Source organism: Ranitomeya imitator, chromosome 2 (assembly GCF_032444005.1).
Source record: "Ranitomeya imitator isolate aRanImi1 chromosome 2, aRanImi1.pri, whole genome shotgun sequence".
NCBI lineage: Eukaryota > Metazoa > Chordata > Amphibia > Anura > Dendrobatidae > Ranitomeya > Ranitomeya imitator.
In genome coordinates this window covers 837,790,750-838,079,107 of record NC_091283.1, presented here as the reverse complement: position 1 = coordinate 838,079,107, position 288,358 = coordinate 837,790,750, and the positions used below count along the sequence as shown (strand labels likewise).

Here is a 288,358-nt window from a genome sequence, read left to right as displayed (position 1 = left end):
CCCTATGTACAAGAATATAACTACTATAATACTGCTCCTATGTACAAGAATATAACTACTATAATACTGCTCCTATGTACAAGAATATAACTACTATAATACTGCCCCCTATGTACAAGAATATAACTACCATAATACTGCCCCTATGTACAAGAATATAACTACTATAATACTGTCCCTATGTACAAGAATATAACTACTATAATACTGCCCCTGTGTACAAGAATATAACTGCTATAATACTGCTCCTATGTACAAGAATATAACTACTATAATACTGCTCCTATGTACAAGAATATAACTACTATAATACTGCTCCTATGTACAAGAATATTAACTACTATAATACTGCTCCTATGTACAAGAATATAACTACTATAATACTGCCCCCTATGTACAAGAATATAACTACCATAATACTGCCCCTATGTACAAGAATATAACTACTATAATACTTCCCTCTATGTACAAGAATATAACTACTCTAATACTGTCCCTATGTACAAGAATATAACTACTATAATACTGCTCCTATGTACAAGAATATAACTACTATAATACTGCCCTTATGTACAAGAATATAACTGCTATAATACTGCCCCTGTGTACAAGAATATAACTGCTATAATACTGCTCCTATGTACAAGAATATAACTACTATAATACTGCTCCTATGTACAAGAATATAACTACTATAATACTGCTCCTATGTACAAGAATATTAACTACTATAATACTGCTCCTATGTACAAGAATATAACTACTATAATACTGCCCCCTATGTACAAGAATATAACTACCATAATACTGCCCCTATGTACAAGAATATAACTACTATAATACTTCCCTCTATGTACAAGAATATAACTACTCTAATACTGTCCCTATGTACAAGAATATAACTACTATAATACTGCTCCTATGTACAAGAATATAACTACTATAATACTGCCCTTATGTACAAGAATATAACTACTCTAATACTGCCCCTATGTACAAGAATATAACTACTATAATACTGCCCCTATGTACAAGAATATAACTACTATAATACTTCCCTCTATGTACAAGAATATAACTACTCTAATACTGTCCCTATGTACAAGAATATAACTACTATAATACTGCTCCTATGTACAAGAATATAACTACTATAATACTGCTCCTATGTACAAGAATATAACTACTATAATACTGCCCCCTATGTACAAGAATATAACTACCATAATACTGCCCCTATGTACAAGAATATAACTACTATAATACTGTCCCTATGTACAAGAATATAACTACTATAATACTGCCCCTGTGTACAAGAATATAACTGCTATAATACTGCTCCTATGTACAAGAATATAACTACTATAATACTGCTCCTATGTACAAGAATATAACTACTATAATACTGCTCCTATGTACAAGAATATTAACTACTATAATACTGCTCCTATGTACAAGAATATAACTACTATAATACTGCCCCCTATGTACAAGAATATAACTACCATAATACTGCCCCTATGTACAAGAATATAACTACTATAATACTTCCCTCTATGTACAAGAATATAACTACTCTAATACTGTCCCTATGTACAAGAATATAACTACTATAATACTGCTCCTATGTACAAGAATATAACTACTATAATACTGCCCTTATGTACAAGAATATAACTGCTATAATACTGCCCCTGTGTACAAGAATATAACTACTATAATACTGCCCCTATGTACAAGAATATAACTACTATAACACTGCCCCCTATGTACAAGAATATAACTACCATAATACTGCCCCTATGTACAAGAATATAACTACCATAATACTGCTCCTATGTACAAGAATATAACTACTATAATACTGCTCCTATGTACAAGAATATAACTACTATAATACTGCCCCTATGTACAAGAATATAACTACTATAATACTGCCCCTATGTACAAGAATATAACTACTATAATACTGCCCCTATGTACAAGAATATAACTACTATAATACTGCCCCCTATGTACAAGAATATAACTACCATAATACTGCCCCTATGTACAAGAATATAACTACTATAATACTGCTCCTTTGTACAAGAATATAACTACTATAATACTGCTCCTATGTACAAGAATATTAACTACTATAATACTGCTCCTATGTACAAGAATATAACTACTATAATACTGCTCCTATGTACAAGAATATAACTACTATAATACTGCTCCTATGTACAAGAATATTAACTACTATAATACTGCCCCTATGTACAAGAATATAACTACTATAATACTGCCCCTATGTACAAGAATATAACTACTATAATACTGCCCCCTATGTACAAGAATATAACTACTATAATACTGCCCCTATGTACAAGAATATAACTACTATAATACTGCCCCCTATGTACAAGAATATAACTACTATAATACTGCCTCCTATGTACAAGAATATAACTACTATAATACTGCCCCTATGTACAAGAATATAACTACTATAATACTATCCCTATGTACAAGAATATAACTACTATAATACTGCCCCCTATGTACAAGAATATAACTACTATAATACTGCTCCTATGTACAAGAATATAACTACTATAATAATGCCCCTATGTACAAGAATATAACTACTATAATACTGCTCCTATGTCCAAGAATATAACTGCAATACTGCTCCTATGTACAAGAATATTAACTACTATAATACTGCCCCCTATGTACAAGAATATAACTACTATAATACTGCCTCCTATGTACAAGAATATAACTACTATAATACTGCCCCTATGTACAAGAATATAACTACAATACTGCTCCTATGTACAAGAATATTAACTACTATAATACTGCCCCCTATGTACAAGAATATAACTACTATAATACTGCCCCTATGTACAAGAATATAACTACTATAATACTGCCCCTATGTACAAGAATATAACTACTATAATACTGCCCCTATGTACAAGAATATAACTACTATAATTCTGCCCCCTATGTACGAGAACATAACTACTATAATACTGCCCCTATGTACAAGAATATAACTACTATAATACTGCTCCTATGTGCAAGAATATAACTACTATAATACTGCCCCTATGTACAAGAATATAACTACTATAATACTGCCCCTATGTACAAGAATATAACTACTATAATACTGCCCCCTATGTACAAGAATATAACTACTATAATACTGCCCCTATGTACAAGAATATAACTACTATAATACTGCTCCTATGTACAAGAATATAACTACTATAATACAGCCCCTATGTACAAGAATATAACTACTATAATACAGCCCCTATGTACAAGAATATAACTACTATAATACTGCCCCTATGTACAAGAATATAACTACTATAATACTGCCCTCTACGTACAAGAATATAACTACTATAATACTGCCCCTATGTACAAGAATATAACTACTATAATACAGCCCCTATGTACAAGAATATAACTGCTATAATACTGCCCCTATGTACAAGAATATAACTACTATAATACAGCCCCTATGTATAAGAATATAACTACTATAATACTGCCTCTATGTATAAGAATATAACTACTATAATACTGCCTCATATGTACAAGAATATAACTACTATAATACTGCTCCTATGTACAAGAATATAACTACTATAATACAGCCCCTATGTACAAGAATATAACTACTATAATACTGCCCCTATGTACAAGAATATAACTACTATAATACTGCCCTCTACGTACAAGAATATAACTACTATAATTCTGCTCCTATGTAAATAGGAATTTGATCACCGACCAACCTGCAAGAATTCTGGCTCACACAGACCTGTTAGTTTTTCTTTAAAGGGAACCTGTCACCACCACCTCCACCCCCCACCCCCAGGCGTTTTTAACTATAAAAGAGCCACCTTGTGTAGCAGTAATGCTGCATTCTGACAAGGTGGCTCTTTTAGTTCTGGGTGCTGTAACTGCCGAAATAATCAGTTTTGTAATTTGTCCTGAGTACCTTTTCTTCAGTCAAGGAGGCAGGCCTTTCCCCACCTGCTGCAGACGCCACACAGCTGTCACACAAATCTTCTTGGCACCGGGCACCGCCTCCTCTCCGCTGTTATGAAATGAGCCGGCGCCTGCGCTCTTTTCTCCTGCCTTGGGCAGGAACAATGAGCGCTGCCCGTCTGTCCACATATGCAGTCCAGCTGACTGCGCCTGTGCGGCCGCCCTGCCTGTGAATCCCAGCCCCGTAGTATGAATAAATAAGACAACACTGTTGGGGCTGGGATTTAAGAAGCCCTCATACTCCATATTCATTATATGTATTATTTTCACCTGTTTGAACTCATTCCCTGTATAAAAGACACCTGTCCACACTCTCAATCAATCACACTACAACCTCCCCACCATGGCCGAGACCAAAGAGCTGTCTAAGGACACCAACACCAGGGACAAAAATGTAGACCTGCACAAGGCTGGTATAGGCTACAAGACAATAGGCAAGCAGGTTGGTGAGAAGGCAACTGATGGCACAATTATTATAAAAGGGAAGAAACACAAGATGACTGTCAGTTTTACTCTTTCTGGGTCTCCATGCAAGATCTCAGCTTGTGGGGTAAGGATGTTTCTGGCAAAGGTCAGGAATCAGCCTAGAATTACACGGAAGGACCTGGTCAATGATTTGAAGAAAGCCGAGACCAAAGTCTCAAACATTATTGTTAGTAACACACTACACCGTCGTGGATTCCAATCCTACAGGGCACGGCACACCAGCACATGTTCATGCCCGTTTGACGTTTGCCAATGACCATCTGAATGATTCAAAGGAGACATGGGAGATGATCATGTGGTCAGATGAGAACAAAATATAACTTTTTTGAATCACCTCCACTCACCGTGTTTGGAGGAACAGGAAGGATGAATTTAACCCCAAGAACACCGTCCCAACCATCAAGCATGGTGGGGGAAACATCATACTTTGGGGGTGCTTTTCTGCAAAGGGGACAGAATGGCTGCTCCATATTAAAGGGAAGATAGATGGAGTCATGTATCGTGAGATTTTGCACAACTTCCTTCCCTCAGTAAAGATATTGAAGATGGGTCGTGGCTTGGTCTTCCAGCATGAGAATGACCAGAAACACACAGCCGTGGCAAGTAAGGAGTGGCTCCAAAAGAAACATTTCAGTGTCCTGGAGTGGGATATCCAGTCTCCAGACTTGAACCAAAAAGAATATCTTGTCAGGCAGCTGAAAACCAATGTTGCTTCACAACAGCCCCGAAACCTGAAACATCTGGAGAAGATCTGTATGGAGGAGGGGGCCAATATCCCTGCTGCAGTGTGTGCACACCTGGTCAAGAACCACAGGAAAGGTCTGACCGCTGTAATTGCAAACAAAGGTTTCTGTACCAAATATTCAGTTCTGTTTTTCTATTGTATCAAATACGTATTTCATGTAATAAAATTTCAAATTAATTATGTGAAAATCATACAATGTGATTTTCTGGATTTCATTTTTAGATTCTGTCTCTCGCAGTTGAAGTGTACGTACGATAAAAATTACAGACCTCTCCATTCTCTGTAGGTGGGAAAACTTACAAAATCGGCAGTAGATCAAACACTTATTTTCCCCACTGCAACTACTATAATACTGCCAGTTATGTATTATTTTTCACCACTATGCCACTGCATCTCTCAGGTCAGGAGTCTTCTTACTGTATCTTCTACAATCTTGCACTACATCTTCACTACTGGATTTTTTCTAAACTTTGCTCCAACATTTACCACAGTATCTCCTGCTGCAATCCTGCACCAAGTCTTTAACATTCTATCATTTTCACCACCTCTTCCCTAGTGTATGTCCTACCTTCCTTCTGTACATCTTTGAATCTTCCCATATATGACTGACCCCTTATGTCTTCTTCATCATTGGATTTTTTGCAATTCTGCACCATATCTTTGTCACATGATCTTCTACACGCCTACACCAGGGCTTCGCTACTTCATCTGCTTCCACAATTTTGGACCATGTCTTCACCATTAGATTTTCTACAATCCGGCAACAGATCTTCACCGTTGGATCCGTTTCTACAATTCATGACCACGTCTTTACCATTGGACCTTTTATGCGTCGCTATTGCAACAAGGTCTTGACCACTAGATCTGCTTCCACATTTTTGGACCACGTCTTCAGCATTGGAAATTGTACACCCCTGCACTAGGTTTTCACCAATGGATCTTTTTCTACAATTTTGGAGCAGGTTTTCAATATTGGACCTTGTACATCCCTGCACCAGATCTTCTCTACTGGATTTGCTTCTACAGTTCTAGGCCATATTTATTATTATTATTATTATTATTTATTGTTATAGCGCCATTTATTCCATGCTGCTTTACATGTGAGGAGGGGTATACATAATAAAAACAAGTACAATAATCTTGAACAATACAAGTCATAGCTGGTACAGGAGGAGAGAGGATCCTGCCCGCGAGGGCTCACAATCTACAAGGGATGGGTGAGGATACAGTAGGCGAGGGTAGAGCTGGCCGTGCAGCGGTTTGGTCGATCGGTGGTTACTGCAGGTTGTAGACTTGTCGGAAGAGGTGGGTCTTCAGGCTCTTTTTGAAGGTTTCGATGGTAGGTGAGAGTCTGATGTGTTGTGGTAGAGGGTTCCAGAGTAGGGGTGATACGCGAGAGAAGTCTTGTATACGATTGTGGGAAGAGGAGATAAGAGGGGAGTAGAGAAGGAGATCTTGTGAGGATCGGAGGTTGCGTGCAGGAAAGTACCGGGAGACGAGGTCACAGATGTATGGAGGAGACAGGTTGTGGATGGCTTTGTACGTCATGGTTAGGGTTTTGTACTGGAGTCTCTGGGCAATGGGGAGCCAGTAAAGGGATTGACAGAGGGGAGAGGCCGGGGAATAGCGGGGGCACAGGTGGATTAGTCGGGCAGCAGAGTTTAGAATAGATTGGAGGGGTGCGAGAGTGTTCGAGGGGAGGCCACAGAGAAGGAGGTTGTAGTAGTCAAGGCGAGAGATGATGAGGGCATGGACTAGGGTTTTTGCAGATTCTTGGTTGAGGAATGAACGAATTTGTGAAATATTTTTGAGTTGAAGTCGGCAGGAAGTGGAAAGGGCTTGGATATGTGGTTTGCAGGAGAGATCAGCGTCAAGGATTACCCCGAGACAGCGAGCTTGTGGGACTGGGGAGCCGTTTACTGTAATGGATAGGTTCGTTGGGGGGGAGGTCACGTGAGATGGGGGAAAGATGATGAATTCTGTTTTGTCCATGTTAAGCTTCAGAAATCCAGCGGAGAAGAAGGATGAAATAGTGGACAGACATTGAGAGATTCTGGTTAGCAGGGAGGTGATATCTGGTCCAGAGATGTAGATCTGTGTGTCATCAGCATAGAGATGATATTGAAAGCCATGAGATTCTATGAGCTGTCCCAGGCCAAAGGTGTAAATGGAGAAGAGCAGGGGCCCGAGGACTGAACCTTGTGGGACTCCGACAGATAGAGGGCGAGGTGAGGAGGTGGTGTGTGAGTGGGAGACGCTGAATGTCCGGTCTGTTAGGTATGATGAGATCCAGGATAGGACCAAGTCTGTGATGCCAAGGGATGAGAGGGTCTGTAATAATGGGGAATGGTCCACTGTGTTAAAGGCAGAGGACAGGTCCAGGAGGAGGAGGACAGAGTAGTGTCGCTTGCTCTTGGCGGTTAAGAGGACATTGGTGACCTTAGTTAGGGCAGTTTCAGTGGATTGGTGTGAGCGGAAGCCAGATTGTAAGCGGTCGAAGAGGGAGCAAGAAGAGAGATGGGAGGACAGTTCTAGGTAGACGTGTTGTTCCAGTAGCTTGGAGGCATAGGGGAGAAGTGATATAGGGTGATAGCTAGATACAGAGGATGGGTCAAGAGAGGGCTTTTTGAGGATAGGTGTGATGGAGGCATGTTTAAAGCTTGAGGGGAAAACACCAGTTGTTAGTGATAGGTTGAAGAGATGGGTTAGGGTTGGGATGAAGACTGTGGTGAGGTTTGGGATGAAGTGGGATGGGATCGGGTCAAGTGCACAGGTGGTGAGATGTGATCTTGAGAGTAGAGTGGAGGGTCGATCTTCTGTAATGGTGGAGAAGTTGGTTTTGGAGGTGGAGGGCTGGGAAATCGGGAGGAAGGGCTCTGGGGGTTGTTGACCAAAACTGTCTCTGATGTTATCAATCTTCTGCTTGAAAAATGAGGCAAAGTCTTCAGCTGAGATGAGTGGGGAGGGAGGAGGTGCTGGGGGATGGAGGAGAGAGTTGAAGGTGTTGAATAACTGTTTAGGGTTGTGAGACAGGGAGGATATGAGAGATGAGAAGTAGGTTTGTTTAGCTGTGGCGAGTGTGGTCTTGAAAGTAGTGAGGGACTGTTTGAATGCGATGAAGTTGGAGTGGGATCTTTTCCATCTTCGCTCAGCAGCCCTGGAAGCTCGCCTCAGTTCCTTGGTCAGGCTGGTGTGCCAGGGCTGCCTGTTGATTTTGCGAGCTTTGGTATGTGTAAGTGGGGCAGCAGATTCCAAAGCTACAGCTATTGTGGTGTTATATAAATATATATATATATATATATATATATATATATATCATCCATTGGACCTTCTAAACCCCTACACCACCCCTACACCAGGACTTCACCATCGGACCTACTACTACGATTTTTGACCGTTGTCATCAGCATTGGACCTTCAACACTCCTGCACAAGGTCTTCATCAATGGATCTGCTTCCACAGCTTTGGACGATATCTTCATCATTGGGCCTTCTAGTCCCCTATAGAATGCCTTCACTGCTGGATCTGCTTCTACAATTGTGGACTATGTCTTCCCCATTGAACCTTCTACACACACAGGTCTTCACAACTGGATCTACTTCTACGGTGTGTGACTATAATTTCACCATTGGACCTTCTACACTTCTGCACCAGGTCTTCAGATCCGATCATACTTATGTTGACTTCCATTCTTGTGACTCCTGCTTCAATTACCTAAAACCTAAGATTATTGACCTTCGGTCTATATATCTTTGCTTCTGTCTTCTGATTTGGTAGATTTATCATGTGGAGAGCCTTCAGCCTGGGGTTTCTTGAAGGACACGCATGAGAAATAACTCATTGGACCTGGGATGCCACCAGCTTTTGGTGATATACTGTTCTTATTTTCTGCAGCACAGTTTTCCTGTAGTTTTCTGTAATGAAAGTGTAAAGAGGACCAAGTGTAAAGTGCTCTGGTTTCTGACCCGATGTTATTCTCACTGCCTCCTTCAAATTGCTGTTTTTTGTTGTTGTTGTTGTTTGTTTGTTTGTTTTTAATCCGCCATGCAGTCCCAGAGATATGAGCCTTTTATTTAGTGCTAATTTTTAAGATCTACTTGCAAGGTGGTGTGGCTCACAGGGTAAAAATCAGCAAGCCTAAAGATAAGCCCCCAGAGAATCCTTGGTATAGACCTTAAAATTTCCCCATTAAACACTTAGAAGAAAAAGCCCGTGTCTCAGAGGATTCCATAGACTTTATACAATTGTAGTAAGTCTTACCTTGTGAGTCAGTGGCCTGTGGTTGTAATGATGAATGTTCCTATTCACTGACAGCAAGAAGAGATCTTGAAAATGATGAGAAAGTGAAATGCAAAGTAGAAAGAAGCGGAAGTTTTCGCTATAAAGGGTTTCAGCTTTATTCACAGAAAACCCCATTATTCCTGAAGGAACTGACCTGGAAAGACCCCCAGAGTGGAGCGGCCCTGGTGGGCTGCAGAGTATGGATTTCCTCTCCCCGCTGTAGGATTGCAGCACATCTCACATAATTACAGAGTATAATAATAGAAAATGAAGGTGCGGAGGAATCGCTGCACACGTCAGCAATCAATCCGCGGCGTGGAACCTGGAATTAGTGGCTGCGTGCGGACCCAGACCTGTCATTATGTCACATGCAACCTGGTTATCACCGGCCCCCATAATAACGGCCAGGAGCCCTTAATCCCAGATCTGCTGCCGCTCTGACCACAGCTGCCAGGCATCTGGGGGCGACACCAGTATTCATACATACCACTATACACTAGAACCATATACTGTCCATTATAGTCATTGGAATAAATCCAAGTCCTTGAGTCGACCTCTAGGATTAAAGGGAACCTGTCACCCCGTTTTTTCAAGAAGAGCTAAAAATAGCGTTAAATAGGGGCAGAGCTGGGCTTTACATTAGTGTATTTTGGAGCCTTTATTCCCCGCCTATGCTGCCGAAATACCTTTGTAAAGTCGCCGTTTTGGGCTGTCACTCACGCTGGTCAGGTCATATGGGCGTGGTGACAGCGCTGTTTCTCCCCCAGATCTCCGTTGGTGGCGTAGTGGTGTGCGCATGTCCAAAAGGCGAATCCACTGCGCAGCTTCAAGGAAAATAGCGCGATCTGCGCTATTCAGCCGTTTATCGGTGGGCGCGGCCATCTTTGTGAGGCCACGCGTGCGCAGATGGTTCTTCTCGGCTTCCCGGAGCTTCAGGAAAATGGCCGCGGAATGCCGCGCGTGCGCAGATGGAGATCGCGGCGGCCATTTTCCTGCAGCCGAGATGCGAACTTGGCTTCAGGAAAATGGCCGTCGAGATCGCCATCTGCGCACGCGCGGCATCCCGCGGCCATTTTCCTGAAGCCCCGGGAAGCCGAGAAGAACCATCTGCGCATGCACGGCCTCACAAAGATGGCCGCGCCCACCAATAAACAGCTGAATAGCGCAGATCGCGCTATTTTCCTTGAAGCTGCGCAGTGGATTCGCCACTTGGACATGCGCACACCACTACGCCACCAACGGAGATCTGGGGGAGAAACAGCGCTGTCACCACGCCCATATGACCTGACCAGCGTGAGTGACAGCCCAAAACGGCGACTTTACAAAGGTATTTCGGCAGCATAGGTGGGGAATAAAGGCTCCAAAATACACTAATGTAAAGCAAAGCTCTGCCCCTATTTAACGCTATTTTTAGCTCTTCTTGAAAAAACGGGGTGACAGGTTCCCTTTAAATGTTTTCAAGAGAAAGTGGCTGCAGTGACGAGCAGTGACATAACTAAGGTTACCGAAGGTCACAGGCGGTGGTTCTCACGGTAATCTCTGTGTGAACTGCAATGACCTTACTGTAAGGTCACCTGAGTTCACAGCAGCTGGTTCTCACACTGTGCAGCACTGCTGGACTGATGAACAATTGTGAGCCCGGCACTCGTCACTCAACAGTCCGACACTTGAGCTAACATGAGACCGGTGGCTGTGAACTCAGGTCATTTTAAAGTTTACCTGAGTTTACAGCCACCGAGTCTCCAGGCTGCTGTGGGACCCGGACACCATATGGGAACCTTTAAGGGACATTTTAAGGCCCTGCTGCTGGACCACCTGGAGACTGTGAACTAAGGTTACCGTGGGTGTCTATTTTACTGTACTTGTTAATAAAGGAATGAAAAAAATGACGTGGGGTCCCCCTTATTTTTAGTAACCAGCTGGTGGAAAGCAGATAGCTTGGTGCTGGTGTTCTTATTCTGGGATGGGGCCAATATCAATAAAGGTTCGCCAGCCTATTAATATCAGCTCACAGCTGTCTGTTTAGACTATGCTGGTTATTAAAAAGGGGGTAGCAAAAAATGATGTGGGTCTCCACTATTTTTGATAACCAAAAAAGGCTAAACAAACAGCTGCAGGCTGAGCTTAATAGTCTGGGAAACAGACATGGATATTGGCCCCCTCCCAGCCCTCAGCTGCCACAGAAATGGTGCATCCATTAAATGTGCCAATTGACACTTTTAGCCTCAGCTCTTCCAGCTCGCCCTGGTGCATTGGCAAGAGGGGTAATAGTGTTTGAGGTTTATGTCAGATTTGAAATGTCATCTGACATCAAGCCCAAATGTTAGTAATGGAGAGGTGTCTACAGGGCCGGACTGGGACTAAAATTCAGCCCTGGTATTTGAAGTTACACAGGCCCACTTGTCACATGGTGACTGTATAATATCTATGTACACTTGTAGGCAGGGCTGGTTTTAGGCAAAGTAGGACCTTACGCCTAGGCAAAGTTTAAAATGGCCCCCAAATGCTAACATATTGCACATCACACAAAAGCATTTCGGTTGTACTTACAAGCGCTGAGTTCAGGCCGCTAAATGAGTTTGATCGACAATACTGAAGTTGTTCAACGCTTGTTTCCCGGCCTCTTTCCACCAGCTGAGGAATAATGATGGGACAGAACGATCACTAACAGATCTCTAACAGATCACCATACAGGATCATGTTATCAGCAGCACATCTACAGTTTACACTGGCGATGTGCTGCTGAGAACAAGGATTTCTGTTCCAGCAAAAACAATCTGAATATGCAGCATTTTACTTGTTTAGTAAAATACACCCAATAGTCCTCCTTATATTATAATGTGCACCTCAGTCCTCCATATAGTATAATACACTCCTCATAGTGCTCCATATATTAAAATACACTGCTTAGTCCTCTATATAGCATAATACACTCCTCATAGTGCTCCATATAGTATAATGCTCCGCCATAGTCATCCATGTAGTACAATTCACTTCCCATAGTATAATGCACCCCATAATTATTCATATAGTATAACGTATTCCCCATAATTATGGATACAGTATAATGCAGCCCACATATAGTATAATGCAGCCACCACCCTACAGAATATAATGCAGCCACCCCAGAGTATAATGCAGCCACCCCATAGAATATAATACAGCCCACCTCCCCATAATATATAATGTAGCCCCCATAGAATATAATGCAGCATCCCATAGTATATAACACAGCCTCCCCCATAGAATATAATATACCACCCATAGTATATAGCACAACCCGCATAGCAGATAACACAGCCCACGTAGTAGTATACAGCACAGCCCACACAGTAGCATACAGCACAGCCCACACAGTAGTATACAGCACAGCCCACACAGTAGTATATAGCACAGCCCACACAGTACTATACAGCAGAGCCCACACAGTAGTATACAGCACAGCCCACATAGTAGTATACAGCACTGCCCACACAGTAGTATACAGCAGAGCCCACACAGTAGTATACAGCAGAGCCCACATAGTAGTATACAGCAGAGCCCACATAGTAGTATACAGCACAGCCCACACAGTAGTATATAGCACAGCCCACATAGTAGTGTACAGCAGAACCCACATAGTAGTATACAGCACAGCCCACATAGTAGTATACAGCACAGCTCACACAGTAGTATACAGCAGAGCCCACATAGTAGTATACAGCACAGCTCACACAGTAGTATACAGCAGAGCCCACATAGTAGTATACAGCAGAGCCCACATAGTAGTATACAGCAGAGCCCACATAATAGTATACAGTAGAGCCCACATATTAGTGTACAGCAGAGCCCACATAGTAGTGTACAGCAGAGCCCACATAGTCACATAGTAATATACAGCACATCCCACACAGTAGTATACCGCAGAGCCCACATAGTAGTATACAGCACAGCCCACATCTCTCCTCCCCCCCTAGAATGGCACCACAGCCCAGTAAAAAAGAAAAAAAAACACTTCTCACCTCCCCTCGTGCCTGCATTGCTCCCTGCTCCTGTCTCGGCGGCTGTCACTGCACTGCCTGGGACACAGTGAGTGCGCGCGCACCAGCAGTGTCAGAGGCAGAGCGTGGAATGATGGGAGAGGGAACGTCAGGTGACGCTCTCTCCTCCATCATTGCATTCAACTGTACCGGCGTCATAGACGCCGGTACAGTTGAATGCGGCGGCGGCACTGGGGGAGGGAAGGGTGAGTCGGCGTGCACCGGCCCACTACTGGCACCGGCTTTTCTGGCATTCGCCAGAACTGCCAGATGGCCAGTCCGGCCCTGGGTGTCTATCAGATGCCCCCATTACTAACCCAGTAAAAGAAAAAAATACTCACACAGGAAAAAAAAACATTTTATTTGAATAATGGCTCCCCTACATACGCCCTGGTGTACCTATTAATTAATATAAAACAAATCTCTGCAGATCCGACAATATTCAACTAGGTCCACATTATACACGGATTTTCTCACATCAGTAACATCAATGTCCATGAGCCATGGTCGTGAGAACAAGACTGCAGAGGTTATTTAAGGCTGTTTCTATCGCATGATGATATTACGTTTGGACTGTGTGTTGTCTAGCCTCACACCATTCTATTATTTCTATCCAGTCTGTTGGGTAAATTAATTAACTCAATGTTTACTGACTAATTTAAGGGATAATTTTTCTATTCACATTTGTGTGCAGGGCAATTGTCCTTCTCTCACCCCCATTTTGCTTCCTTTGCAGCCCCTTAGCCCTTACTATGACCATTTTACAGCATTGAAGTTCGGGTCCCCATTGACTTCTATTGGGTTCGGGGTCAAGTTTAGACCCAAACTGAACTTTTAACTGAGGTTCGGCCAAACCTGCCGAACCCAAACTTCCACGGGTTCGCTCATCACTAATCATGGACACTGAAAATGTCATCAAGAAGTGGCTTAAATTTGGCAGTAACTTTACCTAGAACTGGAAGTCCCTCAAAAATTGATGAAAAAACAATAAAAAAAAAATTGGTCTGGGAGGCTGCTAAGAGGCCGACAGCAACATTAAAGCTGGTTGTATCCTGCATGTGACAACAATCTCCCGTATTCTTCATATAACTGGTCAGTGGGTCGGGTGGCAAAACGAAATGCTCTTATTACAAAGAAAAACATTCAATCCCAACTGTGTTTTACCAAAAACCTCCATCACGTCTGCCAAAATCATGTGGGAAACGTGTTATGTTTGCTGTGATCAAGGGGTGAACTTTTTGGGCCATAATTCCAAAAGGCACAAAGCCAACACTGCTCATCACCAGAAAATCACCATCCCCACAGTGAGGCATGGTGGGGGCTCTTTTTTGGCAGCTGGAACTGCAGCTTTAATCGAGGTGGAGGGAATTATGAGCAGTCCAAATATCAGACAATTCTGCCACAAAACCTTCCGGCCTCTGCTAAAAAACGGAAAATGAGGAGGAATTTCACCTTTCGGCTTGACAACGATTCAAACCGCGTCATCAGAAGAAGAGTAAACCAGACCTGAACCCTGTGGTGACCTGAAGAGGGCTCTGTACACAAGACATGCCCCTGAAATCTGACAGATGTGGAGCTGCTACAAGGAGGAGTGGGCAAAGTTCGACAATTCTAGATGTGCCGCACTGATAGACCCCGACCCAAAAGAGATCCTGACAAGTTTCCTTTGCCACCCCAGATACGCCCCGGTCTATGAAAGCCTGAGTATCCAGAGGAGACACACAGACATCATATAAACCTTACCTTGTTACATTGTTGCAATTTTGATGAAGGTCACCGTTTCCCATTGTGTCCAAATCCTTCAAGTGTCGCCGGCTCGTTAGGTTTTGCGACTTTCAATTCCACCTCCCCTTTCCCCCCTCCAACACCCGGGACGAGATGTTTAATTAAGTTTTACATAGATTTTAATTTGTCTCCTGTTCCCACCTTACTTGAGAGATACACGAGGCGCATGGCGATAGCGGGATTATCCGCCGTTCTCCATTATCCGTCTCGCAGGTCTGATCTGCTCACACAGAGATCTCTGATGATAATTACAAAACATGAAAGTGCTTCTCCCATCTCGTATGCAAAAACGAAGCAAAGCCACAATTTAATCTTCCTTCCCCTCTTAAAGCTGCACCCTGACGAGGGGACGCGCTCGCCGGGCGGGCTGCGTACAGGACTGGACAGGCCGTAAGTCTGCGGATAACACGGGACGCCCTTAATGGAAGCGATTTTATGTCTAATTCACTACGTGAGATACAAATATATTCCTTTTAGGGTCAAGGTGTTACAGGCCGAAATTTTTCACTGGAAATTTCAGTGCAAATCCGTGTGGATTCGGAGTAATATCCTCATGTAGCCACCTGCAGAATCTGTGCTCCTTCCACATAGAAAAGTCTGCAGCCCGTGGCAGAAATCGGTGAAATTTGCAATCCGCTGGGGATCGGTAGCTGGGACATAGATTTTATCCAGCAGCGGCCACTACAGGAGAACTGTGGTATTACACGGTGATTACTCAAAATATTGGGAGACCACTAAACACATCCTCCAGGGCAGAAGATGCTTCTTGCTGTCGCTCTCCGCACCAGCCGGCTCGGGACCCATTTTATTTGAGAAAAGAGGCACCGGAAACAGCATCAATGGTGGACACCGACAACAGATTAGAGCATAGGGACCATTAAACCCAGAACAGAGCACCCAGAACAGAGCACCCTATTTAAATGGGATGTCTCGACTTAAATCAGTAACATTGTAAAGCGCTTGTAAAAAGAAGCAAATTGCCTCTTGTTAAAAAAAATCTTCTGTGTTCTGTGCTCATTTCCTAGGTTACCGGCCACCTCTGGAGTCTGTTAGAAGTGGCCAGGTGGCAGTTCTGGGCTTAGCTGTAGAGCATTTGAGCGCTGCTCTGACCAGACCAGTGGATCCGGGGCACCATCAGTCCCCCATGAACTCCTAAACATGCTGCTGTTGAAAACTGTCGGCTTTCAGGCGCACTTCTGACGATCAAAATTGAGAATGACCCTTTAAATCTCCTCATCAGATACACAAACCCCCATCATTCTCTACAGGTTGCATTTATGGAATTTGATAAGCAGCCTCTCTGGTTTTGGAGGACCATGTCTTCAAAGTCACCTATATTTGACGCAATACCAACGTTCTCCTGTAGTGGCCACTGCAGGAAAAATGTGCAATTACCAGTAGAGGAATCAGCGCCGATCATCTGATTACCAGATAATAATAATCTTTATTTTTATATAGCGCTAACATATTCCGCAGCGCTTTACACGCATTATCATCATAACCCTTATAATCCCTATTAATTATGTAGCACCAACATCATAGCATGTAGCATTTCTGAGATCAGTATGGGCAGAACGTTTGGGCATTTGTTGGCAGTCGTTCCATCATCTGCCAGTGCTTGTGTCAGTCTTCACCGCAGTCCTGGCATTCTGTTCATGAACAGGTAATAGATATTGTCCATGACCTGCAGTGCCCTGGCCTCCGCCATGATGAGAGTTGTAGTTTCGCGGCAGCTCCTAGACCTCTGTCCTCGGGGCCTCGTCGTATATTGGGACAATTACAGCAGCACAGAAGGTTTCATCATTCCACCTCGTAAATGACTCACGGTCGCCATAAGACAATGAATCGCCATCGAGAAATGTCTGCCGCTAATTAAATAGAATTGGAGCCTTTAGTGTTTCTGGGGAATGGATATTGTTCACTAATTATCTGGATTTGCGCTCGTCAAGATAAGAAACTAAATAGTAACTGGAGAAAATGTATCTGATGCTTCTGTCTTAAAGGGCAAGGCCCCCCTAACATAAGGTAAAGTCCCCAGTAACTCTAAGTCCTCTTCTGTCGGGTCTGAACTCAAACAAATCTGGGAATGTTGGGTGACAATTCATTTTCTCTGCAGTGATGGACCCTTGAGGAAGCCACAGTGTCTGGCGAAACGTGCTGGTCCTGCTGCTTTATTGACCTCTCTTGAAGGGAACCTGTCACCTGAATTTGGGGGGTCCTTTTTTTGGGTCACATGGGCGGTGTTTTCAGGTCTTTTATTAACCCCTTTTTTTCCCGCTGGCCGCACGCTGGTCGCGAAATTGACTTGCCGTTGATTCGCTTTCCTCCCTAGTTAACGCATGCGCAAAGCAATCTTGCCTTGCGCACGTGCAGTATGCTTTGCCCAACTGCGGGCTGGCCGCACGCTGGTCGCGAAATTGACTTGCCGTTGATTCGCTTTCCTCCCTAGTTGATGCGTGTGCAAAGCAATCTCGCCTTGCGCACGCGCAGTATACTTTGCCCAACTGCGGGCAAAGCCGAAAACCATTAGTGCGCATGCGCCGACGCACTATGTCCCGGAACATAGTGCGCCGGCGCATGCGCACTAATGGTTGCAGTTTATATTTCCATAAAATGTCTATTTTTACATGGTGATCCCTTATAGCAGGTTTCTTTCTCTTTTTGTTTCTTCATTTGTGTCATTTAGACATGTTTCAGGTGGATGAGGATCGCTAACATATGGTGGTGGTGCCCTCTTATTTGTTTCTGGGGAATGGATACTGCTCAGTAATTTAATAGATGCTAAAGAGAAACTGGACAAAATGTATCAGATGATTCTGCCTTAAAGGGCAACACCCATAAAAAAAATGAAAGTCCCCAGTAACTATAAAACTCCTACTCTATCCGGTCTGTACTGGGAAAGTTGGGTGACAACTCATTTTCCCTGCAGGACGTCTCCACTCTGCAGCCTGTCACTCCTCTGCAGACTATCGCTTCTATAGCAAGTTTCCAAATGGTGACTTGTGTCACAGTCCCCGGTATTTCGTTTATTCACATGACAATCGCATTCTAGCAGCAGAATTGAGCGATCTTCCGCCGTGCAATCTAAAAAAAACAGCCACGTGGCCCCAGCCGTAGTGGTATGCTGCCGAACACATCCCTTTAAATAAGTTGCATTCAGCTTTGAAGGCCACCAAACACCTGCCATTGTCCATATCGACCTTCACTTAAAGGGGCTGCTGCTATTTTCAGAGCTCCTCTTTCAGAGCTCATCTTTCAGAGCACCCCACAGTCTCCAAATATTGGTTTTACCCTTTTGTCAAAGCACAAATCCACTTTTTGGCATTTGTCAGCTCCAAAGAAAAAGAGCTTCAGTAATTACAAAGATATAACTAGACATAAACTGTAATCAGATACTTAAAGGTAAATCTTGCCTTGGACTGGGACAAAGAAGGAGTTCCCCTTTAAATTGGGCATCCTTGTTTGAGCCTCTATAATAACTTCTCTGAGTCTCCCCCTAGTGGTAAGACCTGAGCATTACTCCTCAGCTGCCCGTCCAGATTTTTGGCCCTGATAATACTAGATCAGATTTATTATGGGTCGCTCATCAGGTAAATACCAGTTAATTCTGGGCACGACATGGAGATCAATGCAGCGTCTCAGAGAAGCGCTGGCACATCCCGTCCCTGTATATTAGGAATACAATTATCTCTGAAGAGCAAATATACTTAGGCGGCATTTCATTTACTCAGAAACCAAGATTTCAATTCTTCCTTCTGCACGAAGGTTCATTTTCTTCTTTTCTGCTTCTTATCAGCAATATTCAACCCTTCTATTGGTTTTCTTTCATAAATACCTAATGGAATTTACCAAGTTGTCCCCGAAATAAAAAAGAAAAAAGATGTTGCTGCAGCTTTGGATGTGACCAGAAGATTACAGATAATGTAACAAAAAAAGTAATTAAAACTATTTACAAATAAGATCCATATAATATGTAACAACCAAGTTCCATCAGCCACAGAAAAGAGAAATCCTCAGAGACCGAAGGATTCTGTATGGGAATAAGTCAGGGGTGCAACTCTTCAATAAGGCAGAGACCTAAAACCGTACAGTAAGAGCGGTCACACTATAGAGCTGTGTACTGTAAGAGCGGTCACACTATAGAGCTGTGTACTGTAAGAGCGGTCACACTATAGAGCTCTGTACTGTAAGGCGGTCACACTATAGAGCTGTGTACTGCAAGAGCGGTCACACTATAGAGCTGTGTACTGTAAGAGCGGTCACACTATAGAGCTGTGTACTGTAAGAGCGGTCACACTATAGAGCTGTGTACTGTAAGAGCGGTCACACTATAGAGCTCTGTACTGTAAGAACGGTCACACTATAGAGCTCTGTACTGTAAGAACGGTCACACTATAGAGCTCTGTACTGTAAGAGCGGTCACACTATAGAGCTGTGTACTGTAAGAGCGGTCACACTATAGAGCTCTGTACTGTAAGAACGGTCACACTATAGAGCTCTGTACTGTAATAGAGGTCACACTATAGAGCTGTGTACTGTAAGAGCGGTCACACTATAGAGCTCTGTACTGTAAGAACGGTCACACTATAGAGCTCTGTACTGTAAGAGCGGTCACACTATAGAGCTGTGTACTGTAAGAGCGGTCACACTATAGAGCTCTGTACTGTAAGAGCGGTCACACTATAGAGCTCTGTACTGTAATAGAGGTCACACTATAGAGCTGTGTACTGTAAGAACGGTCACACTATAGAGCTCTGTACTGTAAGAACGGTCACACTATAGAGCTCTGTACTGTAATAGAGGTCACACTATAGAGCTCTGTACTGTAAGAGCGGTCACACTATAGAGCTGTGTACTGTAAGAGCGGTCACACTATAGAGCTCTGTACTGTAAGAACGGTCACACTATAGAGCTCTGTACTGTAATAGAGGTCACACTATAGAGCTCTGTACTGTAATAGAGGTCACACTATAGAGCTGTGTACTGTAAGAACGGTCACACTATAGAGCTCTGTACTGTAAGAGCGGTCACACTATAGAGCTCTGTACTGTAATAGAGGTCACACTATAGAGCTGTGTACTGTAAGAACGGTCACACTATAGAGCTCTGTACTGTAAGAACGGTCACACTATAGAGATCTGTACTGTAATAGAGGTCACACTATAGAGCTGTGTACTGTAAGAGCGGTCACACTATAGAGCTCTGTACTGTAAGAGCGGTCACACTATAGAGCTCTGTACTGTAAGAACGGTCACACTATAGAGCTCTGTACTGTAAGAACGGTCACACTATAGAGCTCTGTACTGTAAGAGCGGTCACACTATAGAGCTCTGTACTGTAAGAGCGGTCACACTATAGAGCTCTGTACTGTAAGGGCGGTCACACTATAGAGCTGTGTACCGTAAGAGCGGTCACACTATAGAGCTCTGTACTGTAAGAACGGTCACACTATAGAGCTCTGTACTGTAAGAACGGTCACACTATAGAGCTGTGTACTGTAAGAACGGTCACACTATAGAGCTCTGTACTGTAAGAGCGGTCACACTATAGAGCTCTGTACTGTAAGAGCGGTCACACTATAGAGCTGTGTACTGTAAGAACGGTCACACTATAGAGCTCTGTACTGTAAGAGCGGTCACACTATAGAGCTCTGTACTGTAAGAGCGGTCACACTATAGAGCTGTGTACTGTGAGAGCGGTCACACTATAGAGCTCTGTACTGTAATAGAGGTCACACTATAGAGCTGTGTACTGTAATAGAGGTCACACTATAGAGCTGTGTACTGTAAGAACGGTCACACTATAGAGCTCTGTACTGTAAGAGCGGTCACACTATAGAGCTCTGTACTGTAATAGAGGTCACACTATAGAGCTGTGTACTGTAAGAACGGTCACACTATAGAGCTCTGTACTGTAAGAACGGTCACACTATAGAGATCTGTACTGTAATAGAGGTCACACTATAGAGCTGTGTACTGTAAGAGCGGTCACACTATAGAGCTCTGTACTGTAAGAGCGGTCACACTATAGAGCTCTGTACTGTAAGAACGGTCACACTATAGAGCTCTGTACTGTAAGAACGGTCACACTATAGAGCTCTGTACTGTAAGAGCGGTCACACTATAGAGCTCTGTACTGTAAGAGCGGTCACACTATAGAGCTCTGTACTGTAAGAACGGTCACACTATAGAGCTCTGTACTGTAATAGAGGTCACACTATAGAGCTGTGTACTGTAAGAACGGTCACACTATAGAGCTCTGTACTGTAAGAGCGGTCACACTATAGAGCTCTGTACTGTAAGAGCGGTCACACTATAGAGCTCTGTACTGTAAGAGCGGTCACACTATAGAGCTCTGTACTGTAAGAACGGTCACACTATAGAGCTCTGTACTGTAAGAGCGGTCACACTATAGAGCTCTGTACTGTAATAGAGGTCACACTATAGAGCTGTGTACTGTAAGAACGGTCACACTATAGAGCTCTGTACTGTAAGAACGGTCACACTATAGAGATCTGTACTGTAATAGAGGTCACACTATAGAGCTGTGTACTGTAAGAGCGGTCACACTATAGAGCTCTGTACTGTAAGAGCGGTCACACTATAGAGCTCTGTACTGTAAGAACGGTCACACTATAGAGCTCTGTACTGTAAGAGCGGTCACACTATAGAGCTCTGTACTGTAAGAGCGGTCACACTATAGAGCTCTGTACTGTAAGAGCGGTCACTATAGAGCTGTGTACTGTAAGAGCGGTCACACTATAGAGCTCTGTACTGTAAGAGCGTTCACACTATAGAGCTCTGTACTGTAAGAGCGGTCACACTATAGAGCTCTGTACAGTAAGAGCGGTCACACTATAGAGCTCTGTACTGTAAGAGCGGTCACACTATAGAGCTCTGTACTGTAAGAACGGTCACACTATAGAGCTCTGTACTGTAAGAGCGGTCACACTATAGAGCTCTGTACTGTAAGAGCGGTCACACTATAGAGCTCTGTACTGTAAGAGCGGTCACACTATAGAGCTGTGTACTGTAAGAGCGGTCACACTATAGAGCTCTGTACTGTAAGAGCGGTCACACTATAGAGCTCTGTACTGTAAGAGCGGTCACACTATAGAGCTCTGTACTGTAAGAGCGGTCACACTATAGAGCTCTGTACCGTAAGAGCGGTCACACTATAGAGCTCTGTACCGTAAGAGCGGTCACACTATAGAGCTCTGTACCGTAAGAGCGGTCACACTATAGAGCTGTGTACCGTAAGAGCGGTCACACTATAGAGCTCTGTACCGTAAGAGCGGTCACACTATAGAGCTGTGTACCGTAAGAGCGGTCACACTATAGAGCTCTGTACCGTAAGAGCGGTCACACTATAGAGCTCTGTACTGTAAGAACGGTCACACTATAGAGCTCTGTACTGTAAGGGCGGTCACACTATAGAGCTGTGTACTGTAAGAGCGGTCACACTATAGAGCTCTGTACTGTAAGAACGGTCACACTATAGAGCTCTGTGCTGTAAGAGCGGTCACACTATAGAGCTCTGTACTGTAAGAGCGGTCACACTATAGAGCTCTGTACTGTAAGAGCGGTCACACTATAGAGCTCTGTACTGTAAGAGCGGTCACACTATAGAGCTCTGTACTGTAAGAGCGGTCACACTATAGAGCTCTGTACTGTAAGAGCGGTCACACTATAGAGCTCTGTACTGTAAGAGCGGTCACACTATAGAGCTCTGTACTGTAAGAGCGGTCACACTATAGAGCTCTGTACTGTAAGAGCGGTCACACTATAGAGCTCTGTACTGAAAGGGCGGTCACACTATAGAGCTCTGTACTGAAAGGGCGGTCACACTATAGAGCTCTGTACCGTAAGAGCGGTCACACTATAGAGCTCTGTACTGTAAGAGCGGTCACACTATAGAGCTCTGTACTGTAAGAGCGGTCACACTATAGAGCTCTGTACTGTAAGAGCGGTCACACTATAGAGCTCTGTACTGTAAGAGCGGTCACACTATAGAGTTCTGTGCTGTAAGAGCGGTCACACTATAGAGCTCTGTACTGTAAGAGCGGTCACACTATAGAGCTCTGTACTGTAAGAGCGGTCACACTATAGAGCTCTGTACTGTAAGAGCGGTCACACTATAGAGCTCTGTACTGTAAGAGCGGTCACACTATAGAGTTCTGTGCTGTAAGAGCGGTCACACTATAGAGTTCTGTGCTGTAAGAGCGGTCACACTATAGAGCTCTGTACTGTAAGAGCGGTCACACTATAGAGCTCTGTACTGTAAGAGCGGTCACACTATAGAGCTCTGTACTGTAAGAGCGGTCACACTATAGAGCTCTGTACTGTAAGAACGGTCACACTATAGAGCTCTGTACTGTAAGAGCGATCACACTATAGAGCTCTGTACTGTAAGAGCGGTCACACTATAGAGCTCTGTACTGCACACAGTGTATGAGATTCCGGTTCTTGCAAATTGACATAATTTTTTCATTTAAGAATCATTAAATCTACTATAAAGATTTCCTTCACAATAGACAATATCCGCTCTGAGTTATCCCATAATCCACCCGAGTGTCGTAAACCCCTCAGATCTGTGACCATAAATCTGCAGGAGAAGTCTGGACTTGAAGGTCAGCAGGGCTTCAGGGGACGGACTCTCCGCACAGAGGTTATTGATTTCTTCACTTGGCCGTGATTTTCTGATTTATCTCTGGTGACTTTCTACTGTCCGGGATAGAAATCTTATTTACTGCGTCATGTTACAGTCACCGGAAATCTGGGGCTGAGAAAGGATCAAGAACATGAAATTACCGGAGGCACGGACTGCTCCCCTCCATAATAAATCCTCATTATATATGGTCTGACGATATGAGAGGAGGAATATCAGGGCTGAGATAGATTGATAGATAGTTTTCTCCTAGAGAAATTAGATATAAACCTCCGGTAATACCCAACGATGCCGAGAAATGCTTTCACCTGTTTGGTGGTAACAGGTCGGGCCAGTTTTGTATGGCCTCGATTTTATTTATTTGGGGTTTGATAACCCCACGGTCGATCATGTACCCTAAGTACTGGGCTTCCTCGAGCCCTATCGCACATTTCTTGGGATTTGCCGTCAAGCCCGCAGCTCTAAGCGAATCTACTATTGCTTGTACCCGGGACAAGTGGATATGCCAGTCAGTACTAAAGATGATGGTGTCATCCAAGTAGGCTGACGCATACGTCCGATGTGGTTGTAGCACTATGTCCATCAGCCTCTGGAACGTGGCTGGTACCCCATGTAGTCCAAAGGGCAAGACAACATAGTGGTACAAATCCTCCGGTGTTATGAAGGCGGTCTTCTCTTTTGCCGACTTTCTTAAGAGGCACCTGCCAATGACCCTTGGTCAGATCGAGCGTGGTAAAGAACTGGGCCTGACCCAGTCGCTCAATCAGCTCATCCACCCCGAGCATTGGATAAAGACTGAATTTCTACACCTGGTTCAACTTACGGAAATCATTACAGAACCGTAATGATCCGTCCAGCTTTGGGATCAGTACAATAGGAACAACTCACTCCGGGACTCCTCAATTACTCCCAGCCGGAGCCATTGTCTTACTTCACTCGCGATGGCTTTTCTCCGGGCTTCGGGCACACGGGATGGTTTCATTTGTACCCTTACGTGAGGCTCGGTGACAATGTCATGCTGGATGACAGAGGTACGACCGGGTAGTCCCAAGAATACATCTATATTCTCTTGTACTAATTTCCGTACATCTTGAAGCTGCTGCTTCGAGAGAGTGTCTCCTATCTTTACCTCTCTCTCGGCCTCAGTCCGGGCCAATATCGGAAGGTCCCCAGATGATATGTTGGGAGGCGCATGCATACACTCCCTGCCCTTCCACACATTTTCACACGTTCTAGAGTTCAGCGCAGGTCAGGCTGTGAGGCAGCACAGCATCAGTGACAGCACCGCTGGTCACTGATGCTGCCGCCGGCATCTTCTCATTCATTCCCCAGTGGTTTTCAGCCAGGAACATCTTAGCACCATTCTGGTTGTAAACTGTATATACCGCAGATATGACTTACAGAGTGGGACTGAATGACGGACAGGTATGGGTATATTGTTGGTTTGCTATTTTTTCTTTATTACAGGAGATCGAGGGTGTCGCATGGATTAGGAGTAACAATAAAGATGGGAAGCTGTGTTCTGTTTGATTTCATTAAAAGACTTTATTCTGGCTGTGTCTTTAACCATTTACCAACTATAGGATTAGTAATGGATATGTGTCTTATGGACATCTCTCCAATATTAATCCGGGCTTGATGTCACCTTACAATACAAAGGTGACATCAACCCCCAACTATTACCCCATATGCCACCACTACAGGGCAGTGGGAAGAGAGAGGCTAAGTGCAATAATTGGCGCATCTTAGAGATGCGCCATTTCTGGGGCAACTAGGGGCAGATGTTTTAGCCATGGGGGCCAATAACCATGGTCCCTTCCTTGTCTATGAATATCTTCCCCCAATTGCTGGCTTTTCCTCTCTGGCTTGGAAAATTGCACATGAGCCCACGCCATTTTTTCCCCCAAAAAAATTATTTTATTAAATACACACATGTTCCATAATATGCACACACACTATACTAATGTGTTATGATCTGGTGGCCTAGGAGCAGCATGAGACGGACTCTGGAGAAGGTGGTCCCTGTACTGACTGCAAACCCTGAACCTAGCAGTGCAACTAGAAGTAGCCGTGGGGCGTACCTAACACTCCCTAGACCCCTCGGCACAGCCTAAGATCTAACTACCCCTAAAGACAGAAACAGGAAACCTATCTTGCCTCAGAGAAAATCCCCAAAGGATAGATAGCCCCCCACAAATATTGACGGTGAGAGGAGAAGGAAATAACATACGCAGATATGAAATCAGATTTTAGCATAGGAGGCCACACTAGCTAAAAAGAAAGAATAGAACAGAGTACTATGCGGTCAGTATAAAAACACTAGAAAATATCCACCACAGAAAATACTAATCACCACATCTGACTAAAGACATGGAGGGTATATCTGCATCTCCAGAGACACAGCTTGGCTGCAAAAAATCCTTCACAGACAAAGCTGGACAAGACAAAAACATGAATATGCACAGAACTATAAGGTCCACAGCAGGTGGACAGGAAAAACAAAGCTAGGAGTTATCTTTGTAGAAAAGCACAGCAAACTGGAGAGACCAGCAGGGCGGTGAATCCTCCAAAAACTATGGACAACTGGCAGCGACTAAAGAGTCCTGCAAAGCTATATACCCCAGTCAGTTTTGCAATTAGTAGATACACCTGTCCAATCCTGCAGTCCAGGCACAACTGCATTACCCTCTACAACCACCGGAGGGAGCCCAAAAGCTGAATTCACAACAGTACCCCCCCTTGAGGAGGGGTCACCGAACACTCACCAGAGCCCCCAGGCCGATCAGGATGAGCCCGATTAAAGGTACGAACCAAATCATCGGCATGGACATCAGAGGCAGAAACCCAAGAATTATCCTCCTGGCCATAACCCTTCCATTTGACAAGGTACTGAAGCTTCCACCTCGAAAAACGAGAATCCAAAATCTTCTCAACAACATATTCCAACTCCCCATCGACCAACACAGGGGCTGGAGGATCAACAGAGGGAACAACGGGCTCCACATATTTCTGCAACAAAGATCTATGGAAGACATTATGAATAGCAAAAGAGGCCGGAAGCGCCAGGCGAAAGGACACCGGATTAATAATCTCAGAAATCCTATAAGGACCAATAAATCGAGGCTTAAACTTAGGGGAAGAAACCTTCATAGGAACATGACGGGAAGATAACCAAACCAGATCCCCAACCCGAAGCCGGGAACCAACACACCGATCACGGTTAGCAAAACGTTGAGGCTCCTCCTGAGACAGCACCAAATTGTCCACCACATGAGCCCAAATCTGCTGCAACCTGTCGACCACAGAATCCACACCAGGAAGGTCAGAAGGCTCAACCTGCCCAGAAGAAAAAACGAGGATGAAAACCAAAATTACAAAAAAAGGCGAAACCAAAGTAGCCGAACTAGCCCGATTATTAAGGGCAAACTCGCCAATGGCAAAAAAGCCACCCAATCATCCTGATCAGCAGACACAAAGCATCTCAAATAGGTCTCCAAGGTCTGATTAGTTCGCTCAGTCTGGCCATTTGTCTGAGGATGAAATGCAGAAGAAAAAGACAAATCAATGCCCAGCTTGGCACAAAAGGCCCGCCAAAACCTAGAAACAAACTGGGAACCTCTGTCGGACACAATATTCTCCAGAATACCATGCAAACGTACCACATGCTGAAAAAACAACGGAACCAAATCCGAAGAAGAAGGCAATTTAGGCAAAGGCACCAAATGAACCATCTTAGAAAATCGGTCACAGACAACCCAGATAACCGACATTCTTTGGGAAACAGGAAGATCGGAAATAAAATCCATAGAAATATGTGTCCAGGGCCTCTCGGGTACCGGGAATGGCAAAAGCAACCCACTAGCGCGGGAACAGCAAGGCTTAGCCCGCGCATAAATCCCACAGGACTGCACAAAAGAACGCACATCCCGCGACAAAGAAGGCCACCAAAAGGACCTACCAACCAAATCTCTGGTACCAAAAATCCCAGGATGGCCAGCCAACACAGAACAATGAACCTCAGAAATCACTTTACAAGTCCATCTATCAGGAACAAACAGTTTCCCTACTGGACAGCGGTCAGGTTTATTAGCCTGAAATTCCTGAAGAACCCGTCGTAAATCAGGGGAGATGGCAGAAAGAATCACCCCTTCCTTCAGAATGCCGACCGGCTCAAGAACCCCAGGGGAATCAGGAAAAAAACTCCTAGAGAGGGCATCAGCCTTAACATTCTTAGTACCAGGAATGTACGAGACCACAAAATCAAAACGGGAGAAAAACAGGGACCATCGAGCATGTCTAGGGTTCAGCCGTTTGGCAGACTCAAGGTAAATCAGATTCTTATGATCGGTCAGGACCACAATACGGTGCTTGGCCCCCTCAAGCCAATGTTGCCACTCCTCAAATGCCCAGTTCATAGCCAACAACTCCCGATTGCCGACATCATAATTGCGTTCTGCAGGCGAAAACTTCTGAGAAAAGAAGGCACACGGTTTCATCAAGGAACCATCAGAATTCCTCTGAGACAAAACGGCCCCTGTCCCAATCTCAGACGCGTCAACCTCAACCTGAAATGGAAGAGAAACATCTGGCTGACGCAACAAAGGGGCAGAAGTAAATCAGCGTTTAAGCTCCTGAAAGGCAGAAACAGCCGCGGAGGACCAATTCGTTACATCAGCGCCTTTCTTTGTCATATCGGTCAGAGGTTTAGCCACACTGGAGAAGTTGGCAATGAAACGACGATAAAAATTAGCAAAGCCCAAGAATTTCTGAAGGCTCTTCACAGATGTGGGCTGAATCCAATCATGAATGGCCTGAACCTTAACTGGATCCATTTCTATAGATGAGGGAGAAAAAATGAAACCCAAAAAAGAAACCTTCTGCACTCCAAAGAGGCACTTTGACCCCTTCACAAATAAAGCATTATCACGAAGGATCTGAAATACCATCCTGACCTGTTTCACATGAGACTCCCAATCATCGGAAAAAAATCAAAATATCATCCAAATATACAACCATGAATTTATCAAGATAACTCCGAAAGATATCATGCATGAAGGACTGGAACACAGATGGGGCATTAGAGAGTCCGAATGGCATCACAAGGTATTCAAAATGGCCTTCGGGCGTATTAAATGCAGTTTTCCATTCGTCACCCTGCTTAATACGAATAAGATTATATGCCCCTCGAAGGTCAATCTTAGTAAACCAACTAGCCCCCTTAATCCTAGCAAACAAATCAGTAAGCAAAGGCAAAGGGTATTGAAATTTGACCGTGATTTTATTCAAGAGGCGATAATCAATACAGGGTCTCAAGGAGCCATCCTTCTTGGCAACAAAAAAGAACCCCGTTCCTAACAGTGAAGAAGATGGCCGAATATGCCCCTTCTCCAAAGACTCCTTAATATAGCTCCGCATGGCGGCATGTTCTGGCACAGACAGGTTGAAAAGTCGGCCCTTAGGGAACTTACAACCTGGAATCAAGTCAATAGCACAATCACAGTCCCTATGCGGTGGAAGGGAACTGGATTTGGGCTCATCGAATACATCCTGGAAGTCTGACAAAAACTCAGGAACTTCAGAAGAGGGGGAAGAGGAAATTGACATCAAAGGAACGTGACCATGAACCCCCTGACAACCCCAACTAGTCACAGACATGGATTTCCAATCTAACACCAGATTATGTAGCTGCAACCATGGAAAACCCAGCACTAGGGTTGAGCGAAACGGGTCGGCCATTTTCAGAAGCTGCCGACTTTTGGCAAAGTCGGGTTTCATGAAACCCGACCCGACCCCTGTGTGGGGTCGGCCATGAGGTCGGCGATCTTCTGAATCTGGTATCGGAATTCCGATACCGAGTTCCGATATGTTTGCAATATCGGAAATCGGTATCGGAATCCATATTTAAGTGTAAAATAAAGAATTAAAATAACAAATATTGCTATACTCACCCTCTGACGCGCCCTGCTTCTTTCCGGCAGCCTTCCTTCCTAAGAATCAGCGCTTGAAGGACCTTCGGTGACGTCGCGGCTTGTGATTGGTCGTGTGAGCGGTCACATGGGCGGTCGCACAACCAATCACAAGCCGAGATGTCATCTAAGGTCATTCACGCGCTGATTCTAAGGAAGCAAGGCTGCCGGTTAGTACCAGGGCGCGTCAGAGGGTGAGTATAGCAATATTTTTTATTTTAATTCTTTATTTTACACTTAACCCCTTTACCCCCAAGGGTGGTTTGCACGTCAATGACCAGGCCAATTTTTACTATTCTGACCACTGTCCCTTTATGAGGTTATAACTCCGAAACGCTTCAACGGATCCTGGTGATTCTGACATTGTTTTCTCGTGACATATTGTACTTCATGATAGTGGTAATATTTCTTTGATAGTACCTGTGTTTATTTGTGAAAAAAACGGAAATTTGGCGAAAATTTTGAAAATTTCGCAATTTTCAAACTTTGAATTTTTATGCAATTAAATCACAGAGATATGTCACACAAAATACTTAATAAGTAACATTTCCCACATGTCTCCTTTACATCAGCATAATTTTGGAACCAATTTTTTTTTTGTTAGGGAGTTATAAGGGTTAAAAGTTGACCAGCAATTTCTCATTTTTACAACACCATTTTTTTTTTAGGGACCACGTCTCATTTGAAGTCATTTTGAGGGGTCTATATGATAGAAAATGCCCAAGTGTGACACCATTCTAAAAACTGCACCCCTCAAGGTGCTCAAAACCACATTCAAGAAGTTTATTAACCCTTCAGGTGTTTAATAGGAATTTTTGGAATGTTTAAATAAAAATGAACATTTAACTTTTTTACACAAAAAATTTACTTCAGCTCCAATTTGTTTTATTTTACCAAGGGTAACAGGAGAAAATGGACCCCAAAAGTTGTTGTCCAATTTGTCCTGAGTACGCTGATACCCCATATGTGGCAGTAAACCACTGTTTGGGCGCATGGGAGAGCTCGGAAGGGAAGGAGCGCCGTTTGACTTTTCAATGCAAAATTGACAGAAATTGAGATGGGACGCCATGTTGCGTTTGGAGAGCCACTGATGTGCCTAAACATTGAAACCCCCCACAAATGACACCATTTTGGAAAGTAGACCCCCTAAGGAACTTATCTGGATGTGTGGTGAGCACTTTGACCCACCAAGTGCTTCACAGAAGTTTATAATGCAGAACCGTAAAAATAAAAAATCATATTTTTTCACAAAAATTATATTTTTGCCCCCAATTTTTTATTTTTCCAAGGGTAAGAGAAGAAATTGGACCTCAAAAGTTGTTGTCCAATTTGTCCTGAGTACGCCGATACCCCATATGTGGCAGTAAACCACTGTTTGGGCGCATGGGAGAGCTCGGAAGGGAAGGAGCGCCGTTTGACTTTTACATAGTAACATACATAGTTAGTAAGGCCGAAAAAAGACATTTGTCCATCCAGTTCAGCCTATATTCCATCATAATAAATCCCCAGATCTACGTTCTTCTACAGAACCTAATTGTATGATACAATATTGTTCTGCTCCAGGAAGACATCCAGGCCTCTCTTGAACCCCTCGACTGAGTTCGCCATCACCACCTCCTCAGGCAAGCAATTCCAGATTCTCACTGCCCTAACAGTAAAGAATCCTCTTCTATGTTGGTGGAAAAACCTTCTCTCCTCCAGACGCAAAGAATGCCCCCTTGTGCCCGTCACCTTCCTTGGTATAAACAGATCCTCAGCGAGATATTTGTATTGTCCCCTTATATACTTATACATGGTTATTAGATCGCCCCTCAGTCGTCTTTTTTCTAGACTAAATAATCCTAATTTCGCTAATCTATCTGGGTATTGTAGTTCTCCCATCCCCTTTATTAATTTTGTTGCCCTCCTTTGTACTCTCTCTAGTTCCATTATATCCTTCCTGAGCACCGGTGCCCAAAACTGGACACAGTACTCCATGTGCGGTCTAACTAGGGATTTGTACAGAGGCAGTATAATGCTCTCATCATGTGTATCCAGACCTCTTTTAATGCACCCCATGATCCTGTTTGCCTTGGCAGCTGCTGCCTGGCACTGGCTGCTCCAGGTAAGTTTATCATTAACTAGGATCCCCAAGTCCTTCTCCCTGTCAGATTTACCCAGTGGTTTCCCATTCAGTGTGTAATGGTGACATTGATTCCTTCTTCCCATGTGTATAACCTTACATTTATCATTGTTAAACCTCATCTGCCACCTTTCAGCCCAAGTTTCCAACTTATCCAGATCCATCTGTAGCAGAATACTATCTTCTCTTGTATTAACTGCTTTACATAGTTTTGTATCATCTGCAAATATCGATATTTTACTGTGTAAACCTTCTACCAGATCATTAATGAATATGTTGAAGAGAACAGGTCCCAATACTGACCCCTGCGGTACCCCACTGGTCACAGCGACCCAGTTAGAGACTATACCATTTATAACCACCCTCTGCTTTCTATCACTAAGCCAGTTACTAACCCATTTACACACAATTTCCCCCAGACCAAGCATTCTCATTTTGTGTACCAACCTCTTGTGCGGCACGGTATCAAACGCTTTGGAAAAATCGAGATATACCACGTCCAATGACTCACCGTGGTCCAGTCTATAGCTTACCTCTTCATAAAAACTGATTAGATTGGTTTGACAGGAGCGATTTCTCATAAACCCATGCTGATATGGAGTTAAACAGTTATTCTCATTGAGATAATCCAGAATAACATCCCTCAGAAACCCTTCAAATATTTTACCAACAATAGAGGTTAGACTTACTGGCCTATAATTTCCAGGTTCACTTTTAGAGCCCTTTTTGAATATTGGCACCACATTTGCTATGCGCCAATCCTGCGGAACAGACCCTGTCGCTATAGAGTCCCTAAAAATAAGAAATAATGGTTTATCTATTACATTACTTAGTTCTCTTAGTACTCGTGGGTGTATGCCATCCGGACCCGGAGATTTATCTATTTTAATCTTATTTAGCCGGTTTCGCACCTCTTCTTGGGTTAGATTGGTGACCCTTAATATAGGGTTTTCATTGTTTCTTGGGATTTCACCTAGCATTTCATTTTCCACCGTGAATACCGTGGAGAAGAAGGTGTTTAATATGTTAGCTTTTTCCTCGTCATCTACAACCATTCTTTCCTCACTATATTTTAAGGGGCCTACATTTTCAGTTTTTATTCTTTTACTATTGATATAGTTGAAGAACAGTTTGGGATTAGTTTTACTCTCCTTAGCAATGTGCTTCTCTGTTTCCTATTTGGCAGCTTTAATTAGTTTTTTAGATAAAGTATTTTTCTCCCTATAGTTTTTTAGAGCTTCAATGGTGCCATCCTGCTTTAGTAGTGCAAATGCTTTCTTTTTACTGTTAATTGCCTGTCTTACTTCTTTGTTTAGCCACATTGGGTTTTTCCTATTTCTAGTCCTTTTATTCCCACAAGGTATAAACCGCTTACACTGCCTATTTAGGATGTTCTTAAACATTTCCCATTTATTATCTGTATTCTTATTTCTGAGGATATTGTCCCAGTCTACCAGATTAAGGGCATCTCTAAGCTGGTCAAACTTTGCCTTCCTAAAGTTCAGTGTTTTTGTGACTCCCTGACAAGTCCCCCTAGTGAAAGACAGGTGAAACTGTACAATATTGTGGTCGCTATTTCCTAGATGCCCGACCACCTGCAGATTTGTTATTCTGTCAGGTCTATTAGATAGTATTAGGTCTAAAAGTGCTGCTCCTCTGGTTGGATTCTGCACCAGTTGTGAAAGATAATTTTTCTTGGTTATTAGCAGAAACCTGTTGCCTTTATGGGTTTCACAGGTTTCTGTTTCCCAGTTAATATCCGGGTAGTTAAAGTCCCCCATAACCAGGACCTCATTATGGGTTGCAGCTTCATCTATCTGCTTTAGAAGTAGACTTTCCATGGTTTCTGTTATATTTGGGGGTTTGTAACAGACCCCAATGAGAATTTTGTTACCATTTTTCCCTCCATGAATTTCGACCCATATGGACTTGACATCCTCATTTCCTTCGCTAATATCCTCCCTTAAAGTGGACTTTAGACAAGACTTTACATAGAGACAAACCCCTCCTCCTCTCCGATTTTTACGATCCTTTCTAAACAGACTGTAACCCTGTAAGTTAACTGCCCAGTCATAGCTTTCATCTAACCATGTCTCGGTTATTCCCACTATGTCAAAGTTACCTGTAGATATTTCTGCTTCTAGTTCTTCCATCTTGTTTGTCAGGCTTCTGGCGTTTGCAAGCATGCAGTTTAGAGGATTTTGTTTTGTTCCAATCTCCTCGCTGTGGATTGTTTTAGAAATGTTCTTACCTCCCTTCTGAGTATGTTTTCCTGGATCTTCTTTCTTCAAGTCTAATGTTTTTCTTCCCGTCCCCTCTTCTTCTAGTTTAACGCCCTCCTGATGAGTGTAGCGAGTCTTCTGGCGAATGTGTGTTTCCCAGGTTTGTTGAGGTGTAGTCCGTCTCTGGCGAGGAGTCCATCGTACAAGTAATTCACACCGTGGTCCAGGAATCCGAATCCTTGTTGTCTGCACCATCGTCTTAGCCAGTTGTTTGCATCAAGGATCCTGTTCCATCTCCTGGTGCCATGCCCGTCTACTGGAAGGATAGAAGAAAAAACTACCTGTGCATCCAGTTCCTTTACTTTCTTCCCCAACTCTTCAAAATTGACAGAAATTGAGATGGGACGCCATGTTGCGTTTGGAGAGCCACTGATGTGCCTAAACATTGAAACCCCCCACAAGTGACACCATTTTGGAAAGTAGACCCCCTAAGGAACTTATCTGGATGTGTGGTGAGCACTTTGACCCACCAAGGGCTTCACAGAAGTTTATAATGCAGAGCCATAAAAATAAAACAAATTTTTTTTCCCACAAAAATTATTTTTTAGCCCCCAGTTTTGTATTTTTCCTAGGGTAACAGGAGAAATTGGACCCCAAAAGTTGTTGTCCAATTTGTCCTGAGTACGCTGATACCCCATATGTGGGGGGGAACCACCGTTTGGGCGCATGGGAGGGCTCGGAAGGGAAGGAGCGCCATTTGGAATGCAGACTTAGATGGAATGGTCTGCAGGCGTCACATTGCGTTTGCAGAGCCCCTAATGTACCTAAACAGTAGAAACCCCCCACAAGTGACGCCATTTTGGAAAGTAGACCCCCTAAGGAACTCATCTTGATGTGTTGTGAGAGCTTTGAACCCCCCAGTATTTCACTACAGTTTATAACGCAGAGCCGTGCAAATAAAAAATATTTTTTTTTCCACAAAAATTATATTTTAGCCCCCAGTTTTGTATTTTTCCAAGGTTAGCAGGAGAAATTGGACCCTAAATGTTGCTGTCCAATTTGTCCTGAGTACGCTGATACCCGATATGTGGGGGGGAACCACCGTTTGGGCGCATGGGAGGGCTCGGAAGGAAAGAAGCATCATTTGGAATGCAGACTTAGATGGATTGGTCTGCAGGCGTCACATTGCGTTTGCAGAGCCCCTAATGTACCTAAACAGTAGAAACCCCCCACAAGTGACCCCATATTGGAAACTAGACCCCTCAATGAACTTATCTAGATGTGTTGTGAGAACTTTGAACCCCCAAGTGTTTCACTACAGTTTATAACGCAGAACCGTGAAAATAAAAAATCTTTTTGTTTTCCCACAAAAATTATTTTTTAGCCCCCAGTTTTGTATTTTCCCAAGGGTAACAGGAGAAATTGGTCCACAAAAGTTGTTGTCCAATTTGTCCTGAGTACGCTGATACCCCATATGTGAGGGTAAACCCCTGTTTGGGCACACAGGAGAGCTCGGAAGGGAAGGAGCACTGTTTTACTTTTTCAACGCAGAATTGGCTGGAATTGAGATCGGACGCCATGTCGTGTTTGGAGAGCCCCTGATGTGCCGAAACAGTGGAAACCCCCCAATTATAACTGAAACCCTAATCTAAACACACCCCTAACCCTAATTCCAACGGTAACCCTAACCACACCTCTAACCCTGACACACCCCTAACCCTAATCCCAACCCTATTCCCAACTGTAAATGTAATCTAAACCCTAACCCTAACTTTAGCCCCAACCCTAACTGTAGCCCTAACCCTAGCCCTAACCCTAGCCCTAACCCTAGCCCTAGCCCTAACCCTAGCCCTAACCCTAGCCCTAACCCTAGCCCTAACCCTAACCCTAACCCTAGCCCTAACCCTAGCCCTAACCCTAGCCCTAGCCCTAACCCTAGCCCTAACCCTAACCCTAGCCCTAACCCTAGCCCTAGCCCTAACCCTAGCCCTAACCCTAGCCCTAGCCCTAATGGGAAAATGGAAATAAATACATTTTTTTTTATTTTTCCCTAACTAAGGGGGTGATGAAGGGGGGTTTGATTTACTTTTATAGCGAGTTTTTTAGCGGATTTTTATGATTGGCAGCCGTCACACACTGAAAGACCCTTTTTATTGCAAAAAATATTTTTTGCAATACCACATTTTGAGAGCTATAATTTTTCCATATTTTGGTCCACAGAGTCATGTGAGGTCTTGTTTTTTGCGGGACGAGTTGACGTTTTTATTGAAAACATTTTCGGGCACGTAACGTTTTTTGATCGCTTTTTATTCCGATTTTTGTGAGGAAGAATGACCAAAAACCAGCTATTCATGAATTTCTATTGGGGGAGGCGTTTATACCGTTCCGCGTTTGGTAAAATTGATAAATCAGTTTTATTCTTGGGGTCAGTACAATTACAGCGATACCTCATTTATATCATTTTTTTATGGTTTGGCGCTTTTATACGATAAAAACTATTTTACAGAAAAAATAATTATTTTTGCATCGCTTTATTCTCAGGACTATAACTTTTTTATTTTTTTGCTGATGATGCTGTATGGCGGCTCATTCTTTGCGGGACAATATGACGCTTTCAGCGGTACCATGGTTATTTATATCTGTCCTTTTGATCGCGTGTTATTCCACTTTTTGTGCGGCAGTATGATAATAAAGCGTTGTTTTTGCCTCGTTTTTTTTTTTTTTTCTTACCGTGTTTACTGAAGGGGTTAACTAGTGGGACAGTTTTATAGGTCGGGTCGTTACGGACGCGGCGATACTAAATATGTGTACTTTTATTGGGTTTTTTTTTTATTTAGATGAAGAAATGTATTTATGGGAATAATATATATTTTTTTTTTTCATTATTTTGGAATATTTTTTTTATTTTTTTTACACATTTGGAAAAATTTTTTTTTACTTTTTTACTTTGTCCCGGGGGGGACATCACAGATCAGTGATCTGACAGTTTGCACAGCACTCTGTCAGATCACTGATCTGACATGCAGCGCTGCAGCCTTCACAGTGCCTGCTCTGAGCAGGCTCTGTGAAGCCACCTCCTTCCCTTCAGGACCCGGATCCGCGGCCATCTTGGATCCGGGGCTGGAGGGAGCAGGGAGGGAGGTGAGACCCTCGCAGCAACGCGATCACATCGCGTTGCTCCGGGGGTCTCAGGGAAGCCCGCAGGGAGCCCCCTCCCTGCGCGGTGCTTCCCTGCACCGCCGGCACATCGCGATCATCTTTGATCGCGGTGTGCCAGGGGTTAATGTGCCGGGGGCGGTCCGTGACCGCTCCTGGCACATAGTGCCGGATGTCAGCTGCGATAAGCAGCTGACACCCGGCCGCGATCGGCCGCGCTCCCCCCGTGAGCGCGGCTGATCGGCTATGACGTACTATCCCGTCCAGGGTCAGATAAGCCCAGGGCACCTCGACGGGATAGTACGTCTAAGGTCACAGAGGGGTTAAATATGGATCCCAGGGCCTGAAGGAGAGTTTCCGCTCCTTCAGACCCTGGGAACCATTGGAAACCCAATGCACTGCATAACTCATGTTATTACTAGGTTCCGCAGCCACCCAGAGGTAAAGAGGGAGGAACAGGCTAAGGAAAAAAAAATGGCTCAAAAGCTTCTCTCCCTTCTTCTGAGATGCATTTAACTCATTATTGGCCTGTTGTACTGTTATGATCTGGTGGCCTAGGAGCAGCATGTGACGTACTCTGGAGAAGGTGGTACCTGTACTGACCGCAGACCCTGAACCTAGCAGCGCAACTAGAAGTAGCCGTTGGGGGTACTTAACACTCCCTAGACCCCTCGGCACAGCCTCAGAACTAACTTCCCCTAAAGACAGAAACAGGAAACCTATCTTGCCTCAGAGAAAATCCCCAAAGGATAGATAGCCCCCCACAAATATTGACGGTGAGAGGAGAGGGAAATAACATACGCAGATATGAAATCAGATTTTAGCATAGGAGGCCACACTAGCTAAAAAGAAAGAATAGAACAGAGTACTATGCGGTCAGTATAAAAACACTAGAAAATATCCACCACAGAAAATACAAAACACCACATCTGACTAAAGACATGGAAGGTATATCTGCATCTCCAGAGACACAGCTTGGCTGCAAAAAATCCTTCACAGACAAAGCTGGACAAGACAAAACATGAAAATGCACAGAACTATAAGGTCCACAGCAGGTGGACAGCAAAAACAAAGCCAGGACTTATCTTTGTAGAAAAGCACAGCAAACTGGAGAGACCAGCAGGGAAGTGAATCCTCCAAAAACAATGGGCAACTGGCAGGGACTAAAGAGTCCTGCAAAGCTATATACCCCAGTCAGTTTTGCAATTAGTAGATACACCTGTCCAATCCTGCAGTCCAGGCACAACTGCATTAGCCTCTACAACCACCGGAGGGAGCCCAAAAGCTGAATTCACAACACTAATTATATTGGTCACTGACATCTATATATCTAACTATTCTTGATCTATTTACTGTAAGCAAACCATGTCTCCTATCATGTCGGGTTCTGCAGTGATTTTACAGAAGCCGACAAATGAATTAACGGCTATTCTGCTACCTATCTCTCTATGAAATATAAAGATGTATACAGTACAAACCAAAAGTTTGGACACACCTTCACACCATCACATCTCCTCCTCCATGCTTCACGGTGGGAACCAGGCATGTAGAGTCCATCCGTTCACCTTTTCTACGTCGCACAAAGACACTGTGGTTGGAACCAAAGATCTCAAATTTGGACTCATCAGACCAAAGCACAGATTTCCACTGGTCTAATGTCCATTCCTTGTGTTCTTTAGCCCAAACAAGTCTCTTCTGCTTGTTGCCTGTCCTTAGCAGTGGTTTCCTAGCAGCTATTTTACCATGAAGGCATGCTGCACAAAGTCTCCTCTTAACACTTGTTGTAGAGATGTGTCTGCTGCTAGAACTCTTTGTGGCATTGACCTGGTCTCTAATCCGAGCTGCTGTTAACCTGCGATTTCTGAGGCTGGTGACTCGGATAAACATATCCTCAGAAGCAGAGGTGACTCTTGGTCTTCCTTTCCTGGGGCAGTCCTCAAGTGAGCCAGTTTCTTTGTAGCGCTTGATGGTTTTTGTCACTGCACTTGGGGACACTTTCAAAGTTTACCCAATTTTTCGGACTGACTGACCTTCATTTCTTAAAGTAAAGATGGCCACTTGTTTTCTTTACTTAGCTTCTTTTTTCTTGCCATAATACAAATTCTAACAGTCTATTCAGTAGGACTATCAGCTGTGTATCCACCAGACTTCTGCTCAACACAACTGATGGTCCCAACCCCATTTATAAGGCAAGAAATCCCACTTATTAAACCTGACAGGGCACACCTGTGAAATGAAAACCATTCCCGGTGACTACCTCTTGAAGCTCATCAAGAGACTGCCAAGAGTGTGCAAAGCAGTCATCAAAGCAAAAGGTGGCTTCTTTGAAGAACCTAGAATATTCCCCAGCCTCTCCCCTGTGTCAAGCCCTTCACTGGCTTCCTATCGCCCAGAGACTCCAGTTCAAAACCCTCACACTGACATACAAAGCCATCCACAACCTGTCTCCTCCATACATCTGTGACATGGTCTCCCGGTACCTACCTACACGCGACCTCCGATCCTCCCAAGACCTCCTTCTCTACTCCCCTCTCATCTCTTCTTCCCATAACCGCATCCAAGACTTCTCCCGTGCTTCCCCCATACTCTGGAACTCTCTACCCCAACACATCAGACTTGCGCCTACCATAGAAACATTCAAAAAGAACCTGAAGACTCATCTCTTCCGACAAGCCTACAGCCTGCAGTGATCCTCAACCTACTGAACAGCCGTACAACCAGCTCTTCCCTCTCCTAGTGTATCCTCACCCACCCCCTGCAGACTGTGAGCCCTCGCGGGCAAGGTCCTCCCTCCTTATGTACTCGTGTGCCTTGTTATCTGCTCATGTTTAATGTATTTGTCTATATTTGCCCCGTATTCACATGTAAAGCGCCATGGAATAAATGGCGCTATAAAAATGTATAATAATAATAATAATAATAATATAAGACATAATTTCAGTTGTTTCACACTTTTTTTTTAAGTATATAATTTCACATGTGTTAATTCATAGTTTTGATGCCTTCAGTGTGAATGTACAATTTTCAGAGACATGAAAATACAGAAAAATCTTTAAATGAGAAGGTGTGTCCAAACTTTTGGTCTGTACTGTGTATGTGTCACTGGCATATATACACTGCTCAAAAAAATAAAGGGAACACTAAAATCCCACATCCTAGATATCACTGAATGAAATATTCCAGTTGTAAACCTTTATTCATTATATAATTATATAGTGGAATGCGTTGAGAACAGTAAAACCTAAAAATCATCAACGTAAATCACAAATAATATCCCACGGAGGTCTGGAGTTGGAATAATGCTCAAAATCAAAGGGGAAAATCAAATTGCAGGCTGATCCAACTTCAGTGGAAATGCCTCAAGACAAGGAAATGATGCTCAGTAGTGTGTGTGGCCTCCCCATGCCTGTATGACCTCCCTACAATGCCTGAGCATGCTCCTGATGAGGCGGCAGATGATCTCTTGAGGGATCTCCTCCCAGACCTGGACTAAAGCATCCGCCAATTCCTGGACAGTCTGTGGTGTAACGTGACGTTGGTGGATGGAGCGAGACATGATGTCCCAGATGTGTTCAATCGGATTCAGGTCTGGGGAACGGGCGGCCAGTCCATAGCTTCAATGCCTTCATCTTGCAGGAACTGCTGACACACTCCACACATGAGGTCTGGCATTGTCCTGCATTAGGAGGAACCCAGGGCCAACCGCACCAGCATATGGTCTCACAGGGGGTCTGAGGATCTCATCTCGGTACCTAATGGCAGTCAGGCTACCTCTGGCGAGCACATGGAGGGCTGTGCAGCCCTCCAAAGAAATGCCACCCCACACCATTACTGACCCACTGCCAAGCTGGTCATGCTGAAGGATGTTGCAGGCAGCAGATCGCTCTCCACAGCATCTCCAGTCTCTGTCACGTCTGTCATATGTGCTCAGTGTGAACCTGCTTTCATCTGTGAAGAGCACAGGGCGCCAGTGGCGAATTTGCCAATCCTGGTGTTCTGTGGCAAATGCCAAGTGTCCTGCACAGTGTCGGGCTGTGAGCACAACCCCTATCTGTGGATGTTGGGCACTCAGACCATCCTCATGGAGTCGGTTTCTAACCATTTGTGCAGACACATGCACATTTGTGGCCTGCTGGAGGTCATTTTGCAGGGCTCTGGCAGTGCTCCTCCTGTTCCTCCTTGAACAAAGGCTGAGGTAGCGGTCCTGCTGCTGGGTTGTTGCCCTCCTATGGCCCCCTCCACATCTCCTGGTGTACTGGCCTGTCTCCTGGTAGCGCCTCCAGCCTCTGGTCTCTACGCTGACGGACACTGCAAACCTTCTTGCCACAGCTCGCATTGATGTGCCATCCTGGATGAGCTGCACTACCTGAGCCACTTGTGTGGGTTGTAAAGTCCGTCTCATGCTACCACGAGTGTGAAAGCACAACCAACATTCAAAACTGACCAGAACATCAGTCAGAAAGCATTGGTACTGAGATGTGGTCTGTGGTCCCTGCCTGCAGAACCACTCCTTTATTGAGGGTGTCTTGATAATTGCCAATAATTTCCATATGTTGTCTATTCCATTTGCACAACAGCATGTGAAAGTGACTGTCAATCAGTGTTGTGTCCTAAGTGGACAGTTTGATTTCACAGAAGTTTGATTTACTTGGAGTTATATTCTGTTGTTTAACTGTTCCCTTTATTTTTTTGAGCAGTGTATATACACATATATACATATACACCTATTCTATGTGTATATATCTATTCTATCTTTTCTTTTGGAACCTGTCAGTGTGATTTTACAATAGCCGGATAGGAATTGCCGGCTTTTCAAAGGACACGGATGCGTAAAAAAAAAAAAAAAAATCACACAGCAATCACATGGTGCGAGTGCTGTGCGTTTTTTTTTCTCACATCCATTGACTTGCATTGCGTTGGCGAGTCTCGTCCGAGATACGCAGCATGCTGTGATTTTTTCTCAGTCCGATTTCAGCTGAGAAAAAAAAATCTCAGATGAGATGTCACCCTTTGAATAACATTGGTCCGAGTGCAATTCAATTTTTTTTATCGGATTGCACTCGTCCGTATTTCTCGCAAGTTGAGTATGAGCAGTCTGCCGTGAGCCCCACCTAGGAGCCTCCTGTCCTATACCCACCTGCCCCTGCACACAGTGATAGCGCCACCTGCTGGCCACACTGAAGGGGGCTACATACAGGGGTGTCCCCATCTTATAAGCTCATGGTGCAGTGTAGTTATGATCAGTGGCAGCCGGGCCCCTTAGAATGAAGGGGTTACAGATTGTTGAGTCTCCGGAATCACTCACGCCTTGTGTCCACGCCGTACGCTCCACGCCGGCGTCCATTGTACATGAAGCCACGAGGAGAGATTTCAAGTTAATGTTGGAGCCGTAATCACTGCAGCAAATGAGGAAAGAGAAAAACTATTTTCTTTGGACAATTTTGCGGAATGAGGAGAAGAAGTGACGACGAGGAAACGATTTCTGGCCAAGAACGGAGAACACTAATGAGGCTGAAATGAGGGTGAAATGGTTCGATGGAAATTGCTCATCAGGCAAGAAAACCAGCAGAAAGATGAGCAGAAGTAATGTCCCTCATCATCCTCAGAGGACAACAACCTCCATCATCAGCTGCTGGGTGATCCCGAAATCAACAAGGGGATGGACAGCAGCCTCTGCAGCTCTGGGTGTGACTAGAGGGCAAATATTGATATTTATCAACTGTTATACTCCAATCACCTCCAAAGCTGCATTTACAACTGAAGACGTTTCCCCGGAGGGTGAGATGTCAGATGCTACAGGAGCGATGGAGGAGGCCATTGTGTCAGTCTAATGTCACATCATGTACAATGCCCCCTGCTCTGGGGATAGATGTGGCCCCTGACCTCTGGGGCCCCTAATGCGATGTCCGCCCCCGATGCGATGTCACTGTGATGCTGCGCAGTCTGGACACAGATTGTTCCCTATGGCGATGCCTAAATCACCCAAAGCGCAAGCGAACCCAGCGACATTGAGCCAGCAGCTGGGGTAGGGTTAGAAGAGATCAGAACTGTGAATGCAGCTCTGTAGGTGAATAGAGCAGAACAGTAAATGCAGCTCTGAAGGTTAACAGAGCAGAATAGTGAAAGCAGCTCTGCAGGTGAATGCAGCTCTTTGGGTGAATAGACGATAACTATGAATGCTGCTTTGTAGGTGAGTAGAGCAGAACAGTGAATACAGTTTTGTAAGTTAATAGAGCAGACTAGTGAATGCAGCTCTGTAGATGAGTAGGGCAGAACTGTGAATGCAGCTCTGCAGGTGAATAGAGCAGGACTGTGAATGCAGCTCTGCAGGTGAATAAAGCAGGACTGTGAATGCGGCTCTGCAGGTGAATAGGGCAGAACTGTGAATGCAGCTCTGCAGGTGAATAGAGCAGGACTGTGAATGCAGCTCTGCAGGTGAATAGAGCAGGACTGTGAATGCAGCTCTGCAGGTGAATAGAGCAGGACTGTGAATGCAGCTCTGCAGGTGAATAGGGCAGGATTGTGAATGCAGCTCTGCAGGTTAATAGAGCAGGACTGTGAATGCAGCTCTGCAGGTGAATAGAGCAGGACTGTGAATGCAGCTCTGCAGGTGAATAGAGCAGGATTGTGAATGCAGCTCTGCAGGTTAATAGAGCAGGACTGTGAATGCAGCTCTGCAGGTGAATAGAGCAGGACTGTGAATGCAGCTCTGCAGGTGAATAGAGCAGGACTGTGAATGCAGCTCTGCAGGTGAATAGAGCAGGACTGAATGCAGCTCTGCAGGTGAATAGAGCAGGATTGTGAATGCAGCTCTGCAGGTTAATAGAGCAGGACTGTGAATGCAGCTCTGCAGGTGAATAGAGCAGGACTGTGAATGCAGCTCTGCAGGTGAATAGAGCAGAACTGTGAATGCAGATCTGCAGGTGAATAGAGCAGGACTGTGAATGCAGCTCTGCAGGTGAATAGAGCAGGACTGTGAATGCGGCTCTGCAGGTTAATAGGGCAGGACTGTGAATGCAGCTCTGCAGGTGAATAGAGCAGAACTGTGAATGCGGCTCTGCAGGTTAATAGGGCAGGACTGTGAATGCAGCTCTGCAGGTGAATAGGGCAGGATTGTGAATGAAGCTCTGCAGGTTAATAGAGCAGGACTGTGAATGCAGCTCTGCAGGTGAATAGAGCAGGACTGTGAATGCAGCTCTGCAGGTGAATAGAGCAGGATTGTGAATGCAGCTCTGCAGGTTAATAGAGCAGGACTGTGAATGCAGCTCTGCAGGTGAATAGAGCAGGACTGTGAATGCAGCTCTGCAGGTGAATAGAGCAGAACTGTGAATGCAGCTCTGCAGGTGAATAGAGCAGGACTGTGAATGCGGCTCTGCAGGTTAATAGGGCAGGACTGTGAATGCAGCTCTGCAGGTGAATACAGCAGAACTGTGAATGCAGCTCTGCAGGTGAATAGAGCAGGACTGTGAATGCAGCTCTGCAGGTGAATAGGGCAGAACTGTGAATGCAGCTCTGCAGGTGAATAGAGCAGGACTGTGAATGCAGCTCTGCAGGTGAATAGAGCAGAACTGTGAATGCAGCTCTGCAGGTGAATAGAGCAGAACTGTGAATGCGGCTCTGCAGGTTAATAGGGCAGGACTGTGAATGCAGCTCTGCAGGTGAATACAGCAGAACTGTGAATGCAGCTCTGCAGGTGAATAGAGCAGGACTGTGAATGCAGCTCTGCAGGTGAATAGGGCAGAACTGTGAATGCAGCTCTGCAGGTGAATAGAGCAGGACTGTGAATGCAGCTCTGCAGGTGAATAGAGCAGGACTGTGAATGCAGCTCTGCAGGTGAATAGAGCAGGACTGTGAATGCAGCTCTGCAGGTGAATAGGGCAGGATTGTGAATGCAGCTCTGCAGGTTAATAGAGCAGGACTGTGAATGCAGCTCTGCAGGTGAATAGAGCAGGACTGTGAATGCAGCTCTGCAGGTGAATAGAGCAGGATTGTGAATGCAGCTCTGCAGGTTAATAGAGCAGGACTGTGAATGCAGCTCTGCAGGTGAATAGAGCAGGACTGAATGCAGCTCTGCAGGTGAATAGAGCAGGACTGAATTCAGCTCTGCAGGTGAATAGAGCAGGATTGTGAATGCAGCTCTGCAGGTTAATAGAGCAGGACTGTGAATGCAGCTCTGCAGGTGAATAGAGCAGGACTGTGAATGCAGCTCTGCAGGTGAATAGAGCAGAACTGTGAATGCAGATCTGCAGGTGAATAGAGCAGGACTGTGAATGCAGCTCTGCAGGTGAATAGAGCAGGACTGTGAATGCGGCTCTGCAGGTTAATAGGGCAGGTCTGTGAATGCAGCTCTGCAGGTGAATAGAGCAGAACTGTGAATGCGGCTCTGCAGGTTAATAGGGCAGGACTGTGAATGCAGCTCTGCAGGTGAATAGAGCAGAACTGTGAATGCAGCTCTGCAGGTGAATAGAGCAGGACTGTGAATGCAGCTCTGCAGGTGAATAGAGCAGAACTGTGAATGCAGCTCTGCAGGTGAATAGAGCAGAACTGTGAATGCACCTCTGCTTGTGGATGTATTGAAAGCAGTTTTATTTACTCATGTCTAATTTGTTTTGTTGTTTCTTATACTCTAATCACATCCAAAGCCGCATTAACAATTTTTGTGATTGTGAATGGAGAAAAAAAAGCTTCAGTACTGTTGTGGCCTCTGGTCTCCTGCCTCTGCAGCAGAGATCTTGGTGCTCGGTCACCCTGAAGCCTTTTCCCCTATAACCAACCTACAGGGACAATGGCACCTTCCATAATGCAAAGCAGCCAGTGAGCCAGCAGGGGGCGCAGGTAAAGGTGAGCAGAGAGAAGCATTGTGAATGCAGCTCTGGCTGTGAATTATGTCTCTGATCATTGAGTGATCTGCAGATACATCTTGTTCTCTACTCAGCTGCAGTCACAATTCTGTGATAGTAAAAGTAATGATCATGTCATTGTCCTCAGCCGGACCTTCCCTGACAGTATAGGGGGTGTATACAGTGCACATCCTGGGGCTCCGCATCCTGAGACTGATTATTGGGGAAACTGCGTCTCCGATATCGCTCTGCGCCTACAGGAAAGCGGACAGCGGCTCCGTTCACACCGCGATTTTTGAGGCTTTTATTAAGCAGATTTGCTCCTAAATCCTCCTCAAAAATCAGTTAAAAAAAAAAAACGCTTGGAAAACTCTTCTTATTCGTTTCTATGAGAAATTCACTTTACTGTTCACATTTGGAGTTTCTTTTTTTTTTTTTTTTTTTTTTTCCTGAAAATGCTATGAAAAATTCCTGGTGGATAAAGAAAACCAAGAGCCGGTGACGTCTGATGTGATCAGCTCCGCACGGTCCTGAGGCTGCAGGAAAATAATAAAACTCTGCCAAAACTTTTTAAAACTTGTACAGGAAAAAGAAAAACTCCTCAAAAAAAAAAGTGACATTTCAGCTTGGAAAACTCAATGTGTCGGGAAGTGGAGCTTCAGGGGTCATTTATTGGGAGAAAGTTATTCTAAGAATAAAGTGGAATAAGAAAAAAAAAAAGAATAATAAACCTTTTCCTGGCCACAGGCGCTGTACGCTCCGTCCTCCCGCTGCGATTCTCCGCCGCCGTTTACTTACGATCTGCAATTTTTGCCTTGAATCGCGGCCAATTGCTTCAATGATCGACTACGATTGAGACGTTCACTTAAAAACCTCTTTCCCGAGCAGCGGAGAGGAGTAAGTCCTTGTTATGGCGGCATCAGAATCTGCTGTCAGATGTCCCTGCTCCATTAGGGCCGTCCTGAAGGCTCATTAATAACCGCAGCGACTGGGCAGCACCTTGTGCCATCGGACGCGTCACCTCCCATTACAGCTGCTTACTCCTATGTGCGACATAATGAACCTAAGTGATATTAGATCTGATTTATACAGCAGCAGCGCAGTGTGCGCAGAGGTTCTTAAAGGGGAAGTATCCGCCAGGCGGAAGAGCGCGGGGGAGGGGGCGCTGACTGTATGTAAGCCTTCCCGCACCCCCATAACGGAGGCTTTGTACAGGGGGTATATAGGGTCATGTATATAGACGAATCTGACTTCTGGGATGTGAAAAGGCTGGAAGGAGGAAAGAAGAAGAACTGCCCAAAAGGAAGGAGAAATACAAAATGTCACCGATTAATGTCCGGATGTCACCGATTAATAATGTCCTGATGTCACCAATTTATGTCCTGATGTCACCGATTATTAATGTCCTGGTGTCACCGATTAATGTCCTGGTGTCACCAATTAATGTCCTGGTGTCACCAATTAATGTCCTGGTGTCACCAATTAATGTCCTGGTGTCACCAATTAATGTCCTGATGTCACCAATTAATGTCCTGATGTCACCAATTTATGTCCTGATGTCACCGATTATTAATGCCCTGATGTCACCGATTAGTGCACTGATGTCACCAATTAATGTCCTGGTGTCACCAATTAATGTCACCAATTAATGTCACCAATTAATGTCCTGATGTCACCAATTAATGTCCTGGTGTCACCAATTAGTGCCCTGATGTCACTGATTAATGTCCTGGTGTCACCAATTAATGTCCTGGTGTCACCAATTAATGTCACCAATTAATGTCCTGGTGTCACCAATTAATGTCCAGGTGTCACCAATTAATGTCACCAATTAATGTCCTGGTGTCACCAATTAATGTCCAGGTGTCACCAATTAATGTCCAGGTGTCACCAATTAATGTCACCAATTAATGTCCTGGTGTCACCAATTAATGTCCTGGTGTCACCAATTAATGTCCTGATGTCACCAATTAATGTCCTGGTGTCACCAATTAATGTCACCAATTAATGTCCTGATGTCACCAATTAATGTCCTGGTGTCACCAATTAATGTCACCAATTAATGTCCGGATGTCACCAATTAATAATGTCCTGATGTCACCAATTTATGTCCTGATGTCACCGATTATTAATGCCCTGATGTCACCGATTAGTGCACTGATGTCACCGATTAATGTCCTGGTGTCACCAATTAATGTCACCAATTAATGTCCTGATGTCACCAATTAATAATGTCCTGATGTCACCAATTTATGTCCTGATGTCACCGATTATTAATGCCCTGATGTCACCGATTAATGTCCTGGTGTCACCGATTAATGTCCTGGTGTCACCAATTAATGTCCTGGTGTCACCAATTAATGTCACCAATTAATGTCCTGATGTCACCAATTAATGTCCTGATGTCACCAATTAATGTCCTGATGTCACCAATTAATGTCCTGATGTCACCAATTAATGTCCTGATGTCACCAATTTATGTCCTGATGTCACCAATTATTAATGCCCTGATGTCACCAATTAATAATGTCCTGATGTCACCAATTTATGTCCTGATGTCACCGATTAATAATGTCCTGATGTCACCAATTTATGTCCTGATGTCACCGATTAATAATGTCCTGATGTCACCAATTTATGTCCTGATGTCACCAATTATTAATGCCCTGATGTCACCAATTAATAATGTCCTGATGTCACCAATTTATGTCCTGATGTCACCAATTAATAATGTCCTGATGTCACCAATTTATGTCCTGATGTCACCAATTAATAATGTCCTGATGTCACCAATTTATGTCCTGATGTCACCGATTAATAATGTCCTGATGTCACCAATTTATGTCCTGATGTCACCAATTTATGTCCTGATGTCACCGATTATTAATGCCCTGATGTCACCGATTAGTGCACTGATGTCACCAATTAATGTCCTGGTGTCACCAATTAATGTCACCAATTAATGTCCTGATGTCACCAATTAATGTCCTGGTGTCACCAATTAATGTCCTGGTGTCACCGATTAATGTCCTGGTGTCACCGATTAATGTCCTGGTGTCACCGATTAATGTCCTGGTGTCACCAATTAATGTCACCAATTAATGTCCTGGTGTCACCAATTAATGTCCAGGTGTCACCAATTAATGTCACCAATTAATGTCCTGGTGTCACCAATTAATGTCCAGGTGTCACCAATTAATGTCCAGGTGTCACCAATTAATGTCACCAATTAATGTCACCAATTAATGTCACCAATTAATGTCCTGATGTCACCAATTAATGTCCTGGTGTCACCAATTAATGTCCTGGTGTCACCAATTAATGTCCTGGTGTCACCAATTAATGTCCTGATGTCACCAATTAATGTCCTGGTGTCACCAATTAATGTCACCAATTAATGTCACCAATTAATGTCCTGATGTCACCAATTAATATCCTGGTGTCACCAATTAATGTCCTGGTGTCACCAATTAGTGCCCTGATGTCAACGATTAATGTCCTGGTGTCACCAATTAATGTCCTGGTGTCACCAATTAATGTCCTGGTGTCACCAATTAGTGCCCTGATGTCAACGATTAATGTCCTGATGTAACCAATTAATGTCCTGATGTCACCAATTAGTGCCCTGATGTCACTGATTAATGTCCTGGTGTCACCAATTAATGTCCTGGTGTCACCAATTAATGTCACCAATTAATGTCCTGGTGTCACCGATTAATGTCCAGGTGTCACCAATTAATGTCACCAATTAATGTCCAGGTGTCACCAATTAATGTCACCAATTAATGTCACCAATTAATGTCCTGATGTCACCAATTAATGTCCTGGTGTCACCAATTAATGTCACCAATTAATGTCCTGATGTCACCAATTAATGTCCTGGTGTCACCAATTAATGTCACCAATTAATGTCACCAATTAAAGTCCTGATGTCAACGATTAATGTCCTGATGTCACCAATTAGTGCCCTGATGTCACCGATTAATATCTTGATGTCACCAATTAGAGCACTGATATCAGTGACACCATCACAAAATTATAAATTAAAGCCAATAAAATGTATTAGTAATCACTTCACCACCCATCAGTAATTCTAGGTCCTGGCTTTGGGCCACACAGGGGGCTCATAGGAGAAAGCTCACAAAATATCAAGGTGTGATATAATGTATTCACATGTAAAGTCCGGCCAGCCATCGGCTGAATGCTACTTCCCAAACAAAGAAGGTGTCAGGCTGTGATGGTCTTTGGTAAGAAAGGGGGGCTTCAAACTATCCATGAAACTGGGACCCCAACTATCCCTATCCTGGGGGTTCTCTTGAAGGTAGAGCGGCTCGAGTCTCTGACTTTACTATGCTTCTGTTCAACCCTGATCTGTCCTCTCTCACACCCCATGAAGCATGGGACAGAAATGGAAGGTAAAACAAGACAAAGACAAAACCGGGATAACAGAAAAAATCTATCATACAAAAGCACAAACCAACACTAGGGAGGAGGAGGATAGGGACAGGGCGGAATAAACTAAATGGGAACAGGGACCAGGAGATAAACACACAAGTACTACAGCAAACCACAGAACACCACCATAACAACCGTACTCCAACTGCTTAGCTTTAGCACACTGCACAGGAAGACGAATCTTTCACCGGCAGGGACAGAAAGATCTGACCAGTTTATATAGGAAGAGGTAATGACCAGATCAGAAGCAGCTGAAATGGAGCTGCATGTTTCTGACCAGCATAGAAAGGGTCGTTAACCTCTTCAGAAGAAACTAAATACATTTAATATGGACTCAGATCACACCATCTCTAAAGAAGAGCGGCGATTCATTACCCGACGTGACCGTATAACTCCAGGTCTTCCAGGGGGACGTGACATCCTCGTGACGAAAGGCTGATACTAATACTCTAATAAGCACTGAAGACGCTGGTCATGAAGAGGTGAAACATTCTCTGACTACAGGAGTCAGGAAAAGTGATATCTGGATAAACCACTAGTTATATTATTGTGCTGAGCTGTGCACATTGTTCTTGTTTCACTGGTTTATTGCAAATAGCAGAAAGTTTGTACATTTTGGATATAAGCCTAATTTGCACCGGGGGTTAAATAATTTTGAATGTAACTGTAGGTGTAATATTAGTATAGTTGCATTTCTATCACTCTAGGTGTTGGATCAGTAGAGTTGCTATATTCATCTGCTGTAGGAATCTTTGACCAGTGACTTGCGGTTCCCAGTATTGCCCACTAGGCGGCGCTCTGCCCCGTTAGGGATGAGAACCTTTTACAATGTTTCTAATGTATCTTTTGCATCTTCTTAATTGAAATGTTTTGTTTTAATGTTGCAGCCTTGTCTGCAGTAATAAGCACAATTTAGATAATTTAATAAAGATGCGGATTTTGATGAGAGAGGAAAGAATCCATTAAATAAATACCAGTTTCTTTCTGTGGATAATAAGTAGGAGATATCTCCTGTATACGCGACACATCCGCAATCTGCCGCCCAGCCAGACGATGACTGCAATCCCAGGTCAAGGACGCAACATTATATCTGCATCAGACCCCAATATATGCACCTGGGATCATTACTGATAGGGAAAAGACTAATGACGATATCAATAGAGAAAATCACCCAACTTTCCATACACCCTGAATGGCATACCAACCCAGCAGACACTTTATAGGGTCACGTACTCATTACTATAAGCAGCTAATCCCCTCACAGCAATAAATGTGTTAAATTTGCTAAGAAGATTTAGAGAAGAGGTCGCCCCCCACAGCTTTAAAGGTTAAAGGGGTCTCCTGCCTAGAATTTCATTGTGCCCAGTGACATCAATGAGTCACAGTGTGTTACATGGTTACAGTCAGACCTCCAGAGCAGGAAGCCTCTTCCCATTCTTGCCAATTTAGGAGGTAACAGGTAGAATAGCCACCTCCATCCATCATGTCCATGTGCCCCACTAGCCTCCTCCATCCACCACGTCCATGTGCCCCACTAGCCTCCTCCATCCACCACGTCCATGTGCCCCAATAGCCACCTCCATCCACCATGTCCATGTGCCCCAATAGCCACCTCCACCATGTCCATGTGCCCCAATAGCCACCTCCATCCACCATGTCCATGTGCCCCACTAGCCTCCTCCATCCACCACGTCCATGTGCCCCACTAGCCACCTCCATCCACCATGTCCATGTGCCCCAATAGCCACCTCCACATGTCCATGTGCTGCACTAGCCACCTCCACATGTCCATGTGCCCCAATAGCCACCTCCACCATGTCCATGTGCCCCAATAGCCACCTCCACATGTCCATGTGCCCCACAAAGCACCTCCACCATGTCCATGTGCCCCACTAGCCACCTCTACCATCTCCATGTGCCCCACTAGCCACCTCCACCAAGTACATGTGCCCCACTAGTGACCTCCACCATGTCCATGTGCCCCACTAGCCACCTCCACCGTGTCCATGTGCCCCACTAGTCACTTCCACCATCTCCATGTGCCCCACTAGTCACCTCCACCATCTCCATGTGCCCCACTAGTGACCTCCACCATGTCCATGTGCCCCACTAGCCACCTCCACCGTGTCCATGTGCCCCACTAGCCACCTCCACCATCTCCATGTGCACCACTAGTGACCTCCACCCTGTCCATGTGCCCCACTAGCCACCTCCACCGTGTCCATGTGCCCCACTAGCCACCTCCACCATCTCCATGTGCCCCACTAGTGACCTCCGCCATGTCCATGTGCCCCACTAGCCACCTCCACCGTGTCCATGTGCCCCACTAGTCACTTCCACCGTGTCCATGTGCCCCACTAGCCACCTCCACCATCTCCATGTGCCCCACTAGTGACCTCCACCATGTCCATGTGCCCCACTAGCCACCTCCACTGTGTCCATGTGCCCCACTAGTCACTTCCACCATGTCCATGTGCCCCACTAGTGACCTCCACCATGTCCATGTGCCCCACTAGCCACCTCCACCGTGTCCATGTGCCCCACTAGCCACCTCCACCATCTCCATGTGCACCACTAGTGACCTCCACCATGTCCATGTGCCCCACTAGCCACCTCCACCATGTCCATGTGCCCCACTAGCCACCTCCACCATGTCCATGTGCCCCACTAGTGACCTCCACCATGTCCATGTGCCCCACTAGCCACCTCCACCATCTCCATGTGCCCCACTAGTGACATCCACCATGTCCATGTGCCCCACTAGCCACCTCCACCGTGTCCATGTGCCCCACTAGCCACCTCCACCGTGTCCATGTGCCCCACTAGCCACCTCCACCATCTCCATGTGCACCACTAGTGACCTCCACCCTGTCCATGTGCCCCAGTAGCCACCTCCACCCTGTCCATGTGCCCCACTAGCCACCTCCACCCTCTCCATGCGCACCACTAGTGACCTCCACCATGTCCATGTGCCCCATTAGTGACCTCCACCATGTCCATGTGCCCCACTAGCCACCTCCACCATGTCCATGTGCCCCACTAGCCACCTCCACCATCTCCATGCGCACCACTAGTGACCTCCACCATGTCCATGTGCCCCATTAGTGACCTCCACCATGTCCATGTGCCCCACTAGCCACCTCCACCATGTCCATGTGCCCCACTAGCCACCTCCACCGTGTCCATGTGCCCCATTCGTGACCTCCACCATGTCCATGTGCCCCACTAGTCACCTCCACCATGTCCATGTGCCCCATTAGTGACCTCCACCATGTCCATGTGCCCCACTAGCCACCTCCTCCGTGTCCATGTGCCCCACTAGCCACCTCCACCGTGTCCATGTGCCCCACTAGCCACCTCCACCATGTCCATGTGCCCCACTAGTCCTGAGGACAATCCGTCTTGTAGAAGCTAACTTGTGTCCGTTGTTCATTTCCCTGCAACAATGTATCATTACGGCTTATAATAAATTGTTCCTCTCGGCTCTACAGTTTCTAGAAGAGCGATTTTGGCCAGAAGGAGCTGGAGTTATCACCATATATTTTGGCTGAGGGTTTGCGCGAGACCAGGCATGAGTGGAAACAGAGCCGTATTTGAAGACCGTCTGGAATAGCAATAAGGAGCACGAGGCTTCACATCGGCACCGAGACTTTCAAAAGAAACTTTTCATGTGAGCCCCTGACAAGCACATCTGAAATGATTCACATCGAGGTGATTTTCGTCTGACCCAAACGGAGCAGATTCTCACACTTCAAGTGGTCTGAAAGAAACTTTCTTGTCTCTAAAGACGATGATAAGATTTCGAGAATGTCCTTTTAACGCATCAAAGATCTCAGACATTAGTTATCCGCTGACCCAGCCGTCATTTCCCCTCAATATTTCTTGATGCTCTTAGATGAGAACCATTTATGTAGGACTTACAAGCCCCGAGTCGTGCCAACCTCTGTGGACGGATTCTTCAAGGAGTGTTTTATTTGGAGTGGATGATGGAGGCTGATGGAATATTCATAGACATCGCCTTCATACGTCAACGGCACAAGGACAGTATGTGGAAACTTAAAGGGAAATTCCATATGTTCATGTGGATTATCTCCTGCAATCATTCTGAAGGACCCTGGCTGACAACCACCAATCTCAGTCCTGTGTATTCTCTTGTTGTCACTGATTCCTGCAGTTTGCTCCTCTCCTTGCAGGATTGGTGATGGTGTAAGGTGCCAGAAGGCGGTAGCCATGGTGGAGCTGCTGCTCCGTGTCATCCTGACACTTTACAGGAAAATCATGTCCCAGTGTGCTGTCAAATGTAGGGTGCATTACGCTCACAGTCCGCAGGCCTCCTCTGTCTTCTGGTCTCCATCTTCAGGAAAAACTGAACACCCACTTCATTTAAACATTAAAAAGTTTTCTGGACAGTGCAAGTACATCAGATTATAGCACGCAGTATCGGCACAGCACCCGCCGTTCCTTGTTTCAGTAATACAGTACATTTCCCGCTTTACTTTCTGTTCTTCCTGAACTATCCCTACATCTACTGGTGCTGTCAGCCCCGGGGATTCCCAGTTCAGTCCCGCAGTATATCCAAGATCCATTACCTTTCCCTCACACAATTCTACAACCATCTTCCTTTGTACGGAAGGGGTTAAGGTGGACTCCATAGCACCTGTATCGAGCGGTAGGCTTCGGATGTTGCAGGAATGTCCCAAGGGAGTCTTGTAAGGCCTCATACAGCCAAGATCATTTTGGACTTGCTTGTTCTATCAGCCCACTGAGCCTTGAACTTCAGCTTGTCACTTAGCAAACAAACTCTCTCACTAACTGACTAAACCAGGCATGGTTACGTTTTTACTGGCCTTCATCCCTACCACTTTGGGCTAGACCAAACATTAAATGTCTCTTTACTCTGTTGTCACAGCGGTCTGTTGTTGGGCAGACTTAACCTTTCACATACTTAACTCCAGTCGCTATTGTTAAGACACAGCATTGAATCTTAATTACCCAGACAACTATTTTTAGCAAACCAAGAAGAATATGCTGATATCAGGGATGGTCAATGGAGCAGATCTGTATTCTTCCAACCAGGGCCAAATACCCCTAGCTTGTTTCCTGTAGAATTATAGATCCGTGTCCCTCGAGATGGAGCCATGATGTAAAATGTAAAATTTTGCTTGTGTAAGCCTGTATTAGTGGCTTGTAAGCTGATATTTAGTAACATAGTAACATAGTAACATAGTTAGTAAGGCCGAAAAAAGACATTTGTCCATCCAGTTCAGCCTATATTCCATCATAATAAATACCCAGATCTACGTCCTTCTACAGAACCTAATAATTGTATGATACAATATTGTTCTGCTCCAGGAAGACATCCAGGCCTCTCTTGAACCCCTCGACTGAGTTCGCCATCACCACCTCCTCAGGCAAGCAATTCCAGATTCTCACTGCCCTAACAGTAAAGAATCCTCTTCTATGTTGGTGGAAAAACCTTCTCTCCTCCAGACGCAAAGAATGCCCCCTTGTGCCCGTCACCTTCCTTGGTATAAACAGATCCTCAGCGAGATATTTGTATTGTCCCCTTATATACTTATACATGGTTATTAGATCGCCCCTCAGTCGTCTTTTTTCTAGACTAAATAATCCTAATTTTGCTAATCTATCTGGGTATTGTAGTTCTCCCATCCCCTTTATTAATTTTGTTGCCCTCCTTTGTACTCTCTCTAGTTCCATTATATCCTTCCTGAGCACCGGTGCCCAAAACTGGACACAGTACTCCATGTGCGGTCTAACTAGGGATTTGTACAGAGGCAGTATAATGCTCTCATCATGTGTATCCAGACCTCTTTTAATGCACCCCATGATCCTGTTTGCCTTGGCAGCTGCTGCCTTGCACTGGCTGCTCCAGGTAAGTTTATCATTAACTAGGATCCCCAAGTCCTTCTCCCTGTCAGATTTACCCAGTGGTTTCCCGTTCAGTGTGTAATGGTGATATTGATTCCCTCTTCCCATGTGTATAACCTTACATTTATCATTGTTAAACCTCATCTGCCACCTTTCAGCCCAAGTTTCCAACTTATCCAGATCCATCTGTAGCAGAATACTATCTTCTCTTGTATTAACTGCTTTACATAGTTTTGTATCATCTGCAAATATCGATATTTTACTGTGTAAACCTTCTACCAGATCATTAATGAATATGTTGAAGAGAACAGGTCCCAATACTGACCCCTGCGGTACCCCACTGGTCACAGCGACCCAGTTAGAGACTATACCATTTATAACCACCCTCTGCTTTCTATCACTAAGCCAGTTACTAACCCATTTACACACATTTTCCCCCAGACCAAGCATTCTCATTTTGTGTACCAACCTCTTGTGCGGCACGGTATCAAACGCTTTGGAAAAATCGAGATATACCACGTCCAATGACTCACCGTGGTCCAGCCTATAGCTTACCTCTTCATAAAAACTGATTAGATTGGTTTGACAGGAGCGATTTCTCATAAACCCATGCTGATATGGAGTTAAACAGTTATTCTCATTGAGATAATCCAGAATAACATCCCTCAGAAACCCTTCAAATATTTTACCAACAATAGAGGTTAGACTTACTGGCCTATAATTTCCAGGATCACTTTTAGAGCCCTTTTTGAATATTGGCACCACATTTGCTATGCGCCAATCCTGCGGAACAGACCCTGTCGCTATAGAGTCCCTAAAAATAAGAAATAATGGTTTATCTATTACATTACTTAGTTCTCTTAGTACTCGTGGGTGTATGCCATCCGGACCCGGAGATTTATCTATTTTAATCTTATTTAGCCGGTTTCGCACCTCTTCTTGGGTTAGATTGGTGACCCTTAATATAGGGTTTTCATTGTTTCTTGGGATTTCACCTAGCATTTCATTTTCCACCGTGAATACCGTGGAGAAGAAGGTGTTTAATATGTTAGCTTTTTCCTCGTCATCTACAACCATTCTTTCCTCACTATTTTTTAAGGGGCCTACATTTTCAGTTTTTATTCTTTTACTATTGATATAGTTGAAGAACAGTTTGGGATTAGTTTTACTCTCCTTAGCAATGTGCTTCTCTGTTTCCTTTTTGGCAGCTTTAATTAGTTTTTTAGATAAAGTATTTTTCTCCCTATAGTTATTTAGAGCTTCAATGGTGCCATCCTGCTTTAGTAGTGCAAATGCTTTCTTTTTACTGTTAATTGCCTGTCTTACTTCTTTGTTTAGCCACATTGGGTTTTTCCTATTTCTAGTCCTTTTATTCCCACAAGGTATAAACCGCTTAGACTGCCTATTTAGGATGTTCTTAAACATTTCCCATTTATTATCTGTATTCTCATTTCTGAGGATATTGTCCCAGTCTACCAGATTAAGGGCATCTCTAAGCTGTTCAAACTTTGCCTTCCTAAAGTTCAATGTTTTTGTGACTCCCTGACAAGTCCCCCTAGTGAAAGACAGGTGAAACTGTACAATATTGTGGTCGCTATTTCCTAAATGCCCAACCACCTGCAGATTTGTTATTCTGTCAGGTCTATTAGATAGTATTAGGTCTAAAAGTGCTGCTCCTCTGGTTGGATTCTGCACCAATTGTGAAAGATAATTTTTCTTGGTTATTAGCAGAAACCTGTTGCCTTTATGGGTTTCACAGGTTTCTGTTTCCCAGTTAATATCCGGGTAGTTAAAGTCCCCCATAACCAGGACCTCATTATGGGTTGCAGCTTCATCTATCTGCTTTAGAAGTAGACTTTCCATGCTTTCTGTTATATTTGGGGGTTTGTAACAGACCCCAATGAGAATTTTGTTACCATTTTTCCCTCCATGAATTTCAACCCATATGGACTCGACATCCTCATTCCCTTCGCTAATATCCTCCCTTAAAGTGGACTTTAGACAAGACTTTACATAGAGACAAACCCCTCCTCCTCTCCGATTTTTACGATCCTTTCTAAACAGGATATATTTCATATATATAACCTAGTGTGCTCTTATCTTTGATGACTAGTGATGTTTGCTGATATGCTAATTATGCATTGTGTTATGGAGCCAGTTTGTTGACTTCGAAAACAGAAAGAAGAAAACTATGCAAATTCCTTTCCCAGGCTGGTGCCGCAGGTTCGCCAGTGCTCTGTGGTGCAGGGGGACTCCAACGGCATTTTGTGAAAGCCCAGAGGCCCCCGCACATCCATTGCTGCGATGCGGTGGCCTTTAGGTGGGAAAATGGCCGCTGGGGGAGGCGCATGCTCAGATTGAGATCTCGGCACAGGACATACTCATTACTAATGTACAAGGCACAGGACATTCTCAGTACTAAAGTACGAGGCACAGGACATTCTCATTACTAATGTACAAGGCACAGGACATTCTCATTACTAATGTACGAGGCACAGGACATTCTCATTACTAATGAACAAGGTACAGGACATTCTCATTAATAATGTACGAGGCACAGGACATTCTCATTACTCATAAACGAGGCACAGGACATTCTCGTTACTAATGTACAAAGCACAGGACATTCTCATTATCAATGTACAAGGCACAGGACATTCTCATTACTAATGTACAAGGCAAAGGACATTCTCATTACTAATGTACAAGGCAAAGGACATTCTCATTACTAATGTACAAGGCACAGGACATACTCATTACTAATGTGCATGGCACAGGACATTCTCATTACTAATGTACATGGCAGAGGACATACTCATTACTAATGTGCATGGCACAGGACATTCTCATTGCTAATGTACGAGGCACAGGACATTCTCATTACTAATGTACACGGCACAAGACATTATAATTACTAATATACAAGGCACAGGACATTCTCATTACTAATGTACACGGCACAAGACATAATTACTAATGTACGAGGCACAGGACATTCTCATTACTAATGTATAAGGCACAAGACATTCTCATTACTAATGTACAAGGCACAGGACATTCTGATTACTAATGTACAAGGCACATGACAGTCTCATTACTAATGTACAAGGCACAGGACATTCTCATTACTAATATACAAGGCACAGGACATTCTCATTACTAATGTGCATGGCACAGGACATTCTCATTGCTAATGTACGAGGCACAGGACATTCTCATTACTAATGTACACGGCACAGGACATTATAATTACTAATATACAAGGCACAGGACATTCTCATTACTAATGTACACGGCACAAGACATTATAATTACTAATATACAAGGCACAGGACATTCTCATTACTAATGTACACGGCACAAGACATTATAATTACTAATATACAAGGCACAGGACATTCTCATTACTAATGTACAAGGTTCAGGACATTCTCATTAATATACAAGGCACAGGACATTCTCATTACTAACGTACGAGGCACAGGACATTCTCATTACTAATGTACAAGGCACAGGACATTCTCATTACTAATGTACAAGGCACAGGACATTCTCATTACTAATGTACACGGCACAGGACATACTCATTACTAATGTGCATGGCACAGGACATTCTCATTGCTAATGTACGAGGCACAGGACATTCTCATTACTAATGTACAAGGCACAGGACATTCTCATTACTAATGTACACGGCACAGGACATTCTCATTACTAATGTACACGGCACAAGACATTATAAATACTAATATACAAGGCACAGGACATTCTCATTACTAATGTACACGGCACAAGACATAATTACTAATGTACGAGGCACAGGACATTCTCATTACTAATATACAAGGCACAGGACATTCTCATTACTAATGTACAAGGTTCAGGACATTCTCATTAATATACAAGGCACAGGACATTCTCATTACTAACGTACGAGGCACAGGACATTCTCATTACTAATGTACAAGGCACAGGACATTCTCATTACTAATGTACAAGGCACAGGACATTCTCATTACTAATGTACAAGGCCCAGGACATTCTCATTACTAATGTACAAGGCACAGGACATTCTCATTACTAATGTACAAGGCACAGGACATTCTCATTACTAATGTACACGCACAAGACATTATAATTACTAATGTATGAGGCCCAGGACATTCTCATTACTAATGTACAAGGCACAGGACATTCTCATTACTAATGTACAAGGCCCAGGACATTCTCATTACTAATGTACACGCACAAGACATTATAATTACTAATGTATGAGGCACAGGACATTCTCATTACTAATGTACAAGGCACAGGACATTCTCATTACTAATGTACACGGCACAAGACATTATAATTACTAATGTACGAGGCACAGGACATTCTCATTACTAATATACAAGGCACAGGACATTCTCATTACTAATGTACAAGGTTCAGGACATTCTCATTAATATACAAGGCACAGGACATTCTCATTACTAACGTACGAGGCACAGGACATTCTCATTACTAATGTACAAGGCACAGGACATTCTCATTACTAATGTACAAGGCACAGGACATTCTCATTACTAATGTACAAGGCACAGGACATTCTCATTACTAATGTACACGCACAAGACATTATAATTACTAATGTATGAGGCACAGGACATTCTCATTACAAATGTACGAGGCACAGGACATTCTCATTACTAATGTACAAGGCACAGGACATTCTCATTACTAATGTACAAGGCACAGGACATTCTCATTACTAATGTACAAGGCCCAGGACATTCTCATTACTAATGTACAAGGCACAGGACATTCTCATTACTAATGTACAAGGCACAGGACATTCTCATTACTAATGTACACGCACAAGACATTATAATTACTAATGTATGAGGCCCAGGACATTCTCATTACTAATGTACAAGGCACAGGACATTCTCATTACTAATGTACAAGGCCCAGGACATTCTCATTACTAATGTACACGCACAAGACATTATAATTACTAATGTATGAGGCACAGGACATTCTCATTACTAATGTACAAGGCACAGGACATTCTCATTACTAATGTACACGCACAAGACATTATAATTACTAATGTATGAGGCACAGGACATTCTCATTACTAATGTACAAGGCACAGGACATTCTCATTACTAATGTACACGCACAAGACATTATAATTACTAATGTATGAGGCACAGGACATTCTCATTACTAATGTACAAGGCACAGGACATTCTCATTACTACTGTACATGGCACAGGACATTCTCATTACTAATGTACAAGGCACAGGACATTCTCATTACTAATGTACACGCACAAGACATTATAATTACTAATGTATGAGGCACAGGACATTCTTATTACTAATGTACACGGCACAGGATATTCTCATTACTAATGTACAAGGCACAGGACATTCTCATTACTAATGTACACGCACAAGACATTATAATTACTAATGTATGAGGCACAGGACATTCTCATTACTAATGTACAAGGCACAGGACATTCTCATTACTACTGTACATGGCACAGGACATTCTCATTACTAATGTACAAGGCACAGGACATTCTCATTACTAATGTACAAGGCACAGGACATTCTCATTACTAATGTATGAGGCACAGGACATTCTCATTACTAATGTACGAGGCACAGGACATTCTCATTACTACTGTACATGGCACAGGACATTCTCATTACTAATGTACAAGGCACAGGACATTCTCATTACTAATGTACAAGGCACAGGACATTCTCATTACTAATGTACAAGGCACAGGACATTCTCATTACTAATGTACACGCACAAGACATTATAATTACTAATGTATGAGGCACAGGACATTCTTATTACTAATGTACACGGCACAGGACATTCTCATTACTAATGTACAAGGCACAGGACATTCTCATTACTAATGTACACGCACAAGACATTATAATTACTAATGTATGAGGCACAGGACATTCTTATTACTAATGTACACGGCACAGGACATTCTCATTACTAATGTACGAGGCACAGGACATTCTCATTACTACTGTACATGGCACAGGACATTCTCGTTAGTAATGTACAAGGCACAGGACATTCTCATTACTAATGTACGAGGCACAGGACATTCTCATTACTACTGTACATGGCACAGGACATTCTCATTACTAATGTACAAGGCACAGGACATTCTCATTACTAATGTACAAGGCACAGGACATTCTCATTACTAATGTACAAGGCACAGGACATTCTCATTACTAATGTACACGCACAAGACATTATAATTACTAATGTATGAGGCACAGGACATTCTCATTACTAATGTACGAGGCACAGGACATTCTCATTACTAATGTACAAGGCACAGGACATTCTCATTACTAATGTACAAGGCACAGGACATTCTCATTACTAATGTACACGCACAAGACATTATAATTACTAATGTATGAGGCACAGGACATTCTCATTACTAATGTACAAGGCACAGGACATTCTCATTACTAATGTACACGCACAAGACATTATAATTACTAATGTATGAGGCACAGGACATTCTCATTACTAATGTACGAGGCACAGGACATTCTCATTACTAATGTACAAGGCACAGGACATTCTCATTACTAATGTACAAGGCACAGGACATTCTCATTACTAATGTACGAGGCACAGGACATTCTCATTACTACTGTACATGGCACAGGACATTCTCATTACTAATGTACAAGGCACAGGACATTCTCATTACTAATGTACAAGGCACAGGACATTCTCATTACTAATGTACAAGGCACAGGACATTCTCATTACTAATGTACACGCACAAGACATTATAATTACTAATGTATGAGGCACAGGACATTCTCATTACTAATGTACGAGGCACAGGACATTCTCATTACTAATGTACAAGGCACAGGACATTCTCATTACTAATGTACAAGGCACAGGACATTCTCATTACTAATGTGCACGCACAAGACATTATAATTACTAATGTATGAGGCACAGGACATTCTCATTACTAATGTACAAGGCACAGGACATTCTCATTACTAATGTACACGCACAAGACATTATAATTACTAATGTATGAGGCACAGGACATTCTTATTACTAATGTACAAGGCACAGGACATTCTCATTACTACTGTACATGGCACAGGACATTCTCATTACTAATGTACAAGGCACAGGACATTCTCATTACTAATGTACACGCACAAGACATTATAATTACTAATGTATGAGGCACAGGACATTCTTATTACTAATGTACACGGCACAGGATATTCTCATTACTAATGTACAAGGCACAGGACATTCTCATTACTAATGTACACGCACAAGACATTATAATTACTAATGTATGAGGCACAGGACATTCTTATTACTAATGTACACGGCACAGGATATTCTCATTACTAATGTACAAGGCACAGGACATTATCATTACTAATGTACACGCACAAGACATTATAATTACTAATGTATGAGGCACAGGACATTCTCATTACTAATGTACAAGGCACAGGACATTCTCATTACTAATGTACAAGGCCCAGGACATTCTCATTACTAATGTACAAGGCACAGGACATTCTCATTACTAATGTATGAGGCACAGGACATTCTCATTACTAATGTACGAGGCACAGGACATTCTCATTACTACTGTACATGGCACAGGACATTCTCATTACTAATGTACAAGGCACAGGACATTCTCATTACTAATGTACAAGGCACAGGACATTCTCATTACTAATGTACACGCACAAGACATTATAATTACTAATGTATGAGGCACAGGACATTCTTATTACTAATGTACACGGCACAGGACATTCTCATTACTAATGTACAAGGCACAGGACATTCTCATTACTAATGTACACGCACAAGACATTATAATTACTAATGTATGAGGCACAGGACATTCTTATTACTAATGTACACGGCACAGGACATTCTCATTACTAATGTACGAGGCACAGGACATTCTCATTACTACTGTACATGGCACAGGACATTCTCGTTAGTAATGTACAAGGCACAGGACATTCTCATTACTAATGTACGAGGCACAGGACATTCTCATTACTACTGTACGAGGCACAGGACATTCTCATTACTAATGTACAAGGCACAGGACATTCTCATTACTAATGTACAAGGCACAGGACATTCTCATTACTAATGTACAAGGCACAGGACATTCTCATTACTAATGTACACGCACAAGACATTATAATTACTAATGTATGAGGCACAGGACATTCTCATTACTAATGTACAAGGCACAGGACATTCTCATTACTAATGTACACGGCACAGGACATTCTCATTACTAATGTGCACGGCACAGGACATACTCATTACTAATGTACAAGGCACAGGACATTCTCATTACTAATATACATGGCACAGGACATTCTCATTACTAATATACATGGCACAGGACATTCTCATTACTAATGTACAAGGCACAGGACATTCTCATTACTAATGTACAAGGCACAGGACATTCTCATTACTAATGTACACGCACAAGACATTATAATTACTAATGTACAAGGCACAGGACATTCTCATTACTAATATACATGGCACAGGACATTCTCATTACTAATATACATGGCACAGGACATTCTCATTACTAATGTACAAGGCCCAGGACATTCTCATTACTAATGTACAAGGCACAGGACATTCTCATTACTAATGTACAAGGCACAGGACATTCTCATTACTAATATACATGGCACAGGACATTCTCATTACTAATATACGAGGCACAGGACATTCTCAACCCTAATGTACAAGGCACAGGACATTCTCATTACTAATGTACAAGGCACAGGACATTCTCATTACTAATGTACAAGGCACATGACATTCTCATTACTAATGTACAAGGCCCAGGACATTCTCATTACTAATGTACAAGGCACAGGACATTCTCATTACTAATGTACACGCACAAGACATTATAATTACTAATGTATGAGGCACAGGACATTCTCATTACTAATGTACGAGGCACAGGACATTCTCATTACTAATGTACAAGGCACAGGACATTCTCATTACTAATATACGAGGCACAGGACATTCTCATTACTAATGTACAAGGCCCAGGACATTCTCATTACTAATGTACACACACAAGACATTATAATTACTAATGTATGAGGCACAGGACATTCTCATTACTAATGTACAAGGCACAGGACATTCTCATTACTAATGTACACGCACAAGACATTATAATTACTAATGTATGAGGCACAGGACATTCTCATTACTAATGTACATGGCACAGGACATTCTCATTACTAATGTACAAGGCACAGGACATTCTCATTACTAATATACGAGGCACAGGACATTCTCATTACTAATGTACAAGGCACAGGACATTCTCATTACTAATGTACAAGGCACAGGACATTCTCATTACTAATGTACAAGGCCCAGGACATTCTCATTACTAATGTACAAGGCACAGGACATTCTCATTACTAATGTACACGCACAAGACATTATAATTACTAATGTATGAGGCACAGGACATTCTCATTACTAATGTACAAGGCACAGGACATTCTCATTACTAATGTACACGCACAAGACATTATAATTACTAATGTATGAGGCACAGGACATTCTCATTACCAATGTACGAGGCACAGGACATTCTCATTACTACTGTACAAATCACAGGACATTCTCATTACTAATGTATGAGGCACAGGACATTCTCATTACTAATGTACACGGCACAGGATATTCTCATTACTAATGTGCATGGCACAGGACATACTCATTACTAATGTACAAGGCACAGGACATTCTCATTACTAATGTACAAGGCACAGGACATTCTCATTACTAATATACGAGGCACAGGACATTCTCATTACTAATGTACAAGGCACAGGACATTCTCATTACTAATGTACAAGGTACAGGACATTCTCATTACTAATGTACACGCACAAGACATTATAATTACTAATGTATGAGGCACAGGACATTCTCATTACTTATATACATGGCACAGGACATTCTCATTACTAATATACATGGCACAGGACATTCTCATTACTAATGTACAAGGCACAGGACATTCTCATTACTAATGTACACGCACAAGACATTATAATTACTAATGTATGAGGCACAGGACATTCTCATTACTAATGTGCATGGCACAGGACATACTCATTACTAATGTACAAGGCACAGGACATTCTCATTACTAATGTACAAGGCACAGGACATTCTCAGTACTAATGTACAAGGCACAAGACATTATAATTACTAATGTATAAGGCACAGGACATTCTCATTACTAATATACGAGGCACAGGACATTCTCATTACTAATATACATGGCACAGGACATTCTCATTACTAATATACGAGGCACAGGACATTCTCATTACTAATGTACAAGGCACAGGACATTCTCATTACTAATGTACAAGGCACAGGATATTCTCATTACTAATATATGAGGCACAGGACATTCTCATTACTAATATACATGGCACAGGACATTCTCATTACTAATATACGAGGCACAGGACATTCTCATTACTAATGTACGAGGCACAGGACATTCTCATTACTAATGTACAAGGCACAGGACATTCTCATTACTAATGTACAAGGCACAGGACATTCTCATTACTAATATACGAGGCACAGGACATTCTCATTACTAATATACGAGGCACAGGACATTCTCATTACTAATGTACGAGGCACAGGACATTCTCATTACTAATATACATGGCACAGGACATTCTCATTACTAATGTACGAGGCACAGGACATTCTCATTACTAATGTACGAGGCACAGGACATTCTCATTTCTAATATACAAGGCACAGGACATTCTCATTACTAATGTACAAGGCACAGGACATTCTCATTACTAATGTACAAGGCACAGGACATTCTCATTACTAATATACGAGGCACAGGACATTCTCATTACTAATGTACACGGCACAAGACATTATAATTACTAATGTACGAGGCACAGAACATTCTCATTACTAATGTACATGGCACAGGACATTCTCATTACTAATATACATGGCACAGGACTAGGGTTGAGCGACCTTCACTTTTATAGGATCGGGTCGGGTTTCACGAAACCCGACTTTTGGAAAAGTCGGGTCGAGTGAAATCGGCCGATCCTATAAAAAAGTCGGAGTCGGGGTCGGCCGAAACTCGAAACCCAATGCAGTGCATTGGGTTTCCATGGTTCCCAGAGTCTGAAGGAGCGGAAACTCTCCTTCAGGCCCTGGGATCCATATTTAAGTGTAAAATATAGAATTAAAATAAAAAATATTGCAATACTTACCCTCTGACGCGCCCTGGTACTAACCGGCAGCCTTCCTCCTTCGAATCCGCGCTTCTAGGACCTTGCCGTGACGTCGCGGTGACGTCGCGGCTTGTGATTGGCCGCGCGGCCGCCCATGTGACCGCTCGCGCGGCCAATCACAAGCCGCGACGTCACCCGCGACGTCACCGAAGGTCCTGGAAGGGCTGATTCTTAGGAAGGAAGGCTGTCGGAAGGAAGCAGGGCGCTTCCGAGGGTGAGTATATTCCTATTAGGTATATACTCACCCTCGGAAGCGCCCTGCTTCCTTCCGACAGCCTTCCTTCCTAAGAATCAGCCCTTCCAGGACCTTCGGTGACGTCGCGGGTGACGTCGCGGCTTGTGATTGGCCGCGCGAGCGGTCACATGGGCGGCCGCGCGGCCAATCACAAGCCGCGACGTCACCGCGACGTCACGGCAAGGTCCTAGAAGCGCGGATTCGAAGGAGGAAGGCTGCCGGTTAGTACCAGGGCGCGTCAGAGGGTAAGTATTGCAATATTTTTTATTTTAATTCTATATTTTACACTTTAATCTGAATTCCGATACCAATTCCCGATATCTTAAACATATCGGGAATCGGGATCGGAATTCCGATTCCAGATTCAAAAGATCGCCGACTTCATGGCCGACCCCCCACTGGGGTCGGGTCGGGTTTCATGAAACCCGACCTTGCCAAAAGTCGGCGACTTTTGAACAATTTCGACCCGTTTCGCTCAACCCTACACAGGACATTCTCATTACTAATATACGAGGCACAGGACATTCTCATTACTAATGTACGAGGCACAGGACATTCTCATTACTAATGTGCATGGCACAGGACATTCTCATTACTAATGTACAAGGCACAGGACATTCTCATTACTAATATACATGGCACAGGACATTCTCATTACTAATATACGAGGCACAGGACATTCTCATTACTAATGTACGAGGCACAGGACATTCTCATTACTAATGTACAAGGCACAGGACATTCTCATTACTAATGTACACGGCACAAGACATTCTCATTACTCATGTACAAGGCACAGGACATTCTCATTACTAATGTACACGGCACAAGACATTCTCATTACTAATGTACAAGGCACAGGACATTCTCATTACTAATGTACAAGGCACAGGACATTCTCATTACTAATGTACACGGCACAGGACATTGTCATTACTAATGTATAAGGCACAAGACATTCTCATTACTAATGTACAAGGTTCAGGACATTCTCATTACTAATATACAAGGCACAGGACATTCTCATTACTAATGTACATGGCACAGGACATTCTCATTACTAATGTACACGGCACAAGACATTATAATTACTAATGTACAAGGCCCAGGACATTCTCATTACTAATGTACATGGCACAGGACATTCTCATTACTAATGTACAAGGCACAGGACATTCTCATTACTAATGTACGAGGCACAGGACATTCTCATTACTAATGTACAAGGTTCAGGACATTCTCATTACTAACATACAAGGCACAGGACATTGTCATTACTGATGTACAAGGCCCAGGACATTCTCATTATTAATGTACACGGCACAAGACATTATAATTACTAATGCACAAGGCACAGGACATTCTCATTTCTAATGTATGAGGCACAGGACTGTTGTGAATTCCATTCTGGAGCTCCCTCCTGTGGTTGCTAATGGTATTTTTGTGAGTTCTGCCCATGGGCTCCCTCTGGTGTTTTCGAGTGGAACTGCTGCTCCTTTAGGTAGCTGTAGCAGCTGCCTTCACTAATCGCCTTGCCTGGGTTTGTTATTTAAACCTGCTCTGGGCTTTAGTCCATGCCTGCTGTCAATGTTTTTGGTTGGATTTGGTTCTCTCCTTGGAATTCTCATATGGCCAGTCCTTGTCTGCAAAAGATAAGTTTTTGCTAGTTTTTGTTTGTCCATTTGTTTGGACTCTATTGCTTTGCATATATGTCTCTTTTTGTCCAGCTTGTCACTATGTGTTATTCAGGCTAGCTGGAAGCTCTGGGAAAGCAGATTTGCCCCTCCACACCGTGAGTCGGTGTGGAGTTCATTTTTGTAAACTCTGCATGGATTTTGTAGTTTTTATATACTGACCGCACAGTATCCTTTTCTCTCTGTCTATCTAGTTTAGTATTGGCCTCCTTTGCTGAATTCTGATTTCATTTCTGTGTACGTCATTTCCTTCTCCATTCACAGTCAATATTTGTGGGGGGCTATCTTTCCTTTTGGGGGTTTTCTCTGAGGCAAGATAGCTTTCTATTTCCTTCTTTAGGGGTAGTTATTTCTTAGGCTGTGAAGAGGTGTCTAGGGAGTGTCAGGAACATCCCACGGCTATTTCTAGTGTTGTTGTTAGGATTAGGGACTGCGGTCAGTAGAGATACCACCTTCTCAGAGCTCGCTCCATGTTGCGTTTTAGCCACCAGGTCATATCAGTGTGGCCTCTTAACCACCAGGTCATAACACAGAACATTCTCATTACTAATATACAAGGCACAGGACATTCTCATTACTAATGTACGAGGCACAGGACATTCTCATTACTAATGTAAAAGGCACAGGACATTCTCATTACTAATATACCAGGCACAGGACATTCGAATTACTAATGTACATGAAGCGAAGGCCGGGGGACCACCACTGTGCAGGAAGACTACTGTACACAAGATGAGGTGCAAACAACAAAGGATAGATTTATTGGGAGACAGGGAATGGAAGGGACAAGGAAGGTGCAAACAGGGGTTTACAATAACAAAAGATAATGCACATGAGTTATCTTGTCTGTAAAATAGCACTGTGCTTCAACAATTACAAACTCAGAGTCTGTCTCAAAAGCAACTTTACACAACAAAACAAATATAAATGCTACTCTGCATATAACCTTCCTGGCCTTTACTACGCAGGCCACACGGGCACGGCTACCGTGCTCTAATTACTGAAGCCTGCACTAGGCCCTAACAGGTGCACCATACAGGAACAAACTCACGGTGATGTTGGGGACACAGGTCCAATCCCAGGGGGCCCCCGAAGTCCAAAACGGTGGTGCGCACGGATTCCTGTCAGCTCTGCAAAGCGTGGTCTTCTCCTTGCTCCTGGAAACTGTAAGTCCCCTTCTCAGTATCTTCGTGGCTTCACAAACCAGCACAGAACAGCCACCCTTTGCTGTAACTGGGAAAGTCTATTTAGCAAATGCAGTTCGTCTCAAGCTGTGTAATCTTTCTTGCAGCCAAAGTTCCTTCTTCCGGCCAGAACAGCACAAAGTTCTCTCAGTCCTCTCTAGAAACTTCCTCTCTCCACGCTGCTTCAGCTCCCTGCACACAGCACCGACCAGCTCATAACACCCATAAGAGTAGGGGAGAAAAGCAGAACCTACCATCACGCCAAACAAGGGGATGCAGCCTCTTAAAGTGATAGCGTGTTTCTTATTGTCCATAACAGCACCACCCTCTTACATGTCTGTAATGGAAATCCCGCATCGCTGATTGGTCGCGCCAGCTGCCCGCGACCAATCAGCGACAGGACCAGTCCACTGAAGTTCAGTCAGGTTTACTGAGCAAGTTCTGTCAGTCACAGTGCCACGTAGTTCAGTCACGTTTATTGAACAAGTCTGTCAGTCACAGTGCCACGTAGTTCAGTCACGTTTACTGAACAAGTTCTGTCAGTCACAGTGCCACGTAGTTCAGTCACGTTTACTGAACAAGTTCTGTCAGTCACAGTGCCACGTAGTTCAGTCACGTTTACTGAACAAGTTCTGTCAGTCACAGTGCCATGTAGTTCAGTCACGTTTACTGAACATGTTCTGTCAGTCACAGTGTGATTTAGTTCAGTCACGTTCACTGAACACGTTTTGTCAGTCAGAATATTCTAGAATACCCGATGCGTTAGAATCGGGCCACCATCTAGTGTATACAATATCTAATATATAAAGCTGAATGTGTGTGTGTATGTGTGTATGTATGTCAGGGATTGGCATCTGCACCGTCTACAGCCACAACATTTTGCACAGTCACACGTCTGGACCCCGAGAGCGTCATAGGCTATGTTTTGAGGCGAAATTTTAACCCCGCGTGTTCCAATTCACCAAACAATTTTGCCCCTATCTACATAATGGGGAAAAAGTGAAAGGAAAAGTGTTGGAGGCAAATTGACAGCTGCCAGATGTGAACAAGAGGGACTTAAAGAGTGAGAGCGATGGCGCCAAAGAGTATATACCGTACAGTTGCTAAGGTGGTGCCCCGACATGGGATACTCACCACACACGGGGATATGAACACACACACAAAATGTGCCACACACTACCACGTGCTTGAACACATGTTACCCTCAGCACACATTTCACCACACATACACCAAACTCGCCACATAAAAGTGGAAACACAAAAGTCGCCGCTCAAAACTCGCCACGCGCAAAACTCGCCACATGCAAAACTAGGCTCACGCAAAACTCGCCACATGTGCAAAACTCACCTCATGGAAAACTCACCACACGCAAAACTTGCACACACTGAAAAATTGCCACATGCACAAAAGTTGCAACACATGCAAAAGTTGCCTCACACAAAACTTGCACATACGCAAAACGCACCACACATAAAACTCGCCACGCGCAAACAAGAGCAACAAATGTACCATATAGGAAATACGGCAGCTGTCAGTCACATATCCTGTCTATTATGTGTATGTGTGAGCTAATATATACTGCCAGGGGGGAGGGCTTCCTGTTGGCTGGGGTTTTATCAGGCTGCCAACTTAGCTTACAAATACTGAGGCAAAAATACTGACCAAATAAAGTGTAAACGCGGTCTAATACAGGAGGAGATGACATACAGATATATACTATATACAGGGGAGATGACACACAGATATATACTGCATACAGGAGGAGATGACATACAGGTATATACTATATATAGGGGAGATGACATACAGGTACATACTATATACAGGAGAGATGACACACAGGTATATGCTATATACAGGAGGAGATGACACACAGGTATATACTATATACAGGAGGAGATGACACACAGGTATATACTATATACAGGAGGAGATGACACACAGGTATATACTATATACAGGAGGAGATGACATACAGGTATATACTATATACAGGAGGAGATGACACACTGGTATATATTATATACAGGGGAGATGACATTCAGCTACATACTATATACAGGTGAGATGGCACACAGGTATATACTATATACAGGAGAGATGTCACACAGGTATATACTATATACAGGAGGAGATGACACACAGATATATACTATATACAGGGGAGATGACACACGTATATACTATATACAGGAGGAGATGACAGACAGATATATCATATATAAAGGAGCTGATGACACACAGGTATATACTATATACAGGGGAGATGACACACAGGTATATACTATATAAAGGAGGAGATGACATACAGGTACATACTATATACAGGAGGAGATGACACACAGGTATATACTATATACAGGAGCAGATGACACACAGGTATATACTATATACAGGAGGAGATGACTTACAGGTATATACTATATACAGGAGGAGATGACACACGTATATACTATATACAGGAGGAGATGACACATAGGTATATAGAGGAGGAGATGACATACAGCAGGTATATACTATATACAGGGGAGATGACATACAGGTATATACTATATACAGGAGATGACATACAGATATATACTATATATAGGAGATGACATACAGGTATGTAGTATATACAGAAGAGATGACATACAGGTATATACTATATACAGGAGGAGATGACACATAGGTATATACAATATAGAGGAGATGACATACAGCAGGTATATGCTATTTACAGGGGAGATGATGACATACAGGTATATACTATATACAGGAGATGACATACAGGTGTATACTATATATAAGGGAGATGACAAACATGTATATACTGAGGGGAAAATGAGAGGTGTGAGGTGAAAATGAAAAGGTGTGAGTGCAAAATGAGAGGAGTGAGGGAAAATAGTGGAGTGATCGGAAAATGACAGATGTGAGGTCGAAATGACAAGTGTTAGGCGTGAATGAAAGGAGTGACGGAGAAAATAAGAAGAGTGAGGGGGAAAATGAGAGGTGTGAGGGGGAAAATGAGAGATGTGAGGGGGAAAATGAGAGGTGTGATGGGAAAATAATAAGTGAGGTGCTATAACTAACCACAGATATTGATTATGCCCAGGCAACGCCAGGCTCTTCAGCTAGTATATAGCTGACGGCGGGGGACGTGACAGACATCGGAATGTGAGTATGTACGTTTTTTGTTTTTTTTTAACTTTTACAATGGTAACCAGGGTAAATATCGGGTTACTAAGCGCGGCCCTGCACTTAGTAACCCGATATTTACCCTGGTTACAAGTGAACACATCGCTGGATCGGCGTCAAACACGCCGATCGAGTGATGACAGAGGGTGATCAGCGACCAAAAAAAGGTCCTGATCGTTCCCCAGCGACCAACGATCTCCCAGCAGGGGCCTGATCGTTGGTCGCTGTCACACATAACGATTTCGTTAACGATATCGTTGCTACGTCACAAAAAGCGTGACGTTGCAACGATATCGTTAACGAAATCGTTATGTGTGAAGGTACCTTTACTCTTGAAGCTCATCAAGAGAATGCCAAGAGTGTGCAAAGCAGTCATCAAAGCAAAAGGTGGCTACTTTGAAGAACCTAGAATATAAGACATACCGTATATACTCGAGTATAAGCCGACCCGAGTATAAGCCGACCCCCCTAATTTTGCCACAAAAAACTGGGAAAACTTATTGACTCGAGTATAAGCCTAGGGTGGAAATGCAGCATTTACCGGTGAATTTCAAAAATAAAAATAGATCATTATTTCCCCATAGCTGTGCCATATAGTGCTCTACACCATTCATATTTCCCCATAGCTGTGCCCCATATAGTGCTCTGCACCGTTCACTGTGCCCCATAGCTGTGCCATATACAGTGCTCTGCACCGTTCACTGTGCCCCCTAGCTGTGCCATATACAGTGCTCTGCACCGTTCACTGTGCCCCATAGCTGTGCCATATACGGTGCTCTGCACCGTTCATTGTGCCCCCTAGCTGTGCCATATACGGTGCTCTGCACCGTTCATTGTGCCCCCTAGCTGTGCCATATACGGTGCTCTGCACCGTTCACTGTGCCCCCTAGCTGTGCCTTATACGGTGCTCTGCACCGTTCACTGTGCCCCCTAGCTGTGCCTTATACGGTGCTCTGCTCCGTTCATTGTGCCCCCTAGCTGTGCCATATACGGTGCTCCGCACCGTTCACTGTGCCCCCTAGCTGTGCCTTATACGGTGCTCCGCACCGTTCACTGTGCCCCCTAGCTGTGCCTTATACGGTGCTCTGCACCGTTCACTGTGCCCCCTAGCTGTGCCTTATACGGTGCTCCGCACCGTTCACTGTGCCCCCTAGCTGTGCCTTATACGGTGCTCTGCACCGTTCACTGTGCCCCCTAGCTGTGCCTTATACGGTGCTCTGCACCGTTCACTGTGCCCCCTAGCTGTGCCTTATACGGTGCTCTGCACCGTTCATTGTGCCCCATAGATGTGCCTTATACGGTGCTCTGCACCGTTCACTGTGCCCCCTAGCTGTGCCTTATACGGTGCTCTGCACCGTTCATTGTGCCCCCTAGCTGTGCCTTATACGGTGCTCTGCACCGTTCACTGTGCCCCATAGATGCTCCACATTAATCTGTGCTGCCACTGCTACTGCTGCAATAAAAAAAAAAAAACACATACTCACCTCCCTTGATTGCAGCTCCCGGCGTCTCGTTCCGGCGCCTCCATCTTCCCGGCGTCTCTGCTCTGACTGATCAGGCAGAGGGCGCCGCGCACACTATATGCGTCATCGCGCCCTCTGCCTGATCAGTCAGAGAGCGCAGACGCCGGGAAGATGGAGGCGCCGGCCGGGAAGATGGATCGGCGCCCGGCGGCTGGAACGAGGACAGGTGACTATAACATACTCACCTAGTCCTGGCGATCCTCGCGCTGTCCCCTCCTGTCTTCGGCGCTGCAGCTTCTTTCTCTATCAGCGGTCACCGGCACCGCTGATTAGAGAAATGAATAAGCGGCTCCGCCCCTATGGGAGGTGGAGCCGCTTATTCATTTCTGTAATGAGCGGTCCCACGTGACCGCTGAAGAGAGGAAGAAGCTGCAGCGCCGAAGCCCGTGGGACGGCAGGGACAGCGCGAGGATCGCTGGGACTAGGTAAGTATACCTCAGCGCCCTCAGCCCCTCACCTGCCGACCCCACCGCTACCGTGACTCGAGTATAAGCCGAGGGGGGCACTTTCAGCCCTAAAATTTGGGCTGAAAATCTCGGCTTATACTCGAGTATATACGGTAATTTCAGTTGTTTTACACTTTATTTGTTAAGTATATAATTCCACATGTGTTAATTCATAGTTTTGATGCCTTCAGTGTGAATTTACAATTTTCATAGTCATGAAAAATGTTTAAATGAGAAGGTGTGTCCAAACTTTTGCTCTGTACTGTGTGTATATATATATATATATATATATATATATATATATATATACAGTGGGGCAAAAAAGTATTTAGTCAGTCAGCAATAGTGCAAGTTCCACCACTTAAAAAGATGAGAGGCGTCTGTAATTTACATCATAGGTAGACCTCAACTATGGGAGACAAACTGAGAAAAAAAAATCCAGAAAATCACATTGTCTGTTTTTTTAACATTTTATTTGCATATTATGGTGGAAAATAAGTATTTGGTCAGAAACAAAATTTCATCTCAATACTTTGTAATATATCCTTTGTTGGCAATGACAGAGGTCAAACGTTTTCTGTAAGTCTTCACAAGGTTGCCACACACTGTTGTTGGTATGTTGGCCCATTCCTCCATGCAGATCTCTTCTAGAGCAGTGATGTTTTTGGCTTTTCGCTTGGCAACACGGACTTTCATCTCCCTCCAAAGGTTTTCTATAGGGTTGAGATCTGGAGACTGGCTAGGCCACTCCAGGACCTTGAAATGCTTCTTACGAAGCCACTCCTTCGTTGCCCTGGCGGTGTGCTTTGGATCATTGTCATGTTGAAAGACCCAGCCACGTTTCATCTTCAATGCCCTTGCTGATGGAAGGAGGTTTGCACTCAAAATCTCACGATACATGGTCCCATTCATTCTTTCATGTACCCGGATCAGTCGTCCTGGCCCCTTTGCAGAGAAACAGCCCCAAAGCATGATGTTTCCACCACCATGCTTTACAGTAGGTATGGTGTTTGATGGATGCAACTCAGTATTCTTTTTCCTCCAAACACGACAAGTTGTGTTTCTACCAAACAGTTCCAGTTTGGTTTCATCAGACCATAGCACATTCTCCCAAAACTCCTCTGGATCATCCAAATGCTCTCTAGCAAACTTCAGACGGGCCCGGACATATACTGGCTTAAGCAGTGGGACACGTCTGGCACTGCAGGATCTGAGTCCATGGTGGCGTAGTGTGTTACTTATGGTAGGCCTTGTTACATTGGTCCCAGCTATCTGCAGTTCATTCACTAGGTCCCCCCGCGTGGTTCTGGGATTTTTGCTCACCGTTCTTGTGATCATTCTGACCCCACGGGGTGGGATTTTGCGTGGAGCCCCAGATCGAGGGAGATTATCAGTGGTCTTGTATGTCTTCCATTTTCTAATTATTGCTCCCACTGTTGATTTCTTCCCTCCAAGCTGGTTGGCTATTGCAGATTCAGTCTTCCCAGCCTGGTGCAGGGCTACAATTTTGTTTCTGGTGTCCTTTGACAGCTCTTTGGTCTTCACCATAGTGGAGTTTGGAGTCAGACTGTTTGAGGGTGTGCACAGGTGTCTTTTTATACTGATAACAAGTTTAAACAGGTGCCATTACTACAGGTAATGAGTGGAGAAAAGAGGAGACTCTTAAAGAAGAAGTTACAGGTCTGTGAGAGCCAGAAATCTTGATTGTTTGTTTCTGACCAAATACTTATTTTCCACCATAAAATGCAAAAAAAATGATAAAAAAACAGACAATGTGATTTTCTGGATTTTTTTTTCTCAGTTTGTCTCCCATAGTTGAGGTCTACCTATGATGTAAATTACAGACGCCTCTCATCTTTTTAAGTGGTGGAACTTGCACTATTGCTGACTGACTAAATACTTTTTTGCCCCACTGTATATATATATAGTGGTTCTCATTTTCAGAAAGGTTTGGATATTTTTTCTGTTTTGCGGTAAGATTTGCACAGTGGATTTCTTCGGATTCTGTCTTTGTTCCGCTGCGGCTTTGGAGACGGCGCTTGGTTAGAAGTGCAGGAGCCTTTGAGGGGCTTTAGTTCTGCAACGATCTGTAATTTGGGAGAGAGGGATAAAAAACGCCCTAATATATTTTACTTTTACGTTCAGGCTGGAGGTGTCTGCGAGCGCCTGAACTTTCCTCCTTCTGATGTGATTAAGGCATCGGCCGGTATTTCATGTGCAAAGTTTTTACTGAGCGCAGCAGAAAATACTGCAAGCAGAGAGCCAGGCATTATCTGTAATTGGTATTGTATGGGATACCCCTCCCCCATCATCGCCAGGACAAGGAACGCTATCTGTACCCATCTCCAAGGTTCACTGATTCGTATATAATTGCCTTATGGAGATTGAGCAATATTCCAAAATCTGATTCTTTTCCTTCATCAGCAGCGCCACCACCCGGTCCGAAGGCCGAGTCTGGTATTGCAAAATCTTTAACAGAGTCCACAACTACCAAGTGCTATTCATTGTGCTGGTGTCACCATATCACACAGGGGGGAATTTGGAGACCCCGAGCCATCACACCCAGATCCAACTCCTGCCGGCACCCCTTGTAGTGATGCCCCTGAGTATTCCCCCTATAGTGTGAGTGCAGGAGAGTTCAGAATCCATGTCAGCAGTTCGTTACCAATGTTTAGCACTAAGTGGGTAAAGTATGGCGCATTCTGGGCACCAACAGGCTCTATAATATAAAAGGATGACCGGGCAACTGTGGCCAACGCCCCGCTCTGCTCCCCACCAATGCTGCAACCATCTCTAACAGGATGCATTCACTCTGTGTGTGCTCTCTAAAAGCCAACGTAAGCAAGAACAATCATGAGCGAGGGCAAGGCGTGTGCAAGAGTCAGTGTGTGCAAGGGTCAGAGTGTGCAAGGGTCAGCGTGTGCAAGGGTCAGCATGTGCAAGAGCAAACGTGAGCAAGGGCAAGGCGTGTGCAAGGGTCAGAGTGTGCAAGAGTCAGTGTGTACAAGGGCCAATGTGTGCAAGGGTCAGTGTGTGCAAGGGTCAGCATGTGCAAGGGTCAGCGTGTGCAAGGGTCAACGTGTGCAAGGGTCAGTGTGTGCAAGGGTCAGCATGTGCAAGGGTCAGCCTGTGCAAGGGTCAATGTGTGCAAGGGTCAGTGTGTGCAATGGTCAGCATGTGCAAGGGTCAGCGTGTGCAAGAGCCAGTGTGTACGAGAGCAAACGTGAGCAAGGGCAAGGTGTGTGCAAGGGTCAGGGTGTGCAAAGGTCAGCATGTGCAAGTGTCAACGTGTGCAAGGGTCAGCATGTGCAAGGGTCAACATGTGCAAGGGTCAGCATGTGCAAGGGTCAGCGTGTGCAAGAGTAAGCATGTTCAAGGGTCATCGTGTGCAAGAGCAAACATGAGCAAGAGCAATGCATTTGCAAGGGCAAGGTGTGTGCAAGAGTAAGGTGTGTGCAAGAGCAATCGTGAGCAAGGGTCAGCATATGCAAGGGTCAGCATGTGCAAGGGTCAGCGTGTGCAAGGGTCAGCGTGTGCAAGGGTCAGCGTGTGCAAGGGTCAGAGTGTGCAAGGGTCAGCATGTGCAAGAGTCAGCATGTGCAAGGGTCATCGTGTGCAAGAGCAAACATGAGCAAGGGCAAGGTGTGTGCAAGAGTAAGGTGTGTGCAAGAGCAATCGTGAGCAAGGGTCAGCGTTTGCAAGGGTCAGCATGTGCAAGGGTCAGCGTGTGCAAGGGTCAGCATGTGCAAGAGCAAGACATGTGTTTGTGTCAGCTTGTGCAAGAGCTAGCGTGAGCAAAACCAGTGTAAGCAAGGGTCAGCGTATGGGCAAGGGCAAATAGTGTGTCTATGACAGGACAGTGTCCAGAGGGGAATGAAGACAATTTGGATTAACAATTAAAGAGTGGAAGGAGTTGAGTTGCCAGCAGCACAGAGTATTTCAGGAGTGGAGTGTGCAGCTATTGCGGGATGCAGAGACCTGTCCAGTAATTATACAGTTGTGCAGCTCCTCTCCCCCCTCCGACATAAGGTGAAACGTTTCTCGCCCGATGTGACCGTCAGACGCACGTGGATGAGCGCCGCTCCTGCCCTGATCCCGGTGTCTGTTCCATATCTGTGGCTCACACATGTGCACGCCACACTGCACCGTTATTACAGCCGTAGCGGCAAGTGTGGTCCCTGCGGCTCCAGGACTTTATGATTCCTGAATACGAAACCAATGACTCCATGGGGGCCGCCCGTCATCGAGGTGGAAATACGAGATCTTCGCATCCTTTCCATTGTATCAGGGCCGGTCTCTGACGCTTATTCCTCTGGATACCATAGACTTTCCATACTACCGTGCAGTGACCACAGAGCAACACTTGGGACCCAATTCATTATTGCATTTTTGCCTATTTTGTTCTCTAGTTTTATGGCTGTTTTTGTGTTATTTTCTTATGGTTTTTGTTTTCCATGATGTTTGCGGACGATTCATCATTTGCAACTTCTTATAAAGAAACCAAATATTTGCACAGATGTAATATTCGAGCCGGTCGCAGACACTCGGTCAGCACCTGAGCATGCACCGATTATCCGACACGTTCACTCATCATCACTAGTGCGGTTGACCAAACTTTTTTATTAAAATTTCAAAAGCTTAACAACTTTCTTCTCTTCTTAACAGAACATGATACTAAGTTGTGTGAACAAGTGTTTGCCCCTTTCCTGATTTCTTTTGCATGATTGTCACCTTTAATGTTTCAGAAACAAAACAAATTTACATATTAGACAAAGATAACACAAGTAATCACAGAATGCACTTTATAAATGAAGGTCTTTATTATTTAAGAGAAAACCTTATCACAATCCCCCCAAAACAGCCCATGTGACTTCTTGGCCACCGTAGACCAGACCTTCGGGATACAATGACCCAACAAGGGGGCAAATGCCGTGACCCCACAGAGGAGCTCCCTGCTCTGCAGTCTTCTCCTGTTGTCCACAAGATACAAAGTATCTTTCCTTTATTTTTTTCTTACCAAATTTAATCACTTTTTCTCTGGAGCCCCAATTAAGGTGTTCATCTGGCGGGTGATTCCTCTGCAGCGACTTGTCACCTGGTAAGCCCCCCGCCTGTCTTACATAATCCGCACTTAATTAGGGAACGTTTACATCGCGGATCTATGGTCGCAGTTCAGAGTTACATTCCTTTGTATCCGCGCTCGGAGGATAATTAGGAGATATTTTTGGTTTTCTTTTGGGGCATCTGGGGTGTGGACTGAGATCACAGTCGGAGGGTCCCTCGGCATTGGTACAGATCAGCCTGTAATCAAAAATTGCCGGCCAATTTGTCATCACATTTTAATTATTTAGGTATTTAGACCTCATTGCCCCAAACCTCGGTGGTCAAATGGGCAAGTGTATGGTCCACTGCCAAAAAACACAACAATTCTGCACTGGAGCTTGGTCAATATGACAAAATAATTACTATTTTCTAGAGTGAGAATTTAGGTAGGGCGCTCCTTGGGGGTTGGGATGATGATGTCATAAAGTGAGGTCACACAATCTCGGCAGTGGGGAAGTTTGTGATTGGACAATTACATCTTATGGTCTTCGTAGGCAGCTGTTCTGTGATGATATCATAAAGTGAGGTCACACAATCTCGGCAGTAGGAAAGTTTGTGATTGGACAGTGACATCTCATGGTCTTCGTAGGCAGCTGTTCTGTGATGATGTCATAAAGTGAGGTCACACAGTCTCGGCAGTAGGGAAGTTTGTGATTGGACAGTGACATCACATGAAACCTGACCTCAGACCAAAGTTATAAATTTAGGCTGCAGACAGAGAATTGTGTTCACATGATGGGGGCAGCCTGAGAAGCTGATGTGATCCAATCTACATTCTTCCTTCCCTCAGGGAGCAGAAAGCAACTACCAGTTAGATAATTTCTGTAAGTTTTCTCCTGTTTATTTTGACACTGTTTTGCATAAGTTGTATGTCTTTTTATAATATTTTTATACCTTTTTCTTATTGTAAGCATTTAACCTTTTGTTATTAAAGTATAAAACTTTAACAAGTTGAACCCTGAATGTTCTAAAAGAATCCATAGCCTAAAGGTGTGTGAGCCTTATGAGTGATAAACATATTTTTATTAGTATTATTATTAGTCTGGGACTCATGGCCCGTGTATGCGATGAGTGGTGGCAGCTGTTCTGTGATGATGTCATAAAGTGAGGTCACTCAGTCTCTAGCATGTTAATCTGTGCATGGATGGTGATAGCATAGGACTACATTCACAAAGTATCTGTAGATCAGTTTGTGATTGGGTGGTGATGTCACATGGCCACGTTAGCCAGTCATCATGTGATGGATTAATACTCTCATAACATGAGGGCAATGCACTCAAGAGGTGCATTCACAAGCCATAGGAGAGCAGCACTGGCTGAAGGCCATGATACAGCAGAGTTGGATAGCCTTTGTGGCATGCTGAACAGTGAGGAGTCAGACCAGTACATCTGGGCATGCGTGACTTTATGTGGAACAGTTGAGGTCAGTAGAGTTGGATATGCAGGACAGCACATGGAACAGAGGATCTGAACATCCTGGACAGCTCTTGGAACAGCAGAGCTGGATTTGCAAATAGACACCATGAAATAGCAGAGCCAAGTATGTAGACAACATCCTGGACCAGCAGAATAAAGTATGTATTCAGGCACATTGGTACAGCAAAGACAAATGTGTAGGGAGCACATAAGAACAGCAGAGACAAATATGCCATGTTAGGTACCACGGTACAGCAGAGTTGAGTGTGTGGACATCATCTTGTAGCAGCAGAGCCAAGGAGACAGAAAGGTACCTTAATGCAGCAGAGCCAAAAGTGTAGATGCCATCTTGGAACAGTAGAGCCATGTAGGCAGACAGGTACATTTAATACATCACTGGCAGGCAAGCATCTTGGTATAGCAGGGTCGAGTGTGCAGACAGCACCTTGAAATAGCAGAGCCGAGTTGGCAGAGAGAACCTTGGAATATGAGAGTTATAGCAGGGTTTTTCTTGCGGCTAGGCTGTGTGAGAGTACCGAGTAGAATTGTGCGCTCACTACCTGAATACTCAAGCAGAATGAAGCCACCTGAGCCCACCCTGGAAAAGCCTAAAGGTACCTTCACACTGAACAATTTAAGAACGATATCGCTAGCGATCCATGACGTTGCAGCGTCCTGGATAGTGATATCATTGTGACACGCAGCAGCGATCTGGATCCTGCTGTGACATCGTTGGTCGGAGCAGAAAGGCCAGAACTTTATTTCGTCACTGGATCTCCCGCAGACATCGCTGAATCGGCGTGTGTGACGCCGATTCAGCGATGTCTTCACTGGTAACCAGGGTAAACATCGGGTTACTAAGCGCAGGGCTGCGCTTAGTAACCCGATGTTAACCCTGGTTACCAGTGTAAATGTAAAAAAAAACAAACACTACATACTTACATTCCGGTGTCTGTCGCGTCCCCCGGCGCTTTGCTTTCCTGCACTGTCAGCGCCGGCCGGCCGTAAAGCACAGCGGTGACGTCACCGCTCTGCTTTATGGCCGGCCGGCGCTCACAGTCAGTGCAGGAAGCAGAGCGCCGGGGGACAGACACCGGAATGTAAGTATTAATACAGAATAAAAACCAATCTTGCGGATACATACACAAATGTGTTGCTCCCAAATATCGAAAGTGCCCATAACACTCTTCACGAGAACAGGAGGGGCAAAACTCCCAGAATATAGATAAACCTATCAACTAATCAAGAGCATACTGCCCCACGAAAAGACATATCATCATACATAATGCAAAAAAATAGAATTTTATTGGTAACAGCATACAAAATTTAAAAGCATCAGTGAACAAACTGTAAAGGACAGAAATTGGTGAATGACCAAATGGACAAACACAGCCTACCAAACCCCACATAACAAAAGTAAGGGTGCAGACCACATACAGGCATATACATATAGATCTTCAGGCATGGTAAAAAAATGTATACTAACATGCTTTTAAGAGGAATAGGGAGAGGTACAGGAGTATATAATCTAAGACAAATATCATGAGTTTGCACTCCAAAAAGTGGAGTCCCCTGCAGCCTTACTATACATCCCCCATATTGCACTACGCGAAACGCGCGTCGGGGCTCGCTTATGGACGCACACAGCATCAAGCCTCCCATGGGTAAGCGGATCACATGGCGGCTTTTATAATGTACACTTTATGGGCATAGTGCAATATGGGGGATGTATGGTAAAGCTGCAGGGGACTCCACTTTTTGGAGTGCAAACTCATGATATTTGTCTTAAGGTACCGTCACACTAGACGATATCGCTAGCGATCCGTGACGTTGCAGCGTCCTCGCTAGCGATATCGTCCAGTGTGACAGGCAGCAGCGATCAGGCCCCTGCTGTGCTGTCGCTGGTCGGGAAAGAAAGTCCAGAACTTTATTTAGTCGCTGGACTCCCCGCAGACATCGCTGGATCGGCGTGTGTGACACCGATTCAGCGATGTCTTCGCTGGTAACCAGGGTAAACATCGGGTAACTAAGCGCAGGGCCGCGCTTAGTAACCCGATGTTTACCCTGGTTACCATCCTAAAAGTAAAAAAAAACAAACACTACATACTTACCTACCGCTGTCTGTCCTCCAGCGCTGTGCTCTGCACTCCTCCTGTACTGGCTGTGAGCGTCGGTCAGCCGGAAAGCAGAGCGGTGACGTCACCGCTCTGCTTTCCGGCCGCTGTGCTCACAGCCAGTACAGGAGGAGTGCAGAGCACAGCGCCGGGGACAGACAGATGTAGGTAAGTATGTACTGTTTGTTTTTTTTTACTTTTAGGATGGTAACCAGGGTAAACATCGGGTTACTAAGCGCGGCCCTGCGCTTAGTTACCCTGGTTACCAGGGGACTTCGCATAGTTGGTCGCTGGAGAGTGGTCTGTGTGACAGCTCTCCAGCGACCACACAGCGACGCCGCAGCGATCGGGGTCTAGATCGCTGCAGCGTCGCTAAATGTGACGGTACCTTAAGATCATTACATGAGAGTGTGTTATTCTGTAATTGATGATGTCATTGTTTGAAGTAAAGTCACATAAATCTCTGTAGTAAGTCTGCCTTTAATTGGATGGTAAACATTGTCTCTATTCTTAACTATTCAGGGACTGGATAATGATGTCACATGGTGGAGGCAGTGAGGTCACAAAGTCTGTTACAGGTCACACTGATCAATGATGATGTGATATCATGAGTATAAAAAAGTCAACCCACCATTGGGTGGTGATGTCACAGAGTACAGGGTACTGACGTGATTGGGTGGTGATGTCACAGAGTACAGGGTAATGATGTGATTGGGTGGTGATGTCACAGAGTACAGGGTAATGATGTGATTGGGTGGTGATGTCACAGAGTACAGGGTACTGACGTGATTGGGTGGTGATGTCACAGAGTACAGGGTACTGACGTGATTGGGTGGTGATGTCACAGAGTACAGCGTAATGATGTGATTGGGTGGTGATGTCACAGAGTACAGGGTAATGATGTGATTGGGTGGTGATGTCACAGAGTACAGGGTACTGACGTGATTGGGTGGTGATGTCACATGGTGAGGACAGTGAGATCACCAGACTATAGAGCAGATTGGGTCTGTTGATGTCACACAGTGAGTGAGGTCATCCAGTGAGGTCATGCAGTGAGGTCATCCAGTGAGGTCATGCAGTGAGGTCATCCAGTGAGGTCATGCAGTGAGGTCATCCAGTGAGGTCATGCAGTGAGGTCATCCAGTCTTTGTATCAGGTTAACCTGTGATTGGCTGGCCAATATTGTCGTGCTTTTCAGTTCCATAATTGGGCCACATTGACCATTACTGGTAAATTTACTTTCCTGCAGATATTTCTGTGCAGTCAGGAACATCGTCCAAAGTCAAACCCCTGAACTGCGCGTGAACTCCCCCGTAATCAAATGAAATCTCAGAGGAAATGGCCAATTATGAGAGGTCGTCGTTATTACTTGTTGTGGCTGAGTGATGGCGGGACACAAATGGAAGCCATGCTACCCGCTAAAAGCTGCGGCTGAAAAGTCAGGAAAAATGAGGGCGCTGCGCGGCCTGCGAGATTACCCAACAAATCAGACGCCAGCGACAGCATCTGCAGGACCTCATTACCTCTGGATGACAGCTCCCAACACGGGGATTTATACTGGAGGGGCTTTAAAGGGACCCTGTCCAGGGAGGGGTCCCGGCACTGAGGCCATCTCAGAAGAACTAAAACCAATGAATGACCGAAGCAACAGGCCCCTCCCCATTCTGCTGATGAATGGGCCGGACAACACTATGCCATGCCCATTAATTAGCATACATGACAACATCTGAGTGGTCAGTCAGGGTTAGGGTTGGGGTCCTGCTATCTTTTAGGTTCATTAGGGGTCAAATAATGGAAAATTATTCCTGACTATAAATTGTATAATAATGTATGTTCTGTATTAGTAAAAAAAAAACAACAAAGTACGAAGTGAAGAAATCCTAATAACTTATTGGGGGCTGAATAATCTACGTGACAACTTTCCAATATACTTTGTCTTACAGTTTGTCACAGTCTTTAGAAGTTGATTTCTACTTCTACGATTTCCTGTGAAGCAGAATATATTTACTGCACTAAGACGACGTTAGTTACATCTAGAAACGCGTTTGTCTCGTGTGTATGTTTTTATTTTTCCCTTTTGGTATTTTAATAGTTATTAATAAATAATGTTTTTAGAGTCCCCTCCATTGCGGTTGCTGGACGTCTCCCGGCTTTCTTCCAGCATACGTTTTGCATGTATTTCCATGGCAGGCGGCTGCTGCTGCTCGGATTTCTGCTGTGGATGTGCAGCATATCCACACGACGATTCGCTTTATTTTTTCATTGGCGGTAATTCTCCACTTCGATGTTACTTTTTTCCAAGAATAATTTTTTTGTGGTATGTAAATGGGGCAGTGGTGGACGTTTGGGGCCCCTGTGCAAGAAATGTGTCTGGGCCCCCTTCCTTTTATGGCGACAAAGCTTCATATATATGTATGTGTGTGTGTATATATATATATATATATATATGTAGCCACACACACACATGTATATACACTGCTCAAAAAAATAAAGGGAACACTAAAATCCCACATCCTAGATATCTCTGAATGAAATATTCCAGTTGCAAATTTGTATTCATTACATAGTGGAATGTGTTCAGGATAATAAAACATAACAATTATCAATGTAAATCAAAATTAATATCCCATGGAGGTCTGGAGTTGGAATGGTGCTCAAAATCAAAGTGGAAAATCAAATTACAGGCTGATCCAACTTCAGTGGAAATGCATCATGACAAGGAAATGATGCTCAGTAGTGTGTGTGGCCTCCATGTGCCTGTGTGATATCCCTACAATGCCTGGGCATGCTCCTGAGGAGGCGGCGGATGGTCTACTGAGGGATCTCCTCCCAGACCTGGACTAAAGCATCCGCCAACTCCTGGTAAGTCTGTGGTGCAACGTGATGTTGGTGGATGGAGCAAGACATGATGTCCCAGATGTGTTCAATTGGATTCAGGTCTGGGGAATGGGCGGGCCAGTCCCTTCATCTTGCAGGAACTGCTGACACACTCCAGCCACATGAGGTCTGGCATTGTCCTGCATTAGGAGGAACCAAGGGCCAACCGCACCATCATACATCATATGGTCTCACAAGGGGTCTGAGGATCTCATCTCGGTACCTAATGACAGTCAGGCTACCTCTGGCAAGCACATGGAGGGCTGTGCGGCCCTCTAAAGAAATGCCACCCCACACCATTACTGACCTACTGCCAAAAACCGGTCATGCTGAAGGATGTTGCAGACAGCAGATCGCTCTCCACGGTGTCTCCAGACTCTGTCACATCTGTCTCATGTGCTCAGTGTGAACCTGCTTTCATCTGTGAAGAGCACAGGGCGCCAGTGGTGAATTCGCCAATCCTGGTGTTCTGTGGCAAATGCCAAGCATCCTGCACGGTGTTGGGCTGTGAGCACAACCCCCATCTGTGGACGTCGGGCACTCAGACCATCCTCATGGAGTCAGTTTCTAACTGTTTGTGCAGACACATGCACATTTGTGGCCTGCTGGAGGTCATTTTGCAGGGCTCTGGCAGTTCCTGCTTGCATAAAGGTTGAGGTAGCGGTCCTGCTGCTGAGTTGTTGCCCTCCTATGGCCCCCTCCACGTCTCCTGGTGTACTGGCCTGTCTCCTGGTAGTGCCTCCAGCCTCTGGACAATATGCTGACAGACACAGCAAACCTTCTTGCCACAGCTCGCATTGATGTGTCATCCTGGATGAGCTGCACTACCTGAGCCACTTCTGTGGGTTGTAGAGTCTGTCTCATGCTACCACGAGTGTGAAAGCACAACCAACATTCAAAAGTGACCAAAACATCAGCCAGAAAGCATTGGTACTGAGATGTGGTCTGTGGTCCCCACCTGCAGAACCACTCCTTTATTGAGTGTGTCTTGATAATTGCCAATAATTTCCATCTGTTGTCTATTCCATTTGCACAACAGCATGTGAAATTGATTGTCAAACAGTGTTGCTTCCTAACTGGACAGTTTGATTTCACAGAAGTTTGATTTACTTGGAGTTAGATTCTGTTGTTTAACCTTTACCCCCAAGGGTGGTTTGCACGTTATGGACCGGGCCAATTTTTACAATTCTGACCACTGTCCCTTTATAAGGTTATAACTCTGGAACGCTTCAACGGATCCTGGTGATTCTGACATTATTTTCTCATGACATATTGTACTTCATGATAGTGGTAACATTTCTTTGATATTACCTGCGTTTATTTGTGAAAAAAATTGAAATTTGGCGAAAATTTTGAAAATTTCGCAATTTTCCAACTTTGAATTTTTATGCAATTAAATCACAGAGATATATCACACAAAATACTTAATAAGTAACATTTCCCACATGTTTACTTTACATCAGCACAATTTTTGAACCAACATTTTTTTTGTTATGGAGTTATAAGGGTTAAAAGTTGACCAGCAATTTCTCATTTTTCCAACACCATTTTATTTTAGGGACCACATCTCATTTGAAGTCATTTTGATGGGTCTATATGATAGAAAATACCCAAGTGTGACACCATTCTAAAAACTGCACCCCTCAAGGTGCTCAAAACCACATTCAAGAAGTTTATTAACCCTTCAGGTGTTTCACTGGAATTTTTGGAATGTTTAAATAAAAATTAACATTTAACTTTTTTCCACAAAAAAATTAACTTCAGCTCCAATTTGTTTTATTTTACCAAGGGTAACAGGAGAAAATGGACCCCAAACGTTGTTGTACAATTTGTCCTGAGTATGTCGATACACCATATGTGGCAGTAAACCACTGTTTGGGCGCATGACAGAGCTCAGAAGCGAAGGAGCGCCATTTGACTTTTCAATGCAAAATTGTCTGGAATTGAGATGGGACGCCATGTTGCGTTTGGAGAGCCACTGATGTGCCTAAACATTGAAACCCCCCACAAGTGACACCATTTTGGAAAGTAGACCCCCTAAGGAACTTATCTAGAGGTGTGGTGAGCACTTTGACCCACCAAGTGCTTCACAGAAGTTTATAATGCAAAACCGTAAAAATAAAAAATCTTTTTTTTCACAAAAATTATCTTTTTGCCCCCAATTTTTTATTTTCCCAATGGTAAGAGAAGAAATTGGACCCCAAAAGTTGTTGTACAATTTGTCCTGAGTACGCTGATACCCCGTATGTGGCAGTAAACCACTATTTGGGTGCATGGGAGAGCTCGGAAGGAAAGGAGCGCCATTTGACCTTTCAATGCAAAATTGACAGGAATTAAGATGGGACGCCATGTTGCGTTTGAAGAGCCACTGATGTGCCTAAACATTGAAACGCCCCACAAGTGACACCATTTTGGAAAGTAGACCCCCTAAGGAACTTATCTAGAGGTGTGGTGAGCACTTTGACCCACCAAGTGCTTCACAGAAGCTTATAATGCAGAACCGTAAAAATAAAAAAATCATTTTTTTTTCACAAAAATTATCTTTTCGCCCTTGATTTTTTATTTTCCCAATGGTAAGAGAAGAAATTGGAACCAAAAAGTTGTTGTACAATTTGTCCTGAATACGCTGATACCCCATATGTGGGGTTAAACCACTGTTTGGGCGCATGGGAGAGCTCGGAAGGGAAGGAGCGCCGTTTGACTTTTCAATGCAAAATTGACTGGAATTGAGATGGGACGCCATGTTGCGTTTGGAGAGCCACTGATGTGCCTAAACATTGAAACCCCCCACAAGTGACACCATTTTGGAAAGTAGACCCCCTAAGGAACTTATCTAGAGGTGTGGTGAGCACTTTGACCCACCAAGTGCTTCACAGAAGTTTATAATGCAAAACCGTAAAAATAAAAAATCTTTTTTTTCACAAAAATTATCTTTTTGCCCCCAATTTTTTATTTTCCCAATGGTAAGAGAAGAAATTGGACCCCAAAAGTTGTTGTACAATTTGTCCTGAGTACGCTGATACCCCGTATGTGGCAGTAAACCACTATTTGGGTGCATGGGAGAGCTCGGAAGGAAAGGAGCGCCATTTGACCTTTCAATGCAAAATTGACAGGAATTAAGATGGGACGCCATGTTGCGTTTGAAGAGCCACTGATGTGCCTAAACATTGAAACGCCCCACAAGTGACACCATTTTGGAAAGTAGACCCCCTAAGGAACTTATCTAGAGGTGTGGTGAGCACTTTGACCCACCAAGTGCTTCACAGAAGCTTATAATGCAGAACCGTAAAAATAAAAAAATCATTTTTTTTTCACAAAAATTATCTTTTCGCCCTTGATTTTTTATTTTCCCAATGGTAAGAGAAGAAATTGGAACCAAAAAGTTGTTGTACAATTTGTCCTGAATACGCTGATACCCCATATGTGGGGTTAAACCACTGTTTGGGCGCATGGGAGAGCTCGGAAGGGAAGGAGCGCCGTTTGACTTTTCAATGCAAAATTGACTGGAATTGAGATGGGACGCCATGTTGCGTTTGGAGAGCCACTGATGTGCCTAAACATTGAAACCCCCCACAAGTGACACCATTTTGGAAAGTAGACCCCCTAAGGAACGTATCTAGATGTGTGGTGAGCACTTTGACCCACCAAGGGCTTCACAGAAGTTTATAATGCAGAGCCGTAAAAATAAAACAAAAAATTTTTCCCACAAAAATTATTTTTTAGCCCCCAGTTTTGTATTTTTCCGAGGGTAACAGGAGAAATTGGACTCCAAAAGTTGTTGTCCAATTTGTCTTGAGTGTGCTGATACCCTATATGTGGGAGGGAACCACCGTTTGGGCGCATGGGAGGGCTCGGAAGGGAAGGAGCGCCATTTGGAATGCAGACTTAGATGGAATGGTCTGCAGGCGTCACATTGCGTTTGCAGAGCCCCTAATGTACCTAAACAGTAGAAACCCCCCACAAGTGACCCCATATTGGAAACTAGACCCCCAAGGAACTCATCTAGATGTGTTGTGAGAACTTTGAGCCCCCAAGTGTTTCACTACAGTTTATAACGCAGAGCCGTGAAAATAAAAAATCTTTTTTTTCCCACAAAAATTATTTTTTAGCCCCCAGTTTTGTAGTTTCCCAAGGGTAACAGGAGAAATTGGACCCCAAAAGTTGTTGTCCAATTTGTCCTGAGTACGCTGATACCCCATATGTTGGGGTAAACCCCTGTTTGGGTGCGCGGGAGAGCTCGGAAGGGAAGGAGCACTTTTCAACGGAGAAATGGCTGGAATAGAGATCGGACGCCATGTCGCGTTTGGAGAGCCCCTGATGTGTCTAAACAGTGGAAACCCCCCAATTATAACTGAAACCCTAATCCAAACACACCCCTAACCCTAATCCCAACAGTAACCCTAATTACACCTCTAACGCAGACACACCCCTAACCCTAATCCCAACCGTAAATGTAATCCAAACCCTAACCCTAACTTTAGCCCCAACCCTAACTGTAGCCCTAACCCTAGCCCTAACCCTAGCCCTAACCCTAACCCTAATGGGAAAATGGAAATAAATTTTTTTAATTTTTCCCTAACTAAAGGGGTGATGAAGGGGGGTTTGATTTACTTTTATAGCAGTGTTTTTTAGCGGATTTTTATAATTGGCAGCCGTCACACACTGAAAGACGCTTTTCATTGCAAAAAATATTTTTTGCGTTACCACATTTTGAGAGCTATAATTTTTCCATATTTGAGTCCACAGAGTCATGTGAGGTCTTGTTTTTTGCGGGACAAGTTGACGTTTTTATTGGTAACATTTTCGGGCACGTGACATTTTTTGATCGTTTTTTATTCCGGTTTTTGTGAGGCAGAATGACCAAAAACCAGCTATTCATGAATTTTTTTTGGGGGGAGGCGTTTATACCGTTCTGCGTTTGGTAAAATTGATAAAGCAGTTTTATTCTTTGGGTCAGGACGATTACAGCGCTATCTCATTTATATCATTTTTTTATGTTTTGGCGCTTTTATATGATAAAAACTATTTTATAGAAAAAATAATTATTTTTGCATCGCTTTGTTCTGAGGACTATAACTTTTAAATTTTTTTGCTGATGATGCTGTATGGTGGCTCGTTTTTTTGCGGGACAAGACGACACTTTCAGCGGTACCATGGTTATTTATATCTGTCTTTTTGATTGCGTGTTCCACTTTTTGTTCGGCGGTATGATAATAAAGCGTTGTTTTTTGCCTCGTTTTTTTTTTTTCTTACGGTGTTTACTGAAGGGGTTAACTAGTGGGACAGTTTTATAGGTTGGGTCGTTACCGACGCGGCGATACTAAATATGTGTACTTTTATTGTTTGTTATTTTTATTTAGATGAAGAAATGTATTTATGGGAATAATATATATATATTTTTTAATTATTTAGGAATTTTTTTTTTTACACATGTGGAAATTTTTTTAAAAACTTTTTTACTTTGCCCCAGGGGGGACATCACAGATCGCTGATCTGACAGTTTGCACAGCACTCTGTCAGATCACCGATCTGTCTGAGAGCACTGCAGGCTTACCAAGCGCCTGCTCTGAGCAGGCACTTGGTAAGCCACCTCCCTCCCTGCAGGACCCGGATGCCGCGGCCATCTTGGATCCGGGCCTGCTACAGGGAGGGAGGTAAGGAGACCCTCGCAGCAACGCGATCACATCGCGTTGCTGCGGGGGTCTCAGGGAAGCCCGCAGGTAACCCCCTCCCTGCGCGACGCTTCCTTATACCGCTGGCACACCGCGATCATGTTTGATCACGGTGTGCTCGGGGGTTAATGTGCTGGGGGGGGTCCGTGACCGCTCCTGGCACATAGCGCCGGATGTCAGCTGCGATAGGCAGCTGACACCCGGCCGCGCTCCCCCCGTGAGCGCGGCCGATCGCCCTGGACGTACTATTCCGTCCATGGGAATTAAGGCCCACCCCACATGGACGGAATAGTACGTCGGATGGCAGAAAGGGGTTAAGCGTTCCCTTTATTTTTTTGAGCAGTGTATATATTATATATATATAGCCACACACACATACATGTATATATATATTACATAGTCTTCTTTATTATGTATATTGCTGTCCCTTATTATACAGTGCCCTCTCTTGTTATGTACAGTACCGTCCCTTACATATTGGATTATATAGAGCCCTGTTTTTTATTACATATCATCTTGCCTTGTTAGCTATATAATGCAATGATGGCTGATGGAGTATGGGAAAGCTTCTTTTCTAATGGAGGAGCTGATGGACTGGTCGTTTGGTCACTGGCTCCTCCATCAGCAGTCATTTTATATCTAACAAGAGAGGAGACTATGTAATAAAAGAGGGCACTGTGAATAACAAAATTAACAAGAATACACTATGTAAGAGACAGCAATGTACATAACAGCAGAGGAAGCTATATAATAAGGAATGGCACCATATATAACTAGAGAGGATGGTACGTAATAAGGGATGATGTTATACATAATAAAAGAGGAAATTATGTAACTAAGGATGGTGTTATACAGAATTAGCGAGTACACTATATACTTAGGGACTGTGTTATACATAAGTACGTGCACTATATACTAAGGGACTGTGTTAAACATAATAAGTGAGTACAGCATATACTAAGGGACTGTGTGAGACATAATAAGTGATAATAATGTCTTCCTCCACCTCCCCCTGTTCCTAAGTCCATTATAACTCCCCCTTCATCCCATCCCAATCTCCCACACCCCTCATTGTCCTCCTCCCCTGCATCCCATTATTGTCCTCTCCCTCACCCCATCATTGCCCATTCCACCACCTCCATCATTTCCTACTCCCCCATTATTGCCCTTTCCACCACCTCCATCATTTCCTACTCCCCCATTATTGCCCTTTCCACCACCTCCATCATTGCTTTCTCGCCTACCACTCCATCATTGCCCTCTCCATCACTGCCATCATTGCCCTTTCTACCACCTCCATCATTGCCTTCTTCCCCACCACTCCCATCATTGTCTTTTCTGCTACCACCATTGCCTTCTCCCCCACCTCCATCATTGCCTTCTCCCCCTCCATCCCCATCATTGCCCTTTCCACCACCACCATCCTTGCCCATTCCACAACCTCCATGATTTCCTCCCCCCTCCACCCCATTATTGCCCTTTCCACCAAGTCGTTCATTTCCTCCTCCCCCACCATCCCCATCCTTGCCCATTCCACCACTTCCATTATTTCCTCATCCCCATCATTGCCCTCTCCTCCAGCTACACACACACAGCACCATTCACCTCTGCACATTCCCCCACAGCGCTACGCATGCACGCACACACATACATACAACAAAACACACACACATACATACAACAAAACACACACACAGCACCTCTCACCTGTCACGTTTTCCCGCAGCTGAAGCATCACCGTCAGCAGCTTCCTCTCTCTGGCACAGCTGGACACTGAATGATTACGTCATCCAGCAGAGCTGCTGTCTGTGTGAGGAAGCAGGACGGATCCCTACAGCTCCGCTCCGCTGCCATTTTCTCTTGTAGGCAGCGGAGCTGCAGGGATCTCTCCATGCCCGCCACACAAGGGGCCCCCTAGAGCCGGATAAACAGGCCAGACTGCTCTAATTATTAGCTGCCCTGCAGGGGCCCCCCGGAGCCCCAATGCAGCAGCACAGGCTGCACATGCAGTATATCCTCCCATGAAATGAGGGTTGTAAAAACCTCATGCCCTCACACAAGATATAGGGGATTGTCAGTGAATCTGTTATTTACATGTCCCAGTACCATGTGTCCTCCTTTCACGGTGTCCGTCTTTCCTGGTGTGCATCTCTCATGTCACACATTAATGCCTCTTAGGCCTGATCAGGAAGCTACATGATGCCTGAGTATTCAGGGAGTTTGGAGTCCACAAGTGTGCCACCTAACAATCCCAGTTCTGCTACATCCTTTGACTCTCCTACATTATTATTAATCTCCTACTGATTAAGACCGTGTAGGTTGAAACATGTAGGATTCATTCCTTGCACGGGATTGCTCATATCTGCATATCTGTGCTTTGTAATACGATGATAAATAAACGTCATGTTTTAAGAATCATATCTCCTGTGGTCAATGGAGACAACTTTTCTTGCACATTAACTTTTTGGAAGGTTTATGTCCCATTACATCTGGCAAAAAAAGTAACACAGTATTTCAGAAAAAGAAGGTCATACCAACAGTAAAATATGGTGGTGGTATTGTGATGGTCTGGGGTTGTTTTGCTGTTTTAGGATCTGGAAGATTTGCTCTGGTAAATGGAATCATGAATTATGTTGTCTACCAAAAAATCCTGAAGGAATGTCTGGGCATAGGTTTGTGACCTCAAGCAGAAGCGCACTTTGGTTATGCAACAGGACAATGATCCAAAACACAAGCAAATCTACCTCTGAATAACTTTAAGAAAAACAAAATTTGGAGTGGCTTAGTCAAGGTCCTGACCTTAATCTGATTGAGATGCTGTGGCAGGACCTTAAAAAGGTGGATCAGGCTCTGAAACCCTCCAATGTGGCTGAAGTACAACCATTCTGCAAAGGTGAGTGGCCAAAATTCCTCCAGAGCTTTGTAAAAGACTCATTTCCAGTTATCACAAACGGTTGATTGCAGTTGTTGCTGCTAAGGGTGGACCAACCACTTAATGGAATTAGGGGGCAATCACTTTTTCACACAGGGCCCTGGAGGTTTGGATTTCTTTTTCCCTTAATAATAAAGATCTTCATTTATAAACTGCACTTTGTGATTACTTGTGTTATCTTTGTCTAATATTTACATTTGTTTGGTGTCTGAAACATTAAAGTGTGACAAACATGCAAAAGAATAGGAAATCAGGAAGGAGGAGAACACTTATTCACACAACTGTGTATTATGTTTTGTTAAGAAGAGAAAAAGCATTTACATGTTTGGGGTTGTCATTATGATTTAAAAAGAGAAACACAGTAGTCTGACAAAAATGGCTTCACCCAACCACTAACCATGAGGGGAGAAAAAGGTTTGGTGTTATCATTCATATTCTCTGAAAAAAGGCCAAGAAAGCAAAAATTCTGCCGGGGTATGTAAACTTCTGAGCACAACTGTATATAATTATATATGTACAGCCGGTATAACCTGGGCATCTCCTGTATATAATTATATATGTACAGCTGGTATAACCTGGGCATCTCCTGTATATAATTATATATGTACAGCTGGTATAACCTGGGTATCTCCTGTATATAATTATATACCTACAGCTGGTATAACCTGGGCATCTCCTGTATATAATTATATATGCACAGCTGGTATAACCTGGACATCTCCTGTATATAATTATATATGTACAGCCGGTATAACCTGGGCATCTCCTGTATATAATTATATATGTACAGCCGGTATAACCTGGACATCTCCTGTATATAATTATATATGTACAGCTGGTATAACCTGGGCATCTCCTGTATATAATAATATATGTACAGCTGGTATAACCTGGACATCTCCTGTATATAATTATATATGTACAGCTGGTATAACCTGGGCATCTCCTGTATATAATTATATATGTACAGCCGGTATAACCTGGGCATCTCCTGTATATAATTATATATGTACAGCCGGTATAACCTGGGCATCTCCTGTATATAATTATATATGTACAGCCGGTATAACCTGGGCATCTCCTGTATATAATTATATATGTACAGCCGGTATAACCTGGGCATCTCCTGTATATAATTATATATGTATAGCTCCTATAACCTGGACATCTCCTGTATATAATTATATATGTACAGCCGGTATAACCTGGGCATCTCCTGTATATAATTATATATGTACAGCCGGTATAACCTGGGCATCTCCTGTATATAATTATATATGTACAGCCGGTATAACCTGGGCATCTCCTGTATATAATTATTTATGTACAGCCGGTATAACCTGGGCATCTCCTGTATATAATTATATATGTACAGCCGGTATAACCTGGGCATCTCCTGTATATAATTATATATGTACAGCCGGTATAACCTGGGTATCTCCTGTATATAATTATATATGTACAGCTGGTATAACCTGGACATCTCCTGTATATAATTATACATGTACAGCTGTTATAACCTGGACATCTCCTATATATAATTATATATGTACAGCTGGTATAACCTGGGCATCTCCTGTATATAATTATATATGTACAGCCGGTATAACCTGGGCATCTCCTGTATATAATTATATATGGAAACAGGAACACATGGGCTACTTGCACAGTGAACAAGTCTGTATGATCATGTTCACACACCACCAAGAAACCTGAAGACACAAAAGAGAATAGTAAAACCAAAAACACTCAGTTTGAAAAAATGTTGCAGTAATCCGCAAGTGCTAGTAAAAGATGTAAAAAACAGGGTATTTGGTTGATACGTTTTTTGCAAAAAATGTATACTAAGCTGCTCTACCAATCTTCACGGTATACCCTTATCAGAGCAGTCCTAACTAATGTATGCAATCCCTATCTGATGTATTTAAAAACCTGATCATCTGTATATAACCTGTGTGAACAGGGTTCAGAGAAGAAAAATGTATATGTACAGCCGGTATAACCTGGGCATCTCCTGTATATAATTATATATGTATAGCTCCTATAACCTGGGCATCTCCTGTATATAATTATATATGTACAGCCGGTATAACCTGGGCATCTCCTGTATATAATTATATATGTATAGCTCCTATAACCTGGGCATCTCCTGTATATAATTATATATGTACAGCTGGTATAACCTGGGCATCTCCTGTATATAATTATATATGTACAGCTGGTATTTCCTGGGTATCTCCTGTATATAATTATATATGTACAGCTGGTATAACCTGGGCATCTCCTGTATATAATTATATATGTACAGCTGGAATAACCTGGGTATCTCCTGTATATAATTATATATGTACAGCCGGTATAACCTGGGTATCACCTGTATATAATTATATATGTACAGCCGGTATAACCTGGGCATCTCCTGTATATAATTATATACTGTATGTACAGCCGGTATAACCTGGGCATCTCCTGTATATAATTATATATGTATAGCTCCTATAACCTGGGCATCTCCTGTATATAATTATATATGTACAGCTGGTATAACCTGGGTATCTCCTGTATATAATTATATATGTACAGCCGGTATAACCTGGGTATCACCTGTATATAATTATATATGTACAGCAGGTATAACCTGGGCATCTCCTGTATATAATTATATATGTACAGCCGGTATAACCTGGGCATCTCCTGTATATAATTATATATGTACAGCTGATATAACCTGGGCATCTCCTGTATATAATTATATATGTACAGCTGGTATTTCCTGGGTATCTCCTGTATATAATTATATATGTACAGCTGGTATAACCTGGGCAACTCCTGTATATAATTATATATGTACAGCTGGTATAACCTGGGCATCTCCTGTATATAATTATACATGTACAGCTGGTATAACCTGGGCATCTCCTGTATATAATTATACATGTACAGCTGGTATAACCTGGGCATCTCCTGTATATAATTATATATGTACAGCTGGTATAACCTGGGCATCTCCTGTATATAATTATATATGTACAGCCGGTATAATCTGGGTATCTCCTGTATATAATTATATATGTACAACCGGTATAATCTGGGTATCTCCTGTATATAATTATATATGTACAGCTGGAATAACCTGGGTATCTCCTGTATATAATTATATATGTGCAGCCGGTATAACCTGGGCATCTCCTGTATGTAATTATACATGTACAGCTGGTATAACCTGGGCATCTCCTGTATATAATTATACATGTACAGCTGGTATAACCTGGGCATCTCCTGTATATAATTATATATGTACAGCTGGTATAACCTGGGCATCTCCTGTATATAATTATATATGTACAACCGGTATAATCTGGGTATCTCCTGTATATAATTATATATGTACAACCGGTATAATCTGGGTATCTCCTGTATATAATTATATATGTACAGCTGGAATAACCTGGGTATCTCCTGTATATAATTATATATGTGCAGCCGGTATAACCTGGGTATCTCCTGTATATAATTATATATGTACAGCCGGTATAACCTGGGTATCTCCTGTATATAATTATATATGTACAGCTGGAATAACCTGGGTATCTCCTGTATATAATTATATATGTGCAGCCGGTATAACCTGGGCATCCTCTGTATGTACAGCTGGTTACACATTTTCCAGACCTTTATCGGAGTAATTTATTAGTTTCCGGTGTAGAATAAAAGGAATATATTGTTTATGTGTTGAGAAATCTTGGAGCTGGAGTTCGTGTCCTCGGAGCCTCAGATGGAATCACCCGCTGCTCAGACACCATTTCAGTAAAATTGCAGAGTAGTGCGGCGTTTATCTCGGGAAATGGTGTGCGCGGCTCATGTAATCTGAAGCTGACACTATGTATCCACAATTGCTACAAGCACTTTATGTTTATCTGTCTGGACAGCACCGCTCCAGCCTCACAATGAAGCGCCGCTCTCCGCCGCCTTCAGGTGATATTGTGCTAACACTGGGAATCATCCTCCGGCCTGCAGACAATCACCCAGATCCATCTCACACAATGTGCAGTTACCTGGATGACGCGGGGCGCAGAGCACACAATCATCCAACTCATCTACAGCCCTGAACCAGATGTAGTGGAGCTGGATATGTTGTGGACATGCAGAGTCCAGCATATGGGAGTAGCTGCACACCGCTTCCTCTATTTCTACCTAGTATGATGTCCGATCAATCAGATATTTCTTGAATCCTTATCAGAGAAATGCGGAGGTAGGGACACTGCAGCTGCATCCCCCTCCTCTCCCTCCCATATGTTTCTTTAAGAAGCTGCATCCCCCTCCCATTTATTTCTTTAAGAAGCTGCATCCCCATCCTCTCCCTCCCATCTGTTTCTTTAAGAAGCTGCATCCCCCTTCTCTCCCCATGTTTTTTAAGAAGCTGCGTCCCCATCCTCTCCTCCCATCTGTTTTTTTTAAGAAGCTGCATCCCCAAATCCTCTCCCTCCCATCTGTTTCTTTAAGAAGCTGCATCCCCCTCCCATTTATTTCTTTAAAAAGCTGCATCCACATCCTCTCCCTCCCATCTGTTTCTTTAAGAAGCTGGATCCCCATCCTCTCCCTCCCATCTATTTCTTTAAGAAGATGGTTCCCCCTCCTTTCACATCTCTATTTTTTCAAGAAGCTGCATCCCCATCCTCTCGCACACATCTGTTTTTTAAGAAGCTGCATCCTCCTCCTCTCCCTCCCATCTCTATATTTTTTTCTACAAGCTGCATCCCCCTCCTCTCCCTCCTCTATATTTTTTCTACAAGCTGCTTCCCCCTCCTCTCACCATCTCTATTTTTTCAAGAAGCTGCATCCTCCTCCTCTCCCTCCCATCTCTATATTTTTTTCTACAAGCTGCATCCCCCTCCTCTATATTTTTTCTACAAGCTGCTTCCCCCTCCTCTCACCATCTCTATTTTTTCAAGAAGCTGCATCCCCATCCTCTCGCACACATCTGTTTTTTAAGAAGCTGCATCCTCCTCCTCTCCCTCCCATCTCTATATTTTTTTCTACAAGCTGCATCCCCCTCCTCTCCCTCCTCTATATTTTTTCTACAAGCTGCATCCCCCTCCTCTCCCCATCTCTATTTTTTCAAGAAGCTGCATCCTCCTCCTCTCCCTCCCATCTCTATATTTTTTTCTACAAGCTGCATCCCCCTCCTCTCCCCATCTCTATTTTTTCTAGAAGCTGCATCCCCCCTCCTCTCCCTCCACTGTTTAACTACATAATCAATAAAAAAAAACCTGCAGCTGCGCAATGACAACTTTTTTACATCACTAAGTCCCCTATAAAGAATCGTTCCTCTGCAGATTGGTGATATAAAATTTATATCATGTTTATTATTTACTACTGAAAAAAATATGAAAAAATGCCTTGTGTCCTCCATATTCCGAGAGACATAACTTTTTTTAGTCGATTGTAACACGGCTGGTTTTTGTTGGTAGTTTTTATTGGTACTATTTTGGGATCCACATAAATTTTACAATTAACTTTATTCCCTTCTTTTTGGAGGGCGAAAGATTAGGCGACCATTAATAAAAAAAATTGTTTTTTTTCAGTGTTCAAAATATGGCATAAATATTAGGGTATCATATTAGTTCAAACAGTTACAGATGCGACTACACCAAATATTTGGGGGGGGGGAGGGTGTAATCAGAATGTTTGTATTTATTTAGATTTCTTGTGTGTTTTTTTTCTTTATGTAGTCCTCCAGGAAGCCCCTCATATCCAACTGCTTAAATGCCACGGTAACTATTGACGTCAGAATCCAAAAGGTTAAACTTATGGTTGGAGGTAGCTCCCATCACATGTATGGGGGGGTGAAAGCTGCTGTCTAGGACTAGAAAAACATGGCGCTTTTTTTTTGTTTTCCAACTGTATGGTATTGCACCATTCACATTAATGAAGCTGAGTTGCATTACCATGAATAACCTGTAAACAGAAGTGGCGCTGTTTTTGGAAGAAGTCAGCCATGTTTTTCTTATCTTTTAGGGGGGAGTCTCTCAATAAGCATACGTGGAATTGAAATTATTTCCTTTATTGTGGCTGATGGGAGGGTCCAACAGAAACAAAATGTTGCCTTCTATGGCCCCTGACAATCAGCAGAACACAGGACACAGGAGAGTCATCTGCTTAGTAATCTGTGAAGGAATCGTGCGGTAACAATGAAGTTTCCCTGCAGCTCCCCCGCAGGGTAAATGAAGTATTACATCTTTTGCAAAGGGAAATCAAAGGGCAGTCTATGCAATACACGATTATGCCAGATCTTTGAGGATCACAGATTCTTTTTGAAGACGCTCTGCATTCTGGCAAATAGAAGAGGATTCCGACAACCCCTTTAATATTTTTACTTTAAAAGACCTTTAATATAAATATTTGATGAGTCTGCATATAAAGTTAAACCATATTCCGTATATTATAAGGAGGGGTCATGTGCAATCCAAGGATTGGAAGGATGTCCATTAGGCTGTAATCTTCGGTGCGTGGCTCAGAGGAAATCCGCCTCCTGTGAACCGGGGAGCATCGGATCGCTGCTGCATAAAAGGAGCATCTGTGTCCGCCATGCTTCTTTCCTTCTCCCTATATAGAGTAACAAAACCAGATATAAACCAGCAAAGACCTGGGAGGTCGTCTATAGATCAGCACTAAATGTACAGTATTTTATGTTCTGATTTTTGGATCTAAACCCCTGGTGTCTAGTAGTTTAGTACCCTGGACCGTGATGCTGCTCATCCTTGATATCCGTTGTTGCTGAGCATTAGTCCTTGAGGTCTCATGATTTGATATCCCAGTTTCTGGTGTCCGCAGCCTTGATGTCATTGTTTAGATAGTATGGTTTGCTCTAACCCCTGGTGTCTACCAGTTTGGTTTCCTGGACCTTGATGCTGCTCATCCTTGATATCCGTTGTTGCTGAGCATTAGTCCTTGAGGTTTCATCATTTGATATCCCAGTTTCTTCTGTCCACAGACTTGATGTCCTCATTTTTTAGATTCTGAGGTTTGCTCTAACCCACTGGTGTCTCGTGGTTTGGTACCCAGGACCTTAATGCTGCTCATCCTTAATATTCGGTGTTTCTGAGCATTAGTCCTTGAGGTCTCATCATTTGATATCCCAGTTTCTTCTGTCCACAGACTTGATGTCCTCATTTTTTAGATTCTGAGGTTTGCTCTAACCCACTGGTGTCTCGTGGTTTGGTACCCAGGACCTGAACGCTGCTCATCCTTGATATTGGGTGTTGCGGAGCATTAGTCCTTGAGGTCTCATCATTTCATATCCCAGTTTCTTCTGTCCACAGACTTGATGTCCTCATTTTTTAGATTCTGTGGTTTGCTCTAACCCACTGGTGTCTCGTGGTTTGGTACCCAGGACCTTAATGCTGCTCATCCTTAATATTCGGTGTTTCTGAGCATTAGTCCTTGGGATCCCATCATTTGATATCCCAGTTTCTGGTGTTCACAGACTTGATGTCCTCATTTTTTCAATTCATTTGATGCCCTGGTGGCGTCTTAGCCCTTGGCGTCCATTGGTTTTGCACATTGAGACAACATGTTTAGTAGTTTGGCGAGACACTTCCTGCCACCCAGCACCTTGATACTTCTGTGCAGCCCCCCAGGCTGCTAACTTACCCTGTCACCCCTCGTCTCGGCCCGGCACAGACATACCAGCGCTTACTATTGTCTCACGGTGCCCTGACATAGCATTGTAGTATTTTACTTCTCCATTCACTATGTTTCCTGTGAGTACATCAGAAGCTGCTGCCCCAGACTGTGATCATATAATTAACACTTTGCCTTCCCGGGGTTCATTAATCTCTGCTAATAATCCTATGGTTTTCATGTGAACAGACGCTTTACTGCTGCAGCTGAGCAAAATCCTTCTGATTCAATGACTCTTGTTTTGCTCATTCAAGGGCACCGACTGCTGTGAATTTCTGCAACATTCACAATTTGGTGGATTTTCCTAATATGCCTGGTAAGGCTCCAATGCTCCCTTTCTGTAGGTCGTCTTGCTATATAAAGACTTATATATGAAGATCTCCCCATGTTACCCTTATATCATTTTCCAAAAATTAAGCTATCAGCCACTGAATGTGTACAGGCAGGTTTATCCGCATCCACCTTTCACTATGGCTTGGTCTGTCGTGCTCCTCTTCCATCTTTTCAGGACCACATCACATGATTTGCTCTTTGCTATATAACTCATCTTGTTCCTTTTCCCGTCTGCTTTCCTTCATTGCAGTTTAGATCTTCATGTGCTATAAGTCTGGAGCCAACTTCTAGGGAAATCCTACAGTCGTCCTGACTCACCGCACTGTTTTGGGGAAGAAGCTGGCATTGAAGACATTGTCTTTTGTGTCCCTCTCCGATTCTGCCTTTCAGCTTCATGACTTTGATCCTACACTACTACTCCACTCAACATGTTACAGATCTCATCATATGTGTATGACCGATCCAAGGATGTGACACGGAAGGAAGAAATGAGAGTCCACATTCACCGATAGCCAGAATCCCCATACTGTGGATGAGAAGAACGAAGGAAAACATGGAGAAGGGTGAAAGAAAAAGGCACAGGAAGAGGTGGCAAGGGAAGGAAGAACGGGGAAGGAAAGGGGGAAAAAAAGAGGCAGCAGGCGATAAAAAGGGTGAGCTAAAAAGGAATGGATATGGAAGGAAAGAAGGGACAACTGAAGGGAAAGAGGAAAATAAGGAAATAGAAAAGAGGCAAGAGACCGAAGAAGGGAAAAAAAAGGAAAGGGATGAAAAAAGAGGCAAGTAAAGAAAATGCAAGGATGAAGAAAAGGGCTAAGATAAAAAAGGGCAAGGGAGGAAAGAAGGGGAGGGGAAGAAAAAAAAGGGGCAAGGAAGAAAAAGGGGTCAAGAAAGAAAAAAGGGGCACGGGAGGAAAAAGGGGTACGGGAGGAAAAAAAAGAGGCCAGGATGAAAAAAAGGGGCCAGGAAGCTAAAAAGGAGCAAGGGAGGAAAGAAGGAGCAAGGAAGGAAATAAAGTACAAGGGAGAAAAGAAGGGGCAAAAGAGAAAAGAAGGGGAAAGGCTAGGAAATAAGGTACAAGGAAAAAAGGGGCAAGGGAGTAAAGAAGGGGCAGGGGAGGAAAGAAGAGGCAATTGAGGAAAGAAGGAGCAAGGGAGGAAAGAAGGGGCAAAGAAGGAAATAAGGCGAAAGGGAGAAAAGAAGGGGCAAGAGAAAAAAGAAAGGACGAGGGACAAAATAAGGGGCAAGTGAAGGGAAGAAGGAGGAAGGCAAAGAAGAATGGACTAGCAAAGAAAGAGATAAGAAAACGAAGGAGGTGGAAGGGAAGAAATAGGGGACATAGTAAGGGAAAATAAAGGAAAAAAGGGACTAGGGTAGAATGAAGAGTCAAGGAAGGAAAGAAGGGCAAGGGAAGGGAATAAGGGGCATGAGAAGGAAGATGGGGTAAGGAAAGTAAGAATTACAAAGGGAAGGTAGAAGGGAAAAATAAGGACAGAAGAGGGATAAAAGGGGCAAGAAATGAGAGAAAGGGCAAGGGAAAGAAAAAGAAAAAAAAAATTGACAAGAAAGAAGGAGGAAGGGATATAATGAAGGGCAAGAGAAGGGAGAAAGCAGTAGTAAAGGCAAAACCTCTTGTCTCAGAACCAGCAGTCATCATGCCGGCTTTTGTAAATATGGTGAATATCACAGGTTTACCGCGACAGAGAGGAGCCAGAAGATCGCAGTGTCTGATTTCTCCTACTCCTGCACTGATTAGAAGCACTTCACCTTCATATTAAACGGTGCAGGGAAAGTATTAATCTGCTCATCTGAGAACTCCTGGAAGCTTTCCTGCATTAAGGATCTCAGCTGTTCACTGTTAACCACTCCCATCTCCTATATAATCTGGGTCCTGGCTAGAACTCATAGCTAGAGCGAGCTTATGCTACATGGTTAGGAGATGGTGGTTTGTAGTTGTTACTTGAGAAGGTGTTGGTGGCTTTGTGACCATTTTTAAGTTTTGGGTGTGTGATAATTCCCCTCCTTCTCCTACTTTGGTTTTACCCCATCCTCCGGTCCCCGGTGTTTACCTCTGTTGTTTGTGTGAATATATTTGTATGATTGGTATTTTCCGTTTCCCCTGTTCATATTACCTTTTTAGTCTGGTTAGTGTATTACGGTACACTACTACTGCCCTCTTCACTGGGTGGGGAAGGGTACAGACTGAGGGAGGATTCAGGAGCTAAGGCAAGGTTTGTGGCCCTGTCATCTTCACCATAAGTAATCTGTGGATCAGGGTGAGCAAGGGCACCCCTAGCATTAGGGACTGGGAATGAGCCCCTGGTCCCAGGACTCCCGACAACAGAATTGTGACAGTGAAAATGCCAATATACTAATCCCAACTTCACCCTGACGGATGAGGTCCCAGAACCTGACATTTCGGGCATCGCTCACCCTAGTGCATCATACCAGGGTTAATCTGAAGGAGATTTCACCCAGTTTTCTCAGGCCATATCAGTAAAGCGCCATTATGAGAAGATCCTTAATAGCCGCGCAGAGGAGAAACCTCGCAGGCAGTCGAGCAACATCTGCTGCCTTTGTGCGGGAACAGCACTAATGTTTTTTGAGAGATGTTCCCTCGCAGGAAGAGGCAGAGACCCTCATATTGTACAGAGAGGTTGGCACTTTCCGGCCTCTTTGTCCGAAGACTCAAAAATACGGGACTCGTGAAAAACTAAAGTAAAAAAATTACAAAAAACATCCCAAGCAGCTAAATACCGATTCCGTCTCATGCCGCTGCTGAGTGCTTAGGTCATTAAAGCCCTCGGTTAGAAGAAGGAGACCATTAAGTGCCCGCAGAACAGCTTTAACCACTTAGTGACCAGGTATTTTAAGTGACTTTTTACAGTGTACAGCAGACCAGACTGGATGCGTCACGGCTGCTTGTCCCGGGATCTTGGGCGGCTGCTGCGCCTCGTACCTGGCCTGCTGCTCTTTCCGCTTTTGCATCAGGTACTTCTTCTTCACGTTCTGCAGCTCGTTGGCCAGTCTCTCGATCTCGTACTTGTATTCCTGGCTCTGGGACTCGTACATGTTCAGTTCTGATGACAGAGCCTGGAAGGAGACCCAGAAGACACAGACAGAGTATACAGAGAAGCAGACAAGGAGCCAAATACAACAGATCATCCTAAAGCATATACTCCAGCCACATCCGGAGCTGCAATCAGAATTCTGCTGCTACCGGTTAATGTGCTGTTCACATTATCGCATCGGAAGCCATGTTGGATGCGGCAGACACCTGACGGACAAGCCTCGGCAGGGAATCCCAGACGCATGATATGAGGGAGTTCTGCAGTGTGACCGGAGGGGGCAGTACCGAGGTCCTCACCTTCAGCTGCTTGGTCTTTTCCCGCAGAGTCTGTTGGTAGATCTGTAGCTGCTCGGCTGCTTCTGGTCCCGGCTGCCGCGCCAGGATGTGTTTCAGCTCCACGTAAAGTTTCTCTTTTTCCTGCAGGACAAGGGTAAAAGAAAACAGAAAGTGAACAGGCGAAGCTGCCATCACTTGGACTCAACCACCCCGCCAAGAGTTCCCATCGTTGTGCTTCGCCAGTCACCCAGTCAACAGTTGACGCTGATTTTTTGGTGTAAACAGCCACAAAAAGTGGTAAATTGCGCAAAAACTCAAGCAATCCTTGTCGAAAGTTGAAAAAGAAAGTGCGGTGTATCCCGAGACAGATTTAGAAGGCTTTACTTTTGGTGCTAAACTGCACCTGCTCAAAGGAGGTGTAGAGGCCATTATCTAATTTTAGGTCAGTCTAAAAATGTGCCAAACTGTAAAAGATTAAACAGCCATGGCATATAAGAGGTTAAACAGCAATGATCAGCGCTCGCTCCAATGGCTGCGGACAGAGTAAGGTGCTGGATGTGCAAAGCAGCTGGCACCCGTCATGCCTGGGTCTGCACCATACATCCCTCCATGACAGAAGGGGTTAAAAGGATTACAGTGTCACTCACCTCTCCTGGTTCCAGAGCCAGATATGTATTCCTTCCACTTCATCCTGCCACTACGCAGTGCTAGAAATATTGCTACAACACTGCTATATCAATTGTTCTAGCACTGCTAGTCTGGACATCGTTGGGCCAGCTCAGCTACATCAGCCATCACTGCTAAAGATCTCCTATTCCAATCACTGCTGTTCCAGCTCTGCCACGTCAGTCATTGCTGCTCCAGCTCTGGTATGTCGGTCATTGGTGTTCCAGCTCTGCTACTTCAGTCACTGCTGTTCCAGGACTGCCACGTCAGTCTTTGCTGTTTCAGCTCTGCCATGTCAGTCATTGATGTTCAAGCTCTGCTACGTCAGTCATTGGTGTTCCAGCTCTCCTGCGTGAGTCAGTCATAGCTGTCCCAGCTCTGCTATGTCAGTCATTGGTGTTCCAGCTCCGCCACGTCAGTCATTGCTGTTTCAACTTTGTTACGTCAGTCATTGCTGTTCAAGCTCTGTTACATCATTCATTGGTGTTCAAGCTCTGCTATGTCAGTCATTGGTGTTCAAGCTCTGCTACGTCAGTCATTGGTGTTCCAGCTCTGCTACGTCAGTCATTTATGTTCCAGCTCTCCTGTGTCAGTCACTGCTGTCCCAGCTCTGCTACGTCAGTCATTGGTGTTCCAGGTCTCCTGTGTCAGTCACTGCTCTCCGAGCTCTGCTACGTCAGTTATTGGTGTTTCAGCTCTGCTATGCCAGTCATTGGTGTTCAAGCTCTGCTACGTCAGTCACTGGTGTTCCAGCCCTCCTGTGTCAGTCACTGCTGTCCCAGCTCTGCTACATCAGTCATTGGTGTTACAGCTCTCCTGCGTCAGTCATTGGCGTTCAAGCTCTGCTACGTCAGTCATTGGTGTTCCAGCTCCGCCACGTCAGTCATTGGTGTTACAGCTCTCCTGCGCCAATCATTGGCGTTCCATCTCTGCTACGTCAGTCATTGGTGTTCAAGATCTGCTACGTCAGTTATTGCTGTTTCAACTTTGTTACATCAGTCATTGCTGTTCAAGCTCTACTATGTCAGTCATTGGCGTTCAAGCTTTGCTACGTCAGTCATTGGTGCTCCAGCTTTGCCACGATAGTCATTGCTGTTTCAACTTTGTTACGTCAGTCACTGCTGTCCAAGCTGTACCATGTCAGTCATTGGTGTTCAAGCTCTGCTACATCAGTCACTGGTGTTCCAGCTCTCCTGTGTCAGTCACTGCTGTCCCAGCTCTGCTACGTCAGTCATTGCTGCTCCAGCTCTGCTACGTCAGTCATCGCTGTTCCAGCTCTGCTACGTCAGTTATCACTGATCCAGTTTGCTAGACCAGGTTGGCATTTGCTCTGCAGCTTGTTACTTCTTTGACACCAGTTCACCCTGACTCAGCTGACCTGCTGTATTAGAGCCATCTTTCCATGTTGCTCAAAAACTACTCATCGGAACCAGAGGCATTCAGGATCCACTTGGCCAGGAGTGACATAACATATAGGATGCTGGAAGGTGAGGATGAGGCCACGTTTGCCTAATAATATATTCAAAATTTACACAATTTGCATTTACTGCCGATTTATGCACAAACAAATTTACCAATAGGTTCAAGACGCCATAAAATTATCCATTCAATTCCCAGGACAAAAAAGCAAGTATGGATCTGTGGCCAGAGGTTTGTAGTGTGTGCTCCCAGCAGGTGCAGGTCGGTGGGGGACCACTTCACTCTCCATGGAATAGGCAGCACCAGAGTCCTGAAAGTACCTAGGTGGCACCAGGCCGACATGTCACCAACAAAAATACTCATTAGGGCGTGTGAAGATCCCCCTAACGAGCAGCGACAATGTGAAGCTGAATTTTTGCTCAAATGAAGTTTCCCTTTAAGAACTTCTTCCATTTTACGCTCATGACACGACGGACATCTGGCTCCTCGCAGGGAACACGATCATGAAGCCGCCGCTCCTCTGAATGAGATATCACTGACAAAAACACTTTAGGAAATGGACCATCCGTCCCGTTCCTTCCTGCCCGCGACCCGAGCGTCAGCTTTATTTGTAGCTTTCTTCTGAGCAATTCCTCCCAATGTAAGGAACAAAGAGAAGACGCCGACGGCTCAAATGGCAGCCGTGTTCTCCTGGCCGGCAACAAAAGGAGCGCAGAGTTTAGTATCTGTGAATTGCTGACGACTGATTCCTGAAACCACGCCAGCCCGTCCATTACAGCCGAACCAGCAGCTTCTCACAAAGGAACCAACAAAAACACTGCTCCATTTCTTGGTCAAATTCGCGTACTCGGAAGATTTAACTCTGTACGTCCAAGAAAGGTCTCTTCTCGCTTTTCAGCAGTTTGTGCCCCAGAGCTGCTCTTCCTTCTTAACACGAAGTTACAAAGTTGGACACTTTTGAGACTATGGACCATTGTCTGTGGCCACTTCACCACCCGAATATATATATATATATATATATAATGTTGGTCCTGCAGGTCTTGGTGAGGAGATGGGCAGGAGTCAGACGCTCCTGAGTCTTGAAGAGGTGTCAGGAGCGCCAGGTGGGCAGCGTTCGCCTCTGTGTGCACCTCGCCGAAAATCCAATTCCAGTCCTTGCTGGAGTAAGACTTTGTGGATGCGGCAAGCAGCGGTTTTCACGCCCCTATATCCTACCCCAGGGCAAAGACGCTGGAAAATATCAAATGGTTTCTAATCACAGTCCAGCAAAGTTCAAGTATTTCAGATTTTCTCTACCTCCAGTGGGGGGCGCTACACTGTAACTGCTGCAGAAATCACTGCGCTGCCAAGAAAAATTGTGCCACGGACTGAGCCCCAGTCTCATAACTAAGAGGAAAGTAGCTGCAATGGTGCTGTGAACCCATTACGGGGCCCACCTATACATTACACATGTCGGTCAGGGGAATGACGCCAATGGCCTCCTGATGTCCCTGCACCTGGTTTTCCTCGCCCTCTGGCTCTCGATCCCTCTATACAGGATTACTCAGCCTCATTATTGGGCTCTTGAGCTCGGCATCGCCTGTAATTTGCTCCGTACTCAGTGTCGACGTCACCAGGGACGTGATTCATCAAGACGATGAATGAAAATAGAAAAGTAAAATGCCATTATTAGAAACAGCGCCTCTTTTGTTCACAGGATGTCACTGGTATTGCAGCTTACCTGTACACAGATGCATGGCGCATTTATTAATTCCGAGGGTCCTGAAGACCCCCCAATGGTTCATCATCTATATTATTCCCCGTGTGCACACAGGATGGATTATTCTAGCTTTATTTATTGGGAGGGATTGGGTTAAAAATGCTGATGCTGGCTAAGAAGGCTCCGCAGATCCGCAGCCATCCTGCACACAAGGAAATAAGACATTGATTATCAGGCTGCGCAGGAGCGGACGAGGGACAGTCTGGGCAGATCGGAGGGCAGCAGCGGCCAGCAGGACGAGATTTGGCACCGCCGGGCACTTACAGGGAGGCTGCACTGTACGCTGCCAACAATCCCGCTGTGAGACAAAGGACGGCGTGAAGAAATCCGAACACTGATGGGCAATATGGACCAAAGGGGAGCACAGCCCGGCCGCAGCATCCAGCGTGGAGTGACGGAGGAGGGTGCGGAGCGTTGGCACGGCGGAGTCTCTTTGTAAAGAGCATCGGATCGGTGCCAAGTTGTTTAATAGGAACTCGCTGAGCTTAAGTAGGTAGACGGAGAGTAAACTACAATGGTCGGTGTTTACAGAGGCGGCCCCCCGAGCGGCGTCTCGTTCTGCCACCGCGCCAGTCACACAAACAGGCTGAAGGAATAAAGCAGCAATGGCTCCCCGGCCGACCATTCAGAGCACCGCGCACAATTCACAGCTAAATCTCCGCGCCCGCTCTGCAGCTACCCCACTCGCTGCGCTGATAACCGCTCAATAGGCCGCTATGGGACTTTCGTTAAAAGCCATTTTTGTTGTCTCCTGCAGACCGGCAGCTCAGCCACTTCATGTTATTGTAGGTACTACAATGGCGCATCTGGATGTGGGCAGGTGAAGCGGACAGCCCGACCACCACTGCCGTGATGTCTGCCTCACATTCATTCATTATGGAGACTATCAGTAAATCAGATCCTAGGTGATGTGATCGATGGCGGCATCATTACCATCACATCAGACCATCTCTCCCGTGTTCAGTAACATTGTATCAGGTCACATCAGACCATCTCTCCCCGTGTTCAGTAACACTGTATCAGCTCACATCAGACCATCTCTCCCGTGTTCAGTAACACTGTATCAGGTCACATCAGACCATCTCTCCCTGTGTTCAGTAACACTGTATCTGGTCACATCAGACCATCTCTCCCTGTGTTCAGTAACACTGTATCAGGTCACATCAGACCATCTCTCCCTGTGTTCAGTAACACTGTATCAGGTCACATCAGACCATCTCTCCCTGTGTTCAGTAACACTGTATCTGGTCACATCAGACCATCTCTCCCCGTATTCAGTAACACTGTATCAGGTCACATCAGACCATCTCTCCCCGTATTCAGTAACATTGTATCAGGTCACATCAGACCATCTCTCCCCGTATTCAGTAACATTGTATCAGGTCACATCAGACCATCTCTCTCCGTATTCAGTAACATTGTATCAGGTCACATCAGACCATCTCTCCCGTGTTCAGTAACATTGTATCAGGTCACATCAGACCATCTCTCCCCGTGTTCAGTAACATTGTATCAGGTCACATCAGACCATCTCTCCCGTGTTCAGTAACATTGTATCAGGTCACATCAGACCATCTCTCCCCGTGTTCAGTAACATTGTATCAGGTCACATCAGACCATCTCTCTCCATATTCAGTAACATTGTATCAGGTCACATCAGACCATCTCTCTCCGTATTCAGTAACATTGTATCAGGTCACATCAGACCATCTCTCCCGTGTTCAGTAACATTGTATCAGGTCACATCAGACCATCTCTCCCCGTGTTCAGTAACATTGTATCAGGTCACATCAGACCATCTCTCTCCATATTCAGTAACATTGTATCAGGTCACATCAGACCATCTCTCTCCGTATTCAGTAACATTGTATCAGGTCACATCAGACCATCTCTCCCGTGTTCAGTAACACTGTATCAGGTCACATCAGACCATCTCTCCCCGTGTTCAGTAACATTGTATCAGGTCACATCAGACCATCTCTCTCCATATTCAGTAACATTGTATCAGGTCACATCAGACCATCTCTCCCGTGTTCAGTAACACTGTATCAGGTCACATCAGACCATCTCTCCCCGTGTTCAGTAACACTGTATCAGGTCACATCAGACCATCTCTCCCCGTGTTCAGTAACATTGTATCAGGTCACATCAGACCATCTCTCCCCGTATTCAGTAACATTGTATCAGGTCACATCAGACCATCTCTCTCCGTATTCAGTAACATTGTATCAGGTCACATCAGACCATCTCTCCCCGTGTTCAGTAACATTGTATCAGGTCACATCAGACCATCTATCCCCGTATTCAGTAACATTGTATCAGGTCACATCAGACCATCTCTCCCGTGTTCAGTAACACTGTATCAGGTCACATCAGACCATCTCTCTCCATATTCAGTAACATTGTATCAGGTCACATCAGACCATCTCTCCCCGTGTTCAGTAACACTGTATCAGGTCACATCAGACCATCTCTCCCCGTATTCAGTAACACTGTATCAGGTCACATCAGACCATCTCTCCCGTGTTCAGTAACACTGTATCAGGTCACATCAGACCATCTCTCTCCATATTCAGTAACATTGTATCTGGTCACATCAGACCATCTCTCCCCGTGTTCAGTAACATTGTATCAGGTCACATCACACCATCTCTCCCTGTGATCAGTAACATTGTATCAGGTCACATCAGACCATCTCTCCCCGTGTTCAGTAACACTGTATCAGGTCACATCAGATCATCTCTCCCCGTATTCAGTAACATTGTATCAGGTCACATCAGACCATCTCTCCCCGTGTTCAGTAACATTGTATCAGGTCACATCAGACCATCTCTCTCCATATTCAGTAACATTGTATCAGGTCACATCAGACCATCTCTCCCCGTGTTCAGTAACATTGTATCAGGTCACATCAGACCATCTCTCCCCGTATTCAGTAACATTGTATCAGGTCACATCAGACCATCTCTCCCCGTATTCAGTAACATTGTATCAGGTCACATCAGACCATCTCTCTCCATATTCAGTAACATTGTATCTGGTCACATCAGACCATCTCTCCCCGTGTTCAGTAACATTGTATCAGGTCACATCACACCATCTCTCCCTGTGATCAGTAACATTGTATCAGGTCACATCAGACCATCTCTCCCCGTGTTCAGTAACACTGTATCAGGTCACATCAGATCATCTCTCCCCGTATTCAGTAACATTGTATCAGGTCACATCAGACCATCTCTCCCCGTGTTCAGTAACATTGTATCAGGTCACATCAGACCATCTCTCTCCATATTCAGTAACATTGTATCAGGTCACATCAGACCATCTCTCCCCGTGTTCAGTAACATTGTATCAGGTCACATCAGACCATCTCTCCCCGTATTCAGTAACATTGTATCAGGTCACATCAGACCATCTCTCCCCGTGTTCAGTAACATTGTATCAGGTCACATCAGACCATCTCTCTCCGTATTCAGTAACATTGTATCAGGTCACATCAGATTATCTCTCCCTGTGTTCAATAACATTGTATCAGGTCACATCAGACCATCTCTCTCCATATTCAGTAACATTGTATCAGGTCACATCAGACCATCTCTCCCCGTGTTCAGTAACATTGTATCAGGTCACATCAGACCATCTCTCCCCGTGTTCAGTAACATTGTATCAGGTCACATCAGACCAGCTCTCCCTGTGTTCAGTAACATTGTATCAGGTCACATCAGACCATCTCTCCCTGTGTTCAGTAACATTGTATGAGGTCACATCAGACCATCTCTCCATATTCAGTAACATTGTATCAGGTCACATCAGATTATCTCTCCCTGTGTTCAGTAACATTGTATCAGGTCACATCAGATTATCTCTCCCCGTGCTCAGTAACACTGTATCAGGTCACATCAGACCATCTCTCCCCGTGTTCAGTAACATTGTATCAGGTCACATCAGACCATCTCTCCCCGTGCTCAGTAACACTGTATCAGGTCACATCAGACCATCTCTCCCCGTGTTCAGTAACATTGTATCAGGTCACATCAGACCATCTCTCCCCGTGTTCAGTAACATTGTATCAGGTCACATCAGACCATCTCTCTCCATATTCAGTAACATTGTATCAGGTCACATCAGACCATCTCTCCCTGTGTTCAGTAACATTGTATCAGGTCACATCAGACCATCTCTCCCCGTGTTCAGTAACATTGTATCAGGTCACATCAGACCATCTCTCCATATTCAGTAACATTGTATCAGGTCACATCAGATTATCTCTCCCCGTGTTCAGTAACATTGTATCAGGTCACATCAGACCATCTCTCCCCGTGTTCAGTAACATTGTATCAGGTCACATCAGACCATCTCTCTCCATATTCAGTAACATTGTATCAGGTCACATCAGACCATCTCTCCCTGTGTTCAGTAACATTGTATCAGGTCACATCAGACCATCTCTCCCGTGTTCAGTAACATTGTATCAGGTCACATCAGACCATCTCTCTCCATATTCAGTAACATTGTATCAGGTCACATCAGACCATCTCTCCCCGTGTTCAGTAACATTGTATCAGGTCACATCAGACCATCTCTCCCCGTGTTCAGTAACATTGTATCAGGTCACATCAGACCATCTCTCTCCATATTCAGTAACATTGTATCAGATCACATCAGATCATCTCTCCCCGTGTTCAATTACATTGTATCAGGTCACATCAGACCATCTCTCCCCGTGTTCAGTAACACTGTATCAGGTCACATCAGACCATCTCTTCCCGTGTTCAGTAACATTGTATCAGGTCACATCAGACCATCTCTCCCCGTGTTCAGTAACATTGTATCAGATCACATCAGATCATCTCTCCCCGTGTTCAATTACATTGTATCAGGTCACATCAGACCATCTCTCCCCGTGTTCAGTAACATTGTATCAGGTCACATCAGACCATCTCTCCCCGTGATCAGTAACATTGTATCAGGTCACATCAGACCATCTCTCCCTGTGTTCAGTAACATTGTATCAGGTCACATCAGACCATCTCTCTCCGTATTCAGTAACATTGTATCAGGTCACATCAGACCATCTCTCCCTGTGTTCAGTAACATTGTATCAGGTCACATCAGACCATCTCTCCCTGTATTCAGTAACACTGTATCAGGTCACATCAGACCATCTCTCCCCGTGTTCAGTAACATTGTATCAGGTCACATCAGACCATCTCTCTCCGTATTCAGTAACATTGTATCAGGTCACATCAGACCATCTCTCCCTGTGTTCAGTAACATTGTATCAGGTCACATCAGACCATCTCTCCCCGTGTTCAGTAACATTGTATCAGGTCACATCAGACCATCTCTCTCCGTATTCAGTAACATTGTATCAGGTCACATCAGACCATCTCTCCCTGTGTTCAGTAACATTGTATCAGGTCACATCAGACCATCTCTCCCCGTGTTCAGTAACATTGTATCAGGTCACATCAGACCATCTCTCCCCGTGTTCAGTAACATTGTATCAGGTCACATCAGACCATCTCTCCCCGTGTTCAGTAACACTGTATCAGGTCACATCAGACCATCTCTCCCCGTGTTCAGTAACATTGTATCAGGTCACATCAGACCATCTCTCCCCGTGTTCAGTAACACTGTATCAGGTCACATCAGACCATCTCTCCCTGTGTTCAGTAACATTGTATGAGGTCACATCAGACCATCTCTCCCTGTGTTCAGTAACATTGTATCAGGTCACATCAGACCATCTCTCCCCGTGTTCAGTAACATTGTATCAGGTCACATCAGACCATCTCTCCCCGTGTTCAGTAACATTGTATCAGGTCACATCAGACCATCTCTCCCCGTGTTTAGTAACATTGTATCAGGTCACATCAGATCATCTCTCCCTGTGTTCAGTAACATTGTATCAGGTCACATCAGACCATCTCTCTCCATATTCAGTAACATTGTATCAGGTCACATCAGACCATCTCTCCCCGTGTTCAGTAACATTGTATCAGGTCACATCAGACCATCTCTCCCTGTGTTCAATTACATTGTATCAGGTCACATCAGACCATCTCTCCCCGTGTTTAGTAACATTGTATCAGGTCACATCAGACCATCTCTCTCCATATTCAGTAACATTGTATCAGGTCACATCAGACCATCTCTCCCCGTGTTCAGTAACATTGTATCAGGTCACATCAGACCATCTCTCCCCGTGTTCAATTACATTGTATCAGGTCACATCAGACCATCTCTCCCCGTGTTTAGTAACATTGTATCAGGTCACATCAGACCATCTCTCCCTGTATTCAGTAACATTGTATCAGGTCACATCAGACCATCTCTCCCCGTATTCAGTAACATTGTATCAGGTCACATCAGACCATCTCTCCCCGTGTTTAGTAACATTGTATCAGGTCACATCAGACCATCTCTGTTGTGAATTATGTGGCAGAGCTCCCTCCTGTGGTCACGGGTGGTACTTCGGCTGATTCTCTCTGTGAGCTTCCGTTGGTGGAGGAAAGTGGTACTGCGGCTTCTGAGTTTCCTTCCTCAGGTGATGTGGTGAAGTCGTTAGGTGCTGCTCTATTTAACTCCACCTAGTGCTTTTATCCTGGCCTCCAGTCAATGTTCTAGTATTGGACCTGTTTCCTCCTGGATCGTTCCTGTGGCCTGCTGCTCTGCATAGCTAAGTTCTGCTTTGCTATTTTGTTTGCTATTTTTTCTGTCCAGCTTGTCTATTTGTTTTTTCCTGCTTGCTGGTAGCTCTGGGACGCAGAGGGTGTACCTCCGTGCCGTGAGTTCGGTACGGAGGGTATTTTTGCCCCCTTTGCGTGGTTTTTGTAGGGTTTTGTGTTGACCGCAAAGTTACCTTTCCTATCCTCGCTCTGTTCAGTAAGTCGGGCCTCACTTTGCTAAATCTATTTCATCTCTACGTTTGTCTTTTCATCTTAACTCACAGTCATTATATGTGGGGGCTGCCTTTTCCTTTGGGGTATTTCTCTGAGGCAAGGTAGGCTTATTTTCTATCTTCAGGCTAGCTAGTTTCTCAGGCTGTGCCGAGTTGCATAGGGAGCATTAGGCGCAATCCACGGCTGCCTCTAGTGTGGTTGGAGAGGATTAGGGATTGCGGTCAGCAGAGTTCCCACGTCTCAGAGCTCGTTCTTGTTTTTTGGGTTATTGCCAGGTCACTGTATGTGCTCTGACCTCTATGTCCATTGTGGTACTGAATTACCTTATCATAACACATCTCTCCCTGTATTCAGTAACATTGTATCAGGTCACATCAGACCATCTCTCCCCGTGTTCAGTAACATTGTATCTGGTCACATCAGACCATCTCTCCCCGTGTTCAGTAACATTGTATCTGGTCACATCAGACCATCTCTCCCCGTGTTCAGTAACATTGTATCTGGTCACATCAGACCATCTCTCCCCGTGTTCAGTAACATTGTATCTGGTCACATCAGACCATCTCTCCCCGTGTTCAGTAACATTGTATCTGGTCACATCAGACCATCTCTCCCCGTGTTCAGTAACATTTTATCTGGTCACATCAGACCATCTCTCCCCGTGTTCAGTAACATTGTATCTGGTCACATCAGACCATCTCTCCCCGTGTTCAGTAACATTGTATCTGGTCACATCAGACCATCTCTCCCCGTGTTCAGTAACACTGTATCAGCTCACATCAGACCATCTCTCCCCGTGTTCAGTAACATTGTATCAGGTCACATCAGACCATCTCTCCCCGTGTTCAGTAACATTGTATCAGGTCACATCAGACCATCTCTCCCCGTGTTCAGTAACATTGTATCAGGTCACATCAGACCATCTCTCCCCGTGTTCAGTAACATTGTATCAGGTCACATCAGACCATCTCTCCCCGTGTTCAGTAACATTGTATCTGGTCACATCAGACCATCTCTCCCCGTGTTCAGTAACATTGTATCTGGTCACATCAGACCATCTCTCCCCGTGTTCAGTAACATTGTATCTGGTCACATCAGACCATCTCTCCCCGTGTTCAGTAACATTGTATCAGGTCACATCAGACCATCTCTCCCCGTGTTCAGTAACATTGTATCTGGTCACATCAGACCATCTCTCCCCGTGTTCAGTAACATTGTATCTGGTCACATCAGACCATCTCTTCCCGTGTTCAGTAACATTGTATCAGGTCAGATCAGACCATCTCTCTCCATATTCAGTAACATTGTATCAGGTCACATCAGACCATCGCTCCCCGTGTTCAGTAACATTGTATCAGGTCACATCAGACCATCTCTCCCCGTGTTCAGTAACATTGTATCTGGTCACATCAGACCATCGCTCCCCGTGTTCAGTAACATTGTATCAGGTCACATCAGACCATCTCTCCCTGTATTCAGTAACATTGTATCAGGTCACATCAGATCATCGCTCCCTGTGCTCAGAGTTAGACTGTATCTTCTACTGTTCTATAACATCAGATTTATCTTCTATCCTGTAATGTTACAAAACTCGCTCACATTTTGACCTCTACTTCCGCCTCTTCCTTCCCGATTAGTATTACTGACCTCTGAAATACTCTGTGCTGCTGTGAGACGCCTCTCCCCAGTATGTAACGCTCAGCCTACGACCTCTCACAGGAGTGGACACTTAATTCCTGGAATACTCTGTGCTGCTGTGAGCCGCTGCTCCCTCCAGTGAGTAATAAGACCACCCTGCCGCCCTCCCTACGCACTGGCATGTTAGGATGGCGACTGCAGGAGTTCCGGAACGTGGAGGACTTGGTGTAAGAAGTGATGGAGGGCAGCGAGGTCCCATCTGCTTCTCTCCGCAGCCGCTGTCATCTGCTACACTGCTTCGCCATCTACAGGCCGCACCAAGAATGACAGCGTACAGGAGAAAAACCTGAGAACTTCAAAGGGAATGTGCAATGGTAAGAGCGGCAATTACCGACAGCTCAGACTCTGCTGCAAACATGATTTTCCTCTATGTTAACCCTTTTCTTTTAACTTTAGCTTTAACCCTTCAATTTAGCATCGCAGCCTCCTCTGCACGTAGACTCCCGATCATTAGCTCTAATGAATAGCACCAGGACTTCCCACGGACCCCACAGATGTCAGGCTCCGGCGACCCCATTATCTCGCCATTTGTGGTGCGGCCGTCTCCCCCATCCTACACACGGCTGTGTTACAGCAGAGGCGTAACGGAACGTCAGATGTGAGGGTCTCGCAGTCAGCGGCGCAGGAGGCAGCGGCCACATCTACTGCAGCCGACGAGCGCAGCCCTCTAATGATCGTCTAACAATGGCGAGGTAAAGCATGGCGGATCACCTGCAGCAACAGCTCCTTCTCCACCACATCCTCCGTCTTAGTGATGAGACGTTTCTGTAGAGTCTGGATCTTCTGGATCAACTCGTAGGAACTGGGGTCACTGGCCTGGAGACGGAAAGAGAAGGGGACAAATGGTGAAAATATCCCCCATAACAGTGCGTCATCCACAGATCCCCCATAACCGTGCGTCATCCACAGATCCCCCATAACCGTGCGTCATCCACAGATCCCCCATAACAGTGCGTCATCCACAGATCCCCCATAACAGTGCGTCATTCACAGATCCCCTATAACAGTGCGTCATCCACAGATCCCCCATAACAGTGCGTCATCCACAGACCACCCATAACAGTGCATCATCCACAGATCCCCATAACAGTGCGTCACCCACAGACCACCCATAACAGTGCGTCACCCACAGACCACCCATAACAGTGCGTCACCCACAGATCCCCCATAACAGTGCGTCACCCACAGATCCCCCATAACAGTGCGTCACCCACAGATCCCCCATAACAGTGCGTCACCCACAGATCCCCCATAACAGTGCGTCACCCACAGACCACCCATAACAGAGCGTCACCCACAGATCCCCCATAACAGTGCGTCACCCACAGACCACCCATAACAGAGCGTCACCCACAGATCCCCCATAACAGTGCGTCACCCACAGATCCCCCATAACAGTGCATCATCCACAGATCCCCATAACAGTGCGTCATCCACAGATCCCCCATAACAGAGCGTCACCCACAGATCCCCCATAACAGTGCGTCACCCACAGATCCCCCATAACAGTGCGTCACCCACAGATCCCACATAACAGCGCATCATCCACAGATCCCCATAACAGTGCGTCACCCACAGATCCCCCATAACAGTGCATCATCCACAGATCCCCATAACAGTGCGTCACCCACAGACCACCCATAACAGTGCGTCATCCACAGATCCCCATAACAGAGCGTCACCCACAGATCCCCCATAACAGTGCATCACCCACAGATCCCCCATAACAGTGCATCATCCACAGATCCCCCATAACAGAGCGTCACCCACAGATCCCCCATAACAGTGCGTCACCCACAGATCCCCCATAACAGTGCATCATCCACAGATCCCCATAACAGTGCGTCATCCACAGATCCCCCATAACAGAGCGTCACCCACAGATCCCCCATAACAGTGCATCACCCACAGATCCCCCATAACAGTGCATCATCCACAGATCCCCCATAACAGAGCGTCACCCACAGATCCCCCATAACAGTGAGTCATCCACAGATCCCCATAATAGTGCGTCATCCACAGATCCCCCATAATAGTGCGTCATCCACAGATCCCCATAACAGTGCGTCACCCACAGATCCCCCATAACAGTGCGTCATCCACAGATCCCCATAACAGTGCATCACCCACAGATCCCCCATAACAGTGCGTCACCCACAGATCCCCATAACACTAAATCACCCACAGATCCACCATAACAGTGCGTCACCCACAGATCCCCCATAACAGTGAGTCACTCACAGATCTCCCATAACAGTGCTTCATCCACAGATCCCCCATAATAGTGCGTCATCCACAGATCCCCCATAACAGCGCATCACCAGCAGATCCCCCATAACAGTGCGTCATCCACAGATCCCCCATAACAGTGCGTCATCCACAGATCCCCCATAACAGTGCGTCATCTACAGATCCCCCATAACAGCGCATCACCAGCAGATCCCCCATAACAGTGCGTCATCCACAGATCTCCCATAACAGTGCTTCATCCACAGATCCCCCATAATAGTGCGTCATCCACAGATCCCCCATAACAGCGCATCACCAGCAGATCCCCCATAACAGTGTGTCATCCACAGATCCCCCATAACAGCGCATCAACAGCAGATCCCCCATAACAGTGCGTCATCCACAGATCCCCCATAACAGTGTGTCACCCACAGATCCCCCATAACAGTGCGTCATCCACAGATCCCCCATAACAGTGCATCACCCACAGATCCCCCATAACAGTGCGTCATCCACAGATCCCCCGTAACAGTGCATCACCCACAGATCCCCCATAACAGTGTGTCACCCACAGATCTCCCATAACAGTGCATCACCAGCAGATCCCCCATAACAGTGCATCATTGCCTTTATTCCCTTGAAGGGCCATTCCACCACTTTCGTCATCTTTTGGGTCATTTTAAGGAAAGGTGGCGTAGAGTTCCCTGTATAATCCCAGCTGTTACCTCCAGTCTCCTCCACCTGTGCACATTCATGGGGTTCTCCAGCTCCTCCTCCAGCGCTCGGCAGCGTGTCCGCTCCCTCAGCAGCTCCTTCTGCATGTGATACACCTCCCGCCTGGAAACAACCACCAGCGACAGACCATAAAACAATGGAAAGCGGTTTGGGGAGGAGTGAGTTATTCAAATTAATACGGGATATATACAAATTAAGCTAATTCTCCTCCCACTTATCCAGCCAATAGGAACGTGCCGTACGCCTGACACCTGGCTGACGTATTAATGGTGGGTGCCCTTTAAGAACAAACAACCACGCTCATTATGGCGTCGTTACACTTCTCGCTGTCAGGCGAAAATGTTGTGGAAGGACAAAGGGCGGTATGCAAATCTCCTCTCGGCATTTATTGCTTTAAAAAGCTGCCAGTAAGTCATTCTGAACAAGGTCCTGCAGGTGAGGCTTCCCCGCGCCGCCCCGGCCTGACCGCACAATTATAATACGGCGGGAGGGGGAGAAGCCAATTATCCGGCTGTGGAAAGGTTGACTCTGCAAACGCTGCGCCATCCCGATGAATTATTTAGGACAAGTTACCTCTGACACTTCTCCAACTTCCCACAGAATGTGAATCTCGGCCCATTTATCACAACCACCAAATGTAACTGTAAAAAGGTGGGAGGCGGCGTAATAGCAGGGAAGACGGCTATAGAAAAATACCGCCACCTCTGATCAAGGTCATAAAACTGCTACACTGAATCTCACACTACAAGTACAAGAGCGAATTAGGGGAGATTCTCCAAGTCTTATAGTAGTTATATCCCTGTACATAGGAGCAATATTATAGTAGTTATATTCTTCTATATAGAGGCAGTATTATATCAGTTATATTATTGTACATAGGGGCAGTATTATAGTAGTTATATTCTTGTACATAGGGGCAGTATTATAGTAGTTATATTCTTCTATATAGAGGCAGTATTATATCAGTTATATTCTTGTACATAGGAGCAGTATTATAGTAGTTATATTCTTGTACATAGGGGCAGTATTATAGTAGTTATATTCTTCTATATAGAGGCAGTATTATATCAGTTATATTATTGTACATAGGGGCAGTATTATAGTAGTTATATCCCTGTACATAGGAACAATATTATAGTAGTTATATTCTTCTATATAGAGGCAGTATTATATCAGTTATATTCTTGTACATAGGGGCAGTATTATAGTAGTTATATCCCTGTACATAGGAGCAATATTATAGTAGTTATATTCTTCTATATAGAGGCAGTATTATATCAGTTATATTCTTGTACATAGGAGCAGTATTATAGTAGTTATATTCTTATATATAGGGGCAGTATTATAGTAGTTATATTCTTGTACATAGGGGCAGTATTATAGTAGTTATATCCCTGTACATAGGAGCAGTATTATAGTAGTTATATTCTTGTATATAGGGGGCAGTTTTATAGTAGTTATATTCTTGTACATAGGAGCAGTATTATAGTAGTTATATTCTTGTACATAGGGGCAGTATTATAGTAGTTATATTCTTGTACATAGGGGCAGTACTATAGTAGTTATATTCTTGTACATAGGAGCAATATTATAGTAGTTATATTCTTGTACATAGAGGCAGTGTTATAGTAGTTATATTCTTGTACATAGGGGCAGTGTTATAGTAGTTATATTCTTGTACATAGGAGCAGTATTATAGTAGTTATATTCTTGTACATAGGAGCAGTATTATAGTAGTTATATTCTTGTACATAGGGGCAGTGTTATAGTAGTTATATTCTTGTACGTAGGAGCAGTATTATAGTAGTTATATTCTTGTACATAGGGGCAGTATTATAGTAGTTATATTCTTGCACATAGGAGCAATATTATAGTAGTTATATTCTTGTACATAGGGGCAGTATTATAGTAGTTATATTCTTGCACATAGGAGCAATATTATAGTAGTTATATTCTTGTAAATAGGGGCAGTATTATAGTAGTTATATTCTTGTACATAGGGGCAGTATTATAGCAGTTATATTCTTGTACATAGGGGCAGTGTTATAGTAGTTATATTCTTGTACATAGGGGCAGTATTATAGTAGTTATATTCTTGTACATAGGGGCAGTGTTATAGTAGTTATATTCTTGTACGTAGGAGCAGTATTATAGTAGTTATATTCTTGTACATAGGGGCAGTATTATAGTAGTTATATTCTTGCACATAGGAGCAATATTATAGTAGTTATATTCTTGTACATAGGGGCAGTATTATAGTAGTTATATTCTTGCACATAGGAGCAATATTATAGTAGTTATATTCTTGTAAATAGGGGCAGTATTATAGTAGTTATATTCTTGTACATAGGGGCAGTATTATAGCAGTTATATTCTTGTACATAGGGGCAGTATTATAGTAGTTATATTCTTGTACATAGGAGCAGTATTATAGTAGTTATATTCTTGTACATAAGGGCAGTATTATAGTAGTTATATTCTTGTACGTAGGAGCAGTATTATAGTAGTTATATTCTTGTACATAGGGGGCAGTATTATAGTAGTTATATTCTTGTACGTAGGAGCAGTATTATAGTAGTTATATTCTTGTAAATAGGGGCAGTATTATAGTAGTTATATTCTTGTACATAGGGGCAGTATTATAGCAGTTATATTCTTGTACATAGGGGCAGTATTATAGTAGTTATATTCTTGTATATAGGGGCAGTATTATAGTAGTTATATTCTTGTACATAGGGGCAGTATTATAGTAGTTATATTCTTGTACATAGGGGGCAGTATTATAGTAGTTCTATTCTTGTACATAGGGGACAGTATTATAGCAGTTATATTCTTGTACATAGGAGCAGTATTATAGTAGTTATATTCTTGTACATAGGGGGCAGTATTATAGTAGTTATATTCTTGTATATAGGGGCAGTATTATAGTAGTTATACTCTTGTACATGGTGCAGAGGGATGGTATGAAATTAGTTATATAGCATATTCAGTAAAGGTGATGACTGACAGGACACGGAAACCACAATCATCATTCATGGAGGCGTTAATACCTGAGGTCTTCCACATTGGCCACCGTTTTGGACAATATTCCTTTTTCCCGCCTCAGTTTTTTAATCTCCAGTTTCAGGAGTCGGATGTCCTCCACCCTTTGCTTGTACTGGCTCTCCCCTTTGTTAAGGATGGACTGCTGGATTTTGATCTTCTCGTAAAGTAAGGCCAGTTCATCATTTCTCCGGACCAGCTGGGTGCCCAACATATCCCTCTCGCCAATCACCTGCAATAATGTAGTCATTATCAGGAACGATGGCAAAAGCATGGCAAGAAAATGTGAGTGCGCTGAAAACAAATGAGTCCTGTGTAATAAGTGATAAAACTTATGAAATTATGTAAAGTGCTTGCTCAGGATCAGTAATGTAATGTATGTACACAGTGACTGCACCAGCAGAATAGTGAGTGCAGCTATGGGGTATAATACAGGAGGTAACTCAGGATCAGTAATGTAATGTATGTACACAGTGACTGCACCAGCAGAATAGTGAGTGCAGCTCTGGGGTATAATACAGGATGTAACTCAGGATCAGTAATGTAATGTATGTACACAGTGACTGCACCAGCAGAATAGTGAGTGCAGCTCTGGAGTATAATACAGGATGTAACTCAGGATCAGTAATGTAATGTATGTACACAGTGACTGCACCAGCAGAATAGTGAGTGCAGCTCTGGAGTATAATACAGGAGGTAACTCAGGATCAGTAATGTAATGTATGTACACAGTGACTGCACCAGCAGAATAGTGAGTGCAGCTCTGGGGTATAATACAGGAAGTAACTCAGGATCAGTAATGTAATGTATGTACACAGTGACTGCACCAGCAGAATAGTGAGTGCAGCTCTGGAGTATAATACAGGATGTAACTCAGGATCAGTATTGTAATGTATGTACACAGTGACTACACCAGCAGAATAGTGAGTGCAGCTCTGGAGTATAATACAGGATGTAACTCAGGATCAGTAATGTAATGTATGTACACAGTGACTGCACCAGCAGAATAGTGAGTGCAGCTCTGGGGTATAAAACAGGATGTAACTCAGGATCAGTAATGTAATGTACACAGTGACTGCACCAGCAGAATAGTGAGTGCAGCTCTGGAGTATAATACAGGATGTAACTCAGGATCAGTATTGTAATGTATGTACACAGTGACTACACCAGCAGAATAGTGAGTGCAGCTCTGGAGTATAATACAGGATGTAACTCAGGATCAGTAATGTAATGTATGTACACAGTGACTGCACCAGCAGAATAGTGAGTGCAGCTCTGGGGTATAAAACAGGATGTAACTCAGGATCAGTAATGTAATGTACACAGTGACTGCACCAGCAGAATAGTGAGTGCAGCTCTGGAGTATAATACAGGATGTAACTCAGGATCAGTAATGTAATGTATGTACACAGTGACTGCACCAGCAGAATAGTGAGTGCAGCTCTGGAGCATAATACAGGATGTAACTCAGGATCAGTAATGTAATGTATGTACACAATGACTGCACCAGCAGAATAGAGAGTGCAGCTCTGGGGTATAATACAGGATGTCACTCAGGATCAGTAATGTAATGTATGTACACAGTGACTGCACCAGCAGAATAGTGAGTGCAGCTCTGGAGTATAATACAGGATGTAACTCAGGATCAGTATTGTAATGTATGTACACAGTGACTGCACCAGCAGAATAGTGAGTGCAGCTCTGGAGTATAATACAGGATGTAACTCAGGATCAGTAATGTATGTACACAGTGACTACACCAGCAGAATAGTGAGTGCAGCTCTGGAGTATAATACAGGATGTAACTCAGGATCAGTAATGTAATGTATGTACACAGTGACTGCACCAGCAGAATAGTGAGTGCAGCTCTGGAGTATAATACAGGATGTAACTCAGGATCAGTAATGTAATGTATGTACACAGTGACTGCACCAGTAGAATAGTGAGTGCAGCTCTGGGGTATAAAACAGGATGTAACTCAGGATCAGTAATGTAATGTACACAGTGACTGCACCAGCAGAATAGTGAGTGCAGCTCTGGAGTATAATACAGGATGTAACTCAGGATCAGTAATGTAATGTATGTACACAGTGACTGCACCAGCAGAATAGTGAGTGCAGCTCTGGAGTATAATACAGGATGTAACTCAGGATCAGTAATGTAATGTATGTACACAGTGACTGCACCAGCAGAATAGTGAGTGCAGCTCTGGGGTATAAAACAGGATGTAACTCAGGATCAGTAATGTAATGTACACAGTGACTACACCAGCAGAATAGTGAGTGCAGCTCTGGAGTATAATACAGGATGTAACTCAGGATCAGTAATGTAATGTATGTACACAGTGACTGCACCAGCAGAATAGTGAGTGCAGCTCTGGAGTATAATACAGGATGTAACTCAGGATAAGTAATGTAATGTATGTACACAGTGACTGCACCAGCAGAATAGTGAGTGCAGCTCTGGAGTATAATACAGGAGGTAACTCAGGATCAGTAATGTAATGTATGTACACAGTGACTGCACCAGCAGAATAGTGAGTGCAGCTCTGGGGTATAATACAGGATGTAACTCAGGATCAGTAATGTAATGTATGTACACAGTGACTGCACCAGCAGAATAGTGAGTGCAGCTCTGCAGCATAATACAGGATGTAACTCAGGATCAGTAATGTAATGTATGTACACAGTGACTGCACCAGCAGAATAGTGAGTGCAGCTCTGGAGCATAATACAGGATGTAACTCAGGATCAGTATTGTAATGTATGTACACAGTGACTACACCAGCACAATAGTGAGTGCAGCTCTGGAGTATAATACAGGATGTAACTCAGGATCAGTAATGTAATGTATGTACACAGTGACTGCACCAGCAGAATAGTGAGTGCAGCTCTGGGGTATAAAACAGGATGTAACTCAGGATCAGTAATGTAATGTACACAGTGACTGCACCAGCAGAATAGTGAGTGCAGCTCTGGAGTATAATACAGGATGTAACTCAGGATCAGTAATGTAATGTATGTACACAGTGACTGCACCAGTAGAATAGTGAGTGCAGCTCTGGAGTATAATACAGGGTGTAACTCAGGATCAGTAATGTAATGTATGTACACAGTGACTGCACCAGCAGAATAGTGAGTGCAGCTCTGGAGTATAATACAGGATGTAACTCAGGATCAGTATTGTAATGTATGTACACAGTGACTACACCAGCAGAATAGTGAGTGCAGCTCTGGAGTATAATACAGGATGTAACTCAGGATCAGTAATGTAATGTATGTACACAGTGACTGCACCAGCAGAATAGTGAGTGCAGCTCTGGGGTATAAAACAGGATGTAACTCAGGATCAGTAATGTAATGTACACAGTGACTGCACCAGCAGAATAGTGAGTGCAGCTCTGGAGTATAATACAGGATGTAACTCAGGATCAGTAATGTAATGTATGTACACAGTGACTGCACCAGCAGAATAGTGAGTGCAGCTCTGGAGTATAATACAGGATGTAACTCAGGATCAGTAATGTAATGTATGTACACAGTGACTGCACCAGCAGAATAGTGAGTGCAGCTCTGGGGTATAATACAGGATGTAACTCAGGATCAGTAATGTAATGTATGTACACAGTGACTGCACCAGCAGAATAGTGAGTGCAGCTCTGGGGTATAAAACAGGATGTAACTCAGGATCAGTAATGTAATGTACACAGTGACTGCACCAGCAGAATAGTGAGTGCAGCTCTGGAGTATAATACAGGATGTAACTCAGGATCAGTAATGTAATGTATGTACACAGTGACTGCACCAGCAGAATAGTGAGTGCAGCTCTGGAGTATAATACAGGATGTAACTCAGGATCAGTAATGTAATGTATGTACACAGTGACTGCACCAGCAGAATAGTGAGTGCAGCTCTGGGGTATAATACAGGATGTAACTCAGGATCAGTAATGTAATGTATGTACACAGTGACTGCACCAGCAGAATAGTGAGTGCAGCTCTGCAGCATAATACAGGATGTAACTCAGGATCAGTAATGTAATGTATGTACACAGTGACTGCACCAGCAGAATAGTGAGTGCAGCTCTGGAGCATAATACAGGATGTAACTCAGGATCAGTAATGTAATGTATGTACACAATGACTGCACCAGCAGAATAGAGAGTGCAGCTCTGGGGTATAATACAGGATGTCACTCAGGATCAGTAATGTAATGTATGTACACAGTGACTGCACCAGCAGAATAGTGAGTGCAGCTCTGGAGTATAATACAGGATGTAACTCAGGATCAGTAATGTAATGTATGTACACAGTGACTGCACCAGCAGAATAGAGAGTGCAGCTCTGGGGTATAATACAGGATGTCACTCAGGATCAGTAATGTAATGTATGTACACAGTGACTGCACCAGCAGAATAGTGAGTGCAGCTCTGGGGTATAATACAGGATGTAACTCAGGATCAGTAATGTAATGTATGTACACAGTGACTGCACCAGTAGAATAGTGAGTGCAGCTCTGGGGTATAAAACAGGATGTAACTCAGGATCAGTAATGTAATGTACACAGTGACTGCACCAGCAGAATAGTGAGTGCAGCTCTGGAGTATAATACAGGATGTAACTCAGGATCAGTAATGTAATATATGTACACAGTGACTGCACCAGTAGAATAGTGAGTGCAGCTCTGGAGTATAATACAGGGTGTAACTCAGGATCAGTAATGTAATGTATGTACACAGTGACTGCACCAGCAGAATAGTGAGTGCAGCTCTGGAGTATAATACAGGATGTAACTCAGGATCAGTAATGTAATGTATGTACACAGTGACTGCACCAGTAGAATAGTGAGTGCAGCTCTGGGGTATAATACAGGATGTAACTCAGGATCAGTAATGTAATGTATGTACACAGTGACTGCACCAGCAGAATAGTGAGTGCAGTTCTGGAGTATAATACAGGATGTAACTCAGGATCAGTATTGTAATGTATGTGCACAGTGACTACACCAGCAGAATAGTGAGTGCAGCTCTGGAGTATAATACAGGATGTAACTCAGGATCAGTAATGTAATGTATGTACACAGTGACTGCACCAGCAGAATAGTGAGTGCAGCTCTGGAGTATAATACAGGATGTAATTCAGGATCAGTAATGTAATGTATGTACACAGTGACTGCACCAGCAGAATAGTGAGTGCAGCTCTGGGGTATAATACAGGATGTAACTCAGGATCAGTAATGTAATGTATGTACACAGTGACTGCACCACCAGAATAGTGAGTGCAGCTCTGGGGTATAAAACAGGATGTAACTCAGGATCAGTAATGTAATGTACACAGTGACTGCACCAGCAGAATAGTGAGTGCAGCTCTGGAGTATAATACAGGATGTAACTCAGGATCAGTAATGTAATGTATGTACACAGTGACTGCACCAGCAGAATAGTGAGTGCAGCTCTGGAGTATAATACAGGATGTAACTCAGGATCAGTAATGTAATGTATGTACACAGTGACTGCACCAGCAGAATAGTGAGTGCAGCTCTGGAGTATAATACAGGATGTAACTCAGGATCAGTAATGTAATGTATGTACACAGTGACTGCACCAGCAGAATAGTGAGTGCAGCTCTGGAGTATAATACAGGATGTAACTCAGGATCAGTAATGTAATGTATGTACACAGTGACTGCACCAGCAGAATAGTGAGTGCAGCTCTGGGGTATAATACAGGATGTAACTCAGGATCAGTAATGTAATGTATGTACACAGTGACTGCACCAGCAGAATAGTGAGTGCAGCTCTGCAGCATAATACAGGATGTAACTCAGGATCAGTAATGTAATGTATGTACACAGTGACTGCACCAGCAGAATAGTGAGTGCAGCTCTGGAACATAATACAGGATGTAACTCAGGATCAGTAATGTAATGTATGTACACAATGACTGCACCAGCAGAATAGAGAGTGCAGCTCTGGGGTATAATACAGGATGTCACTCAGGATCAGTAATGTAATGTATGTACACAGTGACTGCACCAGTAGAATAGTGAGTGCAGCTCTGGAGTATAATACAGGATGTAACTCAGGATCAGTAATGTAATGTATGTACACAGTGACTGCACCAGTAGAATAGTGAGTGCAGCTCTGGAGTATAATACAGGATGTAACTCAGGATCAGTAATGTAATGTATGTACACAGTGACTGCACCAGCAGAATAGAGAGTGCAGCTCTGGGGTATAATACAGGATGTCACTCAGGATCAGTAATGTAATGTATGTACACAGTGACTGCACCAGCAGAATAGTGAGTGCAGCTCTGGGTTATAATACAGGATGTAACTCAGGATCAGTAATGTAATGTATGTACACAGTGACTGCACCAGCAGAATAGTGAGTGCAGCTCTGGAGTAGAACACAGGGTTAGTAATGTATGTGAAGTGAGCCACTGGCTGGTGATGGCTCAGCTGATAATTTTGGACATCGTCACCGGGCTGCTTGGAACGATAACATTCCGAACACGGATCAGCACTCATTCGGATCGGACACAATCTATGTGATCGGGGTTATTTCTTCCAAAGAATTTGAACAATCTGTATTGATTATTAACCCTGGGATATGCCGCAATTTATCTATGCTCCCTGGAGTCTTCAGTCTGGTCAATCATTTCTATACGTACAGCACTGATATTGTGGAGGTTCCATTCATGTGAGATTTAAAATTCTAGAGATGAAAAATCAATCATTCCTGATATTCACATCAGTAAAGCCACCAGGTTTGGATTGATTTTAACCCCGTGAAGCCCGGGGCACGAGAGGGTACATGGTTCACATTAATTCCGTTTTATAAACGATATGAATGGAAATGTATGCGTCTCGTATCTTCAGTGCTCAGAGATTAGAAATGACGCCCATAGTGTTTCCTTCATCAACGTCTATTTATTGGGAAAGACAACGAGAGCCTAGTGATGAGCGAACGTGCCCGGATAAGGTGTTATCTGAGCATGCTCGGGTGCTAACCGACTGTCTTCGGTGTGCTCGAGAAATACCGTAAGTTCGAGTCTCCGCGGCTGCATGTCTCGCGGCTATTCGACAGTCTGTTTGTTACGCAATCCCTGTATGTGTTGCGGCTGTTGAACACCCATCCACGAGATATGCAGCCGCAGGGACTCGAACATATTATTTGAGCACGCTGAAGACACGTGGTGAGCACCCGAGCATGCTGAGATAACACCTTATCCGAGCATCACTACAAGAGACATCTGCAGATTTTCACTGACACGTCTTAGAACTGTGTGGGGTCTCTACAGCTGAGCCCAGAATCTGTCACGCCTGATCACACGGACCCCCTTACTTTAACAGACCTGTATTTAAAAGCCCCATTCACTACTAGGGAAAAATCCTTTTTACTACATGAAAATCCTCAGTAGAGCAATGTGTAGGAACCTCTGTGGGCGACACTAATGGTCTGTATAACGTGTGAATGTGCTGACGACCGTACCTGGTCCAGCTCCTTCCTCTGTCGGAGACGCTCGGCGTCCGCTTCGGAGATGATCTTCAATAGTTTGCGTTCTTCCGCCTCCTGGTTTTCGATGAACTGTTTGGCCTCAATGCTCTGCTGCTTCATCTTCTGCAGCTCGGCCTGAGATAATAAGGACATATAATGGTGGGTTACAAAGCGAGTGACGCGTGATCAATGTCTCACCCCCGACTACGGGTCAGCACCTTCCCCTATGAAAAAGCTCATTAACATTCTCCCCAAATTTTGGAATTTACTAAACTAAATCTCTCCGCAGCAAGTGCAAACACAAGCCGTCATCCACTGAAGGGGCTTCTTGTGCCAACCAATCTCTTGCTCTTAAAAGGGATGTTCTTACCTTGGCAAGTGAAGACATATCAATTATCACTGGGGTCTGACCTCAGGGACCCCTACCAATGCTGACACTGAAGGGTCTGCCAAGCTGTTCCTCTGCATAGGGGCACCTCCGGTCGGTCGTCAGCTTTATCTCAGCTGCAGATTCCTGATCAGCAGGGTGGCAAAGAGCGCTGCTCTGCAGATATAACCTGCGATACACACTGTGGCCCATTCATTCCCAGGCTCACCGGGGAACATGGGATTGACCCCCTCAGCGATCATTAAGCAATGTCTTATCCATTACTTCCTATGGTGAGAACACCCCTCTATAGTCGCTTCATTCCTACAGACTGGCGATTGGTCCCGGGCAGTGTTAGGACAGGAGTGTTGGGGCAAAACGATTTGCGGTACCCAATTTTAACCTCTGGTCTGGTCCTCTGTGACAGTCAGACTTCACTGCTACACCCATCATCCTCTGTCACTTCCTAGGTCTCACAAAGTCATCACCTCGGTCTATGAAATGACTGATGCCAGATGAAGCAGTCATGGTACACATTGGTACCAGTGACAAAGTTAGAGGGAGGTGGAAGGGCCTTAAAGATGATTACGGGGAACTAGGAGAGAAGCGGAAGGCCAGGACCTCCAGGGTGGTGTTTTCAGAAATACTGCCGGTGCCACGAGCATCACTAGAAAGACAGCGGGATCTCAGGGAGATAAATAAGTGGCTTAGAAATTGGTGCAGGAAGGAAGGGTTTGGGTTCAGGGAGAACCGGGCCGACTTCTCTGTCAGCTACAGGTTCAATGGTAAGGACGGGCTGTCCTTGTGCAGCTGTGCTGGGGTAAAAGATGGCCAGATTGGGGGGGAGATAGTTGTGCTAAAAAGGGGATAAAGAGAGTAGATAGAGTGAGACTGGAGAGGTTAATGAGGATTTATAGAGGGCTGGGATATGCAAGGAAAGTAGGGAGGTGAGAAGGAATAATACATGTGCTAATAATATTAAATGTCTGCAGGTGAATGCAAGAAGTTTTGCAAACAAAATGAATGAACTGGAGACTCTTTTGTCGGCCACAGAATAAGAAGAGTATATGGACTATGCTATCCTCTGTCTGCTGGATTGTTGGACTTTTATCTGTTAATGAACTGCATTTGTGTTCTGGACTATCTTATCCTTTGTGTGGTGGATTGTATATGGACCTTTCGTATTTTTGCCTAAATAAAGGGCTTGGGATTGTTCACTCTTCGCTGGTTCTGTTGATTGTGTGGTCCCGGAGAAAGACCCCGTGACAACTGGTGGCAGCAGCAGGATCAACAGAGCGTAACCTAATGGAGAGCCACACACAGAGTGAGAACAGAAATTGGACTGTATCCAGTTTACAGGAGAGAGACAGAGACCTGGGCCTGAACTACCAGGGATTCAAGCTTCAGGAGGCTAATTTGCATATTCCAGGTGCCTTCTGGGAGAAGCGAAGTCTCCCTAAGCTAGAAGATCGTTGGGTACAGCCAGGACCAGCTGCTTCGTAAGCATCACCAAACCAGGGATTCAAGCTTCAGGAGGCTAATTTGCATATTCCAGGTGCCTTCTGGGAGAAGCGAAGTCTCCCTAAGCTAGAAGATCGTTGGGTACAGCCGGGACCAGCTGCTTCGAAAGCATCACCAAACCAGAGATTCAAGCTTCAGGAGGCTAATTTGCATATTCCAGGTGCCTTCTGGGAGAAGCGAAGTCTCCCTAAGCTAGAAGATCGTTGGGTACAGCCGGGACCAGCTGCTTCGAAAGCATCACCAAACCAGGGATTCAAGCTTCAGGAGGCTAATTTGCATATTCCAGGTGCCTTCTGGGAGAAGTGAAGTCTCCCTAAGCTAGAAGATCGTTGGGTACAGCCGGGACCAGCTGCTTCGAAAGCATCACCAAACCAGGGATTCAAGCTTCAGGAGGCTAATTTGCATATTCCAGGTGCCTTCTGGGAGAAGCGAAGTCTCCCTAAGCTAGAAGATCGTTGGGTACAGCCGGGACCAGCTGCTTCGAAAGCATCACCAAACCAGGGATTCAAGCTTCAGGAGGCTAATTTGCATATTCCAGGTGCCTTCTGGGAGAAGCGAAGTCTCCCTAAGCTAGAAGATCGTTGGGTACAGCCGGGACCAGCTGCTTCGAAAGCATCACCAAACCAGAGATTCAAGCTTCAGGAGGCTAATTTGCATATTCCAGGTGCCTTCTGGGAGAAGCGAAGTCTCCCTAAGCTAGAAGATCGTTGGGTACAGCCGGGACCAGCTGCTTCGAAAGCATCACCAAACCAGAGATTCAAGCTTCAGGAGGCTAATTTGCATATTCCAGGTGCCTTCTGGGAGAAGCGAAGTCTCCCTAAGCTAGAAGATCGTTGGGTACAGCCGGGACCAGCTGCTTCGAAAGCATCACCAAACCAGAGATTCAAGCTTCAGGAGGCTAATTTGCATATTCCAGGTGCCTTCTGGGAGAAGCGAAGTCTCCCTAAGCTAGAAGATCGTTGGGTACAGCCGGGACCAGCTGCTTCGAAAGCATCACCAAACCAGGGATTCAAGCTTCAGGAGGCTAATTTGCATATTCCAGGTGCCTTCTGGGAGAAGCGAAGTCTCCCTAAGCTAGAAGATCGTTGGGTACAGCCGGGACCAGCTGCTTCGAAAGCATCACCAAACCAGGGATTCAAGCTTCAGGAGGCTAATTTGCATATTCCAGGTGCCTTCTGGGAGAAGCGAAGTCTCCCTAAGCTAGAAGATCGTTGGGTACAGCCGGGACCAGCTGCTTCGAAAGCATCACCAAACCAGAGATTCCAGCTTCAGGAGGCTAATTTGCATATTCCAGGTGCCTTCTGGGAGAAGCGAAGTCTCCCTAAGCTAGAAGATCGTTGGGTACAGCCGGGACCAGCTGCTTCGAAAGCATCACCAAACCAGGGATTCAAGCTTCAGGAGGCTAATTTGCATATTCCAGGTGCCTTCTGGGAGAAGCGAAGTCTCCCTAAGCTAGAAGATCGTTGGGTACAGCCGGGACCAGCTGCTTCGAAAGCATCACCAAACCAGAGATTCAAGCTTCAGGAGGCTAATTTGCATATTCCAGGTGCCTTCTGGGAGAAGCGAAGTCTCCCTAAGCTAGAAGATCGTTGGGTACAGCCGGGACCAGCTGCTTCGAAAGCATCACCAAACCAGGGATTCAAGCTTCAGGAGGCTAATTTGCATATTCCAGGTGCCTTCTGGGAGAAGCGAAGTCTCCCTAAGCTAGAAGATCGTTGGGTACAGCCGGGACCAGCTGCTTCGAAAGCATCACCAAACCAGAGATTCAAGCTTCAGGAGGCTAATTTGCATATTCCAGGTGCCTTCTGGGAGAAGCGAAGTCTCCCTAAGCTAGAAGATCGTTGGGTACAGCCGGGACCAGCTGCTTCGAAAGCATCACCAAACCAGAGATTCAAGCTTCAGGAGGCTAATTTGCATATTCCAGGTGCCTTCTGGGAGAAGCGAAGTCTCCCTAAGCTAGAAGATCGTTGGGTACAGCCGGGACCAGCTGCTTCGAAAGCATCACCAAACCAGGGATTCAAGCTTCAGGAGGCTAATTTGCATATTCCAGGTGCCTTCTGGGAGAAGTGAAGTCTCCCTAAGCTAGAAGATCGTTGGGTACAGCCGGGACCAGCTGCTTCGAAAGCATCACCAAACCAGGGATTCAAGCTTCAGGAGGCTAATTTGCATATTCCAGGTGCCTTCTGGGAGAAGCGAAGTCTCCCTAAGCTAGAAGATCGTTGGGTACAGCCGGGACCAGCTGCTTCGAAAGCATCACCAAACCAGGGATTCAAGCTTCAGGAGGCTAATTTGCATATTCCAGGTGCCTTCTGGGAGAAGCGAAGTCTCCCTAAGCTAGAAGATCGTTGGGTACAGCCGGGACCAGCTGCTTCGAAAGCATCACCAAACCAGAGATTCAAGCTTCAGGAGGCTAATTTGCATATTCCAGGTGCCTTCTGGGAGAAGCGAAGTCTCCCTAAGCTAGAAGATCGTTGGGTACAGCCGGGACCAGCTGCTTCGAAAGCATCACCAAACCAGAGATTCAAGCTTCAGGAGGCTAATTTGCATATTCCAGGTGCCTTCTGGGAGAAGCGAAGTCTCCCTAAGCTAGAAGATCGTTGGGTACAGCCGGGACCAGCTGCTTCGAAAGCATCACCAAACCAGAGATTCAAGCTTCAGGAGGCTAATTTGCATATTCCAGGTGCCTTCTGGGAGAAGCGAAGTCTCCCTAAGCTAGAAGATCGTTGGGTACAGCCGGGACCAGCTGCTTCGAAAGCATCACCAAACCAGGGATTCAAGCTTCAGGAGGCTAATTTGCATATTCCAGGTGCCTTCTGGGAGAAGCGAAGTCTCCCTAAGCTAGAAGATCGTTGGGTACAGCCGGGACCAGCTGCTTCGAAAGCATCACCAAACCAGGGATTCAAGCTTCAGGAGGCTAATTTGCATATTCCAGGTGCCTTCTGGGAGAAGCGAAGTCTCCCTAAGCTAGAAGATCGTTGGGTACAGCCGGGACCAGCTGCTTCGAAAGCATCACCAAACCAGAGATTCAAGCTTCAGGAGGCTAATTTGCATATTCCAGGTGCCTTCTGGGAGAAGCGAAGTCTCCCTAAGCTAGAAGATCGTTGGGTACAGCCGGGACCAGCTGCTTCGAAAGCATCACCAAACCAGGGATTCAAGCTTCAGGAGGCTAATTTGCATATTCCAGGTGCCTTCTGGGAGAAGCGAAGTCTCCCTAAGCTAGAAGATCGTTGGGTACAGCCGGGACCAGCTGCTTCGAAAGCATCACCAAACCAGAGATTCAAGCTTCAGGAGGCTAATTTGCATATTCCAGGTGCCTTCTGGGAGAAGCGAAGTCTCCCTAAGCTAGAAGATCGTTGGGTACAGCCGGGACCAGCTGCTTCGAAAGCATCACCAAACCAGGGATTCAAGCTTCAGGAGGCTAATTTGCATATTCCAGGTGCCTTCTGGGAGAAGCGAAGTCTCCCTAAGCTAGAAGATCGTTGGGTACAGCCGGGACCAGCTGCTTCGAAAGCATCACCAAACCAGAGATTCAAGCTTCAGGAGGCTAATTTGCATATTCCAGGTGCCTTCTGGGAGAAGCGAAGTCTCCCTAAGCTAGAAGATCGTTGGGTACAGCCGGGACCAGCTGCTTCGAAAGCATCACCAAACCAGAGATTCAAGCTTCAGGAGGCTAATTTGCATATTCCAGGTGCCTTCTGGGAGAAGCGAAGTCTCCCTAAGCTAGAAGATCGTTGGGTACAGCCGGGACCAGCTGCTTCGAAAGCATCACCAAACCAGAGATTCAAGCTTCAGGAGGCTAATTTGCATATTCCAGGTGCCTTCTGGGAGAAGCGAAGTCTCCCTAAGCTAGAAGATCGTTGGGTACAGCCGGGACCAGCTGCTTCGAAAGCATCACCAAACCAGGGATTCAAGCTTCAGGAGGCTAATTTGCATATTCCAGGTGCCTTCTGGGAGAAGCGAAGTCTCCCTAAGCTAGAAGATCGTTGGGTACAGCCGGGACCAGCTGCTTCGAAAGCATCACCAAACCAGAGATTCAAGCTTCAGGAGGCTAATTTGCATATTCCAGGTGCCTTCTGGGAGAAGCGAAGTCTCCCTAAGCTAGAAGATCGTTGGGTACAGCCGGGACCAGCTGCTTCGAAAGCATCACCAAACCAGAGATTCAAGCTTCAGGAGGCTAATTTGCATATTCCAGGTGCCTTCTGGGAGAAGCGAAGTCTCCCTAAGCTAGAAGATCGTTGGGTACAGCCGGGACCAGCTGCTTCGAAAGCATCACCAAACCAGAGATTCAAGCTTCAGGAGGCTAATTTGCATATTCCAGGTGCCTTCTGGGAGAAGCGAAGTCTCCCTAAGCTAGAAGATCGTTGGGTACAGCCGGGACCAGCTGCTTCGAAAGCATCACCAAACCAGAGATTCAAGCTTCAGGAGGCTAATTTGCATATTCCAGGTGCCTTCTGGGAGAAGCGAAGTCTCCCTAAGCTAGAAGATCGTTGGGTACAGCCGGGACCAGCTGCTTCGAAAGCATCACCAAACCAGGGATTCAAGCTTCAGGAGGCTAATTTGCATATTCCAGGTGCCTTCTGGGAGAAGCGAAGTCTCCCTAAGCTAGAAGATCGTTGGGTACAGCCGGGACCAGCTGCTTCGAAAGCATCACCAAACCAGAGATTCAAGCTTCAGGAGGCTAATTTGCATATTCCAGGTGCCTTCTGGGAGAAGCGAAGTCTCCCTAAGCTAGAAGATCGTTGGGTACAGCCGGGACCAGCTGCTTCGAAAGCATCACCAAACCAGAGATTCAAGCTTCAGGAGGCTAATTTGCATATTCCAGGTGCCTTCTGGGAGAAGCGAAGTCTCCCTAAGCTAGAAGATCGTTGGGTACAGCCGGGACCAGCTGCTTCGAAAGCATCACCAAACCAGGGATTCAAGCTTCAGGAGGCTAATTTGCATATTCCAGGTGCCTTCTGGGAGAAGCGAAGTCTCCCTAAGCTAGAAGATCGTTGGGTACAGCCGGGACCAGCTGCTTCGAAAGCATCACCAAACCAGAGATTCAAGCTTCAGGAGGCTAATTTGCATATTCCAGGTGCCTTCTGGGAGAAGCGAAGTCTCCCTAAGCTAGAAGATCGTTGGGTACAGCCGGGACCAGCTGCTTCGAAAGCATCACCAAACCAGAGATTCAAGCTTCAGGAGGCTAATTTGCATATTCCAGGTGCCTTCTGGGAGAAGCGAAGTCTCCCTAAGCTAGAAGATCGTTGGGTACAGCCGGGACCAGCTGCTTCGAAAGCATCACCAAACCAGAGATTCAAGCTTCAGGAGGCTAATTTGCATATTCCAGGTGCCTTCTGGGAGAAGCGAAGTCTCCCTAAGCTAGAAGATCGTTGGGTACAGCCGGGACCAGCTGCTTCGAAAGCATCACCAAACCAGGGATTCAAGCTTCAGGAGGCTAATTTGCATATTCCAGGTGCCTTCTGGGAGAAGCGAAGTCTCCCTAAGCTAGAAGATCGTTGGGTACAGCCGGGACCAGCTGCTTCGAAAGCATCACCAAACCAGAGATTCAAGCTTCAGGAGGCTAATTTGCATATTCCAGGTGCCTTCTGGGAGAAGCGAAGTCTCCCTAAGCTAGAAGATCGTTGGGTACAGCCGGGACCAGCTGCTTCGAAAGCATCACCAAACCAGAGATTCAAGCTTCAGGAGGCTAATTTGCATATTCCAGGTGCCTTCTGGGAGAAGCGAAGTCTCCCTAAGCTAGAAGATCGTTGGGTACAGCCGGGACCAGCTGCTTCGAAAGCATCACCAAACCAGGGATTCAAGCTTCAGGAGGCTAATTTGCATATTCCAGGTGCCTTCTGGGAGAAGCGAAGTCTCCCTAAGCTAGAAGATCGTTGGGTACAGCCGGGACCAGCTGCTTCGAAAGCATCACCAAACCAGAGATTCAAGCTTCAGGAGGCTAATTTGCATATTCCAGGTGCCTTCTGGGAGAAGCGAAGTCTCCCTAAGCTAGAAGATCGTTGGGTACAGCCGGGACCAGCTGCTTCGAAAGCATCACCAAACCAGGGATTCAAGCTTCAGGAGGCTAATTTGCATATTCCAGGTGCCTTCTGGGAGAAGCGAAGTCTCCCTAAGCTAGAAGATCGTTGGGTACAGCCGGGACCAGCTGCTTCGAAAGCATCACCAAACCAGAGATTCAAGCTTCAGGAGGCTAATTTGCATATTCCAGGTGCCTTCTGGGAGAAGCGAAGTCTCCCTAAGCTAGAAGATCGTTGGGTACAGCCGGGACCAGCTGCTTCGAAAGCATCACCAAACCGCGCGCCTTACGGCGCGCGAATTTTTGCCTGTAGGTCATTATTGCAAGAGAGCTTGGCTGAGTAGATTACACAAGAAGGAAAACACACAGCAAGTCAGCAGGATCTAGGAGCAACATGGCAGATGTGACAACCTACATGGTGAGCTGCAGCATGTGCTACATGTTCACAGATCGACCAGAAGAAGAATCCAATTTCACCTGTCAGAAGTGTAGACTAGTGGCCCTTTTAGAAGAAAAGGTGCGGGGTCTGGAAGAAAGAATAGCAACTTTGAAACTCATCAAAGAGAATGAAGACTTTCTAGACAGAACAGAAGCATCTCTACTGGTCACAGAAGGTGCAAAAAGTGTCAGAGAACCTCCAAAAGCAGATGAGTGGAAGCATGTGACCAAAAGAAGCAAGAAGACCATGGAGAAATCACCAACCACACAACTGAAGAACCGATATCAAATCTTTGTAGAGGATGAAGATGGCACACCTAAGAATGAAGCAATACCAGCAAGCAAAAAAGAAAAGGGCACACAGCAACAAGTGACAGCAAAAAGTACAGCCAAGAAGCAACGAAGAGTGGTGGTGGTGGGAGACTCACTACTGAGAGGCAAAGAAGCAGCCATCTGCAGACCGGACATAACTGCAAGAGAAGTATGCTGCCTTCCAGGTGCGATGATCAAGGATGTGACCGATAGGATACCAAAGCTCTTCAGCTCCAAGGACGTCCACCCATTTCTTCTGATACATGTTGGCACCAATGACACGGCAAGGAAGGACCTACCGACAATCTGCAAGGACTTTGAAGAGTTGGGGAAGAAAGTAAAGGAACTGGATGCACAGGTAGTTTTTTCTTCTATCCTTCCAGTAGACGGGCATGGCACCAGGAGATGGAACAGGATCCTTGATGCCAACAACTGGCTAAGACGATGGTGCAGACAACAAGGATTTGGATTCCTGGACCACGGTGTGAATTACTGGTACAATGGACTCCTCGCCAGAGATGGACTACACCTCAACAAACCTGGGAAACACACATTCGCCAGAAGACTCGCTACACTCATCAGGAGGGCGTTAAACTAGAAGAAGAGGGGACGGGAAGAAAAACATTAGACTTGAACAAAGAAGATCCAGGAAAACATACTCAGAAGGGAGGTAAGAACATTTCTAAAACAATCCACAGCGAGGAGATTGGAACAAAACAAAATCCTCTAAACTGCATGCTCGCAAACGCCAGAAGCCTGACAAACAAGATGGAAGAACTAGAAGCAGAAATATCTACAGGTAACTTTGACATAGTGGGAATAACCGAGACATGGTTAGATGAAAGCTATGACTGGGCAGTTAACTTACAGGGTTACAGTCTGTTTAGAAAGGATCGTAAAAATCGGAGAGGAGGAGGGGTTTGTCTCTATGTAAAGTCTTGTCTAAAGTCCACTTTAAGGGAGGATATTAGCGAAGGAAATGAGGATGTCGAGTCCATATGGGTCGAAATTCATGGAGGGAAAAATGGTAACAAAATTCTCATTGGGGTCTGTTACAAACCCCCAAATATAACAGAAAGCATGGAAAGTCTACTTCTAAAGCAGATAGATGAAGCTGCAACCCATAATGAGGTCCTGGTTATGGGGGACTTTAACTACCCGGATATTAACTGGGAAACAGAAACCTGTGAAACCCATAAAGGCAACAGGTTTCTGCTAATAACCAAGAAAAATTATCTTTCACAATTGGTGCAGAATCCAACCAGAGGAGCAGCACTTTTAGACCTAATACTATCTAATAGACCTGACAGAATAACAAATCTGCAGGTGGTCGGGCATCTAGGAAATAGCGACCACAATATTGTACAGTTTCACCTGTCTTTCACTAGGGGGACTTGTCAGGGAGTCACAAAAACATTGAACTTTAGGAAGGCAAAGTTTGAAAAGCTTAGAGATGCCCTTAATCTGGTAGACTGGGACAATATCCTCAGAAATGAGAATACAGATAATAAATGGGAAATGTTTAAGAACATCCTAAATAGGCAGTGTAAGCGGTTTATACCTTGTGGGAATAAAAGGACTAGAAATAGGAAAAACCCAATGTGGCTAAACAAAGAAGTAAGACAGGCAATTAACAGTAAAAAGAAAGCATTTGCACTACTAAAGCAGGATGGCACCATTGAAGCTCTAAAAAACTATAGAGAGAAAAATACTTTATCTAAAAAACTAATTAAAGCTGCCAAAAAGGAAACAGAGAAGCACATTGCTAAGGAGAGTAAAACTAATCCCAAACTGTTCTTCAACTATATCAATAGTAAAAGAATAAAAACTGAAAATGTAGGCCCCTTAAAAAATAGTGAGGAAAGAATGGTTGTAGATGACGAGGAAAAAGCTAACATATTAAACACCTTCTTCTCCACGGTATTCACGGTGGAAAATGAAATGCTAGGTGAAATCCCAAGAAACAATGAAAACCCTATATTAAGGGTCACCAATCTAACCCAAGAAGAGGTGCGAAACCGGCTAAATAAGATTAAAATAGATAAATCTCCGGGTCCGGATGGCATACACCCACGAGTACTAAGAGAACTAAGTAATGTAATAGATAAACCATTATTTCTTATTTTTAGTGACTCTATAGCGACAGGGTCTGTTCCGCAGGACTGGCGCATAGCAAATGTGGTGCCAATATTCAAAAAGGGCTCTAAAAGTGAACCTGGAAATTATAGGCCAGTAAGTCTAACCTCTATTGTTGGTAAAATATTTGAAGGGTTTCTGAGGGATGTTATTCTGGATTATCTCAATGAGAATAACTGTTTAACTCCATATCAGCATGGGTTTATGAGAAATCGCTCCTGTCAAACCAATCTAATCAGTTTTTATGAAGAGGTAAGCTAAGGACTTGGGGATCCTAGTTAATGATAAACTTACCTGGAGCAGCCAGTGCCAGGCAGCAGCTGCCAAGGCAAACAGGATCATGGGGTGCATTAAAAGAGGTCTGGATACACATGATGAGAGCATTATACTGCCTCTGTACAAATCCCTAGTTAGACCGCACATGGAGTACTGTGTCCAGTTTTGGGCACCGGTGCTCAGGAAGGATATAATGGAACTAGAGAGAGTACAAAGGAGGGCAACAAAATTAATAAAGGGGATGGGAGAACTACAATACCCAGATAGATTAGCGAAATTAGGATTATTTAGTCTAGAAAAAAGACGACTGAGGGGCGATCTAATAACCATGTATAAGTATATAAGGGGACAATACAAATATCTCGCTGAGGATCTGTTTATACCAAGGAAGGTGACGGGCACAAGGGGGCATTCTTTGCGTCTGGAGGAGAGAAGGTTTTTCCACCAACATAGAAGAGGATTCTTTACTGTTAGGGCAGTGAGAATCTGGAATTGCTTGCCTGAGGAGGTGGTGATGGCGAACTCAGTCGAGGGGTTCAAGAGAGGCCTGGATGTCTTCCTGGAGCAGAACAATATTGTATCATACAATTATTAGGTTCTGTAGAAGGACGTAGATCTGAGGATTTATTATGATGGAATATAGGCTGAACTGGATGGACAAATGTCTTTTTTCGGCCTTACTAACTATGTTACTATGTTACTATGTTACTATGACTGACTAAAGAGGCCTTAATTGATCTAGTGGTTGGTACTAGCCCGGCCACCTCCTCCCATATGTCTGAAGGACGAGCACTGGAGACGAGGATCCCCACCCCAAAAAGCCAGTGGGTGGTGTGGTACGAAGAAGAGATGGCGGTTCTGGGCCCAGCCGTCTCTCAGGAGTACAAGGAGGAGGCTGCCTGCCGGGCACAGCGGAGACAAGAAGCAATGGAGCTTGAAAGAGGGAGTAACGCAATGTGGAATGTAAACCCAACGATCCGGGAGCCTGTACGGATCACCCGGACAGAGTTTAAGCCATTTGATGAGCCTTCCGGAGATGTGGAGGGGTTCTTTAAGGACTTTGAGCAGCAGTGTGCTGTGATGGAGGTGCCCCACTCTGGCTGGATGCGTTTGTTAGTGGGACTCCTGAACGGTAGCCTGGCGGAGGCTTACCGAACCAATGACTCACAGCGGAATCGGGATTATAACATTGTAAAGCAGACTATCCTGGATTACCATGCTATCACCCCAGACTCATATAGGGCCAAGTTCCGAGACCTCCCATACACTACAGGGGGATCGTTTAGGATGTATGCACATAAGATGTCCCAGGCATGTCAGAGATGGCTGGAAGCAGAAAACGCCATTACTGTGGAAGATGTTATACAGGCGTTACTTATAGAACAATTTCTTGCCAAGTGCCCCGCAGAGGTACGGGAATGGGTCTGGGAGCGCACGCCATGCACCGTGGATAGAGCTGCAGCCCTGGCCGATGAAGCCCTTACTATCCAACCGCAATGGAGGAGGCTTCTGGACAATGAATCACGGCCTTCTCCCGCGCCCCGTCCCCCTCCGATTATATTTGCCCTTCCACCTAGTCGCAATCCGATGACAATCACGCCTCACAATCCTGGGCCCCAACAGTTCCGACCACGACCTGGGGGTATCACAGAGAGGAGATGTTATGGGTGAGGGCAACCTGGACATTTGCAGTCTGGCTGTCCCTCCAGGATTCGGAGGGAGCCCCACCTCGTCCAGTACATCTTGTGCACCCCATCACACCTGAGGAAGAGCTACCACCACCCCCACCAAAGTGGACCACTGACCACGACACCATAGATACCCCTCCTGGAGTGTACGGACTCCGGCCTTTGTCCATCAGAAATACAGAGCAATGGCATTGCCACCTGCAGGATGTCTTAATTGATGGATACAAAGTGCCGGGATTTAGAGACACGGGGGCATTCCTGACTATTGCTGACCCCCGTGTGGTCCGACCCGAGACAATTCACCAGGGCCCGGGAATTCCCATTGTCTTGGCGGGGGGTGTCCGCAAATATATACAGCGAGCTTTGGTACGTTTGGATTATGGTTTTGGAGAAAAACTGTGTTGGATTGAAGTTATGGGAGGACTTTCTGCAGATATCCTCCTTGGAAATGACATTGGGGAGTTACAAAGTCATTTTGAGGGAGCAGAAGGTCCGTGGGCCTCTCACTCTTCTGAAAGAACAATTGGAGGGAGATATCGCAGATACCGGAACGCCCATCATTCCCTACGTTCTAGAGTTCAGAGACTGTCTCGCCCAGCTAGCTACCTTGGCTAATGAACATCAGCGAACGGCCCAGTCCAGTCAAAAAGCCTGGTATGACCATAAAGCCAGGACCCGGGAATTTATGGACAAGTGCTCATGATTATCGCAATCCTGTTGGGTCGCGTCTCTTGGTTCCTGCCTGCCTGCACATGTGGACTTTTATTCCCTGCTATTCCCTTTGGCAATATCCCCTTTTTTCTGGTCTGACCAGGGGCGGTGTAATACTCCAAACACTGCATATTTCTGGCGGTGCCTGACTTGCTCTTTTGAGGTATTTTCCATTTTTATCCACCTATGGTTCCTAGGTGGTTTGTATTTGGTATTTCAGCCAGGTTATTTCTCGCCTCTTTGGGATGTTGTACGATCAGCCCGGTGGTTACGGGCAGTCCATATATGCAATTGTTATAGTCCCATGAGCAAGGGGGCAGGTTTATATCTATGTTTTTGTGCAGGCATATATTGATTTATTCAAATGTTATATATAACGATATGGACATGGACCAAGTTTTCTTATGTTGTATTGTTTTAATTATGTTTTAAAAATCGTGTTTGTGGTGTGCCAATAAAATTCTTGTTTTCATAGGGGATTCGTTTTTTGTCTTATATGCCCGTGGTGTGCATGTATATGGTGGCTTTCTTTTCTTCTCTCTTTTGCCATATTATGCTGGCCACTTTTGCACCCCGGGTTGGATGTATAGTCATATTTATACACTATAGTAGTGCGCTCGGTGCTTTTTGTTTTTTTGTTCCCTGCCACTGTACAAGGAACTATAAACTATTGAGCAATGTGGACTAAAGTGAGCAGGCCAGAGGTCTGTGTAGACCTCATTGCGTGCTCACTTATTATGAGGGGGGAGAGATTGTGATGGTGTGATATGCTATGTGGGTATCATTTTTGTGTATATTTCTATTTTACTTGTTTTCTTGGTGTTCTCTTGTAGAAGGAGTTATTTGCTAATTGATGAATGGCTGTTGCTGCCATCTGAGATCAGCCCCACAGTGCTGTATTGTTTGCTAATATGCTAATGACATGTTGACCTAACTTGTTGAAACAATGAGCCCCTGAGACCTTCCCCCTCCTGACCTGTGAATGAGGAGGGAGACTTTTAAAATATCAGGGAGGTGAGACACAGATCAGATTCTGAGTGGAATGATGATGTGTTCACAGCATCTCAGAGAGAAAGAAGAGTATATGGACTGTTATCCTCTGTCTGCTGGATTGTTGGACTTTTATCCTGTTACTGAACTGCGTTCGTGTTCTGGACTAATTTATACTTTGTGTGGTGGATCGTTTATGGACCTTTTGTATTTTTGCCTAAATAAAGGTCTTGGGATTGTTCACTCGTCCCTGGCTCTGTTGATTGTGTGGTACTGGAGAAGGACCCCGTGACAGTGGGCATTATGGAAATCTGGCTGGATGAAAGCCATGACTGGGTGACAAATGTAGAGGGTTACACTGGGACCATCTCATGGTAACTGGGAATAACGACCATAAATGAGGCATGTATAAGGAAATACTACTAAAATCCTGAAGAAAACTTATACCCTCTGGTAATAAAATGTCAAGGAAGAAAAAGAGACCACTATGGATAAATAAGACAAAAACAAAGGGCGTTCAAAATCCTGAAGGCCGAGAATACAGAAATACCTCATTAGGAGTACAAAGATCTCAATAAGAATGTAAAAAAGAAATCAAGCCGCAAAGTTATCTACAGAGAAACAAATCACCAGCGACTTTAAACTAAATAAAAAAAAATTGCAAATACATCAATGCCCCAAAAAAACAGATGGTATGGGTCCCTTAAAAGATGATAATGACAAAATAATTATAGAGGACCAATAAAAGGCTGAGATATTAAAGGGAACCTGTCACCCCCAAAATGGAAGTTGAGCTAAGCCCACCGGCATCAGAGGCTTATCTACAGCATTCTGACGATGCCTGCGCACTGCAGTACTTTGCTTTGCCCTCAACAGGGCAGATAAAGTACGCCTGCGCCTGCGCCGCAGCGTGAAGACAAGAAGAGGACGTCATCCTATGAAGATGGGAGGCCTCGGGCTGGACCGCCCGCACAGGTGAGTATAATCTAACCTCTTTTTCTCATCTTTCAGGTTACATCGGGGGCTTATCTACAGCATTACAGAATGCTGTAGATAAGCCCCTGATGCTGGTGGGCTTAGCTCAACTTCCATTTTGGGGGTGACAGGTTCCCTTTAAACAGGCACAAGAAGTACACCTGCGTCTGAGCAAAATAAACATTGATAAATCCCCTGGCCTGATGGCATTCATCCACAGATACCAAGGGAGCTGCGCTCAGTAATTGACAGGCCACTGTATCTCATATTCTTAAGACTCTCTTGTAACGGGTGGTGCCACCGAATTGGAGGATGGCTGATGTGGCAAGAAGAAGGACGAGGGATTCTGTTTGGTTTTCTACTGTTAGGACGTCACAAGGTATCGGGCCTTTCCCGCTGGTGAAGCACAACCTTTCCCGCTGGTGACGCACAGCATTTCCCGCTAGTGACCCACAGCCTTTCCCACTAGTGACCCACAGCCTTTCACACAGGGAACCCGCAGCCTTTCCCACTAGTGATTCCCGCTCAGACATGTCTTGCAAAAAGTGTCCCAAACACTGATGCAACTACATTGACAATTGGGAGTGGCTACATTGAAAGGGGTCATTGCTTAAGTATTTCTAGGTGCACGAAAATTTTGTCTGAATTTTGGTGCAATATATTGGGGTAACTGAGCCGACCAATAGGTGCTGTAAAGACAAAAAAGCAATCACGCCGATCGCATTAACCCTTTAACACCTCAGAAATATCAGTAAACCAGGGGTTCACAATGCGTCTATAGAGTAATATAAAACCGCGCCAATTCATCCAGCGCAAAAAGGATTCACCACTTCATACACTGGCAAAGAGGTCACTCGGGAGATCAGAAGCCATACTGGTTAATGGCCAATAATTACATAAAAAGTCTCCCCCCGGGGACAGCGCCATGGCTTCTATTCACTGTGGATGTACAATGTTCCCATCTGCGGTAATGATGGCACATAGCAATGTATGAGACGCTTCCTCCATCTACGAGCACAAGCCATGTCCGGGCATTCAGGGTGATGAAAACGCTGCAGCGGGTGGTCTCCGTCTCTGGCACGGGGCAGGAACGATCCGGGTGAGGGACAGGACCGCCCGGGGCAGTGACTAATGTGCTGGGAGATTTGGAAACATTCCCAGATAAATAATTGAGGTGCAGAAGTGTCGGTGTCAGGATGATGGCGGCCGGTCCCTAGGCTGGCAGCAGAGGATATGAGCTGTGCTGGCAGCACTCTGTGGATCCTCAGCGACTGTGGCAGGTCTGACAAATGAAGGGGAGATTGGCCTAAACACATCAATCGTTCCGTGACTCAAATGATCGATCCCTAATATGTCACTAATGCAGTAAGGGTCGGCAGAGGGCAAGGTGATGGTAATAGGGTACAAGGCGCGGAGGTAGTAAGTACACCAGGGGCCTGGTGTCTGAGGGGGCGCAGAGACCCCCATATTAGAAATACATATGACAGGTAGGGGGTCCGCGTACAGATAACATTGGGGCCGAAGCTTCAGATCCTGCATCTGGCCATGTTTCTAGGTTACCTAATTGGCAGAGGTTCTCCTTCTTTCCCGTGCTCAAGTTTAATGGGGTATGACGGCATCAGCTAAGGGGGTCCTCTGAGAATGAAGAGGACACAGAGAGCGGCAGTAAGACCCCAATAAAAGGGGTTGTTCTCATGTAGGGCTTAAGGAGCGCAGAGGGATTCCTGCCCGTCCTGAGCAGACACACGATGAAGCCCCATGTCAAATGCAAGAGGTGACCTACAATCTACAGAGAGCGCGGACGAACCTTCAGCGCCTCCTTCTCCTTCTCCAGACGTTGGTGATCCAGATGGACCTTGACCAGAGCCGCCTCCTTGGAGGTGATCTCTTCCTTCAGCTGGTCCACCTGGTGGTTCATGATCTTCAGCTTTCTCTTCATCTCGGTTATTTCATCCTGTGAAGAAGAACTTGTGGTTAATAATCAGCCTTCATGCGGCTTACAGGACCCATAACTAAAGTAGGCGCTTAGATCTGGGTAAAAAATGGATGAAAAATTTGGATTTTTTTTTTAATAAAAGGTGTCTGAAAAGAGAGTAAATCATGAGAGCTGAACGACATATTTTTACTCTTTCATCAGATTTGGGGACTGAACACATTGGAATGGTTGTGCCAAATATACGATTGACTACTGCCAAACATACTGCGCAGCCATGAGGTGGCGCTATGCGGCTAGCATGCCGTAATATTGTGCAGCGTCCGCCCGCTTTATGAACTGGGTGCAATTTGTGCAAAATAAAAGGAGTTTGTTTTTGGAAGGTGGATAATAGATAGATACATGAACCACGCAAGGTTAATTTAAAGGGGTATTCCTATCTGATGAAGAGATATTTGCTAGGTTGTGCCATCACATGATCGGTGGGGGTCTGATCTCTGGAACCTCTGGCGATCGTAAGAATGGAGGGGCTGCAATGCTGGCTTTTTGCTATGGTTGGCTGCGAGTGTCGCTGTACAGGGAACTGCCGCACAGCCTCCTTCACTTCCCTAAAGCGGTCTCCTGTACAGCCGGAAGGGGAAAAACCATGAGTGTGAATCAGAGCTGCCTCCATCTCAGGATCTGTAGGGGTCCCAGGACACAGACCCCACCAATCCTGATGCACGACATATCCCAGTGCACCTGAGCTTCTATGAGGTTCTTGCTGTACAGGTTCCGGTCGGACCTCACGGCTTCGTATAAATTCTGCTGCTGTTTCAGTTTTGTTTCGGCTTCGGCGATCTTTTTCTTATAATCGAAGATCTGCATCTCCCGTACTTTGATGTCCTCCATGTGCTGAAGAACCTGCGAGACGAAGGCACAAGAAAGAAGTGTGACATGTCTATGGGTTCATCCCGAGTCTCCGGGCACAAGGTGGAGGAGTGGTAGGGCACCCACCTTCTGGGTCAGCTCGCTGGCCTCATTGATGTACCGGTCCCGCTCCTTCTCCAGCTGGTAGATGATCTTCCGCTGTTTCTGCGCCTCCTCCTTGTAGCTGATGATTTCCTCTTCCAGGTTCTTCTTCGACTGTTCGTGGAGCTTCACCAGGTTCAGCTGTTTCTGGGTGGCATTGCCCGCTTTCAGGAGGTTCTAGAACAAAAGGAGAAGTGTGGGGACACATGGAGCATTTTATCCCCCCATAGACCTCTCCTCCATCTGCAGAAGGTCATCTCCCACCATATTTGTATTTTAAAGGTGTCTTTCCATTTCCACTTACTGACCACTCCGCACACCCTGCTGCTCTCTAGTCTCAGCGTGGACTGGATGTGATGACAGTCGACTGACCACTGCGGCCAATGATTGGCTGCAGCCGGGTCACTGTACGGACAGGATGTCATCACTTCCAGCTTATGCGGAGATGATGGAGAAACCACACTGGAGCTGCAGGGGGGCTCAGAGAGGTGAGTAACACATGTTTTTTATGATCCCGTCCTCCTAAACAATGTTTGCTCTTACAATCCTGCTGAATGCCTGTCTGCTCCCGGCTGTAGCCACAGTACGGTCATATCTTATAATATGTAGAACAAGACACATATTTAACTCTCCCCCTACAGCCGATGGCAGGGCAGAGAAGGACCGGACATGCTGGATATCAACATGTCCCACCACTTATTCCAATGCGAGATATCTGGCAACTCATGTATGTCTGTCTGTGCTGGAAAGTCGGGAGGCAAAGATGTCAGCCCAACGGTCACTAACTAAGGTGCGAGACCGCCCTTATTCTCTCCTCTCCTTTAATCTGTCTATCTACGAGCGGTCTCGAGTGTTTCCACAATAACGGAGCACTCACCTTGTTCAGAACATCCCTCTCTCTGATGAGCTCATCTACTGCTTTCTTTTCCAGCTCCGCTTGTTTCTTAGCAGATTCCAGCTCTGGGGGAATATAGATGTATAATTAGTGTCAGGCCGGAAGCAATGCGCTGTCAGAATGGGGTTACACTTCGATACGAGCACAGAGACTCCCTCCTTCAGCAGCGCAGTGCACATAACCGCGTCAGGTACCAGAGTCAGGACAGGCACAGAGACTCCCTCCATCAGCAGCACGGTGCACATCACCGGGTCAGGTACCGGAGTCAGGATGGGATCAGAGACTCCCTCCGTCAGCAGCGCTGTGCACATCACTGGGTCAGGTACCGGAGTCAGGATGGGATCAGAGACTCCCTCCGTCAGCAGCACTGTGCACATCACCGTGTCAGGTACCGGAGTCAGGATGGGATCAGAGACTCCCTCCGTCAGCAGCACTGTGCACATCACTGGGTCAGGTACCGGAGTCAGGACGGGCACAGAGACTCCCTCCATCAGCAGCGCTGTGCACATCACTGGGTCAGGTACCGGAGTCAGGATGGGATCAGAGACTCCCTCCGTCAGCAGCACTGTGCACATCACCGGGTCAGGTACCGGAGTCAGGATGTGATCAGAGACTCCCTCCGTCAGCAGCACTGTGCACATCACTGGGTCAGGTACCGGAGTCAGGACGGGCACAGAGACTCCCTCCATCAGCAGCACGGTGCACATCACCGGGTCAGGTACCGGAGTCAGGATGGGATCAGAGACTCCCTCCGTCAGCAGCACTGTGCACATCACTGGGTCAGGTACCGGAGTCAGGATGAGACTCCTCCGTCAGCAGCACTGTGCCATCACCGGGTCAGGTACTGGAGTCAGAAGGAACACAGAGACTCCCTCCGTCAGCAGCACTGTGCACATCACCGGGTCAGGTACCGGAGTCAGGACAAGCGCAGAGACTCCCTCCGTCAGCAGCACTGTGCGCATCACATCACCGGGTCAGGTACCGGAGTCAGGATGAGCGCAGAGACTCCCTCCATCAGCAGCCCTGTGCACATCACCGGGTCAGGTACCGGAGTCAGAACAAGCGCAGAGACTCCCTCCGTCAGCAGCACTGTACACATCACATCACCAGGTCAGGTACCGGAGTCAGGACAAGCGCAGAGACTCCCTCCGTCAGCAGCACTGTGCGCATCACATCACCGGGTCAGGTACCGGAGTCAGGATGAGCGCAGAGACTCCCTCCATCAGCAGCCCTGTGCACATCACCGGGTCAGGTACCGGAGTCAGGATGGGATCAGAGACTCCCTCCGTCAGCAGCGCTGTGCACATCACTGGGTCAGGTACCGGAGTCAGGATGGGATCAGAGACTCCCTCCGTCAGCAGCACTGTGCACATCACCGGGTCAGGTACCGGAGTCAGGATGGGATCAGAGACTCCCTCCGTCAGCAGCACTGTGCACATCACTGGGTCAGGTACCGGAGTCAGGACGGGCACAGAGACTCCCTCCATCAGCAGCGCTGTGCACATCACTGGGTCAGGTACCGGAGTCAGGATGGGATCAGAGACTCCCTCCGTCAGCAGCACTGTGCACATCACCGGGTCAGGTACCGGAGTCAGGATGGGATCAGAGACTCCCTCCGTCAGCAGCACTGTGCACATCACTGGGTCAGGTACCGGAGTCAGGACGGGCACAGAGACTCCCTCCATCAGCAGCACGGTGCACATCACCGGGTCAGGTACCGGAGTCAGGATGGGATCAGAGACTCCCTCCGTCAGCAGCACTGTGCACATCACTGGGTCAGGTACCGGAGTCAGGATGAGACTCCTCCGTCAGCAGCACTGTGCCCATCACCGGGTCAGGTACTGGAGTCAGAAGGAACACAGAGACTCCCTCCGTCAGCAGCACTGTGCACATCACCGGGTCAGGTACCGGAGTCAGGACAAGCGCAGAGACTCCCTCCGTCAGCAGCACTGTGCGCATCACATCACCGGGTCAGGTACCGGAGTCAGGATGAGCGCAGAGACTCCCTCCATCAGCAGCCCTGTGCACATCACCGGGTCAGGTACCGGAGTCAGAACAAGCGCAGAGACTCCCTCCGTCAGCAGCACTGTACACATCACATCACCAGGTCAGGTACCAGAGTCAGGATGAGACACCCCACGTCAGCAGCACTGTGCACATCACCGGGTCAGGTACCGGAGTCAGGATGAGACTCCCCACGTCAGCAGCACTGTGCACATCACCGGGTCAGGTACCGGAGTAAGGATGAGCACAGAGACTTCCTCCATCTGCAGCACTGTGCGCATCACATCACCGGGTCAGGTACCGGAGTCAGGATGAGCACAGAGACTCCCTCTGTCTGCAGCACTGTGCACATCACATCACCGGGTCAGGTACCGGTGTCAGGATGAGCACAGAGACTCCCTCCGTCAGCAGCACTGTGCACATCACCGGGTCAGGTACCGGAGTCAGGATGAGCGCAGAAACTCCCTCCGTCAGCAGCACTGTGCACATCACATCACCGGGTCAGGTAACGGAGTCAGGATGAGACTCCCCCATCAGCAGCACTGTGCACATCACCGGGTCAGGTAGCGGAGTCAGGATGAGCACAGAAGAAGTAGAAAGAAACGTGTGCACTACTGGTAAGATGGTGCTAAGGTAGGCTCCCACACTTTAATGCAAATAACGAAAAGAACCTAGCACTCAACTTGATGCTCATGTGCAAATTTTATTGTAGTACCCAACAAACGTTTCGGTCCATCATACGGACCTTCATCAGTAACGTACTATACTGAAGTTTGGGCAAAGAGACCGTAATGTCTCAGGGCACTAATGAATGCAGCGCCTTATGAGAACGCTGGGCCGGTTAACAGGCTTAGAGGGATGAATCGTATTGTGCCACTGACAGACGCGGAGTCCATTGTTGGGTACTACAATAAAATTTGCACATGAGCATCAAGTTGAGTGCTAGGTTCTTTTCGTTATTAGGATGAGCACAGAGACTCCCTCCATCTGCAGCACTGTGCACATCACATCACCAGGTCAGTTACCGGAGTCAGGATGAACACAGAGACTCCCTCCATCAGCAGCACTGTGCACATCACATCACCGGGTCAAGTACCGGAGTCAGGATGAGACTCCCCACGTCAGCAGCACTGTGCACATCACCGGGTCAGGTACCGGAGTCAGGATGAGCACAGAGACTTCCTCCATCTGCAGCACTGTGCACATCACCGGGTCAGGTACCGGAGTCAGGATGAGCGCAGAGACTCCCTCCGTCAGCAGCACTGTGCGCATCACATCACCGGGTCAGGTACCGGAGTCAGGATGAACACAAAGACTCCCTCCGTCAGCAGCACTGTGCGCATCGCATCACCGGGTCAGGTACCGGAGTCAGGATGAACACAGAGACTCCCTCCGTCAGCAGCACTGTGCACATCACATCACCGGGTCAGGTACCGGAGTCAGGATGAGACTCCCCACGTCAGCAGCACTGTGCACATCACCGGGTCAGGTACCGGAGTCAGGATGAGAACAGAGACTTCCTCCATCTGCAGCACTGTGCACATCACCGGGTCAGGTACCGGAGTCAGGATGAGCGCAGAGACTCCCTCCGTCAGCAGCACTGTGCGCATCACATCACCGGGTCAGGTACCGGAGTCAGGATGAACACAAAGACTCCCTCCGTCTGCAGCACTGTGCGCATCACATCACCGGGTCAGGTACCGGAGTCAGGATGAACACAGAGACTCCCTTCGTCAGCAGCACTGTGCACATCACATCACCGGGTCAGGTACCGGAGTCAGGATGAGACTCCCCACGTCAGCAGCACTGTGCACATCACCGGGTCAGGTACCGGAGTCAGGATGAGCACAGAGACTTCCTCCATCTGCAGCACTGTGCACATCACCGGGTCAGGTACCGGAGTCAGGATGAGCGCAGAGACTCCCTCCGTCAGCAGCACTGTGCGCATCACATCACCGGGTCAGGTACCGGAGTCAGGATGAACACAAAGACTCCCTCCGTCAGCAGCACTGTGCGCATCACATCACCGGGTCAGGTACCGGAGTCAGGATGAACACAGAGACTCCCTCCGTCAGCAGAGCTGTGCGCATCACCAGGTCAGGTACCGGAGTCAGGATGAGCACAGAGACTCCCTCCGTCAGCAGCGCTGTGCACATCACTGGGTCAGGTACCGGAGTCAGGATGAGACTCCCTCCGTCAGCAGCGCTGTGCACATCACCGGGTCAGGTACCGGAGTCAGGATGAGACTCCCTCCGTCAGCAGCGCTGTGCACATCACCGGGTCAGGTACCGGAGTCAGGATGAGACTCCCTCCGTCAGCAGCGCTGTGCACATCACCGGGTCAGGTACCGGAGTCAGGATGAGACTCCCTCCGTCTGCAGCGCTGTGCACATCACCGGGTCAGGTACCGGAGTCAGGATGAGACTCCCTCCGTCAGCAGCGCTGTGCACATCACCGGGTCAGGTACCGGAGTCAGGATGAGACTCCCTCCGTCAGCAGCGCTGTGCACATCACCGGGTCAGGTACTTGAGTTAGATGGTATAACATTTTAATTGTGTGGCAGTCAAAAAAAGTAAGAGTAATACACGTAGATGTTTCGGACTCACATGACTGTCATCAGTTTACTGTAGAAGAATCAGAAGGCGACGGCTGTCAATAATAGAATACAAATGCAGAAAGCTATCAGATTAATAACACTAAAAGATATCGTACAATGCAAAAGATTATCAATAATATATGGTATCAGAGTCAGAATCATAAGCTCCGTAGAGATCAATAACAGATAACAGAACAATGAATAAATAGATCTAACCTATAACACAGCACAGATAGGAAAAAAGGAGGCGAAAACCGACCCAGTGTTCAGTAAGAAAAGATTTCTATAAAGGAACATAAGAGATCCAGGTGAGTAATGTGATCACGTCACAAGAGAGTAGGTGGAAAGCACATAGAGAACATTCCCCGATTCAGATATGACGTCATGGATAATGACGCCATGTCCTCGGTGCGTTGCACCTACTCTCGTGACGTGATCACATTACTCACCTGGATCTCTTATGTTCTCTTAGAGAAATCTTTTCCTACTGAACACTGGCTCGTCCTTCGCCTCCTTTTTCCTATCTGTGCAGTGTTATAGGTTACTTCCATTTATTCATTGTTATGTTATCTGTTATTGATCTCTACGGAGCTTATGGCTCTGACACTATATATTATATATTACGTGAACTGAGATGATTGCGGACCCTCTAGAACATCGATAATCTATTGCATTACACGATATCTTTTAGTGTTATTGATCTGATTGCTTTCTGCATGTGTATTCTATTATTGACGGCCGTCACCTTTTGATTCTTTTAGAGTAAACTGATGAAGGTCATGTGAGACTGAAACGTCTACGTGATTTCCTCTTCCTTTTTTGACTGTCTCCAACTTACAATGTTCTACCATTCAGCCATGTTTTTCTATGATACAGTGCTGGTATTGGGCCCTACTTGAGCTCCTGTCTCAGAGTGCCGTGATTTTTCTACATTTTGAGATACCGGAATCAGGATGGGCGCAGACGAGATGGTTTTCGGTCAGTGAGCAGCAGATAGGACACGATCGGCACACTGACCCGTGAGAACCATCTCTGCATGCCCCGTGCTTATCCGTAAAGCGTGTAATGATGGCCGCACCCGGAGCTGCGCCCCCAACCCAGTCCTGCACTAAATTTAGGTTCCTATGACCAAAATTTGCAGATGTGAATGATCGAAAAAATTCAACATTTCTCCAAATCTGCCCTAAAAAAAGATTCTCCCATGCCCGGCTAATTAACTGTATAATTACCAGCTCTGTTACTTCCCAATATGCTGCAGATTTCCTTCCCTCGCCCACTGTCCGCTTGCTGGCAGTGAATGGAAACCTTCTTGAGGATGAGAACCTGCTCTGATCACTTATTAAAAGGAGAGATCTGATACTCTGTAATGTTGCCCCAGCCCATAAATCTAAGCAAGGATATTCCTGTTCACTGACAACCAGCAGAGATCTTGAAAATGCATAAACCAGAAAACTCATCTGAGACTCGGTTTTGTAGCAAAGTTATGGAGATGGTCTGGAGGCCCTGTGTGCCTACCTTGTGCCTATACTGACACACTGTAACAAGCCTTCAGCTCTGTGAGCAGGACTAAGGATGGAGGTAAGAATACTGCAGCAAGCAGATCTATTGTCAAACTGACGGGAACCATGAATTGGATTGTTATCCGTGAAGCTACTGTTATTGCAGCTTAAGACTGGATGAAGGATGTAAAAGATAAATATTTCCATTCACTGACAGCAAGAGAACGGTGAGAAGTTGCTGAAGATCTTATCTAGATAAAGCAGGCGCCGCTTATCCTGGTGTGAGGTCCCGATGAGTGCGGACCCCTCACCTCTCTCCAGCCCGGTGATCTGGTTTTTTAGCGTCTCTCTCTGCTGCTCCGCCTCGATCTTCTGCTCCTCCATCTGCCGGTATTTCTTCTGGATGGACTCTCGGACTTTGGAAAGTTTGGAGATCTCCTGCCGCATCTGGCCGATCTCATCTTCTCGAGACTGTGAACGAGAAGAAAGAAGGAGATGAGATGAAGAGACGGAAACATCCCGTGCGGACAGGTGACCGACAGATTCATACCATCGGGGGTCCTCATCTCCAGTAAAACGTCTGGAGACCCCCTAGGACGCCCTATGACTAAGCTGAGCTTGGGCTGGAGAACAGGTAGTGCACTCTGCCTGCTAATCACCGCCTCCGGACCCACCCCGGACCACCCGACAAACCCCTCCAAGGACGCACAGGTTTTCTTGGGGAATATTTACAAAATGTCTCCCACCCACTTTGTGACCCCGTGATATGGGACCATCGAAAAATAAAACAAAAAAAAGTAAAGTGAAAACTTTTTACCAACTTTTTTGAAACCTATTTTTTGATTCCTCTTGTTTGTAAGTTCACAACCCCCCGGGAGTCAGCGCCGATAAAATACACAAATATCGGAAATGACCCAATGAGTAAAATCCTGGATTACTGCGGAACAGGGAGGCATAGAAAAGTTTGGAAAAGGAATGTTTGCACCCCGACTTTGGAGGTAAAAGTGACAAATTTTGGTGCAAATTATCGCACCGCGTCGTGTTCCCCTCTGAGCAGTGAAGTGCTATGGAACATGTTGGTGCTATACAAAATGACAATAGCATTTATCTACACCTCTTCATTGTCAGTTATTTGTTGCTTTTTACTTTATGGCACAAGGGGTGTGGCTTAAATGAAAAAAAGAGGAGTGGCCTAAAGGGGAATGAAGGTGTGGTTTAATGTGAAAAAATGTGTGGCATCATGGGAATTAGAGCGAAGGGTTTATATTGAAAAGGAGGTGTGTCCTAGACTGAGGAGGTGTGGCATACAGGGAAAAAAAGGTGTGGTTTAGAAGGTAAAGAGGTGTGGCTCACAAGGTAAAGAGGTGTGGCTTTGTAAGAATAGGTGTGGCTTACAAGAAAATGTGTGGTTTAGAAGAGAAGAGGTGTGGCTTAGAAAGTAAAAAGATGTAGATTAGAGGGTATAGTTTAGATGGTAAAGAGATGCGGCTTTAAAGGTAGAGGGGTATGGCTTAGAAGGTAAAGAGGTGTGGCTTAGAAGGCAAAGAGGTGTGGCTTAGAAGGTAAAGAGGTGTGGCTTAGAAGGTAAAGAAGTGTGGCTTAGAAGGCAAAGAGGTGTGGCTTAGAAGGTAAAGAGGTGTGGCTTAGAAGGTAAAGTGGTGTGGCTTAGAAGGTAAAGAGGTGTGGCTTAGAAGGTAAAGAGGTGTGGCTTAGAAGGTATAGAAATGAGGCTTAGAAGGTAAAGAGGTGTGGCTTAGAAGGTAAAGAGGTGCGGATTAGAAGGTAAAGAGGTGCAGCTTAGAAGGTAAAGAGGTGTGGCTTAGAAGGTAAAGAGATGCGGCTTAGAAGGTAAACGGGTGAGGCTTAGAAGGTAAAGAGGTGCGGTTTAGAAGGCAAAGAAATGAGGCTTAGAAGGTAAAGAGGTGCGGCTTAGAAGGTAAAGAGGTGTGGCTTAGAGGGTAAAGAGGGGTTCGGCTTAGAAGGTAAAGAGGTGCGGATTAGAAGGTAAAGAGGTGCGGCTTAGAAGGTAAAGAGGTGCGGCTTAGAAGGTAAAGAGGTGTGGCTTAGAAGGTAAAGAGATGCGGCTTAGAAGGTAAAGAGGTGTGGCTAAGGTAAAGAGGTGTGGCTTAGAAGGTAAAGAGATGCGGCTTAGAAGGTAAAGAGGTGTGGCTTAGAATGTAAAGAGGTGTGGCTTAGAAGGTAAAGAGGTGTGGCTTTGAAGGTTAAGAGGTGCGGCTTAGAAGGTAAAAAGGTGTGGCTTAGAAGGTAAAGAAATGAGGCTTAGAAGGTAAAGAAATGAGGCTTAGAAGGTAAAGAGGTGAGGCTTAGAAGGTAAAGAGGTGTGGCTTAGAAGGTAAAAACATGCGGCTTAGAAGGTAAACGGGTGAGGCTTAGAAGGTAAAGAGGTGCGGTTTAGAAGGTAAAGAGGTGTGGCTTAGGCTGGTTTCACATTTGCGTTTTTTACCGGTGCGTTTTAACGCATATAAACGCATGCGTTTTTTTTTCCTATATTTAAGATTAAAAACGCATGCGTTTTTTTTGTACGAGTTTGACGACGCATGCGTCGTTTCTATGCTTGCGTATTGTTGCGGAAATGCAACATGTAGTAATTTCTAGAGGCGTTTTTTAACATGTAGTAATTTCTAGAGGCGTTTTTTTGCCGCAAAAAAAGCATGCTTTTTTTGCGGCAAAAAAACCTATTGCTGTCTATGTAAACGCATGCGTTTTTAAGCACATGCGTTTGGTTGCGTTTTTGAACGCATGCGTTTCAATAGAGAAAAACAAGTCTAAACACTGATAAGCCACCCCCCACCATCAAGGTGATAAAGGGATCCAAACCCTAACCCTAACCCTACCCCTAGGGATCCAAACCCTAACCCTAGCCCTAACCCTACCCCTAACCCTAGGGATCCAAACCCTGACCCAAACCCTAACCCTAGGGATCCAAACCCTAACCCTAACCCTAGGGATCCAAACCCTAACCCTAATCCTAACCCTAGGGATCCTAACCCTAACCCTAGGGATCCAAACCCTAACCTTAACCTTAACCCTAGCCATTTCTATTTATAGTGGGTTTTCTAGTTGATTTTTATGATTGGCAGCTGTCACACGCTTTTTATTCCCAAAAAAATTTTTTGCGTTACCACATTTTGAGAGCTACAATTTTCCCATATTTTGGTCCACAGAGTCATGTCACACGCCCTCTGTAGTCCCATTGGCGGTGTCTGGATCTTGATTTTTCTCTTGTGTAATTTCTCATCATGCGTACCAAAAATGCAAACGCAGGAAAAACGCACGTAAACGCGTAAAAGCGCTGCGTTTTTTTAACCGCATGCGAAAACGCATGCGTCTAAAAAACGCAGCGTTTGTACGCGTTTACATGCGTTTTTTTCACCACCTGCGGATGCGTTTTAAACGCTGCATTTTTAAACGCAAATGTGAAACTAGCCTTAGAAGGTAAGGAGGTGTGGCTTAAAAGGTAAAAAGGTGTGGCTTAGAAGGTAAAGAAATGAGGCTTAGAAGGTAAAGAGGTGTGGCTTAGAAGGTAAAGAAATGCGGCTTAGAAGGTAAGGAGGTGTGGCTTAGAAGGTAAAGAAATGAGGCTTAGAAGGTAAAGAGGTGCGGCTTAGAAGGTAAAGAGGTGTGGCTTAGAAGGTAAAGAGGTGCGGCTTAGAAGGTAAAGAGGTGCGGTTTAGAAGGTAAAGAGGTGCGGCTTAGAAAGTAAAGAGATGCGGCTTAGAAGGTAAAGGGGTGAGGCTTAGAAGGTAAGGAGGTGTGGCTTAGAAGGTAAAGAGGTGTAGCTTAGAAGGTAAGGAGGTGTGGCTTAGAAGGTAAAGAAGTGTGGCTTAGAAGGTAAAGAGGTGTGGCTTAGAAGGTAAAGAGGTGTGGCTTAGAAGGTAAAGAGATGCGGCTTAGAAGGTAAAGAGGTGTGGCTTAGAAGGTAAAGAAATGAGGCTTAGAAGGTAAGGAGGTGTGGCTTAGAAGGTAAAGAAGTGTGGCTTAGAAGGTAAAGAGGTGTTGCTTAGAAGGTAAAGAGATGCGGCTTAGAAGGTAAAGAGGTGTGGCTTAGAAGGTAAAGAAATGAGGCTTAGAAGGTAAAGAGGTGTGGCTTAGCCGGTAAAGAAATGAGGCTTAGAAGGTAAAGAGGTGTGGCTTAGAAGGTAAAGAGGCGTGGCTTAGAAGGTAAAGAGGTGTAGCTTACAAGGTAAAGAAATGAGGCTTAGAAGGTAAAGAAATGAGGCTTAGAAGGTAAAGAGGTGTAGCTTAGAAGGAAAAGAGGTGTGGCTTAGAAGGTAAAGAGGTGTGGCTTAGAAGGTAAAGAGGTGTGGCTTAGAAGGTAAAGAAATGAGGCTTAGAAGGTAAAGAAATGAGGCTTAGAAGGTAAAGAGATGCGGTTTAGAAGGTAAAGAGGTGTGGCTTCCAAGGTAAAGAGGTGTGGCTTAGAAGGTAAAGAGGTGTGGCTTAGAAGGTAAAGAGGTGTGGCTTAGAAGGTAAAGAGGTGTGGCTTAGAAGGTAAAGAGATGCGGCTTAGAAGGTAAAGAGGTGTGGCTAAGGTAAAGAGGTGTGGCTTAGAAGGTAAAGAGATGCGGCTTAGAAGGTAAAGAGGTGTGGCTTAGAAGGTAAAGAGGTGTGGCTTAGAAGGTAAAGAAATGAGGCTTAGAAGGTAAAGAAAAGAGGCTTAGAAGGTAAATAAAAGAGGCTTAGAAGGTAAAGAGGTGTGGCTTAGAAGGTAAAGAGATGCGGTTTAGAAGGTAAAGAGGTGTGGCTTAGAAGGTAAGGAGGTGTGGCTTAGAAGGTAAAGAGATGTGGCTTAGAAGGTAAAGAGATGCGGCTTAGAAAGTAAAGAGGTGCGGCTTAGAAGGTAAAGAGGTGCGGCTTAGAAGGTAAAGAGGTGCGGCTTAGACGGTAAAGAGGCATGGCTTACAAGGTAAAGGGGTGAGGCTTAGAAGGTAAAGAGGCGTGACTTAGAAGGTAAAGAGCCATGGCTTAGAAGGTAAAGAAGCGTGGCTTAGAAGATAAAGAGGTGTGGCTTAGACGGTGAAGAGGTGTGGCTTAGAAGGTAAAGAAATGAGGCTTAGAAGGTAAAGAGGTGTGGCTTAAAAGGTAAAGAGGTGTGGCTTAAAAGGTAAAGAGGTGTGGCTTAGAAGGTAAAGATGTGTGGCTTGGAAGGTAAAGATGTGTGGCTTAGAAGGTAAAGAAATGAGGCTTAGAAGATAAAGAGGTGCAGCTTAGAAGGTAAAGAGGTGTGGCTCAAAAGGTAAAGAAATGAGGCTTAGAAGGTAAAGAGGTGTGGCTTAAAAGGTAAAGAGGTGTGGCTTAGAAGGTAAAGATGTGTGGCTTAGAAGGTAAGGAGGTGTGGCTTAGAAGGTAAAGAGATGCGGCTTAGAAGGTAAATGGGTGAGGCTTAGAAGGTAAAGAGGTGTGGCTTAGAAGGTAAGAGGTGTGGCTTAGAAGGTAAAGAGGTGTGGCTTAGAAGGTAAAGAGATGCGGCTTAGAAGGTAAAGAGGTGCGGCTTAGAAAGTAAAGAGGTGTGGCTTAGAAGGTAAAGAGATGCGGTTTAGAAGGTAAAGAGGTGTGGCTTCCAAGGTAAAGAGGTGTGGCTTAGAAGGTAAAGAGGTGTAGCTTAGAAGGTAAAGAGGTGTGGCTTGGAAGGTAAAGAAATGAGGCTTAGAAGGTAAAGAGGTGTAGCTTAGAAGGTAAAGAGGTGTGGCTTAGAAGGTAAAGAGGTGTGGCTTAGAAGGTAAAGAAATGAGGCTTAGAAGGTAAAGAAATGAGGCTTAGAAGGTAAATAAAAGAGGCTTAGAAGGTAAAGAGGTGTGGCTTAGAAGGTAAAGAGGTGCGGCTTAGAAGGTAAAGAGGTGCGGCTTAGAAGGTAAAGAGGTGTGGCTTAGAAGGTAAAGAGATGCGGCTTAGAAGGTAAAGAGGTGTGGCTAAGGTAAAGAGGTGTGGCTTAGAAGGTAAAGAGATGCGGCTTAGAAGGTAAAGAGGTGTGGCTTAGAAGGTAAAGAGGTGTGGCTTAGAAGGTAAAGAAATGAGGCTTAGAAGGTAAAGAAAAGAGGCTTAGAAGGTAAATAAAAGAGGCTTAGAAGGTAAAGAGGTGTGGCTTAGAAGGTAAAGAGGTGTGGCTTAGAAGGTAAAGAAATGAGGCTTAGAAGGTAAAGAAATGAGGCTTAGAAGGTAAAGAGATGCGGTTTAGAAGGTAAAGAGGTGTGGCTTCCAAGGTAAAGAGGTGTGGCTTAGAAGGTAAAGAGGTGTGGCTTAGAAGGTAAAGAGGTGTGGCTTAGAAGGTAAAGAGGTGTGGCTTAGAAGGTAAAGAGATGCGGCTTAGAAGGTAAAGAGGTGTGGCTAAGGTAAAGAGGTGTGGCTTAGAAGGTAAAGAGATGCGGCTTAGAAGGTAAAGAGGTGTGGCTTAGAAGGTAAAGAGGTGTGGCTTAGAAGGTAAAGAAATGAGGCTTAGAAGGTAAAGAAAAGAGGCTTAGAAGGTAAATAAAAGAGGCTTAGAAGGTAAAGAGGTGTGGCTTAGAAGGTAAAGAGATGCGGTTTAGAAGGTAAAGAGGTGTGGCTTAGAAGGTAAGGAGGTGTGGCTTAGAAGGTAAAGAGATGTGGCTTAGAAGGTAAAGAGATGCGGCTTAGAAAGTAAAGAGGTGCGGCTTAGAAGGTAAAGAGGTGCGGCTTAGAAGGTAAAGAGGTGCGGCTTAGACGGTAAAGAGGCATGGCTTACAAGGTAAAGGGGTGAGGCTTAGAAGGTAAAGAGGCGTGACTTAGAAGGTAAAGAGCCATGGCTTAGAAGGTAAAGAAGCGTGGCTTAGAAGATAAAGAGGTGTGGCTTAGACGGTGAAGAGGTGTGGCTTAGAAGGTAAAGAAATGAGGCTTAGAAGGTAAAGAGGTGTGGCTTAAAAGGTAAAGAGGTGTGGCTTAAAAGGTAAAGAGGTGTGGCTTAGAAGGTAAAGATGTGTGGCTTGGAAGGTAAAGATGTGTGGCTTAGAAGGTAAAGAAATGAGGCTTAGAAGATAAAGAGGTGCAGCTTAGAAGGTAAAGAGGTGTGGCTCAAAAGGTAAAGAAATGAGGCTTAGAAGGTAAAGAGGTGTGGCTTAAAAGGTAAAGAGGTGTGGCTTAGAAGGTAAAGATGTGTGGCTTAGAAGGTAAGGAGGTGTGGCTTAGAAGGTAAAGAGATGCGGCTTAGAAGGTAAATGGGTGAGGCTTAGAAGGTAAAGAGGTGTGGCTTAGAAGGTAAGAGGTGTGGCTTAGAAGGTAAAGAGGTGTGGCTTAGAAGGTAAAGAGATGCGGCTTAGAAGGTAAAGAGGTGCGGCTTAGAAAGTAAAGAGGTGTGGCTTAGAAGGTAAAGAGATGCGGTTTAGAAGGTAAAGAGGTGTGGCTTCCAAGGTAAAGAGGTGTGGCTTAGAAGGTAAAGAGGTGTAGCTTAGAAGGTAAAGAGGTGTGGCTTGGAAGGTAAAGAAATGAGGCTTAGAAGGTAAAGAGGTGTAGCTTAGAAGGTAAAGAGGTGTGGCTTAGAAGGTAAAGAGGTGTGGCTTAGAAGGTAAAGAAATGAGGCTTAGAAGGTAAAGAAATGAGGCTTAGAAGGTAAATAAAAGAGGCTTAGAAGGTAAAGAGGTGTGGCTTAGAAGGTAAAGAGGTGCGGCTTAGAAGGTAAAGAGGTGCGGCTTAGAAGGTAAAGAGGTGTGGCTTAGAAGGTAAAGAGATGCGGCTTAGAAGGTAAAGAGGTGTGGCTAAGGTAAAGAGGTGTGGTTTAGAAGGTAAAGAGATGCGGCTTAGAAGGTAAAGAGGTGTGGCTTAGAAGGTAAAGAGGTGTGGCTTAGAAGGTAAAGAAATGAGGCTTAGAAGGTAAAGAAAAGAGGCTTAGAAGGTAAATAAAAGAGGCTTAGAAGGTAAAGAGGTGCAGCTTAGAAGGTAAAGAGGTGTGGCTCAAAAGGTAAAGAAATGAGGCTTAGAAGGTAAATGGGTGAGGCTTAGAAGGTAAAGAGGTGTGGCTTAGAAGGTAAGAGGTGTGGCTTAGAAGGTAAAGAGGTGTGGCTTAGAAGGTAAAGAGATGCGGCTTAGAAGGTAAAGAGGTGCGGCTTAGAAAGTAAAGAGGTGTGGCTTAGAAGGTAAAGAGATGCGGTTTAGAAGGTAAAGAGGTGTGGCTTCCAAGGTAAAGAGGTGTGGCTTAGAAGGTAAAGAGGTGTAGCTTAGAAGGTAAAGAGGTGTGGCTTGGAAGGTAAAGAAATGAGGCTTAGAAGGTAAAGAGGTGTAGCTTAGAAGGTAAAGAGGTGTGGCTTAGAAGGTAAGGAGGTGTGGCTTAGAAGGTAAAGAGATGCGGCTTAGAAGGTAAATGGGTGAGGCTTAGAAGGTAAAGAGGTGTGGCTTAGAAGGTAAGAGGTGTGGCTTAGAAGGTAAAGAGGTGTGGCTTAGAAGGTAAAGAGATGCGGCTTAGAAGGTAAAGAGGTGCGGCTTAGAAAGTAAAGAGGTGTGGCTTAGAAGGTAAAGAGATGCGGTTTAGAAGGTAAAGAGGTGTGGCTTCCAAGGTAAAGAGGTGTGGCTTAGAAGGTAAAGAGGTGTAGCTTAGAAGGTAAAGAGGTGTGGCTTGGAAGGTAAAGAAATGAGGCTTAGAAGGTAAAGAGGTGTAGCTTAGAAGGTAAAGAGGTGTGGCTTAGAAGGTAAAGAGGTGTGGCTTAGAAGGTAAAGAAATGAGGCTTAGAAGGTAAAGAAATGAGGCTTAGAAGGTAAATAAAAGAGGCTTAGAAGGTAAAGAGGTGTGGCTTAGAAGGTAAAGAGATGCGGTTTAGAAGGTAAAGAGGTGTGGCTTAGAAGGTAAGGAGGTGTGGCTTAGAAGGTAAAGAGATGCGGCTTAGAAGGTAAAGAGGTGCGGCGTAGAAGGTAAAGAGGTGCGGCGTAGAAGGTAAAGAGGTGCAGCTTAGAAGGTAAAGAGGTGCGGCTTAGAAGGTAAAGAGGTGCGGCGTAGAAGGTAAAGAGGCATGGCTTACAAGGTAAAGGGGTGAGGCTTAGAAGGTAAAGGGGCGTGACTTAGAAGGTAAAGAGCCATGGCTTAGAAGGTAAAGAAGCATGGCTTAGAAGGTAAAGAGGTGTGGCTTAGACGGTGAAGAGGTGTGGCTTAAAAGGTAAAGAAATGAGGCCTAGAAGGTAAAGGGGTGAGGCTTAGAAGGTAAAGAGGTGTGGCTTAGAAGGTAAAGAGGTGTGGCTTAGAAGGTAAAGAGGCGTGGCTTAGAAGGTAAAGAGGTGTGGCTTAGAAGGTAAAGAGGTGTGGCTTACAAGATCTAAAAGAAGAAAAGGATTGATTCAGCTCACCCTCATGATGAATCCCTTGTGTTCAGGACGTTGGAGCATGGATTTAGGTTTCTGACAAACGCCTAGCTTGTACACATGAAGGAGAGGAATCCAGCTCTGACAGTTAAGATAAAAATTCTTTATTCATACTCATATAAAATGAGGGTAAGGCTGTATGTCGCCTAGCCTTGCCCTCGTTTTATAAGAGTATCAGTAAAGAATTTTACCTGTCGGAGCTGGATTCCTTTCCTTTTTCATGAGGCTTTGAAGATGAAGAATGGTGGCTAACAATAAAAGAGGTGTGTCTTATAAAGCAAAGGGGTGTGGCTCGGAAGAAAATGGGTGTGGCTTGGTAGAAAAGAGGTGTGGCATGGACAAAAAAGGTGTGGCTTAAAACGTGCCAAATATCACCAAATTTTAGACCAAAAAGTGATACAAAGTAAGAAAACCAAATAAAGGTAGACAAACTTTCACCAGATGCAACGCATTTATCATCCACCTTGAGCCACTGCCATCAATTTTTGAGCATTTTCCGACATTATGCTGTTTTTTGGGGGCAGGGAACCCTCATTTCAGACACTCAGCTCCAACATTTTCTAAACTGCTATCAAGATCCATCCGCAGCAGACTCTACTGGTGTTGATGGGAGGCAGTTGCTGGTCCCAGTGCAGGAAATGAAAGCCGAACTGTGTTACCTTTAATTCCAGCTGCTTCTGCTGGTTCTCCTGCGTCAGCTGCTCGTTGGACAGAACGTGCTGCTCGTTCTCCTGCTGCAATTTGCCGTTTCGGATCTGGATCTGTTCTAGCTCTTTACCAACTCTCTCATTCAGGATCTACAAGAAATGTGCAAAAGGCATTTATATGGAAGGTGTCAGCTGCCAATATGGATTTATACCTTCACCAACAGATCCCAAGTTACACCCAGCGCAATACTCAAGAGCTGCATTCTTCTTACTGTAAGTAATAACCATGTGAGAATAGTGAGTGCAGCTCTGGAGTATAATACAGGATGTAACTCAGGATCAGTAATGTAATGTATGTACACAGTGACTGCACCAGCAGAATAGTGAGTGCAGCTGTGGAGTATAATACAGGATGTAACTCAGGATCAGTAATGTAATGTATGTACACAGTGACTGCACCAGCAGAATAGTGAGTGCAGCTCTGGAGTATAATACAGGATGTAACTCAGGATCAGTAATGTAATGTATGTACACAGTGACTACACCAGCAGAATAGTGAGTGCAGCTCTGGAGTATAATACAGGATGTAACTCAGGATCAGTAATGTAATGTATGTACACAGTGACTGCACCAGCAGAATAGTGAGTGCAGCTCTGGAGTATAATACAGGATGTAACTCAGGATCAGTAATGTAATGTATGTACACAGTGACTACACCAGCAGAATAGTGAGTGCAGCTCTGGAGTATAATACAGGATGTAACTCAGGATCAGTAATGTAATGTATGTACACAGTGACTGCACCAGCAGAATAGTGAGTGCAGCTCTGGGGTATAATACAGGAGGTAACTCAGGATCAGTAATGTATGTATGTACACAGTGACTGCACCAGCAGAATAGTGAGTGCAGCTCTGGAGTATAATACAGGATGTAACTCAGGATCAGTAATGTAATGTATGTACACAGTGACTGCACCAGCAGAATAGTGAGTGCAGCTCTGGGGTATAATACAGGATGTAACTCAGGATCAGTAATGTAATGTATGTACACAGTGACTGCACCAGCAGAATAGTGAGTGCAGCTCTGGGGTATAATACAGGGTGTAACTCAGGATCAGTAATGTAATGTATGTACACAGTGACTGCACCAGCAGAATAGTGAGTGCAGCTCTGGAGTATAATACAGGATGTAACTCAGGATCAGTAATGTAATGTATGTACACAGTGACTGCACCAGCAGAATAGTGAGTGCAGCTCTGGGGTATAATACAGGGTGTAACTCAGGATCAGTAATGTAATGTATGTACACAGTGACTGCACCAGCAGAATAGTGAGTGCAGCTCTGGAGTATAATACAGGATGTAACTCAGGATCAGTAATGTAATGTATGTACACAGTGACTGCACCAGCAGAATAGTGAGTGCAGCTCTGGAGTATAATACAGGATGTAACTCAGGGTCAGTAATGTATGTACACAGTGACTGCACCAGCAGAATAGTGAGTTCAGCTCTGGAGTACAATACTGGAGGTAACTCAGGATCGGTAATGTTATGCATGTACACAGTGACTGCACCAGCAGAATAGTGAGTGCAGCTCTGGAGTATAATACTGGAGGTAACTCAGGATCGGTAATGTAATGTATGTACACAGTGACTGCACCAGCAGAATAGTGAGTGCAGCTCTGGGGTATAATACAGGATGTAACTCAGGATCAGTAATGTAATGTATGTACACAGTGACTGCACCAGCAGAATAGTGAGTGCAGCTCTGGGGTATAATACAGGATGTAACTCAGGATCAGTAATGTAATGTATGTACACAGTGACTGCACCAGCAGAATAGTGAGTGCAGCTCTGGAGTATAATACAGGATGTAACTCAGGGTCAGTAATGTAATGTATGTACACAGTGACTGCACCAGCAGAATAGTGAGAGCAGCTCTGGAGTATAATACTGGAGGTAACTCAGGATCGGTAGTATTATATACAGTACAGTAGTGCAGAGAGAACTACACAACTCGAAGACTTGATTACATCGCACCCTTCATCCTTGAGCGTTCTCTGCCAGATTAAAGATCATCTCTTTCCTGCATCTCCAAACTAGACTCGGGTTTTGGAGCAGCTGGAGGATGAATATTTAATGCACGCTCCCCGGTGCGGCCGCCTGTCATTCTAATCATTGTACATTAGAGTGCGGCGTGGACGGGCGCTGCCAGCTGTGGGGCGAGGAGCAGAGGGTGAGCTCGTCCTCTGCTGTAATCTTCCAGCCACATTTGGCTGTAATTAGTGATCTTTACTGACGCACTCACAATAATTAGAGCGCTAATTGCTAACATTTGTTCTGTAAAGTTTATCAACAGCAACCTGGGTGTTCTCTGTCCCTCTTAAAGGGCCCCCAAGTCTGGATATATATTCCTCGGCTGTATCTGCCTCATGTCATTAAAGTAACTATGAGAAATATTTCTGGTAATAAATATATTCAGATTTGACAATTTTTAATTAGGTTTTGTAACCAATGAAAGACAAAACCTTCCAATGCCCATTTCTCTGCCTACATCCCATACCTGCAACCTATAGGTAACCCCATGTCAGTACTGGTGAAGGGGCATTTACACCTGCTGACCATAGCCGATCGGTTACACACGAACTGGTCAGCGGTTGTTTACACAAATCAATAATGGCCACTTATTCCTAAGGTCTCCTTGTCCCATAGACAGATGATAGCATGGACCTCAGTTAAGTTCCCTGTAATTTTCTTTTGCCTTCTAATGACTGTTAATATAGTCCTCAGTACGTTCCCAGTCACTCTTCTTCCCCCTCTGCCAGTTGTGATTATAGTCTGGAGTAAGCACCCAGTCCATTTCCTTCCCCTTCTGGCAGATGAAAAAAAAAGTCACCAGGAAGTTCCCAGTCAGTATTTTGAACCCCCAGGGGACTGTAAATATAACCCTAAATATTTCCCTCGTCAGTCTCTGCCCGCCTCTGGCAGATGCAAACATAGTCCCCAGTATATTTCAAGTCAATCTCCTTCCCCCTCTGACAGCTGTCAATATAGTCCCAGTAATATCCCAGTCAGTACTATTCCCCTCATTGAACAGCAAATAAAATCCTCAGCATGTTCCTAGTCGGTCTCTTTCCCCCTTTGGCAGATGTATATTTGCCAGCTATGCTTCCTCCCTCTTGTGGGACTATAAATATAGTCCCTAGTAAGTTCAATCAGTCTCTACCCTCCTTCAACAGCTATAAATATAGTCACTGTCAATCTCCTTACACCTCTGGAAGCTGGAGATATGGTGCTCAGAAAGTTCTCAGTTGGGACTCCTCTCCCCTATAGGGGCTAAAAATATAATCCTTATAAAGTATCCCAATTAGTCTCCTTCTCCCTCTGACAGATGTAAATATAGCCTGCAGTCAGCTCCCAGTCAATCTCCTTCTCCCTCTGAAAGCAGTAAATAAATACTCCAGTCAGCTCCCAATCAATCTCCTTCTCCCTCTGACAGCTGTAAATATAGCCTCCAGTCAGCTCCCAGTCAATCTCCTTCTCCCTCTGACAGCTGTAAATATAGACAATAATAGACTTTAAAAGGTGGACCTTATAAATTGGTTTTCTGGGATTTTGGACAAGCCATCAATACTGGAGTCCCCACTATCTACCAGTCACATTTTTTACCTTTCTGCCCACTTCCACTCCTCTTCTCAGTGTTTGCTATTTTTGCTCTCGCTAATTATGTCATTAACTCATTTTTTTACTTTTACACATGATTTATATCAAGGGCAAAAACCTTGGGGCTTCCCTACCTTGTGCTCCTTCAGCTGCTGCTCCAGCTTCTGCAGCTCCTCTTTGTTCTTCTGCAGCGTCTGCTGTAGGGTCCTGAGCTCCGTCTGCTTGCTGTCCAGCTCGGTCTGGACGTTCCTTAGATCTTTCTCGAGCTTTTCCTTCTTACGAGCTTCCCGGGAAGCTTCATTCTGACGCACTTGGATTTCTTGTTGGAACTAGAAAGAGGAGAAGATGCAGATTTCCAGTCAGAAGGTAAAGTCACAGACATGAAGAAGTACAGAAGGCAAGAAGTCAAGGAGTGGTCTCACCAGGACAACCCCTATCACGTGAACTATTAGGGTATTTTTGGGGGGCTGTACCCAGTGTCACCAGCCTCACCTGCGCAATGTTTTGTTCGGCCTCCTCTTTTAGCCTCTCCGTCTCCTGCTGCTGATTGGATGCTTGCACGAGGTTCTCCCTCAGCTTCACCACCTCTGCGAGGAGCTGGTCCCGCTCTTTGGTCAGTTCCTCCTTGATGTTTAGAAGATCATTCAGACTGTAGACAGAGAGGGATATTAATGGAGACCCAGTTACCCAGATATAGGCCGATAGCTAAGGGTTAATTCAGATGGATACAAACCCAACCAGTCCAGTGACTGTTATAGAGGAGACCTAGGGCCGAGACCAGAGATGGTGGAGACCACCAAACACTATCTAATGATGGTCAGCGCCTGCTCTAAGGTACGAGCCTCGGACAGAATCGGGGAGCGGTGACCACATTCTAGGCTATTCATACACTATAGACACAGAGATATTATTGGGGCCTTGCCTGTGCTCTTGGCCCACAGACATTCCGGACCCCTGCTCCACCAGTTTGGTCAAATTGTTGATTTCCTCCTTCAGTGATTGAATGGTTTCTTTTGCCCTCTGTTCCTTCTCGTAGGCCGTATCCACCATCTTCCAAGCCTTCTCTATCTCCTGAGAAACAAGACGTAGCAGGTGAACGGGGAGAACGGTGATCAAAATCCAATAATCTCCACATATAATCTCCAGTATATAACCTGTCCTCTCCATACATCTCTGCCCTAATCTCCTGATACCGCCCCACACATAATCTCCAGTATATAACCTGTCCTCTCCAACATATATGTCCTAATCTCCTGATACCTCCCACACATAATCTCCAGTATATAACCTGTCCTCTCCATACATCTCTGCCCTAATCTCCTGATACCTCCCACACATAATCTCCAGTATATAACCTGTCCTCTCCATACATCTCTGTCCTAATCTCCTGATACCTCCCACACATAATCTCCAGTATATAACCTGTCCTCTCTATACATCTATGTTCTAATCTCCTGATACCTCCCCACACATAATCTGCAGTATATAACCTGTCCTCTCTATACATCTATGTTCTAATCTCCTGATACCTCCCCACACATAATCTCCAGTATATAACCTGTCCTCTCCATACATCTATGTTCAAATCTCCTGATACCTCCCACACATAATCTCCAGTATATAACCTGTCCTCTCCATACATCTCTGCCCTAATCTCCTGATACCTCCTCACACATAATCTCCAGTATATAACCTGTCCTCTCCATACATCTCTGTCCTAATCTCCTGATACCTCCCCACACATAATCTCCAGTATATAACCTGTCCTCTCCATACATCTCTGCCCTAATCTCCTGATACCTCCCACACATAATCTCCAGTATATAACCTGTCCTCTCTATACATCTATGTTCTAATCTCCTGATACCTCCCCACACATAATCTCCTGTATATAACCTGTCCTCTCTATACATCTATGTTCTAATCTCCTGATACCTCCCCACACATAATCTCCAGTATATAACCTGTCCTCTCCATACATCTATGTTCAAATCTCCTGATACCTCCCACACATAATCTCCAGTATATAACCTGTCCTCTCTATACATCTATGTTCTAATCTCCTGATACCTCCCCACACATAATCTCCTGTATATAACCTGTCCTCTCTATACATCTATGTTCTAATCTCCTGATACCTCCCACACATAATCTCCAGTATATAACCTGTCATCTCCATACATCTCTGCCCTAATCTCCTGATACCTCCCCACACATAATCTCCAGTATATAACCTGTCCTCTCTATACATCTATGTTCTAATCTCCTGATACCTCCCACACATAATCTCCAGTATATAACCTGTCCTCTCCATACATGTCTGCCCTAATCTCCTGATACCTCCCACACATAATCTCCAGTATATAACCTGTCATCTCCATACATGTCTGCCCTAATCTCCTGATACCTCCTCACACATAATCTCCAGTATATAAACTGTCCTCTCCATACATCTCTGTCCCAATCTCCTGATACCCCACACACACATAATTTCCAGTATATAACCTGTCCTCTCCATACATCTCTGCCCTAATCTCCTGATACCTCCCACACATAATCTCCAGTATATAACCTGTCCTCTCCATACATCTCTGCCCTAATCTCCTGATAGCTCCTGTCATAGAACATATTAAGATCTATGAAGTCACTAGTGACAGGGGCATTCACCAACCCTCCATCCTCCTCCTCTCACACGAAATTGCAGTATCAAAAATAGCTGACAGTCCGAGTCTCCTAGAATTTCAGTGGTACAATGGGCATAAAGAAGCAGGAAATTAGATATCGCTGGATGGTGACAATCTTAATTAACATGCAGGCAGCTCATTTTTTTAAGTAAAAGACCCTGGCAGTGCCAATGAGGATGTTTGGTCTCTGGGCAATGGTAAAATCCAGATAAAAAATATGGTGGCGATCTCGAACTTCTGCGATCACCAGAAGTGAAGATATTGCATAAGCTGGCAATTTCATAAAATGCTGACGGGCTGAGAACATCCCACAACCCGGTCCACATGAGGTCATCAAGGAGGGGTATCAGTGTAACTCAGGTGCTGATAAAAGGTCCAAATTATGATCGGTGTTCCAGTAGAGGATACAGATCGGTGTATGAATAAATCCCGTTTACTGAATGTCTCCAATTGAAGTGCTCTCCTTCGCTACAATGAATCATCTCTGTGATCGGTGTAGTAAGTACTTTTGGTAATTATTTTTAGTTTATATAATTGTATATGCTGTATTGTTCTGTCCCCTTTGTAAAATCTTTTGTATATATTTTTTATAAACGGCTAATCATTTGGAGTATATATAAAATGTAATAGTTCTGTTCCTTTTGTTCTGTAACCCGCACCCCGATGCAATACGGCTCCAGTCAGCCTATGAGGCTTTTGTCTCACTTTATTTAAGTAGACCCTTTTTTTGGAAGTCCAGCAAAAACTGATGATACAGATAATATTGGAATAATCCTTTGTTTTGGCCACTGTAGAACAATCACTGGCGCTTAGTCGCTGTAAAGTAGTGTTGATCCACCGAAGTCCCCGGCAGAATGGAGTCGGCTCTTCTGCTCATGTGATTGGCATAGCTCAGAACTAAGGAATTCACGGTGGATCAGAAAGCTACTGCCACTGTTATTTGCTGGAATGGTCGACTGGCACAACCGGTATGGCTCCCACGGGTTTACGCCCACAACACAATTGCGGGGTGCTGTTGGGTGGCTGTAACTTTCAGGTGCCTACTGATGGCCCCCATTGCTGTACCCCAACATGTGTCAATAAAATGTGGGTTCATAATGCAAAAAAAAAGTCCTCTTACAGCTCCATTAATTGAAAAACAAAAAAAGTTATCTCTCAGAAAATTGCGACAATAAATGTACCGGTATATCATATACATAACACATAGTTGTGTGAAAAAGTGTTTGCCCCCTTCCTGATTTCCTATTCTTTTGCATGTTTGTCACACGTACATGTTTCAGACACCAAACAAATGTAAATATCAGACAAAGATAACACAAGTAATCACAAAATGTAGTTTTAAAATGAAGACCTTTATTAGTAAGGAGAAAAGAAATCCAAACCTACAGGGTCCTGTGTGAAAAAGTGATTGCCCCCCTCCTTTAAATTTAAAACATAAATTAACTGTGGTTTATCACATCTTTGGAAAGCTGACTTCACATTCCCTAGTCACACCCAGGCCGGATTACTGCCACACCTGTTCTGAATCAATAAATCAAATAAATAGGACCTGCCTGACAAAGTAAAGTAGACCAAAACATCCTCAAAAAGTAGCCATCATACTGTGATCCAAAGAAATTCTGGAAGAAATTAGAAACAAAGTAATTGAGACTTATCAGTCTGGAAAAGGTTATAAAGCAATTTCTAAAGCTTTGGGACTCCAGCAAACCACAGTGAGAGCCATTATACACAAATGGAACAGTAGTGAACCTTCCCATGTGTGGCCGGCCGAACAAAATTAGCCCAAGAGAGTGGCAATGACTCATTCAAGAGGTCACAAAAGACCCCACAACAACATCCCAAAAACTGCAGGCCTCACTTACCTCAGTTAAGGTCAGTGTTCATGACTCCACCATAAGAAAGACTGGGCAAATATGGCCTGCATGGCAGAGTTCCAAGACGAAAACACACTGTAGAGCAATAAGAACATAAAAGCTAAAATCTTGTCTCACTTTTGTCAGAAAACATCTTGATGATCCCCAACACTTTTGGGAGAATACTCTGTGAACTGACGAGACAAAAGTTAAACTTTTTAGAAGTATATGTCCCATTACATCTGGCCTAGAAGTAACACAGCATTTCAGAAAAGGAACATCATACCAACAGTAAAATATGGTGGTGGTAGTGTGATGGTCTGGGGCTGTTTTGCTGATTCAGGACCTGAAAAACTTGCTGTTGCAAATGCAAGTCCACCTCTGAATGACTTAACAAAAACTAAATTATGACTTTGGAGTGGCCTAGTCAAAATCCTGACCTTAATCAGGTTGAGAGGCTGTGGCATAACATTAAAAAGGCAGTTCATGCTTGGAAACCCTTCAATGTGACTGAATTACAACAATTCTGCAAAGGTGAGTGGTCAAAATTCCTCAAGTGTGTTGTAAAAGACTCATTGCCAGTTATCACAAATGCTTGATTGCAGTTGTTGCTGCTACGGATGGCCCAACCAGTTATTTGGTTTAGGGGGCAATCACTTTTTTACACAGGGCACTGTAGGTTTGGATTTCTTTTTCCTTTAACCCCTTCCCAATATGTGCCATATATACATGTTTCCACAAAGCGTAGTATTTATAGAGCACTGTGATGCACGGGCTCACGCCGAGCACCACCGCGATCGAGTATGGGTGTCAGCTCTATATGAGAGCTGACATTTTGCAGCGATGCCCACGATCAGTGCTAGCACTGATCACGGGTGTTTAGCCCCTGTGATCCCGCTGTCAATAGTGACAGCAACATCGTGGGGCATCGCAGAGGGAGCGAGCTCCCTTTATGATCCCACTGTAATAACGCAATGGGAACACGTTGCGTCGATTGTCTCCATGGTGACCCCAGGTCCCAAGATAGCCGCAGGGTCACCCAGGGATGGTGGCCTGTCAGCTCATGCTGAGAACAGGAGCTGAGATACCTTCTCCCTGCATCTGAGACGCTGATCTAATACTCTGCACTGCGGAAGCTTTGCAGAGCATTGCATCAGCGATCTGTCATTATAGAGTTGATATGCCATCCTTGGACAATGTAAAAAAGTTTAACAAAAAAGTTAATAAAAATTGTAAAAATAATTTGAAAAATAAAATAAAGAACAAACAAAATGTATTTTTTTATTAACATTTTATTTAATGTAAAATAAAAAATACACATATTTGATATCGCCATGTCCGGAATGACCCAACCTATAAAACTGGTAGACTAGTTAACCCTACGGTCACCACCATGAAAAAAAATGTAAACTAACAAGGTAAAAAAAACTATGCTTTATCATCATACCGCCAAACAAAAAGTGAATTAAAACGCAATCAAAAAGACCAATCTACATAACAATTGTACCGCTGAAAACGTCATCTTGTCCTGCAAAAAAGAAGCCACCATACAGGTCAGTCACTGGAAAAGTAAAAAAGTTATAGCTCTCAGAATAAAGCAATGCAAACATAATTATTTTGCTCCATAAAAGTTTTTTTATTGTGTAAAATGTCCAAAACATAAAAAAAAACTATAAATGAGGTATCGCTATAATCGTACTGACCCGTAGAATAAAGCTGCCTTACCAATTTTACCATACACGGAATGGCACAAAAAAAACATAATTCATGAATTGCTGGTTTTTGTTCATTCTGCCTCCCAAATATCAGAATAAAAAGCGATCAAAAAATGTCACGTGCCCGAAAATGGTACCAATAACATCAACTCATCCCGCAAAAAAACAAGCCATCACATGACTGTCAACAAAAATATAGAAAAATTATAGCTATCAAAATAAGGTGATGCATAATTTTGTTTCTGCAGTAAAAAACGTCTTTTAGTGTCTGACAGATGCCAAACATAAAAACCCAATATAAATCTGGTTTCGCTGTAATCGCACCGACCCGAAGAATAAAGTCGTCTAATCACTTATACCGCACGAAGAACCGCGTAAAAAATAAATAAAACCAATTCTTCACCTTCTGTTCACTTTTTCATTCTGCCTCCCAAAGATTATAGTAAGGCTCGGCACACATTTATCCTGCGCTCTGCGCTGAGCGCTTTCAACAGGGTTTCTGTGTAAATCTCTAAAATACGTGATTCATACAGAACCGCCAGCGGAAGATTCCATGTAATGAGGCAGATGGAGGCACTGTGGACGCTTGTGAGTTCAGAGTAACTCTGCTGCCTCATTATAGTGAATGGATCCCTCGGGGGTTTCATCTAAAACATGTTACTCTGAGATTTAGATGGAAACCTCAAGGTAAGTGCTCAGCGTAGAGCGCAGGATTTTGGTTAAAAATCTGCTGCAAAAGTTTGAGCAAAGTGGATGCAAGTTCATGAAAACTCCTGCCCACTCTGCGATTAATGACGCTGTTGATCAGAACATTTTTTGGTGCGTTTTCACCCCACGGAAGGAGCCTGGAAAAAAAATGCATGGCAAGTTCAGCTGGGGTTTTTTTTTATGTAGAATGCTAGAATTTCTGTGCAAAAAGAAAAAGATAAAACGCGCCGCATGAAATCTGCACCAAAAATTCATAGAAAAAAGGGAAAACGCTTAAAAAAAATGATTAGAGCAAATTGTTTTAGTGTAATTTGTTGCAAAAATGTGTAAAAAAAAAACCCAACAAACTGTGTTTCTCCATATGGAGACAGAGGGTGCTACTTTTACCATAAACCTGCAGAGTGCTGGAGCATTTTGAGGCCATGTTCCCATGTAGTGTACAGGAAGGTCCAGAAATATTTGGCCAGTGACTACATATTTGTGATTTCAGCTCTGGAGGTCAATATTTTAGATTTAAAATGAAACAGCCGAGATGAAATTGACATGGATTTTCAGCTTTAATTAAAGGGGTTGAACAAAAATATCCTATGGAACGTTTAAAAATTGCAGCCATTTTTGTACAAAGTCTCCTCATTTCAGGGGCTCAAAAGTAATTTGATAAATTAACTTGGGGAAATAGCAAAGAATCCGGCACCAAAATTAAACTCCACCAGAGTATTGTGTTATTTAAGGAACATATTTTTCCGCCAGACAAACGGGATCTCGGTTCGTCATCCCTTAAAAGATCCTTTATTTTCTAAAAGTTAAAACATTAATGCAGGAGAATTTTGTGGACACATAATGGATGACGGCCATTCTGCACCTTCATGTGCTTCAACGGGTCCTAGAAAGGTGAAAATTAACTTCCCCATAAATAAAATGTTAATTTTCAATACTTTGTACAGAATCCTCTGCAACAATGATGGCCTGAAGTCTGGAGGCCATGGACTTCACCATCGCTGGTCTCTTCCGGTGTGAGGCTTTACAACAATGACGGCCTGAAGTCTGGAGGCCATGGACTTCACCATCACTGGTCTCCTCCGGTGTGAGGCTTTATAGCAATGATGGCCTGAAGTCTGGAGGCCATGGATGTCACCATCGCTGGTCTCCTCCGGTGTGAGGCTTTATAGCAATGATGGCCTGAAGTCTGGAGGCCATGGACTTCACCATCGCTGGTCTCCTCCGGTGTGAGGCTTTATAGCAATGATGGCCTGAAGTCTGGAGGCCATGGATGTCACCATCGCTGGTCTCCTCCGGTGTGAGGCTTTACAGCAATGATGGCCTGAAGTCTGGAGGCCATGGACTTCACCATCGCTGGTCTCCTCCGGTGTGAGGCTTTACAACAATGACGGCCTGAAGTCTGGAGGCCATGGACTTCACCATCACTGGTCTCCTCCGGTGTGTGGCTTTACAGCAATGATGGCCTGAAGTCTGGAGGCCATGGACTTCACCATCGCTGGTCTCCTCCGGTGTGAGGCTTTATAGCAATGATGGCCTGAAGTCTGGAGGCCATGGATGTCACCATCGCTGGTCTCCTCCGGTGTGAGGCTTTACAGCAATGATGGCCTGAAGTCTGGAGGCCATGGACTTCACCATCGCTGGTCTCCTCCGGTGTGAGGCTTTACAACAATGACGGCCTGAAGTCTGGAGGCCATGGACTTCACCATCACTGGTCTCCTCCGGTGTGTGGCTTTACAGCAATGATGGCCTGAAGTCTGGAGGCCATGGACTTCACCATCGCTGGTCTCCTCCGGTGTGAGGCTTTACAGCAATGATGGCCTGAAGTCTGGAGGCCATGGACTTCACCATCGCTGGTCTCCTCCGGTGTGAGGCTTTACAACAATGACGGCCTGAAGTCTGGAGGCCATGGACTTCACCATCACTGGTCTCCTCCGGTGTGAGGCTTTACAGCAATGATGGCCTGAAGTCTGGAGGCCATGGACTTCACCATCGCTGGTCTCCTCCGGTGTGAGGCTTTACAGCAATGATGGCCTGAAGTCTGGAGGCCATGGACTTCACCATCACTGGTCTCCTCCGGTGTGAGGCTTTACAGCAATGATGGCCTGAAGTCTGGAGGTCATGGACATCACCGTCGCTGATCTCCTCCAGTGTGAGGCTTTACAGCAATGATGGCCTGAAGTCTGGAGGCCATGGACATCACCATCGCTGATCTCCTCCAGTGTGAGGCTTTACAGCAATGAAGGCCTGAAGTCTGGAGGCCATGGACGTCACCATCGCTGGTCTCCTCCGGTGAGAGGCTTTACAGCAATGACGGCCAGAAGTCTAGAGGCCATGGCCGTCACCATCGCTGGTCTCCTCCGGGGTGAGGCTTTGCAGCAATGATGGCCTGAAGTCTGGAGACCATGGCCAGGACCATCACTGGTTTCCTCCTTTTTGAAGCTTTGCTGCCTTGCTTCTTTGTGGCTCTTTCTGCCTTCAGTTTTGACTATACCCTGTGAAATGCGACTCGGTGGGCTGAGATCTGGTGATGACTCGGCCATTGCAGAATATTCCACTTCTTTGCTTTTGCAGAATGTTTTGGGTCACTGCCCACCTGGCCTATAAAGCTCCGTCCAATCAATCTTGCTGCATGTAGGTGAATCTGAGTACAAAGTATGGCCCTGTACACACAGAATTCATCCGGCTGCTTCTGTTTCATGTCACATCATCAATAACCATTAGTGACCTGATGAGACTGGAAGCCATGCATGCCAGGCCACCACCCCACGTCCACCATGTGTTACAGAGGATGTGATGTCCTGAGGATCAGGAGCCGCTCCAAACCTTCTCCTGACTTTCTTCTTCCCATGAATCTCGTACAAGTTGATCTACGTTTTTCTTTTCCACTGCTGGGCGCCTTCTTTATCTACTTATGAGAGAGGGCTTTGCTCCACTTTCCTTACTACTCAGTCTGGCTGCTGGCACCGTTGGTCCTTTTCTGTCCTTGCACTTTATATATTCTTGTACGATTTATTATATATTTCTATTTAAACAAATAACATTATCTTTTTTTAACCACACTGCACCTTTTCCTCCTTTATTCTTATGTATCTAATCGCATATCTATAGGGTGTGATACAGTGCTGTGTATCCGAGCCGTGCAGGCTGGCCCTATAGACCCTGCTGTTACCTTCTTTAGCGATGCGATGGTGGTCTGATCCTCCTGCGACAGCTTCAGGGCGGTGGCCACCTTGGCGGCGTTGACCACGATCTCGGCGTTCAGCTCCCGGCATTTTCCCATCAGCCGCTTCTCGTTCTCGTAGGATTTCTTCAGGACGGCGTGCAGCTTCTCGTACTCTAACCTGAACTTGTCCAGACTCTTGTCCCCCGTCAGCTCGCTCAGCACCTCCTGGAAGTCCTTCTCCAGGGCCTCAAACGCATTCTCATCCATCAGACTCTTCTCTGGCTTATCCTGCAAGAAGAACAACCGGTCAGGAAGGGGTTAAATAAAGAAAGGCCTATTCCCAGGATGCTCCACATGGGACCTCCAACAGTATCCTCAATGAGGGGGTCCTTGGCCTGAGATGACCACACCGGACGCTGCGGTGACCTGGATCCTATCTTTCCATCATTCCCATGCATCAAAATGGAGTGAGAGTCACAGGATCCCGCAGAGCTGGTTCTGGAGCCCCTCATGGCCGGGGGTCTTAGCTCCTGCAGCACTAGTGACGTGATCTCCCCTCACTTGTGGAAGGTGACCGGGCCGATGGGCTCACCTAGGCGGACAGGTAGATGACTGCATAAGTTCAGCACTGGCACAGATTATTCACTATGGAGCCTGAAGGGTTAATGGATAACAAGGGGTGACGCTGACTCTCACTACGGGAGCGGTGTGGTGGGAGACCCTGGTCGTGACTGGAGATTTCCCCACTGGTGACCCCTGTATGAGGGACGGGCCAGAGCTGACATTCTACAGGTCTAATGACACGAGCGTGCAGCATCACAGGGAGCAATACGGTCTCATCAGGATCATTTCTGCATCATAGGGATCACTAGGGCGTCACTGGGATAACTACGGCGTCACCGGGATCACTACGGCGTCACTGGGATCACTACGGCGTCACCGGGATCACTACGGCGTCACCGGGATCACTACGGCGTCATCGGGATCACAACGGCATCACAGGGATCACTACGGAGTCATCGGGATCACTACGGCGTCACCGGGATCACTACGGCGTCACCGGGATCACTACCGCGTCATCGGGATCACTACGGCGTCACCGGGATCACTACGGCGTCACCGGGATCACTACGGAGTCATCGGGATCACTACGGCGTCATCGGGATCACAACGGCATCACAGGGATCACTACGGAGTCATCGGGATCACTACAGAGTCATCGGGATCACTACGGCGTCACCGGGATCACTACGGCGTCACCGGGATCACTACGGAGTCATCGGGTTCACTACGGCATCATTGGGATCACTACGGCATCACCGGGATTACTGCGGAGTCACAGGGATCACTATGGAGTCACAAGGATCACTACGGAGTCACAGGGATCACTACGGAGTCACAGGGATCACTACGGAGTCACAGGGATCACTACGGTGTCTCAGGGATCACTACGGAGTCACAGGGATCACTATGGCATCACGAGGATCACTACGGAGTCACAGGAATCACTATGGCATCACAAGGATCACTACAGAGTCAAGGGGATCACTACGGCGTCACGGGGATCACTACAGAGTCACAGGGATCACTATGGAGTCACAAGGATCACTACGGAGTCACAAGGATCACTACGGAGTCACAAGGATCACTACAGAGGCACAAGGATCACTACGGAGTCACAAGGATCACTACGGAGTCACAAGGATCACTACAGAGGCACAAGGATTACTACGGAGTCACAAGGATCACTACGGAATCACAAGAATCACTACGGAGTCACGGGGATCACTACGGAGTCACGGGGATCACTACGGAGTCACAGGGATCACTACAGAGTCACGGGGATCACTACGGCGTCACGGGGATCACTACGGAGTCACAGGGATCACTATGGCGTCACAAGGATCACTACAGCATTATAAGACTTCTTGCAGAACAATGGGGGGATTACGGCGCCGCAGGCTCCTGATATTATCACATGGATCACTGTGGCCTGGAGGGATCAGTCCATCCTTCTGGATGAGCTTAGAGTGGAGTACTACAACTCCCAGCATGTCTCACATGTGACACAGATCAGATCACCGTCATCTCAGCTGTCCAGTGTCTCCGACTACCAGCCACAGGAAGCTTGAGGGCACACTGGGACTTGTAGTTCCCCGCCATTAGAGGAGCCATAATCCGTATGTAGTGACCTATAACCGGACAGCGCCCTCCTCCACCCGATGCTCTCGTCCCCCTCCTCCTGGTCCCTCTATCCCTCCCCCTCCTGGTCCCTCTGTCCCTCCCCCTCCTCCCGATGCTCTCGTCCCCCTCCTCCTGGTCACTCTGTCCCTCCCGGTGCTCTCCCTCCTCCCGGTGCTCCCCCTCCTCCTGGTCCCTCCTGGTGCTCCCCCTCCTCCTGGTCCCTCTGCCCCTCCCGATGCTCCCGTCCTCCTCCTCCTGGTCACTCTGTCCCTCCCGGTGCTCTCCCTCCTCCCGGTGCTCCCCCTCCTCCTGGTCCCTCCTGGTGCTCCCCCTCCTCCTGGTCCCTCTGCCCCTCCCGATGCTCCCGTCCTCCTCCTCCTCCCGATGCTCCCCTTCCTCCAGGTGTCCGCTCTCCTCCCGGTGTCCGCTCTCCTCCCGGTGCTCCCGTCCTCCTCCTCCCGGTGCTCCCTCTCCTCCCGATGCTCCCGTCCTCCTCCTCCTCCCGGTGCTCCCGTCCTCCTCCTCCTCCCGGTGCTCCCTCTCCTCCCGGTGCTCCCGTCCTCCTCCTCCTCCCGGTGCTCCCTCTCCTCCCGGTGCTCCCCTCCTCCCAGTGTCCGCTCTCCTCCCGGTGCTCCCTTCCTCCCGGTGTCCGCTCTCCTCCCGGTGCTCCCGTCCTCCCCCTCCTCCCGATGTCCGCTCTCCTCTCAGTGCTCCCCCCTCCTCCCGGTGCTCCCCCTCTCCCTCCCGGTGCTCCATCTCCTCCCGGTGCTCCCCCTCTCCCTCCCGGTGCTCCATCTCCTCCCGGTGCCCCCCTCCTCCCGGTGTCCGCTCTCCTCCCGGTGCTCCCTCTCCTCCCGATGCTCCCCCTCCTCCAGGTGTCCGCTCTCCTCCCGATGCTCCCATCCTCCTCCTCCTCCCGCTGCTCCCTCTCCTCCCGATGCTCCCATCCTCCTCCCGCTGCTCCCTCTCCTCCCGATGCTCCCGTCCTCCTCCTCCTCCCAGTGCTCCCTCTCCTCCCGATGCTCCCCCTCCTCCCGGTGTCCGCTCTCCTCCCGGTGCTCCCGTCCTCCTCCTCCCGGTGCTCCCTCTCCTCCCGATGCTCCCGTCCTCCTCCTCCTCCCGGTGCTCCCGTCCTCCTCCTCCTCCCGGTGCTCCCTCTCCTCCCGGTGCTCCCCTCCTCCCGGTGTCCGCTCTCCTCCCGGTGCTCCCGTCCTCCCCCTCCTCCCGGTGCTCCCCTCATCCCGGTGTCCGCTCTCCTCTCGGTGTCCGCTCTCCTCCCGGTGCTCCCGTCCTCCCCCTCCTCCCGGTGCTCCCCTCCTCCCGGTGTCCGCTGTCCCGTCCTCCTCCTCCTCCCGGTGCTCCCTCTCCTCCCGGTGCTCCCGTCCTCCCGGTGCTCCCCTCCTCCCGGTGTCCGCTCTCCTCCCGGTGCTCCCCTCCTCCCGGTGTCCGCTCTCCTCCCGGTGCTCCCGTCCTCCCCCTCCTCCCGGTGTCCGCTCTCCTCCCGGTGCCCCCGTCCTCCCCCTCCTCCCGATGCTCCCCTCCTCCCGGTGTGCGCTCTCCTCCCGGTGCTCCCGTCCTCCCGGTGCTCCCCTCCTCCCGGTGTCCGCTCTCCTCCCGGTGCTCCCCCTCCTCCCGGTGCTCCTCCTCTCCCTCCCGGTGCTCCCCCTCTCCCTCCCACTGCTCCCTCTCCTCCCGGTGCTCCTCCTCTCCCTCTCGGTGCTCCCTCTCCTCCTGGTGCTCCCCTCCTCCTGGTGTCCGCTCTCCTCCCGGTGCTCCCCCTCCTCCCGGTGTCCGCTCTCCTCCCGGTGCTCCCGTCCTCCTCCTCCTCCCGATGCTCCCTCTCCTCCCGGTGCTCCCCTCCTCCCGGTGTCCGCTCTCCTCTCAGTGCTCCCCCCTCCTCCCGGTGCTCCCCCTCTCCTCCCGGTGCTCCCCCTCTCCTCCCGGTGCTCCCCCTCTCCTCCCGGTGTCCGCTCTCCTCCCGGTGCTCCCTCTCCTCCAGGTGTCCGCTCTCCTCCCGGTGCTCCCATCCTCCTCCCGCTGCTCCCTCTCCTCCCGATGCTCCCGTCCTCCTCCTCCTCCCGGTGCTCCCTCTCCTCCAGGTGTCCGCTCTCCTCCCGGTGTCCGCTCTCCTCCCGGTGCTCCCGTCTTCCTCCTCCCGGTGCTCCCTCTCCTCCCGATGCTCCCGTCCTCCTCCCGGTGCTCCCGTCCTGCTCCCGGTGCTCCCTCTCCTCCCGGTGCTCCCATCCTCCCGGTGTCCGCTCTCCTCCCGGTGCTCCCGTCCTCCCCCTCCTCCCGGTGCTCCCCTACTCCCGGTGTCCGCTCTCCTCCCGGTGCTCCCATCCTCCTTCCGCTGCTCCCTCTCCTCCCGATGCTCCCGTCCTCCTCCTCCTCCTCCCGGTGCTCCCTCTCCTCCAGGTGTCCGCTCTCCTCCCGGTGCTCCCGTCTTCCTCCTCCCGATGCTCCCGTCCTCCTCCCGGTGCTCCCGTCCTGCTCCCGGTGCTCCCTCTCCTCCCGGTGCTCCCATCCTCCCGGTGTCCGCTCTCCTCCTGGTGCTCCTGTCCTCCCCCTCCTCCCGGTGTCCGCTCTCCTCTCAGTGCTCCCCCCTCCTCCCGGTGCTCCCCCTCTCCCTCCCGGTGCTCCCTCTCCTCCCGGTGTCCGGTGTCCGCTCTCCTCCCGGTGCCCCCTCCTCCCGGTGCTCCCATCCTCCTCCTCCTCCCTCTCCTCCCGATGCTCCCATCCTCCTCCTCCTCCCGCTGCTCCCTCTCCTTCCGATGCTCCCGTCCTCCTCCTCCTCCCGGTGCTCCCTCTCCTCCCGATGCTCCCCCTCCTCCAGGTGTCCGCTCTCCTCCCGGTGTCCGCTCTCCTCCCGGTGCTCCCTCTCCTCCCGATGCTCCCGTCCTCCTCCTCCTCCCGGTGCTCCCGTCCTCCTCCCGGTGCTCCCTCTCCTCCCGGTGCTCCCGTCCTCCTCCTCCTCCCGATGCTCCCTCTCCTCCCGGTGCTCCCCTCCTCCCAGTGTCCGCTCTCCTCCCGGTGCTCCCGTCCTCCCCCTCCTCCCGGTGCTCCCCTCCTCCCGCTGTCCGCTCTCCTCCCGGTGCTCCCGTCCTCCCCCTCCTCCCGGTGCTCCCCTCCTCCCGGTGTCCAATCTCCTCCCGGTGCTCCCGTCCTCCCCCTCCTCCCGGTGCTCCCTCTCCTCCCGGTGTCCGCTCTCCTCCCGGTGCTCCCCCTCCTCCCGGTGCTCCCCTCCTCCCGGTGTCCGCTTTCCTCCCGGTGCTCCCGTCCTCCCCCTCCTCCCGGTGCTCCCTCTCCTCCCGGTGCTCCCCTCCTCCCAGTGTCCGCTCTCCTCCCGGTGCTCCCTCTCCTCCCGGTGCTCCCCTCCTCCCAGTGTCCGCTCTCCTCCCGGTGCTCCCGTCCTCCCCCTCCTCCCGGTGCTCCCCTCCTCCCAGTGTCCGCTCTCCTCCCGGTGCTCCCGTCCTCCCCCTCCTGCCGATGTCCGCTCTCCTCTCAGTGCTCCCCCCTCCCCCCGGTGCTCCCCCTCTCCCTCCCGGTGCTCCCCCTCTCCTCCCGGTGCCCCCCTCCTCCCGGTGTCCGGTGTCCGCTCTCCTCCCGGTGCACCCTCCTCCCGGTGCTCCCTCTCCTCCCGATGCTCCCCCTCCTCCAGGTGTCCGCTCTCCTCCCGGTGCTCCCATCCTCCTCCTCCTCCCGCTGCTCCCTCTCCTCCCGATGCTCCCATCCTCCTCCTCCTCCCGCTGCTCCCTCTCCTCCCGATGCTCCCGTCCTCCTCCTCCTCCCGATGCTCCCGTCCTCCTCCTCCCGGTGCTCCCTCTCCTCCCGATGCTCCCGTCCTCCTCCTCCTCCCAGTGCTCCCTCTCCTCCCGATGCTCCCGTCCTCCTCCTCCTCCCAGTGCTCCCTCTCCTCCCGGTGCTCCCCTCCTCCTCCTCCTCCCGCTGCTCCCTCTCCTCCCGATGCTCCCATCCTCCTCCTCCTCCCGCTGCTCCCTCTCCTCCCGATGCTCCCGTCCTCCTCCTCCTCCCAGTGCTCCCTCTCCTCACGATGCTCCCGTCCTCCTCCTCCTCCCAGTGCTCCCTCTCCTCCCGATGCTCCCGTCCTCCTCCTCCTCCCGTTGCTCCCTCTCCTCCCGATGCTCCCGTCCTCCTCCTCCTCCCAGTGCTCCCTCTCCTCCCGATGCTCCCGTCCTCCTCCTCCTCCCAGTGCTCCCTCTCCTCCCGATGCTCCCATCCTCCTCCTCCTCCCGCTGCTCCCTCTCCTCCCGATGCTCCCGTCCTCCTCCTCCTCCCGATGCTCCCGTCCTCCTCCTCCCGGTGCTCCCTCTCCTCCCGATGCTCCCGTCCTCCTCCTCCTCCCAGTGCTCCCTCTCCTCCCGATGCTCCCGTCCTCCTCCTCCTCCCAGTGCTCCCTCTCCTCCCGGTGCTCCCCTCCTCCTCCTCCTCCCGCTGCTCCCTCTCCTCCCGATGCTCCCATCCTCCTCCTCCTCCCGCTGCTCCCTCTCCTCCCGATGCTCCCGTCCTCCTCCTCCTCCCAGTGCTCCCTCTCCTCCCGATGCTCCCGTCCTCCTCCTCCTCCCAGTGCTCCCTCTCCTCCCGATGCTCCCGTCCTCCTCCTCCTCCCAGTGCTCCCTCTCCTCCCGATGCTCCCGTCCTCCTCCTCCTCCCGGTGCTCCCTCTCCTCCCGATGCTCCCCCTCCTCCCGGTGTCCGCTCTCCTCCCGGTGTCCGCTCACCTCCAGGTGCTCCCGTCCTCCTCCTCCCGGTGCTCCCGTCCTCCTCCTCCTCCCGGTGCTCCCCTCCTCCCGGTGTCCGCTCTCCTCCCGGTGCTCCCCTCCTCCCGGTGTCTGCTCTCCTCCCGGTGCTCCCCTCCTCCCAGTGTCCGCTCTCCTCCCGGTGCTCCCTCTCCTCCCGGTGCTCCCATCCTCCCTCTCCTCCCGGTGCTCCCCTCCTCCCGGTGTCCGCTCTCCTCCCGGTGCTCCCGTCCTCCCCCTCCTCCCGGTGCTCCCTCTCCTCCCGGTGCTCCCCTCCTCCCGGTGTCCGCTCTCCTCCCGGTGCTCCCGTCCTCCCCCTCCTCCCGGTGCTCCCCTCCTCCCAGTGTCCGCTCTCCTCCCGATGCTCCCGTCCTCCCTCTCCTCCCGGTGCTCCCCTCCTCCCGGTGTCCGCTCTCCTCCCGGTGCTCCCGTCCTCCCCCTCCTCCCGGTGCTCCCTCTCCTCCCGGTGCTCCCGTCCTCCCCCTCCTCCCGGTGCTCCCCTCCTCCCGGTGTCCGATCTCCTCCCGGTGTCCGCTCTTCTCCTGGTGCTCCCGTCCTCCCTCTCCTCCCGGTGCTCCCCTCCTCCCGGTGCTCCCTCTCCTCCCGGTGCTCCCCTCCTCCCAGTGTCCGCTCTCCTCCTGGTGCTCCCGTCCTCCTCCCCCTCCTCCCGGAGCTCCCCTCCTCCCAGTGTCCGCTCTCCTCCCGATGCTCCCGTCCTCCCTCTCCTCCCGGTGCTCCCCTCCTCCCGGTGTCCGCTCTCCTCCCGATGCTCCCATCCTCCTCCTCCTCCCGCTGCTCCCTCTCCTCCCGATGCTCCCGTCCTCCTCCTCCTCCCAGTGCTCCCTCTCCTCCCGATGCTCCCGTCCTCCTCCTCCTCCCGGTGCTCCCTCTCCTCCCCCTCCTCCCGGTGTCCGCTCTCCTCCCGGTGTCCGCTCACCTCCAGGTGCTCCCGTCCTCCTCCTCCCGGTGCTCCCGTCCTCCTCCTCCTCCCGGTGCTCCCCTCCTCCCGGTGTCCGCTCTCCTCCCGGTGCTCCCCTCCTCCCGGTGTCCGCTCTCCTCCCGGTGCTCCCCTCCTCCCAGTGTCCGCTCTCCTCCCGGTGCTCCCTCTCCTCCCGGTGCTCCCGTCCTCCCTCTCCTCCCGGTGCTCCCCTCCTCCCGGTGTCCGATCTCCTCCCGGTGTCCGCTCTCCTCCCGGTGCTCCCCTCCTCCCGGTGTCCGCTCTCCTCCCGGTGCTCCCGTCCTCCCCCTCCTCCCGGTGCTCCCCTCCTCCCGGTGTCCGATCTCCTCCCGGTGTCCGCTCTCCTCCCGGTGCTCCCGTCCTCCCTCTCCAAACCGGTGCTCCCCTCCTCCCGTCCTCCCCCTCCTCCCGGTGCTCCCCTCCTCCCAGTGTCCGCTCTCCTCCCGGTGCTCCCCCTCCTCCCGGTGTCCGCTCTCCTCCCGGGGCTCCCGTCCTCCCCCTCCTCCCGGTGCTCCCCTCCTCCCAGTGTCCGCTCTCCTCCCAGTGCTCCCTCTCCTCCCGGTGCTCCCTCTCCTCCCGGTGCTCCCCTCCTCCCAGTGTCCGCTCTCCTCCCGGTGCTCCCTCTCCTCCCGGTGCTCCCCTCCTCCCAGTGTCCGCTCTCCTCCCGGTGCTCCCGTCCTCCCGGTGCTCCCCTCCTCCCGGTGCTCCCCTCCTCCCAGTGTCCGCTCTCCTCCCGGTGCTCCCTCTCCTCCCGGTGCTCCCCTCCTCCCAGTGTCCGCTCTCCTCCCGGTGCTCCCGTCCTCCCGGTGCTCCCCTCCTCCCGGTGCTCCCCTCCTCCCGGTGTCCGCTCTCCTCCCGGGGCTCCCGTCCTCCCCCTCCTCCCGGTGCTCCCCTCCTCCCAGTGTCCGCTCTCCTCCCAGTGCTCCCTCTCCTCCCGGTGCTCCCTCTCCTCCCGGTGCTCCCCTCCTCCCAGTGTCCGCTCTCCTCCCGGTGCTCCCTCTCCTCCCGGTGCTCCCCTCCTCCCAGTGTCCGCTCTCCTCCCGGTGCTCCCTCTCCTCCCGGTGCTCCCCTCCTCCCAGTGTCCGCTCTCCTCCCGGTGCTCCCTCTCCTCCCGGTGCTCCCCTCCTCCCAGTGTCCGCTCTCCTCCCGGTGCTCCCTCTCCTCCCGGTGCTCCCCTTCTCCCAGTGTCCGCTCTCCTCCTGGTGCTCCCGTCCTCCTTCACCTCCTCCCGGTGCTCCCCTCCACCCAGTGTCCGCTCTCCTCCCGGTGCTCCCGTCCTCCCGGTGCTCCCCTCCTCCCGGTGTCCGCTCTCCTCCCGGTGCTCCCGTCCTCCCGGTGCTCCCCTCCTCCCGGTGTCCGCTCTCCTCCCGGTGCTCCCGTCCTCCCGGTGCTCCCCTCCTCCCGGTGTCCGCTCTCCTCCCGGTGCTCCCGTCCTCCCGGTGCTCCCCTCCTCCCGGTGTCCGCTCTCCTCCCGGTGCTCCCCTCCTCCCGGTGTCCGCTCTCCTCCCGGTGCTCCCCCTCCTCCCGGTGCCCCCCTCCTCCCGGTGCTCCCCCCTCCTCCCGGTGCTCCCCCCTCCTCCCGGTGTCCGCTCTCCTCCCGGTGCCCCCCTCCTCTCACCTCAGTCATGATGCCGCTGGATTTTCGTGCGAGTCTTGTGCGCGTCTCTCTGTATCCAGGCAACCGGCCGTACGCATGCGTAGATGGGAGAAGCAGGAAGGCAGTCACGTGACGACATTCTACCATGTGACCAGCTGTTGTGCAGCAGAGCGCAACGAGACCGGCAGAGGGCGCTGTTTACGGAGGGAGTGTATATACGTATCTCGCTGTGTATAACGCGCGGGGCCTCCGCCGTGTGAGTCCGCTAGTCTTTATATATATAGTCTTTATATACCCCATATATATATATATATACTAACGTCCTCCGTAATCCGAACCTCGCACCTCCATCTCCAAGACTTCTCTCGTGCTGCGCCAGCTCTCTGGAATGCACTTCCCCAGACGATCAGACTGATACCTAGCCCCGACCTATTCAAACAAGCCGACCACATCAACTACTCTGTAAACTAACTTTGTCCTGTTCCCTCCTTCCAAATATTATCTGCATGTGAATCTGCCCCTACTATTCATCTGTCTCCACATCCTCCATGCACACGATAACTGCACTTGATACTTGACTATTGCACTTAAACACACGGGCTGATGACCGGATCATGCAGCTTTATATGAAAATCCCTATTTATTATAATTGCCAGACCTGTAATAACGAGCACTTCTCACCTATTGTGCCCCCCATTTCCTTGTAGATTGTGAGCTGCGAGCAGGGACCTCACCCCTAATGTCACTGATTAAATTGTCTTAACTTATACTGAATTTATTGTTTGTACATGTCCCCGCTTATTGTAAAGTGCTGCGGAATATGTTGGCGCTATATAAAAATTATTATTATATACAGTGATGAGATTGGTCATGTCATGAGAAGCCCCTCCCTCTTGTCGAAACGTCTCCATTGTGAGGCTCCTCCCCTGAGCATCGCCTACAGAGCTCCAATCACCCACTGCTGCTCGGCGGGGGCTGCCCGGGTCCATGCGTGTTGGTGGGCGACAGTTTCCATGGTAATGTGTCTGTTAGAGGGGACACGACCTTCATTTCCAATATTAATGGCAGCTCAGAGGTTAACACCTTCATGCCCGGGCAATTTTCACTCTTTGCGCTGAATTCTGAGCGTGTACACTGTGCATAGGCAGAAAGCAGCCAATCTCTGTTGTTTGCTGCCAGGGAGTTCGCCCCTAATAACCTTTTTGCCTTTTTCCCTTTTGCAGCTTATAATGAGCAGCAGGTTTATAATCCGCCGGTGGCCTCGTCTCTGCTCACGTGATCCCTTTATCCCGGCTCAGAGGAGGATTGTGCGGCCGTTAACCCCGCGGTGCCAGGTGCCACGACGTCTCAGGTAACGTCCCAACGCTCACATTCCTAATTTCACTTCACTGCGCGCAGCAATTAGACCCCAGAGAAGACTGGGGCGCAGGAACCCGGCCAGGAAATAGTTAAAATCTTTCCCCTGGAGACTTTACTCATTGAACTTTTTACACGCAGCCGTCCCTGGAGCTGTCTGGGAGTGAGAGAGTTCAAATCCGAACTTCCCCTTTAAATTTCATAAATTTAAAGGGGATGTCTTTTCCGTGAGACGAGTGGGCTCGTAGCCCTTAGCGCCCCGAACGCCTCCCTTTAGATCACAGATTGGCATCTTTCCTTCCAGCAGCTCAGGAGTTACCTCCTCTCGCAGGTGTAGTCAGTAAGCAGTGAGTCACTGGGGAAGACTAGTGAGTAAGCAGTGAGTCACTGGGGAAGACTAGTGAGTAAGCAGTGAGTCACTGAGGAGGACTAGTGAGTAAGCAGTGAGTCACTGGGGAGGACTAGTGAGTAAGCAGTGAGTCACTGGGGAGGACTAGTGAGTAAGCAGTGAGTCACTGAGGAGGACTAGTGAGTAAGCAGTGAGTCACTGGGGAGGACTAGTGAGTAAGCAGTGAGTCACTGGGGAGGACTAGTGAGTAAGCAGTGAGTCACTGGGGAGGACTAGTGAGTAAGCGGTGAGTCACTGGGGAGGACTAGTGAGTAAGCGGTGAGTCACTGGGGAGGACTAGTGAGTAAGCGGTGAGTCACTGGGGAGGACTAGTGAGTAAGCGGTGAGTCACTGGGGAGGACTAGTGAGTAAGCAGTGAGTCACTGAGGAGGACTAGTGAGTAAGCAGTGAGTCACTGGGGAGGACTAGTGAGTAAGCGGTGAGTCACTGGGGAGGACTAGTGAGTAAGCGGTGAGTCACTGGGGAGGACTAGTGAGTAAGCGGTGAGTCACTGGGGAGGACTAGTGAGTAAGCGGTGAGTCACTGGGGAGGACTAGTGAGTAAGCGGTGAGTCACTGGGGAGGACTAGTGAGTAAGCGGTGAGTCACTGGGGAGGACTAGTGAGTAAGCGGTGAGTCACTGGGGAGGACTAGTGAGTAAGCGGTGAGTCACTGGGGAGGACTAGTGAGTAAGCAGTGAGTCACTGAGGAGGACTAGTGAGTAAGCAGTGAGTCACTGGGGAGGACTAGTGAGTAAGCGGTGAGTCACTGGGGAGGACTAGTGAGTAAGCGGTGAGTCACTGGGGAGGACTAGTGAGTAAGCGGTGAGTCACTGGGGAGGACTAGTGAGTAAGCAGTGAGTCACTGAGGAGGACTAGTGAGTAAGCAGTGAGTCACTGAGGAGGACTAGTGAGTAAGCGGTGAGTCACTGAGGAGGACTAGTGAGTAAGCGGTGAGTCACTGGGGAGGACTAGTGAGTAAGCGGTGAGTCACTGGGGAGGACTAGTGAGTAAGCGGTGAGTCACTGGGGAGGACTAGTGAGTAAGCGGTGAGTCACTGAGGAGGACTAGTGAGTAAGCAGTGAGTCACTGAGGAGGACTAGTGAGTAAGCAGTGAGTCACTGGGGAGGACTAGTGAGTAAGCAGTGAGTCACTGAGGAGGACTAGTGAGTAAGCGGTGAGTCACTGGGGAGGACTAGTGAGTAAGCGGTGAGTCACTGGGGAGGACTAGTGAGTAAGCGGTGAGTCACTGGGGAGGACTAGTGAGTAAGCGGTGAGTCACTGGGGAGGACTAGTGAGTAAGCGGTGAGTCACTGGGGAGGACTAGTGAGTAAGCAGTGAGTCACTGGGGAGGACTGGGGCGCTCACCTTTGTTACCAGCTCTGTTACTGCAACAATGACAGAGGAAAAATGGGAAATTTGGAGGATTTAAAGGGATATTCTGGGAAAAGTGTATTTTTGCTTGAGATAAGTCAATCAGAATGTGTCATCCATGTATGAATAGGACATACAGTGGATATAAAAAGTCTTCACACCCCTTTTACAGTGCCAAGAATCATTTCCCACTTTAATGTCTCCCATAATCATCACAAATCCATTGAGAAACAAACTGAAATCATTTAGAGGGAAGAAATAAAAATGTCAACACTAAAATAATCTGGTTGCATAAGTCCGGCGTCACACTACCGTGTTTTACGGACGTAAGAGAGGTGCTGAAAATACGGATTGCATACGGCACAATTATTCTCTATGCCCCTGCTCCTATCTGCCGTATTTTACTGATCAGTATTATACGGTTTTCTACGGCCGTAGAAAATCGCAGCATGCTGTGTTTGTCACCTTATTGCGCAAAAAATCCGCCAATGAAAGTCTATGGAAGCCCCAAAAATACGGATTACACACGGACCAGCAGTGTGACTTGCGAGAAATACGCAGCGCTGTTAGAGAGAAAAGCCGGCAATTCAGTGCAGTGTACAGTAAAATCACACTGACAGCTTAGAATAGAATAGGTAGAATAAATGTGTACACATAGAATAGGTATATATATATATAATTGCCTAAGGGTTTTTCCGTCTGTCTGTCTGTCTGTCTTTCTGTCAGTCTGTCCTGGAAATCCCGCGTCTGATTGGTCGAGGCCACCAGGCCTCGACCAATCAGCAACGGGCACAGTATCGACGTAGATGTCATAATGGTTGCCATGGCGACGATTATGTCATAAAGGTTGCCTCGACCAATCAGCGACGGGCACAGTCTGCCGCGAATTCTGGAATCATCATTGTCCATATACTACGGGGACATGCATATTCTAGAATACCCGATGTGTTAGAAACGGGCCACAACCTAGTACATATATATATATATATATATATATATATATATATATATATATATATATATATTAATATTTCATCCAGCGCGATATAGCAGAAAAGCCGCTAATTCAATTGTCGGCTTTTCATTTCTCCTTCCTAAACCCGACATGATATGAGACATGGTTACATACAGTAAACCATCTCATATCCCCATTTTTTTGGCATATTCCACACTACTAATGTTAGTAGTGTGTATGTGCAAAATTTGGGCGCTCTAGCTATTAATTTTAACCCCTTCATGACCATGGGATTTTTCATTTTTCCGTGTTCATTTTTCACTCCCCTCCTTCCCAGAGCCATAACTTTTTTATTTTTCCGTCAATTTGGCCATGTGAGAGCTTATTTTTTGCGGGACGAGTTGTACTTTTGAACGACATCATTGGTTTTAGCATGTTTTGTACTAGAAAACGGGAAAAAAATTCCAAGTGCGGTGAAATTGCAAAAAAAGTGCAGTCCCACACTTGTTTTTTGTTTGGCTTTTTTGCTAGGTTCACTAAATGCTAAAACTGACTTGACATTATGATTCTCCAGGTCACTACGAGTTCATCGACACCTAACATGACTAGGTTATTTTTTATCTAAGTGGTGAAAAAAAATTCCAAACTATGCTAAAAAAAAAAAAAAAAAAAATTTGCGCCATTTTCCGATACTCGTAGCATCTCCATTTTTCATGATCTGGGGTCGGTTGAGGGCTTATTTTTTGCGTGCCGAGATGACGTTTTTATTGATAGCATTTCGGTGCAGATACGTTCTTTTGATCGCCCGTTATTGCATTTTAATGCAATGTCGCAGCGACCAAAAAACGTAATTCTGGTGTTTCAAATTTTTTTCCCGCTACGCTGTTTAGCGATCAGGTTAATGCTTTTTTTTAATTGATAGATCGGGCAATTCTGAGCGCGGCGATACCAAATATGTGTAGATTTGATATTTTTTTAATTGATTTATTTTGATTGGGGCGAAAGGGGGGTGATTTAAACTTTTATATTTATTTTATTTTTTTAACATTTTTTTCAACTTTTTTTTTTAACTTTTGCCATGCTTCAATAGCCTCCATGGGAGGCTAGAAGCAGGCACAGCACGATCGCCTCTGCTACATAGCAGTGATCTGCTGATCGCTGCTATGTAGCAGAAATGGAGGTGTGCTGTGAGCGCCGACCACAGGGTGGCGCTCACAGCCACCGGCGATCAGTAACCATAGAGGTCTCAAGGACCTCTATGGTTACAATGGAGATGCATCGCCGACCCCCGATCATGTGATGGGGGTCGGCGATGACGTCATTTCCGGCCGCCCGGCCGGAAGCGGTAGTTAAATGCCGCTGTCTGCGTTTGACAGCGGCATTTAACTAGTTAATAGGCGCGGGCAGATCGCGATTCTGCCCGCGCCTATTACGGGCACATGTCAGCTGTTCAAAACAGCTGACATGTGCCCGTAATAGGCGCGGGCAGATCGCGATTCTGCCCGCGCCTATTATGGGCACATGTCAGCTGTTCAAAACAGCTGACGTGTCCCGGCTTTGATGCTGGCTCACCGCGGAGCCCTGCATCAAAGCAGGGGATCTGACCTCGGACGTACTATCCCGTCCAAGGACAGATAGGGGTTAAGGGTTAAATGGCGGAAAAAATTGGCGTGGGCTCCCGCGCAATTTTCTCCGCCAGAGTAGTAAAGCCAGTGACTGAGGGCAGATATTAATAGCCTGGAGAGGGTCCACGGTTATTGCTCCCCCTCCCTGGCAAAAAACACCTGCCCCCAGCCACCCCAGAAAAGGCACATCTGGAAGATGCGCCTATTCTGGCACTTGGCCACTCTCTTCCCATTCCCGTGTAGCGGTGGGATATGGGGTAATGAAGGGTTGATGTCACCTTGCTATTGTAAGGTGACATTAAGCCAAATTAATAATGGAGAGGCGTCAATTATGACACCTATCCATTATTAATCCAATAGCATGAAATGGTTAATAAAAACACAAACACATTATTATTTTATTCTCGCTCTGTAACAAAGGAAACATAATAAACCAACAATATACATACCTTCTGTAGATCTGTAACGTCCCACGATGTAAATCCATCTGAAGGGGTTAAAATATTTTACAGCCAGGAGCTCTGCTATAATGCAGCTGTGCTCCTGGCTGTAAAACCCTGGGAATGAAGGTAATGTAGGTCAATAACCTGTAGTTACCTTCATTCGCGGTGATGCGCCCCCTGCTGGTTGTCCTCATATGAACTCGATCCTGGGAACTTTTCTGATTTTTTTTTTTCCCATGCTCGAGGGACATCCAGCAGAGGGCGCCTCACCGCGAATGAAGGTAACTACAGGTCATTGACCTACATTACCTTCATTCGCTGTGGTTTTACAGTCAGGAGCACCGCTGCATTATAGCAGAGCTCCTGGCTGTAAAATATTTTAACCCCTTCAGATGGATTTACATCGTGGGATATATCGACAGAAGGTATGTATATTGTTGGTTTGTTATTTTTAATATGTTACAGATCGAGGGTCTTCAGGTGGATTGAGAGAACAATAAAATATTCAAACAAACTGTGTGTTCATTTCATTAAAATAATTTATAATAATGTGTGTGTGTTTTTATTAAGAAGAAAAAAAAAGGTTTGAGTTCCAGCTCCATAAAATGCAATCGTTTAATGAAATCCAACAATTAAAATGAGACATATAACAATGCTCCCTCCATTATTAATCTGGCTTAATGTCACGTTACAATAGCAAGGTGACATTAACCCTTCATTACCCCATATCCCACCACTACACGGGAATGGGAAGAGAGTGGCCAAGTGCCAGAATAGGCGCATCTTCCAGATGTGCCTTTTCTGGGGTGGCTGGGGGCAGATGTTTTTAGCCAGGGGGGGGGGGGGGGGGGCAATAACCATGGACCCTCTCCAGGCTATTAATATCTGCCCTCAGTCACTGGCTTTACTACTCTGGTGGAGAAAATTGCGCGGGAGCCCACGCCAATTTTTTCCGCCATTTAACCCTTAAATTTAATAGCTAGAACGGCCAAATTTTGCACATACACACTACTGACATTAGTAGTGTGGAATCTGCAAAAAAAATGGGGATATGAGATGGTTTACTGTATGTAACCATGTCTCAAATCATGTCGGGTTTAGGAAGGAGAAAGCAAAAGCCGGTAATTGAATTACTGGCTTTCTGCTATATCGTGCTGAAGTAAACATTAATATACAGTGGGGCAAAAAAGTATTTAGTCAGTCAGCAATAGTGCAAGTTCCACCACTTAAAAAGATGAGAGGCATCTGTAATTTACATCATAGGTAGCCCTCAACTATGGGAGACAAACTGAGAAAAAAAAATCAAGAAAATCACATTGTCTGTTTTTTTAACATTTTATTTGCATATTATGGTGGAAAATAAGTATTTGGTCAGAAACAAAATTTCATCGAATACTTTGTAATATATCCTTTGTTGGCAATGACAGAGGTCAAACGTTTTCTGTAAGTCTTCACAAGGTTGCCACACACTGTTGTTGGTATGTTGGCCCATTCCTCCATGCAGATCTCCTCTAGAGCAGTGATGTTTTTAGCTTTTCGCTTGGCAACACGGACTTTCAACTCCCTCCAAAGGTTTTCTACAGGGTTGAGATCTGGAGACTGGCTAGGCCACTCCAGGACCTTGAAATGCTTCTTACGAAGCCACTCCTTCGTTGCCCTGGCGGTGTGCTTTGGATCATTGTCATGTTGAAAGACCCAGCCACGTTTCATCTTCAATGCCCTTGCTGATGGAAGGAGGTTTGCACTCAAAATCTCACGATACATGGCCCCATTCATTCTTTCATGTACCCAGATCAGTCGTCCTGGCCCCTTTGCAGAGAAACAGCCCCAAAGCATGATGTTTCCACCACCATGCTTTACAGTAGGTATGGTGTTTGATGGATGCAACTCAGTATTCTTTTTCCTCCAAACACGACAAGTTGTGTTTCTACCAAACAGTTCCAGTTTGGTTTCATCAGACCATAGGACATTCTCCCAAAACTCCTCTGGATCATCCAAATGCTCTCTAGCAAACTTCAGACGGGCCCGGACATGTACTGGCTTAAGCAGTGGGACACGTCTGGCACTGCAGGATCTGAGTCCATGGTGGCGTAGTGTGTTACTTATGGTAGTCCTTGTTACATTGGTCCCAGCTCTCTGCAGTTCATTCACTAGGTCCCCCCGTGTGGTTCTGGGATTTTTGCTCACCGTTCTTGTGATCATTCTGACCCCACGGGGTGGGATTTTGCATGGAGCCCCAGATCGAGGGAGATTATCAGTGGTCTTGTATGTCTTCCATTTTCTAATTATTGCTCCCACTGTTGATTTCTTCACTCCAAGCTGGTTGGCTATTGCAGATTCAGTCTTCCCAGCCTGGTGCAGGGCTACAATTTTGTTTCTGGTGTCCTTTGACAGCTCTTTGGTCTTCACCATAGTGGAGTTTGGAGTCAGACTCTTTGAGGGTGTGGACAGGTGTCTTTTTATACTGATAACAAGTTTAAACAGGTGCCATTACTACAGGTAATGAGTGGAGGAAAGAGGAGACTCTTAAAAAAGAAGTTACAGGTCTGTGAGAGCCAGAAATCTTGATTGTTTGTTTCTGACCAAATACTTATTTTCCACCATAATATGCAAATAAAATGTTAAAAAAACAGACAATGTGATTTTCTGGATTTTTTTTTCTCAGTTTGTCTCCCATAGTTGAGGTCTACCTATGATGTAAATTACAGACGCCTCTTATCTTTTTAAGTGGTGGAACTTGCACTATTGCTGACTGACTAAATACTTTTTTGCCCCACTGTATATCTACTATATAAAGCTGAATGTGTGTGTGTGTATGTCCGGGATTGGCATCTGCACCGTCGCAGCTACAGCCACAAAATTTTGCACAGTCACACGTCTGGACCCCGAGAGCGTCACAGGCTATATTGTGAGGCGAAATTTTAACCCCGCGCGTTCCAATTCACCAAACAATTTTGCCCCGATCTACATAATGGGGAAAAAAGTGAAAGGAAAAGTGTTGGAAGCGTCGCAGCTACAGAAACAAAATTTTGCACAGTCACACGTCTGGACCCCGAGAGCGTCATAGGCTATGTTGTGAGGCGAAATTTTAACCCCGCGCTTTCCAATTCACCAAACAATTTTGCCCCTATCTACATAATGGGGAAAAATGAAAGGAAAAGTGTAGGAGGCAAATTGACAGCAGATGTGAACAAGGGGGACTTAAAGAATGAGAGCGATGGCGCCAAAGAGTATATACCGTACAGTTACTAAGGTGGGGCCCCAACATGAGATACTCACCACACACGGGGATATGAACACACACAAAATGCGCCACACACTACCACGTGCTTGAACACATATACCACCCTCAGCACACATTTCACCACACATACACCAACCTCGCCACATAAAAGTTGAAGCACAAAAGTCGCCGCTCAAAACTCGCCACAAATGCAAAACTCGCCTCATGGAAAACTCACCACACGCAAAACTTGCACACGCGGAAAAATTGCCACATGCACAAAATTTGCAACACATGCAAAAGTTGCCTCACACAAAACTTGCACATACTCAAAAGGTACTACACATAAAACTCACCACGCGCAAAACTCGCCATGCCCAAAACTTGCTGCACACAACTTGCTACACTTAACCTGTCACATGCAACTCGACACACAAAAAGTTGCTACACGCATGTTGCCACACAAAACTCATCTCACAAAAGTCGCTACATGCATGTCGCCACACACAACTCAACACACACAACTTGACAAACGAAACTCGCCCTAAAACACACACAAGTCTGGTATTATCCTTCAAAAATAAAAATCTGATTAATAAGCAGACAAGCTACAAGAGCAACAAATGTACCATATAGGAAATACGGCAGCTGTCAGTCACATGACCTGTCTATTATGTGTATGTGTGAGCTAATATATACTGCCAGGGGGAGGGCTTCCTGTTGGCTGGGGATTTATCAGGCTGCCAATTTAGCTTACAAATACTGAGGTAAAAATACTGAGCAAATAACGTGTGAACGAGGTCTAATACAGGAGGAGATGACACACAGGTATATACTATATACAGGGGAGATGGCACACAGATATATACTATATACAGGAGAGATGACACACAGGTATATACTATATAGAGGAGGAGATGACATACAGGTACATACTATATACAGGAGGAGATGACATACAGGTATATACTATATACAGGAGGAGAAGACACACAGGTATATACTATATACAGGAGCAGATTACCTACAGGTATATACTATATACAGGAGGAGATGACATACAGGTATATGCTATATATAGAAGATGACATACAGGTATATACTATATACAGGAGGAGATGACACACAGATATTTACTATATACAGGGGAGATGACACACGTATATACTATATACAGGAGGAGATGACATACAGGTATATACTATATACAGGAGGAGATGACACATATATACTATATACAGGGGAGATGACACACAGGTATATACTATATACAGGGGAGATGACACACGTATATACTATATACAGGAGGAGATGACATACAGGTATATACTATATACAGGAGGAGATGACACACAGATATATACTATATACAGGGGAGATGACACACAGGTATATACTATATACAGGAGGAGATGACATACAGGTATATGCTATATATAGAAGGAGATGACATACAGGTATATACTATATATAGGAGGAGATGACATACAGGTATATACTATATATAGGAGGAGATGACTTACAGGTATATACTATATATAGGAGGAGATGACATACAGGTATATACTATATACAGGGGAGATGACACACAGCAGGTATATACTATATACAGGGGAGATGACATACGGGTATATACTAAATACAGGAGATGACATACAGGTGTATACTATATATAAGGGAGATGACAAACATGTATATACTGAGGTGAAAATGAGAGGTGTGAGGTGAAAATGAAAAGGTGTGAGTGCAAAATGAGAGGAGTGAGGGAAAATAGTGGAGTGATCGGAAAATGACAGATGTGAGGTCGAAATGACAAGTGTTAGGGGGGAATGAGAGGAGTGAGGGAGAAAATGAGAGATGTGAGGGGGAAAATTAAAGATGTGATTGGGAAAATGAGAGGCGTGATGGGAAAATAAGAGAAGTGAGGTGCTATAACTAACCACAGATATTTACTATGCCCAGGCAACGCCGGGCTCTTCAGCTAGTCTACTATATAAAGCTGAATGTGTGTGTGTGTGTGTATGTCCGGGATTGGCATCTGCACCGTCGCAGCTACAGCCACAAAATTTTGCACAGTCACACGTCTGGACCCCGAGAGCGTCATAGGCTATGTTGTGAGGCGAAATTTTAACCCCGTGCGTTCCAATTCACCAAACAATTTTGCCCCTATCTACATAATGGGGAAAAAGTGAAATGAAAAGTGTTGGAGGCGTCGCAGCTACAGCCACAAAATTTTGCACAGTCACACGTCGGGACCCTGAGAGCGTCATAGGCTACGTTGTGAGGTTAAATTTTAACTCCGCGCTTTCCAATTCGCCAAACTATTTTTCCCCTATCTACATAATGGGGAAAAGTGAAAGGAAAAGTGTTGGAGGCAAATTGACAGCTGCCAGATGTGAACAAGGGGGACTTAAAGAATGAGAGCGATGGCGCCAAAGAGTATATACCGTACAGTTGCTAAGGTGGGGCCCCGACATGAGATACTCACCACACACGAGGATATAAACACACACACAAAATGCGCCACACACTACGACGTGCTTGAACACATATACCACCCTCAGCACACATTTCACCACACATACACCAACCTCACCACATAAAAGTCGAAACACAAAAGTCGCCGCTCAAAACTCACCACGCGCAAAACTCGCCACATGCAAAAACTAGGCTCACGCAAAACTCGCCACAAGTGCAAAACCCACCTCATGGAAAACTCGCCACACGCAAAACTTGCACACGCGGAAAAATTGCCACATGCACAAAATTTGCAACACATGCAAAAGTTGCCTCACACAAAACTTGCACATACTCAAAAGGCACCACACATAATACTCGCAACGCGCAAAACTCGCCATGCGCAAAACTTGCTGCACACAACTTGCTACACTAACCTGTCACATGCAACTCGACACAAAAAGTTGCTACACGCATGTTGCTACACAAAACTCATCTCACAAAAGTCGCTACATGCATGTCGCCACACAAAACTCAACACACACAACTTGACAAACGAAACTCGCCCTAAAACACACACAAGTCTGGTATTAGCCTTCAAAAATAAAAATCTGATTAATAAGCACACAAACTACAAGAGCAACAAATGTACCATATAGGAAATACAGCAGCTGTCAGTCACATGACCTGTCTATTATGTGTATGTGTGAGCTAATATATACTGCCAGGGGGAGGGCTTCCTGTTGGCTGGGGATTTATCAGGCTGCCAATTTATCTTACAAATACTGAGGTAAAAATACTGAGCAAATAACGTGTTAACGAGGTCTAATACAGGAGATCACACAGGTATATACTATATACAGGGGAGATGACACAGATATATACTATATACAGGAGAGATGACACACAGGTATATACTATATAGAGGAGGAGATGACATACAGGTACATACTATATACAGGAGGAGATGACATACAGGTATATACTATATACAGGAGGAGATGACACACAGGTATATACTATATACAGGAGCAGATTACCTACAGGTATATACTATATACAGGAGGAGATGACATACAGGTATATGGTATATATAGAAGATGACATACAGGTATATACTATATACAGGAGGAGATGACACACAGATATATACTGTATACAGGGGAGATGACACACAGGTATATACTATATACAGGAGGAGATGACATACAGGTATATACTATATATAGAAGGAGATGACATACAGGTATATACTATATATAGGAGGAGATGACATACAGGTATATACTATATATAGGAGGAGATGACATACAGGTATATACTATATACAGGGGAGATGACACACAGCAGGTATATACTATATACAGGGGAGATGACATACAGGTATATACTATATACAGGAGATGACATACAGGTGTATACTATATATAAGGGAGATGACAAACATGTATATACTGAGGTGAAAATGAAAAGGTGTGAGTGCAACATGAGAGGAGTGAGGGAAAATAGTGGAGTGATCGGAAAATGACAGATGTGAGGTCGAAATGACAAGTGTTAGGCGGGAATGAGAGGAGTGAGGGAGAAAATGAGAGATGTGAGGGGGAAAATGAGAGATGTGAGGGGGAAAATTAAAGATGTGATTGGGAAAATGAGAGGCGTGATGGGAAAATAAGAGAAGTGACGTGCTATAACTAACCACAGATATTTACTATGCCCAGGCAACGCCGGGCTCTTCAGCTAGTATATATATATATATGTATGTGTCTCAATGACATATAGACAGTGTATATGTTTTTATGATTTTTGGAGAACATGGATCCATTGTATGTCCGTATGTCGGTTTTGCAAGCCTGCGAGAAAATCTCGCAGTACGGATGCCATACAGATTACATACGGAGGATGCCTTGCGCAAAATACGCTGACACACCCTGCCTACGGAGGAGATACGGACCACTATTTTGGGGACTTTTCTGCGTATTACGGCCGTAAATTACGGACCGTATTTTTATACGCTGAGTGTGATGCCGGCCTAAGTGTTAGCACCCTCTTCTAATCAGAGATGTGGTTGTGCTCAGAATCAGCCGATCACGTCCCCCCCCCCCATGTTACATAGTAGTCAGCGCTCGGCCGCCGTCATTTACAGCGATTCTGATTTGCCCCAGAGAAAGTTTCTAGGAGGATTTTCCTACCATTTTCTGGTCTGTAAACAGCTGACAACACAGCAGAGGATTTCACTGTGGAAAGTTGTCAGTCGGGAGAAGGTGCAAGACAATGTCCATGTGATTAGATCTGTCATGGATGCTGAAGAAGTGGCTGATATTTGGCACAACAGTGAAGAAGTGATGAAAAGACAAGAAGAAATTTGGTGCTCGAGGCGGCGAAAAGGCACAACAGCAACAGTAAGGGAGCTGCAGGAATTTCTGGCAGGCATCGGTTATGTCCTGCATGTGGCCAACAATCTCCCGTATTCTTCCCGGGGTTGGGGGTCAAGACAGAAGCTTTTTCTTACAAAAAAATCCAACCTTGGCTATTTTTTTGCCAGAATCTCACATCGGCCAAAATCATGCGAGGAAACGTGTTCTGTTTGTTGAGTTCGAGATGCAACATTTTAGTCATAATAATGTGCAAAACTGGCACCGGTCATCCCCAGAAGATCACCCTCCCCACAGTGCGACATGGGAGAGGCAGCATTGTGCATCCCCAAAAGATCACCATCCCCACAGTGAGGCATGATGGGAGCAGCATTGCGCATCCCCAGAAAATCATCATCCCCACAGTGAGGCTTGGTGGAGGCAGCATTGTGCATCCCCAAAGATCACCATCTCCGCAGTGAGGTATGGTGGGGCAGCATTATGCATCCCCAAAAGATCACCATTCCCACATTGAAGCATGATGGGAGCAGCATTGGGCATCCCCAGAAAATCATCATCCCCACAGTGAGGCTTGGTGGAGGCAGCATTGTGCATCCTCAAAGATCACCATCTCCACAGTGAGGTATGGTGTGGCAGCATTATGCATCCCCAAAAGATCACCATTCCCACAGTGAGGCATAGTGGGGTCAGCATTGTGCATCCCCAGAAGATTACAATCCCCACATTGAGGCATGAAGGGAGCAGCATTTTGCATCCCCAGAAGATCACCATCCCCACAGTGAGGCATAGTGGGGTCAGCATTGTGCATCCCCAAAACATCACCATCCCCACAGTGAGGCATAAAGGGAGCAGCATTGTGCATCCCCAGAAGATCACCATTTCCACAGTGAGGTATGGCGGGGGCAGCATGGTGCATCGTAAGAAGATCACATCTCCACAGTCAGGTATTGCGGGGGCAGAATTGTGCATCCCCAAAATATCACCATCCCCTTAGTGAGGCATAGTGGGGTCAGCATTGTGCATCGTAAGAAGATCACATCTCCACAGTCAGGGATTGCGGGTGCAGAATTGTGCATCCCCGAAAGATCACCATCCCCACAGTAAGTCATAGGGGGGGCAGCATTGTACATCCCCAGAAGATTGCCATCCCCACAGTGAGGCATGGTTGGAGCAGAATTGTGTATCCCGAGAAGATCACCATCCCCACAGTGAGGCATGGTTGGGGCAGCATTGTGTATCCCCAGAAGATCACCATCCCCACAGTGAGGCATGGTCAGAGCAGCATTGTACATCCACAGAAGATCACCATCCCCACAGTGAGGCATGGTTGGGGCAGCATTGTGCATCCCCAGAAGATCACCATCCCCACAGTGAGGCATGGTGGGAGCAGCATTGTGCATCCCCAGAAGATCACCATCAGCACAGTGAGGCATGGTTGGGGCAGCATTGTACATCCCCAGAAGATCACCATCCCCACAGTGAGGCATTGTGGGAGCAGCATTGTGTATCCCCAGAAGATCACCATCCCCACAGTGAGGCATGGTTTGGGGCAGCATTGTGCATCCCCAGAAGATCACCATCCCCACAGTGAGGCATGGTTGGGGCAGCATTGTACATCCCCAGAAGATCACCATCCCCACAGTGAGGCATGGTGGGAGCAGCATTGTGCATCCCCAGAAGATCACCATCCCCTCAGTGAGGCATGGTTGGGGCAGCATTGTACATCCCCAGAAGATCACCATCCCCAGTGAGGCATGGTTGGGGCAGCATTGTACATCCCCAGAAGATCACCATCCCCACAGTGAATACATTTCAAAAACCTGACCTGCACATCCAAACATAGACTCAGTGTGAACAGGTGCTGAACCTAGAGTCGCCAACTCGTATATAGTTAAGTAAATAAGGCAGCACACTGCAGCGCAGGAACATGCAAACTTGAAAGCACGAAATTTGAACTGCATTACTGCACTAGAAATATGAAAAATGAGAGCTTTTAGCGCATAAAAATGGCCAATTTTATGTGTACCTGGTAGCCACTTTACGGCATCTCTCTTATACCAGGTCCTACGCTTGCCTTACCTCGCTGAGAATAAACGTCTCCATCTGAATGGGTACATGTGAAACCTCTTCTTAGACTAAAATTCTCTCTCTCTGTGGAGAATGGGTTTCACATGCACCCATTCAGATGGAGACGTTTATTCTCAGCGAGGTAAGGCAAGCGTAGGACCTGGTATAAGAGAGATGCTGTAAAGAGGCTACCAGGTACACATAAAATCGGCCATTTTTATGCGCTAAAAGCTCTCATTTTTCATATTTCTAGTGCAGTAATGCAGTTCAAATTTCGTGTTTTCAAGTTTGCATGTTTTAGCGCTGCAGTGTGCTGCCCTATTTACTTAACATCCCCACAGTGAGGCATGGTGGGAGCAGCATTGTGCATCCCCAGAAGATCACCATCCCCTCAGTGAGGCATGGTTGGGGCAGCATTGTGCTTTGGGGCTGTTTTTCGGCAGCTAGAACTGAGGCTTTAGTCACGGTGGAGGGGGTTATGGACAGAACAAATATCAGACAATTCTGCAACAAAAGCTTCCGGCCTCTGCTAAAAAGCTGAAGATGAGGAGGAATTTCATCATTTAGCACGACAGTGACCCCAAGTGACCTCCAAGTCTCCAAAAGAACGGCTTCTCCAGATGAAGATGGAAGTTCTGGAATGGCCCAGACCGGAATCCAAGGGGCAATCTGTGGTGGCCTGAAGAGGGCGCTGTATGCAGGGGATGCCCCCGAAATCTGACAGAGGAGGAGCCAGCAAAGACCACCAAATCTACATGTGCCGCCCTGATAGACCCCGACCCAAAAAGACTGAACACTTCCACAAACTCGCAGTGGGCTGCAGCAAAGTATTAGACAAGGGTGTGCAGATTTCTGCAATCACATTATTTTACTTCTTTAGTTTTCCTTTTCCGCTCACAAAGATTTCAGGTTGTTTCTGGATTTGTGCAGATTAAGGCGACGATAAAAGAGGGAAAAGTTCTGATCTTCTTCTTTGTAAGGCCAGTGTCACTCAGATATTTCCGGTATCGGAAGAAACCGTCCCGGAGTTGTCCGTGTGTGCATGTAGGCCATCCGTGTGCTGTCCGTGTATTGAAACAGTTTGTTTCAATTTTAACCCTATGACTTTAAAAAAAAGCACACGGATGGCACACGGACGGCATCCGTGTGCGGTACATGTTTACACGCTCCCATTGACTTTAATAGGTCCGTGTGATCCGTGCGCTCCCACGAACACTGACATGTCTCTGTGTTTTGCACACGGACACACGGTCCATGAAAACACGCTGACATGTGCAGAGACACATTCATTTTAATGTCTACGTGTGTCAGTGTCTCCAGTACATGAGGAAACTGTCAGTACACGTACCGGAGCCACTGACGTGTGAAACCGGCCTAAGATTGTTTTTCTTACATGAGATAAACCTGGGATTTTACCAGGGGTGTGTAGACTTTTTATATCCACTGCATAGCCCATGTAGATGGCTGAAAAAATATGTAACATATGTAAGTTATGGGGATCTGTGGATGACGCACTGTTATGGGGGATCTGTGGATGACGCATTGTTATGGGGGATATGTGGGTGACGCATTGTTATGGGGGATATGTGGGTGACACACTGTTATGGGGGATCTGTGGATGACGCGCTGTTATGGGGATCTGTGGATGATGCACTGTTATGGGGATCTGTGGATGATGCACTGTTATGGGGATCTGTGGATGACGCACTGTTATGGGGGATCTGTGGATGACGCTGTGTTATGGGTGATCTGTGGATGATGCACTGTTATGGGGGATCTGTGGGTGACGCACTGTTATGGGGGATCTGTGGGTGACGCTGTGTTATGGGTGATCTGTGGATGATGCACTGTTATGGGGATCTGTGGATGACCCACTGTTATGGGGATCTGTGGATGATGCACTGTTATGGGGGATCTGTGGATGACGCACTGTTATGGGTGATCTGTGGATGATGCACTGTTATGGGGATCTGTGGATGACGCACTGTTATGGGGGATCTGTGGATGATGCACTGTTATGGGGATCTGTTGTGAATTCTGTGGCAGAGCTCCCTCCTGTGGTCACAAGTGGTACTTCAGCTGATTCTCTCTGTGAGCTTCCGTTGGTGGAGGAAAGTGGTACTGCGGCTTCTGAGTTTCCTTCCTCAGGTGATGTGGTGAAGTCGTTAGGTGCTGCTCTATTTAACTCCACCTAGTGCTTTGCTCCTGGCCTCCAGTCAATGTTCTAGTATTGGACCTGTTTCCTCCTGGATCGTTCCTGTGGCCTGCTGCTCTGCATAGCTAAGTTCTGCTTTGCTATTTTGTTTGCTGTTTTTTTCTGTCCAGCTTGTCTATTTGTTTTTTCTTGCCTGCTGGAAGCTCTGGGACGCAGAGGGTGTACCTCCGTGCCGTTAGTTCGGTACGGAGGGTCTTTTTGCCCCCTTTGCGTGGTTGTTTGTAGGGTTTTGTGTTGACCGCAAAGTTACCTTTCCTATCCTCGCTCTGTTAAGAAAGTCGGGCCTCACTTTGCTAAATCTATTTCATCTCTACGTTTGTCTTTTCATCTTAACTCACAGTCATTATATGTGGGGGGCTGCCTTTTCCTTTGGGGTATTTCTCTGAGGCAAGATAGGCTTATTTTCTATCTTCAGGCTAGCTAGTTTCTCAGGCCGTGCCGAGTTGCATAGGGAGCGTTAGGCGCAATCCACGGCTGCCTCTAGTTGTGTTTCGAGAGGATCAGGGATTGCGGTTTACAGAGTTTCCACGTCTCAGAGCTCGTTCTATGATTTTGGGTTATTGTCAGATCAATGTATGTGCTCTGACTTCTATGTCCATTGTGGTACTGAATTACCTCAGCATAACAGGGATCTGTGGTCCTGTGAATATGGGTATAAAAAAAAAACAATTGAAATTGCAAAAAAAAAGAAAATATCTGGCAGGAAGGAGTTTAAAGGGACTCGGTCACCTGAATTTGGAGGGAACAATTTTCAGCCATAGAGGCGGGGTTTTCGGGTGTTTGTGAAGGCATGTTCTACGGAGGACAGAGAATGAACTTCAATCCAATATTGCAGCCAGCATGCAGCCAGCGGGTAAGGAAAGGGTGAATCAAACACCCGAAAACCCCGCCCCTATGGCTGAAAATTGTTCCCTCCAAATTCAGGTGACAGAGACCCTTTAAGGTCCGGTGTTGCGGAGCCCTGTACAATCTTTGTGCTCAGTTGCAGTTCCACAGTGTGACACTAGATGGCAGGGTATCCTCCTCTCTCCTCCGCACTGGTTGCTGATTGGCCAGCTTTTCTTCATTTCTTTTTTCTGCGTTTATTTATGAGGTTTTTCACATTTTTTTTCCTTTTATTGACCCCAGTTACTAATGCAGATTTAGGCTGCCTTCACACTATCAGTATTTGGTCAGTATTTTACATCAGTATTTGTATCCAAAACCAGGAGTGGAACAACTAGAGGAAAAGTATAATAGAAACATCTGCACCACTTCTGCATTTATCACCCACTCCTGGTTACAAATACTGATGTAAAATACTGACCAAATACTGCTAGTGTGACGGCAGCCTAATCCCTCGCTTGCCGCCATGATTCCCCCGATCGCCGTCCTCTTCGCCTCGGGCGCGGCCGTGATTAATATTTGTCGGTGGTCACTACCGTGTGGAGTTTCCTGAGCACAAAAATAGCCGAGAAAGGGCAAATGTTGTTATTATTTGTGACCCTGAGGCTCTAGAGGCAGGAAGCCGGGAGGAAACGAGGGAGGCGACCGGCGGCCGTGTAAACCGGAGTGATAAGAGGGGCCGCGCCGAAGTTCATGGAGGAAGAGGATGGTCCTGGTCTGTGTCCAGAGGTCACTGCAGGCAAAGACCCCACAGTATTATATGTGCACGGTATGGCCCCATTATCTTGTGTGCACAGTATGGCCCTATTATCATGTGTGCACGGTATGGCCCTATTATCATGTGTGCACGGTATGGCCCTATTATCATGTGTGCACGGTATGGCCCTATTATCATGTGTGCACGGTATGGCCCTATTATCATGTGTGCACGGTATGGCCCTATTATCATGTGTGCACGGTATGGCCCTATTATCATGTGTGCACGGTATGGCCCTATTATCATGTGTGCACGGTATGGCCCTATTATCATGTGTGCACGGTATGGCCCTATTATCATGTGTGCACGGTATAGCCCTATTATCATGTGTGCACGGTATGGCCCTATTATCATGTGTGCACGGTATGGCCCTATTATCATGTGTGCACGGTATGGCCCTATTATCATGTGTGCACGGTATGGCCCTATTATGTGTGCACAGTATGGCCCTATTATCATGTGTGCACGGTATGGCCCTATTATCATGTGTGCACGGTATGGCCCTATTATCATGTGTGCACGGTATGGCCCTATTATCATGTGTGCACGGTATGGCCCTATTATGTGTGCACAGTATGGCCCTATTATCATGTGTGCACGGTATGGCCCTATTATGTGTGCACGGTATGGCCCTATTATCATGTGTGCACGGTATGGCCCTATTATCATGTGTGCACGGTATGGCCCCATTATCTTGTGTGCACGGTATGGCCCTATTATCATGTGTGCACGGTATGTCCCTATTATCATGTGTGCACGGTATGTCCCTATTATCATGTGTGCACGGTATGGCCCTATTATCTTGTGTGTACGGTACGGCCCTATTATCTTGTGTGCACAGTATGTCCCTATTATCATGTGTGCACGGTATGGCTCCATTATCATGTGTGCACGGTATGTCCCTATTATCATGTGTGCACATTATGGCCCTATTATCATGTGTGCACGGTACGGCCCTATTATCTTGTGTGTACGGTACGGCCCTATTATCTTGTGTGCACGGTATGGCCCTATTAGCGCATGTGCACGGTATGGCCCCATTATCTTGTGTGCACGGTATGTCCCTATTATCATGTGTGCACGGTATGTCCCTATTATCATGTGTGCACGGTATGGCCCTATTATCATGTGTGCACGGTATGGCCCTATTATCATGTGTGCAAGGTATGGCCCTATTATTGTGTGCGCACGGTATGGACCTATTATCATGTCATCATGTGTGCACAGTTTGGCCCTATTATCTTGTGTGCACGGTATGGCCCTATTAGCGCATGTGCACGGTATGGCCCTATTATCTTGTGTGTACGGTATGTCCCTATTATCATGTGTGCACGGTATGGCCCTATTATCATGTGTGCACAGTATGGCCCTATTATCTTGTGTGCACGGTATGGCCCTATTATCGTGTGTGCACGGTATGTCCCTATTATCATGTGTGCACAGTATGGCCCTATTATCATGTGTGCACGGTATGGCCCTATTATCATGTGTGCACAGTATGGCCCTATTATCATGTGTGCACGGTATGGCCCTATTATCATGTGTGCACGGTATGGCCCTATTATCATGTGTGCACGGTATGGCCCTATTATCATGTGTGCACGGTATGGCCCTATTATCATGTGTGCACGGTATGGCCCTATTATCATGTGTGCACGGTATGGCCCTATTATCATGTGTGCACGGTATGGCCCTATTATCATGTGTGCACGGTATGGCCCTATTATGTGTGCACAGTATGGCCCTATTATCATGTGTGCACGGTATGGCCCTATTATGTGTGCACGGTATGGCCCTATTATCATGTGTGCACGGTATGGCCCTATTATCATGTGTGCACGGTATGGCCCCATTATCTTGTGTGCACGGTATGGCCCTATTATCATGTGTGCACGGTATGTCCCTATTATCATGTGTGCACGGTATGGCCCTATTATCATGTGTGCACGGTATGGCCCTATTATCATGTGTGCAAGGTATGGCCCTATTATTGTGTGCGCACGGTATGGACCTATTATCATGTCATCATGTGTGCACAGTTTGGCCCTATTATCTTGTGTGCACGGTATGGCCCTATTAGCGCATGTGCACGGTATGGCCCTATTATCTTGTGTGTACGGTATGTCCCTATTATCATGTGTGCACGGTATGGCCCTATTATCATGTGTGCACAGTATGGCCCTATTATCTTGTGTGCACGGTATGGCCCTATTATCGTGTGTGCACGGTATGGCCCTATTATCATGTGTGCACGGTATGGCCCTATTATCATGTGTGCACGGTATGGCCCTATTATCATGTGTGCACGGTATGGCCCTATTATCATGTGTGCACGGTATGGCCCTATTATCATGTGTGCACGGTATGGCCCTATTATCATGTGTGCACGGTATGGCCCTATTATCATGTGTGCACGGTATGGCCCTATTATCATGTGTGCACAGTATGGCCCTATTATCATGTGTGCACGGTATGGCCCTATTATGTGTGCACAGTATGGCCCTATTATCATGTGTGCACGGTATGGCCCTATTATGTGTGCACGGTATGGCCCTATTATCATGTGTGCACGGTATGGCCCTATTATCATGTGTGCACGGTATGGCCCCATTATCTTGTGTGCACGGTATGGCCCTATTATCATGTGTGCACGGTATGTCCCTATTATCATGTGTGCACGGTATGGCCCTATTATCTTGTGTGTACGGTACGGCCCTATTATCTTGTGTGCACGGTATGGCCCCATTATCTTGTGTGCACGGTATGTCCCTATTATCATGTGTGCACGGTATGGCTCCATTATCATGTGTGCACGGTATGTCCCTATTATCATGTGTGCACGGTATGGCTCCATTATCATGTGTGCACAGTATGTCCCTATTATCATGTGTGCACATTATGGCCCTATTATCATGTGTGCACGGTATGTCCCTATTATCATGTGTGCACGGTATGGCCCTATTATGTGTGCACAGTATGACCCTATTATCATGTGTGCACGGTATGGCCCTATTATGTGTGCACGGTATGGCCCTATTATCATGTGTGCACGGTATGGCCCTATTATCATGTGTGCACGGTATGGCCCCATTATCTTGTGTGCACGGTATGGCCCTATTATCATGTGTGCACGGTATGTCCCTATTATCATGTGTGCACGGTATGGCCCTATTATCTTGTGTGTACGGTACGGCCCTATTATCTTGTGTGCACGGTATGGCCCCATTATCTTGTGTGCACGGTATGTCCCTATTATCATGTGTGCACGGTATGGCTCCATTATCATGTGTGCACGGTATGTCCCTATTATCATGTGTGCCCATTATGGCCCTATTATCATGTGTGCACGGTATGTCCCTATTATCATGTGTGCACGGTACGGCCCTATTATCTTGTGTGTACGGTACGGCCCTATTATCTTGTGTGCACGGTATGGCCCTATTAGCGCATGTGCACGGTATGGCCCCATTATCTTGTGTGCACGGTATGTCCCTATTATCATGTGTGCACGGTATGTCCCTATTATCATGTGTGCACGGTATGTCCCTATTATCATGTGTGCACGGTATGGCCCTATTATCATGTGTGCACGGTATGGCCCCATTATCATGTGTGCACAGTATGTCCCTATTATCATGTGTGCACGGTATGTCCCTATTATCATGTGTGCACGGTATGTCCCTATTATCATGTGTGCACGGTATGGCCCTATTATCATGTGTGCACGGTATGGCCCTATTATCATGTGTGCAAGGCATGGCCCTATTATTGTGTGCGCACGGTATGGACCTATTATCATGTCATCATGTGTGCACAGTTTGGCCCTATTATCTTGTGTGCACGGTATGTCCCTATTATCATGTGTGCACGGTATGGCCCTATTATCATGTGTGCACAGTATGGCCCTATTATCTTGTGTGCACGGTATGGCCCTATTATCATGTCATCATGTGTGCACAGTTTGGCCCTATTATCTTGTGTGCACGGTATGGCCCTATTATCATGTCATCATGTGTGCACAGTTTGGCCCTATTATCTTGTGTGCACGGTATGGCCCTATTATCATGTGTGTACGGTATGTCCCTATTATCATGTGTGCACGGTATGGCCCTATTATCATGTGTGCACAGTATGGCCCTATTATCTTGTGTGCACGGTATGGCCCTATTATCTTGTGTGTACGGTATGTCCCTATTATCTTGTGTGCACGGTATGGCCCTATTAGCGCATGTGCACGGTATGGCCCTATTATCTTGTGTGTACGGTATGTCCCTATTATCATGTGTGCACGGTATGGCCCTATTATCATGTGTGCACAGTATGGCCCTATTATCTTGTGTGCACGGTATGGCCCTATTATCGTGTGTGCACGGTATGGCCCTATTATCATGTGTGCACGGTATGGCCCTATTATCATGTGTGCACAGTATGGCCCTATTATCTTGTGTGCACGGTATGGCCCTATTATCGTGTGTGCACGGTATGGCCCTATTATCGTGTGTGCACGGTATGGACCTATTATCATGTCATCATGTGTGCACAGTATAGCCCTATTATCTTGTGTTATTGTATGGACCTATTATCTTGTGTGCACGGTATGGACCTATTATCTTGTGTGCACGGTATGGCCCTATTATCGTGTGTGCACGGTATGGCCCTATTATCGTGTGTGCACGGTATGGACCTATTATCATGTCATCATGTGTGCACAGTATAGCCCTATTATCTTGTGTTATTGTATGGACCTATTATCTTGTGTGCACGGTATGGACCTATTATCATGTGTGCACGGTATGGCCCTATTATGTGTGCACGGTATGGCCCTATTATCATGTGTGCACGGTATGGCCCTATTATCATGTGTGCACGGTATGGCCCCATTATCTTGTGTGCACGGTATGGCCCTATTATCATGTGTGCACGGTATGTCCCTATTATCATGTGTGCACGGTATGGCCCTATTATCTTGTGTGTACGGTACGGCCCTATTATCTTGTGTGCACGGTATGGCCCCATTATCTTGTGTGCACGGTATGTCCCTATTATCATGTGTGCACGGTATGGCTCCATTATCATGTGTGCACGGTATGTCCCTATTATCATGTGTGCACGGTATGGCTCCATTATCATGTGTGCACAGTATGTCCCTATTATCATGTGTGCACATTATGGCCCTATTATCATGTGTGCACGGTATGTCCCTATTATCATGTGTGCACGGTATGGCCCTATTATGTGTGCACAGTATGACCCTATTATCATGTGTGCACGGTATGGCCCTATTATGTGTGCACGGTATGGCCCTATTATCATGTGTGCACGGTATGGCCCTATTATCATGTGTGCACGGTATGGCCCCATTATCTTGTGTGCACGGTATGGCCCTATTATCATGTGTGCACGGTATGTCCCTATTATCATGTGTGCACGGTATGGCCCTATTATCTTGTGTGTACGGTACGGCCCTATTATCTTGTGTGCACGGTATGGCCCCATTATCTTGTGTGCACGGTATGTCCCTATTATCATGTGTGCACGGTATGGCTCCATTATCATGTGTGCACGGTATGTCCCTATTATCATGTGTGCCCATTATGGCCCTATTATCATGTGTGCACGGTATGTCCCTATTATCATGTGTGCACGGTACGGCCCTATTATCTTGTGTGTACGGTACGGCCCTATTATCTTGTGTGCACGGTATGGCCCTATTAGCGCATGTGCACGGTATGGCCCCATTATCTTGTGTGCACGGTATGTCCCTATTATCATGTGTGCACGGTATGTCCCTATTATCATGTGTGCACGGTATGTCCCTATTATCATGTGTGCACGGTATGGCCCTATTATCATGTGTGCACGGTATGGCCCCATTATCATGTGTGCACAGTATGTCCCTATTATCATGTGTGCACGGTATGTCCCTATTATCATGTGTGCACGGTATGTCCCTATTATCATGTGTGCACGGTATGGCCCTATTATCATGTGTGCACGGTATGGCCCTATTATCATGTGTGCAAGGTATGGCCCTATTATTGTGTGCGCACGGTATGGACCTATTATCATGTCATCATGTGTGCACAGTTTGGCCCTATTATCTTGTGTGCACGGTATGTCCCTATTATCATGTGTGCACGGTATGGCCCTATTATCATGTGTGCACAGTATGGCCCTATTATCTTGTGTGCACGGTATGGCCCTATTATCATGTCATCATGTGTGCACAGTTTGGCCCTATTATCTTGTGTGCACGGTATGGCCCTATTATCATGTCATCATGTGTGCACAGTTTGGCCCTATTATCTTGTGTGCACGGTATGGCCCTATTATCATGTGTGTACGGTATGTCCCTATTATCATGTGTGCACGGTATGGCCCTATTATCATGTGTGCACAGTATGGCCCTATTATCTTGTGTGCACGGTATGGCCCTATTATCTTGTGTGTACGGTATGTCCCTATTATCTTGTGTGCACGGTATGGCCCTATTAGCGCATGTGCACGGTATGGCCCTATTATCTTGTGTGTACGGTATGTCCCTATTATCATGTGTGCACGGTATGGCCCTATTATCATGTGTGCACAGTATGGCCCTATTATCTTGTGTGCACGGTATGGCCCTATTATCGTGTGTGCACGGTATGGCCCTATTATCATGTGTGCACGGTATGGCCCTATTATCATGTGTGCACAGTATGGCCCTATTATCTTGTGTGCACGGTATGGCCCTATTATCGTGTGTGCACGGTATGGCCCTATTATCGTGTGTGCACGGTATGGACCTATTATCATGTCATCATGTGTGCACAGTATAGCCCTATTATCTTGTGTTATTGTATGGACCTATTATCTTGTGTGCACGGTATGGACCTATTATCTTGTGTGCACGGTATGGCCCTATTAGTGCATGTACACAATGTAGCCCTATTATCTTGTGTGCACGGTATGGCCCTATTATCATGTGTGCACGGTATGACCCTTTTATTGTGTGTGCACGGTATGGACCTATTATCATGTCATCATGTGTGCACAGTATAGCCTTATTATCTTGTGTGTACGGTATGGACCTATTATCTTGTGTGCACGGTATGGACCTATTAGCGCATGTGCACGGTATAGCCCTATTATCTTGTGTGCACGGTATGGCCCTATTATCTTGTGTGCACGGTATGGCCCTATTAGCGCATGTGCACGATATGGCCCTATTAGCGCATGTGCACGATATGGCCCTATTATCTTGTGTGCACGGTATGGACCTATTATCTTGTGTGCACGGTATGGACCTATTATCTTGTGTGCACGGTATCGCCCTATTATCTTGTGTGCAAGGTATGACCCTATTATTGTGTGTGCACTGTATGGACCTATTATCATGTCATCATGTGTGCACAGTATAGCCTTATTATCTTGTGTGCACGGTATGAACCTATTATTTTGTGTGCACGGTATTATTATTATTATTTATTATTATAGCACCATTTATTCCATGGCGCTTTACATGTGAGGAGGGGTGTACATAATAAAACAAGTACAATAATCTTGAACAATACAAGTCATAACTGGTACAGGAGGAATGAGGACCCTGCCCGCGAGGGCTCACAATCTACAAGGGATGGGTGAGGATACAGGAGGAATGAGGACCCTGCCCGCGAGGGCTCACAGTCTACAAGGGATGGGTGAGGATACAGTAGGAGAGAGGACCCTGCCCGCGAGGGCTCACAATCTACAAGAGATGGGTGAGGATACAGGAGGAGAGAGGACCCTGCCCGCGAGGGCTCACAGTCTACAAGGGATGGGTGAGGATACAGGAGGAGAGAGGACCCTGCCCGCGAGGGCTCACAATCTACAAGGGATGGGTGAGAATACAGGAGGAGAGAGGACCCTGCCCGCGAGGGCTCACAATCTACAAGGGATGGGTGAGAATACAGGAGGAGAGAGGACCCTGCCCGCGAGGGCTCACAATCTACAAGGGATGGGTGAGGATACAGGAGGAGAGAGGACCCTGCCCGCGAGGGCTCACAATCTACAAGGGATGGGTGAGGATACAGTAGGAGAGAGGACCCTGCCCACGAGGGCTCACAATCTACAAGGGATGGGTGAGGATACAGTAGGAGAGAGGACCCTGCCCGCGAGGGCTCACAATCTACAAGGGATGGGTGAGAATACAGGAGGAGAGAGGACCCTGCCCGCGAGGGCTCACAATCTACAAGGGATGGGTGAGAATACAGGAGGAGAGAGGACCCTGCCCGCGAGGGCTCACAATCTACAAGGGATGGGTGAGGATACAGGAGGAGAGAGGACCCTGCCCGCGAGGGCTCACAATCTACAAGGGATGGGTGAGGATACAGGAGGAATGAGGACCCTGCCCGCGAGGGCTCACAATCTACAAGGGATGGGTGAGGATACAGGAGGAATGAGGACCCTGCCCGCGAGGGCTCACAATCTACAAGGGATGGGTGAGGATACAGGAGGAGAGAGGACCCTGCCCGCGAGGGCTCACAATCTACAAGGGATGGGTGAGGATACAGTAGGAGAGAGGACCCTGCCCGCGAGGGCTCACAATCTACAAGGGATGGGTGAGGATACAGTAGGAGAGAGGACCCTGCCCGCGAGGGCTCACAATCTACAAGGGATGGGTGAGAATACAGGAGGAGAGAGGACCCTGCCCGCGAGGGCTCACAATCTACAAGGGATGGGTGAGAATACAGGAGGAGAGAGGACCCTGCCCGCGAGGGCTCACAATCTACAAGGGATGGGTGAGGATACAGGAGGAGAGAGGACCCTGCCCGCGAGGGCTCACAATCTACAAGGGATGGGTGAGGATACAGGAGGAATGAGGACCCTGCCCGCGAGGGCTCACAATCTACAAGGGATGGGTGAGGATACAGGAGGAGAGAGGACCCTGCCCGCGAGGGCTCACAATCTACAAGGGATGGGTGAGGATACAGGAGGTGAGGGTAGAGCTGGTCATGCAGCGGTTTGGTCGATCGTTGGTTACTGCAGGTTGTAGGCTTGTCGGGAGAGGTGGGTCTTCAGGTTCTTTTTGAAGGTTTCGATGGTAGGTGAGAGTCTGATGTGTTGTGGTAGAGGGTTCCAGAGTAGGGGTGATGCGCGAGAGAAATCTTGTATACGATTGTGGGATGAGGAGATAAGAGGGGAGTAGAGTAGGAGATCTTGTGAGGATCGGAGGTTGCGTGCAGGTAAGTACCGGGAGACGAGGTCACAGATGTATGGAGGAGACAGGTTGTGGATGGCTTTGTACGTCATGGTTAGGGTTTTGTAGTGGAGTCTCTGGGTAATGGGGAGCCAGTGAAGGGACTGACAGAGGGGAGAGGCCGGGGAATAGCGGGGGGACAGGTGGATTAGTCGGGCAGCAGAGTTTAGAATAGATTGGAGGGGTGCGAGAGTGTTAGAGGGGAGGCCACAGAGCAGGAGGTTACAGTAGTCGAGGCGAGAGATGATGAGGGCATGGACTAGCGTTTTTGCAGATTCTTGGTTGAGGAATGAACGGATTCGTGAAATATTTTTGAGTTGGAGTCGGCAGGAAGTGGAAAGGGCTTGGATATGTGGTTTGAAAGAGAGATCAGTGTCAAGGATTACCCCGAGGCAGCGAGCTTGTGGGACTGGGGAGAGTGGGCAGCCATTTACTGTAATGGATAGGTTCGTTGGGGGGGTCGCGTGAGATGGGGGAAAGATGATGAATTCTGTGTTGTCCATGTTAAGTTTTAGAAATCTAGCGGAGAAGAAGGATGAAATAGTGGACAGACATTGAGGGACTCTGGTTAGTAGGGTGGTGATATCTGGTCCAGAGATGTAGATCTGTGTGTCATCAGCATAGAGGTGATACTGAAAGCCATGAGATTCTATGAGCTGTCCCAGGCCAAAGGTGTAAATGGAGAAGAGCAGGGGCCCTAGGACTGAACCTTGCGGGACTCTGACAGATAGGGGGCGAGGTGAGGAGGTGGTGTGTGAGTGGGAGACGCTGAATGTCTGGTCAGTTAGGTATGATGAGATCCAGGATAGGGCCAAGTCTGCGATGCCAAGGGATGAGAGGGTCTGTAATAATAGGGAATGGTCCACTGTGTCAAAGGCAGAGCCCTAAATTATCATGTGTGCTCGGTATAGCAGTATTTTACGTATAAGATATGGCCCTATTACGTGTCCATGGTATAGCAATATTTTTATGTGTCCACAGTATAGCAGTATTGTGTCCACGGTATGGCACTATTATTAGGTGTTCATGGTACGGCTCTTCAATGTGTGCAATGTATGGTTCTGTTATATATACAGTGTGCTGTTATGTGCACTGTGTGGTATCCGCTGTGCGCAGTGTGCGGCACTATTCTATAAGCACTGACTGATTCTATTATATGGGCACATGATGATGTGGATACAGTGCGGCACAATTATGAAGCACCGTATGATACTATTATACAGGAACTGCAGAAGATTCATGAGCTCATGGAATGGCGCTATTATGTATGGAGAGATTGAAACCAGTTATTGGACCCCAGTGGTGGATCCCTCTGCTCCGCCACTTGTCGTTGGGCGCTGTATGGCAGCATTATGTGTGCACACTAATGCAGTATGGTAGGCTCTTGTTATGTGCTCACTTCATAGTTCTGCTATATAGACACTTTATGACCCTGTTATATGGACACCGTGGGAATTTGATGTGCTCGTCACATTGCAGTATATTAGCACTGTAAATATAGTAGCACAGTAAAAAGTATGTATTGTTCCGAAGTACTGAACATGCTCCTATGTGCGCACTGTATGACAGTGTTATGTGAGCGCTCTGTATGACAGTATTATGTGAGTGCACTGTATGACAGTATTATGTAGGTGCACTGTATGACAGTATTATGTGAGTGCACTGTATGACAGCGGTATGTGAGCACACTGTATGACAGTGTTATGTGAGCACACTGTATGACAGTATTATGTGAGTGCACTGTATGACAGCGGTATGTGAGCACACTGTATGACAGTGTTATGTGAGCACACTGTATGACAGTATTATGTGAGCGCACTGTATGACACGGGTATGTGAGCGCACTGTATGACAGTATTATGTGAGCGCGCTGTATGACAGTATTATGTTAGTGCACTGTATGACAATCTTATGAGAGCGCACTGTATGACAGTGTTATGTGAGCACACTGTATGACAGTATTATATAAGCGCACTGTATGACACGGTTATGTGAGCGCACTGTATGACAGTATTATGTGAGCGCACTGTATGACAGTATTATATGAGCGCACTGTATGACACGGTTATGTGAGCGCACTGTATGACAGTATTATGTGAGCGCACTGTATGACAGTATTATGTGAGCGCGCTGTATGACAGTATTATGTGAGTGCACTGTATGACAGCGGTATGTGAGCACACTGTATGACAGCGTTATGTGAGTGCACTGTATGACAGCGTTATGTGAGCGCACTATATGACAGCGTTATGTGAGCGCACTGTATGACAGTATTATGTGAGCGCACTGTATGACAGTATTATGTGAGCGCACTGTATGACCGGTATGTGAGCGCACTGTATGACAGCGTTATGTGAGCGCACTGTATGACAGTATTATGTGAGTTCACTGTATGACAGTGTTATGTGAGCGCGCTGTATGACAGTATTATCTGAGCGCACTGCATGACAGCAGTATGTGAGCGCACTGTATGACAGTGTTGTGTGAGTGCACTGTATGACAGCGTTATGTGAGTGCACTGTATGACAGTATTATGTGAGCGCACTGTATGACAGTATTATGTGAGCGCACTGTATGACAGCGGTATGTGAGCGCACTGTATGACAGCGTTATGTGAGCGCATTGTATGACAGTGTTATGTGAGCGCACTGTATGACTGTATTATGTGAGCGCACTGTATGACAGCGGTATGTGAGCGCACTGTATGACAGCGTTGTGTGAGCGCACTGTATGACAGTGTTATGTGAGCGCACTGTATGACAGTATTATGTGAGTTCACTGTATGACAGTGTTATGTGAGCGCGCTGTATGACAGTATTATGTGAGCGCACTGTATGACAGTATTATGTAGGTGCACTGTATGACAGTGTTATGCGAGCGCACTCTATGACAGTGTTATGTGAGCGCACTGTATGACAGTGTTATGTGAGTGCACTGTATGACAGCGGTATGTGAGCGCACTGTATGACAGTATTATGAGAGCGCACTGTATGACAGTATTATGTGAGCGCACTGTATGACAGTATTATGTAGGTGCACTGTATGACAGTGTTATGTGAGCGCACTGTATGACAGCGGTATGTGAGCGCACTGTATGACAGTATTATGTGAGCGCACTGTATGACAGTATTATGTGAGCGCACTGTATGACAGTATTATGTGAGCGCACTGTATGACAGTATTATGTGAGCGCACTGTATGACAGTATTATGTGAGCGCACTGTATGACAGCGTTATGTGAGTGCACTGTGTGGCAGCGTTATGTGAGCGCAGCATGATGCTGCTGTGTGGGCACTGTACAGCCCTATGTTATAGACATTTAATGGCATTGTTATCATGGCATTATGTAGCTGGGTTTGGTTTAAACAGCGTATGGCGGTGTTATTTAGCACTGGATGGGGCTGTGACTCCATTATTGGGGCAGTAATATTACATTTTCCCTCCTTGTTGTTATAATACAGATGATGCTGTGTCCTCCCTCCTCCAGGTGGCGCTGTCCATATGAAATATTATAAAGCCATATGACTGGTGAATACAACAGCGCCACCTGGAGGGGGTTAGTACAAGAAAGAATATAACCAGCACCACCTAAAGGAAGAGTGGGGTACTGCAAGTTAAAAAAAAAAAAAAAAGAGTAGTTTTGAAGCCTGGACCGGATCATTGAGGAAATGATCGCACTCAGTGGGCAGAATATACGTACAGTACAGACCAAAAGTTTGGACACACCTCCTCATTTAAAGATTTTTCTGTATTTTCATGACTATGAAAATTCTATATTCACACTGAAGGCATCAAACTATGAATTAACATATGTGGAATTATATACTTAACAAAAAAGTGTGAAACAACTGAAATTATGTCTTATATTCTAGGTTCTTCAAAGTAGCCACCTTTTGCTTTGATGACTGCTTTGCACACTCTTGGCATTCTCTTGATGAGCTTCAAGAGGTAGTCACCGGGAATGATCTTCCAACAATCTTGAAGGAGTTCCCAGAGATGCTTAGCACTTGTTGGCCCTTTTGCCTTCACTCTGCGTCCAGCTCACCCCAAACCATCTCGATTGGGTTCAGGTCTGGTGACTGTGGAGGCCAGGTCATCTGGCGTAGCCCCCCATCACTCTCCTTCTTGGTCAAATAGCCCTTACACAGCCTGGAGGTGTTTGGGGTCATTGTCCTGTTGAAAAATAAATGATGGTCCAACTAAACGCAAACCGGATGGAATAGCATGAAGCTGCAAGATGCTGTGGTAGCCATGCTGGTTCAGTATGTCTTCAATTTTGAATAAGTCCCCAACAGTGTCACCAGCAAAGCCCCCCACACCATCACACCTCCTCCTCCATCCTTCACGGTGGGAGCCAGGCATGTAGAGTCCATCCGTTCACCTTTTCTGCATCGCACAAAGACACGGTGGTTGGAACCAAAGATCTCAAATTTGGACTCATCAGACCAAAGCACAGATTTCCACTGGTCTAATGTCCATTCCTTGTGTTCTTTAGCCCAAACAAGTCTCTTCTGCTTGTTGCCTGTCCTTAGCAGTGGTTTCCTAGCAGCTATTTTACCATGAAGGCCTGCTGCACAAAGTCTCCTCTTAACAGTTGTTGTAGAGATGTGTCTGCTGCTAGAACTCTGTGTGGCATTGACCTGGTCTCTAATCTGAGCTGCTGTTAACCTGCGATTTCTGAGGCTGGTGACTCGGATAAACTTATCCTCAGAAGCAGAGGTGACTCTTGGTCTTCCTTTCCTGGGACGGTCCTCATGTGAGCCAGGTTCTTTGTAGCGCTTGATGGTTTTTGCCACTGCACTTGGGGACACTTTCAACGTTTTCCCAATTTTTCGGACTGACTGACCTTCATTTCTTAAAGTTATGATGGCCACTCGTTTTTCTTTACTTAGCTGCTTTTTTCTTGCCATAATACAAATACTAACAGTCTATTCAGTAGGACTATCAGCTGTGTATCCACCAGACTTCTGCACAACACAACTGATGGCCCCAACCCCATTTATAAGGCAAGAAATCCCACTTATTAAACCTGACAGGGCACACGTGTGAAGTGAAGACCATTCCCGGTGACTACCTCTTGAAGGTCATCAAGAGAATGCCAAGAGTGTGCAAAGCAATCATCAAAGCAAAATGTGGCTACTTTGAAGAACCTAGAATATAAGACATAATTTCAGTTGTTTCACACTTTTTTGTTAAGTATATAATTCCACATGTGTTAATTCATAGTTTTGATGCCTTCAGTGTGAATGTACAATTTTCATAGTCATGAAAATACAGAAAAATCTTTACATGAGAAGGTGTGTCCAAACTTTTGGTCTGCACTGTATGTATACATGAATGTCTGCGATTGGGGGGGACGCAGCGGCGGCCGCACACATCCATATAAGCTGGTGGCATCGCTGGTACATGAGCCGCATTCCTGACGTGTCTGTGATAACATAACGCAGATACGCGCCCTCCGTCCTGACCGCTGCGGGGGGGGGGGGGGCACATATTTATACAATCTGCCTTCCTGTACAGAGACATGGATATACACAGACGGTTCCTGTATACACGCCGTGCGCGCAGGAATCGGTCACATGTGCAGCGTTTAACCATTTCCGTGCCGTCTCATCAGCCAGTGACCCCATAATACACAGCTCTTTAACCCCTTCATCTCTGGGCAGTTTTTCTAGTTTTGCGCTTTATTTTATTTATTTTTTTCCTCCCCTTCTTTAAGAGATGGAACTTTTTTTTTTTTTTTTCCCCCGTTCATTTTACCATATAACGTATCGGAAAATGGAATTAAAAAAAAAAAAAATTCCACATGCGGCGACATTAACGCACTTCAGCCAGCGTTGGGCGGCGTTATAAAGTTTTGTAGATTTTAATTTAAAAAAAAAAAAATTATATATATTTTTTTTTTACTTTATTTTTCAGTTTCCCCTGAGGAATTGAACCTGCGATCGAAAAATATATTCTCCTATGAAGTCTTTATGGGACGGCCAAGATGGCGGAGACGAGCCTTCGGCACCCCGCGATTGTGTCGTGGCGGCATCGGTAACCGGTCAGTGATTAACAGTGGCATCTAAATGGTTAAAGAGTTGTGATCGGGGCTCAGAAGCGGGTGTCAGTTGTGTGACCCGGCCCCTGCGCTTGCTCCATACCCCTGCACCCAACTCTTGTGTCCTGCGTAGGGAATGGAGTTTTACCTAAGATTGTCATCAATATCAGATCAATGGCGGGCTCCCCCCGATCAGCTGATTGAGGGGCCGCAGTGCTCCGGAACTGACACAGCGCCGCACATTGTGCAGTGGCCATGACTGGTACTGCAGCTCCCTCTCTCGTAGGAATGAATGGGAGACGGCTGCTGTACCATACATGGCCACTACACAGCGTAGGATACAACTGCAGCAAACCCTCAGCTGTGAACAGTACGAGGCGTGCGCAGGTTTTTAGCTCTTGGGCGTAAGTCAGCATGATTTTCTTCACCGGCAGCAAGCAGAGATCTTAAAATTTCTATCAAGTTGAGACTCGACATTAGAAAGGAGCAGACCTTTTCCTGCTATGACGTTTTCGGCTTTTCTTACACGTGACCCATATCATAGAAGGTGTATATGTAAAGCGCCGTGGAATAAATGGCGCTATAATAATAAATAATAATATATGTTCTAGTGACTCCCGAACTGCTGCCTGCGGGACTCTGACTACAGGCTCAGAGAGGGAGCTAGAACCGTAGTCACCGACCATGCGCAAATGTAATAAAAGGCGTACTGTGTCTTTAAATCTGGGGCACAGGGTTGGCTCGTTAACCCTTCCTCTCCCAGCAGTGCAGAATTCCCATCATTGGGCAGAGCAGACAAAGCCGCGGTCTGTGCGGACACATAATACAGATGTGGACGTTAGCGCTCTGTCTTTAAGGTGGCGCCGGGGAGACGGTCACCGCCGCTCTACAGCATGGCCGTGCGCGGCTTAGAAGGGCGGCATAGCGCCGCGTCGTGTGTGGCGCCGTACACCCGGCCTCGCTCTTTCCAGTCGTTATTATTCGTTCCGTTACTTTTTTTCCTAAAACTAGCGACATCCGCAACAATGTTGCAATTAACGATTGTTCTCTAATTTACTCTCCAGGTTCCATTTCTCATTATAGAAGTCCTCCGGGCACTGAAGGGTTAACCCTTAAGGCCGCAGTCCTCCCATTTCTAGGACTTAGGGAGCTTTGATGCCTGAACCTCCCCGCTCCACCTTAAGAGTGCAAAAAAAAAACAGTTGAGCAAGTTCTTTTTTTTTTTTTTCTTCTTCTTGTTCTATGTGTCAGTGATGACATTCAGGAAATCGTGAGACAGAAACGAGAAGGAGAAGCTCAAGAGCAGAAGGGAACCCGGAGACTGAGGGGCCACAGCCTCCCCCAGGGCCCGGACCCCCGAGATTAAAGATGGACTAAGCTGCGATCCCGGAGAGAAGTAAGTTTCCAAGCGTCCAGCTTCATCTTATTAACTTTTCTAAAAATAACTGTTGAGCAAGCGGGAATATGAGCAGGCGAGACATCTTATGTTAAAGGGGCAGTCGCAAAAAACGTAATGGAAAATGCACAAAATACACGGAGGGAACGTGGGGATGTTGGACCTCATTTATTCTAAACATCCCTAAAGGGGAAAAATTCCATCAAGGCAGCCATTGATGACGAGTCCCGTATAATGCAGGGGTTAAAGTTCACAGACATAAGGGCGCTGCATAGACTATGGCACTGATGCCGCCACCTGCAGCCGCTATCCGGGGCATCACATGAATAATGCACAAGGCAGAACGTGGCCCCCCGTGCACGGATTAGTAGCGTGAGATGCCCACGTTGGGGCCTGATGCTCTTCCTGTGGTTACATGGCAGGTGATACCGTCTCCTCCCTCATGTGTTTTCCCCATTGATGAGCACCTGAATGTAATGTAGAGGTGTTTATATCATTCGGTATTGCTCCCTGTTATCAGCCAAAGGCTCCCTCCAATGCATCTTCCCAGGGGAGGACACCAAAAAAGAGGTAATGTGCGGCAATATCCAGCGGCCAATGTCAGGGCGCAAATTTTACAACCGGTCACTACTGTGACTCCACAACTAGTTACACTTACACCAGCCCCTGTGACATCACAGCCCGAGTATAAGACCCTGTGACATCACAGCCCGAGTATAAGACCCTGTGACATCACAGCCTGAGTATAAGCCCCTGTGACATCACAGCCTGAGTATAAGCCCCTGTGACATCACAGCCCGAGTATAAGCCCCTGTGACATCACAGCCTGAGTATAAGCCCCTGTGACATCACAGCCCGAGTATAAGCCCCTTGTGACATCACAGCCCGAGTATAAGCCCCTGTGACATCACAGCCCGAGTATAAGCCCCTTGTGACATCACAGCCCGAGTATAAGCCCCTGTGACATCACAGCCCGAGTATAAGCCCCTGTGACATCACAGCCCGAGTATAAGCCCCTTGTGACATCACAGCCCGAGTATAAGCCCCTCTGACATCACAGCCCAAGTATAAGCCCCGTGACATCACAACCCGAGTATAAGCCCCTTGTGACATCACAGCTTGAGTATAAGCCCCTTGTGACATCACAGCTTGAGTATAAGCCCCTGTGACATCACAATCCGAGTATAAGCCCCTGACATCACAGCCCGAGTATAAGGCCCTGTGACATCACAGCCCGAGTATAAGGCCCTGTGACATCACAGCCCGATTATAAGCCCCTGTGACATCACAGCCCGAGTATAAGCCCCGTGACATCACAACCCGAGTATAAGCCCCTGTGACATCACAGCCCGAGTATAAGCCCCTGTGACATCACAGCCCGAGTATAAGCCACTCTGACATCACAGCCCGAGTATAAGCCCCTGTGACATCACAGCCCGAGTATAAGCCCCTTGTGACATCACAGCCCGAGTATAAGCCCCTGTGACATCACAGCCCGAGTATAAGCCCCTGTGACATCACAGCCCGAGTATAAGCCCCTGTGACATCACAGCCCGAGTATAAGCCCCTTGTGACATCACAGCCCGAGTATAAGCCCCTGTGACATCACAGCCCGAGTATAAGCCCCTGTGACATCACAGCCCGAGTATAAGCCCCTGTGACATCACAGCCCGAGTATAAGCCCCTTGTGACATCACAGCCCGAGTATAAGCCCCTTGTGACATCACAGCTTGAGTAAAAGCCCCTGTGACATCACAGCCCGAGTATAAGCCCCTGTGACATCACAGCCCGAGTATAAGCCACTCTGACATCACAGCCCGAGTATAAGCCCCTTGTGACATCACAGCTTGAGTAAAAGCCCCTGTGACATCACAGCCCGAGTATAAGCCCCTGTGACATCACAGCCCGAGTATAAGCCCCGTGACATCACAGCTTGAGTATAAGACCCTGTGACATCACAGCCCGAGTATAAGCCCCGTGACATCACAACCCGAGTATAAGCCCCTGTGACATCACAGCCCGAGTATAAGCCCCTGTGACATCACAGCCCGAGTATAAGCCCCTGTGACATCACAGCCCGAGTATAAGCCCCGTGACATCACAGCTTGAGTATAAGACCCTGTGACATCACAGCCCGAGTATAAGCCCCGTGACATCACAACCCGAGTATAAGCCCCTTGTGACATCACAGCCCGAGTATAAGCCCCTTGTGACATCACAGCCCGAGTATAAGCCCCTCTGACATCACAGCCCAAGTATAAGCCCCGTGACATCACAACCCGAGTATAAGCCCCTTGTGACATCACAGCCTGAGTATAAGCCCCTTGTGACATCACAGCTTGAGTATAAGCCCCTGTGACATCACAATCCGAGTATAAGCCCCTGACATCACAGCCCGAGTATAAGGCCCTGTGACATCACAGCCCGATTATAAGCCCCTGTGACATCACAGCCCGAGTATAAGCCCCGTGACATCACAACCCGAGTATAAGCCCCTGTGACATCACAGCCCGAGTATAAGCCCCTGTGACATCACAGCCCGAGTATAAGCCCCGTGACATCACAGCTTGAGTATAAGACCCTGTGACATCACAGCCCGAGTATAAGCCCCTGTGACATCACAGCCCGAGTATAAGCCCCGTGACATCACAATCCGAGTATAAGCCCCATGACATCACAACCCGAGTATAAGCCCCTTGTGACATCACAGCTTGAGTAAAAGCCCCTGTGACATCACAGCCCGAGTATAAGCCCCTGTGACATCACAGCCCGAGTATAAGCCCCGTGACATCACAACCCGAGTATAAGCCCCTTGTGACATCACAGCTTGAGTATAAGCCCACAGCATCTCGCATGAAGGAAGCACAATGATGTCACACAAGGTCACTCAGACACGAGCAGCAGAAGGAAGGGCAGGGTGACTGCAGGCGTCGGCCATAGACAATCTCTGCTGACAGTCTGTGAATGGAAACATTTCTGGCTACACTGGAGGAATGAGATCCCCATTTGTTACAATGTATCAGTGCAGAGAATTCTCTGTGAGCTAAACACAGCACCAGCTCTGGTCTGTGCCCCGGACTCCGCACTGATTGCTGGCACCTAAACTGACACATTGTGACAAACTACACACAACTGGTACTTCCCCTTTAAGGTTACCGTTGCTTTTAAGAGTGGAGGATGTTTGGGGTCAGTATTTGTATCATATGAATGAGACCTCACACTGATTTCCCGTGTCCTGCCTGTGGATTATCTCAGGAAGGAAGGAAAGTGAGGAGCGTAAGTAATGACGCCGCGCTAATAACGCCGCCATGGTGTCACTACTGGTTCTTATACAGGGGAGGAGAGAGGAGAGGCTGCCGGACGGAGGAGAGGGTCTGCCGGCCAGAGAGATGACTGTTAGGGGATGTCACAGTGATGGTCCTGTGTGACCAGGAGAAGTCCCACCCTCGGGACCCCCAGGATCGGCAGAGCACGGGGGCAGCGGCACCCGGGGGAGCACCATGTGTGACTGTGCTGGTACCGCAGCTCCTCCATGTTCGGTCCCAGCCACATGAATGGACCGAGCTGCAGCACCAGGCCCAGGCGCACTCACTGACATCACTGTGCCGTAAGCTTATGCAATGGAAAACTCCTTTAAATGTCATAGAATCATAGAATGTTATAGTTGGAAGGGACCTCCTAGGTCATCTGGTCCAACCCTCTGCTCAATGCAGGAGTCACTAAATCATCCCAGACAGATGTCTGTCCAGGTCATTGGTCAGCGTTGCCCCACTGCTCTGTCCATCAGTCATGTCTAATAGGCCCGGGCCACACTGAGACTTGTAGTGCTACTGATCTAAAGTACATTGCATTGTATGTGGTCTGTCCATCCGTGCGGTGCCAACTTGGGACCCTTTAAGTCTTTTTACAGGTCCTTTCTACATCTGTTTATCATTACTTTTTTTAAGCACTTTATACCCATCCTCCAACTGCTCGACGCCCCCAGGTTACACCCGTCCTCCACCTGTTCGACCCCAAGTTACACCCATCCTCCATCTGCTCGACCCCCAGGTTACACCCGTCCTCCACCTGCTCGACCCCCAGTTACACCCATCCTCCACCTGCTCGACCCCGAGGTTACACCCGTCCTCCACCTGCTCGACCCCCAGGTTACACCCATCCTCCACCTGCTCGACCCCCAGGTTACACCCATCCTCCACCTGCTCGACCCCCAGGTTACACCCGTCCTCCACCTGCTCGACCCCAGGTTACACCCGTCCTCCACCTGCTCGACCCCCTGTTACACCCGTCCTCCACCTGCTCGATCCACAGTTACACCCATCCTCCACCTGCTCGACCCCCAGGTTACACCCATCCTCCACCTGCTCGACCCCCAGGTTACACCCGTCCTCCACCTGCTCGACCCCCAGTTACACCCGTCCTCCACCTGCTCGACCCCGAGGTTACACCCGTCCTCCACCTGCTCGACCCCCAGGTTACACCCATCCTCCACCTGCTCGACCCCCAGGTTACACCCGTCCTCCACCTGCTCGACCCCAGGTTACACCCGTCCTCCACCTGCTCGATCCACAGTTACACCCGTCCTCCACCTGCTCGACCCCCAGGTTACACCCGTCCTCCACCTGCTCGATCCACAGTTACACCCGTCCTCCACCTGCTCGACCCCCAGGTTACACCCGTCCTCCACCTGCTCGACCCCAGGTTACACCCGTCCTCCACCTGCTCGACCCCCTGGTACACCCGTCCTCCACCTGCTCGATCCACAGTTGCACCCGTCCTCCACCTGCTCGACCCCCAGGTTACACCCATCCTCCACCTGCTCGACCCCCAGGTTACACCCGTCCTCCACCTGCTCGACCCCCAGTTACACCCGTCCTCCACCTGCTCGACCCCGAGGTTACACCCGTCCTCCACCTGCTCGACCCCCAGGTTACACCCATCCTCCACCTGCTCGACCCCCAGGTTACACCCGTCCTCCACCTGCTCGACCCCAGGTTACACCCGTCCTCCACCTGCTCGATCCACAGTTACACCCGTCCTCCACCTGCTCGACCCCCAGGTTACACCCGTCCTCCACCTGCTCGACCCCCAGGTTACACCCATCCTCCACCTGCTCGACCCCCAGGTTACACCCGTCCTCCACCTGCTCGACCCCCAGTTACACCCGTCCTCCACCTGCTCGACCCCGAGGTTACACCCGTCCTCCACCTGCTCGACCCCCAGGTTACACCCATCCTCCACCTGCTCGACCCCCAGGTTACACCCGTCCTCCACCTGCTCGACCCCAGGTTACACCCGTCCTCCACCTGCTCGATCCACAGTTACACCCGTCCTCCACCTGCTCGACCCCCAGGTTACACCCGTCCTCCACCTGCTCGATCCACAGTTACACCCATCCTCCACCTGCTCGACCCCAGGTTACACCCGTCCTCCACCTGCTCGACCCCCAGGTTACACCCATCCTCCACCTGCTCGACCCCGAGGTTACACCCGTCCTACACCTGCTCGACCCCCAGGTTACACCCATCCTCCACCTGCTCGACCCCCAACTTACACCCGTACTCCACCTGCTCATCCCCCAGGTTACACCCGTCCTCCACCTGCTCGACCCCATTTTACACCCCCGTCCTCCACCTGCTCGACCCCCAGGTTACACCCGTCCTCAACCTGCTCGACCCCCGGGTTACACCCGTTCTCCACCTGCTCGACCCCAGGTTACACCCGTCTTCCACCTGCTCGACCCCAAGTTACACCCGTCTTCCACCTGCTCGACCCCCAGGTTACACCCGTCCTCCACCTGCTCGACCCCAGGTTACACCCATCCCCCACGTGCTCGACCCCAGGTTACACCCATCCTCCACCTGCTCAACCCCCGGGTTACACCCGTTCTCCACCTGCTCGACCCCCAGGTTACACCCGTCCTCCACCAGTTCGACCCCCCAGGTTACACCCGTCCTCCACCTGCTCAACCCCCGGGTTACACCCGTCCTCCACCTGCTCGACCCCCAGGTTACACCCGTCCTCCACCTGCTCGACCCCCCAGGTTACACCCGTCCTCCACCTGCCTCACAATGGCTTCCAAAAGGCTGCATACAATTAAATGGGAATCCGTCACCAGACTTTTGCTGAGAGCAGCATGATGTAGGGGTAGAGACCCTTATTCCAGTGATGTGTCACTTACTGGGTTGTTTGCTGTAGTTTTGATAAAATGCCCTGCCCACACCGCTGATTGGCAGTTCTCTGCCTATGCACAGCATAAGCGGAAATCTGCAAATTAATGGTGGGGGTGGGATTGGACTACATGGCATGGAAAACTAATCCTGCAGTGATCTGCTGCTGAGAAAACTGTGATTTTTTTCAAAAACACAGCAAGCAGCCCAGTAAGTGACACATTGCTGGAATCAGGGTCTCTGCCCCTACATCATGATGCTGTCAGATTAGGTGGCAAAAAAACTGCTGATGTATTCCCTTGAAGGCCAGTTCATAATCACACAATACATCAGGCTTTTCATATAAATCCCTTAAAAAAAAAAGGGTTTCAGAAGTGACGTCTGCCCACCTAAATAGAAGGATGCTGATGTGGACCCAGGATAAATGTGACGTCAGTTCGTCTGTGCACGGCCTCCATAGTGCAGAGCATCCATAGTGCAGTGCCTCCATAATTCACGGCCCCCATAGTGCAGTGCCCCCATAGTGCAGAGCCTCCATAGTGCAGAGCCTCCATAATTCACGGCCCCCATAGTGCAGTGCCCACATAGTGCTGAGCCTCCATAGTGCAGAGCCTCCATAGTGCAGAGCCTCCATAATTCACGGCCCCCATAGTGCACGGCCCCCATAGTGCAGAGCCTGCATAATTCACGGCCCCCATAGTGCAGTGCCCCCATAGTGCAGTTCTCCACATCAGGTCCAGTACATTGCTGTATACAGTAAATGCCTCCAGAACGCTGATCTCAGGATTGACTATGTCCGCATGGTTTCCTGTTTACTGATTTTTCAGTTCCTCGGTGCAGTAAATCACCTCTTGGTGCAGGGAAACCATCAGCAAGCTGCTGATAACGATCAGTGTGGGTGCAGTGCTGCCTGTACCAGTATCTGACCGGCTCCTCAGTAACCCTGCAGTCTGTGCAGTCCGGCCATTATCTAGCCTGAGATTAGTAACTGTGGGAATTTGCCTTACAAGAAGCCAAAATAAAACCAGTCAGCAGCACACACCCTGCTTCCTGATGGTTTCCATGTAACAACAGTTCTTTTTTGCATATTGATAAAACTGAAAACGAATTCTCGCCAGCAGACTGGTTAATGGAGATCTACCCAGAGATCCCAGAGGCGGAGGTGGGGTGAATAGTGAAGCCGGCTGTCCTGTAGTGATGTAGGGCTGTGACAGCCATGGCCGACCTCCCTTCTTGTCTGTGAGTTATATAGGAGTTCTGAGAAAGGAAAGCTGCAGTGTAAAGCATGAAGGATGGCGAGTGCAGCTGTATCAGCCTCTCAATAGAATGCAACTAAGATGGCGTCACTGCTTGTAGCTGTGCTCTAATAGAGCAGGGCTGCAGTGTAAAGCATGAAGGATGGACAGTGCAGCTCTATCAGCCTCTCAATAGAGAGAATGCAGCTAAGATGGCGTCGCTGCTCGTAGCTGTGCTCTAATAGAGCAGGGCTGCAGTGTAAAGCATGAAGGATGGCCAGTGCAGCTCTATCAGCCTCTCAATAGAGAGAATGCAACTAAGATGGCGTCACTGCTTGTAGCTGTGCTCTAATAGAGCAGGGCTGCAGTGTAAAGCATGAAGGATGGCCAGTGCAGCTCTATCAGCCTCTCAATAGAGAGAATGCAGCTAAGATGGTGTCGCTGCTTGTAGCTGTGCTCTAATAGAGCAGGGCTGCAGTGTAAAGCATAGAGCCGCTGCTGCGACATGAGCATATGATGAAACAGGAGCTGATCAGACTCCAGTAGATCATTCATGTGCGCTTGGCGCATTCATCATAGCTGGCTGTTAATGGAGTCATTGTACTGAAGAACAGCTGCAGTATAAAGCATGGAGAGGAAAGAAGGAGGTGAGTGTCCGACTCTGAGACTGTGATCACTGTGATATCCAGACTCCAATACACGATCCTCCAAGCCGGAGCCACTGCACTAAGTGAACAGCGCTGCAGTGCAAAGTATGGGGAAGAGACAGAGCAACAGACTGAAATGTACTTTTCATCTTCTTAGAGGCTCCAGATAGAAAACAAGATGGAGTTTATGGTCCTAGTTCTACATTTTTGGAGAGAAGAGTTACAGTGCAAAGCATGGGGGAGAGAAAGCAGCAGTTTCACCCCATGAGGAGGCCAGGGGGGGGGGGGGAGTATTTCACACTTGTACTAAAATACATAATGCGACTAAGCTAAGCTCAGTGGTCAGAGCTGCGATCCATGGAGCAGAGCTACAGTGTAAAGCATGGGGGATAGAATACATTGAGAGGACACAATAATGCTACAGCAGACGATGCAGCTAACCTGGAGCTGTGACCTAGTGGAGAAGAGCTGCAGGTTAAATCATGGAGGGTATCGATGGAGCCGCTGCTGGAGCCCCCTCCTATCTGATCATGGAGGGTATCGATGGAGCCGCTGCTGGAGCCCCCTCCTATCAGATAATGGAGGGTATCGATGGAGCCGCTGCTTGAGCCCCCTCCTATCTGATCATGGAGGGTATCGATGGAGCCGCTGCTTGAGCCCCCTCCTATCAGATCATGGAGGGTATCGATGGAGAAGCTACTTGAGCCCCCTCCTATCTGATCATGGAGGGTATCGATGGAGCCACTGCTTGAGCCCCCTCCTATCTGATCATGGAGGGTATCGATGGAGCCGCTGCTGGAGCCCCCTCCTATCAGATAATGGAGGGTATCGATGGAGCCGCTGCTTGAGCCCCCTCCTATCTGATCATGGAGGGTATCGATGGAGCCGCTGCTTGAGCCCCCTCCTATCAGATCATGGAGGGTATCGATGGAGAAGCTACTTGAGCCCCCTCCTATCAGATCATGGAGGGTATCGATGGAGCCGCTGCTGGAGCCCCCTCCTATCTGATCATGGAGGGTAACGATGGAGCCGCTGCTTGAGCCCCCTCCTATCAGATAATGGAGGGTATCGATGGAGCCGCTGCTTGAGCCCCCTCCTATCTGATCATGAGGGTAACGATGGAGCCGCTGCTGGAGCCCCCTCCTATTAGATCATGGAGGGTATCGATGGAGCCGCTGCTTGAGCCCCCTGCTATCTGATCATGGAGGGTATCGATGGAGCCGATGCTTGAGCCCCCTCCTATCTGATCATGGAGGGTATCGATGGAGCCGATGCTTGAGCCCCCTCCTATCTGATCATGGAGGGTATCGATGGAGCCGCTGCTTGAGCCCCCTCCTATCAGATCATGAGGGTAACGATGGAGCCGCTACTTGAGCCCCCTCCTATCTGATCATGAGGGTAACGATGGAGCCGCTACTTGAGCCCCCTCCTATCTGATCATGGAGGGTATCGATGGAGTCGCTGCTGGAGCCCCCTCCTATCAGATCATGAGGGTAACGATGGAGCCGCTACTTGAGCCCCCTCCTATCTGATCATGAGGGTAACGATGGAGCCGCTACTTGAGCCCCCTCCTATCTGATCATGGAGGGTATCGATGGAGCCGCTACTTGAGCCCCCTCCTATCTGATCATGAGGGTAACGATGGAGCCGCTACTTGAGCCCCCTCCTATCTGATCATGGAGGGTATCGATGGAGCCGAAACTTGAGCCTCCTCCTATCTGATCATGGAGGGTATCGATGGAGCCGCTGCTTGAGCCCCCTCCTATCAGGTCATGGAGGGTATCGATGGAGCCGCTGCTTGAGCCCCCTCCTATCAGATCATGGAGGGTATCGATGGAGCCGCTGCTTGAGCCCCCTCCTATCAGATCATGGAGGGTATCGATGGAGCCGCTGCTTGAGCTCCCTCCTATCAGATCATGGAGGGTATCGATGGAGCCGCTGCTTGAGCCCCCTCCTATCTGATCATGGAGGGTAATGATGGAGCCACTGCTTGAGCCCCCTCCTATCAGATCATGGAGGGTATCGATGGAGCCGCTGCTGGAGCCCCCTCCTATCACATCATGGAGGGTATCGATGGAGCCGCTGCTTGAGCCCCCTCCTATCAGATCATGGAGGGTATCGATGGAGCCGCTGCTTGAGCCCCCTCCTATCTGATCATGGAGGGTAATGATGGAGCCGCTGCTGGAGCCCCCTCCTATCAGATCATGGAGGGTATCGATGGAGCCGCTGCTTGAGCCCCCTCCTATCAGATCAAGGAGGGTATCGATGGAGCCGCTGCTTGAGCCCCCTCCTATCAGATCATGGAGGGTAATGATGGAGCCACTGCTTGAGCCCCCTCCTATCAGATCATGGAGGGTATCGATGGAGCCGCTGCTGGAGCCCCCTCCTATCAGATCATGAGGGTAACGATGGAGCCGCTACTTGAGCCCCCTCCTATCAGATCATGAGGGTAACGATGGAGCCACTGCTTGAGCCCCCTCCTATCAGATAATGGAGGGTATCGATGGAGCCGCTGCTGGAGCCCCCTCCTATCAGATCATGAGGGTAACGATGGAGCCGCTGCTTGAGCCCCCTCCTATCTGATCATGGAGGGTATCGATGGAGCCGCTGCTTGAGCCCCCTCCTATCAGATAATGGAGGTATCGATGGAGCCGCTACTTGAGCCCCCTCCTATCAGATCATGAGGGTAACGATGGAGCCGCTGCTTGAGCCTCCTATCAGATCATGAGGGTAACGATGGAGCCGATGCTTGAGCCCCCTCCTATCTGATCATGGAGGGTATCGATGGAGCCGCTGCTTGAGCCCCCTCCTATCAGATAATGGAGGGTAACGATGGAGCCGCTACTTGAGCCCCCTCCTATCAGATAATGGAGGGTATCGATGGAGCCGCTGCTTGAGCTCCCTCCTATCAGATAATGGAGGGTATCGATGGAGCCGCTGCTTGAGCTCCCTCCTATCAGATCATGGAGGGTATCGATGGAGCCGCTGCTTGAGCCCCCTCCTATCAGATAATGGAGGGTATCGATGGAGCCGCTGCTTGAGCTCCCTCCTATCAGATCATGGAGGGTATCGATGGAGCCGCTGCTTGAGCTCCCTCCTATCAGATCATGGAGGGTATCGATGGAGCCGCTGCTTGAGCCGCCTCCTATCAGATCATGGAGGGTATCGATGGAGCCGCTGCTTGAGCCCCCTCCTATCTGATCATGGAGGGGATCGATGGAGCCGCTGCTTGAGCCGCCTCCTATCAGATCATGGAGGGTATCGATGGAGCCGCTGCTTGAGCCCCCTCCTATCTGATCATGGAGGGTATCGATGGAGCCGCTACTTGAGCCCCCTCCTATCAGATCATGGAGGGTATCGATGGAGCCGCTGCTGGAGCCCCCTCCTATCAGATCATGGAGGGTATCGATGGAGCCGCTGCTGGAGCCCCCTCCTATCAGATCATGGAGGGTATCGATGGAGCAGCTGCTGGAGCCCCCTCCTATCAGATCATGGAGGGTATCGATGGAGCCGCTGCTGGAGCCCCCTCCCATCTGATCATGGAGGGTATCGATGTAGCCGCTGCTGGAGCCCCCTCCTATCAGATCATGGAGGGTATCGATGGAGCCGCTGCTTGAGCCCCCTCCTATCAGATCATGGAGGGTATCGATGGAGCCGCTGCTGGAGCCGCCTCCTATCAGATCATGGAGGGTATCGATGGAGCCGCTGCTGGAGCCCCCTCCTATCTGATCATGGAGGGTATCGATGGAGCCGCTGCTTGAGCCCCCTCCTATCAGATCATGGAGGGTATCGATGGAGCCGCTGCTTGAGCTCCCTCCTATCAGATCATGGAGGGTATCGATGGAGCCGCTGCTTGAGCTCCCTCCTATCAGATCATGGAGGGTATCGATGGAGCCGCTGCTTGAGCCGCCTCCTATCAGATCATGGAGGGTATCGATGGAGCCGCTGCTTGAGCCCCCTCCTATCTGATCATGGAGGGTATCGATGGAGCCGCTGCTTGAGCCGCCTCCTATCAGATCATGGAGGGTATCGATGGAGCCGCTGCTTGAGCCCCCTCCTATCTGATCATGGAGGGTATCGATGGAGCCGCTGCTTGAGCCCCCTCCTATCAGATCATGGAGGGTATCGATGGAGCCGCTGCTGGAGCCCCCTCCTATCAGATCATGGAGGGTATCGATGGAGCCGCTGCTGGAGCCCCCTCCTATCAGATCATGGAGGGTATCGATGGAGCAGCTGCTGGAGCCCCCTCCTATCAGATCATGGAGGGTATCGATGGAGCCGCTGCTGGAGCCCCCTCCCATCTGATCATGGAGGGTATCGATGTAGCCGCTGCTGGAGCCCCCTCCTATCAGATCATGGAGGGTATCGATGGAGCCGCTGCTGGAGCCCCCTCCTATCACATCATGGAGGGTATCGATGGAGCCGCTGCTTGAGCCCCCTCCTATCAGATCATGGAGGGTATCGATGGAGCCGCTGCTTGAGCCCCCTCCTATCTGATCATGGAGGGTAATGATGGAGCCGCTGCTGGAGCCCCCTCCTATCAGATCATGGAGGGTATCGATGGAGCCGCTGCTTGAGCCCCCTCCTATCAGATCAAGGAGGGTATCGATGGAGCCGCTGCTTGAGCCCCCTCCTATCAGATCATGGAGGGTAATGATGGAGCCACTGCTTGAGCCCCCTCCTATCAGATCATGGAGGGTATCGATGGAGCCGCTGCTGGAGCCCCCTCCTATCAGATCATGAGGGTAACGATGGAGCCGCTACTTGAGCCCCCTCCTATCAGATCATGAGGGTAACGATGGAGCCACTGCTTGAGCCCCCTCCTATCAGATAATGGAGGGTATCGATGGAGCCGCTGCTTGAGCCCCCTCCTATCTGATCATGGAGGGTATCGATGGAGCCGCTGCTTGAGCCCCCTCCTATCTGATAATGGAGGTATCGATGGAGCCGCTACTTGAGCCCCCTCCTATCAGATCATGAGGGTAACGATGGAGCCGCTGCTTGAGCCTCCTATCAGATCATGAGGGTAACGATGGAGCCGATGCTTGAGCCCCCTCCTATCTGATCATGGAGGGTATCGATGGAGCCGCTGCTTGAGCCCCCTCCTATCAGATAATGGAGGGTAACGATGGAGCCGCTACTTGAGCCCCCTCCTATCAGATAATGGAGGGTATCGATGGAGCCGCTGCTTGAGCTCCCTCCTATCAGATAATGGAGGGTATCGATGGAGCCGCTGCTTGAGCTCCCTCCTATCAGATCATGGAGGGTATCGATGGAGCCGCTGCTTGAGCCCCCTCCTATCAGATAATGGAGGGTATCGATGGAGCCGCTGCTTGAGCTCCCTCCTATCAGATCATGGAGGGTATCGATGGAGCCGCTGCTTGAGCTCCCTCCTATCAGATCATGGAGGGTATCGATGGAGCCGCTGCTTGAGCCGCCTCCTATCAGATCATGGAGGGTATCGATGGAGCCGCTGCTTGAGCCCCCTCCTATCTGATCATGGAGGGTATCGATGGAGCCGCTGCTTGAGCCGCCTCCTATCAGATCATGGAGGGTATCGATGGAGCCGCTGCTTGAGCCCCCTCCTATCTGATCATGGAGGGTATCGATGGAGCCGCTACTTGAGCCCCCTCCTATCAGATCATGGAGGGTATCGATGGAGCCGCTGCTGGAGCCCCCTCCTATCAGATCATGGAGGGTATCGATGGAGCCGCTGCTGGAGCCCCCTCCTATCAGATCATGGAGGGTATCGATGGAGCAGCTGCTGGAGCCCCCTCCTATCAGATCATGGAGGGTATCGATGGAGCCGCTGCTGGAGCCCCCTCCCATCTGATCATGGAGGGTATCGATGTAGCCGCTGCTGGAGCCCCCTCCTATCAGATCATGGAGGGTATCGATGGAGCCGCTGCTTGAGCCCCCTCCTATCAGATCATGGAGGGTATCGATGGAGCCGCTGCTGGAGCCGCCTCCTATCAGATCATGGAGGGTATCGATGGAGCCGCTGCTGGAGCCCCCTCCTATCTGATCATGGAGGGTATCGATGGAGCCGCTGCTTGAGCCCCCTCCTATCAGATCATGGAGGGTATCGATGGAGCCGCTGCTTGAGCCTCCTATCAGATCATGAGGGTATCGATGGAGCCGCTGCTTGAGCCCCCACCTATCTGATCATGGAGGGTATCGATAGAGGTGATGCTGGAGCCCCCTCCTATCTGATCATGGAGGGTATCGATGGAGCCGCTGCTGGAGCCCCCTCCTATCTGATCATGGAGGGTATCGATGGAGCTGCTGCTGGAGCCCCCTCCTATCTGATCATGGAGGGTATCGATGGAGCCGCTGCTTGAGCCCCCTCCTATCAGATCATGGAGGGTATCGATGGAGCCGCTGCTTGAGCCCCCTCCTATCAGATCATGGAGGGTATCGATGGAGCCGCTGCTGGAGCCCCCTCCTATCAGATCATGGAGGGTATCGATGGAGCCGCTGCTTGAGCCCCCTCCTATCAGATCATGGAGGGTATCGATGGAGCCGAAGCTTGAGCCCCCTCCTATCAGATCATGGAGGGTATCGATGGAGCCGATGCTTGAGCCCCCTCCTATCAGATCATGGAGGGTATCGATGGAGCCGATGCTGGAGCCCCCTCCTATCAGATCATGGAGGGTATCGATGGAGCCGCTGCTTGAGCCCCCTCCTATTAGATCATGGAGGGTATCGATGGAGCCGCTGCTTGAGCCCCCTCCTATCAGATCATGGAGGGTATCGATGGAGCCGCTGCTTGAGCCCCCTCCTATCAGATCGTGATTTTAGGTGTCCTCTTACCAAAATTGATAAAGCAGCCAGGCTTCATTCACAGATCTGAGCAGCGTCCTAGTGGAGCAGAGCTGCAGTGAATAGTATGGGGTGGGGAGGGGGTGAGTGCTGCCTCCTGAGACACAGCATGGTCCTAGTGGAGCAGAGCTGCAGTGAAAAGTATGGGGTGGGGAGGGGGTGAGTGCTGCCTCCTGAGACACAGCATGGTCCTAGTGGAGCAGAGCTGCAGTGAATAGTATGGGGTGGGGAGGGGGTGAGTGCTGCCTCCTGAGACACAGCATGGTCCTAGTGGAGCAGAGCTGCAGTGAATAGTATGGGGTGGGGAGGGGGTGAGTGCTGCCTCCTGAGACACAGCATGGTCCTAGTGGAGCAGAGCTGCAGTGAAAAGTATGGGGTGGGGAGGGGGTGAGTGCTGCCTCCTGAGACACAGCATGGTCCTAGTGGAGCAGAGCTGCAGTGAATAGTATGGGGTGGGGAGGGGGTGAGTGCTGCCTCCTGAGACACAGCATGGTCCTAGTGGAGCAGAGCTGCAGTGAAAAGTATGGGGTGGGGAGGGGGTGAGTGCTGCCTCCTGAGACACAGCATGGTCCTAGTGGAGCAGAGCTGCAGTGAATAGTATGGGGTGGGGAGGGGGTGAGTGCTGCCTCCTGAGACACAGCATGGTCCTAGTGGAGCAGAGCTGCAGTGAATAGTATGGGGTGGGGAGGGGGTGAGTGCTGCCTCCTGAGACACAGCATGGTCCTAGTGGAGCAGAGCTGCAGTGAATAGTATGGGGTGGGGAGGGGGTGAGTGCTGCCTCCTGAGACACAGCATGGTCCTAGTGGAGCAGAGCTGCAGTGAATAGTATGGTGGAGAAGGAGGTCACAGGGCCACCAGAGGGAATACATGGAGTGATAAGGAAAGTAAAAGTGTCAGGTGAGAATGGGTTAATGTAGTTGTAAAGATGGCGGACCATTGTGCGTGTCTCTGGGTGGAGGTGACGGGGGCCGCACCCTAATAATTACACCGTGTGCCGAGACTCAGACCCGAATATTTAATGTGATATTCTGCGGAGAGGAAAGAGGAGCGGAGGCGAAATCAGACACCGCGACCATCAGGTAACGTCGGGTCTCGGGGTGCGGACCCCCACGCAGATCAGCCCGGCCCCTGTATGGCGTGTGATTGGCGGCAGATCTGGGACGTGCCCACGGTGTCCTTGTGTCATGTGACTCACGAGCCGGTGGGGCAACATTCATGCGGTTCATCCAGTGTGAATGACGTCCTGTAATCGACTTCAGCTCTCGTCTCCGGGATCTCTGCAGTGCTGGATCTGTGTGAGCCCGGACTCCTTCCACAGCTGCAGTGCTGGATCTGTGTGAGCCCGGAGTCCTTCCACAGCTGCAGTGCTGGATCTGTGTGAGCCCGGAGTCCTTCCACAGCTGCAGTGCTGGATCTGTGTGAGCCCGGAGTCCTTCCACAGCTGCAGTGCTGGATCTGTGTGAGCCCGGAGTCCTTCCACAGCTGCAGTGCTGGATCTGTGTGAGCCCGGAGTCCTTCCACAGCTGCAGTGCTGGATCTGTGTGAGCCCGGAGTCCTTCCACAGCTGCAGTGCTGGATCTGTGTGAGCCCGGAGTCCTTGCAGTGCTGGCTCTGTGTGAGCCCGGAGTCCTTCCACAGCTGCAGTGCTGGATCTGTGTGAGCCCGGAGTCCTTGCAGTGCTGGATCTGTGTGAGCCCCGAGTCCTTCCACAGCTGCAGTGCTGGATCTGTGTGAGCCCGGAGTCCTTCCACAGCTGCAGTGCTGGATCTGTGTGATCCCGGACTCCTTCCACAGCTGCAGTGCTGGATCTGTGTGAGCCCGGAGTCCTTCCACAGCTGCAGTGCTGGATCTGTGTGAGCCCGGAGTCCTTCCACAGCTGCAGTGCTGGATCTGTGTGAGCCCGGAGTCCTTCCACAGCTGCAGTGCTGGATCTGTGTGAGCCCGGAGTCCTTCCACAGCTGCAGTGCTGGATCTGTGTGAGCCCGGAGTCCTTCCACAGCTGCAGTGCTGGATCTGTGTGAGCCCGGAGTCCTTCCACAGCTGCAGTGCTGGATCTGTGTGAGCCCGGAGTCCTTCCACAGCTGCAGTGCTGGATCTGTGTGAGCCCAGAGTCCTTCCACAGCTGCAGTGCTGGATCTGTGTGAGCCCGGACTCCTTCCACAGCTGCAGTGCTGGATCTGTGTGAGCCCGGAGTCCTTCCACAGCTGCAGTGCTGGATCTGTGTGATCCCGGACTCCTTCCACAGCTGCAGTGCTGGATCTGTGTGAGCCCGGAGTCCTTCCACAGCTGCAGTGCTGGATCTGTGTGAGCCCGGAGTCCTTCCACAGCTGCAGTGCTGGATCTGTGTGAGCCCGGAGTCCTTCTACAGCTGCAGTGCTGGATCTGTGTGAGCCCGGAGTCCTTCCACAGCTGCAGTGCTGGATCTGTGTGATCCCGGAGTCCTTCCACAGCTGCAGTGCTGGATCTGTGTGAGCCCGGACTCCTTCCACAGCTGCAGTGCTGGATCTGTGTGAGCCCGGAGTCCTTCCACAGCTGCAGTGCTGGATCTGTGTGAGCCCGGAGTCCTTCTACAGCTGCAGTGCTGGATCTGTGTGAGCCCGGAGTCCTTCTACAGCTGCAGTGCTGGATCTGTGTGAGCCCGGAGTCCTTCTACAGCTGCAGTGCTGGATCTGTGTGAGCCCGGACTCCTTCCACAGCTGCAGTGCTGGATCTGTGTGAGCCCGGAGTCCTTCTACAGCTGCAGTGCTGGATCTGTGTGAGCCCGGAGTCCTTCCACAGCTGCAGTGCTGGATCTGTGTGAGCCCGGAGTCCTTCCACAGCTGCAGTGCTGGATCTGTGTGAGCCCCGAGTCCTTCCACAGCTGCAGTGCTGGATCTGTGTGAGCCCGGAGTCCTTCTACAGCTGCAGTGCTGGATCTGTGTGACCCCGGAGTCCTTCTACAGCTGCAGTGCTGGATCTGTGTGACCCCGGAGTCCTTCTACAGCTGCAGTGCTGGATCTGTGTGATCCCGGAGTCCTTCCACAGCTGCAGTGCTGGATCTCTGTGAGCCCCGAGTCCTTCTACAGCTGCAGTGCTGGATCTGTGTGACCCCGGAGTCCTTCCACAGCTGCAGTGCTGGATCTGTGTGAGCCCGGAGTCCTTCCACAGCTGCATTGCTGGATCTGTGTGAGCCCAGAGTCCTTCCACAGCTGCAGTGCTGGATCTGTGTGACCCCGGAGTCCTTCTACAGCTGCAGTGCTGGATCTGTGTGAGCCCGGAGTCCTTCCACAGCTGCATTGCTAGATCTGTGTGAGCCCCGAGTCCTTCTACAGCTGCAGTGCTGGATCTGTGTGAGCCTGGACTCCTTACACAGCTGCAGTGCTGGATCTGTGTGAGCCCGAGTCCTTCCACAGCTGCAGTGCTGGATCTGTGTGATCCCGAGTCCTTCCACAGCTGCAGTGCTGGATCTGTGTGAGCCCGGAGTCCTTCCACAGCTGCAGTGCTGGATCTGTGTGAGCCCCGAGTCCTTCCACAGCTGCAGTGCTGGATCTGTGTGAGCCCGGAGTCCTTCCACAGCTGCAGTGCTGGATCTGTGTGAGCCCGGAGTCCTTCCACAGCTGCAGTGCTGGATCTGTGTGAGCCCCGAGTCCTTCCACAGCTGCAGTGCTGGATCTGTGTGAGCCCGGAGTCCTTCCACAGCTGCAGTGCTGGATCTGTGTGAGCCCGGAGTCCTTCCACAGCTGCAGTGCTGGATCTGTGTGAACCCGGAGTCCTTCCACAGCTGCAGTGCTGGATCTGTGTGAGCCCGGAGTCCTTCCACAGCTGCAGTGCTGGATCTGTGTGAGCCCCGAGTCCTTCCACAGCTGCAGTGCTGGATCTGTGTGAGCCCCGAGTCCTTCCACAGCTGCAGTGCTGGATCTGTGTGAGCCCCGAGTCCTTCCACAGCTGCAGTGCTGGATCTGTGTGAGCCCCGAGTCCTTCTACAGCTGCAGTGCTGGATCTGTGTGAGCCCCGACTCCTTCTACAGCTGCAGTGCTGGATCTGTGTGAGCCCGGAGTCCTTCCACAGCTGCAGTGCTGGATCTGTGTGAGCCCCGAGTCCTTCCACAGCTGCAGTGCTGGATCTGTGTAAGCCCCGAGTCCTTCTACAGCTGCAGTGCTGGATCTGTGTGAGCCCGGAGTCCTTCTACAGCTGCAGTGCTGGATCTGTGTGAGCCCGGAGTCCTTCCACAGCTGCAGTGCTGGATCTGTGTGACCCCGGAGTCCTTCCACAGCTGCAGTGCTGGATCTGTGTGACCCCGGAGTCCTTCCACAGCTGCAGTGCTGGATCTGTGTGAGCCCGGAGTCCTTCCACAGCTGCAGTGCTGGATCTGTGTGAGCCCGGAGTCCTTCCACAGCTGCAGTGCTGGATCTGTGTGAGCCCCGAGTCCTTCCACAGCTGCAGTGCTGGATCTGTGTGAGCCCCGAGTCCTTCTACAGCTGCAGTGCTGGATCTGTGTGAGCCCCGAGTCCTTCCACAGCTGCAGTGCTGGATCTGTGTGAGCCCCGAGTCCTTCCACAGCTGCAGTGCTGGATCTGTGTGAGCCCCGAGTCCTTCCACAGCTGCAGTGCTGGATCTGTGTGAGCCCCGAGTCCTTCTACAGCTGCAGTGCTGGATCTGTGTGAGCCCGGAGTCCTTCCACAGCTGCAGTGCTGGATCTGTGTGAGCCCGGAGTCCTTCCACAGCTGCAGTGCTGGATCTGTGTGAGCCCGGAGTCCTTCCACAGCTGCAGTGCTGGATCTGTGTGAGCCCGGAGTCCTTCCACAGCTGCAGTGCTGGATCTGTGTGAGCCCCGAGTCCTTCTACAGCTGCAGTGCTGGATCTGTGTGATCCCGGAGTCCTTCCACAGCTGCAGTGCTGGATCTGTGTGAGCCCGGAGTCCTTCCACAGCTGCAGTGCTGGATCTGTGTGAGCCCGGAGTCCTTCCACAGCTGCAGTGCTGGATCTGTGTGAGCCCCGAGTCCTTCTACAGCTGCAGTGCTGGATCTGTGTGATCCCGGAGTCCTTCCACAGCTGCAGTGCTGGATCTGTGTGAGCCCGGAGTCCTTCCACAGCTGCAGTGCTGGATCTGTGTGACCCCGGAGTCCTTCCACAGCTGCAGTGCTGGATCTGTGTGAGCCCCGAGTCCTTCCACAGCTGCAATGCTGGATCTGTGTGAGCCCGGAGTCCTTGCAGTGCTGGCTCTGTGTGAGCCCGGAGTCCTTCCACAGCTGCAGTGCTGGATCTGTGTGAGCCCGGAGTCCTTCCACAGCTGCAGTGCTGGATCTGTGTGAGCCCAGAGTCCTTCCACAGCTGCAGTGCTGGATCTGTGTGAGCCCGGAGTCCTTCCACAGCTGCAGTGCTGGATCTGTGTGAGCCCGGACTCCTTCTACAGCTGCAGTGCTGGATCTGTGTGATCCCGGAGTCCTTCCACAGCTGCAGTGCTGGATCTGTGTGAGCCCGGACTCCTTCTACAGCTGCAGTGCTGGATCTGTGTGAGCCCGGAGTCCTTCCACAGCTGCAGTGCTGGATCTGTGTGAGCCCGGAGTCCTTCCACAGCTGCAGTGCTGGATCTGTGTGAGCCCGGAGTCCTTCCACAGCTGCAGTGCTGGATCTGTGTGAGCCCCGAGTCCTTCCACAGCTGCAGTGCTGGATCTGTGTGAGCCCGGAGTCCTTGCACAGCTGCAGTGCTGCATCTGTGTGAGCCCTGACTCCTTCCACAGCTGCAGTGCTGGATCTGTGTGAGCCCGGAGTCCTTCCACAGCTGCAGTGCTGGATCTGTGTGAGCCCGGAGTCCTTCCACAGCTGCAGTGCTGGATCTGTGTGAGCCCGGAGTCCTTCCACAGCTGCAGTGCTGGATCTGTGTGAGCCCCGAGTCCTTCCACAGCTGCAGTGCTGGATCTGTGTGAGCCCGGAGTCCTTCCACAGCTGCAGTGCTGGATCTGTGTGAGCCCGGAGTCCTTCTACAGCTGCAGTGCTGGATCTGTGTGAGCCCGGAGTCCTTCCACAGCTGCAGTGCTGGATCTGTGTGACCCCGGAGTCCTTCTACAGCTGCAGTGCTGGATCTGTGTGACCCCGGAGTCCTTCCACAGCTGCAGTGCTGGATCTGTGTGATCCCGGAGTCCTTCCACAGCTGCAGTGCTGGATCTGTGTGATCCCGGAGTCCTTCCACAGCTGCAGTGCTGGATCTGTGTGAGCCCGGAGTCCTTCTACAGCTGCAGTGCTGGATCTGTGTGAGCCCGGAGTCCTTCTACAGCTGCAGTGCTGGATCTGTGTGACCCCGGAGTCCTTCCACAGCTGCAGTGCTGGATCTGTGTGAGCCCCGAGTCCTTCCACAGCTGCAGTGCTGGATCTGTGTGAGCCCGGAGTCCTTGCAGTGCTGGCTCTGTGTGAGCCCGGAGTCCTTCCACAGCTGCAGTGCTGGATCTGTGTGAGCCCGGAGTCCTTCCACAGCTGCAGTGCTGGATCTGTGTGAGCCCGGAGTCCTTCCACAGCTGCAGTGCTGGATCTGTGTGAGCCCGGAGTCCTTCCACAGCTGCAGTGCTGGATCTGTGTGAGCCCGGAGTCCTTCCACAGCTGCAGTGCTGGATCTGTGTGAGCCCGGAGTCCTTCCACAGCTGCAGTGCTGGATCTGTGTGAGCCCGGAGTCCTTCCACAGCTGCAGTGCTGGATCTGTGTGAGCCCGGAGTCCTTCCACAGCTGCAGTGCTGGATCTGTGTGAGCCCCGAGTCCTTCCACAGCTGCAGTGCTGGATCTGTGTGACCCCGGAGTCCTTCTACAGCTGCAGTGCTGGATCTGTGTGACCCCGGAGTCCTTCCACAGCTGCAGTGCTGGATCTGTGTGATCCCGGAGTCCTTCCACAGCTGCAGTGCTGGATCTGTGTGATCCCGGAGTCCTTCCACAGCTGCAGTGCTGGATCTGTGTGAGCCCGGAGTCCTTCTACAGCTGCAGTGCTGGATCTGTGTGAGCCCGGAGTCCTTCTACAGCTGCAGTGCTGGATCTGTGTGACCCAGGAGTCCTTCCACAGCTGCAGTGCTGGATCTGTGTGAGCCCCGAGTCCTTCCACAGCTGCAGTGATGGATCTGTGTGAGCCCGGAGTCCTTGCAGTGCTGGCTCTGTGTGAGCCCCGAGTCCTTCCACAGCTGCAGTGCTGGATCTGTGTGATCCCGGAGTCCTTCCACAGCTGCAGTGCTGGATCTGTGTGACCCCGGACTCCTTCTACAGCTGCAGTGCTGGATCTGTGTGAGCCCGGACTCCTTCTACAGCTGCAGTGCTGGATCTGTGTGAGCCCGGAGTCCTTCCACAGCTGCAGTGCTGGATCTGTGTGAGCCCGGCGTCCTTCCACAGCTGCAGTGCTGGATCTGTGTGAGCCCGGACTCCTTCTACAGCTGCAGTGCTGGATCTGTGTGAGCCCGGAGTCCTTCCACAGCTGCAGTGCTGGATCTGTGTGAGCCCGGAGTCCTTGCACAGCTGCAGTGCTGGATCTGTGTGAGCCCTGACTCCTTCCACAGCTGCAGTGCTGGATCTGTGTGAGCCCGGAGTCCTTCCACAGCTGCAGTGCTGGATCTGTGTGAGCCCGGAGTCCTTCCACAGCTGCAGTGCTGGATCTGTGTGAGCCCGGAGACCTTCCACAGCTGCAGTGCTGGATCTGTGTGAGCCCCGAGTCCTTCCACAGCTGCAGTGCTGGATCTGTGTGAGCCCGGAATCCTTCCACAGCTGCAGTGCTGGATCTGTGTGAGCCCGGAGTCCTTCTACAGCTGCAGTGCTGGATCTGTGTGAGCCCGGAGTCCTTCCACAGCTGCAGTGCTGGATCTGTGTGACCCCGGAGTCCTTCTACAGCTGCAGTGCTGGATCTGTGTGACCCCGGAGTCCTTCCACAGCTGCAGTGCTGGATCTGTGTGATCCCGGAGTCCTTCCACAGCTGCAGTGCTGGATCTGTGTGAGCCCGGAGTCCTTCCACAGCTGCAGTGCTGGATCTGTGTGAGCCCGGAGTCCTTGCACAGCTGCAGTGCTGGATCTGTGTGAGCCCGGAGTCCTTGCACAGCTGCAGTGCTGGATTTGTGTGAGCCCGGAGTCCTTGCACAGCTGCAGTCCTGGATCTGTGTGAGCCCCGAGTCCTTCCACAGCTGCAGTGCTGGATCTGTGTGAGCCCGGGCTCCTTCCACAGCTGCAGTGCTGGATCTGTGTGATCCCGGACTCCTTCTACAGCTGCAGTGCTGGATCTGTGTGATCCCGGGCTCCTTCCACAGCTGCAGTGCTGGATCTGTGTGAGCCCCAACTCCTTCCACAGCTGCAGTGCTGGATCTGTGTGAGCCCGGAGTCCTTCTACAGCTGCAGTGCTGGATCTGTGTGATCCCGGAGTCCTTCCACAGCTGCAGTGCTGGATCTGTGTGAGCCCGGAGTCCTTCCACAGCTGCAGTGCTGGATCTGTGTGAGCCCGGAGTCCTTCCACAGCTGCAGTGCTGGATCTGTGTGAGCCCGGGCTCCTTCCACAGCTGCAGTGCTGGTTCTGTGTGATCCCGGGCTCCTTCCACAGCTGCATTGCTGGATCTGTGTGATCCAGGGCTCCTTCCACAGCTGCAGTGCTGGATCTGTGTGATCCCGGACTCCTTCTACAGCTGCAGTGCTGGATCTGTGTGATCCCGGGCTCCTTCCACAGCTGCAGTGCTGGATCTGTGTGAGCCCCGACTCCTTCCACAGCTGCAGTGCTGGATCTGTGTGATCCCGGGCTCCTTCCACAGCTGCAGTGCTGGATCTGTGTGAGCCCCAACTCCTTCCACAGCTGCAGTGCTGGATCTGTGTGAGCCCCGAGTCCTTCCACAGCTGCAGTGCTGGATCTGTGTGAGCCCCGAGTCCTTCTACAGCTGCAGTGCTGGATCTGTGTGAGCCCCGAGTCCTTCCACAGCTGCATTGCTGGATCTGTGTGAGCCCGGACTCCTTGTACATCTGCGTTGCTGGATCTGTGTGAGCCCCAACTCCTTCCACAGCTGCAGTGCTGGATCTGTGTGAGCCCGGAGTCCTTCCACAGCTGCAGTGCTGGATCTGTGTGAGCCCCAACTCCTTCCACAGCTGCAGTGCTGGATCTGTGTGAGCCCGGAGTCCTTCTACAGCTGCAGTGCTGGATCTGTGTGATCCCGGAGTCCTTCCACAGCTGCAGTGCTGGATCTGTGTGAGCCCGGAGTCCTTCCACAGCTGCAGTGCTGGATCTGTGTGAGCCCGGAGTCCTTCCACAGCTGCAGTGCTGGATCTGTGTGAGCCCGGGCTCCTTCCACAGCTGCAGTGCTGGATCTGTGTGATCCCGGGCTCCTTCCACAGCTGCATTGCTGGATCTGTGTGATCCAGGGCTCCTTCCACAGCTGCAGTGCTGGATCTGTGTGATCCCGGACTCCTTCTACAGCTGCAGTGCTGGATCTGTGTGATCCCGGGCTCCTTCCACAGCTGCAGTGCTGGATCTGTGTGAGCCCCGACTCCTTCCACAGCTGCAGTGCTGGATCTGTGTGATCCCGGGCTCCTTCCACAGCTGCAGTGCTGGATCTGTGTGATCCCGGGCTCCTTCCACAGCTGCATTGCTGGATCTGTGTGATCCCGGGCTCCTTCCACAGCTGCAGTGCTGGATCTGTGTGATCCCGGACTCCTTCTACAGCTGCAGTGCTGGATCTGTGTGATCCCGGGCTCCTTCCACAGCTGCAGTGCTGGATCTGTGTGAGCCCCGAGTCCTTCTACAGCTGCAGTGCTGGATCTGTGTGAGCCCCGAGTCCTTCCACAGCTGCAGTGCTGGATCTGTGTGATCCCGGACTCTTTCTACAGCTGCAGTGCTGGATCTGTGTGAGCCCCGAGTCCTTCCACAGCTGCAGTGCTGGATCTGTGTGATCCCGGGCTCCTTCCACAGCTGCAGTGCTGGATCTGTGTGATCCCGGGCTCCTTCCACAGCTGCATTGCTGGATCTGTGTGATCCCGGGCTCCTTCCACAGCTGCAGTGCTGGATCTGTTGATCCCGGACTCCTTCTACAGCTGCAGTGCTGGATCTGTGTGAGCCCGGAGTCCTTCCACAGCTGCAGTGCTGGATCTGTGTGAGCCCCGAGTCCTTCCACAGCTGCAGTGCTGGATCTGTGTGAGCCCCGAGTCCTTCCACAGCTGCAGTGCTGGATCTGTGTGAGCCCCGAGTCCTTCCACAGCTGCAGTGCTGGATCTGTGTGAGCCCCGAGTCCTTCCACAGCTGCATTACTGGATCTGTGTGAGCCCCGAGTCCTTCCACAGCTGCAGTGCTGGATCTGTGTGAGCCCCGAGTCCTTCCACAGCTGCAGTGCTGGATCTGTGTGAGCCCCGAGTCCTTCCACAGCTGCAGTGCTGGATCTGTGTGAGCCCCGAGTCCTTCCACAGCTGCAGTGCTGGATCTGTGTGAGCCCCGAGTCCTTCCACAGCTACAGTGCTGGATCTGTGTGAGCCCCGAGTCCTTCCACAGCTGCAGTGCTGGATCTGTGTGAGCCCCGAGTCCTTCTACAGCTGCAGTGCTGGATCTGTGTGAGCCCCGAGTCCTTCCACAGCTGCAGTGCTGGATCTGTGTGAGCCCCGAGTCCTTCCACAGCTGCAGTGCTGGATCTGTGTGAGCCCCGAGTCCTTCCACAGCTGCAGTGCTGGAACTGTGTGAGCCCCGAGTCCTTCCACAGCTGCAGTGCTGGATCTGTGTGAGCCCCGAGTCCTTCCACAGCTGCATTACTGGATCTGTGTGAGCCCCGAGTCCTTCCACAGCTGCAGTGCTGGATCTGTGTGAGCCCCGAGTCCTTCCACAGCTACATTGCTGGATCTGTGTGAGCCCCGAGTCCTTCCACAGCTGCAGTGCTGGATCTGTGTGAGCCCCGAGTCCTTCCACAGCTGCAGTGCTGGATCTGTGTGAGCCCCGAGTCCTTCCACAGCTGCAGTGCTGGATCTGTGTGAGCCCCGAGTCCTTCTACAGCTGCAGTGCTGGATCTGTGTGAGCCCCGAGTCCTTCCACAGCTGCATTGCTGGATCTGTGTGAGCCCGGACTCCTTGTACATCTGCGTTGCTGGATCTGTGTGAGCCCGGAGTCCTTCTACAGCTGCATTGCTGGATCTGTGTGAGCCCGGAGTCCTTGTACAGCTGCATTGCTGGATCTGTGTGAGCCCGGACTCCTTGTACAGCTGCAGTGCTGGATCTGTGTGAGCCCGGACTCCTTGTACAGCTGCAGTGCTGGATCTGTGTGAGCCCCGAGTCCTTCCACAGCTGCAGTGCTGGATCTGTGTGAGCCCCGAGTCCTTCCACAGCTGCAGTGCTGGATCTGTGTGAGCCCGGAGTCCTTCCACAGCTGCATTGCTGGATCTGTGTGAGCCCGGACTCCTTGTACAGCTGCATTGCTGGATCTGTGTGAGCCCCGAGTCCTTCCACAGCTGCATTGCTGGATCTGTGTGAGCCCGGACTCCTTGTACAGCTGCATTGCTGGATCTGTGTGAGCCCCGAGTCCTTCCACAGCTGCAGTGCTGGAACTGTGTGAGCCCGGACTCTTTGCACAGCTGCAGTTTGTTACAATGTTATCAGTCTCCCTAAACATGAGTGATACATGTTCTCCTTCCATGCTCTCACTCTTATCTGGCTGCTCTTAGGGTATGTGCACACATTAACAATTTCTGCATCCCTTGGTGAGAAAAACGCACGTTTTTTTAATGCGCTTTTTACTTAGTATGAGTCAAATCTGCAATAAAAGTTGAAAGAATTAACATGCTGCCGATTGCAATGTGTGCACACAGCCTTACTAGCACAGATACATTGTATCATTGCAGCAGCCACAAGAATGCTACATTCACTGATCGCAAGCGGAGCAACTACAGGTCCCATCAGTCCGCTATGGCTGCGTGCACAGTTTTTGCTACAGGCTTAGAGATGTCGCGTCAAATTGATCCAAGTTTGTAGAAAATCTGCAGTGTTAGGGTATGTGCACACGCTGCGGACTTTGCTGCGGATCCGCAGCGGTTTCCCATGAGTTTACAGTACCATGTTAACCTATGGGAAACGAAATCCGCAGTGCACATGCTGCGGAAAAAAACGCGCGGAAACGCAGCGGTTTATATTCCGCAGCACGTCAATTCTTTGTGTGGATTCCGCTGCGGTTTTACAACTGCTCCAATAGAAAACTGCAGGTGTAAAGCCGCAGCAGAATCCGCATTAGAAACCGCGATAAATCCGCAGGAAAAACCGCAGCGGTTTTCAACTGCGGTTTTTCCAAATCCGCTGCGGAAGAATCCGCAGTCCTCCAGAATACGTGTGCACATACCTTTAATTGACCGTTCCTAAGTGACACTATCCGTGGTCACCTGCCAATCTTCAAGATGTCACCCGTGCAGCACATCAGGTTTTTACCGCTGCAGATTCTGCGGCTCGGCCTCTGTTCTCACATTGCGCTTCGGGTGAGATTTTAATGTTGCAGATTTTCTTTACCCATTAAGTAAAATAGGTTACCGTACTTGGATTAAAATATATATATATATATATATATATATATATATATATATATATATATATATATATATATATATATATATACAGCTTAAAAAACTCTGCAAAACCTTATGGTGGGAACGTAAAAAACTGACCACCAAGCGATCGCCCCAGGGCTCTGCTGACTGTCTGCTCCTACCGATGCCATCACTACGGTATCTGTAGATCCTATAACGTCTGCATCCTAAGAATTTTTATTTAGGGCTCGTGTCATTGGATTTCTTGTACGATCCGAGGATCGGGGACTTTCACAGACTAAGGTTACGTGCACATGCGTTTTTTTTTTTTCAGATGGACACGTTCCAAAACCTGACGGAAAAAAAATGCTAAAAGAAATTGTCGTATGCACTGAATGTAAAAATCGCACTGCTGTGCCCGTTGCGGCTTTTGACTTTCTTTTAACCACCTCAGGCTTCGAAAGAAATGAAAGAAAGAAAATGAATGAAAATAAATGAGCTGTTCGTTCTTCTGGCCGATCACCATTTAATTAAAAAAAAATGTGGAAAAAAGTGGGTGACATAGGGGCTGCAAAGAAACTACATAAAATCTGCCAAAAAAAATACAGTTATCGTTTTCTGCTTGAAAAACTCTGCAGGTACAGCGGCATCATAAACACATCAATTGCACATATCCTTAAAGATCCCGACCCCTGGCTGTCTAAAATGCACAGTGCCTTAATAACTTGGCTGCTTGTGTATTGTAGAGATCCAGTGGGATCCTCTAATGATCAATTCTAATCTATGAAGAGATCCAGCAATAAGTGTTCAATGTCCTGCAGCGCCACCACTGGAGGAATGAAGTATTGCATTGTTTTCTTTGCATTCAGTGGGCTCCCTATGAAGTGCATGGACGTGCTCAGGAGTGAGAGGTGCTCCTTACAGCCCCACTGGGTAATGTAGGGCAGCGTCATATTAGGAAAGGACCTCAAAGACCATGTGCACCCTGATTTTTTAAATTTTTTTTAGCAGAAACTATCCAAATCCTCCTAAAAACTCAAAACTCAAAGGCTCGGAATCCCCCCCCCCACACACACACACACACACACCCCGCCCAAAAGAAAAATCAGCAAAACCCTGTGTTTTTCATAGCTCACGGGTATTACACCTGTGCGGAGGGAGGCAGTGCTCTCAGGTAGGTCACTGTCGGGGGCGCAGGTGACTAGTGAGAGGCCGCAGGGTCCTGCCTCCGTCTGCAGCCGCTCCCTTCCTGGAGCCGGACCAAGAAGCTGACATTTCTGTACAAGTGGCACTTAGGAAGCGCAGGGTGTAGTGCGGCTTCCTGCAGCTGTGCGGGCGGCACACAGGATTAATGCTCTAGTTCTGTACAAGCAGCTCCAAATAATGACTGTAGATAAGGCAGAGAGGGTGAACTGTGATATCCCCAGACATTGGGGAACAGAAATGATCACACTACATCTACCAGCAATACAGACCGAATAGGCCAGAACCCACCCGACCACAGCGGGCGTCACACCGTATCCTATACACCAAGTGCAGCCAGATAGCAAACATGGACGGCCAGACTAAAGCTTCATAATAATGACAGATGAAACGCCGACACCCAAGTCATGTACATGAACTGACACTCAGGGCAATGGTACCGACACTCAGGGTACAGGATAATGACGCTGACACTCAGGGGGTACAGGATAATGACGCTGACACTCGGGGTACAGGATAATGACGCTGACACTGGGGGTACAGGATAATGACACTGACACTGGGGGTACAGGATAATGACACTGACACTGGGGGTACAGGATAATGACACTGACACTCGGGGTACAGGATAATGACGCTGACACTCGGGGTACAGGATAATGACGCTGACACTGGGGGTACAGGATAATGACACTGACACTGGGGGTACAGGATAATGACACTGACACTCGGGGTACAGGATAATGACACTGACACTCGGGGTACAGGATAATGACGCTGACACTGGGGGTACAGGATAATGACGCTGACACTGGGGGTACAGGATAATGACGCTGACACTGGGGGTACAGGATAATGACACTGACACTCGGGGTACAGGATAATGACGCTGACACTCGGGGTACAGGATAATGACGCTGACACTGGGGGTACAGGATAATGACACTGACACTCGGGGTACAGGATAATGACACTGACACTGGGGGTACAGGATAATGACACTGACACTCGGGGTACAGGATAATGACACTGACACTGGGGGTACAGGATAATGACACTGACACTGGGGGTACAGGATAATGACACTGACACTGGGGGTACAGGATAATGACACTGACACTCGGGGTACAGGATAATGACACTGGGGGTACAGGATAATGACACTGACACTGGGGGTACAGGATAATGACACTGACACTCGGGGTACAGGATAATGACACTGACACTCGGGGTACAGGATAATGACACTGACACTCGGGGTACAGAATAATGACGCTGACACTCGGGGTACAGGATAATGACACTGACACTCGGGGTACAGGATAATGACACTCGGGGTACAGAATAATGACACTGACACTCGGGGTGCCGGATAATGACACTGACACTCGGGGTACAGGATAATGACACTGACACTCGGGGTACAGAATAATGACACTGACACTGGGGGTACAGGATAATGACACTGACTCTCGGGGTACAGAATAATGACACTGACACTGGGGGTACAGGATAATGACACTGACACTGGGGGTAACACTGGGGGTACATGATAATGACACTGACTCTCGGGGTACAGGATAATGACACTGGGGGTACAGGATAATGACACTGACACTGGGGGTACATGATAACGACACTGACTGTCGAGGTACAGGATAATGACACTGACACTCGGGGTACAGGATAATGACACTGACACTGGGGGTACATGATAATGACACTGACTCTCGGGGTACAGGATAATGACACTGACACTCGGGGTACAGAATAATGACACTGACACTGGGGGTACATGATAATGACACTGACTCTCGGGGTACAGGATAATGACACTGACACTGGGGGTACAGGATAATGACACTGACACTGGGGGTAACACTGGGGGTACATGATAATGACACTGACTCTCGGGGTACAGGATAATGACACTGACACTGGGGGTACATGATAACGACACTGACTGTCGGGGTACAGGATAATGACACTGACACTGGGGGTACAGGATAATGACACTGACACTCAGGGTACAGGATAATGACACTGACACTGGGGGTACAGGATAATGACACTGACTGTCGGGGTACAGGATAACGGCACTGACACTCGGGGTACAGGATAATGACACTGACACTCGGGGTACAGGATAATGACGCTGACACTCAGGGTACAGGATAATGACACTGACACTCGGGGTACAGGATAATGACACTGACACTTGGGGTACAGAATAATGACACTGACACTGGGGGTACAGGATAATGACGCTGACACTCGGGGTACATGATAATGACACTGACTCTCGGGGTACAGGATAATGACACTGACACTCGGGGTACAGAATAATGACACTGACACTGGGGGTACAGGATAATGACGCTGACACTCGGGGTACATGATAATGACACTGACTCTCGGGGTACAGGATAATGACACTGACACTGGGGGTACAGGATAATGACGCTGACACTCGGGGTACAGGATAATGACACTGACACTGGGGGTACAGGATAATGACACTGACACTGGGGGTACATGATAACGACACTGACTGTCGGGGTACAGGATAATGACACTGACACTCGGGGTACAGGATAATGACACTGACACTCAGGGTACAGGATAATGACACTGACACTCGGGGTACAGGATAATGACACTGACACTGGGGGTACAGGATAATGACACTGACACTGGGGGTACATGATAACGACACTGACTGTCGGGGTACAGGATAATGACACTGACACTCGGGGTACAGGATAATGACACTGACACTCAGGGTACAGGATAATGACACTGACACTGGGGGTACAGAATAATGACACTGACACTGGGGGTACATGATAATGACACTGACTCTCGGGGTACAGGATAATGACACTGACACTCGGGGTACAGGATAATGACACTGACACTGGGGGTACAGGATAATGACACTGACACTGGGGGTACATGATAATGACACTGACTCTCGGGGTACAGGATAATGACACTGATTTTCGGGGTACACCATGATGACTTGCTGACTTTGGGGTATAGAACAATCTATAATACCTTTCTCTTTCTCTTTAGGAGCACGATGCAGGCTGGGATATTTAAGGTGTGTCTGGTGGTGGTGACAGCAATCGTGAATCATCCGCTCCTCTTCCCAAATAACAACACCTTTCCTGCTAATGACGACCTAATGGTGGAAAAATTACGGGAAAGAGAAGAAAACTTAAAAAAAAAACAACTGGAACTTGAGCAACTTTTATCCCGTCCAGAGGAACCAGAGGAGGACAACACCACGAGAGAAAGCGAGACAGAAGGTGGATCCAGGTGGGACCTCTGGAGTACAGTGTCTATGGTTATATTTCTCCTCATTGAAGTGTGGCGGCAAGACTTTAAGGACAACAACTCCCAAGAGCAAAGCAAAGAGGAGGATGATCCAGTGTTCATAGGAAATAATTGCCATGGTGTGTCACTTCCCAACAAGCCGATGTTGACCATCTTTCATGACCAATACATCCGAGCCACCACCCACGATGCAGTGAGAAGCAGGGAGTTTGTGGAAGGTTTTGCAGATGACCTGCTAGAGGTGTTAAGAAGTTTGTGCAACCGAGATACTGATATGGAGGTCGAGGATAGCATCTGCATTGGTAGTATGTATGAAAACTGGAGGGTGAGCAAGCCACTGATGTGCGACCTACTTGTACCCTTTGCACCCCCAGAACCCTATCACTTTAGGTGCCAGCCATGGGTCTCTGACTCATCCATTGGTCCGGACAAACAAAACCACGGAACGATTCTTGTCTGTGGCCCTGATGATGAACCATCCGGCTGTGTATGTGACAAGAAAAGACTTGGAGAAGATATGTTATGTCTTCTTCACCATCCCACCAGCCATCAAAAAGTGAGCAAGGATATCAATTTGCTGTGCTCTAAAAACACCAACTACCTAGACATTGACCAGGTCATGAAATGGTTCCAGACATCCGTGACCAAAGCATGGAGCAAAATTTCCCACAAGTATGAGTTTGAGCTGACCTTCAGCCACTTGGACTCTCCTGGAGCTTTGAGAGTCAAATTCAAGTCTGGAAAAGTCATCAGCTTCAACATCACCCCAGTAGTCCAGTATGAGGACACAGACCTGTATTTTATTTCCCATTTTCCCAGCATGCCTCGTGAAGTCGCCTCTGGAATTTACTGGATGTTGTCCTTTGCGGTCTACGAGAGAAGGTTCCTCAAGGACTTTGCCAAAAAGCTTCCAGATAGTTCGTGCCACCTCAGCTGCCTACAAATAATGACTTTTCTCCATTCCAAGCAGTGTCACATAACTGGGCCAAGTGGCCTCACCACGTACCACCTAAAGACAGTCCTTATGCATCTTCTGCTTAGACGACCCTCTTCTGGTTGGGGAAGTATCTTCCTAGAGGACCGGTTACGAGATATGTTCAAGAGTTTGGAGAAAAGTCTCCTAGAGAAAAAGCTCTACCACTTCATGGTTGGAAATGTCAAGCTTCCGAACACCGTGAACCTCCCTGAACACTTTCGAGAAGCAGAACCTGTTAACCTTTTCCGTTCCTTTGTCCTCAACAGGGACCTTTATCAGAAAACTCTATCCATGTTCTATGAGATGTTGAAGAATGCAACCGTTGTCATTAATGAGTACAGCTTACACCTGCCCAATGGTACCACCAACAAACCTTCTCAATAACCACATTTTTAGCCTCAACCGTGATGGTGTTTTCTATTCCCTCCGAGGACGGATTAATGTCCACAATGACTATTTTATAGAAAGGGTTCCATTTTCTACAATCATCCCGTGTCTAATAGGATCGGCCATTGCTATCCATAGTGGTATTTTTTACATTTTTTCTTAATAAACGTTTGTCATTACGGAGACCTGAGACATTATATCTGTATTTCAGTCCTCCTGTAATATCCACATTTTAATGTATTCATGTGTCATTTACACCTGTATTATAAAAAAAAAAAAAAGTTGACAAAGGATCGGCTCTGTTGAATTGACATCTAGTTCTGCTTTGGTTTCTGGACGTCCATCCACCACGTTATTTATTGTCATTAGTTTCCATAAAAACGTAATGAGAAAACTTGTAAGGTGTTGGCTGTCATTATTCCAGTGCTTCTGTCCAACAAAAACCCAATCTGCAAGTGTCATCTTCTACAGATACGTAGACGATGTCACCCAGTAATGTCCGGCCAGTGGGTACAATGGCCCAAATCATAGCGAGTCTTCTCATCCAGCTGGAAGCCAGTTATGTAGTTGGTAGTAAATTGGTGAGTAGACACCATGATTTTTGCAACACCTATGAATACAAAAATTGCATTTACAAACTTTTTGGCTTCGTTCTTGAATATTCAACCTGGTTTATGGTAAAACATTCTTATCTCATCCAAGACAAATCTCAGGATGGAGCATCTTCTGGAAGTAGTCGACCCTACTGTCCATGTGCTGTATTTATGGCACTCCTGTGGATGGTTCCCGCGTAGGATCCTATCCCATGTAAATCTGGTAGAAAACTTGGCACTCCGGTAAATGTCATAAGCAGATGATTTTATTTTGTGCAGGCAATCCAAAATTAAAGAAACGTTTCGGTCCTACGATGACCTTCATGCTGCACGTGCTGCTGATCCCGAGCACTCGTTTCTTCCTATAACCTGCACACTGGAATCTGTCCGACTGATGAAGGTCATTGTAAGACTGAAACGTTTCTTTATTTTTGGATTGCCTGCACAAAGGTAAATGTTGTAAGCAGATGATTTAATTAAGTGACGAGTTTTCTACAAAACATATGCTGTATTTGTGCACACGGACCTCATACTGGGCAGGATTCTTTCGGGACCCCACGCTATGATGGGACCGCTCTGTGGGACCTAACCTATTTCTACATTAAACCAAGAAGAAGGGGAATATAATAACAAGCTCCACCATAGAAGACTGGGAAGATAACCAAAGGATAATGGACAACTGAGCTAAATCAACAAATAATATTTATTCACAAAATATAAAAGAAGTAAATAAATGCAATCATTACAGAAACAATTAAAAACAGGAGACGACACCATAGTGCCACATCCATGCAGGAAAAGCACATCCGTCATATAGGAATAGTCCATAATGCTAGACAACTTCATCACAGAAATATATGTCGAAAGTAAATGCTGGTGATTCAAAGTAGGCAATGTTGAGAGTAGTATTCCAAGGAGAGTGTCAAAGTGCCAATATAAATTATTAATATAAATAATTAATATTAATTAATATATATAATTAATATTAATAATTTATATTGGCACTTTGACACTAGGCACCTTATATTAAGAATGTAGTGGTAACTTGTGAGTATTCCACCTATGTAGGTTTCTTATATTGGATGTATCTGTAAACTAAATAGTATTGTGTCACTGTGACTATATATTTTCCCTTTAAACTTTCCTTGGAATACTACTCTCAACTTTTCCTACTTTGAAACACCAGCATTTATATTTGACATATACAGTTGTGGCCAAAAGTATTGACACCCCTGCAATTCTGTCAGATAATACTCAGTTTCTTCCTGAAAATGATTACAAACACAAATTCTTTGTTATTATTATCTCCATTTAATTTTTCTTAAATGAAAAAACACAAAAAGAATTGTCCTAAAGCCAAATTGAATATAATTCCACACCAAACATAAAAAGGGGGTGGACAAAAGTATTGGCACCATTCGAAAAATCATGTGATGCTTCTCTAATTAGTGTAATTAACAGCACCTGTAACTTCCCTGTGGCACCTAACAGGTGTTGGCAATAACTAAATCACACTTGCAGCCAGTTGACATGGAATAAAGTTGACTCAACCTCTGTCCTGTGTCCTTGTGTGAACCACATTGAGCATGGAGAAAAGAAAGAAGACCAAAGAACTGTCTGAGGACTTGAGAAACCAAATTGTGAGGAAGCATGAGCAATCTCAAGGCTACAAGTCCATCTCCAAAGACCTGAATGTTCCTGTGTCTACCGTGCGCAGTGTCATCAAGAAGTGTAAAGCCCATGGCACTGTGGCTAACCTCCCTAGATGTGGACGGAAAAGAAAAATTGACAAGAGATTTCAACGCAAGATTGTGCGGATGTTGGATAAAGAACCTCGACTAACATCCAAACAAGTTCAAGCTGCCCTGCAGTCCGAGGGTACAACAGTGTCAACCCGTACTATCCGTCCGCGTCTGAATGAAAAGGGACTGTATGGTAGGAGACCCAGGAAGACCCCACTTCTTACCCCGAGACATAAAAAAGCCAGGCTGGAGTTTGCCAAAACTTACCTGAAAAAGCCTAAAACGTTTTGGAAGAATGTTCTCTGGTCAGATGAGACAAAAGTAGAGCTTTTTGGGTAAAGTTATCAACATAGAGTTTACAGGAGAGAAAAAGAGGCATTCAAAGAAAAGAACACGGTCCCTACAGTCAAACATGGCGGAGGTTCCCTGATGTTTTGGGGTTGCTTTGCTGCCTCTGGCACTGGACTGCTTGACCGTGTGCATGGCATTATGAAGTCTGAAGACTACCAACAAATTTTGCAGCATAATGTAGGGCCCAGTGTGAGAAAGCTGAGTCTCCCTCAGAGGTCATGGGTCTTCCAGCAAGACAACGACCCAAAACACACTTCAAATATCAGGGACCTGGAGCAGTTTGCCAAAGAAGAATGGTCTAAAATTCCAGCAGAGTATTGTAAGAAACTCATTGATGGTTACCGGAAGCGGTTGGTCGCAGTTATTTTGGCTAAAGGTTGTGCAACCAAGTATTAGGCTGAGGGTGCCAATACTTTTGTCTGGCCCATTTTTGGAGTTTTGTGTGAAATGATCAATGTTTTTCTTTTTGCTTCATTCTCTTTTGTGTTTTTTCATTTAAGACAAATTAAATGAAGATAATAATACCAAAGAATTTGTGATTGCAATCATTTTCAGGAAGAAACTGAGTATTATCTGACAGAATTGCAGGGTGTCAATACTTTTGGCCACAGCTGTATTTCTTTGATTTAAGTTGTCTAGCATTATGGATGGACTATTCACATACTGTATGACGGATGTGTTATTCCTGCATGGATGTTCCATTTATACATTATAAAAATAATCTTTTGCTTTGGTTGTAAGTAAAATGTTGAGCGCTTACGTACTTCCCCTCCGAATAAAAGCTGATTGCCATGGGATAGAAATGGCAGACTGGTGCTGTTTGGCTAACTAATATAACGGCGTTGATTGTAAGCGATTATAATAGTTCCTCCTATGTACAGGAATATAACTACTATAATACTGCTCCCTATGTACAAGAATATAACTACTATAATACTGCCCCTATGTCCAAGAATATAACTACTATAATACTGCCCCTATGTCCAAGAATATAACTACTATAATACTGCCCCTATGTACAAGAATATAACTACTATAATACTGCCCCTATGTACAAGAATATAACTACTATAATACTGCTCCCTATGTATAAGAATATAACTGCTATAATACTGCCCCTATGTACAAGAATATAACTACTATAATACTGCTCCCTATGTACAAGAATATAACTACTATAATACTGCCCCATGTACAAGAATATAACTGCTATAATACTGCCCCTATGTACAAGAATATAACTACTATAATACTGCTCCTATGTACAAGAATATAACTACTATAATACTACTCCTATGTACATGAATATAACTACTACTAGTTTGTGGCCCGATTCTAACGCATCGGATATTCTAGAATATGCATGTCCCCGTAGTATATGGACAAAGATGATTCCAGAATTCGCAGCAGACTGTGCCCGTCGCTGATTGGTCGAGGCAACCTTTATGACATCGTCGCCATGGCAACCATTATGACATCTACGTCGATACTGTGCCCGTAGCTGAATCAGAGACGCGGGATATCTACGTCCTTTATGACATCATCGTCGCTGTGCTCGTCGCTGATTGGTCGAGGCCTGGCGGCCTCGACCAATCAGAGACGCGGGATGTCTACGTCCTTTATGACATCATCGTCGCTGTGCCCGTCGCACAGACAGACAGAAAGACAGACAGACAGACAGACGGAAAAACCCTTAGACAATTATATATATAGATACTACTATAATACTGCTCCTATGTACAAGAATATAACTACTATAATACTGCTCCTATGTACAAGAATATTACTACTATAATACTGCCCCTATGTACAAGAATATAACTACTATAATACTGCCCCTGTGTACAAGAATATAACTACTATAATACTGCTCCTATGTACAAGAATATAACTACTATATACTGCTCCTATGTACAAGAATATAACTACTATAATACTGCTCCTATGTACAAGAATATAACTACTATAATACTGTTCATATGTACAAGAATATAACTACTATAATACTGTCCCTATGTACAAGAATATAACTACTATAATACTGCTCCTATATACAGGAATATAACTACTATAATACTGCTCCTATGTACAAGAATATAACTACTATAATACTGCCCCTATAAACCAGAATATAACTACTATAATACTGCTCCTATGTACAAGAATATAACTACTATAATACTGCCCCCCATGTACAAGAATAGAACTACTATAATACTGCTCCTATGTACAGGAATATAACTACTATAATACTGCACCTATGAACAAGAATATAACTACTATAATACTGCCCCTATGTACAAGTATATAACTACTATAATACTGCCCCTATGTACAAGAATATAGCTACTATAATACTGCTCCTATGTGCAAGAATATAACTACTATAATACTGCCCCTATGTACAAGAATATAACTACTATAATACTGCTCCTATGTGCAAGAATATAACTACTATAATACTGCCCCTATGTACAAGAATATAACTACTATAATACTGCCCCTATGTACAAGAATATAGCTACTATAATACTGCTCCTATGTGCAAGAATATAACTACTATAATACTGCTCCTATGTACAAGAATGTAAATACTATAATACTGTCCCTATGTACAAGAATATAACTACTATAATACTGCTCCTATGTACAAGAATATAACTACTATAATACTGCCCCTATGTACAAGAATATAGCTACTATAATACTGCTCCTATGTACAAGAATGTAAATACTATAATACTGTCCCTATGTACAAGAATATAACTATTATAATACTGCCCCTATCTACAAGAATATAACTACTATAATACTGCCCCTATAAACCAGAATATAACTACTATAATACTGCCCCTATGTACAAGAATATAACTACTATAATACTGCTCTTATGTACAAGAATATAACTACTATAATACTGCTCCTATGTACAAGAATATAACTACTATAATACTGCTCCTATGTACTAGAATATAACTACTATAATACTGCCCCTATAAACCAGAATATAACTACTATAATACTGCCCCTATGTACAAGAATATAACTACTATAATACTGCTCTTATGTACAAGAATATAACTACTATAATACTGCTCCTATGTACAAGAATATAACTACTATAATACTGCCCCTATGTACAAGAATATAACTACTATAATACTGCTCTTATGTACAAGAATATAACTACTATAATACTGCTCCTTTGTACAAGAATGTAAATACTATAATACTGTCCCTATGTACAAGAATATAACTACTATAATACTGCTCCTTTGTACAAGAATATAACTACTATAATACTGCTCCTATGTACAAGAATGTAAATACTATAATACTGTCCCTATGTACAAGAATATAACTATTATAATACTGCCCCTATCTACAAGAATATAACTACTATAATACTGCCCCTATAAACCAGAATATAACTACTATAATACTGCCCCTACGTACAATGTATTTTGCAGATCGGAGCAGAGAATTATGGATCTGGTAGAACAGGTTCTGTTGTGGGGTCTGTGTTGGATATGAAATATGTTGGATTTTTCAGCTAGTAATACTTGGCCTGAGGGGCTTTTTGTCACCGTTGCTAATTCCTCTTTATGGTGTGACATCATGGATTGTGCTGCGTTAATCCTCATTTCCTATAAAACCAGTATGACACATAAGCGATGATTCAATAAACCATAAGGGCTGTGTGGCGACATGTTCCTCAGAGTCTGCTCTATGGCTTAGATCGTTCCAGTCGGATTTCTGCATACTCTTTTAGCCGTACTCCCATCCAGTAGTGCTGGAGCAGTGCCTGAACCATCCTTGGCTTTGTTCTACAGGAATATCTGCCAATGTGAACAGGTCATTGGATAGCGGTCCTGACGTGCCTTGAAAGGTCGGTCCCACCTCGTCCCTCAATTGCTTTATAGGATTAAGTTCTAGGGACTGTTAAGGTTGGGGAAACGAGAAAAGCCACAATCATGTGTACCTGGAACCATTCCATGACTATTCGATCCTTGTGAAATTGGGCATTGTCGTTCTGCCATAGGATCCATAGCTGCCATGAAAGGATAAATGACCACAATGCTTAGGTAATCACTACTATCCAAACATCCATCCACAGCTGTCAGAGGAGCCAGAGTGCACCAAGAAAACATTCCCCACCATTACTCCACCAGTCTCACCGGAAGGGATCATCCATTGACTGGTATCAGAGGATCAAGGGTGTGCCAAGAAAACATTCCCCACCATTACTCCACCAGTCTCACAGGAAGGAATCATCCATTGACAGGTATCAGAGGAACCAGGGTGTACCAAGAAAACATTCCCCACCATTACTCCACCAGTCTCACCGGAAGGAATCATCAATTGACAGGTATCAGAGGAACCAGGGTGTACCAAGAAAACATTCCCCACCATTACTCCACCAGTCTCACAGGAAGGAATCATCCATTGACAGGTATCAGAGGAACCAGGGTGTACCAAGAAAACATTCCCCACCATTACTCCACCAGTCTCACAGGAAGGGATCATCCATGACAGGTATCAGAGGAGCCAGGGTGTACCAAGAAAACATTCCCCACCATTACTCCACCAGTCTCACAGGAAGGGATCATTCATTGACTGGTATCAGAGGATCAAGGGTGTGCCAAGAAAACATTCCCCACCATTACTCCACCAGTCTCACAGGAAGGGATCATCCATGACAGGTATCAGAGGAGCCAGGGTGTACCAAGAAAACATTCCCCACCATTACTCCACCAGTCTCACAGGAAGGGATCATCCATGACAGGTATCAGAGGAGCCAGGGTGTACCAAGAAAACATTCCCCACCATTACTCCACCAGTCTCACAGGAAGGGATCATCCATGACAAGTATCAGAGGAGCCAGGGTGTACCAAGAAAACATTCCCCACCATTACTCCACCAGTCTCACAGGAAGGGATCATTCATTGACTGGTATCAGAGGAGCCAGGGTGTACCAAGAAAACATTCCCCACCATTACTCCACCAGTCTCACAGGAAGGGATCATTCATTGACTGGTATCAGAGGAGCCAGGCTGTGCCAAGAAAACATTCCCCACCATTACTCCACCAGCCTCACAGGAAGGGATCATCCATTCACACGTATCGGATGAGCCAAGCTGTGCACCAAGAAAACATTCCCCACCATTACTCCACCAGCCTCACAGGAAGGGATCATCCATTGACAGGTATCAGAGGAACCAGGGTGTACCAAGAAAACATTCCCCACCATTACTCCACCAGCCTCACAGGAAGGGATCATCCATTGACTGGTATCAGAGGATCAAGGGTGTGCCAAGAAAATATTCCCCACCATTACTCCACCAGTCTCACAGGAAGGGATCATCCATGACAGGTATCAGAGGAGCCAGGGTGTGCCAAGAAAATATTCCCCACCATTACTCCACTCATAAAAAGGGATCATCTATTCACAGGTATCAGAGGAGCCAGGGTGTGCCAAGAAAACATTTCCCACTAGAGATGGGAGAACCCGAACAGTAAAGTTCGGCATCCGTACCGAACTCATACTGTTTGGACATGGGCATCGAACACAGACTTTACCAGAAAGTTTGTGTTATTGTTCGGGTTCGCCCCCGAACACCGAGTGTTTGTCGCGCTGTCATGTGCATGATAGCACGGCAAACACTGCTTCTGATCGGCGGTAAAATCATCACTGCTGGTCAGAGAGCCTCAGTTCCCACGCTATCAAATGACAGCATGAGCCCACAGCTATGATAGAAGGTATAAAGTTTAGTGTCGGCTGATGGGACTACTCCCATCGGCCGACGCCTGCTGCCGCTATTAACAGGAGAGCAGGCGACGGCTGCACTGTAAATAAATAATTTTTTTTAAAAACGTGGGTTTCCTTGTATTTTTGATAACCAGACAGGCAAAACTCATAGCTGGGAGCTGCAACCATCAGCTGTCAGCTTCAGCAAGGCTAGTTATCAAGAATAGGGGGTCCCCAAACCGTATTAATTAATTATTTAAATAAATAATTTTAAAAAAGGCCTGGGGTCCTCCCATTTTTGACAACCAGACAAGCTAAAGCAGACAGCTGGGGGCCTTTTATTCTCAGGCTGGTAAGGGGCCACGGATATTGTCCCCACCCAGCCGCCTAGAAAAGTTGCATCTATTAGATGAGCCAATTCTGGCGCTTTACCCGGATCTTCCCACTTGCCTTGTATCGGTGGCAAGTGGGGTTCATATTTGTGGGGTTGATGTCACCTTTGTATTGTCAGTTGACATCAAGCCCATGGCTTAGTAATTGAGAGGCATCTATAAGACACCCATCCATTACTAATCCTGTAGTTATATGGTAAATAAAGACAGCTATAATAAATGTATACAAATGAACACCATGTGCACTGCTATATATGTGGTGCAGAGACTAGGTTCCCAAACCATCAGCAATAGAATATAGAAGTCTCACACTCAACTTAAGTTGATTAGTGAAGTTTATTGGTGCAAGGTAGCACTAGAAACGTTTCAGCTCAGATAGAGCTTTCATCAGTCACGTGCTGTGCCTTAAGAGTGTATATCGGACATGTCACGGATTGATATATGGGTCACATATGGTACTGCCAAAAAGGGTAGAAGGATGAGATGGTGGTCTTGTGTTAAATGCCTAAACTACAAGATAGAGAAGCTCATAACAATACGTATCTCTGAAAAAGATCAGGGGCCTCAAAGTAATCAGCATGAGAATTGGGGCTTCTATGCGTAGTATCCGTGGAAGGAGGTAATAGCCTCAACCCTGGCCGAGTAGAAGCAGGGGCTGCTGTGAAGAGCCGCCTGTGTGTGGGTAGCGTCCCCTGAGACGCGGAGTCCACCGCTTGTCTGCCCTAAAGATAGGAAAATAAAGCCTACCTTGCCTCAGAGAAATTCCCCAAAGGAAAAGGCAGCCCCCACATATATTGACTGTGAGTAAGATGAAATCACAAACACAGAGATGAAATGGATTTAGCAAAGAGAGGCCCGACTTACTGAACAGACAGAGGATAGGAAAGGTAACTTTGCGGTCAGCACAAAAACCTACAAAAAGCCACGCAGAGTGAGCAGGGAAAAAAAACCTTCCGCACCGACTCACGGTGCGGAGGCGCCCCTCTGCGTCCCAGAGCTTCCAGCAAGCAAGGCAATATTCACAATAGCAAGCTGGACAGAAAAAAATAGCAAACAAGAAAATAGCAAAGAGGAACTTAGCTTCTGCTGGAGTAAACAGGTAACCAGAACGATCCAGGAGCGAACTAGACCAATAGTACAACATTGACAGGTGGCATGGAGCAATGATCTAAGTGGAGTTAAATAGAGCAGCCAGCTAACGAATTAACCTCGTCACCTGTGGAAGGAAACTCAGAAACACCCACAGCCACCAGAGGAAGTCCATGGACAGAACCATTCATGACCACAGGAGGGAGCCCGACAACAGAATTCACAACAGTGAACTGCGGTGAACCTTCTGAGCTCAGCGCTGCACCGTGAGACTTTCTCACTGTGTTAGCAAGGATCTCACCAAGGCCACCGCAGTTCACCATGGCTGGGAATGCAGCCTCACTGACCGGCAGTAACCTCGATGATGTCATCGCTAGTCACTGATGCTGCACTCGCAACAGCTCATTCACCAGTGGTTCTCAGCTTGGATGGTTGCATCTTGGCACTGTCCAGAATGAAAACTATTTATCCCCCAGATATGGATTACGGTGTGGAACAGAACGACAGAGAAATGAGGAATATTGTTGTTTTTTATTTTTGTTTCATTACAGGAGACGAGGGCTTCGGTGGAATAGGCGTTATACTCACCTGTTATGGCTGGCAATCAGGCAACACAGCGTGCAGTAATCAGCGCACATACAGAGATCTGGCAATAACCCAAAACAATAGGACGAGCTCTGAGACGTGGAATCTCTGTAGACTGCAGTACCTGATCTATCCTCACACAACTGGAAGCAGCAGTGGATTGCGCCTATCCACTACCTATGCAACTCGGCACTGCCTGAGGAGCTGACTAGCCTGAATATAGAAATACAAGCCTGACTTACCTCAGAGAAATACCCCAAAGGAATAGGCAGCCCCCACATATAATGACTGTTAGCAAGATGAAAAGACAAACGTAGGAATGAAATAGATTCAGCAAAGTGAGGCCCGATATTCTAGACAGAGCGAGGATAGCAAAGAGAACTATGCAGTCTACAAAAAACCCTAAAACGAAAACCACGCAAAGGGGCAAAAAGACCCACCGTGCCGAACTAACAGCACGGCGGTGCACCCCTTTGCTTCTCAGAGCTTCCAGCAAAAGATAATAACAAGCTGGACAGAAAAAACAGAAAACAAACTAGAAGCACTTATCTAGCAGAGCAGCAGGCCCAAGGAAAGATGCAGTAGCTCAGATCCAACACTGGAACATTGACAAGGAGCAAGGAAGACAGACTCAGGTGGAGCTAAATAGCAAGGCAGCCAACGAGCTCACCAAAACACCTGAGGGAGGAAGCCCAGAGACTGCAATACCACTTGTGACCACAGAAGTGAACTCAGCCACAGAATTCACAACAGTATCCCCCCCTTGAGGAGGGGTCACCGAACCCTCACCAGAACCCCCAGGCCGACCAGGATGAGCCACATGAAAGGCACGAACAAGATCTGGGGCATGGACATCAGAGGCAAAAACCCAGGAATTATCTTCCTGAGCATAACCCTTCCATTTGACCAGATACTGGAGTTTCCGTCTAGAGACACGAGAATCCAAAATCTTCTCCACAATATACTCCAATTCCCCCTCCACCAAAACAGGGGCAGGAGGCTCCACAGATGGAACCATAGGTGCCACGTATCTCCTCAACAACGACCTATGGAATACATTATGTATGGAAAAGGAGTCTGGGAGGGTCAGACGAAAAGACACCGGATTGAGAATCTCAGAAATCCTATACGGACCAATAAAACGAGGTTTAAATTTAGGAGAGGAAACCTTCATAGGTATATGACGAGAAGATAACCAAACCAGATCCCCAACACGAAGTCGGGGTCCCACACGGCGTCTGCGATTAGCGAAAAGCTGAGCCTTCTCCTGGGACAAGGTCAAATTGTCCACTACCTGAGTCCAGATCTGCTGCAACCTGTCCACCACATTATCCACACCAGGACAGTCCGAAGACTCAACCTGTCCTGAAGAGAAACGAGGATGGAACCCAGAATTGCAGAAAAATGGAGAGACCAAGGTAGCCGAGCTGGCCCGATTATTAAGGGCGAACTCAGCCAACGGCAAAAATGACACCCAATCATCCTGGTCAGCGGAAACAAAACATCTCAGATATGTTTCCAAGGTCTGATTGGTTCGTTCGGTCTGGCCATTAGTCTGAGGATGGAAGGCCGAGGAAAAAGATAGGTCAATGCCCATCCTACCACAAAAGGCTCGCCAGAACCTCGAGACAAACTGGGAACCTCTGTCAGAAACAATATTCTCAGGAATGCCATGTAAACGAACCACATGCTGGAAGAACAAAGGCACCAAATCAGAGGAGGAAGGCAATTTAACCAAGGGCACCAGATGGACCATTTTAGAAAAGCGATCACAGACCACCCAAATGACAGACATCTTTTGAGAAACGGGAAGGTCAGAAATGAAATCCATCGAAATATGTGTCCAAGGCCTCTTCGGGACCGGCAAGGGCAAAAGCAACCCACTGGCACGTGAACAGCAGGGCTTAGCCCTAGCACAAATTCCACAGGACTGCACAAAAGCACGCACATCCCGTGACAGAGATGGCCACCAGAAGGATCTAGCAACCAACTCCCTGGTACCAAAGATTCCTGGATGACCGGCCAGCACCGAACAATGAAGTTCAGAGATAACTTTACTAGTCCACCTATCAGGGACGAATAGTTTCTCGGCCGGACAACGATCAGGTTTATTAGCCTGAAATTTCTGCAACACTCTCCGCAAATCAGGGGAGATGGCAGACACAATGACTCCTTCCTTGAGGATACTCGCCGGCTCAGATAACCCCGGAGAGTCGGGCACAAAACTCCTAGACAGAGCATCCGCCTTCACATTTTTAGAGCCCGGAAGGTATGAAATCACAAAATCAAAACGAGCAAAAAACAACGACCAACGGGCCTGTCTAGGATTCAAGCGCTTGGCAGACTCAAGATAAGTAAGGTTCTCATGATCAGTCAAAACCACCACGCGATGCTTAGCACCCTCAAGCCAATGACGCCACTCCTCGAATGCCCACTTCATGGCCAGCAACTCTCGGTTGCCCACATCATAATTACGCTCAGCAGCAGAAAATTTCCTGGAAAAGAAAGCACATGGTTTGAACACTGAGCAACCAGAACCTCTCTGTGACAAAACCGCCCCTGCACCAATCTCAGAAGCATCAACCTCGACCTGGAACGGAAGAGAAACATCAGGTTGACACAACACAGGGGCACAGCAAAAACGACGCTTCAACTCCTGAAAAGCTTCCACGGCAGCAGAAGACCAATTAACCAAATCAGCACCCTTCTTGGTCAAATCGGTCAATGGTCTGGCAATGCTAGAAAAATTACAGATGAAGCGACGATAAAAATTAGCAAAGCCCAGGAATTTCTGCAAACTTTTTAGAGATGTCGGCTGAGTCCAATCCTGGATGGCCTGAACCTTAACCGGATCCATCTCGATAGTAGAAGGGGAAAAGATGAACCCCAAAAATGAAACTTTCTGCACACCGAAGAGACACTTTGATCCCTTCACGAACAAGGAATTAGCACGCAGTACCTGGAAAACCATTCTGACTTGCTTCACATGAGACTCCCAATCATCTGAGAAGATCAAAATGTCATCCAAGTAAACAATCAAGAATTTATCCAGATACTCACGGAAAATGTCATGCATAAAAGACTGAAAAACAGATGGAGCATTGGCAAGTCCGAACGGCATCACCAGATACTCAAAATGACCCTCGGGCGTATTAAATGCCGTTTTCCATTCATCTCCCTGCCTGATTCTCACCAGATTATACGCACCACGAAGATCAATCTTAGTAAACCAACTAGCCCCCTTAATCCGAGCAAACAAGTCAGAAATCAATGGCAAGGGATACTGAAACTTAACAGTGATCTTATTAAGAAGGCGGTAATCAATACACGGTCTTAGCGAACCATCCTTCTTGGCTACAAAAAAGAACCCTGCTCCCAATGGTGACGACGATGGGCGAATATGTCCCTTCTCCAGGGACTCCTTCACATAACTGCGCATAGCGGTGTGTTCAGGTACGGACAAATTAAATAAACGACCCTTAGGGAATTTACTACCAGGAATCAAATCGATAGCACAATCACAATTCCTATGCGGAGGTAGGGCATCAGACTTGGACTCTTCAAATACATCCTGAAAGTCCGACAAGAACTCTGGGATGTCAGAAGGAATGGATGACGAAATAGACAAAAATGGAACATCACCATGTACTCCCTGACAACCCCAGCTGGTTACCGACATAGAGTTCCAATCCAATACTGGATTATGGGTTTGTAGCCATGGCAACCCCAACACGACCACATCATGCAAATTATGCAGTACCAAAAAGCGAATAACTTCCTGATGTGCAGGAGCCATGCACATGGTCAGCTGGGCCCAGTACTGAGGCTTATTCTTGGCCAGAGGTGTAGCATCAATTCCTCTCAACGGAATAGGACACCGCAAAGGCTCCAAGAAAAATCCACAACGTTTAGCATAATCCAAATCCATCAGATTCAGGGCAGCGCCTGAATCCACAAACGCCATGACAGAATATGATGACAAAGAGCACATTAAGGTAATGGACAAAAGGAATTTGGACTGTACAGTACCAATAACGGCAGAGCTATCGAACCGCCTAGTGCGTTTAGGACAATTAGAAATAGCATGAGTAGAATCACCACAATAGAAACACAGTCTGTTCAGACGTCTGTGTTCGTGCCGTTCTACTTTAGTCATAGTCCTGTCGCACTGCATAGGCTCAGGTTTACTCTCAGACAATACCGCCAGATGGTGCACAGATTTACGCTCGCGCAAGCGACGACCGATCTGAATGGCCAAGGACATAGACTCATTCAAACCAGCAGGCATAGGAAATCCCACCATTACATCCTTAAGAGCTTCAGAGAGACCCTTTCTGAACAAAGCCGCTAGTGCAGATTCATTCCACAGAGTGAGTACTGACCATTTTCTAAATTTCTGACAATATACTTCTACATCATCCTGACCCTGGCATAAAGCCAGCAGATTTTTCTCAGCTTGATCCACTGAATTAGGCTCATCGTAAAGCAATCCCAGCGCCTGGAAAAATGCATCAACATTACTCAATGCAGAATCTCCTGGTGCAAGAGAAAACGCCCAGTCCTGTGGGTCGCCGCGCAAAAAAGAAATAATAATCAAAACCTGTTGAATAGGATTACCAGAAGAATGAGGTTTCAAGGCCAAAAATAGCTTACAATTATTTCTGAAGCTCAGGAACTTAGTTCTGTCACCAAAAAACAAATCAGGAATCGGAATTCTTGGTTCTAGCATCGATTTCTGATCAATAGTATCTTGAATCTTTTGTACATTTACAACGAGAATATCCATTGAGGAGCACAGAGCCTGAATATCCATGTCCACAGCTGTGTCCTGAAGCACTCTAATGTCTAGGGGAAAAAAAAGACTGAAGACAGAGCTAAGAAAAAAAAATGATGTCAGGATTTCTTTTTTCCCTCTATTGGAAATCATTGAATGGCTCCTTGTACTGTTATGGCTGGCAATCAGGCAACACAGCGTGCAGTAATCAGCGCACATACAGAGATCTGGCAATAACCCAAAACAATAGGACGAGCTCTGAGACGTGGAATCTCTGTAGACTGCAGTACCTGATCTATCCTCACACAACTATAAGCAGCAGTGGATTGCGCCTAACAACTACCTATGCAACTCGGCACTGCCTGAGGAGCTGACTAGCCTGAAGATAGAAATACAAGCCTGACTTACCTCAGAGAAATACCCCAAAGGAATAGGCAGCCCCCACATATAATGACTGTTAGCAAGATGAAAAGACAAACGTAGGAATGAAATAGATTCAGCAAAGTGAGGCCCGATATTCTAGACAGAGCGAGGATAGCAAAGAGAACTATGCAGTCTACAAAAAACCCTAAAACGAAAACCACGCAAAGGGGCAAAAAGACCCACCGTGCCGAACTAACAGCACGGCGGTGCACCCCTTTGCTTCTCAGAGCTTCCAGCAAAAGATAATAACAAGCTGGACAGAAAAAACAGAAAACAAACTAGAAGCACTTATCTAGCAGAGCAGCAGGCCCAAGGAAAGATGCAGTAGCTCAGATCCAACACTGGAACATTGACAAGGAGCAAGGAAGACAGACTCAGGTGGAGCTAAATAGCAAGGCAGCCAACGAGCTCACCAAAACACCTGAGGGAGGAAGCCCAGAGACTGCAATACCACTTGTGACCACAGAAGTGAACTCAGCCACAGAATTCACAACAGTATCCCCCCCTTGAGGAGGGGTCACCGAACCCTCACCAGAACCCCCAGGCCGACCAGGATGAGCCACATGAAAGGCACGAACAAGATCTGGGGCATGGACATCAGAGGCAAAAACCCAGGAATTATCTTCCTGAGCATAACCCTTCCATTTGACCAGATACTGGAGTTTCCGTCTAGAGACACGAGAATCCAAAATCTTCTCCACAATATACTCCAATTCCCCCTCCACCAAAACAGGGGCAGGAGGCTCCACAGATGGAACCATAGGTGCCACGTATCTCCTCAACAACGACCTATGGAATACATTATGTATGGAAAAGGAGTCTGGGAGGGTCAGACGAAAAGACACCGGATTGAGAATCTCAGAAATCCTATACGGACCAATAAAACGAGGTTTAAATTTAGGAGAGGAAACCTTCATAGGTATATGACGAGAAGATAACCAAACCAGATCCCCAACACGAAGTCGGGGTCCCACACGGCGTCTGCGATTAGCGAAAAGCTGAGCCTTCTCCTGGGACAAGGTCAAATTGTCCACTACCTGAGTCCAGATCTGCTGCAACCTGTCCACCACATTATCCACACCAGGACAGTCCGAAGACTCAACCTGTCCTGAAGAGAAACGAGGATGGAACCCAGAATTGCAGAAAAATGGAGAGACCAAGGTAGCCGAGCTGGCCCGATTATTAAGGGCGAACTCAGCCAACGGCAAAAATGACACCCAATCATCCTGGTCAGCGGAAACAAAACATCTCAGATATGTTTCCAAGGTCTGATTGGTTCGTTCGGTCTGGCCATTAGTCTGAGGATGGAAGGCCGAGGAAAAAGATAGGTCAATGCCCATCCTACCACAAAAGGCTCGCCAGAACCTCGAGACAAACTGGGAACCTCTGTCAGAAACAATATTCTCAGGAATGCCATGTAAACGAACCACATGCTGGAAGAACAAAGGCACCAAATCAGAGGAGGAAGGCAATTTAACCAAGGGCACCAGATGGACCATTTTAGAAAAGCGATCACAGACCACCCAAATGACAGACATCTTTTGAGAAACGGGAAGGTCAGAAATGAAATCCATCGAAATATGTGTCCAAGGCCTCTTCGGGACCGGCAAGGGCAAAAGCAACCCACTGGCACGTGAACAGCAGGGCTTAGCCCTAGCACAAATTCCACAGGACTGCACAAAAGCACGCACATCCCGTGACAGAGATGGCCACCAGAAGGATCTAGCAACCAACTCCCTGGTACCAAAGATTCCTGGATGACCGGCCAGCACCGAACAATGAAGTTCAGAGATAACTTTACTAGTCCACCTATCAGGGACAAATAGTTTCTCGGCCGGACAACGATCAGGTTTATTAGCCTGAAATTTCTGCAACACTCTCCGCAAATCAGGGGAGATGGCAGACACAATGACTCCTTCCTTGAGGATACTCGCCGGCTCAGATAACCCCGGAGAGTCGGGCACAAAACTCCTAGACAGAGCATCCGCCTTCACATTTTTAGAGCCCGGAAGGTATGAAATCACAAAATCAAAACGAGCAAAAAACAACGACCAACGGGCCTGTCTAGGATTCAAGCGCTTGGCAGACTCAAGATAAGTAAGGTTCTCATGATCAGTCAAAACCACCACGCGATGCTTAGCACCCTCAAGCCAATGACGCCACTCCTCGAATGCCCACTTCATGGCCAGCAACTCTCGGTTGCCCACATCATAATTACGCTCAGCAGCAGAAAATTTCCTGGAAAAGAAAGCACATGGTTTGAACACTGAGCAACCAGAACCTCTCTGTGACAAAACCGCCCCTGCACCAATCTCAGAAGCATCAACCTCGACCTGGAACGGAAGAGAAACATCAGGTTGACACAACACAGGGGCACAGCAAAAACGACGCTTCAACTCCTGAAAAGCTTCCACGGCAGCAGAAGACCAATTAACCAAATCAGCACCCTTCTTGGTCAAATCGGTCAATGGTCTGGCAATGCTAGAAAAATTACAGATGAAGCGACGATAAAAATTAGCAAAGCCCAGGAATTTCTGCAAACTTTTTAGAGATGTCGGCTGAGTCCAATCCTGGATGGCCTGAACCTTAACCGGATCCATCTCGATAGTAGAAGGGGAAAAGATGAACCCCAAAAATGAAACTTTCTGCACACCGAAGAGACACTTTGATCCCTTCACGAACAAGGAATTAGCACGCAGTACCTGGAAAACCATTCTGACTTGCTTCACATGAGACTCCCAATCATCTGAGAAGATCAAAATGTCATCCAAGTAAACAATCAAGAATTTATCCAGATACTCACGGAAAATGTCATGCATAAAAGACTGAAAAACAGATGGAGCATTGGCAAGTCCGAACGGCATCACCAGATACTCAAAATGACCCTCGGGCGTATTAAATGCCGTTTTCCATTCATCTCCCTGCCTGATTCTCACCAGATTATACGCACCACGAAGATCAATCTTAGTAAACCAACTAGCCCCCTTAATCCGAGCAAACAAGTCAGAAATCAATGGCAAGGGATACTGAAACTTAACAGTGATCTTATTAAGAAGGCGGTAATCAATACACGGTCTTAGCGAACCATCCTTCTTGGCTACAAAAAAGAACCCTGCTCCCAATGGTGACGACGATGGGCGAATATGTCCCTTCTCCAGGGACTCCTTCACATAACTGCGCATAGCGGTGTGTTCAGGTACGGACAAATTAAATAAACGACCCTTAGGGAATTTACTACCAGGAATCAAATCGATAGCACAATCACAATTCCTATGCGGAGGTAGGGCATCAGACTTGGACTCTTCAAATACATCCTGAAAGTCCGACAAGAACTCTGGGATGTCAGAAGGAATGGATGACGAAATAGACAAAAATGGAACATCACCATGTACTCCCTGACAACCCCAGCTGGTTACCGACATAGAGTTCCAATCCAATACTGGATTATGGGTTTGTAGCCATGGCAACCCCAACACGACCACATCATGCAAATTATGCAGTACCAAAAAGCGAATAACTTCCTGATGTGCAGGAGCCATGCACATGGTCAGCTGGGCCCAGTACTGAGGCTTATTCTTGGCCAGAGGTGTAGCATCAATTCCTCTCAACGGAATAGGACACCGCAAAGGCTCCAAGAAAAATCCACAACGTTTAGCATAATCCAAATCCATCAGATTCAGGGCAGCGCCTGAATCCACAAACGCCATGACAGAATATGATGACAAAGAGCACATTAAGGTAATGGACAAAAGGAATTTGGACTGTACAGTACCAATAACGGCAGAGCTATCGAACCGCCTAGTGCGTTTAGGACAATTAGAAATAGCATGAGTAGAATCACCACAATAGAAACACAGTCTGTTCAGACGTCTGTGTTCGTGCCGTTCTACTTTAGTCATAGTCCTGTCGCACTGCATAGGCTCAGGTTTACTCTCAGACAATACCGCCAGATGGTGCACAGATTTACGCTCGCGCAAGCGACGACCGATCTGAATGGCCAAGGACATAGACTCATTCAAACCAGCAGGCATAGGAAATCCCACCATTACATCCTTAAGAGCTTCAGAGAGACCCTTTCTGAACAAAGCCGCTAGTGCAGATTCATTCCACAGAGTGAGTACTGACCATTTCCTAAATTTCTGACAATATACTTCTACATCATCCTGACCCTGGCATAAAGCCAGCAGATTTTTCTCAGCTTGATCCACTGAATTAGGCTCATCGTAAAGCAATCCCAGCGCCTGGAAAAATGCATCAACATTACTCAATGTAGAATCTCCTGGTGCAAGAGAAAACGCCCAGTCCTGTGGGTCGCCGCGCAAAAAAGAAATAATAATCAAAACCTGTTGAATAGGATTACCAGAAGAATGAGGTTTCAAGGCCAAAAATAGCTTACAATTATTTCTGAAGCTCAGGAACTTAGTTCTGTCACCAAAAAACAAATCAGGAATCGGAATTCTTGGTTCTAGCATCGATTTCTGATCAATAGTATCTTGAATCTTTTGTACATTTACAACGAGAATATCCATTGAGGAGCACAGAGCCTGAATATCCATGTCCACAGCTGTGTCCTGAAGCACTCTAATGTCTAGGGGAAAAAAAAGACTGAAGACAGAGCTAAGAAAAAAAAATGATGTCAGGATTTCTTTTTTCCCTCTATTGGAAATCATTGAATGGCTCCTTGTACTGTTATGGCTGGCAATCAGGCAACACAGCGTGCAGTAATCAGCGCACATACAGAGATCTGGCAATAACCCAAAACAATAGGACGAGCTCTGAGACGTGGAATCTCTGTAGACTGCAGTACCTGATCTATCCTCACACAACTATAAGCAGCAGTGGATTGCGCCTAACAACTACCTATGCAACTCGGCACTGCCTGAGGAGCTGACTAGCCTGAAGATAGAAATACAAGCCTGACTTACCTCAGAGAAATACCCCAAAGGAATAGGCAGCCCCCACATATAATGACTGTTAGCAAGATGAAAAGACAAACGTAGGAATGAAATAGATTCAGCAAAGTGAGGCCCGATATTCTAGACAGAGCGAGGATAGCAAAGAGAACTATGCAGTCTACAAAAAACCCTAAAACGAAAACCACGCAAAGGGGCAAAAAGACCCACCGTGCCGAACTAACAGCACGGCGGTGCACCCCTTTGCTTCTCAGAGCTTCCAGCAAAAGATAATAACAAGCTGGACAGAAAAAACAGAAAACAAACTAGAAGCACTTATCTAGCAGAGCAGCAGGCCCAAGGAAAGATGCAGTAGCTCAGATCCAACACTGGAACATTGACAAGGAGCAAGGAAGACAGACTCAGGTGGAGCTAAATAGCAAGGCAGCCAACGAGCTCACCAAAACACCTGAGGGAGGAAGCCCAGAGACTGCAATACCACTTGTGACCACAGAAGTGAACTCAGCCACAGAATTCACAACACTCACCTAACTGTGTTTGTTATGTTTAAACAAAAATGAAAAAGTATGTTTTGTTTTATTTCAAATAAAAGACTTTATTCTGGCTGTGTGTTTATTTACAATACAACTATAGAATTAGTAATGGATAGGTGTCTTACAGACACCTCTCCGTCACTAAGCCGTGGGCTCAATGTCACCTGACAATACAAAGGTGACATCAACCCCACAAATATGATCCCCACTTGCCACCTCTACAGGGCAAATGGGAAGAGCTTGGCAAAGCGCCAGAATTGGCGCATCTAATAGATGCGCCTGTTCTGGGCAGCTGCGGGCTGCTATTTTTAGGCTGGCAGGGGCCTATATCCAGGGCACCTTACCAGCCTGAGAATACCAGCCTCCAGCTATCTGCTTTAGCTTGGCTGGTTGTCAAAAATTGGGGGAACCCCACGCTGTTTTTTAATTTATTTAAATAATTAAAAAATACAGCATGGGGACCCCTCTATTCTTGATAACCATACTTGCTGAAGATGACAGCTGAGGGTCGCAGCCCCCAGATGTGAGTTTTGCCTGGCTGGTTATAAAAAATACAGGGAAACCCACGTTGTTTTTTTTCTAATTATTTATAGCGCAAGCGCCAGCTGATGAATCTTCCCATCAGCCGCTCCTGCTCTCACTGTTATTATTTGGCTGATGGGAGCAGTAGTTCCATTAACTGACACCAGTGATGGGAGGCAAACATTATACCACCGATTACAGCTGCGTGCTCATGCTGTCTTTTGACAGCATGGAAATCGTGGCTGTCTGACCGGCGGTGATGCACATGACAGCTTGGCAAACACTGGATGTTCGGACCCCCCATTTAAGTGAATGGAGTCCGGGTCCAGGTACTGTTCTGGTAGCCGAACACGAACTTTTTGTAACCATTCGGCTGAACCAGCCAGACTCAAACTTCCAGGTGTCTGCCCATCTCTATTCCCCGCCATTACTCCACCAGACTCGCAGGAAGTGATCATCCATTCACAGGTATGAAAGGAGCCAGACTATGTCAAGAAAACATTCCCTGGCATTACTCCACCAGCCTCACCGGAAAGGATCATCCATTCACAGGTATCAGAGGAGCCAGGGTGTACCAAGAAAACATTCCCCGCCATTACTCCAAGACCCTCACAGGAAGGGATCATCCATTCACAGGTATCAGAAGAGTCAGGGTGTATCAAGAAAACATTCCCCACCATTACTCCAAGACCCTCACAGGAAGGCATCCATTTACAGGTATCAGAGGAGCCAGGGTGTACCAAGAAAACATTCCCCGCCATTACTCCAAGACCCTCACAGGAAGGGATCATCCATTCACAGGTATCAGAAGAGTCAGGGTGTATCAAGAAAACATTCCCCACCATTACTCCAAGACCCTCACAGGAAGGCATCCATTTACAGGTATCAGAGGAGCCAGGGTGTACCAAGAAAACATTCCCCGCCATTACTCCAAGACCCTCACAGGAAGGGATCATCCATTCACAGGTATCAGAAGAGTCAGGGTGTATCAAGAAAACATTCCCCACCATTACTCCAAGACCCTCACAGGAAGGCATCCATTTACAGGTATAAGAGGAGCCAGGGTGTACCAAGAAAACATTCCCCGCCATTACTCCAAGACCCTCACAGGAAGGGATCATCCATTCACAGGTATCAGAAGAGTCAGGGTGTATCAAGAAAACATTCCCCACCATTACTCCAAGACCCTCACAGGAAGGCATCCATTTACAGGTATCAGAGGAGCCAGGGTGTACCAAGAAAACATTCCCCGCCATTACTCCAAGACCCTCACAGGAAGGGATCATCCATTCACAGGTATCAGAAGAGTCAGGGTGTATCAAGAAAACATTCCCCACCATTACTCCAAGACCCTCACAGGAAGGCATCCATTTACAGGTATCAGAGGAGCCAGGGTGTACCAAGAAAACATTCCCCGCCATTACTCCAAGACCCTCACAGGAAGGGATCATCCATTCACAGGTATCAGGAGCCAGGGTGTACCAAGAAAACGTTCCCCACTAGTACTATACCAGACTCACAGGAAGGGATAATCTTTTCACAGGTATCAGAGGAGCCAGGGTGTACCAAGAAAACATTCCCCACCATTACTCAAAGACCCTCACAGGAAAGGATCATCCATTCACAGGTATCAGAGGAGCCAGGGTGTACCAAGAAAACATTCCCCGCCATTACTCCAAGACCCTCACAGGAAGGGATCATCCATTCACAGGTATCAGAAGAGTCAGGGTGTACCAAGAAAACGTTCCCCACTAGTACTATACCAGCCCCACAGGAAAGGATCATCCATTCACAGGTATCAGAGGAGCCAGGGTGTACCAAGAAAACGTTCCCCACTAGTACTCTAAGACCCTCACAGGAAGGGATCATCCATTCACAGGTATCAGAGGAGCCAGGGTGTACCAAGAAAACATTCCCCACCATTACTCCAAGACCCTCACAGGAAGGGATCATCCATTCACAGGTATCAGAAGAGTCAGGGTGTACCAAGAAAACGTTCCCCACTAGTACTATACCAGCCCCACAGGAAAGGATCATCCATTCACAGGTATCAGAGGAGCCAGGGTGTACCAAGAAAACGTTCCCCACTAGTACTCTACCAGCCCCACGGGAAGGGACCATCCATTCACAGGTATGCAAGGAGCCAGGGAGTACCAAGAAAACATTCCCCACCATTACTCTAAGACCCTCACAGGAAGGGATCATCCATTCACAGGTATCAGAAGAGTCAGGGTGTACCAAGAAAACGTTCCCCACTAGTACTATACCAGCCCCACAGGAAAGGATCATCCATTCACAGGTATCAGAGGAGCCAGGGTGTACCAAGAAAACGTTCCCCACTAGTACTCTAAGACCCTCACAGGAAGGGATCATCCATTCACAGGTATCAGAGGAGCCAGGGTGTACCAAGAAAACATTCCCCACCATTACTCCAAGACCCTCACAGGAAGGGATCATCCATTCACAGGTATCAGAAGAGTCAGGGTGTACCAAGAAAACGTTCCCCACTAGTACTATACCAGCCCCACAGGAAAGGATCATCCATTCACAGGTATCAGAGGAGCCAGGGTGTACCAAGAAAACGTTCCCCACTAGTACTCTACCAGCCCCACGGGAAGGGACCATCCATTCACAGGTATGCAAGGAGCCAGGGTGTACCAAGAAAACATTCCCCACCATTACTCTAAGACCCTCACAGGAAGGGATCATCCATTCACAGGTATCAGAGGAGCCAGGGTGTACCAAGAAAACATTCCCCACCATTACTCCACCAGACTCACAGGAAAGGATCATCCTTTGTCAGGTATCAGAGGAGCACGGGTGTGGATCTAGAAAAAATTCCCCGCCATTACTCCACTTTTGCCAGGATGGGTCGTTCATCTGTTCATGCTGCTCGCTCTAAATTCTTACTCTGTCATTCGCACCTTGTCACAGAGATCTGGATTTATCTGACCGGACAATATATTTCTTCTGCTAAGTGATAAAAGTTTTTGACTTTCCCACTCTCTGGAGTCACCTTTCTTAGACAGTATCGGGACGTTTTGCTAGGGAACAATGAGTTGCGCATGCATTAGTGAGGTACCTGCGTTATTTTTTCCTTCAACTTTCTTGACAACGCACCTCCTGTTTTTCAGAACGATTCTATTATCAAGCTCTGATACTTTCATCAGAACAATTCTTCACATACTGAGAAGAGGACTTGATCTCTATAGCGCCACCTGTTGGAAGAAGCAATCCTTCACATCCTCCTCTCATCCTTTGGCCTGAATGATTCTTCTCATGATCTGATCTAATCCTAAGTATGATTCTTCACATGTGCCTCTGACCTTTTCATCAAAATTATTTTTTACATCCTCCTCAGACCCTTCAATTAAAAAGATTCTTCACCTCCTCTTTTCATCCAGTCACCAGAACAATTTTTCGTATCCTCCTCTGATCCTGTCATCAGATTATTCTTCAAATCCTTCTCTGATCCCATCAGCACAATTCATCACATCCTCTTCTGATCCTTTCTTCAGAATGATTCTTCTCATCCTCTGATCCTTTAATCAGAATGACTCTTCACATCCTCCTCTGATCATTTAATCAGAATGATTCTTCACCTCCTCCTCTGATCATGTCAGCAGAATGATTCTTCACATCCTCCTCTGATCATGTCAGCAGAATGATTCTTCACATCCTCCTCTGATCATGTCATCAGAATGATTCTTCAGGTCCTCCTCTGATCATTTAATCAGAATGATTCTTCACGTCCTCCTCTGATCATTTCATCAGAATGATTCTTCATATCCTCCTCTGATCATGTCATCAGAATGATTCTTCACATCCTCCTCTGATCATGTCATCAGAATGATTCTTCAGGTCTTCCTCTGATCATTTAATCAGAATGATTCTTCACGTCCTCCTCTGATCATTTCATCAGAATGATTCTTCACATCCTCCTCTGATCATTTCATCAGAAAGATTCTTCACATCCTCCTCTGATCATGTCATCAGAATGATTCTTCACATCCTCCTCTGATCATTTAATCAGAATGATTCTTCACGTCCTCCTCTGATCCTTTCCTCAGAATGATTAATGAATCTGTCAACAGCTGCTTGCTGCCTGTATCGAATTAGTAATAAAAGTTTTTGTGTTTTTTTATTTCATGACTTTGTTTGTTTTGTTTTTTTTTGTCTGAAGCAGATTTTCTCCAGAATCTACATCAAAAACGTCTTTTTTATTTTTGTTTACAAGATTTTTAAAACGGGTCCACAGAAAAAAAGTAAGTC

The 288,358-nt window shown here is 46.9% G+C and overlaps 3 protein-coding genes across 4 annotated transcripts; 2 read left to right on the top strand and 1 right to left on the bottom strand.

Moving 5' to 3' along the window:
• Positions 1 to 101,948: 101,948 nt before the first annotated feature.
• Positions 101,949 to 192,478, bottom strand: CFAP58 (cilia and flagella associated protein 58). Its single transcript, XM_069754245.1, has 18 exons — positions 192,428 to 192,478; positions 182,918 to 183,199; positions 173,711 to 173,859; positions 173,281 to 173,437; positions 172,923 to 173,117; positions 169,141 to 169,278; positions 159,475 to 159,634; positions 153,048 to 153,130; positions 152,156 to 152,347; positions 151,901 to 152,062; positions 151,034 to 151,180; positions 133,791 to 133,931; positions 126,306 to 126,529; positions 123,246 to 123,357; positions 121,003 to 121,107; positions 107,866 to 107,985; positions 107,458 to 107,591; positions 101,949 to 103,088 (listed from the first exon to the last, which is right to left on the bottom strand). The coding sequence occupies exons 1-18, from the start codon at positions 192,434 to 192,436 to the stop codon at positions 102,971 to 102,973; spliced, it is 2,628 nt and encodes an 875-aa protein (XP_069610346.1). The 5' UTR covers positions 192,437 to 192,478; the 3' UTR covers positions 101,949 to 102,970.
• A 105-nt stretch (positions 192,479 to 192,583) lies between these two features.
• Positions 192,584 to 262,817, top strand: ITPRIP (inositol 1,4,5-trisphosphate receptor interacting protein). 2 transcript variants are annotated; one of them, XM_069754242.1, is made up of 5 exons: positions 192,584 to 192,662; positions 193,630 to 193,757; positions 227,658 to 227,784; positions 229,033 to 229,177; positions 260,794 to 262,817. In XM_069754242.1, exon 5 carries the CDS (start codon positions 260,801 to 260,803, stop codon positions 262,415 to 262,417), a length of 1,617 nt encoding a protein of 538 aa, XP_069610343.1. In that variant the 5' UTR covers positions 192,584 to 192,662; positions 193,630 to 193,757; positions 227,658 to 227,784; positions 229,033 to 229,177; positions 260,794 to 260,800; the 3' UTR covers positions 262,418 to 262,817. The 2 variants fall into 2 exon arrangements, with proteins under 2 accessions (XP_069610343.1, XP_069610344.1); XM_069754243.1 differs by lacking the exons at positions 192,584 to 192,662; positions 193,630 to 193,757; positions 227,658 to 227,784; positions 229,033 to 229,177 and adding an exon at positions 245,002 to 245,130.
• LOC138666870 (uncharacterized) lies at positions 208,137 to 235,317 on the top strand. The gene is made up of 2 exons (XM_069755049.1): positions 208,137 to 208,292; positions 233,125 to 235,317. Exons 1-2 carry the CDS (start codon positions 208,137 to 208,139, stop codon positions 235,315 to 235,317), a joined length of 2,349 nt encoding a protein of 782 aa, XP_069611150.1.
• Positions 262,818 to 288,358: the final 25,541 nt, after the last annotated feature.

Coding starts and splice junctions, on each gene's coding strand:
- CFAP58 (XM_069754245.1), bottom strand. Junction 133,932..151,033: donor AGGAGAAGGAGGCGCTGAAG/GTTCGTCCGCGC, acceptor TTATTATCTCAG/GCCGAGCTGCAGAAGATGAA. Junction 123,358..126,305: donor GCCAATGTGGAAGACCTCAG/GTATTAACGCCT, acceptor GGTTGTTTCCAG/GCGGGAGGTGTATCACATGC.
- LOC138666870 (XM_069755049.1), top strand. CDS start 208,137: ATGGTTTGGGGCAGCATTGTGCATCCCCAGAAGATCACCATCCCCACA. Junction 208,293..233,124: donor AGAAGATCACCATCCCCTCA/GTGAGGCATGGT, acceptor ACTTTTTTTAAG/CACTTTATACCCATCCTCCA.
- ITPRIP (XM_069754242.1), top strand. CDS start 260,801: ATGCAGGCTGGGATATTTAAGGTGTGTCTGGTGGTGGTGACAGCAATC.